Source organism: Pinus tabuliformis, chromosome 8 (genome assembly GCF_031772625.1).
Source record: "Pinus tabuliformis cultivar Carrire ecotype Pingquan chromosome 8, CPIR1, whole genome shotgun sequence".
NCBI lineage: Eukaryota > Viridiplantae > Streptophyta > Pinopsida > Pinales > Pinaceae > Pinus > Pinus tabuliformis.
The window spans coordinates 511,649,959-511,938,316 of NC_142294.1; the positions used below are offsets into that span (position 1 = coordinate 511,649,959).

The 288,358-nt window shown below is 36.5% G+C and overlaps 1 protein-coding gene, 2 long non-coding RNA genes and 1 pseudogene across 5 annotated transcripts; 1 reads left to right on the forward strand and 3 right to left on the reverse strand.

Annotated features, from left to right (window-relative positions):
- Window positions 1-25,939: 25,939 nt before the first annotated feature.
- LOC149236349 (uncharacterized) lies at window positions 25,940-31,277 on the reverse strand. The gene is made up of 3 exons (XR_016268389.1): window positions 31,066-31,277; window positions 26,733-26,831; window positions 25,940-26,574 (listed from the first exon to the last, which is right to left on the reverse strand). It is a non-coding gene; the product is annotated as an uncharacterized LOC149236349 (long non-coding RNA).
- Window positions 31,278-80,856: 49,579 nt separating this feature from the next.
- Window positions 80,857-211,177, reverse strand: LOC149236350 (proline-rich receptor-like protein kinase PERK12). Of its 2 annotated transcripts, none has more exons than XM_089372381.1 (3): window positions 211,092-211,177; window positions 207,645-207,743; window positions 80,857-81,386 (listed from the first exon to the last, which is right to left on the reverse strand). In XM_089372381.1, exons 2-3 carry the CDS (start codon window positions 207,708-207,710, stop codon window positions 80,949-80,951), a joined length of 504 nt encoding a protein of 167 aa, XP_089228507.1. In that variant the 5' UTR covers window positions 207,711-207,743; window positions 211,092-211,177; the 3' UTR covers window positions 80,857-80,948. The 2 variants fall into 2 exon arrangements, 1 of the variants encoding a protein (XP_089228507.1); XR_016246217.1 differs by lacking the exon at window positions 80,857-81,386 and adding an exon at window positions 206,526-206,796.
- LOC149236351 (putative sugar phosphate/phosphate translocator At5g25400 pseudogene) lies at window positions 86,659-87,886 on the forward strand (annotated as a pseudogene). Its single transcript, XR_016268390.1, has 2 exons — window positions 86,659-87,568; window positions 87,641-87,886. The product of XR_016268390.1 is annotated as a putative sugar phosphate/phosphate translocator At5g25400 pseudogene (transcript).
- A 242-nt stretch (window positions 211,178-211,419) lies between the features above and the next one.
- Window positions 211,420-211,799, reverse strand: LOC149236352 (uncharacterized). The gene is made up of 2 exons (XR_016268391.1): window positions 211,580-211,799; window positions 211,420-211,481 (listed from the first exon to the last, which is right to left on the reverse strand). It is a non-coding gene; the product is annotated as an uncharacterized LOC149236352 (long non-coding RNA).
- Window positions 211,800-288,358: the final 76,559 nt, after the last annotated feature.

The window sequence follows — 288,358 nt, forward strand, 5'->3', positions numbered from 1 at the left end:
ACCCAATAACCTCCTACCAACAATCTCACAATCACCATCTACCCCACAACCTAGGTATTTCACCCTCTTATCTACACCCATAGTCCTTCATTACATATCTGTTCGCACAACCCCTCCCCTTTCATAATCATGGAATCTTACACCCCATACTCTATTTTCTGACTTGGTCTACAATAGTGGTGTATTTTATTAATGCATGTGATTTCATATTTACAAAATTAGGCCCTATGGAACCAAAGAATATAAACACAGAAACATTTTCCTAAAATAGATATGTACATGGGAACACCAACCCCAAAAGTAGACATTGACTCAACAACCTAAGAATGTTGTGTATATCACACATGGGAGTCATCTCAAGGGTGTCATAGAACCCCCTTATTACATTATGTTCACTTCATCTTCTCGTTCTTTCCCTTTCCTCCCTTGGAATTTAAACCCTTATTAACAAGAATTTTCTTGGTTTTCTTCTTGTATATGGTTCCTTCTTATTATTTTTCTTCTACTAAGTCTTCTTTCTTGATTTTTTTCCTACAAGTGCATGTGGTTTGGTACAATTAAGATTCCACATAAGTATGATTTTAGTCCAGTATTATATTAAGGACTTGATAAACACATCCAAACATTGAATATTTCCATTTCTACCCATAGAAAATTTTGTGGTATGGAGAGAAGAAACAAAAATAAAGTACTCAAGTCCTAGCTTAGAAAGCACAAAATGAATGAGTTGTTCCTTTTTCTTATCTATGCCACGATATTTTACCTAACTCATCAATGTCTTGAATATACATAAGTATTCTAATAGGGTCTCAAATTTATAGTTCCATTATGAGAAGCTCATTCCCATGTTTATCTCCTCTCAACAAAATTTTCCTGCCAAACAATTCCTTCAATTTAATCCAAACTTCATTAGGAGTTTTACATTTATTTACATGAAGTAGAAAATGTTTGGAGATTAACAAATAGAGAATTTGATAGGTTTCATTAACTTTTTTGAATTAATTTAATTTCTCAATGGCTAGTGAAGGCTTAGTTTCTATCCCCATTTTGATCCTATAGAGTCCCATGTTGTACATAAACATCATAATATCATGCTTCTAGTTAAAGTAGTTGAATGGAGTGAGGATTACTAAGATTTCCCTCATTCTCTCCATGGGAGGTTTTAATTTGTCAAATTCTCAGTAACATACCCATATTATTTGGAAACACACTTTCGCTCTAATACTCTGTAGGATTTTAAACGCAAGCTCAATATCTAGGTGTAAAATCATACTAGAATACCTACTTTAAAACAAGAGAGAAGAGTGAAAAATTTCTTTTAAAATTGAGTAGGTAACCAAAGTTGGAATTTCAATTACATAAGAGAAATTTTATTGAAATCTAGTGTATTATGTTTGAACATGAATACAATATATCAACTCTCTAGGTGAAAGAAACAATTCAAATTAGGTTGAGGTTTTTAATGGATACAATTAACTAGAAAATAACTTTCCTATTTATCTAATAAGTTCAAGGAAAATTAGAAGAATATCTAATGATAGAGTTAATTTGAAGTGGACCTACAATTTAATTATAACTGATGTAATAACTCTCACATGGAATAACTAACTATTAAGACTCCATAAGTAGAACTAAAATCCATTTAATAACCAATACGTGAGTGGAGTTATGTGGTCGTTTCTAAATTTAAAAAAAAGAAAGTGTAGAATTACTATAAGAGGTACTAGGAATGAGTTAGGAATTATTAGTGGGGTTTAAGTATCCATGTGGTCATCTAGTCAAGTTCGATTAGCACCACATGTCATCCTAGGTGCACCCCTACTAAAATAGGCTTAGTAGAAATAAAAAATACTAAAAAGAGGAGATGATCCCAAATGGTCGGGAATTTATAGTAATGGAATAGAAGTGGTTTTGCGAGCCCCTAATAATGTATGTAATATGTTTGAATTATGGGAAATGTCTAGGTCCTAATAATTTCCTCATGAACTACTGAATAAAGTAATTTCATCTAGTCACCAAATACAAGAAGAGAACAAAATATAGGTTGGGAGAATTCTTTCAAGGTCATCCATATCAAATAGTATAACTTTTTGAAATTTTATGCATATGGATACTTTAACCCATTATCCATAAAAAGAAACATATATAAAAGATGACAACTTCAAGGAGGTTTTTTAGTAGCTATATGGCCAAAGTCATGTGACAAGTGTTAATGGAAAAGTTAACAATTATCTCTAGAATGGGTTACTCTATAGGCTAGACAATATTTTTCTTCCTAAATATGAGTAACTATAACCTATCGGAGAGGTTGACACCTCCAAGTTTGTATGGAATTTTGGTGTTTGGAAGATCCAACTTAAAGACGTATATGTATTATCCTAGAATCCAAGAAGACAAATCATATTACATTAGAGGATGCATATTTTATTGTACAAACAATCCTAGTAAAAACAAGAAAATTCTATACCATGGGCCTTACATGTACCCACTCAACCTTGCAAAATCATTTCCATGGATTTTGTGGGAGGTATATTAATAACCAGGAAGGAGCATGACTACTTGTTTGTGGTAGCTAATAGGTTCACCAAGATGTGCATTCACATTCCCTATAAAAGTACCATCAAAGGGAAAGAAGCAAAATATGTGTTTGTTAAACAGGTCTAGGTTCACTTTGGGAGACCGAGTATCATTTTAGATAAGGAAACTATATTTCTCGATAGATTTTGGACTATTTTATGACTGAATATAAAATGAAGTTGAGGTGGTCTACAACATTCCTTTCACAAATAAATGGAAAGACACCATTAGTCAATAGGATTTTTATAAAAAAAATTGGGGGCTACAATTAGAAGCATCTAGATACCTTTGATCAAAATTTAATCTATATAAAATACTCTTATAATAGTGTAATCGACACTTCTAATAGTAATTCACATTTTGAAACTTTCTTTGGATGTTTTCCACCTTCACCCTTGGAAGTTATATATGGAAAACAAGGAGAAGGGAGGACCTCACAAAAGATCCATTAAGAGTAGAATTTTTTATTGATAATATTACGATAATCCATTTCAAATTATTTTTAAATATGAAAATTGAAAATATACTTTCAAAGGAAGTACTTGTGAGAGTATTATTATGAAAGGAAAATGTAATAGTTCTTCGAACTAAGGGTAAGGGGTATGAAAACTAAGCAATATGAGAGAAAATTCACTAAATTGATATGGTATGTTGGTTTTAGGATGGATAAAAAGATTAAAAATATATATTTGTAAATGGGCTTCCATCATTCCATGGTGAAAAAATAATATTTGATGAGCCTAAGAATTTGGATGAAACTATGTGGAAGGTAGAGAAAATTTATAGGTAGGGTAAAATTAAACCAACCTTATAGAAAACCTTAGATGATAGGAAGAGGTCCAAGGTGGAACAAAGGAGGAATTAATATAAACCTTCATTTTTTAGAAGCAAATCCAAAGATAATCAACAAACTAATCTAACCTAAAGTGAACATTGGGGAACTTATTCATTAAGAAAAATTTCAAGATTTAAAATCATTATGTGTTGGGGTTGGGAAGGATCACACATGTACATGGAATTCACCCACAAAGGAGATAAAATGAGGATTGTACACCACATTGAAGGGGTCGGTGTAATGGAGGACATGGGTAGAAGTATCCCCATAATTTATATAGTGTTGAAAAATAGGTAGACTTACCATTAGGGTCATATGATTAAGCTTAAAGGTAAGATAAATAACTATTCCATTCTAATTTTAATTCATGATGGATCTGGTCATAGTTATCTTGATCGTAAACTTGTTCAATGATTTAATTTAAAAATATCTATACATGGTAGGACTTGGTTATTTCAGTTAGCTATAGGGACCAATACAAGGATAATTTAACTAGTGAAGGAATGTGAAATAAATATGAATGGGTTGAGTACAATTGTATACTAGAACATCATACCATTGGGTTATTATAATTGTCTAAATGGTATGAATTTGGTTAGAAAAAAACCATGCATTCCTAAATTGTTATAATAAGGCAATTTACTTGCCTTGATGAAGAAGGGTGACAAAGACAATTGGAAGGGACTCCAAGGCTAGTTTCTATCAGGGAGATATTGGTCATGCAATTGAAGAAAAAAATTATGAAATGTTGCCAAATTTATGTAGCTCACATGGAATAGGTAGCCAAGGACAAGGCACAAATTAGTGTGTAAGAACATGAATTATGAGGTGAAAGATAATTGAATCCTTATGTACAAAGGAATAATTTATGTGCCAATTTCTAGGGGCTGAAAGGTATAATGATGAATGGAATGCTATAGGTACTCAAATTGACATATTTTTAACATCCATCGAATACCTTTTTCTATACCTTTATCCAGGTTGCATGCCATTCTTATACCCTTTTCATCCATAATGGTGCATTTTTTGTCAAGGTAAATTATCCCCTTAATATGTTATTTGAATACTTATTCTTATACATTTTTAGGAGATTGCTATCTTTTTGTTCTAAGTGTGGTACACATGAATGAAGCTAGACAAGTACCTTTTGAGAATAGGTGTTGGAACTCTCTCAATAGTTGTTTCAACTCTCCATGGGACACGGGTGTTGCAACTCTCTCAACAGTTGTGGAAAGTGTATGTGGGGAACATGTGTTGCAACTGTCAAGGACAATCTGCTGCAACTCTCTACTTGAACATAATTTCTACAACTCTAAGTTGTTTCCACTCATTTTACAACTCTAGGTTGCTAAAACCTATTAATGGGAGGAGTTTAAAATCTCGTCCTACAACATTTCCAATTGTTGTAGGGATAACTGAGATAATGAGTGTAGAGCCTGGTTGCTTACAACCATACCTACTTATGTTAATATATGTTACAGATTAAAATTATAGACAACAACAAAAACCAAAATTTATAATCAATTTTTTTTATATAAGAATAACGTTTTACAAGTTAAAATTGAACAAGAGTTATCGTATACACAATGAAATTAATAGAAATTATTTGCAGATTCAAAAGTGTGCATCGTAGGCCATAGGACCAAGCATGTAAGAAATATGCCACATGGCATCCAATATGAAAGCATCAAGTGTCAAAAATATACTTTGTTTTTTTTATGAAATTATGCATAAACTATAAAGAGATATATGTTGAATCATAAAGTAGACAATAAGCTATTTTTTATTAAAGATAAGACTGTATAGTCAACTATTTCTTTGAATTTCTGCATTATCAATTATGGGAATGCTTGTGTGATAATGGGTACAGGTAGATTTAGTGGCATAAGGAAAATGTAAGGTAATTGACGTAACTTCCCTATTTTTGTTTGTGTAGGTGAGATCAATGGTTGTTGTGTAGGATAATGCATAACATTTGATAAATCAGAAAGAATTTGAGGTACACTAGCAGGAAGTGGATGGAATGATGGGAACTTGAAGGACAATGAGTAATATGAGAGGCTAGCATAACATGTTTAGGCTCCCATCCATCATGTAGCGGGGGTTGGTGGTACGGGAATGGGCGAGGCTCAAGGATATCCATGACGTTGGGATGTGGCTGAGGGGAATTATGTGATACATGTGGGCTAGGAAGAGTTCCTCCTAGGTATAAGTAGCCAGTTGGAATGAGCTAAGTAAAATCATCAAAATTTGCATCAAAACAAATAGAAAACTTAATTCTTTTGTTTTCGCTTTCATGCCAAGTCACATTAGCTCTTCTTCCATTTCCCCTTCTATTTCCTCATGAACCACTACTAAAGAAACTCATATACCTATAAATAACAAATTTAGTCATGACATCATACACCTTATTTACATGATAACTAAAAAAAAATAAAGTCATCAGCATAGCTCTTACCTAACACAACAATCTGGGTGCTTGAAATAACACAATTAAATGGGGAGGTAAAGATGAACAAAAAGTCTTGTTGATGTATATGTATCTAGGTTTATTGATTGTTGAGCATATGTAAGTGAAGAATATAGCTACAAGAGGATGATATTTTACAACATGATATCTTAATGAATGAACCAACATATCAACAACTACAAGAGCATGTCTAATTTGAATCCATTTTTACAACTATCTTATGAATAATGGACATAGTGATTGTTGTAAGCAAGTTGCATTGACAAGTAGGCTATTCGAGTTATAGTTGTAAGTAAAACAAACTTTAGACTTAATAAGGTACCAACTTGAGAACGTTTTTTATTTTCTTTTGAAATGAGCATATGTATAAAGAAGTGATGCGATATGGCATGAGATGGAATGGGTGTGTACTATTTATTTTGAGATAACAAAATATAGTGAGGTAAAATGTACTAAAGACAATCAACATTCTAAAATTGGAATCAAACATTTCCAAGGTCCTTCGTATTTAATAACTAATCAACATGTAGGGAAATGTTTTAAAAGAACATAGAAATAATGTAGGTTGCGGGAATATGTCCAATGTGAATGATAATTTCCTATAAACCTCTTTATTGACCAGTGCATTTGAAAATTTGCATTAAAGTGGGTTTAACAAGGGGGATTATTATCTTACTTGTCTTTATCAATTTTTACTAGATGATATGTCTTATGCAAGGGAAACGTATCAATTAAGGTTGAGTGTACATAACTCATAAGATAAATTTCTCATATATGTAACTTTGCTTTATTCTTGAGAAAAAAAATCCCTCACAAAAAGAACATTATAATATATGTAGAGGAAAAAATGGTATGGAGGGACCATGAAAATGTCAAAGGGCACTGTAGTAGTTGTGAGGCTTTAAACCTAGAGTTTTCATCATAATATCATTTATCATAACCACAGAAGCCTAGATAGGAAAGTAAAGATGCATCACAAAACCATTTGCATTTTAATCCCACAAAATCAAACAATCATAAAAAGTTGTAATAGTTGGTGCACAATAAACTTAGAACAATAAAAGGAAGAATTGATTAATTGGGATTGCAGAGGGAAGGGGTGGCCAGTAAAACAGGGGGAGAAGCCCTCTCTAAGCTATCTACAATTTTTTCACAGTGGGATACCCAGTGAGTGAGAGGGAAATCACATGCAGGAATGATAACATGGGCATCATAGCGATGAGTCAAAACCCTACAACTAGCTCAAAATGGGAATTCAAATAAGAAGTGTGAAAGTTGTGGCCTTGCATAAGGTTGTTTTATACAAAATTTTAGACAAAATATAACAATAATCTAACTTGGTTTCCTCAAGGAACATGATTCATGTTTATTTTTTACAAAAAAAGTTGCAAATAAGAAAAACATGAGCAGGGTGGTCTTAACCAGGCACAACAGAGGGACATGGGAGAAAATAAAAATAATGAATGAGGGGGTTAACCTAGCATGAAGTTTAGATAGAGCCATAGAGAGAAACTATTCAATCATCCAACTTTACAAGTAAATCTCTTCCTCATTGAAAACAAGAACTGAGCATACTTGGGCCGAGGATTCTTATATTGTAATTTGTGGAGTGAAAACTATCATCCAAGTGCAACAAACACTTCATTCAACATAAGATTCTCTCGAGTCAAGGTTCAAATCAAGGCAAGAAACAAATTAGCCAAACATAATAGTAATGGAAAACATAGTTGAATACAAAATTGATTAGTGCCCTACTTAAGGCTAAACACTTGCAATATGTATTACATACATCCCAAAAATTCCTTGAAATGTGTCACATTTATCATACTAGATTTAACATAAAACATAATTAAAACCCAACCACATTCTAAATTTATACATGAGCATGAAATATGACGAAGAATTTTTCAAATTCCCAAATTCCAAACATATGTGCCATACTTATTATACAACCTCCTAACTTTAATGTAATGTCCCACCACACATAATATATTCCAATCAATTTGCTATGACGCCCATTACTTATTCCATATAGAAACACAACCATGTTTCAAACTTTAACAAGATAAGCTGCAAAGCAGCAATTCCCTACCAATAAAACACATGTTGTAATAGAGTGATATGAGCTTAATTACAGTGATCAAAGCCAAATAGAAAGCATGTTATATCATCTGGAAAGGACCTGCTATAAATCAAGAAATCTGAAAATCTGAAATCGAGTTTCAGCAAAAATGGCGACACGCTCTCCTTTTTCATGACCAAGTTCTACCAAACCTGATGCAAAGTGACAAACACACTCGAGTGCTTGCCCATATCTTAACCACTCATAATTTCCCAGATGTAGCTTTTCAAAACTCCTGTCATCTTCACTGAAGCTCCAATTCTTTTAACCAAATCAGGATCCGTGTATCCATAAAACGTTGATAAGAGTGCGTTGAAACAACCTGAATCTAACAAAGTTCTCCGTGATGCTATTAGAGGAAGATTTTGATTTTGGGGGCAGTAATCAGAAGCCAGAGTTCCCATGATATATTAAACATCAACATTACCATGGAAAGCCAATTAAGAAAACCCCTTCCATTCAGAATAGATTGTCAATGCAAAGAAAACCCCTTCCATTCAGAATAGATTGTCAATGCAAAGGAGCCACACTTACCATTCAACAGAGAGTAAACCAATTTAGTTACTCAAGATTTTTCCCATAATCATTTAGATAACCCTAGTTACTTTTCAAATCATTGCCTCCTAACATTTTGCTCATTGCAATCAAAGTGGCCCTTGGCACTTTCCAAATCATAATACTACTTACGATGAAAAAAAAATGCATATACCCACCTTTGGAACAAAGAAAGCAAAGAAAAACATAGACAAAAAAAAGGCCAGATTAAAGCCAAATTGAAGAGCTGGGCATTGACACAGAATACAGATTCAAGCGCACTCAGATTTTTGAAGCTATTGAATATTTGGAAATGGTGTATATAATTGATTAACATTTGGAAAAAACAGAGATATTGTCCAGCTTCCAAGAGGAGATATAGAGAGATAAATTTGGAGTGGAGGATGCTCGCCATCACCATCTTCATAACTTTTGGAAACAAATCTGAACTCAGAAGCCAGAGTTCCCATGATATATTAAACATCAACATTACCATGGAAAGCTAATTTAGAAAACCCCTTCTGCTCATAATAGATTGTCAATGCAAAGGAGCCACACTTACCATTCAACAAAGAGTAAACCAATTCAGTTACTCAAGATTTTTCCCATAATCATTCAGATAACCCTAGTTACTTATTAAATCATTACCTCCTAACATTTTTCTCATTGCAATCAGAGTGGCCCTTAGCACTTTCCAAATCAAAATACTACTTACGATGAAAAAAAATTCATACCCTCCTTTGGAACAAAGAAAAAAAAAAAAAAAAAAACAAAGGCCAGATTAAAGCCAAATTGAAGCGCTGGGCCTCGACACAGAATACAGATTCAAGCGCACTGAGATTTTTTAAGCTATTGAATATTTTGAAATAGTGTATATAATTGATTAACATTTGAAAAGAACAGATATATTGTCCAGCTTCCAAGAGGAGATATAGAGAGATAAATTTGGAGTGGAGGATGCTCGGCATCACCATCTTCATAACTCTGGAAACAAATCTGAATTGTGTGTGTCCCAAAATTCAATGAAAAGCCCTCACAAAGAAGCAAGAGACTATTCCCTGACACAGAAATTCAAGTTGGCTTGATTTCTCCTGAATGATTGCGGGCGGACATATGAATTTTATTTAGTTTATTTAAGAAGTCTAGGTTTCACATCCAAAGGCCTTCAACAAGGATGCACATTGTTCCCTTTAATCCTTTTGCCCATCGCAAAAATCCTAAGCAAATTGGTTAAAGATGCAATATCGAATGGCAATTTACCTAGTGTTAATATTTCCAAACATATTCTTATATGACATCTTTTGTTTATTGACAACATTCTCCTTTTACTTTCCTTTCAAGAACAAAAGGGAACATTTCTTCTCTTGGTCACACATACTAGAAAGATTCATGCTCATGACAATTTGAAATATTTGGGTTTCTATCTAAAATTGAATACATAACTCTGCCAACTCGCCATGGATAGTTAAGAAAGTGGAGGCTAGAAGAGCATACCAATTTTCTGGTAGACTAGTAAAGATCCCTGTTACACAATAATTTGTCACCATCCCTGTTACTCCTCTTGTCGTACTTTGGAGGACTTATCCCGGGAGTTATAAGAAGTGACAAAGTCTAAAAACACTTGCATTATGTTCCCCTGAGTGTGTACTTTATGTTCCCTGAAGACACCTTCTGCAAATCACCCCTAAAAAGTGCTCTTTTTCCAGTGGCGCGAGTTCCCAGTGTCTCACCCGCGCCAATCATGAAGATCCTCAAAAGGGGGCGCGACCATTGGCGCTCTGTCTTAGAACAATGCCCGCGCCAGTCAAATTTAGTAATGTTTTTTTGCCAAAAGCACAACTGTATGATTTTTCCTTCCAGATCATGAGCTCCTTTGAGGAAAAATCCATTTGATAAAGCTCGAGAGTCATCATATCTATCCACAGTAGCTTTTCATGGATGTTGCCAATTCACATTGGGTGTCCCGGTTCATTGTATCCTCCTCCCTTCTTCGTCTATATAAGCTTGTCCTCATGCATTTGACAAGCTAGTCTTTTGGAGTTAATTGCTCAAGTTCTAGTTCTGAGTTCTGAGAGTGAGTTCTGAAGTGCTAGAGTTCTTGAGTTAGAGATAGTGAAGCATAGAGAGGTGATGCTGCCGATTGCAAGACACACATAGCTGCCCGCCCAGACAAAGGAGAGGTTCAGCGTCAGAACCTTGGTTGTACTCTTCTCTTTTTATCATTAATAATAGAAGACTACTATTATGGTTCCACTTTCATCGTTTACATGGTGTTTGATGTAAAGTTATGTCCTTTCTGACTGACATATAATTGCCTATATCAGATTTCACGCTTGTGTTTGTATCATTCCTTATGTGTGCAGGTGTCCATTCGCGAGGATAGCGAAGGATTGTGACTGGCCAGGACCAGGGAACGAGAGTGGCTCCGCTTCATCAACACTAGCGTTGGACCCCAAGTAGGTCCTTCTTTACCTATTTTTGTTATTTGCAGTTAGGAACCTGCATAGTAGCTTTGATTGATTGTCGCTAGACCCCTATTGGGCTAGTGGGATCGCTTCTGTCCGCAGAAGGGATTTACCTATCCGACAATTTGGCGACTCCGCTGGGGAGTAAGCTATTTGTCTTGCATGTTAATTTTCTCTTGCTTGCGTGAGCCTATGAGCTTTCTGGGTTAGTTGTGAGCTTGTTTTTTACTTTTTGATCCATCTGAATACTGTCAGCCCGACCTGAGGTCGTAGTATTTATTTTTTAAGCTGCCAAACTTAGTTGGCGCGGTTTTTCATCCAACAGTCGCGCCAGTTGGCGCAGGTTGCAGACTGACAGTCGCGCCAATCGACTGTTAGCGCAAATTTCAAGCTGACAGTCGCGCCAGCTCTGTGTTTTTGCCTGTATGATTGGTTGGAAGCTCTTTTAGCTCAAATTGTTGGTTTTTTACAGTGTCTGGAAGTGTGTTGGACCTCTGGTTGACTGGTTGTGCCTTGATCCTTCAGTTGTTTGAGTGATTCACTTCTAGCCTGTTTGAAGCTTACTCCACTTCATCACATGGTCCATTGAAAAGTCTTTGTGTTCTTCCTTAGTTCGTCTTGGTGTTTCAGAATTGATCATATTTCTATCAAGTGAATTCTGTTTATCTGTACTTGTGAATATCTCTTAAATTTGCTTGCATGCATCATGTCATCTTAAAGGAAGGAAAAACAAAAAATCTTTTGCATTATATTAGTTAGCTTTTTTGATTTATTGCTTTTAAAAAGAAAAAGAAAAGAAAGATTTTCATTCCTTGTTATTAGCTGCATTAGGATCTTTGTTTTTGCTGAGTGATCACTTCGTTTGTGAAAAAATCTCCACTTTCCTGTAGATAGGATTCATTGAATGGAATGATTTATTTTTGGCATGTAGTTTGCATTTAGCAAGTTTCTGAGAGATCACATACGGTAGGACCAAAAACTGAAACATAATTCAAGATAAACTTTAAAATCAACTGAATGAACATAACAACGCATTGGAACCTAACGTGAACATTCTAGAGGTCTAGGTAGAGACGTGTTCCGGCGTCTTTAAACCTGGTAGTTTATCGTCGAGTGGTTGGGTGATTCCTCCACGGTGAAACGATAGGTGCCAATACGGACTGTGCTCCCACGTACCGTCGCGTATATATTGGGGGACCCCACTAGGCTATTAACCTTTATCCATAGGAAGCCGAGTCTGCCGCCTTACGATTCGCAATGCAGTGAACACAGCATTCACGAAGATTGACCACCCGTACCCTAAAAAGTATTCTGTGGTTTTGCGAAAAGTTTGGCACACCTTCTACCTAGAATTCCAGAGCAGTCACTTTTGATCCTTTTCGGACTCCCTAAATGAAAAGGTGCCAATGAGCGTCTTGTCACTTCGTGCTCATTAAACATTCGAAGGAGACTAGAGTCATCTTTTGTCCTTTTCTCAACTCTTAAAAAATGAAAAGGTCAAGTTTAATGTCTTAAAATTTATTTGCCCACGATAACATTCGCCCAATTAGATTTTGTGTGCGTTAGTCTGAGTAGGATTCTTTTCTCGCTAAAATGGCATCCTTCTCTCGGTCCACCGGCCAAGGTGTTCCCCCTGATGGAAACCCTAGTCCACTTCCTTCTAGTGGAAATGTCGGTGTTCAGTATATCGCAACTTTGTCTTTACCTGGGATAACCATCGGTTTGCCCGTATGGTTGTTTTCAAACTCGGTGGTCTCGAGTGTGATAACTCCTGTTCCACCACCACCTCCTACACCCGAACAACATCATGTTGATTCCAAAGTGGACCCCTCTCCTTCTTCGCCTACTGCTGCGTCCTCATCTTCTACTTCGCTTGGTGAAACTTTGGATTCAAGTAACCAGGTGGCTAAGAAGAAGAAGAAGAAGACCAAAAAGAAGAAGTCTCCTAAAGGAAAGGTCGTATCTACCTCGAGTATACCTCAAGTAGACCCACCTTCTGCTCCTCCGCGGAAGGCTAAGTTCCCTTGTCAATTATGCAAGAAAGATCATTTCCTTACTGATTGTCCTGGGGTTCCCAGGGTCCTAGATATATGGTCTCGTGACCCGACTCGCCCCTCCTCGTCGCACATTGACGATACCTTACCAACTGGTAAGGGAAAGGGAAAGGTTCGTTTCCCTTGTCGGCTTTGTCAAGGTAATCATCTCCTTCGTCTTTGTCCACTTCTGGATGAAGCCTCCCGTCTTTTGGAAAGTTTGTCGACTCCCTTACCACAACTACCTGCCGGATACCAGCGTCTTTCTGCAACTGCAGATCATCTCTCCAAAAACCAAGAGATCAAGCATGATTCCTCTTTGGTTCCGCTTGCTCTTCCGCATCTTTCCAAAAACCAAGAGATCAAGCATGATTCCTCTTTGGTTCCGCCTGCTCTTCCGCATCTCTCCACTAACCAAGAGATCAAGCATGATTCCTCTTTGGTTCCGCCTGCTCTTCCCGAACCTGGCTGTGTTCAGCCCGTTCTAGACCAGTCCCTGGTCGGAAAAAGTGTTGATATACCTTCATCGTCTATCCACCACTTTGTTCCGGGAGTTTTTATCACTAAGGATAAACCACCTGAATCCAAACCAGACGAAAGTCCAAAGGTCCAGATGACAAGTGACCCGGTCTTTCAAGAGGTCCAGATAACAGTTGACCCGGTTTTGCCTTCAGAAGTTCCACCCTCAGATGATATTGTCACTAAGAATGACGACCACACCGTCCAAATTCTATTCATAAACACAGATGATCAAGTCAGCATCCCTCTCATTCCTTCGCACCAAGAAGGAAGTTTATCAGAGTCGTATCCGGCCGTTTATCCGGTTCCACCTCCAAGTAATCTTGTTGTTTCCTTCAATTGGGATCAACTAGACAATCCTCGGTTACCCGCTTCCATACCTTTTCGAATTATAGTTCAAGTCTACCGAATGGTTATGGCCGGTACCATTATTGATGAAGGATCTCCTGTGAGTATCCTGTCTTCAACAGCTTGGGAAGCACTTGGTTCGCCACTGCTTCTCCCTGAGGTGAGAAACCTTACAGGTTTCCATCGAGAAACCACTCGACCTTTAGGACTTCTTCCCAATGTACCCATTACATTAGAAGGGAAGACAGTTCAAATGGGCGTCATGGTAATCCAAGGTCCGTTAGATTACAATTTACTCCTTGGACGAGACTATATTTTTCGTATACGTGCGATTGTGTCCTCGCTCTTCAGAGTGATGTGTTTTCCGCACGAAGGAAGGACGATCAAGGTCATAGACCAACTTTCGTTCCCCGATTCACACTTCACGTATAGTCATTTACCCTTCCTAAATGGTCTTATTTCCATAGGAAATGCCCCATTCTGATGACGGTCGCCGACCCGGGCGCGTGACTGAAGCCCGGGGGGCATGCATCCTCCTTTTCAAAATCGAGTCTTTCCAACTCAATCTTCATTCCATCCACTCCGTGAATGACATGAAGCTTGGGGGGCATGTATCTCGATTCGCATTATTATGCTGGGGGCATGCAATTTTTTTAACAAGCATAGTTTTTCGTTTCAAGCTTGTGTAAACATAAAACTGAATCCAAGCAAAGTTCTCCACGGTTCAAGCTTGTGTAAAAATGAACTGATCCGGATTTAGACAGGAACGCAATAGATTACAGAGATAACCATAAATATAGAGATGCGATAACCATAAAAATAGAGATGCAGCGGAAATAATACTTCATTTCATTAATGGAGAATATTGAAATATGCTTACAAATAGAAATAAACCAGCTAGGGCGATGGTAGCTTATCTCTGAGAAGAGATGTGTCGGCTACATGCCTCTGAACTGTTTCGAACTGTGTTACAATGAGGCTCGAGGGCCTATTTATTGTTGAGAAACAATGGAAAACCCTTCACATTCCAAAACCTAACCCTAGAAGATGAAACGCCAAATTGTGGGCCCCGTTTTTGGGTAAGTTGGTACATCAACTTCCCGGGGTCGCGAATTGGTCGTACTATCTCCGTTTGACGCGCATGATAGCCCGTTGGAAAGATCTCTCCAAGGACTACGACGGAAAAGACGATTTTTATCAAAAAAATCGTTGGTGGTGGATTTCCCAAAAAACGTCGTTTAGGGCCTCAAAACGGCTCCGGAAGTTCAGGACCCGAAAAACTGCTAAAAATAGTAAACTATGCTATAATTAAGGAAACTGAAAAACCGAAAGAGACAGTTGTGGGCGTCCAAATGGGATAGGTGGGTGGCCACCAACATCCACCTGGATCATTCCTCCCCCCTTAGGAAGAAATGGTCCCCATTGCGTTGAGTTCCTCCCTGAGATGAGGAAGCTTCTGCTGAGCTGGGTCTCTGGTAAGCTGTTCTGCAATCTCTGATGTGTCCAGAAATGGTGGGGAGCATGGTCGGCGACGGTCCACATTGAACACTTGGTGCAAGCGAAGGAATGGAGGAACGTTGTGCTTCAAAGCATTGTTTCCTGTATCCTTGTTACTGGTGTAAGGACCATGTCGAAGTGGTCTGAGTTTCTGATGGGTTCTGGTAAGGCGCTCCCTCTGCAAATGTAACCAAACTTTGTCGTCCACCTGAAACTTGTGTGGTACCCCTCCAGGTAAGGAGAAGTTGTTCCTGTGTTCTGTCACGACTGTATCCCTCTGTTGCTGCTGCTGTGTGGAGGAACCCTTCGCGGGGGTCATGGATGTAGCAACGATCTTCCCCTTACTTTGGGAGCGAACTAGACAGAAAATAAATTTCCTAGTCTGTGAGATGAGCTTGCTGCCTTTCTTAGCAGTAATCAAAGAGGTGGCGGTAGGTGGGGCTACCTCCGGTATCCTGTATAATGAATTATCCAAAGAAATGATGACAGCGCGAGGCCTTGACTCATACACAGCATGTCGCCTCCACAAGTATGGCTGGCCTAATAGTACATCACAAACATCGAGAGGTGTAACATCACACAATACCTCATCTATGAAGGGCTTGATGCTATAGGGAAGGCGGCACTGCTGGCGAACTTTGAGATCTCGTCCTTCGTGAAGCCAACCGATACTGTATGGCTGTGGGTGTGGTGTAGTTGGTAGGCCCAACCGCTTCACGACCTCTGCTGAAATGAGGTTCTTTTGGCTGCCACTGTCGACAATGAATTGTAGCGACGAACCCTTCACCCACATCTGTGAGTGGAAAAGACGTTCCCCCTCCTCTGGATCTTCGGGCTCATTTTTCTGGATCTTGGCAGTAGCAACAGTGGCGCTGGGATCCGCATCAATGATCTGCTTTTCTTTGTCATTCCCCTTGTCGGGTTCTGACTCAGAGTCGGAACATGCATCTGATTCGGAAGCCTTCAACTCAGCCACCAGCGACTGCTTGGTCCGACACTCACTTGTGTTATGAGTGGGACTCTTGTGGAACTCACACCACTTTCCTGTGTCCTTCTTCGGCTTCGTGGTGTTGTTCTTTTCTGACGGGTTGTCTTGGGTCACCCCGCCTTGGCTTTGTCCTTTGGGCTTTGGATTTGCAGATCCAAAGTCTCGCTTCTTCTGTTTGAACTTTTGCTCGATTTTGACAGCGTATCGGTATGCTGTGCCGAGTGAGGAGATGTTCAAGAACTCCATCTCTTCCTGGATGTATCTATGTAGGCAGCCACGGTATTTGAGTACCAGATGCAGCTCAGAATCTTTGATACCCAATTGTGTGCGAAGGGTATGAAAAATGTTTGTGAACTCCGGCACATCTTGGTCTCGTCCCTGCCGTAGGGTGGTCCATTTGATGTATTTGTCCTCATAGCTTTTGACAGGGTAGTACTGCTCCTTGATGGCATCCCGGAAGTCATTCCAAGTGGGTGCGGCTGAAAATAGTGAGCCTGTACTTTCATCCTTCTGTTCGCAGTAGGTTTCCCACCAGTCCTTGACGTGGGGGGCTGCTTTGAGAAGAGCGAAAACAATCTTTTCCCGACTTGAAAATTCATGAACAGAAAAATACCCATCGAGCAGATTTAACCATTTATCTATGGCATCTGCATCTATTTGACCCTCAAAGATGGGGATTTCAAAATTTACTTGTACCTTAAATGGTGTGGCATTTCCAGAGTAACTGTTGGAAGCCGATGCGTCGCCTCTAGGTAGCCGCTGAAGGATTTGGGCAAAGTTGTCCATCATCGCGTTCCTTTATCGCTCGAGGGCTTCTTCGAGCAATATTCTGATAGGATCTCCTACCCCCTCGTCTTTCTTCTCATCTGCCATGGGAGGTCGTCGAGATTTTCGAGGCTGGTCTTGCAAAGGTTCGACCAATTCAAGCCCTAACTCCTTATATCCCGACCTCGTTGGGGACATGCAAAGAAAAGCAGAGAAAAAAGCAGACCGCTCTGATACCACTGATCCGGATTTAAACAGGAACGCAATAGATTACAGAGATAACCATAAATATAGAGATGCGATAACCATAAAAATAGAGATGCAGCGGAAATAATACTTCATTTCATTAATAGAGAATATTGAAATATGCTTACAAATAGAAATAAACCAGCTAGGGCGATGGTAGCTTATCTCTGAGAAGAGATGTGTCGGCTACATGCCTCTGAACTGTTTCGAACTGTGTTACAATGAGGCTCGAGGGCCTATTTATTGTTGAGAAACAATGGAAAACCCTTCACATTCCAAAACCTAACCCTAGAAGATGAAACGCCAAATTGTGGGCCCCGTTTTTGGGTAAGTTGGTACATCAACTTCCCGGGGTCGCGAATTGGTCGTACTATCTCCGTTTGACGCGCATGATAGGCCGTTGGAAAGATCTCTCCGAGGACTACGACAGAAAAGATGATTTTTATCAGAAAAATCGCTAGTGGTGGATTTCCCAAAAAACGTCGTTTAGGGCCTCAAAACGGCTCCGGAAGTTCAGGACCCGAAAAACTGCTAAAAATAGTAAACTATGCTATAATTAAAGAAACTGAAAAACCGAAAGAGATAGTTGTGGGCGTCCAAATGGGATAGGTGGGTGGCCACCAACATCCACCTGGATCATGAACCCATACCCAATTCACCCAATTCACATCTTGTGATTGTCGTTTATCTGCTAAGTTCTGCTAGATGAGCCTTGGTTGTTTCATTCCATCACCACCGTCTCTTTGGCCGATCATATGCTTTCACTTGGTTGTTCATCCTTTCCTGAGGAACCACAGCGATGAGTGGTTTTATTAGCCAGCCTCTTGACCGTTACATGTTTTGAGCAGTTCCACCATTACCGGAACCAGTTGCTACCTTTTATACCACTCGTTCCTTCAGGAAGAGTCGCCTTTACGCTCTTTTCTGACTCGTAAAATATGAAAAGATTGCCGAGTATTTTTCCTTTTTGACTCGTTAAAGAGAATAAAAATGGAGGTCCGCTTTAAGCTCTTTTTCTGACCATTTAAAGAGAAAAGATTGCCGAGTTACTCCTCTTGACTCGTTAAACGTTAATAAGGGGCGGTCGTGTTAAGTTCTTTTTGTCGACCGTTAAAAACATAAAAAGATTACCGGGTTTTTGTCGTTTCAAACTCGTTAATGGTCATGAAACGATGTGTTTTTGACCGCTTTTTTACTTTTTCAGGTCAGGAGCACTATTTATGAAAAGTACTCCTCGATCGTAATGGTCGGGCGGTTCTTTCGAGCATTGTTTTATACTTTTTCGGGCTCGGGAGACACAATTTTACGAAAAAGGACACCCCTGGAGTTTCCTTTTACGCTGTCTTTTCAAACTCTCTAAACTTGAAAAGATGCCAAGTTCTTCCTTTGTCAGACTCGTTAAAACCTGATGACATCGGATTTTGTCGGATGACACACCACAAGCATATGCTATCCCCATCAAGCTTGTTAAAAATAACTGGGGTACTCGCCAGAAATGGTGGGGGAAAAGAAAATTTTGGAACCATAACCATTGTTGTGTCGGCAGTATGTCGCTCTTGAACATGGCACTCATCTGCTTTCGTGTCTGGGTGGGGATATCTCATCTCATTTTTCACTGGCTTCCATGGATTTGGGTAATCCTATTTGACCTCTCATCTGCTCATTGCCTCGTCATCATGACCTCTGATCCATTGATGTCAAATACTGCCAATTCCAATATCGTGCCGCCGATATGTTCAAGAGAAGTTGACCTCTGAAAAGAAACAACCTCCATCTGATAGTTCACATAATCTTGATTCACAACATTATTTCTCTGTCTCGTGTCGATGATGTGGGAAACATTATGGCCCACCTTCGATCAAGGTCACTTCCTGTCGACGCCAGCTCATTATCCAGGAAGCTGATCTAGAGACTCCCTTCCGGTGCCTTGGAGCCTGCATGCCTCAATGGCAGGTTCTTCGTGTTCGACGTGAGGTTTTCGTCATTGGCCTCCAATCGAATGATTCTACGGGTGTTCGACATCAGCTCATTAATTCGCACGCCGTAGATTGTACCTATAGTACCTTGAGGGCCATTGTCATTATTGGTGGTACCTCTCACGTCTGTTAACAGTTTCCACTATTGACTGGTAATCAGACGATGTTCATGCATGTTCAACTTCAGCTCATATATTCGCATGCTTGAACTTGTACTTTTGTTCGGGTCGAGATGGAGCGCAAGACCCTGGATTGTGTCTGTTGTAATCCAGGCGTGATTCTTGATACATGACTCATTCACTAGATGGTTGTGACCATACCTGAGTCAATTCATTGATCCTAACTAGATGGCTGCGTCCATACTATGGATCTAGATTGTTTATGTACTCTCTTATGGATGGCTGCGACCATACCATGTACATCATGTAATTGAACTATCAGTCATATTTCTCAATGCAGATCCTCGGTGGCAGCTATATGTGTTCTTGTGTGTTCTTGTAAAGCATTTCACCCCTCTCTACCTCTCGGACCTCATGCTTTAGGGGGCATCTGTTACACAATAATTTGTCACCATCCCTGTTACTCCTCTTGTCGTACTTTGGAGGACTTATCCCGGGAGTTATAAGAAGTGACAAAGTCTAAAAACACTTGCATTATGTTCCCCTGAGTGTGTACTTCATGTTCCCTGAAGACACCTTCTGCAAATCACCCCTAAAAAGTGCTCTTTTTCCAGTGGCGCGAGTTCCCAGTGTCTCACCCGCGCCAATCATGAAGATCCTCAAAAGGGGGCGCGACCATTGGCGCTCTGTCTTAGAACAATGCCCGCGCCAGTCAAATTTAGTAATGTTTTTTTGCCAAAAGCACGACTGTATGATTTTTCCTTCCAGATCATGAGCTCCTTTGAGGAAAAATCCATTTGATAAAGCTCGAGAGTCATCATATCTATCCATAGTATCTTTTCATGGATGTTGCCAATTCACATTGGGTGTCCCGGTTCATTGTATCCTCCTCCCTTCTTCGTCTATATAAGCTTGTCCTCATGCATTTGATAAGCTAGTCTTTTGGAGTTAATTGCTCAAGTTCTAGTTCTGAGTTCTGAGAGTGAGTTCTGAAGTGCTAGAGTTCTTGAGTTAGAGATAGTGAAGCATAGAGAGGTGATGCTGCCGATTGCAAGACACACATAGCTGCCCGCCCAGACAGAGGAGAGGTTCAGCGTCAGAACCTTGGTTGTACTCTTCTCTTTTTATCATTAATAATAGAAGACTACTATTATGGTTCCACTTTCATCGTTTACATGGTGTTTGATGTAAAGTTATGTCCTTTCTGACTGACATATAATTGCCTATATCAGATTTCACGCTTGTGTTTGTATCGTTCCTTATGTGTGCAGGTGTCCGTTCGCGAGGATAGCGAAGGATTGTGACCGGCCAGGACCAGGGAACGAGAGTGGCTCCGCTTCATCAACACTAGCGTTGGACCCCAAGTAGGTCCTTCTTTACCTATTTTTGTTATTTGCAGTTAGGAACCTGCGTAGTAGCTTTGATTGATTGTCGCTAGACCCCTATTGGGCTAGTGGGATCGCTTCTATCCGCAGAAGGGATTTACCTATCCGACAATCCCAAAAGGTATACTAAAAAATATCAAGAAGCTCAACTATAGATATTTATGGGCTATAAATCAGTCCTCGGACGGGGTGAAGCTCATAAAGTGGACTCAAATTACAAGGACCAAGCCGCAAGGCAAATGGGGGTTGAAGAACCCTGGAATGGACAAATTGTGCTAGCGAAGAAACCATGGACCATCTATTCGAACAATGTCTATTTTCACTGGTGATGGGATTTATACAAACAGATGGAGCACTAGATTTTTCACTGGTGATGGTGTTTTGGGGTTTATACAAATAGATGGAGCACTAGATTTTTCACTGGTGATGGGGTTTATACAAATAGATGGAGCACTAGATTTTTCACTGGTGATGGGGTTTATACAAACAGATGGAGCACTAGATTTTTCACTGGTGATGGGGTTTATACAAACAGATGGAGCACTAGATTTTTGCTGCTGGTGTAATGGAGGTTAGTCAAAATTTTCAAGAATTTGAATTTTTCACTACTACACCTAAATGTGCATTCAAGCTAAATAATTTTCACAAATCTGCTAAATCAATATTATAACACCCTGCATTACATTAATTCTCTCAAAATAAAACTAGGTCACTGTGCCTAGGATATGAAACAATTATTTTGGTACTATTTGAGCCTTTAGGTTATATTATACTCTAGAAACTTAAGTTAATTAAACAATTACAGAAGTATTATGATTGTCTTAAATGCCTTTATGAGATGAACAAGAAAAGCTAGTAGAACTAAAATCAATGTCTGCATTTTGAAGATGAATTTGAATCCGAAAATTTGATGATTGCCTTAAAATGCCTTCTCGAGAGAACAAGAAAAGCAGTGAAAACTAAAATCAATGGCTGCATTGTGAAAATGGTTTTGAATCCAAAAATGCTTTATGACCCATTGTTTAAATTTAGTTTTCTGCAAATAAAAGTTATGGAAATTTGATTGAATGTCTGAGTCTATGTCTGGGTAGCAGGTTCATACAACATAGCACCTTCATCCTACTTGGCTTTTCAAAGTTTCTAAGATCAAGGTATTTCAGAAACTGTTGTATTGAAAAACATCAAATGAATGTTCAGAAGTTACACTGCATACATCGACCCACCTCTCCTTCCCAAACCCAGAAGCTCTGCATGAATATCAACCCCAAAGCTCTATATGCAGGAGCCTTGGGATGCAGGTTCCTTTGTTTGATTGAATGCCTGAGTCTATGTCTGAGTAGGAGGTTCATACAACATAGCACCTTCATTCATGTACCTTTATTTGATCAATTACAAAAGGCCCCTGCTTCAATCTGGGCGGTATTTCAGAAACTGGTGTATTGAAAAACATCAAATGAATGTTCAGAAGTTACACTGCATACATCTATCCACCTCTCCTTCCCAACCCCAGAAGCTCCACATGAATATCAACCCCAAAGCTCTATATGCAGGAGCCTCAAGATGCAGGTTCCTTTGTTTGATTAAATGTCTGAGTCTATGTCTGGGTAGCAGGTTCATACAACATAGCACCTTCATTCATGTAGCTTTATTTGATAAATTACAAAAGGACCCTGCTTCAGTCTGGGCGTATGTGTTTTATCAATCATACCCACTTCTTAGCAACTGCCGCTGCTTCCTTTTAAAAAGGAGGTGTGGCAAACAATTCTTAGTTGTCCTTATTTTAATAATGGCCTTCATGGTTGTATTTATGGACTATTTCTAAATTCGATAATTCCTACTTATCTTCTTTGGAATGCCCAAATATAATGCCAAATTTGTAGGGTTCATACAGAGCTCAGCATAGCAATCCCATGATCCTTTGTCTATTATGAGTACTTTTCCATGCATAAGTACAGTTAATGTAGGCACCTCATTCCAATGCATTTGGCAGTGGGAATCTGGAGTGATTTCAGTTGTTTTCTACTCAATCATTCTTAAAGTTCTCATATACCTGGTATAGAGGATGGTATAGAGGATGTTGTATGTATTTTGTAGATGCTAGGGGCAGCATACAAGCCAGCCCCATAGCAATCTGATTGTTCTCACTTGTTTTCTGCATTTGCCTCACCATGCTTGTACTAAAGAAAATTGTGCATAGTATTGGCAACATATCAGTTTATTGTATGACAACGGGAATGTTTCCTTTGATTAGAATTATTCCCTACTCTGTGCTACCCTGTCATGCATCTTTACACGGGTTTTACCTCAAATCTGAGTATGATATGTTACTTCAAATAGCTGGTTGTAATGGCAGAGTTGCTATTTCTGCTCTGTAATGTAAGGTACACCTGAAATCTGACAATGATATATGGTTACACATATACATAGAACTTGGCCTCGTGCTAAGTACTTGAGGGATATTTTTACCAATTATAGAATCTAACCCTAACCTCATTCAAGTGTAATCATGATGAATGATTGCATGGCTGGGAAATGGTACCTTCTGTAGAGTTGTTTTCAGTTTACTTTTCCAAGATTTCAAGGGATGTTTTGATGAATGATTATAGCATATTATATGGTTAGGATATGGCACTTTCCATAGAGTTTTTCAGCTTGCTTATCCAAGATATTTTGGTATTTCGGGCATGATTTGTTCTATTTTCAAGAGCAAATGCATGCTCAGCAGAAGAGACCTATTCTCACCTTCTCTCATCAAATTATGGCTATCTCTCCCATGTTACTGATGTCTAAGGAGGATATAGATGGAAACTTTCAACACCCATCTTGGGTTCTTTCTCATGATTGTACATGACAAATAGGAAGGACTTTGATACATAACCTAAATCCATTCTTGGTCCAGGAAGAAAGTACCTGCAGTCTTTCGCCTTTAGTGATACCATCGATGGAGCATGTTATTGTCACTGCTCAGTATTTATTAAGGAAACTATTGAAGGATAAGGCATGGTAAACATGAGCCCTCAAAATGGTAAACTCTTCATCAGAGGGGGCTCAGTATTCTGGCTCTACATGTCTCCACTATTTAGACCCTGATATCTATATCTGCATGTATGTGTATGTAGCATCTCAATGCGTTGCACCCATGACTGTTGTCAAAGAGACCATTCAGCAATCTGACTCTCACCAACTTGCTATCTGTGTATGAGTTGAGGGAGTATGTTGCTTCTTAGTAAGAAATGTGGATGACACTCCTTTTGATTGATTCTATGGTCAGAGGGTTGCCAAAATAAACCTTATCATAACAAAGTAGAAACACCACATGCAGCCTTCATTGAACAAAGAGATGTATCATACACAGAAATTGTTCGTGGAGACTATAAGAACAACTGACTTGCTTGAAACCATTACAAAGGAGAAATTACCTTTTCTCAAGATGTTCTGGAAAGACCAATATTTGCTAGGAATAAACAGCTGAAAATTTTCTGTGATTTCAGACAGTCTACTGGTCAACATGAGCTTTACTTCTCAGATTGTGATGTTTCAATCTCTGAGAGTTTGAATAGAAGTAGACACTGGTGCCCTTGATTTAATGGCTTGGGACATTCTCTTACTGGGAGAATATCATGTTTTCCTTTACCTTACCATTAGCATTTGATGGCAGAGAAGGAGACTTGTAGTAGCGCTAACGTTTGGTACCTGGGCTAGCGAGAACACGACCTTAACCTAAGACCTTCTGCAACCTCACCTCTGTCTTAAATGCCTTTATGAGATGAATAAGAAAAGCTAGTAGAACTAAAATCAATGTCTGCATTTTGAAGATGAATTTGAATCCGAAAACTTGATGATTGCCTTAAAATGCCTTCTCGAGAGAACAAGAAAAGCAGTGAAAACTAAAATCAGTGGTTGCATTGTGAAAATGGTTTTGAATCCAAAAATGGTTTATGACCCATTGTTTAAATATAGTTTTCTGCAAATAAAAGTTATGGAGTGGTGGACAATGACAGGTCACCTCCAACTTTTGGCATGCTAATTGGGAGTAGCCTCCCTATATTGCATGAAATACAAAATCAAACACGAAAAGACAGCTTCACGGTGTTGTCCTGCTTAGCAGGAATGCATGCAACATATACATGGGTGGTTCCTAATGGTTCCTAAAAAATATTGCCTCTGGCCAATAGTAGGCTATTGACATTCTGTGGCATTTGGTAATTAGCATATCTTCTTTTTGAAATATCTTAATATAAAATAATCCAAGAAAACCAACTGTGGGAACTTGAGGCTCTCTTTGATATCACTCTCTGGCTCTGGCTAATCAGAAGATAATGAATGTAGACTACAGATAGAAGCTGGGAAAATGAGATTGCCAAACTGAAAGGGCTCTCACTCTTTTCTCAGAATAGACATTCATGGTAGGGCTCTGTAAGATAGGATAAAAGGCCTGATGAAATATATTTGCCAGTCCTAGCAATTGCAAACCAAAATCTAAATTCATTAAATAGACTTTTGAGAGAGCTAGCAACTGAATAAAACAATAATCAGTTGAAACAATTATCACTAATAATTTAAGAAAATCACAATGTATTTACTATTAAATTTAACAAATATTATAATCACTACCCCTATTATGCCTTCTGCATCCTTGTCCGCATATTGCCCAAACAAGATATCTATACGTTCCAACTCTTTTGCAGCTACTCTGTTGGCCGCTGTTCAATATACATACAGAATAAGCAAGGACCAGATAATCAAAATCTAAACCAACTGAATTGCACCATATAACATCTAAAAAGATACAACTAAACAAATATACAGCTCAAATATCAAAATATATCATGCATGTGATAATCTAATATGCAAAATCATTTGTAAGGCTTAAGCCAAACCACTGTGTAAGGATCTGGTAAAGGGTAAGGATCTGGGTACCTGCAATTCAAAAATGTCAAACTTTCAAGAAAATTGAAATCCAGCAAAGAATAGCCACCAGAAAATGGAATTCTAGTAATAAAAACGGAAAGGAAAGTACATTGTGTTAATAAAAATCTATCTTCACAGAAAGACCCTTTTTCAAATTCTAGTGCTTTCAAATTTTTCTTCTACATCTGCAGTGTTTCCAAAAGGAGAGCACATTTGTTCAATTTAAACTTCATGGTCCATCTTCCAACTGATTTTTCAGAAACCTACTAGCCTTTGTAGCTGTGCATAAATATATGTCTTCTGATAAAACCCTCTTCCAAATTGGAATGTACTTTCTTTTTTGCAATAACCACATACAATGCCTTGATTTTGTAGGCATGGGATTTGCAAAGAGCAGTATCTATTTGGGGGAGATTGAAGTTGCTCAAGTATCCACATTTGAAAAGGTGTGGAGTTGCTATGATGGAGGGCAGTATGATCAGGGATCCACTTTCTATAAGCCTACTAACTTACCGGCAGGATTTGCCAGCCTAGGCCATATTGTACACCGTAACTGTTTGCCTCTACAGCGATGGGTTCTTGTGGCCAAGGAGACTAATGTTTCTGCAAAACTGTCATCTCAATATAAACATTTCAACAATGCATTGGAAGCACCTACTGCTCCTTTGTTATTTTCGCGAGACTGTGAAAGGACTTGTGAAACAGGACAGCGTCCAGCTCTTGCTAAACCACTGAATTATACTTTGGTTTGGATAAAAGGCCTGATGAAATATATTTGCCAGTCCTAGCAATTGCAAACCAAAATCTAAATTCATTAAATAGACATTTGAGAGAGCTAGCAACTGAATAAAGCAATAACCAGTTAAAACAATTATCACTAGTAATTTAAGAAAATCACAATGTATTTACTATAAAGTTTCAACAAATATTATAATCACTTACCCTATTATGCCTTCTGCATCCTTGTCGCATCCTTGCCCGCATATTTCCCAAACAAGATATCTATACGGTCCAACTCTTTTGCAGCTACTCTGCTGGTCGCTGTTCAATATACATACAAAATAAGCAAGGACCAGATAATCAAAATCCAAACCAACTGATTTGCACCATGTAACATCTAAAAGATACAACTAAACAAATATACAGCTCAAATATCAAAATCTATCATGCATGTGATAATCTAATATGCAAAATCATTTGTAAGGCTAGGCTTAAGCCAAACCACTGTGTAAGGATTCGGTAAAGGGTAAGGATCTGGGTACTTGCAATTCAAAAATGTCAAACTTGCAAGAAAATTGAAATCCAGCAAAGAATAACCAACAGAATATGACATTCTCTAGTTTCCTACTTGCATCAATGTTATGTGCTCTATGAATGAAGACCATTGGTGAAACTACGTCCATAAGAGAACCCAACTCATGCTAGCACAAAATGAAGTTTAGCATTCAAGGTTGTACAAAAGAAGCTGCCTGTGATGATCATTAAGCTAAGCCTGCATTAGTTTTCATTTGCTTGTATTTTTCAATTCCCCCGTTAAATTATTCATCGATGGTTCAAAACATTTTATACAGGACACCACTGAAAACTAAACACAAAGTTATTATATGATTTGTCAATGAATACCATTGGTGGAAATACGTCCAATACCCGACCCTAGCCCAGCGGCGGGATATAAAAAGACCAATACTATGAACGCTGGAAATATACCAGAGCTCCTGCAACAAACAAAGGGTAGCCACAGTCGAAAACAGAAATAGAGACATTGCCTTAACAATCTTACAAAATTTTTTGGGAAACCATATTTTGCCATTGAATGCACAATGACCCTTGATGTCTTAAGTCAATATCACATTGGACCTTAAACATAGCAAAACAGGAGGGTAAAAATGCATGAAAAGCACAGTGAAAAAAGGCCTAAGCTCATCAACTTACCTGCTCAGTCTTGTTGGATCTAGGGAAGCCAAAATATGCCATCAACATAGTTCATTGAGCTTTACCTTTCATGGCTTGACAACGAAAAAATCAAAAAATCAAAACGAAGAACAAGAACGGGAGAATGCTTAGAGATTGAAATGAGAGTATGCAAAAACAGAAACTTAAAAAGGCATATTTGTAAAGGAGGAGTATCAACCTGATAATTTAAATATATATAATGGGTGGAATAAAATAAAAATAAAAACGAAGTTAGTGGACTATGCGGGCCTTAGCATGAGAGCCACATGCCTTACCACTCCATCCTTTATCACCATTAAATAGCATGCAATCCCTAACCACGCCACTTAAATGTTGCATCAAGCTAACATATGTGACTCAGTTCAGAAAGCCAACGCTTCATCAGAAGAGCTTGTGTGGTTCCACTCCATTTCATAGGTTATTCCGCTAATACAAATGCAGATTTGACACTCCGTTTCATAGGTTATTTCGCCAATACAAATGCAGATTTATAGACCGAGACGAAGAATACAAATGCAACGGCAGCAACAATCGGAGCAACAGAAACTGCAGGAACGTTATAGGCAAGAAAATAAAATCTTTCAAGGAAATGCTCGGCTCTTCGGATTCTCACGATGAAGAAGAAGAGTCTGAGCGGCCTGAGAGGTCTGAGCAGATGGGTGTCATCGACACAGGCGTCACCGAATCCAGTGCGGCGCATTTAAGAAATCTCTTGGCGTATGACGGCGAACCAGGCAATACTCGACGCGCTGGACATCGACTCGCCTTCGATTCACGTCGTCAACATCAATATAATGCAGGGGGTGCAGAGGCCTCCATTCATGCAAGCCCTGGCCAAGTGCGAGGGAAGAACCGCATGGACTATAGATCATTGCCCTTTGAGTTGAACAGGAATATAACAAGGGCCTTCTATAGAACCCATGCTATTATAATGGTCACTTGGAGAGCATCTCGACTGGACATTTTGGGACTGCCTGCGTGTATTAACTATTATCCAGATTCAATAGCTCTATTGGCGTTGTGCAAGACCAGGCGACGGCTCGAAGGATTCGCCTTTCCTTCCACTGATCAAGCAAAAATACGATTACAGGGTGGTCATATTCCTTCTCACCTTCAATCTCATTGCCATTTCTGGTTCTCGCGTTGAAAACATTTTAAAATTGGCATATCAGAGGATAGCTACGATAATCATTGGGTGTACGCTCTGTTTCATAATAAATGATTTAATGTTTTTGTGTGTGACAAATTACCTTGGAGAGATCCAGCCAATCCATCAAGGTTATGTATAATCAAATCGTGAAGATCGTCTCCAGCCCGATGGGAAAAGCAAACACATTTATTATGAAACAGAGTGTACACCCAATGATTATCGTAGCTATCCTCTGATATGCCAATTTTAAAATGTTTTCAACGCGAGAACCAGAAATGGCAACGAGATTGAAGGTGAGAAGGAAGATGACCACCCCGTAATCGTATCTTTGCTTGATCACTGGAAAGAAACGCGAATATGTGCACGTTGTACCTGTATCGATCACCGAAGAATAAACATCAGAACCCTGAAAGGTGAAGTATTGAATATGACATGCAGAATTGTATTATGGGAAGGAGAATATATCGACCTAACGCAAAAACAGAGACACCCAGTATAACTCGTTCGCAGTTTTTCCCTGTAAGTTCTGCAACATAGCTCACCCCCACTCCCAGTAATCCTGCCAACAGTGTGGCTAAAGATCTGCTCAGACCAATGTAGCACCTGCATAATATAATTGAGGCGCAAAACATTAAATTAATTATTGTCAAAGCCCAATAGCTGGTGTAGATGATATTATATAGTCATAAAATCCTCCTACCAATTTATTCAAAATGTTTGAAGATACTCGTAAACTGGAGGTATTTTGGTGAATAATTACCTACCGTGAATTCGAAGACCACAACGACAGTCATGACAGCCCACATGGAATTTCCACCAAAACTGTCAAACAATGGCCTCACGAAGTCCAATATCGAGACCAAAGAAAGTGCAAGGCCAACTTTCATTGAATGGATAACTCTTCTAGGATCAGCACCCACCTGCCAAACCCATTTGCTCACAGAAAGGACAGATCTTTTGTATTGGTGGAAAGCTTGAGAAATTCTCCTAACCACACGGTTGCAGAAGTTCTCTTGGATGATATTCGCTTCCATCCCTTCGTTAACACTAATTTTCCACTCCAGAGGCTGTGACCGAAATGCATTGGAAATACATCCATGATAGGTGAAATTCAACTCTGAGCAGCAGGAACTAAATAGTTCCATCAGGCAAAAGAATAGGGGAAGACAAGCAAATTCTGGATGAAAAGCTGAAAGAAACCCTTAAGTGAAACGGGTAAAGGAAGGCAAATAAACCAAATTGGTCGCCTAGACAAGGGTTTAGAGGAAACTTAAACAGAACTTCTTAGCCAAACAAGCAATTGAAAGAGCTTAACCAAAATACTTTAGACAGACACGGAAACTTATAACAGCCTGAAAGTCCTGTGCTAATGCCGAAATGCACTGGAAATACATCCATGCTAGGTGAAATTCAACTCTGAGCAGCAGGAACCAAATAGTTCCATCAGGCAAAAGAATAGGGGAAGACAAGCAAATTCTTGATGAAAAGCTGAAAGAAACCCTTAAGTGAAACGGGTAAGGAAGGCAAATAAACCAATCTGGAAAAAGGCAAATAAGCCAAATTCATCGCCCAGACAAGGGTTTAGAGGAAACTTAAACAGAACTTCTAAGCCAAACAAGCAATTGAAAGAGCTTAACAAAAATACTTTACACAGACAAAGGTATAAGGGAAATTTGATAACAGCCTAAAAGTCATGGGCTAATGTTGAAATGCGTTGGAAATGCATCCATACTAGGTGAAATTCAACTCTAAGCGGTGGAAACTGAATAGTTCCATCAATCTAAAAAATAGGGGAAAACAAGCGAATTCTTGGTGAAAAGCTGAACAAAACCCTTAAGTGAAACGGGGAAGGAAGGTAAATAAACAAATCTGGGAATTAAGGCAAATAAACCAAATTTGTCTTGCAAACAAGCGCTTAGAGGAAACATAGCAGAACTTCTTAGCCAAAGAAGCAATTGAAAGAGCTCAACCCATACACTTTAAAGAGGCAAAGGTTTAAAGGAAAATTGAAAATATCCCCCAGGAAACAAAGTATTCCGATTAAATAATCAAAAGTTTGAAGAAGATTGATCAAAAATCTCATATCGAGAAAAGCTAAGGGTTTATGGACAATTAACAGAAAAACCTCCACCAGACGAACAGACAAAGCGCAATGAAATGCAAAATCCTTACCGCCCGGGCAAATTCGATTTTGAAAAAGTTGTCTCCCATGGCCGCGCCCTGCAGACCCTCCTTGGCCGCTTTGGCATGCTCAATGTGCTTGAAATACACAAACGCTTAGTTCCTCATGCTTTACTGTCACCTGATTTGTGATGCAGCATGAATAAGTTGAAGAAAGCCTTCTGATAAGAAACGGTCCTCATCTTAAATTCTCAATGTGTCGCGTAACTCGCGCAATTCGTAAGAAAAGTCAGTGGCTACTTCTGTGACTGTGGCCATTGATTTGTTGGGACTGTGGCCATTGATTTGTTGAGTCAATGGTGGATCTGCTTCGAACTTGAATGACATTTAAGAAGTTCAATTTTTGGGTTTTGGCCTTATAGTTTGACCTTTTAATTTTTTCCCAATTAATCTTGATTTTGAAAAGGTCACAACTTCTCTTCCAAGAAGCATTTATCTGAGAAAAATATATTTTTAGAAAAGTATCAATGAACACTACATAACCATGCTATTTATAATAATACCTTCATAATTTCTTTTAATATTGATATACAGGGATTTGGATGGTTTGCCATGTTACAGTTTCACACACATCTAGTTATCGCAGATTCTCAGAATTCTTTCCAATAAATTTTTATTTGTTCAATTGGTTCACCTTTTCCAATGTTTTTTTGATATTTTTCTGTTTATTTCTCGTATCGAGGTGAAAATGAAAGGTTCAAAATTTTTTCACCCAATACTTTTAGATACCTAGATAATCTAAATTTAATAAAATTGATTTCTTTATTTGCACATCCTTTATGTATTGGTTTTTCTTCATTTTTTTTAATAAATATATCCAGGTATCTCGTTCAAAGAGATTTGTTAAAGACCTTGAATTTCATAGATACTCAAATCATTCTAATAATGTTAATTTTTTGGAATGTTTAATTATTTTCTTTTTTAACTCATATATATAATCTAGTTAATATAAAAAAGTACATCACTTCTTTTGCCCTAAATTCTCAGATACATGTGAAATCGTGGATTTAATAAAACTTGGTTTTATCTTGAACAATGTTTTCTCAATTTATAATTTAAAAGAAAACTTTAATTTATTTAAATATATACATCTGGTCCAAACATATTTGTTCAAAACTGTTTTAGACCCAAATGCATGGATGCCCAGATTTTTGGGATTTCTAAGATAATGAAAATATGAAGAAAACAACAATAAAACATTTTTAAATTATTTTCATAAAACATATATGGTATCTAGCTGGGATTTCTAAAATAATGAAAATATAAAGAAAACAACAATAAAATATTTTTAAATTATTTTCATAGAACATATATGGTATGTAGCTGGGATTTCTAAAATAATGAAAATATATAGAAAACAACAATAAAACATTTTTAAATTATTTTCATGGAACATATATGGTATCTAGTTTAAAGCAATTGATGATATTGATAAAAAATTTCTCACACCGCAAATATCTGGATTTCTAAATTTCTGTCCTTAGAAGACATTTTGATAGGTAATTAATTCATGCATGATGGATATTAACGTTTTTCTTAGGTACCAATCTCTACTTGGTAAATTTTTGGGGTTTTTTTGCATGTTATTGAAAAAACTCATAGAAACCTTCACACTCTAATTGAAATTTAGTATTTAGAGAATTTGTTATGTTTCCTATGTTTAAAATAGTTGAAATGTCTTCAAAGAAACTATATTGGATAAAGCATATCATTTTTTTTAATATAACGGCCTACAAAGGAAAATCAAAAGCCACTAAGCTTGTTGTTAAAGACATTAAATCCAAGCTAAAATTAATCAAACTAAAAGAGGAACCATCTGAGGAAAACAATCCTACTTCAACCTTCTTCTCTCATACTACATTCAAGGCCTAATAAGCAAGAACCATCTCATGGTAGGAGATGCATGAATTTTTTGAAAATGATGGATGGAGAAATACAACGGGAAATAGCTCAAAAGGTGACTCTACCCATGATTTAGGTAATTTTGAACTCATCAAGGAAACCAAGCTACACAACTTTGAACCTGGACCATCCATGTTTCCTTATTTTGATATGGTAATTTGGATTATATATCATGCTCATATTCAAACACGTTCAATAGTAAGTCACTCCAACAAAGTAATAACTACATGGAAGCCTAAGCTTTACAATCAATGTTCAGGTTAAGTCTTCCTGAATTTTATCTTGATAAGGAATACATGATTGATTTTGAAAAAATTGTATTAAAGGAATAGAAACTTGATGTGGTTGGGTAAATAAGAGAATTGGTAGATGACTATGTAACCTTTAATACTAGGTCAACTAAACTCTACCCAATTGGACAATTCAAGAACCCTTACACATTTCTAGTTAAAATGTAATATAGAATTTATGGAGAATCAAATTTAGAAAATTTTAAGCTAGAACGGGTTCCCTTGGTCTATGGCACGATAAACCATTCTAAGAGGTTCAATTGGGAAAATATTTTGTCACATAACCCCTCAAATGCCATCAAGTTTTCACAATCATCTACACTAGGATTTGGCATAGGTTTTTATATGTTGACTTTCTTAATGGATATTGTAATAGCTTTAGTTCCCTTTCTATTGATAAATTGAAATTTAACTTTTAGTGATGATCCCAAATTCATCATTTTTCTCTATACTCTATCAAAGACAATATAAAAATCACTTCTATGATATCTGTGACAATGTCATGTGTAATTTTATCGAATTCTTTTTGCGAAGTCACCACCTAGAACTAGGAAAGAAATGCAATAAGGATTACATGGTATTGGGGACCGATTTATGGAAGCAAATTTCTCTTATTTTAGAATTTATGGTTGTGAAACTAGTCCTCATGTGCTTCCCAAATTTATTCCTAAAAGACTTGTAGAAAGGGAAATAGCTAATCAAACAACACTTAACGGAATCAAAATGTTACTACACAAAAATTTAAAGAAGCTTTGGCCAAATATTCCTATTAAAATTGGTCAAATAACTCTTAAAGACATAGGAGATGTAATGGTTGAAGTAAATGGGCTTCATGAAGATTAGTTACATTCTCTCCCTTTTTACAAATATGATCCACACATTGTTTTTAATGTTCATATGAAGTCTCCTATGTATGAAAAGAATTATATCCATTAAGAACTAATCTCTGAATTTGGTTTTAGACAAGTTGATATGTTTGATGAGGTTATTTTATAGATTGTCTTGTTAGATGAACTTGTAGAAAATACAAAATATACAAAATTTTAGACAAAATTCTTATCTCTATTATCTTCAACAAAGGAGTAAAATATAGAGTATTCCTTTATATAAGTTTTCATTGACAAAAGGAATAACAATATCTCCTAGAGATAGAAGTAATGAACCCAAGGAGATTCAGGATTTTCAAGTTGAACAATCCAACCAAGAAGAGGATATTCAACAACCACATCAAATAGAATCTATTTAGCCAGATAATAATGAAGAGAAACAATAGAAAAAACAAGGAAAGACATATAAAAACTAAATCTTAAAGAACATTAAGAAAAATAGGTTGAATATTCTTTTTAGAAAGAAGAACTAGAAGTACAAGGAATTACTCTAAAAAAGAAAATTATAGAGGAAATTGAAGACTCAATAGGTCAAACTGAGAAGCATGGTAATCAGAAAAACACTGATTAAAAGTATATAGGACAAGGAACAATGGATCAACCAAATATTCATCAAATGGAGCAAGCCCAAGAAATCTCCCAAAACCTAGTTTCCTCTATACATATGACAAAGGTAATTTCTCAAGGAGTTTTCATGACTCCTTTGGCAACAAATATTCCATAAATTCCTCTCTTTTTGGACACATTGATGAAGTAGAACTAATGAAAGAGAAGGTAGTGTCTCTTGGATATTACTTTTATAGCTAATAATCTTAATCAATTGTCAAATATCAAGAAAAAGAAATTTAATCCATCTATGATTGAAACTTCATCAACAATGGTTTGGCAAGCAACAGATGACCCTAAAAATTGAACCATGGAAATATCCTTATCTATTGGGGCTCTTGCTTCAACTAATCAGTGCTTAGTGTAGGAATTATCTGATGAATTAGATAAGAGCTAGAATAAAATCAAATAATTGTAGATTGAATTAGCAAACACATCATTTTCCATGTGAAAAAAATGTCAATCCCATGCCACTATGTTACGAGAAGGTTTTTCCATGGCCGGGAAAAAAAAAATAGAAGATAAGCATAAAAATGGTAAATTTGAAACAAAAGAGTAGTAAAGAAAATAAATTGTTTAAATTGAAAACAAGCAAGGTAAACAAATGCAGGATCTGAGATAAGCTAAAGATAGAGAAATCAAGATATTAAAAGAAGAGTTTTAGATCAATGTTGATCCAGATCTTTTTACTACATTGATGCATTCCAAATCGCATATAAAATAACATGTAACCACAAGATGCATACATATACATAAACGGAAATGAAAGGCAATCATGAGGAACAAAGCACAACATGTTGATAATGGATTTCACTAGTGTGGGCTACGTCTCCAGGCTCTACTCAAAGTGGGGAGGTCAGTTTCATGAATCTTTAGCAACAAAATAAAATTACGTGCATGTACAAAGACACCTTATACCTCCATTTCAGGGTTGGCCAAAAAATTCACACATTTTCTGAAGAAATGGACTACATCGTTGAGTTCCTAGCGCAAAATCGTGTGAAATGACTGTAAACTCGACCTGTTTTTGACATTGTCGAAATCTGGAACCTCGGGATCTCAAAGATTCCCTCACTGGTTTTCTAGATTTATGCTACTCAAATGATGAATCTAACTTCATCATTGTGCTCCTCACAAAAAACTAAGTAGTTTGAGTATAAACTCAGTCTGGTTCTAAAACTGTCAAAAATTGGCCGTTATGGAATCTTTTAGATTACTCAAGATTCCACAAAGACTCCTCTATACAAGTTGACTAATAATTTGTTGCTCAGATGAGGAAACTGATTACACCTTCAGATTCCTTATGGAAAACTGAGAAAATAAGCATAAAGTTCATATACTTCTGCCTCTGTCAAAAATCAGTCTCCAAGGGAATCTAAAGATTTCTCCCGTGCATAAGAGAATATTTTTCTTGAAATCTATGTTAGGCATGGTTCCATTGCCTCGACATCCATCTGTGCTCCTCCAGTTTTTTGGGTGAATGAAATTTCATTTTATATAAAATTATCCCAAGCGGATTGTACAAAGTGCTCTGTTGTAAACTTGGTTGACAGAGGGTTGATAAGAGTTGGCTATTGGGGGAGATCCCAAGGTCAAGTCCTATGGGATGCTTGAATTAGAGCGGTTCTTTAAAAAAAATTCGTCGCTTTGGTTTTTTTTTTATTGGTGGCGGTTAGTTAAAGTTGGAGGGTCACCTGAGTTCAAATCCCATAGACCCTATTTTCAAATGGGAGTGTGGTTTGTTTAAACGACCTTTGGCTATATTTTATATCTATGATTAATATGGAAATGGATGGGAGGGGTGGTGGGGGTGGTGGCCATATATAATCATATTAATTATATATATGATTAATATATATTTTTTATTTTTAAAAACACAGAAAAAATTTCGGCTGATTTTTAAGGGTTACTGGACAATTTAAAGAAGTCACAAATTTTCCCATTCCGGCTTCCAAAATCTTTCATTGATAATCATCAAATTGTTGCCTCGTTAATGGTGCCAATGGGTCTAATTTGACCAAAACTTTGACTCGGCATAACTTTCACATACGAACTCGGATTAAGGTGTCGTTTGTGTCATTGGAAATCTTGCAATGAGATATTCGATCTGACCCTGATTCCATTTCAATCGAAAAGCTTTCATTTTTTAGCCTTCCATGTGCCCTCTTTGATCACTAAGCGTTTCTGGATCCACTTGGATCAAATGATCAAATATATTTTACGTGTTTTGAACCTCATATTATGTCTTTAGAAGAGAAGATAAACTAATTAAAGAGAGAATCTATGGAAGTGGAGATATTCAAAGATGAGGCTATTATTGTTAATGATCAAATCAGGAAAGTTGAGTTAAAAATATATATCCAATTGAATAGAAATTATAATATTTATCATGTTTTGATAACCTTCACATGTCAAGTTGATGTTCATATGGAAGATGATAGTGCGCTACTAGATTAATTTCACAAAATTGTCATGTGGGAAAACATGGAAAAATATAAACTTGGGTAAAATCTCTAAGGAAGACAAGAAAATGATGCCAGTATCACTAGATCAAAGGAAATCCGAATTCCTCATCATTAATGAATGGATCAAGGAATATTTTGACTGGTGTGATTCCATTTGAGATAGTGCACTAGATGTCTTTGAAGAATTCAATATGCCTCATTTAGGAGGAATTGAGAAAGTATTACCTTCATCCATTTTCATTCGAATGATTAATGATAATAGTGATACTAATAATAGTGAAATCCAAAAATATACTAACTGGAACAACAATGACATTAAAAAATTCTTCCAATTTCCATATGAATGTATGAAGTTAATTTCCAATTTTTATTTCAAATACAAATGCAAGAAAAGATATATCATGAAATGTATTAATTAGTGCAATATCAACCTCAAGAATGTCATTCCTATCTTTTTACCTCAAATATCCAATAAATATAACTAGTGGTCCATATAATCAACGAGAAAGAATGAGAGATACATCCTTTACAATCAACATAAGATACAAGACATATATCACATTAGATGGCAGAAGATTTGTAGTAATCAAAGAAAGAAAATCATCTAGATTCAAATCAATGAAACATTTTTTCCCTTCTTATTAGTAAGAAAATCTCCTCACAAGATTCAAAGTTCTTTTCCTATTTTTTGGAAACAAACATTATCTATTATTTTAGTTTTTGTTATACAAATCTCTTCATTGGAGAAAGCATTTGAGATCATTTAAACTACAATAAAAACAAGTATTTTAAATCAGAATTGGACTTGAATTTTTGAAGATATGGGAATTGATTTGCAAATATATCTATGAATGGAGTATGATATGTTTTATAATTTTCTTGTATGAATTTATGGTTTCCATTTTCATGGTATTTCATTCATTGAATTACTTCATGAAATAGAGTATTAGATTACATTTTTATTTATTTTATTTTGAAATGAAATATGTAAATGAATCCTTGAGTTATTTGAAGAATTTAGATTAATTATGAATTTTTAAGTGTATACATTTTTCACTTTATGATATTCAAATGTTAGTTTTGAGACTTGCTCTTACTCGTAATATAACTTTTCATTTTTCCAGTAAACATAGATTAGAATTTGCATGCAAATAAATAATTTTTGTGTGTGTGTGTGTGTTAAAATCTCTCTTACTAGCAGAAACAATTTCTTAGGTGGTTGACTGAGGCCACATTTCAATAAGAAATGTTACTATCCAAAGAAATTGTAGAGATTTTAAAGGTCTGTATTTGAGTAATCTTTCACCCTTCCCCTTAATTATTAGATAACACACATCCATCTATAAAACAAAAAGTTTGTATAGTTTGTGTAATATTTCTTTTAAATTTTTTATGTAATATATTTTTTAGGTTTAGATTATTTTTTGTCATTTCTTAGGTTAAATTAGTACAGAAAAATGGGCCATATTCTGGTGAGTAGCACCACGCCAATTGAAAAGGGGTGTAATTAGGACCCTGATTGGGTGATATCTCCCCTGTTGCAAGAGAAATTTTTTAGTTGGTTAACACAACAATATATGGCACTTCTCCTATCTCTGTAGGAATCAAGATAAAAATGAAGTTGAAGTGAAAAGGTCATGCAAGGTTCCAAGATTGGTCAAAGTTGAATCTTTAAGTAATATCTATATCTCAATAGTGTATCTAAGTTACTTAAATATATCTGGTTCTTTAGTATTTCCAAAATCATTCAGTATGCACGGGCATCTTCCACATATCCGAACATCCTAGCCCTTTTCCAAAAGGATTTATTAGTTGGATAGTAGATCTATTCCTCTGGATGTGAGATCTGAATCTTAATGGATTTGGAAAAAGAGAAATTTAAAAAAATCAATGAATTTTTAGATTTCACTGGTAGGCAACAGGTGGACCCCAACTTACATGGAAATAGATGTCGGATGAAAGATGACACTAGGTGACAAAATATGATAACGTGGCACCCTGAGATGTGGATATATGGTAGATAGATTTAGACTTTTTGGGTGAACAAATGTCCTTATTCGACATCAAACGTGGCATAAGATATTGTGGAAAGATCTGATTGGTTTTTGGAGCTTCAACATGGAAACTCCTAAAGTATGGGGATTCACACCAAGGACTATTTTGGTGAAGGTTTCCTATGTATTTCATTTTCACCAAAAATAGTGAAGAATAAGGAATTGTGCCAAAATTAGGAGTGGGGCCCTTATCCTATTTAGCCATTTGGGAGTGTGAAGATCCATCTAGGATTCAACATCCAAGGATATTCTAAGTGATCCAGGCATCTAATGGTCTAGAGGTGCAGGCAACATGCACATATGCTTGAAAGCTAGATCCAGATATAATTGCAAAGAAGTATAAGTCAAAGTTCCATAAGGATATGGTTCCACTCAGTGGTGAGCTATCTTTATTACTTGGCATCCAAGAGTGTGCATGCATTAATGGAGAGCATTTGGATTTAATTAAGAAAAGGTAGCTTAAAAAAATATTCAGGAATTCGTTATTATGGGGTGAAAGAAACTTTCACGTATGCTTGAAACTCGAACCTGGATATAATTGTAAAAATAATCTTGGTCAAAGTTCTGAATTCATGGTTCCATGCGAAAAAGGTATCTTGACATTCAGAGGTCATTCTATACAATAGTGTCAGCTAATACTTAAAGAGCCATATTTCTAGATATGATTGAAAGCATTGTTAAGGCCATGTTCCCACTAGTTGGTAATATTGGTTAATCATCTAAGCCCCAATGATCCAAGGATCCATTGATTCATGATGCATCTAGGTTATCCACACCAAATTTCTAGCAAGGAAATACAAAATCGAATACAAGTTGTTTGTTTAAATTGTCAGTTGGTTGGTTACTTTGGAAAACTTTAAATAAGACAGAATACTTTACAGTTGAGTGTCGATCGGATTGTGGAGATAATAAAGGAGGAGTTTCAATGCACTATACTTTTGTGGAGAAAAAAATGTAAAACAACTTAGGGGAATTCTGTCTGTAAAAGACATGTGATAGTTGAAGAGAATAAAGTAAAAATATTAGTTGATGTTTGCGAAGCTACATTAAGGATTTAGAACAGGAAATATGGTATAAAATAGAGAAGTACAAAAAAAGCTAAGATTCATACTCAAGGAATTATATTAAGCATTAAGCAAGTTGGTGTTTGTATTTCTTAGGGGGTTGGTGCCTCCTTTTAGTATGTGTGAGAAAAAATTTAGGAGTTGGGTGCCTCCTATTTTGTGTGAGAAAAAGTTTAGGGGGTTGGTGTCTTCTTCTGGCTAATGCTAGAAAATCATTGTAATAGTGGGTTGGTGCCTATAATATCATTCATTAATAAAATATGATTTTCACATATATTTGGTGTATCTCTTATTGTTAATGCGATTCCTTTTATATTTGTATTAAAAGTGTTTCGATTGGTTATGATTGGATATTATATTGATTCACCCCACAACCTCTCAGTATAATTATATTTCCAATGCTGACATGCCATGGTTATGAATTAATATGTTTATGCTTGATTAGTTGATAGTTGTGTGTGTGTGTGCGTGACATCAAATAGGAAGACACAAATTACAACAAAAAATAGAGGCATGAGTAACAGAATGGTATAGGACAAGCTGGGCCAAAACCATCCTAATCAAGAATAAGACTTAGTTGGATCTAAACGAAATTCTCCTCTTTGGATGGATACCCTGAGATCAATATTTGATTTTAGGAGTAGCAAGACATACAACAAAAACATTTCCAAAGTGTAAGAAATGAAATCATAGGTGAATGAAATGATTTTGTAAAGCTTGTCAGATCTACAAAGACAAAAGAAACATGAGAATGATGCCTACTATATATATAGATATATCTATATATATATATATATATATATATATATATATATATATATATATATATATATATATATATATGAATACATCCAAGAAAATCCCATATGAAATCTAGAAGTTTGGGTTGGAAACCAATAGGGTAAAAGGTAGAAAGTCAAGGAATGAGTAGTGGTGGATCTCAAAAAGACGAAAACCCTAGTAGAGTGGCCATCTCCCTGAAATATCATGGAGGTTAGATCCTTCATGGGATTGACCAAATACTACCAGAAACTCATTCAGTATTTTTCAAATATTGGACATCCAATCATAACTTTACAAAAAAAAGAAGTGAAATTTAATTGGACATTAGAGTGCACAACTAGTTTGATGTATCTCAAGAAATTTATTAGACATGCACATATTGTGAGAATAGAAGATCCCGAAAAAGGATTCTATAGTTTGAACACATGATCTCAAGGAACAACTAGATGGAATCCATATGCAAGTAGGACATGTAATTTGCTACAAATTAAGAAAATTATATGAGAACGAGAAGAACTATGTCATTCATGACTTGTAGTTAGTGGCAATCATGCATGCACTAAATATATGGAGGCACTACCTACTTGGGAGGAGGTTCATGCTGATGTCAAATCATGGAGGGTTAAGATACTTGTTTGATCAACACAAGTTATATTTTATACAAGCGAGATGGTTTTCTCTAATGATTAAAACTTATTTTCAGACCAAGCATATTAACGGAAAGGAAAACCGAGTAGAAAATGCTCATAGTATAAGTCTACAAGTATCTCACTCCACAACCATGAGAACTTGTGAAATGGATAACAAAGAAAGGATCAAAGAGGCATTACAACATGATAAGAATTTCCATAATGTTAATGAATTCTTCGAACAAGAACCAAAGGGGTCAATGAGCATGAATTAGAAGGTCACTAACAACCATAATTTTCTATTCAATGATAGATGGTATGTACCTTGCGTGATTGACTTGAAGAATCTCATAATGGATGATTTTCATACAATACCTTATTTAGGTCATCCTGGTTGTTAGAAAACAATAACATCCATAATTCAATTGCATTATTGTGTAGGAATGAAGAAGGAGATAGTTGAATATATTTCCAAGTGTCTGGATTTCCAACCTGTCAATGTAGAATGCAGACACCCAATGAGATTGTTACATCCAATATCAATCCCTGAGTGGAAGTGGGGAATCACATTAATAGGATTTCCAAAGACATCTAAATATCAAGATTCCAGTATGGTTTTGGTCGAAAAATTAATCAAGGAAACTCTCTTTATATTTAGGGAATTTAGACTTCTGTGATCCATAACATTGTTTAGATAGTCTTCGGCAAAATCACATAACCAATCTTTTGTCGACGCGTTTCGAACCAGCCAGTGTGGTTCATCGTCAGGACAAGTTGAAGAACCAATCCGGCTTAGCTGATTAAATAGAGTGTGCAGAGATTCCAACGGCTATATTGCTAACGGCTAATTTTGACCTAATGATCTTAGTCAACACTAATTTAATTATTAACATTCCTATAAATAGCAAAAACAGGTAAATAAATGTATATGAATACCTAAAATTAAAATTCCTTTGACATGTCCACCCAAAAATCCATTGACATAACTCATATTTTCATGAAAGAAATATCTAGATTGCATGGCATACCCAAGAAGATCATTTTAGATCTGAATAACAAGTTCACATCAAATATTTGGAAGGAATTGGTTTCTAGATTTGGGACTCAGCTAAATTTTGGTACAACATATCATCCTTAAATAGATGGTCGAACTTAAAGAGTAAACTGAATTCTAGAGGACATGTTGAGGATGCATGCAATGCATAAGTCAAAGAGGTGGGAATAATTTATACCATTAGTTTAATTTTCATATAAGAATGGGAATAAACAATCGTTGAACATAAGTACTCCTTTTGAGGAATTGTATAGTAAAAAATGTGACACTCCCATTGGTTGGTATGGAATAGTGAATAGATTGATTTAGTGAACTAGACATGTTGAGAGAAATGTACCAAGACATGCTTAATATCAGGCAAAAATTGAAGCTAATCTAGGACGGGAAAAAGAGTTTTCTCAACTACTAGAGAATCCACAAATAATTCCAAGTGGGAGAGCATGTGTATCTTCGCATCGGGCCAAGGGAGAGCTCACTAAAAGTGGGACCTTATGCTAATTTAGCATCCAAATTTTGTGGAGCACTTCATATTTTGGAAAGAGACAGACATAGGTTGGCCTTACCACCCACAATGAAGGCACGTGTTGTATTTCACATTTATCTTCTTAGAAAGTATGCAGGCGAGACTAAGCATACGGTTATTGGTAAGTGATACATATGGAATTCAAGGGAGAATTCCATCTAGAACCACTATGCATCATGGACCATAGAAAGACTGCATGTAAAAATTGTGTAATAGCATAGGTAAAGGTGCAATGGAAGAACTTTGGAATGGATGAAGAAACCTGAGAAATTGTAGAAAAAATGAGGGTACTCTACTAATTTTGTTTAATGTACATAAAGATGTAAATGTTGTGATTATAAACCTTAGTTTTTTATTTTGTCTTTTTGCTTCTGTCAATAGAGCATTGAGGAAATTTTTCCTATAAAAGGGGTAGGTTTGTAAGACCCATCACTTTACCCATATTTTTTTAATTTGAATTATAAATTGAAATGCCAACATGGAAACCAAACCTAGCTAAGGAAGCATGCTACAAACAACCTAAATTCAAATGTTAAATTTTATGATGGAAAACTGAAGGAAGGGATGCATATGGATCCTATGTATGATGGAAATCTTGTTATGTTCCTTGAATAACCACATGTTAGCATAGATTAAATTTATGAAGTTGGTTATAGGCCAAGAAATCCAAATCCCTTGACGTGCATTAATGAGATGTGATTAGGGAAGCAAGGAGAGAGAACAAGGCCCATTCCCCTTCGTAAATCAAGGAGATAGTCAAGCGGCCTCTCCAAAACATAAAGGAGTTTGGGAAGAGGATATTACTCCTAAAAAAATGGCGGAAGACAAAGAAAAAAGAGGAGGGAGTGAAATATTGGAATTATAGTGAGAAACTAAAAGAAGACATTGCATAGGAGAGGAAAAATACATAACTGAAGGGACTTTCACTAGATCTTGTATGTGATCTCTCTCTCTCTCATGAGAACAAAGGGTATTCGAGAGTATAATAGAGGAGTGTGCGGAGCTATGAAGCATGATAGTAGGAAAAAAACAATATTGGAGTTGATTGATTAGCCTTGTGCTTGAATTGAACTACTATGAGTTTGGATTATATTCCACATGAATTTGTTTGAGGCCATTGGAATGGTAGAATAAGCATGTGTGGTTAGTGGGAGGCTCAATGGATGACATAATCATTGTGGCCCTTGTTATATAGCTGAAAAAACATTTGTACAAGGAAATCTAATTTTTGTTTGTCCTTGTTGAGTAGTTGAACAACCACCTAGATAGAAAACTGCAGACCCATGTGTTTCTTTCTCTGAAAATATATTTGATAAATCACCTGGATAGTGGATTTAAAATATCGGGATGTGAAATACTCCATCTAGCCCTTTGTGAAGCCCTGTGAATAAGCTTAGAGGAGTGAGTAGGTCACTATGGTGCCTACTTCCAAAGAGAAGCTAGAAAACCACCTCGATAATGGAGCCCATCTTCGAAGTGTATGGCAAAGACATTGGTGTGAAGTTTCCTTGAGTAAGAAATTCCTTCGACTTTGGATCAAGGTGATGGGTGCTCAACTACAAGAAATTCGTATTGTAGCTAGCCTATGATAGGGTGGAGAGTGGAAGTCTCTCCTTTAGTAGCCATCCATCTTAAAAGATAGAGATAAGAATAATTACTGATGCATATTTGAAATATGTATTGTGAAATTCCTTGTTATGCTTAAGACTAATGTAAGGTCATGTTTGTTTATGAATGATTGCCTGAGGTTGATCGTTATGTTCTATATTGAGAAGCTATCTTATATGTATATGGTTGTATTTGTTGTCTTAGGGGGTCCTGACCCAAGTTCAGAGTTAGTTGATCCAACCAACAAATCCCTACACTAATGGCCCTTTAGGCAACAACCCACGTAGCATAGGCTGCAGTCTCACCTGAAGCAGTTTGGGGGGATGCAAGAACCAAGTTTCTGCATCCAGATACTAGTGTGATGTCTTTTAGCACCTCAGATCTACCTTTACGCAAATCGATACACTCCTAAGGCACACTGCTGCAATTCCGTAAAATAGCCTTCAGACCTTCGTGAAGCTCTATGATTACTCATTTTGGACCTTTAACAGTCAATATATCTATTTATGCGCATCAAAAGCAGTCCTAAATTAGGGTTCATGTAGGTTTACTTAAGTTATTAATAAACATCCGAGAATTCATCAGAGTCTGCGTGAAAGTACTTAAATATGCATTGCATACATTATTAAAATTTATTCAACATAATCGTGCAAGATTCAATCAATAATACATAAAACACATCATTCATTGAAAGAAAATATTGTAAACATAAGTAAATAGATACATCATCTATTGGCAATTAAACAACTAGATTGAGTTTATAATCTTACCGCATGCGGTTTATGTGTTTGGTACAATTCTCATTATTATAAGGGTCTACGAAACTCATTTAGTTCTGATGACTGAATATTATTATCATAGTCATTACATTTTAATTGTCTTCGAAAATCATTTCATTTCAATGCATATACTCTTACCATAGTCGTTACACAGTTAATTATTAATACTCTATAATAAAGCTACAAGCTCGTACTGCCTTTATGGTAGACTTTAATGGGGTTTGGCCACCTGCCTAGGCAAGAGAGGCCTCTCCTTTGCGAGACTTCGTTATGATATAAAACTGGCCTCTAGTTGCATGGTTGATCGTGCCCCATCAATGGCTCTCCTTGCTGATGATCATCCGACGGTGGAGGTTGTGTCATAAGACTTTATGCCATAGCTAGGTCCAATTTGGGGTTTTCCTGTTTGCATTTTCATTGTAGAGGGGTTCGTCTCCATATCTCAGTAGAGGGTTTCATTGTAAGTATTGCTCGGCCCCTTCGCATCTGTTAATCCTTGAGAGCTTTGTTGATTCTAGTGTGGCCTCGCTGTAACTTACTGTCTTTGCTCGTCATCAGTCTCTACCATGGCTGTAAGAGCTATTCTGGGTAAGCCGGAGAAGCTTCTCGACAAACCAGAGGTGCTCAACGACTGCTTGGGTAAGTGACTTCATATGAGTTTTTATATTTCAAGTGACTGCCTACTATTCTGTTTATTAACCTCTAAATCGTATTGTGCTGCCAGGTTTCGCAGGTTTTGATCCAGGTGGCTCGACTCTGGCTATCCCTTATTCAGGTTCATCCTTCGACTTTGAATGGGTATGAGTTACAGTGAAACTAGTTTCAATGTCTGTGGGCTACATGTTTCTCATATTCTAGTCCCTGTATTTTGTTTATTTGGTCTACGTCATTTTGTAGAGTTGAAATTCTCCTAAAGGCCCGACTCAGGGTTTTGAATTATGTAGTCTTTCATTCGATGAGACTCTGCATTTCTTTAATCTGTCTAAAGACAATGCTCTAATTTGTTATGGTTGGGCCTTAGGGTTTTAGATTTTTTTGTCCGGTTATAGTTTTTTATATATTCTATGACCTAGGGTCTACTGTACTTATTCGATATCTGCAAGATTTGGGGGTTTGTCGACCGAGGTCTCGTCTACGCCGAGTAATTCACATATGTGTCCTGTTTTTGGAGAAAAAATTCTAATTTATTGTCACTATATGTATTTTAAGTTTAAAGTGAGGAATCCTCGCGGAAGTCCAACTGTGCTATTTGATATTCGCAAACGTTGCACTATGAACATTTACAAGAATTACTTTATGCATTTTGTGGAAATGTTTCCTTGTTTTTCTATTGTGTTCCTCTTTAATTTTCAAAGGGTTATTAACTTTTTGCCCTCTGCTAAAGTGTCGATGGGGTTGATTATCTGAAAGTTCTTTGTGCATCTTCTAGTAGTTATATTAAATTTTCAGGAAAGATAGTTTAACGATTTTTCCAGTAAGGGTTATTCTCTCGATTTAAAGACAAAGTTATGTTCTTCTTTTTTTATATAGATAAAGATATATATTTATCTGCTAAGGTTCTCTCAGAACATCTGAGCATGGCCATTTATCTGTTTAATATATGTGTGATTTCTGATTTATGCACCTCCAATGGAGGTTTTACTTGCTACCTAAAGAAATAATATCTAGTTTCAATGTCGTTCTTTTCTAATCTAACTTATCCAACTCAGAATTAGTTATTTTATATTGCATTCAAGTGTAACAAAGTTACCTTTAGATTTTCTTTCTCTAGTAAAATTCTTCATTTAATCCTAAATAGTATATACATGCACATATATTTAAAGTATATATATATATATATATATATATATATATATATATATATATATATATATATATATATATATATATATATATATATATATATAATGGTTTACTTAACCAGATATAGAGCAATCATGCAAATTCTAACACCAGTACTTAAATAGCTCCATTATCAGCTAAACAAAGTAGCTTTTACTAGATTGTACTTATCTGGTTGTTTGATCAGGATAGAACTTTTAAACTTGACTTGCCTCCCAACCTTGAAACTGGCGCTACAACGCCTCTATCTTCCTTCGAGCTGCCCATTTCCAGGTCTTCTTTTCAAGAAGTTTCGATCTTGAAACGCAGTAGTTATCTGGTCCTGACCAGACTTAACTACAATAGTTCTTGCCCGTCCTTACATCGCAGTGCTTTTCTTCCTTTAGTTAATCTCCCTTCTCGATCTCTCCCTGATCGCAGATGATCCCCATCCTCTTGATCTTTTGGGATAAAATCTTTCTTAGGAGTAGTTAGGGTTGGGTAACTTCCCAACCTAACTATTTCTTGAGAATTACATCCATCACCCTTTGAGAGATGTCCTCTCATGAAATTATATTAAATCACTTTCTTGCCAAAATTCCAGCACTGCATTTCTTTTAATAATTTAAAACAAATTCTATTTATTAAAAACTTAAATCAGTTTCAGTTTGTTTTAATATGCAGTAAATAAAAAAAATATTCACATTTACGGGGGATATCATATCATTGGAATCTGCAAATTAAAAACTTGTAAATGTTAAAAGTTTTATTTATTTAATTACTATTTTGTATTTAAAAAAATTAGTAATTATATTAGATTGGTTTCATTATTAACAAGAAATAGAGTGGCACACTGGTCTTGGCTCATCAATAAAATTGAAAAAAGGATCATATGCTGGCAGCATCGACTACTGTCAAAAGCCGGTAGACTTTTACTGATCAAATCTGTTCTCGAGGCTACCCCTGTCTATTGGATGTCACTCACTTGGATTCCAAAGGGCATCCTTCAAAAAATTCAACAAATATGTAATAGGTTCCTGTGGAATGGAAATAAAAAGGGAAAGATATTTGCTTGGACCAGATGGTCCCTCGTTTCCTTGCCAAAGAGATGGGGCGGATGGGGTATTAAATCCCTCTCTGATTTTGCACAAGCTTTAACAGCGAAACAGGGTTGGTCACTCCTCAAGATGGACAGCTTATGGGCGGAAGTAATTCACCAAAAATATATTTGGCCTTCCAACATTATTGAATGGCTTCGCAGACCTACTTGGAACCACCAGGGCATATCCGCGATCTGGAGGGCCACACTAAAAGCTATGCCTCTGATCCGTGATAATCTGATTTGGAAAATTGGGAATGGTGCACAGGTCCGCATCGGCTTAGACCCTTGGCCTGGTTCAGGGAACGCTCACCTTCTGCCGGATGGCTTGATCCGACATCTCAACAACGGGGGCATTAAATATCTGGCACAGATCGGTGATCCACATAGATCAACTATCTTTACACAAGCATGGGTCACGGATCCGCAGTGGCATCTACCTGATGATTGGACTGCACATTGGCAAGGATACATACAGGCACTTACCGAAACACACATTAAGCTACATGAGGAGGATGATGAACTAATTTGGGCGCCAGCTAAATCAGGTTCTTATGCACCAAAGCTCGGCTACTTAAAGCTTATTGAAGCTAAGAAACCTGACATTTTAAAAAATTGGTGGAGAGACATCTGGCAGCTACAAGCACAGCCTCGAGCCAGACTTCTAATGTGGAACATAATAGCTGATAAGCTTCCTACAGGTGCCAATCTCAAGAAGCGAGCTTTCAATGGACCAACTTGGTGCGTTCTATGCAACAAAGAGGAGGAAACAACGCCTCACTTATTCCTTACCTGCGTAGTCACAAAGGACATTTGGCAACAAGTCACACGGGCCCTCAACATTAGCACAGTCTGGCACGGTGCTGATATACCCTCTGCCTGGGATCATTGGTGGTCTGCGGTGTCTTCCGAAAAGGCCAGGAACCTACCACCTGTGGTGTCCTGGTTTATTTGGAACAAACGCAATGCTATAATCTTCGAGGATTACAGAGTCAACTGGCAACTTCTTCCGCCATCTATCTGCGTGGCCTATACAGAAATCCCCTTTGAGAATAAAAACAACACACCCAGGCACATCCTGCCTGAAAACATCAACAAGGACATGCCTTGGGCCTATTTTGACGGTGCAGCACCAATGCAAGGATGTGGGGGGGGTATTGTTTTTCACCTCACTGAAACTCATTATTATCACCTGAGATTGGGACTTGGGACAAGCTCAAACAACCATGCTGAGCTTATCACACTGAGACATCTCCTCTTCTTTTCTCTATCCAAACATTGCCGACAAATACAAATTTTTGGGGACTCAAAGATTGTGATTGATTGGGCAAACAATAAATCTATATGTCATGCATATTCTTTGAAACACATCTTGGAAGAAATTGTTTTTTTAAAAACACATTTTGACCAGATCACTGTTTCTCACATCTACAGGGAAAGAAATGCACTTGCTGACCGGCTCTCGAAAGAAGCGGCGGATCGCCCTATAGGAGACTGGCTGATTGAAGAATACACTCCTGAAGGGATGCACAGGTTCTATCATCGACCATATATCGACGGCCAGCAACAGGGGGAAATCCCCCCCACCTAGATTATTTTTGATCTTCATGTTCATATTTTTGTATATACTCAGCATTGTACTGATCGGCACTATACTTCTTTTTACTGCATGAGGGCTCATAGACCTCAACTCTGTCTATTTATGGTTATATGTGAAACACTGTTTTTGTTTCTTTTTGGATGGATACAGATCCACCGTATCCTCAGTTGGACTTACAGGATGTTTTTATTGTAAAACTTCTTTTGTACAGTGGTAAAACCACACTACTGCATATGCCTTGGCATCAACAACATGTAATCTCTATTATCTTCTTTTTAATAGAAATTACGAACTCTATTTTCCTCGAAAAAAAAAAAAAAAAAAACAAGAAATAGATTCCAATAAATACCACTATTAAATATTGGAAATTTTATTTATTTATTTATTATTATTTTGTTTTAAAAAAACAAAATCTGTAACTATGTTATGTTTTGTCTGTTGCATTGGCCTGATAAGGAATGGATTGCAATAACTGCCACTTCCTTCTAAGTGCCTACTAACCTCTAACCACCCAAATATTGAGAATTTTTTAATAAATCCCTCACTTTTCCAAGCAGAGCGCAGATTCCAACTATTCAAAATATTGAGATCTTTATTATAAACCACTGTATCATTTATCGGCAGATCGCAGATGGTCGGAACTTTATTATTTAAATGAAATGTCGATGATTTGAAGTATATTGAAATAATGCTTAAAAGTCATAAAATAATTATCGTTCCTTACAGAAAAAAAATTAATTTCTTGCACGGTACAAATAGCTTTACATTTAATAGCTTTTGATTACACATAACGCTTGCAGAGGTTAACTGATGTCAACAATGCTTTTGGAAGGAAGAATGTTTTTCATGGTTATTTATGGACGGTCTGTTTTGGTAAATTTTCTGAATTTGGTTATATATATATATATATATGAAATTGTATTATTTTTTATTATTTAAAATGTGTTTTTAAATATATAAACAGTTTTGATTGTTATTTATTTCAAATTTCATTAAATGTTTATATTAATAGTGTTTATAATATGATTACTTATTTTAAATGTCATTAAATATTTAAATTAATAGTGTTTAGGGAGGAATCTCCATTTGTAGTTTTGAAGGGTTTATGATTATTGAGATTAGAGTATTTGGAACAATCATGAGTGTGTCTAATGATGGAAATAGGCCACCATGCAACTAAAAATATTGTTTTCAATGAGAGTTGTCATAGGGAGCTAGTCAAAGAAAAGTAATTATATCTCTATAACATACTTTTAGAGCACCTAGCAATGTCATTCATTATCTCAACATAATACCATCCTTAATCTACATGGTCACCCATGAATAAATGATTGGAATTAGGAGCCTTCCCACTGAAACAAAACAACTCCAACAAACCATGGAACTGCCCATGAATGTCTCACAAACTGTGATCGAACATTAGCTTATTATGAATGATCTGACTCTAGTTTCTAGAGCACATCATCTTATTGTGAAGGGTCCATGAAGAGAAGCCCACATTAAGGAGGAGAGAAGTTCAATGCAAAACACCCATCACTAATAGTCAATGCAAACGTGAGACTACTGGGAAAGTAAAGGAGTAAGGGTTTTATGAATTACAAACTAATTCATTGCACAAAATATTTTTATCAATGTGCCTTGGTGGTACTTTGCATTGAGCACAATGATATTTCCATTCATCACACAGAGAACAAAGAGAAAATTTTTGATTCCTTGGGATTCCTCATTGCTCTCTCTATTAGCAAGTTTGTGGTAGCAAGTTTATTATTTATTACAACGGACTTTTGGTTTCTATTTAAAGAATATTTTAATTTTATTTTAAGAGCGACATGTGTCAACACCAAGTTGAGCATGGACGAAATCACACATTGCCTTGACACTGGGCTATAGAATGCACCTCTTGTCATAATAAACCTTCATTTTTCATAAGCAAATCCTAAGAAAATCAACAAACTCATCAAATCCAAAGTGAACTAAGGGGAATTGCTTCTATGGTAATTGATTGATTGTTACCATAGAATGATGGAAACCCATTTAAAAAATCCATATTTTAATCTTTTCATCCTTCATAAAACCAACATAACTTAGTAGTTTAGTAATTTCTTTTCAATATTCTTGTTGGACACCTAATCCTCAATGGGTTAGTGTGGAAGCCGAATAGACAAAAGGAGTCCAAGAGACCTTGGGATGTGGAACCCAACGGTCAAACTATGTACTATAAATGTATATCTCTTGTTAATAACAATGTATTCTCATGTTTTATCCTTTAGATTTTGTCTCTGCCATGTGTGTGTTTAACATGGTATCAGAGCAGGCGATTGCTGGTCTTGCTCCAATTTGAGCCACTTGTTTTGTGGTCTCTATATACATGTCAGTTCTGCCTTTCTCCTAATCAAAGTTGATCAAAATCGCCACCTTATAGAGTGTTTTACTGTGTTCATACATACCAATTTCATTACTAAGCAGATTTCACAAGGTATCTGTCCATTTTCCTTGCCACAAGCCTATGGATCTGATCTCTCAGCATGAATCTTGCTGAGTTCTTTTCCACACCTATCAAATATGCCTTTAAATTGGTCAGATTCTGCCAGTCCAACAGCGCTCTTGACAACCCTATCTGCTTATCAGAATTGAGCATTTTATTCCTCATTCTGCACCATATTCCTTCTTTTCCTTTCCTTTCTGCACTCTGTGGGCTCTCTGCCATAACCGTTTTCTGCCATATTCCATATATTCTCTGGTCTGACCTGCTAGATACAAACCATAGATTCAATATTGTTCAAGCTAAACTCAAACTTCTGTGAAACGTGATCCAAATGCTCTACTGCTAACTTTGAAGCCATTTCATAACCTCCTGCTATCCTTATGAGGTGAATCCCCTATTCTAATCTCATAATCCTAACTGTGTGATAGTTCTACCATCAGCTTTAACACTGCTTCCCTATTTTGTTTAACACTGTCTCATATTTGTGTAACGCTGCCATCGAAGCCTCAGAATTGCAATTTTTGCATTCAGAACATTGCAGGTCTTTGCATTGCTCCTGAGGCCAAAGAAAGAGCACAAGTTTCGAAGGTACTGGAATGTATATCATCACAGTCTTGGTTATACAGTTGTTGTTTTAAGTATACTAAACATGTTCAAAGGATTTGATATTCTAAGACCTGATAACAAGTGGAAGCGAGCCTTGGACTGGTGCGCATCGGTTGCCTCCACGGTGGAATGAAGAATGCTGCTTCGATGAGTGCGATTTGAATGTGTTGAATGTGTTTAAGCGATGTCTTACATTGAAACTTGCCCATACATTTAAGTGTTGTCTTCGCTTTTGAATGTCTTCACATTATTATGTATGCGTTGTCCATTTACATTGAATATATGCATTGTATTACATTTAACACTTAAATGCAGCTCCATACTACTGAAAGGAACGAGTTCTGAAGGAGAATGTGAGGTCAAATCACTGTGTGTGTAGTAGAGACGAGTTTGATGTTTGTTGGCCCTTCATCTTCAGTCAAGGGGTCGATTTTTCCATTGTCAGAATCTAAAAGAAACAACGTGTTTGTTGCCAAACATGTAATTAAAAAAAACTGCTTTTTATTTACAGAAACAACATTCGAAATTATGTTGCTTTAACCGTGCGTTGGAATTTCCTCTAATTTTGTGCGCGTTGAAGGATTTCGATTTCAATGGGAAGAAATTCGTGTAGCTTTCATGGAATATCTATGGAATTAAGTGAATTTTATCTTCTGAAGGATTTCATCGGTTGAGCTTGTCTAACTCATCCAAATGCATTGTTTTATTTTCAATTTTGGATCATTATGCATCTTATTTGGTGGATTCTATCTGTTGACTTCACATTAACAGAAACGGAGGCCTTTTCCTTTTTACCCTGGTCGTGGGTTCTGAAGGTTACAAAAATGGGTGACAAGTCACTCTTAAATACTTTTTCATTGTTGTAGATTCATTCTGGGCTGCGTGCTACCCCAAATACTAGTTTGCATTGAACAGAAAGAGGACGAGTTACCTAATATATATTGCTACTGGTTGGTCTGTTGGGTCAATTTCTGCCATACCAGAACGAGTTTGTCTCAGTTTGGATGCCATTTAGAGGCTGTTTGTGTGGCTGTATATTATTTTCACTAGCTGATACTGAAGTGTTGATATACGTTGAAGAGGTAGCCAAAAATCTGCCAGTAACTTACTCAAATCTGGTATCTCAAATGTTGAAGTGGACCGTGAGTTAATGCCATCATAGACAGTGCATATATATATCAGATTTTGTTTGTGTATATATTTATAAAAAAAAAAAAAAAACTCTTTATATATATTTCATTCTGGCATATGCTCTCTTAGCTGTCCATAAATTCTGTGTGATATATGAGGGCAGATTGTTTTCTTTGAAGAAAGAGGCAAGATCAGAGAATATTTGTTCGTACCCTAGTCAAAGCATTTATATATGAGCATTCAAGTACTGTCCATGACATGGTACTATAGTTGTTGAAGTTTTGATAGCCATCATTTCTGCTTTGAAAGTGAAGGAGTATTTGAAGGATCCAAGCAAGTTTGCAGTTGCTGCTACCCTAGTTGTGGCATTGTATTTAAAACTCATTATAGTTTCTGTCTACATATATATGCATTGATTCCTTGATTCATTTGCTGCACATTTATAAAGGATATTGCTGTGTACTGTGAGTGGGTATTACTTTTCTGCATTGAGTAGTAGTTGTGATCAGTTTTTAAGGTGTAAATATGACATTGAAGAAAAAATGGCCAGAATCAGCGAGGTATTAGAGTTCCTCAAAACTCTCATATTGTCTACCACTCATGATACATTAAAATTCAACAAACTTTCTCTCACAGACATTCAGGTCTGTCTACAAAATGCACCAGAGAAAATTAAATTTTTGCAGCTCGAATCTCAGCCACAGCAAGAAGAATTAAAACAAAGGAGTCATTCTGAACATGTTTCTGTTCAGAACATTGAGACTACAACCCATCAAAAGCAAGCCAATAATGTTACAATTCATTCAGATCCAGTGCCCAATAAAGCAGCAGTTGTACATGCAGATACAGAAACTCATTCTGCACTTCCCAAGCCCATCATCAGACCTTGGGAACAGCTTGCCCACAACAAGCACAGAACTAATCTTGGATATGACAAGGACTTGTCCTTTCATATTCCAGACTACTCCAAGCCCATTCAATTTTAGAGTGCTAGATTCATTCATGACAGTTCACCTTCTCCTCATGACAGTTCACCTTCAACTGTTCCAGATTCTACTCCTCTTCCACAACAACAACAGCAGATTGTGAAATGCCAACACTGTGACCGAGTTGGCCATTTGAAAGATCACTGTTTTGATCTTCATCCATGTAAGCACTATCATAAAACCACCCATTCTTCACACAGATGCTTCAGAAACAAACGTCCTGCAAGAACAAAGATTCATCTTGGATGGATCGCTTCTTGGCAATGGGCATCAATAGCCAAGAAGGTATTTCAATCACATGTCAAAACTTGTTCCAGAGTATTGAATAGTCTTGCAGTTGAGTTTTCTCCATCATCTCACCTTGTATTTGACAGGGGGGAAATGATGGTCATCTACAAGCTTCAAAGTCACATCAAGCGAGCCTGAGCCACAACCTAGCATACCAGATTCAGAATTGTAGTCAGAGACAAAGATGCCCCTGAGTATGCCTTCAATTGGTAATCTGGGACACTTCCTCTAACAGAAGACTTCAGTTTCTTGCCAGCTTCGGAATAATTCCAGGAACAAAATTGGGGAAACTTCCTCTAGCAGAAGACTTCAGCTTCTTGCCAGTTTTGGAAGAGTTCCAGGAATTGCATTAAGCATTCCAGAGTTATTGGTCATCCTTAAACCATCACAGGTTGAGACTTCCCTTTTCAGGTTGAAGTTCTCCCTTTTATGTGGGGTGAGACCTCCCTTTCATGGTTGAAGGTTTCCCTCTTCAAAACAATAGGAGCACTTCCTCTTGCAGAAGACTTCAACTTCTTGCCAGTTTTGGAAGAGTTTCGGGAACTGCACTAAGCATTCCAGTGTTGGTGGTCATCCTTAAACCATCGCCCTTTATACCAACATTTTAGAGAGCACATTCAGCCTAGTGTTGCCATGCATTTTTGCACATTTTCTATTACAGCTCTCTTCTTGGACTCATACATAACCCTTCGAATTAAGGGGGGGAATGTTGGAGACCTAATCCTCAATGGGTTAGTGTGGAAGCCGAATAGACAAAAGGAGTACAAGAGACCTTGGGATGTGGAACCCAGCGGTCAAACTATGTACTATAAATGTATATCTCTTGTTAATAAAAATGTATTCTCATGTTTTGTCCTTCATATTTTGTTTGTGCCATGTGTGTGTTTAACAACTCCTCAATTTTTATATTCCCTAGCCCGAGTTCAAAGAACTCTTATATTTTTCTTACATAGTAATTCTTGGGTAAGTAGTTCTTTTGAAAGTATCTTTTAAATATCTTTCATGAGATCTTCTTCTCATCTAAGTGCTTGACATTCATGAGTGTTTCCTAACATAGATTTTCTTTTCCCTTCAAGTGGTGATTTGCAATCCATGCCTCTATGTTGGATGAGTAATTGTACAATTGGAAATATATTTTATTATCTCAAACAACCAAGATTCATCTTCCTCTTCTTTATGCCCACAATCAAATGTAGTAGGTTTAATCTTCCTAACCTCTCCTTGCAAGTTATCCTAGTTAGGTTTCCTTCTATGTTGTCTCACTAGTGATATGTTTATACTACTCCTAGATCTCAAGGAACATATGATCTCTTGGTTTGATACCTTGGTGATTGATTTTGTTGCATAAAAATACTCCTATAATGCCTTGAATTTCTGACATCCTCCCCTCTAACTTGTGAATAATATTTCTCTTGCTTCCTTGAATTATATTTCTTTTCCATTCTCATTTGTAAATTATTTAGGCTTTATAAAATTTGAGTTTTAATTGTTTTTACTCCTTCGTCTTCCTTTTGCTACTAGCTTGATAGCCAAGCACCTCCACTTTTAGAATCCTCATGGTCTCTTCCACATTTCTAATATATGAATTTCACCTTCCATATACATTTGATTTCATCTTGGAATTACCCACGCTAATATTGATACATTTGACCTCCTTTTCATGGCTATAGCACCCTTAAGAATCTTTCGTATTTTCGGTCCTCATGTTAATTATAGTCTTATAAACCACCAACAAAATTCCTTTAATTTTCTAAAAAATTTCCTCTCCTAGACCAAAATGCTAGGCTAACAAGTGTATTATCATCCTCAATAGTTTTTTATTTAATGTTGTTTTACCAAAATCCAAACTCTAGGCTGAAAATTATGGCTTGTGAAAGTTTTGGCCAATTTTACTCCAATTTCCTTATTTTTCTACAACAAACTTTTTCTAATTTCTTGGAATTTTATGTACATGAATTTCAAATCTAGCTCCGTGTTTATTTTTGTAGTCCTTGATATTTATATTGACAACTTTCGTCTTAGTGTAAGCTATGGTTATAGAGTTGTACCTCCTGGAAGTTAACTTACACCTTCTTTTCCCCTTATGTTGTTATAGTCATAAATTCAGCATACTACCTTTGTTTCATAGTTATAATGTGTCTTGGAAAGCTTTCTCCAAGTTATTTCATAATATACAAACACTATATGTATCGCACTCTCTCTCCCTATCTCTAAAACTTTTATCTCCATATCTATATATCTTCCTCCCTCCCCATCTTTGCCTCTCTCTTTTTCCCTTCCCCCACCCCCCCATCTATATCTCTATCACCCCTTGTCTCTCATTCTCACCCCAAAAACATACACACACTCTCTTAGTGTAAGAACATAAAAAAAATTCATGACATACAATGACTTTTGTGTTGCAGTTATTCAACCATAAATACAATACTTGAATTTTCATGCTATATAAAATGTTCACTTAACCAAAATGTTTGCTTCCTCTAACTTTAAACTATTTGTAATGGGCTACATTCTTATTATTCCCATTTTTCATCATTCAACATTGTTAATCGCTTTGCATTCAAACGTGGTACTAGAAAATAACTGTTGTTGAAAATTATTTGGGGTTTAACACTCCATAAGGCACAATGATTGACTTAGGTGAAAACTACTATTAATATTGGAGAGTAATAGAGACAAGGTATGATGTTTACGACAGTAGCTTGAGTTAAATATTTGAACGGTGTATGTTTTCAACTTCCCGTTTCATATGATCGATATGAAAAAATGGCAAAACTAATAGGCATGACAATAAGAACAGTAGAAGAAAATAGTTTCAGATTGATCACAATGAAGATTGTTTGTAATTGACTATATTCTTATTATTCACATTTTCTATCATTCCACATTGTTAAACTGTCACTTTGCACTAAATTTTTTTATTTCATCATTCAAGTTACTAACAATCTCTCGCATCTCAACAAACTAAGGTAACTAAGAAAATTTAAAATGAAATTAATCAAATTAATCTTAGACATATTTAACATATTTGAAATTATCAAAATAATTATATGTTCAACAAATTTTTTTATGACCACACACAACTCAAACCAACTGAGATCCATCTTAACCTTGGATATATCAAGCCCTAAGAGGGATCAAATCTCTCGAGGTGCAAACCTTTCCTCAAGTTTTGCACTTAAGAAAGAGGTTTGAAACTCGAGATAATTGATCCCTCGCAATGCTTGATAGGTTCGGTGTTAAGATGGATCTAGCTTGATTTCAAAGAACTCTTACATTTTCATTTCATAATAATGCTTTCACAAGTACTTCCTTTAAAAGTTTCTTTTAAAACAATAGAAGCTTTATACGTGATATAATGCAAGAAAGAACAAAACCAACCCTACAATGTTTTACAAAAGAAAAAAAACCCAAACCCTAACGAAAAAGGAAGATCTAGTAGACAATAATATTGGAATTTTTTTTTTCAAAATTTCAAATCATAATGGAATTTTCTTTTAGTTAGGCACCATATCATGCTCACAATGTTAGGAAAACTATTAGGACATTAATGACCAAAAAATAAAATTACCCAATGATATAAACTTACATAAACCCAAAACAAAAAGTGTGATATTCAATAAAATATATTAATAGAATAGAGTTTTGGATAATATCTAATGTAGATCTAATCCTCCTATGATCCAAGTTGATATTGGTGGTTACTTTCCTATTCCACTTGGACACATACACCATTTTCTATCAGTTTCCTATTTCTCAACGTAGTTTCTCATCGCTCTGTCTATTAGCGAGTTTGTGATAACAAGTTTGTTTTTTATTATAATCGACATTTCATTTCTATTTAGAGAATATTTTAATTTTACTTTAAGAGGTAAATGTGTCAACATCAAGTTGAGCACAAACAAAATCACACATCGCCCTCATACTAGGCTATAGAATGCAACTCTTGTCATAATAAATCTTCATTTTCCATAAGAAAATCCAAAGAAAATCAACAAACTCATCCAACCCAAAGTGAACGAAAGGGAATTGCTTCTATGGGAATTTATTCATTGTCACCATAGAATGATGGAAACCCATTTAAAAATTCCATATTTTTATCTTTTCATCCATCTTAAAACCAACATAACTTAGTAGTTTAGTGATTTCCTTTCATTATTCCTCAATTTTCGTACTCCCTAGCCCGAGTTCAAAGAACTCTTACATTTTTCTATCATAATAATGCTTAGGTAAGAACTTCTTCTGAAAGTATCTTTTAAATCTCTTCCATGAGATCTTCTTCTCATCTACGTGCTTGACTTCCTTGATTTGTTCCCAACATAGATTTTGTTTTCACTTCAAGTGGTAATTTGGAATTCATGCCTCTAAGTTGGATGAGTAATTGTACAATTGGAGATACTTTATTATCTCCAACAACCAAGATTCATCTTCCTCTCCCTTATTATGCCCAGAATCAAATGCATTAGGTTTAATCTTCCTACGCTCTCCTTACAAGTTATCCAAGTTAGGTTTCCTTCTTTGTTGTCTCACTAGTGATATGCTTAGATTACTCCCATATCTAAACACCCATAGGCTCTCTTGGTTGGATTCCTTGGTGATTGATTTTTTTGCATAAAAACACTCTTATAATGCTTTGAATTCCAACATCCTCCCCTCTAACTTGTGAATCATATTTCTCTAGTTTCCTTGAATCTGATTTCTTGTCCATTCTCATTTGTAAATTATTTAGGCTCTATAAAATATTAGTATTAATTGTTGTTGCTCCTTTGTCTTCCTTTCACTACTAGCCTTGCAATCAAGCACCTCCATTTTTAGAATCTTCATGGTCTCTTCCATGTTTCTATTATATGACCTGCACCTTCCACGTCCTTTTACTTCATCTTAGCATTAATATTGATATCGGGGTATTTTTTAAGGATTTACTATTTTTCCTATATATAATATTGTCGGTGACTATTCTGGTTTGAACATTCATACATATAGAATGTAGGCGAATATTAAAAAAAATTACTATAAAAATTGATAAATTTTTGGCAAATTTCATCCATTTAATCATATATATGTAAAATAGGCAATTTTGTAATGAAATTGGCGAATATGTTTTTCAAAAAAAGTCAAAAATATATCCCATTTGTGAAATTTCGCCCCCAAAATTTTCCCTGATTGATACCTTTGACCTCCTTTGCATGACTATAGTATCGATAAGCAGCTTTCATACTTTTGGTCCTCATTTTAATTCTAGTCATGTAAACCATCGACAAACTTCTTTTAGTTTTCTAAAAAATTTCCTAACCTAAACGGAAATTTTAGGTTGCAGATGTATTATTATCCTTGATAATTTTTTATTAAATATATTTTTACCAAAATCCAAGATTTAGATTGAAAGTTATGGCTTGGGAAATTTTTGGCCAGTCTTACCCAATTTTCCTTATTTTGTTGCAACAATTTTTTGCTAATTTATTGGAATTTTATGTACATGACTTTCAAATATGGCTCCTTGTTTATGTTTTGTTGTCCTTGATATTTATATTGACAACTTTTTGTCCCAGTCTAAGCTCTAATTATATAGTTTTACTTGTTGGAATTGAACTTACACCTTCTTTTTCCCTATGTTGTTATAGTCATAAATTCCTCATATTAGCTTTGCTAAATTCCTCATATTAGCTTTGCTTCACGGTTATAATGTGTCTTTGGAAAGCTCTTTCCAAGTTATTTCATAATATACAAACTCTATATGTAACAATGGTACAAATATTCAATGTTGGTTTTTTCTAGCCAAAAATTTCATTTAGGGCCTCAAAATTCTCTCCACTTTGATAACTTGAAAAAACAATGATTGTTTTTTAAAATTATACTTATTTTTACATTATTTTAATACTCTCAAACAACCATAACCACCTACAAATATACTCTGTAACTATTATACCATTATATGGAAAGTGTTTGTGCACTTCCCTTGTATTGGAAAGGACCTACACACACACACATATATATATATATATATATATATATATATATATATATATATATATATATATATATATATAGATATAGATATATATATATATATATATATACACCCCTTAGTTTTCATTACTCATGAACTGAGTTTGAATACCATCCCTTAAAAACTTAGAAAACATTTAGCTACCTATCTTCCTTTTGATCCACACTTAAACCCCATGGTTCACATGGAACCTTTACCAAACCCCGAGAATATGGAAGGACCCCACTTCATTTACATCCTTTTTGTGGGGCATTATTTTATTATTTTTTATTGTATATGGGGTCCACTTCAACACATTTCCCCATACTGAAAGAATCACATACGTATCCAATAATTGATATTGGGGTATATCCACATCCCACACTTTATATTAGGTTATAACATGCATGATAGTTTATGGAGAGCTACACTCCAAATGGATCCAATAGTCGAGACTAACCTTATATGATGCTATAGATCTATATCAAATCCTAACATGCAAGGAGGTAATAAGGGATTTACACATCCGATGGATCCAATAGCCATCATCCACTCCCGTCATGGTATAGATTTCATATTGGGTTTCAACATGCTTTGATTTCGATAGTAAGAAGAACCTTGATGGATCTGATTACCATAATCCCCTATATCAAATGATCTGAATCACATATCGAGCTTCAACATGCTAGGAGGTTAACAATAAGATGCAACTCCAATGGACCTCAAGGCCACGGTCTACTCCCATGTAATGGTATATATCATATATTAAGTCAGAACATGCACAAAATTAAACCCAAAGCTACATGTTGATATTAGATTCGAAGGTGTAAGAGGGTCTAGAAACCCATCTACTTCTTATAATATTTAGTCATGCCACATTTCTACTACATATCCTCCTCAACACGCCAACTCAACCATCACCTAACACTTACACCTAGAATTTCCACCTAACTGTTAATGTCATAATGTGGAAGTTTTTAATTTTTTTTTAAATTCCATTTCTTCTTAATTTTTTCCATTGGTAACATTTGTTTTCCAAAAAAGTTATCTACATGAAATTAGTAGCTATATCGCTAAATTAAAACATCACTTTAGCATCTCGAAGCTCATAACCATAAATTAAACTTTCATATTTTTCGTTCCTGGTTGATTTCATCTCAAGCTGAGAATATCATCCATTTCCATTCCCTTTGAAAAAATTTCAAACAATTTCTATGCAGCTTGTGATTTTCCTTTATAAGTGGAGTTGGACCTATATGGATCAAGTGTTGTAACTTGATCTCTTATCCCCTTTGTAATGCCCCCAGATTCCTAATAAGGCATATCAATATCCATGTAAATTAATTATTTTGTAATTTTCCCTTTTATCCCAATTTTTTTTCCAAGTGGTAATACATGGCTAATCCATTATATCAGGCAACATACTCATATACAAGAATTTAATTATATAATAACACATGTTTAATTGATATTCAAACAATAACATGAAATTACATTTATAATTACAATATAATCATTTAAACATAGGTTAAATAGTGATCTTTCAAAAGGAAGCATTGATTGGCTACTAGCCTTAGATGTTCACCCCATTCGTAAACCACACTTCTCATAATAAATTAGCATCCAATCACCCCCATGATGGATCTTTGACTCCACATGAGTAAAATTGTATTCCAGGGTAGGTACATAACTAGTACCATCATAACCAAGCCAAGGCACCACACCCAATAGCCTCCTACCAACAATCTCACAATCACCATCTACCCCACAACCTAGGTATTTCACCCTCTTATATACACCCATAGTCCTTCATTACATATATGTTCGCACAACCCCTCCCCTTTCATAATCATGGAATCTTACACCCCATCCTCTATTTTCTAACTTGGTCTACAATAGTGGTGTATTTTATTAATGCATGTGATTTCATATTTACAAATTTAGACCCTATGGAACCAAAGAATATAAACACAGAAACATTTTCCTAAAATATATATGTACATGGGAACACCAACCCCAAAAGTAGACATTGACTCAACAACCTAAGAATGTTGTGTATATCACACATGGGAGTCATCTCAAGGGTGTCATAGAACCCCCTATTACATTATGTTCACTTCATCTTCTCGTTCTTTCCCTTTCCTCCCTTGGAATTTAAACCCTTATTAACAAGCATTTTCTTGGTTTTCTTCTTGTATGTGGTTCCTTCTTATTATTTTTCTTCTACTAAGTCTTCTTTCTTGATTTTTTTCCTACAAGTGCATGTGGTTTGGTACAATTAAGATTCCACATAAGTATGAGTTTAGTCTAGTGTTATATTAAGGACTTGATAAACACATCCAAACATGGAATATTTCCATTTCTACCCATAGAAAATTTTGTGGTATGGAGAGAAGAAACAAAAATAAAGTACTCAAGTCCTAGCTTAGAAAGCACAGAAAGAATGAGTTGTTCCTTTTTCTTATCTATTCCATGATATTTTACCTAACTCGTCAATGTCTTGAATATACATAAGTATTCTAATAGGGTCTCAAATTTATAGTTCCATTATGAGAAGCTCATTCCCATGTTTATCTCCTCTCAACAAAATTTTCCTGCCAAACAATTCCTTCAAGCTGATCCAAACTTCATTAGGAGTTTTACACTTATTTACATGAAGTAGAAAATGTTTGGAGATTAACAAATAGAGAATTTGATAGGTTTCATTAACTATGTTGAGTTAATTTAATTTCTCAATGGCTAGTGAAGGCTTAGTTTCTATCCCCATTTTGATCCGATAGAGTCCCATGTTGTACATAAACATCATAAGATCATTCTTCTAGTTAAAGTAGTTGAATGGAGTGAGGATTACTAAGATTTACCTCATTCTCTCCATGGGACGTTTTAATTTGTCAAATTTTCAGTAACATACCCATATTATTTGGAAACACACTTTCGTTCTAATACTCTGTAGGATTTTAAACGCAAGCTCAATATCTAAGTGTAAAATCATACTAGAATACCTACTCTAAAACTAGAGAGAAGAGTGAAAATTTTATTTTAAAATTGAGTAGGTAACCAAAGTTGAAATTTCAATTACATAAGAGAAATTTTATCAAAATCTAATGTATTATTTTTTAGCATGAATACAATATATCAACTCTCTAGGTGAAAGAAACGATTCAAATTAGGTTGAGGTTTTTAATGGATACAATTAACTAGAAAATAACTTTCCTATTTATCTAATAAGTTCAAGGAAAATTAGAAAAATAACTAATGATAGAGTTAATTTGAAGTAAGTGGACCTACAATTTAATTATAACTGATGTAATAACTCTCACATGGAATAACTAACTATTAAGACTCCATAAGTAGAACCAAAATCCATTTAATAAGCAATACGTGAGTGGAGTTATGTGGTCATTTCTAAATTTAAAAAAAGAAAGTGTATAATTACTATAAGAGCCACTAGGAATGAGTTAGGAATTGTTAGTGGGGTTTAAGTATCCATGTGGTCATCTAGTCAAGTTCGATTAGCACCACATGTCATCCTAGGTGCACCCCTACGAAAATAGGCTTAGTAGAAATAAAAAATACTAAAAAGAGGAGATGATCCCAAATGGTTGGGAATTTATAGTAATGGAATAAAAGTGGTTTTGCGTGCCCCTAATAATGTATGTACTATGTTTGAATTATGGGAAATGTCTAGGTCCTAATAATTTCCTCACGAACTACTGAATAAAGTAATTTCATCTAGTCATCAAATACAAGAGGAGAACAAAATATAGGTTGGGAGAATTCTTTCAAGGTCATCCATATCAAATAGTATAACTTTTTGAAATTTTATGCATATGGATCCTTTAACCCATTATCCATAAAAAGAAACATATATAAAAGATGACAACTTCAAGGAGGTTTTTTAGTAGCTATATGGCCAAAGTCATGTGACAAGTGCTGATGGAAAAGTTAACAATTATCTCTAGAATGGGTTACTCTATAGGCTAGACAATATTTTCGTTCTTAAATATGAGTAACTATAACCTATCAAAGAGGTTGACACCTCCAAGTTTGTATGGAATTTTGGTGTATGGAAGATCCAACTTAAAGAGGTATATGTATTATCCTAGAATCCAAGAAGACAAATCATATTACATTAGAGGATGCATACTTTATTGTACAAACAATCCTAGTAAAAACAAGAAAATTTTATACCATGGGCCTTACATGTACCCACTCATCCTTGCAAAATCATTTCCATGGATTTTGTGGGAGGTATATTAATAACTAGGAAGGAGCATGACTACTTTTTTATGGTAGCTAATAGGTTCACCAAGATGTGCGTTCACATTCCCTATAAAAGTACCATCAAAGGGAAAGAAGCAAAATATGTGTTTGTTAAACAGGTCTAGGTTCACTTTGGGAGACCGAGTATCATTTTAGATAAGGAAACTATATTTCTCGATAGATTTTGGACTATTTTATGACTGAATATAAAAATGAAGTTGAGGTGGTCTACAACATTCCTTTCACAAATAGATAGAAAGACACCATTAGTCAATAGGATTTTGATACAAATTTTTGGGGGCTACAATTAGAAGCATCTAGATACCTTTGATCAAAATTTAATCTATATAAAATATTCTTATAATAGTGTAATTGACACTTCTAATAGTAATTCACATTTTGAAACTTTCTTTGGATGTTTTCCACCTTCACCCTTGGAAGTTATATATGGAAAACAAGGAGAAGGGAGGACGTCACAAAAGATGCATTAAGAGGAATTTTTTATTGATAATATTACGATAATCCATTTCAAATTATTTTTAAATATGAAAATTGAAAATATACTTTCAAAGGAAGTACTTGTGAGAGTATTATTATGAAAGGAAAATGTAAGAGTTCTTTGAACTAAGGGTAAGGGGTATGAAAAGTAAGGAATATGGGATAAAATTCACTAAATTGATAAGGTATGTTGGTTTTAGGATGGATAAAAAGATTAAAAATATATATTTGTAAATGGGTTTCCATCATTCCATGGTGAAAAAATAATATTTGATGAGCCTAAGAATTTTGATGAAACTATGAGGAAGGTAGAGAAAATTTATAGGTAGGGTAAAATTAAACCGACCTTATAGAAAACCTTAGATGATAAGAAGAGGTCCAAGGTGGAACAAAGGAGGACTTAATATAAACCTTCATTTTTTAGAAGCAAATCCCAAGATAATCAACAAACTAATCTAACCTAAAGTGAACAATGGGAAACTTATTCATTAAGAAAAATTTCAAGATTTAAAATCATTGCGTGTTGGGGTTGGGAAGGATCACACATGTACATGGAATTTGCCCACAAAGGAGATAAAATGAGGATTGTACACCACATTGAAGGGGTCGGTATAATGGAGGACATGGGTAGAAGTATTCCCATAATTTATATAGTGTTGAAAAATAGGTAGACTTACCATTCGGGTCATATGATTAAGCTTAAAGGTAAGATAAATAACTATTCCATTCTAATTTTAATTGATTATGGATCTAGTCATAGTTATCTTGATCCTAAACTTGTTCAATGATTTAATTTAAAAATATCTAAACATGGTAGGACTTGGTTATTTCAATTAGCTACAGGGACCAATACAAGGATAGTTTAACTAGTGAAGGAATGTGAAATAAATATGAATGGGTTGAGCACAATTGTATACTAGAACATCATACCATTCGGTTATTATAATTCTCTAAATGGTATGAATTTGGTTAGGAAAAAACCATGCATTCCTAAATTGTTATAATAAGGCATTTACTTGCCTTGATGAAGAATGGTGACAAAGACAATTGGAAGGGACTCCAAGGCTAGTTTCTATCAAAGAGATATTGGTCATGCAATTGAAGAAAAAAATTATGAAATGTTGCCAAATTTATGTAGCTCACATGGAATAGGTAGCCAAGGACAAGGCACAAAGAACTGTGTAAGAACATGAATTATGAGGTGAAAGATAATTGAATCCTTATGTACAAAGGAATAATTTATGTGCCAATTTCTAGGGGCTGAAAGGTGTAATGTCGAATGGAATGCGATAGGTACTCAAATTGACATATTTTTAACACCCATCGAATACCTTTTTCTATACCTTTATCCAGGTTGCATGCCATTCTTATACCCTTTTCATCCATAATGGTGCATTTTTGGTCAAGGTAAATTATCCCCTTAATATGTTATTTGAATACTTATTCTTATACATTTTTAGGAGATTGCTATCTTTTTGTTCTAAGTGTGGTACACGTGAATGAAGGTACACAAGTACCTTTTGAGAATAGGTGTTGGAACTCTCTCAATAGTTGTTTCAACTCTCCATGGGACACAGGTGTTGCAACTCTCTCAACAGTTGTGGAAAGTGTCTGTGGGGAACATGTGTTGCAACTATCAAGTACAATCTATTGCAACTCTCTACTTAACATAATTTCTACAACTCTAAGTTGTTTCCACTCATTTTACAACTCTAGGTTGCTAAAACCTATTAATGGGAGGAGTTTAAAATCTCGTCCTACAACATTTCCAGGTGTTGTAGGGATAATTGAGATAATGAGTGTAGAGCCTGGTTGCTTACAACCATACCTACTTATGTTAATATATGTTACATATTAAAATTATAGACAACAACAAAAACCAAAATTTATAAGCAATTTTTTTATATAAGAATAACATTTTACAAGTTTAAATTGAACAAGAGTTATCGTATACACAATGAAATTAATAGAAATTATTTGCAGATTCAAAAGTGTGCAACGTAGGCCATAGGACCAAGCATGTAAGAAATATGACACATGGCATCCAATATGAAAGCATCAAGTGTCAAAAATATACTTTGTTTTTATTATGAAATTATGCATAAACTATAAAGAGATATATGTTCAATCATAAAGTAGACAATAAGCTATTTTTTATTAAAGATAAGACTGTATAGTCAACTATTTCTTTGAATATTTGCAAAAATATAGACTAGAAATAAATTTAGAAGCCAAATATATTATGTATCTATACAAGGGAAACATGGTGCCATGAAAGAAGCACAATAAGAATAAATATGTGTATCTTAGACCCTTTTGATAATATTGTTACAACAAATTGTCTGCAAAAGATGCACTAATTAGCACTAAAACATTATTCAGAACTTCTAATAGTACAATAAGATTTAATAGGACTAAATAAACCTTGTAAAAAACAAATATTGAATGATCAAATCACTTCGTCCTTATCACTACTCAAGTTATTTTTTCTATCAACAAAACCATTATGCCCTTTAACTCAAAAATGGGAAAGTATAATTAGAAATAATCACAACTCAAAGGTGTAGCATACCTCTCTTCACTTATTTTTCTTTGTCAAATCCTTTCCTTCAAAGGCCTCTTTCTACTTTTCTAACCTCTCTTAAGTATTTTACAAGGTAGTTGCGTCCAATTACTTTAATTATATAATTAAATATTTTCTTTAGTTTTGAGAGAAGAGAACTAATTGGAGGAAGTAATATATTTTTAAATTATCTTGAGTAAGTGGGGCCCCACTAGTCCCATATCCATCAGATAACATTAAACATAACCTTATGACTCCCTTAACCATGAAATAACAATGTTACCAAACATCATCAACTATATATATATATATATATATATTGTGAACATAAAACACAACATAAAAACTCATCAAAGATGTGCATTAATCATCCTTATGTCTCCCATATTTTCATGTGTGATTCTACAACTTGTTTCTTCTTAACACTCGTATTTTCTTCTTGTATTACAATGCAAGAAAAGTAATGAAATTTCTTTTCTTTCTCCATTATCAATTATGGGGATGCTTGTGTGATAATGGGTACAGGTATATTTAGTGGAATAAGGAAAATGTAAGGTAATTGACGTAACTTCCCTCTTTTTGTTTGTGTAGGTGAGATCAATGGTTGTTGTGTAGGATAATGCATAACATCTGATAAATCAAAAATAATTTGAGGTACACTAGCAGGAAGTGGATGGAATGATGGGAACTTGAAGGACAATGAGTAATATGAGAGGCTAGTATAACATGTTTAGGCTCCCATCCATCATGTAGTGGGGGTTGGTCGTACGGGAATGGGCGAGGCTCAACGATATCCATGACGTTGGGATGTGGCTGAAGGGAATTATGTGATACATGTGGGCTAGGAAGAGTTTTTCCTAGGTATAAGTAGCCAGTTGGAATGAGCTAAGTAAACTCATCAAAACTTGCATCAAAACAAATAGAAAACTTAGTTCTTTTGTTTTCGCTTTCATGCCAAGTCACATTAGCTCTTCTTCCATTTCCCCTTCTATTTCCTCTGGAACCACTACTAAAGAAACTCATATACCTATAAATAAAAAATTTAGTCATGACATCATACACCTTATTTACATGATAACTAAAAAAAATAAATAGTCATCAGCAAAGCTCTTACCTAACACAACAATCTGGGTGCTTGAAATAACACAATTAAATGGGGAGGTAAAGATGAACAAAAAGTCTTGTTGATGTATATGTATCTAGGTTTATTGACTATTGAGCGTATGTAAGTGAAGAATATAGCTACAAGAGGATGATATTTTACAACATGATATCTTAATGAATGAACCAACATATCAACAACTACAAGAGGATGTCTAATTTGAATCCATTGTTACAACTATCTTATGAATAATCGACATAGTGATTGTTGTAAGCAAGTTGCATTGGCAAGTAGGCTATTCGAGTTATAGTTGCAAGTAAAACAAACTTTAGACTTAATAAGGTACCAACTTGAGAGCGTTTTTTATTTTCTTTTGAAATGAGCATATGTATAAAGAAGTGATGCGATATGGCATGAGATGGAATGGGTGTGTACTATTTATTTTGAGATAACAAAATATAGTGAGGTAAAATGTACTAAAGACAATCAACATTCTAGAATTGGAATCAGACATTTGCAAGGTCCTTTAAGTATTTAATAACTAATCAACATGTAGGGAAATGTTTTAAAAGAACATAGAAATAATGCAGGCTGCGGCAATATGTCCAATGTGAATGATAATTTCCTATAAACCCCTTTATTGACCAGTGCATTTGAAAATTTGCATTAAATTGGGTTTAACAAGGGGGATTATTATCTTACTTGTCTTTATCAATTTTGACTAGATGATATGTCTTATGCAAGGGAAACGTATCGATTAAGGTTGAGTGTACATAGCTCATAAGATAAATTTCTCATATATGTAACTTTGCTTTATTCTTGAGAAAAAAATCCCTCACAAAAAGAACATTTTAATATATGAAGAGGAAAACATGGTATGGAGGGACCATGAAAATGTCGAAGGGAACTATAGTAGTTGTGAGGCTTTAAACCTAGAGTTTTCATCATAATATCATTTATCATAACCACAGAAGCCTAGATAGGAATGTAAAGATGCATCACAAAACCATTTGCATTTTAATCCCACAAAATCAAACAATCATAAAAAGTTGGAATAGTTGGTGCACAATAAACCTAGAACAATAAAAGAAAGAATTGATTAATTGGGATTGCAGATGGAAGAGGTGTCCAGTAAAATAGGGGGAGAAGCCCTCTCTGAGCTATCTACAATTTTTTCACAGTGGGATACCCAGTGAGTGATAGAGGGAAATCACATGCAGGAATGATAACATGGGCATCATAGCGATGAGTCAAAACCCTACAACTAGCTCAAGATGGGAATTCAAATAAGAAGTGTGAAAGTTGTGGCCTTGCATAAGGTTGTTTCATACAAAATTTTAGACAAAATATAACAATAACCTAACTTGGTTTCCTCAAGGAATATGATTCATTTTTATTTTTTACAAAAAAAGTTGCAAATAAGAAAAACATGAGCAGGGTGGTCTTAACCAGGCACAACAGAGGGACATGGGAGAAAATAAAAATAATGAATGAGGGGATTAACCTAGCATGAAATTTAGATAGAGCCATAGAGAGAAACTATTCAATCATCCAACTTTACGAGTAAATCTCTTCCTCATTGAAAAGAAGAACTGAGCATACTTGTGCTGAGGATTCTTATATTGTAATTTGTGGAGTGAAAGCTATTATCCAAGTGCAACAAACACTTCATTCAACATAAGATTCTCTTGGGTCAAGGTTCAAATCAAGGCAAGAAGCAAATTAGCCAAACATAATAGTAATGGAAAACATAGTTAAAAAAAAATTGATTAGTGCCCTACTTAAGGCTAACCACTCGCAATATGTATTACATACATCCCAAAAATTCCTTGAAATGTGTCACATTTATCATACTAGATTTAACATAAAACATAATTAAAACCCAACCACATTCTAAATTTATACATGAGCATGTAATATGACGAAGAATTTTTCAAATTCCCAGATTCCAAACATATGTGCCATACTTATTATACAACCTCCTAACTTTAATGTAATGTCCCACCACACATAATATATTCCAATCAATTTGCTATGCCACCCATTACTTATTCCATATAGAAACACAACCATGTTGCAAACTTTAACAAGATAAGCTGCGAAGCAGCAAGTCCCTACCAATAAAACACGTGTTGTAATAGAGTGATATGAGCTTAATTACAGTAATCAAAGCCAAATAGAAAGCATGTTATATCATCTGGAAAGGACCTACTATAAATCAAGAAATCTGAAAATCTGAAATCTAGAAATCTGAAATCAAGTTTCAACAAAAATGGCGACACGCTCTCCTTTTTCATGACCAAGTTCTACCAAACCTGATGCAAAGTGATAAACATGCTCGAGTGCTTGCCCATATGTTAACCACTCATAATTTCCCAGATGTAGCTTTTCAAAACTCCTGCCATCTTCACTGAAGCTCCAATTCTTTTAACCAGATCAGGGTCCCTGTATCCATAAAACGTTGATAAGAGTGCATTTAAACAACCTGAATCTAACGGAGTTTTCCATGATGCTATTAGAGGAAGATTTTGATTTTGAGGGCAATAGACAGAAGCCAGAGTTCCCATGATATATTAAACATCAACATTACCATGGAAAGCCAATTAAGAAAACCCCTTCCGTTCATAATATATTGTTAATGCAAAGGAGCCACACTTATCATTCAACAAAGAGTAAACCAATTCAATTACTCAAGATTTTTCCCATAATCATTCAGATAACCCTAGTTACTTTTCAAATCATTGCCTCCTAACATTTTGCTCATTGCAATCAAAGTGGCCCTTGGCACTTTCCAAATCATAATACTACTTACGATGAAAAAAAAAAATGCATATACCCCCCTTTGGAACAAAGAAAAAAAAGAAAAACAAAGTAAAGGAAAACAAAGAAAAAGAAAAAAAAGGCCAGATTAAAGCCAAACTGAAGAGCTGGGCATCGACACAGAATACAGATTCAAGTGCACTCAGATTTTTGAAGCTATTGAATATTTTGAAATGGTGTATATAATTGATTAACATTTGGAAAAAACAGATATATTGTCCAGCTTCCAAGAGGAGATATAGAGAGATAAATTTGGAGTGGAGGACGCTCGCCATCACCATCTTCATAACTTCTGGAAACAAATCTGAACTTAGAAGCGAGAGTTCCCATGATATATTAAACATCAACATTACCATGGAAAGTTAATTTAGAAAACCCCTTCCGTTCATAATAGATTGTCAATGCAAAGGAGCCACACTTACCATTCAACAAAGAGTAAACCAATTCAGTTACTCAATATTTTGCCCATAATCATTCAAATAACCCTAGTTACTTTTCAAATCATTGCCTCCTAACATTTTTCTCATTGCAATCAAAGTGGCCCTTGGCACTTTCCAAATCATAATACTACTTACGATGAAAAAAAATGCATACCCTCCTTTAGAACAAAGAAGAAAAAAGAAAAACAAAGGCAAAGAAAAACAAAGGCCAGATTAAAGCCAAATTGAAGAGCTGGGCATCGACACAGAATACAGATTCAAGCGCACTCGGATTTTTTAAGCTATTGAATATTTTGAAATAGTGTATATAATTGATTAACATTTGAAAAAAACAGATATATTGTCCAGCTTCCAAGAGGAGATATAGAGAGATAAATTTGGAGTGGAGGATGCTCGGCATCACCATCTTCATAACTTCTGGAAACAAATCTGAATTGTGCATCCCAAAATTCAATGAAAAGTCCTCACAAAGAACCAAGAGACTATTCCCTGACATAGAAATTCAAGTTGGCTTGATTTCCCCAGAATAATTGCGGGTGGACATATGAATTTTATTTAGTCTATTTAAGAAGTCTAGGTTTCACATCCAAAGGCCTTCAACAAGGATGCACATTGTTCCCTTTAATCTTTTTGCCCATCGCAAAAATCCTAAGCAAATTGGTTACAGATGCAATATCAAATGGCAATTTACCTAGTGTTAATATTTCCAAACATATTCTTATATGACATCTTTTGTTATTGACAACATTCTCCTTTTCCTTTCCTTTCAAGAACAAAAAGGAACATTTCTTCTCTTGGTCACACATACTAGAAAGATTCATGCTCATGACAGTTTGAAATATTTGGGTTTCTATCTAAAATTGAATACATAACTCTGCCAACTCGCCATGGATAGTTAAGAAAGTGGAGGGTAGAAGAGCATACCAATTTTATGGTCGACTATGGCAAAGATCCGTAAAGATACCAAAAGGTATACTAAAAAATATCAAGAAGCTCAACTATAGATATTTATGGGCTATAAATCAGTCCTCGGATGGGGTGGAGCTCATAAAGTGGACTCAAATTGCAAGGACCAAGCCGCAAGGCAAATGGGGGTTGAAGAACCTTGGAATGGACAAATTGTGCTAGCGAAGAAACCATGGACCATCTATTCGTACAATGTCTATTTTCACTGGTGATGGGATTTATACAAACAGATGGAGCACTAGATTTTTCACTGGTGATGGGGTTTATAGAAATAGATGGAGCACTAGATTTTTCACTGGTGATGGGGTTTATACAAACAGATGGAGCACTAGATTTTTGCTGCTGGTGTAATGGATGTTAGTCAAAATTTTCAAGAATTTGAATTTTTCACTACTACACCTAAATGTGCATTCAAGCTAAATAATTTTCACAAATCTGCTAAATCAATATTATAACACCCTGCATTACATTAATTCTCTCAAAATAAAACTAGGTCACTGTGCCTAGGATATGAAACAATTATTTTGGTACTATTTGAGCCTTTAGGTTATATTATACTCTAGAAACTTAAGTTAATTAAACAATTACAAAAGTATTATGATTGTCTTAAATGCCTTTATGAGATGAACAAGAAAAGCTAGTAGAACTAAAATCAATGTCTTCATTTTGAAGATGAATTTGAATCCGAAATTTTGATGATTGCCTTAAAATGCCTTCTCGAGAGAACAAGAAAAGCAGTGAAAACTAAAATAAATGGTTGCATTGTGAAAATGGTTTTGAATCCAAAAATGCTTTCTGACCCATTGTTTAAATTTAGTTTTCTGCAAATAAAAGTTATGGAAATTTGACTGAATGTCTGAGTCTATGTCTGGGTAGCAGGTTCATACAACATAGCACCTTCATGCTACTTGGCTTTTCAAAGTTTCTAAGATCAAGGTATTTCAGAAACTGTTGTATTGAAAAACATCAAATGAATGTTCAGAAGTTACACTGCATACAGCTACCCACCTCTCCTTCCCAAACCCGAAAGCTCTGCATGAATATCAACCGCAAAGCTCTATATGCAGGAGCCTCAAGATGCAGGTTCCTTTGTTTGATTGAATACCTGAGTCTATGTCTGGGTAGCAGTTTCATACAACATAGCACCTTCATTCATGTACCTTTATTTGATAAATTACAAAAGGCCCCTGCTTCAGTCTGGGCAGTATTTCAGAAACTGTTGTATTGAAAAACATCAAATGAATGTTCAGAAGTTACACTGCATACAGCTACCCACCTCTCCTTCCCAACCCCAGAAGCTCCGCATGAATATCAACCCCAAAGCTCTATATGCAGGAGCCTCAAGATGCACGTTCCTTTGTTTGATTGAATGTCTGAGTCTATGTCTGGGTAGCAGGTTCATACAACATAGCACCTTCATTCAGGCACCTTTATTTGATAAATTACAAAAGGACCTTGCTTCAGTCTGGGCGTATGTGTTTTATCAATCATACCCACTTCTTAGCAACTGCCGCTGCTTCCTTTTAAAAAGGAGGTGTGGCAAACAATTCTTAATTGTCCCTATTTTAATAATGGCCTTCATGGTTGTATTTATGGACTATTTCTAAATTCGATAATTCCTACTTATCCTCTTTGGAATGCCCAAGATTCTCAATTGTAGAAAAAAAAATATAATGCCAAATTTATAGGGTTCATACAGAGCTCAGCATAGCAATCCCATGATCCTTTGTCTATTATGAGTACCTTTCCATGCATAAGTACAGTTAATGTAGGCACCTCAGTCCAATGCATTTGGCAGGGGGAATCTGAAGTGATTTCAGTTGTTTTCTACTCAATCATTCTTAAAGTTCTCATATAGCTGGTATAGAGGATGTTGTATGTATTTTGTAGATGCTAGGGGCAGCATACAGGCCAGCCCCATAGCAATCTGATTGTTCTCACTTGTCTTCTGCATTTGCCTCACCATGCTTGTACTAAAGAAAATTATGCATAGTATTAGCAACATATCAGTTTATTGTATGACAACGGAAATGTTTCCTTTGATTAGAATTATTCCCTACTCTGTGCTACCCTATGATTTTGGGCTAGCAACATGGACGTTGGGGCGTTCTATACCCTTCTTGTGCAAGTCAGTTAAAGGAACATTTGGGTGAGGCAAATAATTCTTGGATACCATTTCCATGTAAAGACCATTTTCTTATCAGATCACATAAGATACTTGCACATATAAATCTAAACTTGAATCTGAAATAAATCTAAGCCGAATCTGATATAGCCCTTGACATCAGATTTCAAAGGTTGCATGTCTGGTTCGGCCATTTGTGGATATGTATTAGACCTGGTTTATATGGGTTTCTCATAGTATCTATATTCAAATGCATTTCTCACAGTAACAGGAATTCTGGACGTATGGATGCCTCCCTGACTAATACATAAAGGCTAGCTAGATGGAGGAAGGGGAGGCTGGGAATGAATCTGAATGTCGCCTACTTGCCTGTGGCTCGATGAGTATAATAGTGCTAGGCATATAGGCCTCATAACATAGAAAACATAAGCACATAAGCCTTGAACTTTGCTTTGTGTCAGGTACTCACTGCACGCCTTGTTTGTTAGTTGTTCCTAATTAGCCATTAGGAAAATAGATATGTTAGAGTCTTTACTATATAATATTTACCTTATTCTCAGGAGTTTTCAATTTCAAAATGTAATTGTTACTCAAAAATAAATTTACATTCAAAAACCAATACTTATGTATATGGTTGTACAGTGCTTCACCAAGCTGCCACTGGGAAGTATTGGGACTTTGATACATCCTCATGGTCCCAGCTGTAGGCATTCCTGAATTGCCTCTTGCTTGCGATGTCCACCCCCTTATATGGTTGTTTTGGACACTCCAGAACAGGCCTGAAGAACACTCTCACAGTGCTATTTATCTTATTGAATTTGGAATTTATATGAAGCAGTCAAGATCCATGTTCTCTGTTCCACCAAAGTTTTCCAAAGAAGAATCCCCTCTAAGTGTTAGGCAAACGACATTCCTCTGAATCTCATTATCCCCCTAACATTATCAGCTTTGGCATCAAGACATCCATTGCCAAAACTTTTGCTGCTCTATGCCCATGCCAAAATGCTATTAGCTAGCATAATATTTACTGTAATTGTGTCCAAGAATAAAACGTGAAAAATGAGAAGCAGCTAGTAATTTCCAGCTGATTTTAAAAAATCTTTTCTGTGACAAATATACCAACAAAATCTGAGCACGATTTTAGATAAGGCCAATCCTTTGGAATAGACCTAATGATAGGGATAAGGGCAATGTTCTTTGCACTTGTTTGCAAGCTGACAGAATGCACCCTTCCACTTCTGTCCCTTCTTTAGCATCTCTTTTTGATTAATCTCTGCTGCAAAATTTCATAAGTCATCCCTTGCTTTTGCTCCGAACTATTATGACACTAGTTTTGATGCAGGATTCAAACTGTTATGACACTAGTTCTGATGCAGGAAAAGAAAGAAGAATGCATAATTAATGAATATGAAGTGAGTGTGATATTAGAGGTGATTAATGACTGTTTAATTGAGGGGAAACAAGGTAAGGCGGCAGCTCCCTTTAAGGGAAGTTGCTTCACATATGAGAAGAATTAGGGATTGGCCAGCTGAACATTAGGGGAAAAAATTAGTTTATATGGCTCAGCATTAACAGGAAAAAAAGATGGCTCGGCGTTAACAGAAAAAAAATGTATGGCTGACTAGACATTAGAGATTCAAAAAAGGATGGCTTGGCCACAGTCAGCCCACCTAAGCAGATCTTGGACACCCTGACTTATGGTGTAGCCAAACAATTCGCTAGTATAGATAAACCTCCAAATTCTTCATATTATTTCATTCTCTCTCCTACTGTCTGCAGTTATTTTGCATTTATTCATTAATATAGGATTCTCTACATCTAGAGTTATATTAACTTATTCTCCAAGTGTGGCCATTGCAAATCATGTGTGAATTTTTGCTGGCTTTAGGCCTAATCCTGCTAAGCATTTTCTATGAAAGGGAACCGCCATCATTTTGGTATTGGGGCCTCCTGTTTGCAAAATTTTGTGTGTTTTGTTTGGTGGCATGCATGTTTCTATTATATAAAGGCACCTACTTTTGAAAGGCCTGGGAAACCACATAATACAAATTTCAAAAGGCTTTTTAGGCAGCAACTACCAAAAGCAACAAAATTCACAAAGATTAGTTTCAGCAGTTGGAATTTGTTGTTCTTGGTGCTTATGCACAACTCCAAATATTTTCTCTCTCATATACTCCAAAGTTCTAAATTCAATTTTTTTTCGGTCCCAACAGTCACAATCTATAATTCAAAAATAGAGGATTCATATTTCTGATACAACTAATATCAAGACAACATCTTTTGACTTAGAATTCCATGAATAACTAATTTCTTTTTCATTTCAACCATTTTGGAGAACTAGCCTAATATTTGTATGTCAAAGGTTGATGGTTATAATATAAATTTTATGGTTCTAGCAACTTATTTTATGTACATCTAAGATGTATTGTTTGCTTATCTTTCGCTGCTTCTCTTGGGATACAAGATAGTCACCTCTATCAACAAGCTGGTAGAATTGGTACATAATCCCTGCTTCTTTAGGACTCAAAATATGACCAAGAGACATAAGCCTTTCTAGGCCATTGATAATTCGTCAATATTCAACAGTGAGCTCAGGATACCACGAGAAGCATTTGGTTGTCAGGCTTGAGTACTTGTTTATCAGAAGAGAACAAAGAAAATTTATGCTACAAAAGTTTGTACAGAGCTAGATAGCAAGGAATACATAAAAACTGCTTGCATGATTTTCAAAGTAAGCTGGTCAGTGCAAATATGCCAAAAAAAAGTTTTATAGATGCCCACAGTTATAGTATTTCAAAATTCCTTGTAGGTATAAAGTCTTAGGTTGCCCATGAATCTGGTACTTCAAAAGACGTGGTAAGTTCAAATTGGTTGAAACTCATATGCCATTTGAGGTAGGAATGAAGAAAGCCACCATTCTGTATTCATAATTCTGCTAGTTAATGAATTATTGTTGTTTTTAGTTTCTTGAACTGCTAGTATGCCATTGAGCTCTCAAAGAAGATGATCTATGTCTTGGCAGTTCAACTTAAATCACCTGTATGCTAGGAAACTAATTTCGTATCCTCAAATTTTGTTACATTTCCAAATTTTTTCTCATGAGCATCTGGGGTACAAAGGAGTTGGATTTCTAGGCTATCAACATTGGCTGCACCTCTTATAAAACATTGATAAACATTCGAATTAAAACAGATATTGTGATGTTATTAATTTAAACAGATATTGATCTGACTAACTATCGAATTTAATATGTTATTGTTGATAATCTCGTGCCTTCAGTACAATCTCTGCCATCATGCTTATTAGTTTATTATTCAAACAATTTCGTGAGAACTTCTCACCCAACAACCAGCAAATTTTATTTTATTGTGAGATACGAAATTAATTGCCACACTAAATTCAATGACGTTAAGTCTATGGCTGAACAACTAGCAAAATTTATTGTGAGATATGAAATCAAAATATCCCTTTGCAAAAGCTGCGGTACCCCAAGGTAGCCGACATTTATCAATATGCTGAAAGATAATATTGCAAAGGGGTTTCATTAGATTGTAGTGCAATGTGGATCATTTCTCTACCGACACAATGTATTGTATTGATCTGCCACTTGAGTTTAAAGTATGATTGATAATGTTTTATGATTTAGGAAGATTAGAAAAAATGAAAATCTTAAGCGTTTTCATCTGGGAAATTGATTACCCAGCCAATGGATCTAGCTCAATTTCCTTCCTTTATTAATATTATTTTTGCAAAATTTTATTAACATATCATTAATGATAGGCAGGGCACGAGCCCAAAATATTTACCTAGTGAATAATGTCACACTTATGAGTACTGCTCTTCTGGCAAATTATTATATATTGAGTTCTTGCCACCAATATGGCTCAATGAAGGGTAGCTGGAATGGGCAATCCGGGTGGTGGCCCAGTTCTGCAGATATATAAAGATACCCACCGAGAAAGGAACGAACCCATGTCGGTCAGCTTGAGATGGTGAGTCCGATAGTCCGTCCTGATGATCCCTGCGATGGTAGGTCCCCACAGATAGTCCTTATTAACTCAGAATGTTGGGGAGGGTTTGATATCTCTATGTAGGATGCATTTTTGAGTGCCATGATGCAAATAATCCACAGCCTTGGCAATTCCTACTGTGACTCGAAACCTGGTTGACCAGGACAGAGAGCCCTTCCCTTTCGTTTTATTTTTTGCATTTTCACATCAAATCATGAGTAATCAGACTTCTTATTCTCAGACCAATAGAAAATAAAATGCCCAAAAGAAGACGAATTCTAGACATAACAGGACCATGAAAATGGTATGACAAACTTCCACCGTTAAACAATAAGCAACTTTCTTTCTTTTCATTCCAACAGAAAATAAATGCCCAAAAGAAGAATAACTACAGGTATAACAGTACCATGAAGATGGTAATACAAACCATCAAAACACTGATCAAAGTTGTTTATTTTCAGCCCAATAGAAACTAAAATGCCCAAAAGAAGAGTAATTACATATATGACAATACCACATGAAGATGGTATTCCAAACTTTAAAAACACCAATAATCACAGTTCTTCTGTTCAGTCCAACAGAGAATAAAAGGCCCAAAAGAATAATAATAAAGACAGATATAACAATACCATGAAGATGGTATTCCAAGCTTCCACCAGATATGAACTTATAAACCAGAAAAAGGCCTAGGCGATCAATGCAGTAACCTAACAAAGGAACCACATGACTATTCTTCAAACTACCAGCAATGTGAAGCTCTCTGCAGAATGCCTTGTCTGATTCCTTATCATCGCAGTCCGACCTTTCCACAGCAATCAGTTTCCCAAACCTTAGCTTTCCTCTGTAAACGCAACTGTGAGCTCCCCTTCCCAGCACTTTCTGTATGTCCATTAAAAAATTCTCATAATCAAGATAACACCAAACAAGAAGAACAATATACAGAATTTGAAGCATAGATACTAACCACCAACTTCTACAGGCATCCCATTGAAGCAGAATCATAGACTGGTACATAAATAAAGCCAGTGAAGCAAAAGCGACAAGAAAACAATATAGATTAGCAGAGAAAGAGAAAAAGAAAATGTTACGTTCCAAAATGATTACAAAATAAGCATAAATTTGAAAACCACTACAATATAACACCAATTGAGAAAATGAACCAGGTTTTCGAACAGGTCAACAATATATGCAACATAAGTTGCAGAGACATGGACTCCACCGCGGAATGAACGAGGCCAAGGAATGAACAAGGCCAAGGTAGGAATGAACAAGACTGAGGTTAAGGAGGGCACAAGGCTGAGGTTAAGGATGGCAGAGTTTTGATAAATGGAACAATGAGACACATGGCCTCCATGGTAGGTCCCACATAGCGTTTTGTGTAGGATGATTAATATGCTATGTGGTAGCTGTAATTTATAAAATTTGCATTTGCATGCAATACACGTGCCTCCTGCCTCACTGAGAGGTGTAACCAGAGAACGATTACCTTGAAGAAACTCAATTGCCAAACACAAACACTTCTTCAATTGCCAAACACAAACACATATTTTTTCAGCAGATGGACTGGGAAATCTAACCGGGCTCACCACCAGAGGTATAACTAAAGAACTAGTGCCTTCAAAGAAACTCAGCAGCCAAACACAGTATTTCACTGCAATTGCTTTCCTTTTCTTTCCTGCGGCAGAAGATTCATTCTAGTTAGCTACAGAGGATCACCGTGGGGGCTTTAAGGAGGAAGAAGACACCCCTGCAGACATTCCAGCTACCACTACAGGTGGAATTTGGCCTCAAGCTTTCAAAATTGTTGATCATTTGAGCTTCCTGGAATCGTACACGTAGTCACCAGAGCAGATTTGATAGGGGAGACGCTCCATTTAGGGTTGACAGATCTCAATAAGGCAGCAATTTTCTTTCTGCTGGGTTGACGCAGCAATTTTCTTTAGTGCGGCAGAAGATTCATTCTGGTTAGCTATAGAGGATCACTGTGGGGACTTTAAGGAGGAAGAAGACGTGCCTACCTTTCTTGGCACCATTCCAGCTACGACTATAGGTGGAATTTGGCCTCAAGCTTTCAAAATTGTTGATCATTTGAGCTTCCTGGTACATTTAGTCATGAGAGCAGATTTGATAGTGGAAATAAGGCTAACAAATTTTGGGCTTCCTTCCTCGGACGACGATGTAACAGATTCTGGGCTTCCTTCCTCGGACGACTAACAAATTCTGGGCTTCCTTCCTCCGGCGACGATGTAACAGATTTGGGCTTCCTTCCTCGAAGGACGATGCAAGATCTCATGGCAAACCCAATTCCACACCGCCCACCAAGTTCTCTTTTGCAACTTCTGAAGCAACTTCCAATTCAGAGCCCAAGACTTTGGGTCACGGTACAGTCATGAAGAAGACCAGAGATGTGTTAAGTCCAAGCAACTTCCGACTCAGAGCCCGGTCAATCATGAATAGTATGGAGACCAAGTTGTCGGCAAGTTGGAAAGAAGAAGATATCCGAAGATTCATATCAAAGAGCTGTTGGCCCATTTCTTTTATTTGCAAGAAGGGAAATCTTAATGCAACTAGTCTTTCTTCTAGTTCAGTGAGTTGTGTGAGTGTTCTAGTGGCACTGTTTCTTCTTATCTGTTCAGGAACTGCATATTTAGTGATTGTTTCATGTTCAATTGCTTTTTTGCAGTGTTTACAAATATAGCCATTTTCAACACTAGATTTGACATTCTCGAACCTAGTTGATAGTTTCCTAATCTTATTTTGTCTTGTTTGATTTGCTTGTTTCACGAAGCAAATGTCTCTTTTGAAGAAAGTTCTTTCACATGATGAACAATTGAAAATAGGTGTGTCAGTTATTTGTCTTTGATATATTTGATCAAGCTTTGATAATTCTGTTAATTTGTTCATTGATCTTGATTGAATTAATAGGCCAGACTTTCTTGATTTATTTGATTGTGCTGAAAGATCCTTTGTTCTTGTTGCAAATGGATTGTAGTCCACGTTTTATATGACTATTTCTTGTTTCATTGTTGTTGTGTTGAATGCAAGTTTTATTTTGTGTTTTCAATTTTTTCTGAATAATGCCTATAAGTAAATGCAAAGATAAAATTTTCGCCTGTTTGCTTCATGGACAAGAAGTTACAATCTTTGTTTGTGCATTGTTTCTAATATGTTTTTTCAAGTTTCTAAGTGACCGAAATCTCAGTGTTTCACTAACATCTTCTGTGTTTTCTAGAACTACTTTTTGTTTCATTGTAATTTTGTTATATTGAATGCCTATTTTTTGCCTTTTCAACGTTTTCCGAGCGATGCCCTTAAGCACATGCAAAGATAATCTTCTCTTGTGCTTGTTTAAGTGACAAGATGGTTTTAATTTAGTTTCAACAGATTGACATTTTGTTTTAGGTTGTGTTTCAGTATTGTTCTTTGAGGAATGTGGTGAATGAAACATTACAACCTCCTCAGTGTTTGTTGCAGTTGATACATTAGATGTTCTAGCGTTAGCTAGAGATATCTTTATTTCACTTGTATCTTCTTTACTTGGAAGAAGACATGTTTCTATGTTATCTTATTTACTGCATAAGTTCATTTGTTCATATGAGGTGTTGGTTTGTTGTTGGAAGGTACAATCCATTCTAGACTGACTACAAACCAAAGGTTCGAAGTGCCCATTCAGAGGATCCTCGTCATGGAATAATATGTCATGAGTATTTGTTCTAAGACTTGAATTGAAGTGAAAATAAATTCTCATCTTTGTTTTGGACGAAACCCTAATTGGAATTTTCAGCCAATTTAAGAGCCAATGGATACAAAAAATATCTCCCCATAAACCTCTAGATCCTAGGGGTATATTGTTTGAGGCGGATCTAGCCATTTTGTCTAAATAGATTTCACGGTTGCTAATGTTATGCATTTCTTTAAGTGACTCTTCATGCAATTCATGTTCATAAGACAAAATTGCCTCTCTATCTTGTTTTTCGAGACAGTCTCTAAAATACTCTATTGTTCCTTTCCTTAGCTCTGCTGATGTGTATCGAAAATCTAGCAAAAGTTCTAAACTATCGAATAAACAGTCTCCAATTAGATATGAGAAATTGTTCACATGAAATAAGTGATGCTTTTGCAAGACTAATTGCAAATTGTGTTTCTCAGACATAGCAGACATGTTTCTAAGTGACCGAAATCTCAGTGTCTCACTAACATCTTCTATGTTTTCTAGAACTACTTGTTGTTTCATTGTAATTTTGTTATACTCAATGCCTATTTTTTTCCTTTTCAAATTTTTCTGAGCAATGTCCTTAAGCACATGCAAAGATAAACTTCTCTTGTGCTTGTTTAAGTGACAAGATGGTTTTAATTTAGTTTCAATAGATTGACATTTTGTTTCAGGTTGTGCTTCAGTATTGTTCTTTGAGGAATGTGTTGAATGAAACATTACAACTTCCTCAGTATTTGTCGCAGTTGCTACATCAGATGTCCTAACGTTAGCACGAGATATCTTTATTTCACTTGTATCTTCTTTAGTTCGAAGAAGACATGTGTCTATGTTACGAGATATCTTTATTTCACTTGTATCTTCTTTACTTGGAAGAAGACGTGTTTCTATGTTATCTTGTTTACTGCATAAGTTCATTTGTTCATATGAGGTGTTGGTTTGTTGTTGGAAGGTACAATCAATTGTAGACTGCCTACAAACCAAAGGTTCGAAGTGCCCATTCAGAGGATCCTCGTCATGGAATAATATGTCATGAGTATTTGTTGTAACACTTGAATTGAAGTGCAAATAAATTCTCATCTTTGTTTTGGACCAAACCCTAATTGGAATTTTCAGCCAATTTGAGAGCCAATGGATACAGAAAATATCTCCCCATAGACCTCTAGATCCTAGGGGTATATTGTTTGAGGCAGATCTAGCCATTTTGTCTAAATAGATTTCATGTTTGCTAATGTTATGCATTTCTTTAAGTGACTCTTCATGCAGTTCATGTTCATAAGACAAAATTGCCTCTCTATCTTGTTTTTCAAGACAGTCTCTAAAATACTCTATTTTCCTTTCCTTAGCTCTACAATGTGTATCAAAAATCTAGCAAAAGTTCTAAACTATCGAATAAACAGTCTCCAATTAGATATGAGAAATTTTCCACATAAAATAAGTGATGCTTTGGCAAGACTAATTGCAAATTGTGTTTCTCAGACATAGGAGACATGATGATGACTAAATGTTCGATGCAATATTATGTTTAGTAATGCAATGCAATTACAAGTCATAAAATCATAATAGCAAGTTGAACAATGAAAATGGATATAGAACATGAAGTGCATTAATTTGCTACAGTGACAGGCTGCTACTTCAAGTTAAGGATACCAGGAAGCTCAAATGATCAACAATTTTGAAAGCTTGAGGCCAAATTCCACCTGTAGTCATAGCTGGAATGGCGCCAAGAAAGGTAGGCACGTCTTCTTCCTCCTTAAAGTCCCCACAGTGATGCTCTGTAGCTAACCAGAATGAATCTTCTGCCGCACTAAAGAAAATTGCTGCCTTATTGAGATCTGTCAACCCGGCAGAAAGAAAATTGCTGCCTTATTGAGATCTGTCAACCCGGCAGAAAGAAAATTGCTGCCTTATTGAGATTTTTCAACCCTAAATGGAGCGTCTCCACTATCAAATCTGCTCTGGTGACTACATGTACGATTCCAGGAAGCTCAAATTATCAACCATTTTGAAAGCTTGAGGCCAAATTCCACATGTAGTCGTAGCTGGAATGGCGCCAAGAAACGTAGGCGTGTCTTCTTCCTCCTTAAAGCCCAGGCGGTGATCCTATGTAGCTAACTAGAATGAATCTTCTGCCGCCCGAAAGAAAAGGAAAGAAATTGCAGTGAAATACTTTGTTTGGCTGCTGAGTTTCTCTAATGGCACTAGTTCTTTAGTTATACCTTTGGTGGTGAGCCCGGTTAGATTTCCCAATCCATCCGCTGAAAAACTATGTGTTTGTGTTTGGCAATTGAGTTTCTTCAAGGCAATCGTTCTCTGGTTACACCTCTCAGTGAGGCAGGAGGCACGTGTAGCGCATGCAAATGCAAATTTTATAAATTACAGCTACCACATAGCATATTAATCATACCACATAGCATATTAATCATACCACATAGCATATTAATCATCCTACACAAAATGCTATGTGGGACCTACCATGAAGGCCATGTGTCTCATCGTTCCATTTATCAAAACTCTGCCATCCTTAACCTCAGCCTTGTTCATTCCTCAGCCTCATGCCCTCCTTAACCTCGGTCTTGTTCATTCCTACCTTGGCCTTGTTCTTATACAGATGCTTAAGGCCCTCATGCCTGTTGCAGTGTATTCCATTGGAGTTTTGTTGGGAAAGGAGTGTTTCAGTTCAAAGACTATGGGCAACATGGTTGGAATCTCTTTAGGGGTTGCCATTGCTGCATATGGGGAAGCCCAGTTCAATTCCAGGGGTGTCATGTTGCAATTGGGTGCTGTGGTTTTTGAGGCAACACGGTTAGTCTTGATTCAAATACTTTTGACCGCTAAGGGGATTAGTCTGAATCCAATAACATCACTGTACTATGTTGCCCCTTGCTGTTTTGTATTCCTGTCAATCCCTTGGGCAATAATTGAGTTCCCGGTTCTAGCAGCCTCTTCTTCATTTTATCTGGATGTGAGGCTTTTTAGTGCCAACTGTGCATGTGCATTTCTGCTGAACTTGGCAGTTTTTCTTTTGGTTGGTAAGACATCGGCCCTTACAATGAACGTTGCAGGTGTTGTCAAGGACTGGCTCCTGATTGCCTTATCATGGTCTATTATAAAGGACAGAGTGACTGGTATTAATCTGTTAGGGTATGGCTTGGCTTTCTTGGGGGTTTGCTTCTACAATCATTTGAAATTGCAGTCACTTAAGGTAAAGGAGGCTCGGAAGAAGGTCTTAGATGGAGATGAAGATCCGAGTAGGTTACTTGGACAAAACCCAGATACCGAAGGCAAGAACAAGAATGATGCCAATGTCTAGATTACGCAGGAAGGGCTGTTGATCTTGTTCTCACAGGTATCATGTCATGTACCAATGTGATATAGTTTGATTTTTACGCAGGAAGGGCTGTTGATCTTGTTCTCACAGGTATCATGTCATGTACCAATGTGATATAGTTTGATTTGCCTTTTATCTTATGAAAGTGGTTCAGGGTTGCACCACAAAGAGTGAACTTCCTTTAGCTTAGGTGTATCTATTCCACCAAACTTGCCTGAGATTCCACCCACCCTCATCCCTTTGAAATTCATGCAGCACATGTAGTGCAGACCATAACAAAAATGAAACCCTGGTGGATAACAACTTCGGCAGTGGATCAATGTTCTGTTGACTGTCGAGTTTATTCTTTGTGGCAACCAGACCCTTTATCACAGGATGAATAAAGAAAAAGCTTCATTGTTTGTTGATCATTCTATCCATTGTTTCCTAATCCTATTTTAATTATCTTATTAGTCAAAAGGTAGAGATTTTAAACTTTGTAGCACGGCAATTGCAATCACATTCTTTTGGATTGATGATTTTAGATGCGGGAGCCTCTTAATCTTGTGGAGCATTGTATTCTTTGGATGAAGGTCAGTCAGGAGCTTTGTGTCTAGTTTTAGATATTCTGATAAATGTCTTTGGTTCTCATAAAAAAAATTAAAATAATGGCCTCATAAATTCCTTCAAATTGAACAGTTCAAAAGAATTGTGCAGGCGCATGTTGCTTTGGTATGCTGAAAGTTTGGATCTGAAGGTATCATTTGGTTTTTCATTTCATTTCAAAAACTAAGCATTTATGATATAGAAGGTAAACACAGTTATAGTAAAAACTTCCAAACTACACCAATCGGACTGTAACTTCGATAGCTTTATTTGCACCCAATCCAAAATTAACTACTCACATGACCTGAATGTGCATTGTTGTTTAAAACTTTTCCAGAGCTCATTCTGGAATTCATCGATAACTTCACTTCAGTGAGTTAGCAAAAGGTGTAGCCTCTGAAGCATTTTTTAATCATTGTCTGCCAGGTTAATGATATTACTTATAATGCCATGAGCTGTCATTTGCAGCATTAACCATTGTTATCATTCTAGACCAAAAGACTGAAATTCATGCTGGTAGTTGGCACTAGTTTGATGTCATTCAATATGTTCTTGTTGGTGTTTGCTTGAGAATGACTCCATCATCATGCAGCGTGCTTGAGCTTCTAGTTTTTAATGACTTGCTTGAGTTAATTTGTTCCTAGCCTATTTTCAGGATCTGTAAGTGTCCTCTATCTATTCTGATTAGCTTGACTAAGCAGTGACAATGGCAAACTAAAGCTATATTTTATAACCTCCCTACAGTGAGTTAGCAAAAGCCGTAGCTTCTGAAGCATTCCTTAATTACTGTCTACCAGATAGATGATGTTACTTTTGATGCCATCAACTGTCATTTGTAACAGTAACCATTGTTATCATTTTAGGCTAAAAGACTGAAAATTTATGCTGGTAGTTGGGAGTAGTTTGATTTCATTCAATATTTCCCTGTTGGTGTTTCATGCTGGTAGTTGGGAGTTAATTTGTTTTCAACCTATTTTCAGGGCCCAGAAGTGTACTCTAGAGTCTATCTATTCTGAGTAGCTTGACTAAGCAGTGAAAAGAGAACAAAAACTGTGTCAATTTTAGGTCAATGGGAGACACTTGAAAGTCTGTTCAATGAAGCACTGGCAATAAAAAAAGGTGTAATTGCTATTATTCTGTCACTTTCCAGTCCTTTGTATCAATGGGCTTGAAATTGACAGTTCTATTCTTAACAATTATGAACTGTGCAAAATTGCAAATGGATAACAGTATTCCTGAATCCAACGTGGAGTGCCTCATTTTGAGAATTTGCTCCTTGATATTGCTCAAATCTATATGCAGTATTCAGAGCAGATTTAATCACGCTCCAGTCTTAATGGCAGAAAGCCCTCTGCAAGCCAAGAAATAAAAATAATTAATGTCTGTTCTAACTTCTAAGCCTTAAGTTATTTTCATTAGGAACAAGAAATCTCACTGGAAGATGAATTTGAGAGAACCGACAGATATCTGCAGCAACTTCATATTTGTAGTACTCAATTTTAGTAAGGAATTTATCTTGTAGACTTATTTCAACTTATCTATTCATTTACAGTCTTACTGTATTCAGCTGCAATATTGGATTCATTACAGTAAGAAATTTTTAAGGGCTAATATTCAGTTATCTCTCTCTATGCGATCAGTTCTTGCCCCATAGGCTACAGACACGGGACATTTAGCTACTTCAAAGATAATCTACTTGCATTTTAAGATCCCTTTCAATCATCATTTCGTAAGAAATATGATGTTTTATTTAATATTGAGCAATACCACCATACCACGTTAGCCTTTACTACTGAGAATATCCCTTACTGATATGTCTTTTCTTACCCCATTGCCTCAAAGAGAAAGAATTTCTTGGAGAGGGTAACTAGGCCTCGCGTTCCTTGGCCCAACTCTATTGAATATTGAAACAAACCAATAACCACATTAATAAAGGTAGGAGGTCACTGATGCTTTTGATGACCACAAAAGACCCGTTTCTCAATACCCCCTTGTAAGCAGCACAATAGTTGTTTTTCCCCAGCAGATTCTTTTCAAAGAAATACTGTGTTTTGCAGATTCAATTTCCTCAAGGTTAAATTTTGAATTATCGATACTTAGTCCTATCTGTTGTCTCGTAAGCACTGCTAATCTTCTGCCTTCATCTTCGAAACCATGAGAATGTGAAAACGGTTGCCAAGATTCCTCGACCTATCAAAGCAATCATAGCCACAACAATGGCAATGCTTGGGGTTTTAAACGTTTTGGAGCAATTTTGGCAACTTCTTGAGAAATATGTAGATTCTGGAATTTTCTAGCCTTATTAATGGAGAACTTCCATTACACATTGCAACCCTACCAAACTCTTCTCCACAGAGCTTTGAATTGTTTCCATACCTGAATCCTTCTTGCATTCGTTTAAAACCTTCAACATGCAAGAGAAACCACACTATATCAGCCCATTTTTGGCATAAAAATACACTGGAAACAATTCTTATACTCAAAAATTATAATTGCAGCAAGAAAACGGGGTTCAAAGCATAAGGAACATGTCACCTGGGCACCTTCTTCCTTCAAAGCAGGATTTGAACATGGTGATTAGAGATATTTACAAACAATACATCTCGGCCATTTGAATTGCCCCCTAGTGAGGCCTTGAGCCCTAAGATGGCTTTCTTTTTCTAGCTCTTCATGTATTTGAGAGACAATTTTATTGGCAGACCTACATGTACTTAGAGAAATTGGTAGCTCTTCATGTATTTGAGAGAGGGGATATATCTAGAAAGTATTCCATTCAACTAAACCAAAAGATGATTTTTTTCTTCCAGACAAATTATATGGACTTGCATGAACTTATTTGTTGAAGTTGGCCGACAACAGAGGAAACTCAAGGTGTTTGTGTTTGGCAATTGAGTTTCTTCAAAGTAATCGTTCTCTGGTTACACCTCTCAGTGAGGCAGGACGCACGTGTATTGCATACAAATGCAAATTTTATAAATTACAGCTACCACATAGCATATTAATCATCCTATACAAAACGCTATGTGGGACCTACCATGGAGGCCATGTGTCTCATCGTTCCATTTATCAAAACTCTGCCATCCTTAACCTCAGCCTCGTGCCCTCCTTAACCTCAGTCTTGTTCATTCCTACCTTGGCATTGTTCATTCCTTGGCCTCGTTCATTCCGCGGTGGAGTCCATGTCTCTGCAACTTATGTTGCATATATTGTTGACCTGTTCGAAAACCTGGTTCATTTTCTCAATTGGTGTTCTATTGTAGTGGTTTTCAAATTTCTGCTTATTTTGTAATCATTCTGGAACGTAACATTTTCTTTTTCTCTGCTAATCTATATTGTTTTCTTATTGCTCTTGCTTCCCTGGTCTTATTTATGTACCAGTCTATGATTTTGCTTCAATGGGATGCCTGTAGAAGTTGGTGGTTAGTATGGATGCTTCAAATTCTGTATACTGTTCATCTTGTTTGGTGTTATCTTGATTATGAGAATTTTTTAATGGAAATACACAAAGTGTTGGGAAGGGGAGCTCACAGCTGCGTTTACAGAGGCAGGCTGAGGTTTGGGAAACTGATTGCTGTGAAAAGGCTGGAGTGCAATGATAAGGAATCAGACAAGGCATTCTGCAGAGAGCTTCACATTGCTGGCAGTTTGAAGAATCGTCACGTGGTTCCTTTGTTAGGTTACTGCATTGATCGCCTAGGCCTTTTTCTGGTCTACAAGTTCACATCTGGTGGAAGCTTGGAATACCATCTTCATGGTATTGTTATATCTGTCTTTATTATTATTATTTTGGGCCTTTTATCCTCTGTTGGACTGAAAGAAGAACTATGATTACTGGTGTTTTTAAAGTTTGGAATACAATCTTCATGTAGTATTGTCATATATGTAATTACTCTTCTTTTGGGCATTTTAGTTTCTGTTGGGCTGAAAATAAACAACTCTGATCAGTGTTTTGATGGTTTGGATTACCATCTTCATGGTACTGTTATACCTGTAGTTATTCTTCTTTTGGGCATTTATTTTCTGTTGGAATGAAAAGAAAGAAAGTTGCGTATTGTTTAACGGTGGAAGTTTGTCATACCATTTTCATGGTCCTGTTATGTCTAGAAATCATCTTCTTTTGGGCATTTTATTTTCTGTTGGTCTGAGAATAAGAAGTCTAATTACCGATGATTTGATGTGAAAATACAGAAAATAAAACGAAAGGGAAGGGCTCTCTGTCCTGGTTAGCCAGGTTTCGAGTCGCAGTAGGAATTGCCAAGGCTGTGGATTATTTGCATCATGGCACTCAAAAATGCATCCTACATAGAGATATCAAACCCTCCCCAGCATTCTGAGTTAATAAGGACTATTGGTGGGGACCTGCCATCGCGGGGATCATCAGGATGGACTATCGGTCTCACCATCTCAGGCTGACCGACATGGGTTCGTTCCTTTCTCCGTCGGTATCTTTATATATCTGTAGACCTGGGCTGCCACCCGGATTGCCCATTCCAGCTACCCTTCATTGAGCCATATTGGTGACAAGAACTCAATAGATAATAATTTTTTTTTCAGAAAGAAAAAGCTGATTATATTTATATGAGGGATATAATGTTCAAAATTTACATCATGTGTACTCCCAATTAAGAGAAGCATGGGAGCAACCAGTGAAATAGTAGGGAGGAAATGACTGATACATTTACCAAAACATAACTTAAGCATATGAGAACCAGAAAGCATATGGTGTACAGTAAACATCGTGTATCCCATCCAAAAATCAAGAAAGACATCCACATAAAGATCATAGACCCGTCCAAGAAAAACTTGTTATGAGTAAGAGAAATGAAACTAGAAGTCCGGCATATTATACTCCTAGATATGATAGCTGATTCCCTCAGAAAGGACCTGCAAAAAACAAGAACCAGTAGCCTCCTGTAGCCCTGCTTTAGACAAAGAATCAGCCATATAATTTTTGTCTCTGCGAATGTGGTGAATAGAGCTACCATCCATGGAATCCCAGTAGTATCTAATCCTGCCCATCTAGCCATTCAAGTGAGATGCAGTGATATGGATCTTACCGGAGATGCAGTCAACCATAACTTTCGAATCCCCATATATCGAAACATGTTGTAGATTAAGGAAGAGGCAAAAGTATAATAATCCTGCGAGAGCCATGGCCTCCGCTTTACTATTAAAACCACTACCCCCGTTCCAGTGAAAGGAGAACTGAGTGCTTTCATCTACCATGATTAGGACACCACATCCACATATGCCTTGCTGTTCTGCACCGTCGAAAAACGCCTTTGGGAAGGGAGAGTTTTCGAAAGATTGGTCAGAGGGAACACCTCTTCTTTGGAAATTGGCTTTCAGTGGAAGGGCTTCATAAGAAGCAACTATTTTAACAATGATATCTGTGCTATCCAATTTAGAATCGTTAAAAATTACAGAGTTTCGCCATTTCCAGATGTGCCACAGGGAGGAAATCAATAACCTCAGAAGAGCAGTACTCGTAAGTGTGAAATTATTCACTAGGTAAATATTTCGGCCTCGCGCCCTGCCTATCATTAATGATATGTTAATAAAATGTTGCAAAAATAATATTAATAAAGGAAGGAAATTGAGCCAGATCCATTGGATGGGTAATCGATTTCCCAGATGAAAACGCTTAAGATTTTCAATTTTTCTAATCTTCCTAAATCATAAAACATTATCAATCACACTTTAAACTCAAGTGGCAGATCAATACAATACATTGTGTCGGTAGAGAAATGATCCACGTTGCACTGCAATCTAATGAAACCCCTTTGCAATATTATCTTTCAGCATATTGATAAATGTCGGCTACCTTGGGGTACCGCAACTTTTGCAAAGGGATATTTTGATTTCGTATCTCACAATAAATTTTGCTGGTTGTTCAGCCACAGACTTAACGTCATTGAAATTAGCGTGGCAATTAATTTCGTATCTCACAATAAAATAAAATTTGTTGGTTGTTGGGTGAGAAGTTCTCACGAAATTGTTTGAATAATAACCTAATAAGCATGATGGTAGAGATTGTACTGAAGGCACGAGATTATCAACAATAACATATTAAATTCGATAGTTAATCAGATCAATATCTGTTTAAATTAATAACAACACAATATCTGTTTTAATTCGAATGTTTATCAATGTTTTACAGGAGGTGCAGCCAGTGTTGATAGCCTATATATCCAACTCCTTTGTACCCCAGATGCTCATGAGAAAAAATTTGGAAATGTAACAAAATCTGAGGATACGAAATTAGTTTCCTAGTATACAAGTGAGTCGAGCTGAACTGCCAGGACATAGATCATCTTGAGTTGAGCTGAACTGCCAGGACATAGATCATCTTCTTTGAGAGCTCAAAGGCATACTAGCAGTTCAAGAAACTAAAAACAACAATAATTCATTAACTAGCAGAATTATGAATACAGAACGGTGGCTTTCATCATTCCTACCTCAAATGGCATATGAGTTTCAACCAATTTGAACTTACCACATCTTTTGAAGTACTAGATTCATGGGCAACATAAGACTTTATACCTGCAAGGAATTTTGAAACACTATAACTGTGGGCATCTATAAAACTTTGTTTTGGCATATTTGCATTGACCAACTTACTTTGAAAATCATGCAAGCAGTCTTTATGTATTCCTTGCTATCTAGCTCTATACAAACTTTTGTAGCATAAATTTTCTTAGTTCTCTTCTGATAAACGAGTACTCAAGCCTGGCAACCAAATGCTTCTCGTGGTATCCTGAGCTCACTATTGAATATTGACGAATTATCAATGGCCTAGAAAGGCTTATGTCCCTTGGTCATATTTTGAGTCTTAAAGAAGCAGGTATTATGTACCAATTCTACCAGCTTGTTGATAGAGGTGACTATCTTGTATCCCAAGATAAGCAACGAAAGATAAGCAGACGATACGTCTTAGATGTGCATAAAATAAGTTGCTAGAACCATAAAATTTATATTATAACCATCAACCTCTGACATACAAATATTAGGCTAGTACTCCAAAATGGTTGAAATGAAAAAGAAATTAGTTATTCATGGAATTCTAAGTCAAAAGATGTTGTCTTGATATTAGTTGTATCATAAATATGAATCCTACTATTTTTGAATTATATAATGTGACTGTTGGGACCGAAAAAAACTTGAATTTGGAACTTTGGAGTATATGAGAGAGAAAATATTTGGAGTTGTGCATAAGCACGAAGAACAACAAATTCCAATTGTTGAAACTATGCATAAACACAATTTTTGTGAATTTTGTTGCTTTTGGTAGTTGCTACCCAAAAAGCCTTTTGAAATTTGTATTATGTGGTTTCCCAAGCCTTTCAAAAGTAGGTGCCTCTATATAATAGAAACATGCATGCCACCAAACAAAACACACAAATTTTTGCAAACAGGAGGCCCCAATACCAAAATGATGGTGATTCCTTTTCATAGAAAATGCTTAGCAGGATTAGGCCTACACCTAGCAAAAATTCACACATGATTTGCAATGGCCACACTTGGAGAATAAGTTAATATAACTCTAGATGTAGAGAATCCTATATTAATGAATAAATGCAAAATAACTGCAGACAGTAGGAGAGAGAATGAAATAATATGAAGAATTTGGAGGTTTATCTATACTAGCGAATTGTTTGGCTACACCATAAGTCAGGGTGTCCAAGATCTGCTTAGGTGGGCTGACTGTGGCCAAGCCATCCTTTTTTGAATCTCTAATGTCTAGTCAGCCATACATTTTTTCCTGTTAATGTTGAGCCATCTAAACTGATTTTTGCCCCTAATGTTGAGCTGGCCAATCCCTAATTCTTCTCATATGTGAAGCAGCTTCCCTTAAAGGGAGTTGCCGCCTTACCTTGTTTCCCCTCAATTAAACAGTCATTAATCACCTCTAATATCACACTCACTTCATATTCATTAATTATGCATTCTTCTTTCTTTTCTTGCATCAGAACTAGTGTCATAACAGTTCGGATCCTACATCAAAACTAGTGTCATAACAGTTTGGAGCAAAAGCAGGGGATGACTTATGAAATTTTGCTGCAGAGATTAATCAAAAAGAGATGCTAAAGAAGGGACAGAAGTGGAAGGGTGCATTCTGTCAGCTTGCAAACAAGCGCAAAGAACATTGCCCTTATCCTTATCATTAGGTCTATTCCAAAGGATTGGCCTTATCTAAAATCATCCTCAGATTTTGTTGGTATATTTGTCACAGAAAAGATTTTTTTAAATCAGCTGGAAATTACTAGCTTCTTCTCATTTTTCACGTTTTATTCTTGGACACAATTACAGTAAATATTATGCTAGCTAATAGCATTTTGGCATGGGCATAGAGCGGCAAAAGTTTTGGCAATGGATGTATTGATGCCAAAGCTAATAATGCTAGGGGGATAATGAGATTTGGAGGAATGTCGTTTTCCTAACACTTAGAGGGGATTCTTCTTTGGAAAACTTTGGTGGAACAGAGAACATGGATTTTGACTGCTTCATATAGATTCCAAATTCAATAAGATAAATAGCACTGTGAGAGCGTTCTTCAGGCCTGTTCTGGAGTGTCCAAAACAACCATATAAGGGGGTGGAAATCGCAAGCAAGAGATAATTCAGGAATGCCTACAGCTGGGACCATGAGGATGTATCAAAGTCCCAATACTTCCCAGTGGCAGCTAGGTGAAGCATTGTACAACCATATACACAAGTATTGGTTTTTGAATGTAAATTTATTTTTGAGTAACAATTACATTTTGAAATTGAAAACTCCTGAGAATAAGGTAAATATTATATAGTAAAGACTCTAACATATCTATTTTCCTGATGGCTAATTAGGAACAGCTAACAAACAAGGCGTGCAGTGAGTACCTGACACAAAGCAAAGTTCAAGGCTTATGTGCTTATGTTTTCTATGTTATGAGGCTTGTATGCCTAGCACTATTATACTCATCGAGCCACAAGCAAGTAGGTGACATTCAGATTCATTCCCAGCCTCCCCTTCCTCCATCTAGCTAGCCTTTATGTATTAGTCGGGGAGGCATCCATACGTCCAGAATTCCTGTTACTGTGAGAAACGCATTTGAATATAGATACTATGAGAAACCCATATAAACCAGGTCTGATACATATCCACAAATGGCTGAACCAGACATGCAACCTCTGAAATCTGATGTCAAGGGCTATATCAGATTCGGCTCAGATTTATTTCAGATTCCAGTTTAGATTTATATGTGCAAGTATCTTATGTGATCTAATAAGAAAATGGTCTTTACATGGAAATGGTATCCAAGAATTATTTTCCTCACCCAAATGTTCCTTTAACTGACTTGCACAAGAAGGGTATATAAGGCCCCAGCATCCATGTTGCTAGCCCAAAATCACACAACTGTAATAGAACTAGTCACATAAGCACTATATACCAAAGATATGAACATTATTGAATGTGGAATCCATATGCAAGTTGCATCAAAAATAGATCTTCTGAACATTATTGAATGTAGAATCCATATGCAGATTACAACAGAAATAGATCTGACCAATTCATGGTTTCTCACCAGTATATGCAAACTAACTGTTACATTACCTTAGCTGTTTTCCGAGAGGATAAAAAAATGTTTGAGGGTTTGATATCTCTGTGTAGGACACATTTTTGAGTGCCATGATGCAAATAACCCACAGCCTTGGCAATTCCAAGTACGACTTGAAACCTGGCTCACCAGGACAGAGAGCCCTTCCCTTTCATTTTATTTTCTGCATTTTCACATCAAATCATTAGTAATCAGCTTCGGCATCAAGACATCCATTGCCAAAACTTTTGCTGCTCTATGCCCATGCCAAAATTCTATTAGCTAGCATAATATTTACTGTAACTGTGTCCAAGAATAAAATGTGAAAAATGAGAAGCAGCTAGTAATTTCCCGCTGATTTTAAAAAATCTTTTATGTGACAAATATACCAACAAAATCTGAGCACGATTTTAGATAAGGCCAATCCTTTGGAATAGACCTAATGATAGGGATAAGAGCAATATTCTTTGCGCTTGTTTGCAAGCTGATAGAATGGACCCTTCCACTTCTGTCCCTTCTTTAGCATCTCTTTTTTATTAATCTCTGCTACAAAATTTCGTAAGTCATTCCTTGCTTTTGCTCCGAACTGTTATGACACTAGTTTTGATGCAGGATCCGAACTGTTATGACACTTGTTCTGATGCAGGAAAAGAAAGAAGAATGCATAATTAATGAATATGAAGTGCAACTATAGAATATTAATGGGACTCCACTCCCAATTGCATCGCTTCGAACCAGAGAAATGAGGCCAGGTATACTGAAAACCTATCTCTGCTTAAAGCACTAGATATATATCACAGCCTGGAGCCTACAAATCTTTTGAATCTAGTTCAATACGATGTATATTATTGGTAATGGCCCGCCTTGTTCAGAAGTAGATGAAGTTTCACATTAATATATTATATAAGTACAGGCAATAGAATTCAAATACATTAAGAAGCCCAAATCTGATTTAGTCCGATATTTGAAATACAGAGAATTCTAATGGCTTCCATTTGTTTTTTTAACTAACTGATGCTTCTCAGGAAAGTTGATTTGTCATAAAAGTATGTACATGATTTTGACCAGTAATGAAAATTAAATTCCAGATCAATCTACTAATCTACAATATGCAAAACGATATAAAATAGATTTGGGAATTCTATTGGCAACCAATGATTTGGGAATTCTATTGGCAACCAATTGTTACAAGTTTAAATGAATTAGATTTAGATTCTCATAATTTCAACTTATGACTTGCAAATACAATAAAAGAATTGTGAGTAGAATGGAATGGTTTTGAAATTAAATCAAACAAAGAATTGCGAGTAGAATGGAATGGTTTTGAAATTAAATCAAACAACTCAATGGACACTCTTTAGTTTCCATAGTTACTGTATTAAACCCATCAAATCACACAACGGTTCTTAGATTTAAAAGAACATATAGGTTCCAAAATCAAAAAACTCTGCTAATAGTTATGAAACAAGTAATTCTTGGTAATCAAATCACGATACAAGAGTGAACTAATTAAAGGAAAATAAGAGATTAATATATTATAGATTTCTAATCTTATACAGTATAGTAAATTCTTAATTTCAGGACAAGAATTGCACTATTGAGATTTTTCTGTTAATTAATTTTTTGGAAAAAATCTCATGTATGTGACAACAATAGGATTAGTTGCTATATTAGCTCTAGTATTTTTTGAGGAGGAGTTAATGCATCATATATTTGTTGTGAGGAAATTTATGATTCAGTTTTATACTCCAGCGATAAGAAATGTATAGAGAATCTACGTTGGTGTCTGGGTTCTCTTGGCTTGTAGAAAAGATAAAAATAATAAATGAACAGGGTATCAGGCTAATTGTTGTCAAGGTGGAGATTGTTGAGATTTTTCTGTTAATTAATTTTTTGGAAAAAATCTCATGTATGTGACAACAATAGGATTAGTTGCTATATTAGCTCCAGTATTTTTTGAGGAGTTAATGCATCCTATATTTGTTGTGAGGAAATTTATGATTCAGTTTTATACTCCAACTATAAGAAATGTAATCCCGTAGAGGATTGGGAGTGTGTTTAGAGAATGTAGAGAAAATAGGGTGAGCTGAGAGTATGTGTGAAGAATTAAAATTGTTGTAATATCCTGTTGAATAATAAGATTGCCAATGCCTCTGTTCTGGTGGACGTAGCCCAGATTGATTGGGTAAACCACGTTAAATCCTTGTGTTATGGTTTTGTGTCTTTTAATGTGCTGTGTATGTTTGTTTATTTTTATATCCGCTGCGCATTGTTTAGTCTAACATGCACGTGCACCGGAATCTGGGACTGCTCTAATTGAATTCAGATCTGCAGTTGGAATAGATTATATTGATAATTTATTTTACAACTGTATTATATTCAGATTAAATCCAAATTGAAGAGCGAATACATATTCAAGCGCACTCGGATTTTTGAAGCTATTGAAGATTTGGAAATGGTGTATATAATTGATTAACATTTGAAAAAAATAGATATATTGTCCAACTTCCAAGAGGAGATATAGAGAAATAAATTTGGAGTGGAGGATGCTCGGCATCACCATCTTCATAACTTCTGGAAACAAATCTGAACTTCTAGAAACAAATCTGAATTGTGCGTCCCAGAATTCAATGAAAAGCCCTATGTAATCCGGTGCACGTTATTTGAATAGACAACCTTAGAAGCATCCCCACATTTCAAGAAAAAGAAAGGTTGGTTATACTCATTATTCAAAAATTATGGGCAGCGACTTGAATTTTTGATAAATATAATTTTTTATTTGGTTATACAAAAATAAAATGACAATTTATTATTTCATGTGCCGCTTTATAAAAATTAAAGCAAAATATAATTATATATTTGTTAAAATATAAAATTACAATTTATTAGTTGAAGTAAAGATGAAACAGAAGATTTCAAGCATAAGGTAGTTTCTCTAAGTCGGATTCCAAAGACTCAATGACAAATCATGTGAATTCCATGACAATCAAATACTCAATGACAAATCACGCGAATTCCATGACAATGAAAATGCAGTATGACCAAAAATTCCTTGAAATGTGTCACATTTATCATACTAAATTTAACATAAAACATAATTAAAACCCAACCACATTCTAAATTTATACACGAGCATGTAATATGACGAAGACTTTTTCAAATTCCCAGATTCCAAACATATGTGCCATATTTATTATACAACCTCCTAACTTTAATGTAATGTCCCACCACACATAATATATTCCAATCAATTTGCGATATACTTATTCCATATAGAAACACAATCATGTTTCAAACTTTAATAAGGCATTACATTGTTATTCCTTGACAATGTTCATGTCCCCAAAACCTTCGTTAAAGTATTCATGCTATGGGTCTATTTATACCCTATCAGGAAATATATTGACCTCCCCTTTTTTCTTTAATCATATACATATATAAAATCATAATCATCCGCCTATCGGCATGTGTACCCTTTATTATTCTTGTCGTCGGCGGGTAATAACATAATCGATTTGTGTTGAACACTAATTAATTTGTTGGGGACTCACAAGCCTTATGTACAAGAATGTTCTTTGTGAGAGATGGATGACATCATCCCATCGTCCCCAATCATATACCGACATCCATGGCATGTTAATTATGTCATTCAGTATGTACGTGATGTTGGAAGAAACTAAATAATTCCAACTACCCGCTACCATTGTTCAACAACGATTTAAATGTTGATTCTAGAAATCTTTGAAAATAGGCAAGCTTCTCCAGGAAGCCACCGACTGAACTGATCTCCAGAAACTTCTCCAGCTTGTATATATACCTGTTAATTGATGAATGGAAGCATGTTCTTGTGTTCAGTGTTTGTGTGTTGAGTTAAAGAGTTGTGCGCCTCTGCTCTTTTCATGGTATCAGAGCCTCGTTTAGCGCTGAGAGTCTAAGGTCCGTGTGTGAGCTGTGTGTTACAAAGGAGCTGTGAGCTGTGTGCTGAGAAGTGTTGCAGAGGAGCAGTGCAAAGGAGGGCTCAACTGTGCGTTGCGGTGGAGGTTGCAGCAGTTGCTGTGGTGAAGTGAACGATCTGGAAGGTTGCTGCGGTGAGCGTGGAGAAGCTTGCGAAGCACGCTGTCTAGGAGGGAACCAAGGTGGTCACCAAGTTTACCAGTGCTTGAGTTTCGGTATTTTTTTTTAATTGAATTTCAATGGTGTTTTTTGACACCACCTCTAGTATTAGAACTTTGAATAGAGTCTCTTAAGTTGTATGATTTGTATTTTTCTCGAGATGGATTCGAGGACCGTGTATTGATTTGTTGTTTTGTGGATCATTTAAACCATTTTAAACCCGTCCTATTCTTATTAGGGTGTATTGGTGGGGAAGGGCTTCGAGAAGCACCTGTAACAGGTTGCAATTTAGAAGGTTTCTCCTTTGAAATGCTGATTACTAAAAACCTTGCATTATGAATGATGCTACCTATAAAATGTGGTTTGGCTGTTGGTTTTGGTAGTCTTGACGTTGAATGAGTATATGTTTTTTATGATTTAGTGACAGAAAAAAGGGAGAGGAAAAGTGTTATTACTGGTGATATTAAAAAAAGGAGGGTTGTTATTATTAAGGAAATATTGAAGTTGTGAAGTTGCAAGTTGTGGTTTCTGTGTTATGTGTCTGAGTTTGCCCTCTCTAATATTTGCATTTTGGTGATTGGAGAAAGTTTCTCATCATGGCAAATTTGTTGCTTGATAATTATATGAATGAATCCACCAAACTTGATGGAGAAAATTATGTGAATTGGAAATTCAAATTAATGACTATTTTAGAAGGAAATAATTTGTGGTCCATTGTAAGTGGGGATGAGCTCAAACCCACTGTTGCCGGTTCTATTCCAGATTGGGAGAGAAGGGAGACAAAAGCAAAGGTGTTGCTGCGTATGTCCATAAAGGACAACATTATTCCTCACATCAAAGATTGCAAGACATCAAAAGAAACATGGGATACGTTGAAGGGTTTGTATGAAACAATAAATACAAACTGGATCTTGTTTTTGAAAACTAAGCTTTTATCTCTAAAAATGGAAGAAAATGAAAATATAAGCAATTTCATATCTCCTGTCAAAGATTTAAGTGATAAGTTAGGAGATATTGGTGAAAAGGTGTCTAATACTGACTTAGTCACCATCATATTAAATGGCCTAGTGCAAGATTATCAAATTTTTGTTTCAAGTCTTGTAGCTAGAGAGAAACCCCCTTCATTTGATGAATTGACAGGAATTCTTCTACAAGAGGAGGAGAGGATGAAGAACTTTTTGGGCTCTAGCAGTTCAGATTTGGCATTGGTGGCCAATGTCAAATATCCATACAGAGGCAAGCCATGGGACAAGAACATAGGAGGCAAGTTTCAAGCAAAACAAAAAGGTATGACACAGTCTAAATTTCCAAAAATAAATTATGAGTGTTATTATTGTGGCAAACCTAGGCATCATTCTAAAGATTGTTATAAAAGGAAATATAATGAGTCTAGGCAAAGAAACAGAAGGCATAATGGAAATTTTGTGGACAAGGATATCAATGATGGATTTAAAAATCTTAAATTGTTTGTTTCTGATGCTGCATTGTCTGTGGAAAATGATGATAAGAATGCTTAGTTCATTGATTCTGGTGCATCACTCCATATGTCTTGTAATAAGGAGTGGTTTGATGAATATCATGAAAATATTGATGGAACATATGTTTGCCTAGGAGATAACAGATCACTTAAAGTTCTAGGTTATGGAGTAATAGGTTTGAATTTGCCTAATGGACAAGAGAAACAGATTCATAATGTGATGTATGTCCCTGATATCAAAAAGAATTTAATTTCTGTTTCTACCATTACTGACCAAGATTTGAAGGTGGAATTTGTTAAATCACAGTCTGTAGTGAAAGACATTCAAGATAAGTACAAGGTTATTGCCACATGAACTAGAGTTGGAGGCTTGTATAAGCTGGATGTGACCAGGAAAAGTCATCAAGCATTGGCATCTACAACAATATCAACAGTAGATTTATGGCATCAAAGGTATGGACACCTAAATCACAAAGATTTAATGCTACTTCAAAAGAACACTATGGTTGAAGGGCTTCCTGTCTTGAAGAATGATCATGTTGAATGTGAAGCATGTGTACTTGGCAAGCAACATAGGGAGGAATTTCCTATACATAAATAAAAAAGGCAAAGGGAAATACTTGAATTAATTCATACTGATGTATGTGGACCTATACAAACTAGATCTATTGGTGGAGCATGGTATTTTTTTATTTTTGTGGATGATAGATCTAGATATACATGGGTTTATTTCATAAGAAAGAAGAGTGATGTTTTTGAGTACTTTAAAGAATTTAAGAATATGATAGAAAAACAAACTGGTAATTACATCAAAATTTTGAGATCTGATCAAGGGGGAGAATTCAAATCAAGAGAATTTAATCAATATTGTAAAAGCAATGGGATTCAGCAACAATTTACAATGCCACATACACCTCAGCAAAATGGAGTTGCTGAGAGGAAAAACAGAACACTAGTTGAATGTGCACGTAGTATGCTTCAAGGTAAAAATATCTCTAATGTTTTTTGGGCTGAAGCCATTAATATTGTTGTTTATTTGAAAAATAGGAGTCCAACCAAAAGTTTAGAGCTTAAAACACCTTTTGAAGCATTTTATGGGTACAAACCAAAAGTAAGTCATTTAAGAGTTTTTGGTTGCAAGGCATATGCTCATATTCCTAAAGATGAAAGAAGAAAACTTGATGCAAAGTCAATTAAGTGCATATTTATTGGTTATTGTGATAATCAGAAAGCATACAAGTTGTTTGATCCCAGTACTCATAGACTGCTTGCAAGTAGGGATGTGGTGTTTCATGAGAAAACAAATGAAGGTGATAAAATAAATAATACTAGTGTGTGGCATGATATTGATGATTATGTCAAATTAGACACAAGTGTTGAACAAGAACAGGAACAAGTACAGGAACAGATACAAGATCAAGAACAAGTAGCATCAAGCAGCCGTGACACTCCAAAGAGAGGAGAGGAGACTCTACAAAGCCAAAAGAAAGATGAAAGCAGTAAAACTCCAAGAAGGTCATCACATCAAAGTCAGGTACCTGTAAGGTATAAAGATTATGCATTAATATCTCAGGTTATGAATGTTGTAGAACCTTCAAGCTATGAAGAAGCCAAAGAATATGAAGACTGGAGAAATGCAATGAATGAAGAATATAACTCTATAATGAAGAATGACACATGGGAATTAACAAAATTGCCTAAAAATAAAGTTCCCATAGGATGCAAATGGCTTTATAAATCTAAATTTAATGCTGATGGAAGTATTGATAAACATACAACTAGATTGGTTGCAAAAGGATATTCACAAAAGGAGGGAATTGATTATGAAGATACTTTTGCACCTGTAGCTAAGTTGAACACAATTACAATCATGATTGCATTAGCTACAAAATATAATTGGAAAATGCATCAATTAGATGTCAAATCTGCATTTTTGAATGGTGAGTTAAAAGAAGAAGTTTCTTTAGTTCAACCAGAAGGGTTTATAAAACAGGGACAGAAGCATCTAGTTTGCAGGTTAAAGAAAGCTTTATATGGCTTGAAACAAGCACCAAGATCATGGTATGTGAAAATTGATTCTTTCTTTTATGAGAAAGGTTTTATGAGAAGCAAGAATGATCCTAACTTATACATCAAGGAAGATGAAGACAAGAATGTTGCTTTAATATCTGTATATGTTGATGATCTTATCATAACAGGAAATGCATGCAAGTTGATTGAAGAAATTAAAAATCAGTTGTCACATGTATTTGAGATGAAGGATCTTGGTGAATTGCATTATTGTTTAGGTCTTGAAGTTTGGAGGGAGCCTGGTAAGACACTAATCACACAAAGCAAATATACAAGGGAAATCCTTAAAAGATTCAATATGATTGAATGCAAGCAATATCTACTCCTTTAGAACAGAATGTCAAATTGTGCAGTGATGATGGAACCAAAGAGGTGAATGGAACTATGTACCGTCAACTAGTGGGAAGTCTGAATTATCTCACCACTACCAGGCCAAATATAGCATATTCTGTCAGCATACTTAGTCAGTTCATGGCTAAGCCTTGTGAAAGCCATTGGAAAGCAGCAAAGAAAGTCCTTCGATATCTGAAAGGAACACTTAATTTTGGTATTATGTATATTGATGAATTTGATGTTGAATTGGCAGGTTATTCTAATTCTGACTGGCAAGAAATCCAGATGATAGGAAATCTACTACTGGATACGTGTTCAATATTGGTTCAGGACAAATATCATGGAGCAGTAAGAAACAACCAACTGTTTCATTGTCATCCACTGAAGTTGAATATAAAGCATTATGCAGTGCAACCTGTGAAGCAATATGGCTTAGGAGGATACTTGAAGATGTTGAAGAAACACAACAAGCACCTACAATAATCAAATGTGACAATCAAAGCATTAACAAATTAGCAAACAATCCTATATATCATGCAAGGACAAAACACATTGAGACACAACATCATTTTGTAAGAGAAAAATTGCAATCAAAAGAAATTGACTTATCATATTGTAATACAAATGAAAATGTGGCTGACATATTCACCAAGCCTCTTGGAAAGGCTAAATTTGAAATGCGTAGAAATAAGTTGTACATTGTAGAAAATCCAAATTATGTTATAAGCCTAACTGAGACTTAGACCAGCAAGCATGACAATTAAGAGTACAGTGCCTTGTTTATTATATGTAGTTGTAATTAAGGGGGAGTGTAAATAATTCCAACTACCCGCTACCATTGTTCAACAGCGATTTAAATGCTGATTCTAGAAATCTTTGAAAATATGCAAACTTCTCCAGGAAGCCACCGACTGAACTGATCTCCAGAAACTTCTCCAGCTTGTATATATACCTGTTAATTGATGAATGGAAGCATGTTCTTGTGTTTAGTGTTTGTGTGTTGAGTTAAAGAGTTGTGCGCCTCTGCTCTTTTCACATGAAGTATCGTTTTCGTTGTAACATGATAATATGCTTTTAGTTTAAAAATATTTATATTTTAGTTATTTTCAAAAAGTTAATTTTTGAAATTTCAAAGAAATATATTAGAATTATAATATGTGTTATAATTTAAGTATTATATAGGTGTTAGATTGTATTGAATTTACTTGTATATTTTAAAATGTAATTTAAATAATAATAAAAAATATGATTTTGTTATATATATATATATATATATATATATATATATATATATATAATATTAAATTAAAATATAAATTTAAAAAATAAACAAAAATATTAATATATTTTTTTAGTGTAATTTAATTTATAGATGAAATAGTCTTTTTTATCCAAATTTGTGAATATAATTTGTTTCCATCTTTACAAAATAATTCAAATAATTCATTAAGATAATCATGTCACTTGAACTATTTTCATCCAGAAATCATGCCACCTAAATTACTTTCATCAAAATCTGAAAAAAGGTTTTCTCCTTTTAAATTAGATGAAAAGTAAGTGTTCCTTTAATTAGAGTTAGGTTCCCTATGCATGCTAAATGGGATAACGGTAGATATATAAGGTTTTTTTAATAAATAAAGAGGTACGAATATTTTGAATACAGTAAATATAAGTTTGTATGAGTATCATTAACATAAATTTAAATTTAAATTTATTTTTCCCAATTAATAATAGGAAGGATTTTTTTATAATTAATACTGTGAAGAAAAAAAATTAATATAAGTTATTGTTTGTTATAGTTGTCAATACTAAGGATTTTATTTTCTTATTGGACATTTTTTGAATGTAATAATTAAAGGAAGATATTAATATTATTGGAATAAATTTATTTTTAATTTGGATTTTTATAAAAAAGAAATAGTATGAATAACAAATTATATCTAGTTTATCTTAGTTATGGATAGTAAACAATTGGAGACATGATTGAGTCTATTGAATTTGATTGCAAAAACATACATTGCATATATGTTAGAATTAATTATTTTCATTGTTCTTGTATTTAAATCAGGATATATGCATGAATAGAACATCTCAAGCTTCATTACTTCAAAAATGGGGGTTTCTCCATCACCAACATGTGTTCTTGACAACAATATATTGTTATAGTAATTTTCAATCATATTGTAATGACTTCCTTTTCCCTTTTGAAATTAGTTGACTTTTGGTGTTTACAAGATCTCATATATCCTTGTCATGTAACCTTCTCCAATTGAATTTGTTCTTTGCACAAGCCTATATCTCTAACAAAAATTGTTATCTTGATTTTCAACTTCTTCCAACTATAATCCCACAAACTTAATCTCATTATGTGTTATGTTTTCATAATCATGATAAGCTAGAAAAGATAAGGATTGAGCCTAAAAATATTCCCTTAATTATAATTTTTGAAATATGTAAATAGGTCATAAAGGTCTATGGAATTTAAGGATTTATTATTTTCTTTGACAATAGTATTTTTGGAGTTTGTTTTATCTCTTTTTCCACTTACCTTAAAAAGCTTTGTATTCACATTTATTAGAAATTTTGGAATTATAATTTTAATAAAAGAAAAAAAAAAAAAAAAAAGATTTATTTAAGTCTATAAAAATGTATTTAAAGCTAAATAATGTATTTACTCTTAGATCTAAGACTTTTGTGATCCATAATCTAGATGAATGTCTTTCACATTAATCACATTTTCAGGATTGGTTGACGTTTGGAACCAACTAATGTGGTTCATCCTCAGGACAATCCTCAGGACAAGGACCTTGTCCTGAGGATGAACCACATTAGTTGGTTTGAAACGTCACCCAATCCTGAAAATTTGATTAATCAGAAAGACATTCATCTGTATTTAATCTTTCAAAGTTTCAATCTATGGAAGTAACCTTGTCCTGAGGATGAACCACGTTAGTTGGTTTGAAACATCACCCAATCCGGAAAATGTGATTAATTAGAAAGACAAAATGTGACTAATTAGAAAGACATTCATCTGTATTTAATCTTTCAAAATTTTGATCCATGGAAGTGATACGTACTATCAATATTCATGGAAAGGTTGAGCCTCATAGATTGCTTTGAATAGACATAGGCATGTGACTCATATGACTAAAAGAACTATTTTAAAAAAATGCACTAAAAATGAAGATTTTAGACTAGATAATTATTATGTTTTGATTTTATTATAATTTAAGTTTGATTATTTAAATTTATTTAGCTATTGTAATTAATTTTATATTTTAATTTAAAAAAATTTATTATTTAAATTTATTTAAATATCGTAATTTAATTTAATTTTTTAATTTAAAAAATAAATTTTCTATAATATAAATATAGATAAAAGATAAAATTAATTATAATAAAAGAAATATTTTATAATATAAATTTTCTTAAAATATAAAATTAATTATTGTAATTGTAGTTAAATAATTTTTAAAGATATAATGTTTATGAGTTTGGAATAAATATTTTTTTAAACAAGTGCCTTTTTATATATATTTTGTAGTTGATTATTTTTATAATTGTTTGAATTCTTTTTCTCCATTATGTAGTTTATATTTTATAGATGGTTATTTTTATAAATGTTTGAATTCTTTTTCTCCATTATGGAGTTTTAGTAACATTTTTATTTAAATATATTATATAATCCTTATAAAGTTTTGGTCCTTACTGAAGTATTGTATTAGTATGTGAAAGAAAAACACTTATTTAATGCCAATTTGTTAAGTAAGTAAAATTGTGTTCCTTCTTTTCAATGGGTGATTTTTAATAACAAATTTTATAATATATTTTTTTTAATTTATAATATTGATATATAAAGATATCCATTAAGATAAATAATTAATATATAAAAGTATGAGTAAAAGTAATTTAATATATTTATTATAATTTTTAATTTAAAATAATAAAATAAAATAAATTAAAGTATTAAGTGTATTATATTTTTTTTTAATTAGAACAGTTATTGTTTTGATTTTTTAAAACAAAAATAATTAGAATTATTTTGATTTTTTAAAATAAAAATAATTAGAATTATTTAAAAAATTCATAGTCTAGCTCGAAATAAATGGGAAATTCGTATCTAAACTATTATTCCTCCCATCGTAATCGATTTACATTAACATTGTATTAATTCAAGGAGTTGACTAAAAATTAAACCGTTTTGTACAAAATTTAACATTAGAAATTAATTTAATTATTAATTTAATTAATTTATATGTATTTTAATTTATTAGAATCTTATTTTTGGTGCATTTAAATTTTAAGGAAGCAACACCTAGGTTGCTGATGGTTTGGGTTTGATGAACTATGAGAAGTGGGTTGGTGATGGTTTGGGTTTGATGAAGTATGAGAAAGTGGGTCAGGAAGAATTGCAGATTTCGTTTTCGTATGCCCGAAATTTGCAACCCACAATTGGGTTGTGGCGCTCGAGTACCTCATACTCATCCACAGGTTCGAGTAAAATTGTAACCAAACTAATAACGACAACAACCATGTCAACGGGCGCATTTTACCAACAGCCCAATGATATTACAGATATAATGGCATTAGTTTGAATGATTTTTATGCTTATCAAAATGATATTATGGATATAATGGCGTAGTTTGAATGATGATTAATTGGCGTTACTAGTTTAGCATACACGGTCTTGGGTTCAAAATCGTCCAAGACTTTTTTTTAACATTGAAATATTAAACAAACAACAGCTAGGCTGGTGATGGGTTTGGGTTGGATCAACTTCAAGAAAGTGGGTCGGGAAAAATTGTGAAATTACGTTGTAGTATGCCCGAAATTTGTGATCCCCCAAATCAAATCAAATTTTCTGTGTAATAATGAATTAATACTTTTTTTCAAGACGAAAAAGCAGAATATTATATTATATGAGAGATATAAGAGTTCATATATTTACATCTGTAATTGACCCATAAAATTTGGTCAAAATGGGATCAGCATGGGAGTATATCCGGATAATGATAATAGGATCAAGCTATGGCATAAAGATCTGGGGGATCTCCATTGTATAATAATCCAGATGATCATAGAGTACGGGAATCAAAAGCATATTCAAAAGCATCATAACACCACCCAAATACACAAAAATATACAAAAGCAGCCGCATATGATCAAAACGCTCCAAGGAAAACCTGTGAAATACAAATATGCAACCTAGAAATCCAGCAGAGTAAACTCCTGGATAAGAAAGATTTCCCCATCAGAGAAAATCTGCAGAAACCATAAACCTGGAGCAGAATGAAGACCCATTTTAGACAAATAATACAACATGATTGATTTTCAATAATTTGAAAATTATAAGAGAGATAAATTTTTAAGATAGTGTTTAATGGATTCATATAAGTTAATTTTATTGTAAATGTTGATAATATTAATTAGTGATAAATATTAAAAAATGTATTACATAATACATTTCAAATAACTAATTTGTTTTTTAATAAAAATTAATTAAATTTTTTAACTTTTAAATGGTTTGGGTCATAATACTATATTGGTTTTACAATATACTTAGCCTATAAACTAGTAGAGATCTATTTTAATTTCGATCTATTAAACATCAAAAGAGATAAAATCTATCAAAGTGCAAACATTTCTTCAAATTTTGCATTCAGGATAGAAGTTTGCAGCTTGAAGGATTTGATCTCTCTATACTTGATAGATTCATAATTAAGATAAATCCAAACAGGTATAAACTCTTGTCCATGATCAACAAATATAAAAAGTTGAAAGCCCACATAACATGTTTTTGTTGTTGTATGAAGAAATTTTGAAGTAATGCAATTTAAATTAAAAAAAATAAAAAATAAAATAAAATAAAATGTTTTAATTGAATTGTTTTTAATGAAACAAAATAATCTTTTTCAAATATAGTGTTTTTAAAATAATTATAATAAATCAACATTTAAATAATAATATAAAATAATTATTTTATTTATAATTAAATTATAAATAATATTAACAATTAACTAATAAATTATCAATATATTTATTATTCAAAAATTAATTAAAAAATTATAAATATTTTATTATTATAAAAAAAATTAGGTGATTGTGAAGCATCACACTTACCTCTTTATTACATAGTTGTCTTTGTCATGCCAAACTGTACAAGATAACGAACTTATTTCTGTACGCTATACTTAATAAACAACTTTAATGTTAAATAAATTAAATATTTAAAAATAACATATAATTTTAAAAATTTATAATTGAATAGCACAATTGTCTTTTAATCATTCTTATATTGTGTCATATATTACAACTTTAGTAGTAGAGTGTTACTACTAGACAAGGTTTATATTTTTCACAATTCTCTATTTACATCGATGAAAAATTGAATTGAGAAATAAATACCTGCAATCACATGTAGTGAAGAAAAATTATAATGATTTTAAATTAATTATAATAAATCAATATTTAAATAATAATATGAAATGATTATCTTATTTATAATTAAATTATAAATAATATTAATAATTAATTACTAGATTATAAATAAATAGTGGTCCGAAGATCTGCAGATCCAAGGCACCAAAATGTTCCTCCTTCATAAAAGACTAAAGCACATAAAACTCAGACTCAAAGAATGGAACAAGAAGGAGTTTGGTAATATTTTCGTAGACAAAAAATCAGTGGAAATTAAACTACAGGAACTAAACCAAGCATTGATCATAGATGGTTTTGATAAAGTCAAAAGTGAACAAGCTGATAAACACAATCAAGAATGGGAGAATTTATGCAAACAAGAGGAAATCTTTTGGAGACAAAAGTCTAGAGTTCAATGGCTCAAAGAAGGTGAACGAAACACCAAATTTTTCCACAGATCTACCATGGCCAATAGAGCGCACAATAGAATCTCTTCGATATTGAATGAGAATGGGGAGCTTCAGACCTCATAAGAATATCGAAGCTGTGCTGGTTCAACATTTCAAAGGCATCACAAAGGAAGATAATCCAAACAGATAACAACGTATTAAGGAAATTACAAAAAATATCCCTAAAAAGGTGTCTAGAGAGGATAATACTAACGTGAATAAACCAGTAACTGAAGAAGAAGTCAATGAGGGTATTAAAGATATGCAGAATGGCAAAGCTCTAGGCCCGGATGGTTTTAATGTAGACTTTTTCAAGGCCTGTTGGAATGTGGTCAAACAGGATATTCTGAATGTTGTAAAGGACTCCGGAAGAAGCAAGGCCATTCTGAAAACCCTCAACACCTCCTTCATCTCCCTAATCCCCAAACAGGATTCAGCCCTGACTCCTGATAAGTTCAGACCCATTGCTTTATGCAATGTTGTTTACAAAATTATTTCCAAAATTATGGCTAGCAGACTCAAACCTCTTCTTCTTTAATTTCAAGGGAATAATATGGTTATGTGGAAGGAAGACAAATCTTAAACAACATTATTCAAGCCCACGAGGTAGTTCATTCACTTACCAGCAAAAAGCAGGCTGGGATGACCATTCACTTACTGCTTTTGGGTTTGATCACAACTAGGTCAGATGGGTTATGGCTCTGGTTACTTCTTCCAGCTTTTCAATTCTGGTGAATGGCTCACCCTCAGAGATCTTCACTCCTTCCAGAGGCCTCAGGCAGGGAGACCCACTCTCTCCCTTTCTCTTTATCCTCATGATGGAAGGTCTGGGCAGATCCATTAATCAAGCCAAAGTCTTAGGAAAGATCAAGGGCCTCCAATTAACGGAGAATGGTCAAGCAATGACTCACCAACAATTTGTGGATGACACCATGCTGCAGGGTATCCCCACAGTCAAAGAAGCTTCAGCGTATAAACAAATCCTAAATGACTTTGCCTTGGCTACATGTATGGAAGTTAATCTCTACAAATCAATTTTTTTTCTTAAATACTAACATTGCAATTCAGAGGAACATCTCCAGAATTCTGGGCTTTCAAAGGGATTCCCTCCCTTCAAAGTATTTGAGAATTCCCCTTACAGCTAGACCATTGCACAAAAGTATTTGGGAACCAGTGCCCAACAAGATGCAAGACAAAGTCAAAAAATGGACTTTCAAATCGTTGAACCTTGCTGGAAGGTTGATTCTGACAAAGGTTGTTCTTCAATCAATCCCTATTTTCTTTTTATCAGCCCTTCCTGCTCTCAAAGGGATCTTACAGCAATTTAGAAATATCCAAAGAGACTTCCTTTGGGGCAAGGAGGAAACAAGGAAAAAATGGGCCCTTGTTTCTTGGGATAAAATATGTAAACCCAAAAGTCACGGAGGTCTAGGCTTAGATGATCAGGAGATTCTAAGTAATGTTTTAGGAGTCAAGCTTTGGTGGAGGTGGATTAAAGAACTAGGGGCTCAATGGGCCAAAATCTAGAAAGAAAAATATGCAAGCTCTTGGCAAACAAGTGATCTTATAAGAATGTCTGGAAACATAAAAGGCTCTTACATCTGGAATAAAGCCTGGGGAAAACAGAAACTTAGTACAAAACAACAATTTCTAGGAAATCAGAGCAGGAGATCTAGCTCTCTTCTGGGAAGACAAATGGAAACAAGAACCAACGCTAATAAGAGAGGACTTTATGAGCCTCAAGCAGGAAACAGATTCCCAAGGATTAATAAAAGTTAAAGATTTCTGGAATCTTCCTCATGACTCCAGAAAGTGGAGAAACTGGAGGAAAATAGACTGCAGAGAGGACAACCCCATAAAAACAAAAGCAGAGGAACTCATGAGCATGTTAAAACAAAGAAAGATCTTGGTAACAAATGGGCAGGATCGGCTAAGATGGGGCCTTAATAAAGAAGGTACCTTTAATATCAAGGAAGCAAAAAGAATTATCCTGAACCTAGATCCCTGTGTTTTGGCTAAATCCTGGCAACAACTTTGGAGCTACCAAGGGTGGATGAAGATCAAGCTTTTCATGTGGTTAGTTCATCACAAGAAAATTTTAACTTGGGACAATATTCAGAAAAGGGGGGTTATTGGGCCTTCTAGATGTCAGTTATGTGAAGCTCAAGAGGAGACAATGGAGCATATTCTTAACAGCTGCACCTACACCAACTGGCTATGGGATTCTTTTGACATCATGTTTCAATAGACAGACAGAGATAAGGATAACATCATTAATACCCTGAACAGGTGGAGAAAAAACTTTTCGGAGTATGAGATCCTTAATCTGGCCTGGACCTTTACGCCAAGCTTCATTATCTGGAATGTTTGGAAAGAAAGGAATAAAAGAATTTTCAAGGATGAAAAAACTACTCCTCTTCGACTGATGGATCTGATCTTGAAACAGATTAAGGAGACAGTTTCCACCACTGTGCGTAGTTATCCCAAGAATCCTCCCACAGCGAATGAATTGAGAATTCTCATGCATTTGGGTATGCAAGAAATCATTCGCCATGGACTCAACAGAAAGGAAAGAGATCTGGAAACAGAAAAGGACTTCTGGCATCCTCCACCGAAAGGTTACCTGAAATGCAATATTGATGGTGCTTCAAAAAGCAACCCTGGAATAGCAGGTTACGGTGGGGTGTTAAGAGATGAAGAAGGAATTATAATCTTTACTTTCCACTGCCATTTAGGCATAGCCACCAACAACATGGCTGAACTAATGGCATTGGAACATTGTCTAGAGCTTCTTAAACTAAATCACAGCTCAAATGTCATTATCGAAGCAGACTCAGAGATCTCTATAAATGCGGTTAAGAGAATCAGTTGTGGAGCAGCGCCAGAAAGGGTCTCAAAACACTGGAAACTAATTCAAGTGTACCAAAGAATTCAAAATCATCTCCGGAGTCTTCGAACTGTTAGCTTCAATCATGTTCGTCGGAAAGCCAATAAACTAGTGGATTTACTAGCCAACCAAGGAGTGATTAATTCAAAATGCAGGATTGAGATGAAGTGGCAGGAGTCGCCTCAGAGTAGATTAAAAGCTCTCTGCAATGAACAAGCGGTAGAGGATAGAGAAATTTTTAGACATTGGGCAAGAGGGAAAGGCACGGAATGAAGCTTCTTATGCAAGTTCAAACACAGTACTTCAGTTGGATCCTTGACTAAGGGCAAACTCTGAGCGGTTACTTCATCCTTTGGCGTAAGTTAACCAGTCTCCTTTCTCCTTCGATTTGCATCACAAGGTCTAATTAACAGTCAACGGCTAGTTCTACAGCGAGTCCTGAAGTAAGCCTTCGCGGGATGGCCGACGAGATCTTTCCAACGATGCAAAGTCTCTTGCATCCTCTTACGGAATGAAAAACCAAGCTTTAAGCGGTTTCCAAGTGATTGCTGGGCTTTTGAATGGTAAGTGGTTTGGGTTTTTTGAGAGCGATCCCACTAGGATCTCAACACGTGGCAAGGGTGGGGTACGTAATACCACCCTCCATCGTGCCTTAAAGTTCGAGCAGCTTGGCTTCCCGATTTTTCTCCGCGCTGTCTATTTCTGTAGAGGGATTCGACGGTCAGATATGGCCGTGTATTTTTGTGGGGCCGCTTGTAATTTCAAGTTTTGCGAGGTAATGATGTTGGAATCGCGGAGTTAGACCATGGGTTAACGGATAACCGAGAATATCTTTTGAGAGGTTAGCTTATCCTTTAGTTAGTGTGGAGGGTCTTCTCTATGGCAGAATGCCCTTGTTTTTTCCGAAGTCCATGACAAAGTCAAGTTTTTTGTAAATATTGTAACATTACTTTTGGTGTATTGGAATAGAAGGATAATCTCTTGCTTCAACAAAGAAAAAAAAAAAAAAAAATTATTAGATTATAAATATATTTATTATTCAAAAATTAATTATTAAATTATAAATATTTATATTATTATAAAAAAAATTAAGTAATTGTGAAGCATCACACTTACATCTTCATTACATTGTGATCTTTGTCATGACAAACTATCATGACAAACTATCATGCCAAACTGTACAAAATAATGAACCTATTTCCATATCTTATACTTAATAAACAACTTTAATGTTAAATAAATTAAATATTTAAAATAAACATGTAATCTTAAAAAGTTATAGGTTGAATAGCACAATTGTCTTTTAATCATTCTTATACTGTGCCATAAGTTACAACTTAGTAGTAGAGTGTTACTACTAGACAAGATTTATGTTTCTCACAATTCCCTATTTACATGGATGAATAATTGAATTGAGAAATAAATGCATGTATTGAGAAAAAGATTGTAATATCCTTTGGTTTGATTATAATGTTATGTATTCGCTATAAGTCTATTTGAGCATTGTCTTTGTGTTTGGTCAATTTTTAAGCATGTAAGAGGAATCATTGGCTTTAACATTGGAACTGGTGATGCAGGGGTTAGAAGATTTGTAACTAGGGATAAAGCGACCAGTACCATTTTGTTCCATTGAAGTTAAAGATGTAGTTGGTTTTGTCAAAGATGGTGGAAAGGAATCTTTTACTGGTTGATCGGTATTTTTAAACTTGGCCTCTTCTCCCAACTCCTTTACTGTACCAATCACGCTCTCTAACCTTGCCACTATTTCTAACAGGAGCAGAAAAGCTAGCAAGAGGAAGGACCTCCATAACCGCATAACTACCTCGTTTCATTTCGCTCATTTCATATAATTTGCTAGCTTGACTCTTGGATACGTCTTCCTGCATCCTCCCTGCAGAGTAGTTTGAAATGACATTGCATTTTCCTGGTCTTTCTTATTAGTTTTGAAAGACTATATTTATTAGTTTAGAAAGACTATCTAATGGCTTAAAACATTTCAATTGTCTAACATTTTATCTAATATTATAGACAGGTACATTGTCAGTTTGGAGAATTGTTTTTAAAGAGGAACGCCATTAAGCTTAAATATTTTAAAGATTAAATTGATTTTGAGAAAAAAATGAACAATTTTTAAAAAAATGGTTATTCATCCTTCATCTTCTTAATGCTACAAGACCAACAAATTCTTTCATCCCATAATGTTTTAGAAATTCTCTTCAATATTAAATTATAAAATTCATTTCACACTTTTATATGTAACAAATTGAAAATAAAGCATGGTAATTGATTTTTTCGGGTAATATTTTTGGTCAATTTTGTCCAAAATAAAGTATCATTATTTGCAATGGTAAATTTGTACTCTATGATCTACACATTCCAACTTCCAAATGCTTTAACTTTTTTTGAAGATATCATTTATACATTAAAAACATATTTTAAGCAACAAACATACATAATTTTATAATAAAAAAAGTATGACTAAATTCAAACCAAAATAAAGTTAAAATTTCTCATGATTACATTGGTTATTAAAATTAATTTTAATGAGATCAAATAACTTACATCAAAATGTTTGACAATGTAAGATCATTTATCAACATGCTAAAATACTTTCTTTCATTCAAGTTACAAATTAAATTTTAAATTTTTACCATGGAAAGTGGTTAAAAGCTTTTCAAATTTTGTAAGCTACAGTTTCAAATAGATAAAAATTTGAAATCATTAGAATGCATAGATTTAAAAATGTTGAAAATTTTATTTATTTATTTAATTATTATTATTATTATTTAAGGGAATGGGCAATTATGCTGGTTTTGTTAACGGTAGATTCTAATAAGTAGCACCATAACCCTCTAAGTGCTTATTTATATCTATTAAATATTAAAAAAATAATTAATTTATACATTACTATTTTGTATTTTTAAAAATCTGCAACTACACTTTGCCACTTTCATTGGCCTGACAAAGATTGGATTACAATAACTATCACTACTGACGTCTAACATCCCCAATATTGAGATTTTTTTAATAAATCCATATCACTTTCGCAGGGGAGCGCACATTCCAAATATTCAAATTGCGATCTTTATTATAAGCCACTGTATCATTTGTTCGCAGATTGTCGGAACTTTATTATTTGAATGAAACATCGAGGATTTGAAGTATATTAAAATGTTCGAAAGTTTTCGGATTGCAAATTGAAATGAAACGAACCGCAATTTTGATTCGATGGAATTACAATTTGAAATTTAACTTCGGAATAATGCTTAAAAGTCATAAAATAATTAAAAATTAATTTCTTGCGCAGTGCAAAGAATTTATGCAAAATTCTTATGGATTCAACGAGTTTTGTGACAAATTGTGACTCTCAGAGTAGGACCCTTTCTTATCAGAACATCATAATAACATGAGCTAATACCATGGTTTATTAATACCATTGGTCATTTATGCTTTTGATTATTATGTTATGGATTTAGGCTTTTAATTATTCTTTTACAATACTATGGACCAATACCATGGCTTATCAATACCATATGCGCAAAAATCATAACTTATTTCAAAATCAAAATATTTTACAAACACTTTATTTAAATTTAATTTTATAACATTTTAGTTAAATCTAAAAAGAAAAAATTTATAATTACTTTTGAGGCATATATAAACCCTCCATCCTCACTATTACTAAAAATATTCCCATAGAGATTAAATGGTCGTTTTAATAAATTAAGAATGAGAATACTTTTATATGTACATATGTGAAATTTATATAATATAAATAATATTATAAAGAAGAAGGATATATGCATTTTAACCAAGAATCCAAGCAAAGAGAGAAATCAAAGTGACTAACAATGATAGATGAAAGATAGTGCGTGACTCTTTTAAGTTTTTTATTATTCTATTTTCTTTGATATGATTGATCCAAAATACAAGTTTAATATTTTACAATCAATTATGTTTTTTTTAATATAGATACTTTCTTAAATACAATACAGTGGGGTGATATTTAACATAGAGAGTGAGATGGAGGGGGGATAGAGTGGGGGAGAGAGACCTAGAGGTGGGAGAGACATGGAGAGAGAGGAGGGGGGAGAGAGAGGAGGAGAAAGGGAGGGAGAGAGAGATGGATTTGGAAGAGGAAAGAAAAGGAGGGAAGAAAAAAGACATTGAGAGATACATGTGGAGAGAGAGGGAGTGATAATGGATAGATGAAGATGGAATGAGGGAGAGAGGAGAAGAGGGAAGGGAGAGAAAAGGAGAGGATAGAGATAGGGAAAGAAGGGAAAAAGAGATATAGGGAGACAAAGATATGGAGAGGGGAGAGAGATGGACATAGTGACAAAGTTAGAGGGTGGAGAGAGAGAGTGTGTGTGTGATGGGGTGAAGAGAGAGAGGGAGGTGGGAGAGAAAGGGAGAGAGAGAAAGGAAGAGAAAGGGGATTTGAGAGAGAGGAGAGAGGGATGGATTTGGAAGGGGAAAGAGACGGAGGGAAGAACAAAGACATTAAGAGATAGAGGTGGAGAGAGGAGGAGTGAAAAGGGAGAGATGAAGATGGAATGAGAGAGGGGACTTGAGAGAGAGAAGAGGGATGGATTTGGAAGGGGGAAAGAGACGGAGGGAAAAACAAAGACATTAAGAGATAGAGGTGGAGAGAGGAGTGAAAAGGGAGAGATGAAGATGGAATGAGAGAGAGATGGTAGGAGGGAAGGGAGAGAAAAGGATAGGATAGAGATAGGGGAAGAAAGATAGATGGGGACATAGATATGGAGTGGGGAGAGAGGGGGAGAGAAAGAAGGGGAGAGAGAGGGAGATAGTGACATAGTTGGAGGGTGGAGAAAGAGAGTGTGTGTGACAGGGGGAGAGACAGAGTGAGGTGGGAGAGAAAGGGAAAGAGAGGAATGAAGAGAGAGATGGTGTTGGAATGGGAAGAAAGACATAGAGAGAGAAAGGTGGAGAGGGAGAGGAAGTGACAAGAGAGAGATGGAGAGATGATGAGAGAGATAGATAGATATGAAAAGAGTGTGTGTATGTTTTGGGGGTGAGAAGGAGAGACAAGGGGAGATAGAGATATAGATGGAGGGGGGAAAGAGGGCAGAAGAGAGAGGCAAAGATAGGGAGGGAGGAAGATAGATAGATATGGGGAGAGAGAGAGAAGAAATAGAATGCATGATTATTTTAGTTTGTTTATTATTATATTTTCTTTGACATGATTGATCCAAAATATATGTTTAATATTTTACAACCAATTATGTTTTTTCTAATCTAGATACTTTCTTAAATATAATACAATGGGATGATATTTAACAGAGAGTGAGATGGAAGGGAGAATAGAACGGGGGAGAGAGACATAGAGGTGGGAGAGACAGGGAGAGAGAGGAGGGGGAGAAAAGAGGAGAGAGGGAGGGAGAGAGAGAGAGAGAGAAAGATGGATTTGGAGGGGGAAAGAGAGGGAGGGAAGAACAAAGACATTGAAAGATAGAGGTGGAGAGAGAAAGGGAGTGATAAGGGAGAGATGAAGATGAAATGAAGGAGAGAGGAGATGAGGGAAGGGAGAGAAAAGGAGAGGATAGAGATATAGGGAGACATATATATAGAGGGGGGAGAGAGACATTAGGGGAATTTTGAGGTCTAAAATGGGCCTCCTAAGGAAATTATCAAATAATATTGGAAATATTAAAATAAGATTAGATTACATCATCAAATTTTAGAAGGAAAAAAGAAAAAACTATTTTTTCAACTCCTATTTTCAACTTATCTACCTATGGGTTTACTCAAATTTTGAGCAAAAACATTCATTGGATGCAAAATTTGATTCCTCATCTGAGGAGTACCAATGTTGCATACTTTCGATGGACCCTACTACATGAGAAAAGAGAAATACATGAAAAATGTGATTACAATCACATATTTTCATGTATTTCTCATTTTTCATGTAGCTCGGTCCATCGAAAGTATGCAACATGGGTACTCCTTAGATGAGGAATCAAAATTTTCATCCAACGAGTACTCCCGCTTGAAATTTGAGTAAACATTTAGCAAGATAAGTTGAAAATATGAGTTAAAAAAATAGTTTTATTATTATTATTTTTAATATTTTTACCTTTTTACTCCAAAAATTGTGAATCATCCCCCATGGTTGACAACATAATCTTCAATCCTATTGGTTCTTATAAAGTTTAGTTTCGTTGTACAATTTTCTTAGGAGGCCCATTTTAGACCTCAATATTCCCCTAATGGAAGGGGAGAGAGAGGGAAATATTGACAAAGTTGTAGGGTGGAGAGAGAGAGGGAGGTGGGAGAGAAAGGGAGAGAGAGGAAGGAAGAGAGAGTGGACTTGAGATAGAGGAGAAAGAGATGGAGTTGGAAGGGGGAAATAGAGGGAGGGAAAAACAAAGGCATTGAGAGATAGAGGTGGAGAGAGAGAGAGAGGGAGAGTGATAAAGGAGAGATGAATATGGAATGAGGGAGAGAGGAGACGAGTGAAAGGAGATAAAAGGAGAGGATAGAGATATGGAAAGAGGGGGAAGAGAGATACAAAGAGTCATAGATATGGAGGGGGGGGAGAGGGGGAGAGCTAGAAGGAGTGAGAGAGGGAGATAGTGACACAGTTGGAGGGTGGATAGAGAGTGTGTGTGTGATGGGGGGAGAGATAGAGGGAGGTTGGAGAGAAAGGGAGAGAGAGGCAGGAAGAGAGAGAGGACTTGAGAGATAAGAGAGAGAGGGGGAGAGAGATGGAGTTGGAAGGGAAAGAAATACATAGAGAGAGAAAGGTGGAGAGGGAGAGGGAGTGATAAGGGAGAGATGGAGAGGAAGAGGGAGGGAGAGAGATATGGAGAGAGAGTGTGTGTATGTTTTGTGAGTGAGAAGGAGAGACAGCAGGAGATAGCGATATTGATGGAGGGGGAGAGAGGGCAGAAGAGAGAGGAAAATAGAGGGAGGGAAGAAGAGAGATATATATGGAGAGAGAGAGAGAAAGAGAGAGAGAGGGAGGGAGAAAGAAATAGATAGATAGATAGATATGGAGAGAGTGTGTGTATGTTTGGGGGCTGAGATAGAGCTATAGATGGAAGGGGTAGGGAGAGATAGAGAGAAGGGAAAGAGGTAGAGAGTGAGAGATAGATAGATAGATAGATACATAGAGATATATGAAGAGAGAGCATGTATGCAAGCTTATATAGAGAGATAAAGAAGGAGAGATAAAGGGAGATAGAGATATAGATGGAAGGGACAAGAGGGAAGAAGAGAGAGACAAATAAAGGGAGAGAGAGAGAGTGAGTGAGTGACACGTGTTTAGGGGGATGAAATAGAGATACAAATAAGGAGAGATGGAGGGAGGTATAGATATACATGGCAAGTGGGAAGAGGGAATAAGAGAAATAAATAGAAAGGGAGGGAGAGGTGGGGAGAGAGAGATAAGGAGAGATGGAGGGAGATAGACACAGAATTTGCATTGATTTAAGTGTAGATGTTGATTTCTACTCCTATTTTATTGCTTTCACTAGATGCATTAGTTTCAATGTAGATATTGGTTTCTAATTGTATTTGATCATTTGCACTATATGCATTGATTTTAGTCTAGATGTTGATTTCTACTCCTATTTCATTGGTTGCACTAGATGCATTTATTTTAGTGTAGATATTGATTTATAATCCTATATGATCATTTACATTAGATGCATTGATTTCAGTGTAGATGTCGATTTATAATCCTATTTAATACCTTACACTAGATGCATTGATTCCAGTGTAGATGTTGATTTATACTCCTATTTGATTTCTTGTAGTGGATGCATTGGTTTATGTGTATATATTAATTTCTAATCATATTTGATTGCTTGCACTAGATGCATTGATTTTCTGTAGATGTTGATTTCTAATCCTATTTGATTGTTTTCACATGATGCATTGATTTTAGTGTAGAAGTTGATTTCTAATACTATTTGATTGTTTGCATTGGATGCATTAATTTCAGTGTAGATGTTGATTTCTAATTTGATGCAACTATATGTATGATGTACATTAATTTAAAACTAATTAGATTAATAATGTGCATTGATTTCAGTGTAAGAACATATTTCCCCCTCCATCTATATCTCTATCTCCCATTGTCTCTCCTTATTTATATCTCCATCTCACTCCCCAAAAATACACTCTCTCTCCATATCTATCTATCTATCTATTTATATATCTCTCCCTCCCTTTTCCACTCCCTCTCTCTCTTCCCCTTCTCTCTCTCTCTAACACTTCTCTCTCCATCTTTATATCTCTTCCTCGCTCTTTGTATTTGCTTCTCTTCTTCCCTCTCCCCCCCCTCCATATCTATATCTATCTCGACCCCAAAAAATATAAACTCTCTCATCTCAACAAACCGAGGTAACTAACCAAATTTAAAATTAAATTAACCAAATTAATCTTAGACATATTTAGCATATTTAAAATGATCAAAATAATTAGATTTTCAACAAATTTTGTATAACCGCACATGACTGAAACCAGCCAAGGTCCATCTTAACCTTGGATCTATCAAGCATCAAGAGGGATCAAATCTCTAGAGGTGAAAACCTTTCCTCAAGTTTTTCACTCAAAAAAAAGGTTTGAACCTCAAGAGATTTGATCCCTCTCGGTGCTTGATAGATATAGGTTTAAAATGGATCTAAGCTAGTTTTATCTTTTCTCCTTCCTTAAACCAATATACATTAGTAATTTAGTGAATTCATATCCATATTCCTCAATTGTTATACTCCCTAGCTTGATTTCAAAGAATATGTTTTCCTTTCATAATAATTCTTTGACAAGTACTTCCTTTGAAATCGTCTTTTAAAAAAATAGAAGCTTTATCTGTGATGTAATGAAAGAAATAACAAAGCCAGCCCTACAATATTCTACAAAGGAAAAAAACCCAAACCCTAACAAAAAATCAAGATCTAGTAGACAACAATATTGGATTTTTTTTAACTTTTCAAACAAGAATGGAAAAAATTGCTAGTTAGGCACCATATCATGCTCACAATGTTAGAAAAACTATTAGGACATTAATCACAAAAAATTACAATTAACCAATGATATACCCTTACATAAACCAAAAAGAAAAAGTGAAAGATTCAACAAAATCTATTAATAGAAGAGAGCTTTGGATACGATCTAAGGTATAGCTAATCCTCCTATGATCCACATACATATTGGTGGCTACCTGCCTATTCCACTTAGACACCATGCACCATTTTCTAGCAGTTTCTTATTTCTCAACATAGTTTCTCATCGCTCTCTCTATTAGCAAGTTTGTGATAGCAAGTTTGCTTTTTTATTATAGTTGACATTTCATTTCTATTTAGAGAATATTTTAATTTTATTTTAAGAGGGAAATGTGTCAACACCAAGTTGATCACAGACAAAATAACACATCGCCCTCATACTAGGCTATGGAATGCACCTCTTGTCAAAATAAATATTCATTTTTTGTAAGCAAATCCAAAGATAATCGACACTCATCCAACCCAAAGTGAACCAAGGGGAATTGCTTCTATGGGAATTGATTCATTGTAACCATAGAATGATGGAAACCCATTTAAAAGTACATCTTTTTATCTTTTCATCCATCATAAAACCAACATAATATAGCAGTTTAGTGATTTCTTCTCAATATTCCTCAATTTTCGTATTCCCTAGCCCGAGTTCAAAGAACTCTTAAATTTTTCCTATATAAAAATGCTTAGGTAAATACTTCTTTTGAAATTATCTTTTAAATGTCTTCCATGAAATCCTCTCATCTAAGTGCTTGACTTCCTTGAGTTGTTCCCAACATAGATTTTATTTTCCCTTCAAGTGGTAACCTTCAATTCATACCTCTAAGTTGGATGAGTAATTGTACAGTTCGAGATACTTTATTATCTCCAACAACCCATATTCATATTCTTCTCCCTTCTTATGCCCTTAATCAAATGCAGCAGGTTTAATCTTCCTAAGTTCTCCTAACAAGTTATCCAATTTAGGTTTCCTTCTTTATTGTCTCACTAACGATATGCTTAGATTACTCTTAGATCTAAACAAACATAGGCTCTCTTGGTTGGATTCCTTGGTGATGATTCTGTTGCATAAAAACACTCTTATAATGCCTTGAATTTCCAGCATCCTCCCATCTAACTTGTGAATCATATTTCTCTAGCTTCCCTGAATTAGATTTATTGTCCATTCTCATTTGTAAATTATTTAGGCTCTATAAAATCTAAGTATTAATTGTTGTTTCTCCTTCGTCTTCCTTTCACTACTAGCGTTGCAACCAAGCACCTCCATTTTGAGAATATTCATGATTTCTTCCATGTTTCTATTATATGACATGCACCTTCAATGTCCCTTTACTTCATCTTAGCGTTACTCATGCTAATATTGATACGAGGGCATTTTTCAAGGATTTACTATCTTTCCTATATATAGTATTGTCAACGACTATTCTAGTATGAAAAACCATATGTATAGAATGTAGGCAAATATTCAATTAAAAACATGTAATTTACAATCAAAATCAGTAAATATTTTGCAAATTTAATCCATTTAATCATACATATGTCAAAAATAGGCGAATTTTTAATGAAATTGACGAATATTGTTTTCAAAAGAGTCCAAAAAATATCCCATTTGCGAAATTTCGCCCCCAAAATTTTCCCTAGTTGATAACTTTGACCTCCTTTTCATGACTATAGGACCCATAAGCATCTTTCATTCTTTTGGTCCTCATGTTAATTTTTGTCATGTAAACCACCGAAAAACTTCCTTTAATTTTCTAAAAAAGTTCCTAACCTAAACCACAATTCTAGGTCGACGAATGTATTATCATCCTTGATAAAATTTTATTAAATATAATTTTAGGAAAATCAAAGCTTTAAGCTGAAAGTTATAGCTTATGAAAGTTTTAGCCAATTTTACCCAATTTTCCTTATTTTGTTGCAACAATATTTTGTTAATTTCTTGGAATTTTTTGTACATGAGTTTCAAATCTAGCTCCATGTTTATGTTTTGTTTTCCTTGATACTTATATTGATAACTTTTCGTCCCAATCTAAGCTATAATTATAAAGTTGTACCTGTTGGAAGTGGATTGACACCTTCTTTTTCCCCTATGTTCTTATTGTCTTAACTCCCTCATATTAGCTTTGTCTTTGGAAATCTCTCTCCAAGTTATTTTATAATATACAAACACTATATGTACCAATGGTACAAATATTCGACGTTCTTTTTTCTACCAAAAATATTCATTTAGGGCCTCAAAATTCTCTGCTTTAAAAAAATGATTTTTTTTGAAAAAATTACTAATTGTTCCATTATTTTAGTACTCTCAAGTAACCATAACCACCTACAAATATAGTCTGTAACTATTATACCATTATATGGAAAGTTTTTGTGCACTCCCCTCTTATTTGAAATGACTTACATTTATATATATGCCCCTTAGTTCTCATTACACATGAACTGAGTTTGCATACCATCCCTCAAACAATTAGAAAAATTTTAGCTACCTTTCTTTCCTTTTGATATACACATAAGCCCATGGTTCATGTGGAACCTTTACCTAACCCTGACAATATGGAAGGTTCCACTTCATTTGCATCCTTTCCTTGTGGCATTGTTTTATTAGTTTTGACTACATATGGGGTCCACTTCACGACATTTCGCCATAGTGTAGGAATCACATAGTCACATATCCAATAGTTGATATTGGGTTAGATCAACATCCCACACTTCATAATAGGTTATAACATGCATGATATTTTATGGTGAGCTACACTCCAAGTGGATCCAATAGTCGGGATTAACCTTATATGATGGTCTAGATCTATATCAAATCCTAACATGCATAGATGTAATAAGAGATTTACACATCCAATGGATCCAATAGCCATAATCGACTCCCATCATGGTATATATTTCATATTAGGTTTCAAAATTCTTGGATTTTAATAGTAAGGAGAACCTTGATGGAACTGATTTCCATGATCCCCCTATCACATCATCTGAATCACTTATCGAGCTTCAACATGCTAGGAAGTTAACAGTAAGTTGCAACTCCAATGGACCTGAAGGCCACAGTCTACTCCCATGTAATGGTATGTATCATATATTGAGTCCCAACATGCACAAAATTTAACCCAAATCTATATGTTGATGGATTTGAGGGATGACATTCGAATAGACCAATGACCTATGCTGATTAGATTCAAATGTGTAAGGGATTATAGAAACCCATCTACTTCTTATAATATTTAGTCATGCCACATGTCTATTGCATATCCTCCTCAACACACCAACTCAACCATCACCTAACACTTCAACCTAGCATTTCCACCTCACTGTTGATATCATAATGTGGAGGTTTTTAAAAATTTTAAAATTCCATTTCTTCTTAAAAAATTTTGTGAGTAACATTTGTTTTCCAAAAAATTTATCTACATGAAATTAGTAGCTCTTTCACTAAAATCAACCCATCCCATTAGCATCTCTAAGCTCATAACCATAAATTCAACCTTCATATTTTTCATTCCTAGTGGATTTCACCTCAAGTTGAGAATATCATCCATCTCCATTCCCTTTGAAAATTTTTCAAACAATTTTTGTGCAACTTGTGATTTTCCTTTATAAGTGGAGTTGGACCTGTATGGACCAAGTGTTGTAACTTGATATCTTATACCCCTTTATAATGCCCCCAAATACCTAATAAAGCCTATCAATATCCATGTAACCTAATTATGTTGTACTTTCCCCTTTTATTCCATTTTCTATTGTAATTGGTCATATATGGCTAATCCATTATATCATGCAACACACTCATATACAAGAATGTAATTAGATAATAGAGCATGTTTAATTTATATTCACATATTAACATGAAAATTACATCTATAATTACAATAGAATCATTTAAACATAAATTAAATACTTATTCAAAGGAAGCACTGGTTGGCTACCACCCTTGATCTTCACCCAACAATAAACCACACTACTCATAATAACTTGGCAACAAATCATCCCGAGAAGGGGCTTTCACTCCACATGAGTAAAACCTTATTCGAGGGTAGGTACATAACCAATACAATCATAACCAAGCCAAGGTACCAAACAAAATTTTCGCCTACCAATAGTCTCACAATCCCCATCAATGCCACAACCTAGGTATTTCACTCCCTTCTCTACATCCATAATCCTCTGTTACATATCCCTTCACACACCCCATCCCCTTTCATATTCATGGAGTCTTACACCCCATACTGTATTTTTTGACTTGGTCTACAATAGTGTTGTATTTTATTAATGCATGTGATTTTATAATTACAAAATTAGGCCTTTTGGCACTAACGAATATAAACACAGACACATTTTCCTAAAACACATATGTACTTGGGAACACCAACCCTGAAAGTAGTCCTTGACTCAACAACCTAAGAATGATGTGTATATCACACATGGGAGTCATATAAAGGGTGTCATAGAAACCCCCTAATACATTATGCTCACTTCATCTTCTCCTTCATTCCCTTTCCTCCCGTGGAATTTAAGCCCTTCTTAACAACATTTTTCTTGGTTTCATTCTCATATCTGGTTCCTTCTTATTCTTATTCTTTTTATTCTACTAAGTCTTCTTTCTTGATCCCTTTTCTACAAGTTCATGTGGTTTGGTACAATTAAGATTCCCCATAAGTATGAGTTTAGTCCACTCATGTATTAAGGACTTGATAAACACATCCAAAAATGGAATCTTTCCATTCTTACCCATAGAAAAATTTGTGGTATGGAGAGAAGATACAAAAATAAAATACTCAGGTCCTAGCTTAGAAAGTACCAAAAGAATGAGTTGTTCCTCTTTCTTATCCATGCCACAAGATTTTACCTAAGTCAGCAATGTCTTGAATATACGTAAGTATTCCTATAGGGTCTCAATTTGGAGTGTTCCATTATGATAAGCTCATTCCCATGTTGATTTCCCCTCAACGAATTTTTCTTGCTAAAAAATTCCTTCAATTTGATCCAAACTTTATTAGGAGTTTTACACTTATTTACATGAAGTAGAAAATGATTGGCGATATGAAAAATAAAGAATTTTATAGGTTTCATTAATTTAATTTTTCAATGGTTGGTGCAGGCTTAGTTTCTATCCCCATTTTGATCCTATAGTGCCTCATGTTGTACAAGAACATCATAATCTCACTCCTAGTCAAAGTAGTTGAAAGGAGCGAGGATTACAAAGATTTACTCCATTCTCTCTGTGGGATGTTTTAATTTGTCAAATTTTCAGTAACATGCCCATATTATTTGCAAACACACTTTATCTCTATTACTCTGTAGGATTTTAAACACAGTGTCAAGATCTAAGTGTAAAATCATACTAAAATACCTACTCCAAAAGAAGAGAGAAGAGTGAAAATTTACTTTGAAAATTGAGTAGGTAACCAAAGTGACAATTCCAATTACAAAAGATAAATGGTGTCGAAATATAATGTATTATTGTTGAACATGAATACAACATATAGATTCTCTAGGTGGAAGAAACTATTCAAATTAAGTTGAGGTTCTTAATGCATACAATTAACTAGAAAATAACTTTTCCTATTTATATAATGAGCTAAAAGAAAACTAGGAGACCCTAAATTAGAAAAATATCTAATGATAGAGTTAATTTGAAGTAAGTGGACCTACAATTCAATTATAACTAATGTAATAACTCTCACTTGCAATAACTAACTATTAAAAACCGAGAAGTAGAACTAAAAGCCATTTGATAAGCAATAGGTGAGTGGAGTTATGTGGTAGTTTCTAAATTTGAAAAAAGAATGTGTATAATTACTATAAGAGGTACCATGAATGAGTTAGAAATTATTAATGGCGTTTAAGTTTCCACGAGATCATCTAGTTTTGTTCGATTAGCACCAAATGTTATCCTATGTGTACCCCTACTAAAATAGACTTACTAGAAATAAAAAATACTAAAAAGAGGAGATGATCCCAAACGATGGGGAATTTATAGTATTGGAATAGCAATGATTATACGTGCCCATTATAATGCATGGAATATGTTTGAATTATGGGAAATGTCTAGGTCCTAATAATTTCCTCATGAACTATAGAATACAATAATTTCATCTAGCCATCAAATACAAGAAGAGAAACAAATATAGGTTGAGAGAATTCTTTCAATGCCATCCATATCAAATAGTATAGCTTTTGGAATTTTTATGCATATGGATCCTTTAACCCATTATGCATAAATTTAAACATACCTAAAATATGACAACTTAAAGGAGGTGCTTTAGTAGCTGTAGGGACAGAGTCATGTAACAAGTGGTGATGGAAAAGTTAAAAATAATCTCTAGAATGAGTTACTCTATAGGCTAGACAAGTTTTTTGTTCCTAAAGCTAAGTAACTATAAACTATTAGAGAGGCTCACACCTCCAATGTTGTAGGGAATTTTGGTGTTTGGAAGATCCAACATAAAGAGGTATATGTATTATCCTAGAATCCAAGAATACAAATCACATTACATTAGAGGATGGATACTTTATTGTACAAACAATCCTAGTAACAACAAGAAAATTCTATACCATGGGCCTTATATGTACCCATTCATCCTTGCAAAATAATTTCCAAGGATTTTGTGGGAGGTTTACTAACAACCAAGAAGGAACATGACTACTTGTTTGTGGTAGCTGATAGGTTCAACAAGATGTGCATTCACGTGCCCTATAAAAGTACCATCAAAGGGAAATAAGCAAAAGATATGTTTGTTGAACATGTCTAGGTGCACTTTGGGAGACCAAGGAGTATCATTTTAGATAAGGAAACTATGTTTTTCGGTATATTTTGGACTATGTTATCACTGAATATAAAAACAAAGTTGAAGTGGTCTACAACATTCCTTTCAAAAATAGATGGAAAAACACCATTAGTCAATAGGATTTTGATACAACTTTTGAGGGGCTATAATTAGAAGCATCTAGAGACCTTTGATGAAAATTTGATCTATATACAACACTCTTATAATAGTGTAATCCACACTTCTATTAGTAATTCACGTTTTGAAACTTGCTTTGGATATTTTCCACCTTCACCCTTGGAAGTTGTATATGGAAAACAAGGAGAAGGGAGGACCTCACAAGAGATGCATTAAGAGTAGAAATTTTTATTGAGAATATTACAATAATCCATTTCAAAGTATGTTTAAATCTGAGAATTGAAAATGTACTCTCAAAGGAAGTACTTGTGAGAGTATTATTATGGAAGGAAAATGTAAGAGTTTTTTGAACTCATTCTAGGGAGTATGAAAACTGAGGAATATGGAAGAAAATTCACTAAATTACTAAGGTATGTTGGTCTTAGGATGGATTATAAAATTAAAAAATTAGATTTGAAATGGGGTTCCATCATTCCATGGTGACAAAATTATATGTGATGAGCTTAAGAAGTTGGACAAAACTATGCGGAGGGTATAGAACCTTTATGAGCCAACCTTCTAGAAAAACATAGATGATAAGAAGAGGTCCAAGCTGCAACAAAGGAGGAAGTAATATAAACCTTCATTTTTTCAAAGAAAATCGCAAGACAATCAACAAACTCATCCAACCCAAAGTGAACAATGGGGAACCTATTCATTGAGAAAAATATTACGATTTAAACCCATTAGGTGTTGGGGTTGGTAATAAGAACACATGTACATTGAATTCGCCCACAAAGGAGATAAAATGAGGATTGTACACAACATTGAAGGGGCCAGTACAATGGAGTACGTGGGTAGAAGTATTCCCAGATTTTATATAGCGTTGAATTATAGGTAGCCTTACCATTAGGGTCATATGATTAAGCTTAAAGGTAAGATAAACAACTAGGCCATCATAATTTTAATTTATTATGAAGCTAGTCATAGTTATCTTGATCCTAAAATTGTCGAATGATTTAATTTAAAAAGATCTAAACATGATAGGACTTGGTTATTTCAGTTAGCTACATGGACTAATAGAAAGATAATTGAACTAGTGAATGAATGTGAAATTAACATGAATGCATTGAGCACAATTGTATACTTTAACATCATACCATTGGGTTCCTATAATTGTCTAATTGATATGGATTGGTTAGAAAAAGACCATGCATTCCTAGATTGTTATACTAAGTCATTTACTTTCCTTGATGAAGAAGACAATTGGAAGGGACTCCAAGGCTAGTTGCTATCAGGGAGATATTGGTCATGTAATTGAAGAAAACTTTTATGAAATGGTGCCAAGTTACGTAGCTCACCTAGAAGAGGTAGCCAAGGAAAAGGCACCAAGCATTGAGTAAGAACATGAATTATGAGGTGAAAGATAATGGAATCCTTATGTACAAAGGAATAATTTACGTGCCAATTTCCAGGGGTTAAATTGTATACTATTGAATGAGATGTGATCGGTACTCAAATTGACATATATTTAACACCCATTGAATAGCTTTTGTATACTTCTCTCCCATTTAGATGCCATTCTTATACACTTTTCATCCATAATGGTGCATTTTTTTGTCAAGGTAAATTATCCCTTTAGTATGTTATTTCAATACTTATTCTTATGCAGTTTTAGGATATTACTATATTTTTTCGATGTGTGTAGTGTACATGAATGAAGCTACACAAGTACCTTATCAACACAAGTGTTGGAACTCTCTCAATCATTGTTTCAACTCTCCATGGGACACAGGTGTTGCAACTCTCTCAACAATTGTTGAAAGTCTCTGTGGAGAACATGTGTTGCAACTGTCAAGTACAATTTGTTGCAACTCTCTACTTGAGCATAGTTGCTAAAACTCTAAGTTGTTTCCACTCATTTTACAACTCTAGGTTGCTGTAACGGATTAATGGGAGGAGTTTAAAAGCTTTTCATAAAACATTTCCAACTATTGTAGGGATAACTAAGATAATAGGACTAGAGCCCGTTTGCTTATAGCCATACCTACTTATGTTAATATATGTTATAGATTGCAATAATAAACAAGAAAAAAATCCAAAATTTATAAAGAAACAACTTTATAAGAACAACACTTTACAAGTTAAAATTGAAAAAGAGTTATCGTATGCACATTGAAATTAATAGAAATTATTTTCAAATTTAAAAGTGTGGAATGTAGGCCATAAGGCCAAGCATGTAAGTAATTTGACACATGAAATCCAATATGAAAGCATGAAGTGTCAAAAATATACTTAGTAATTTTATAAAATTATGCATAACATATAAATAGATATATGTTAAATCATAAAGTGGCCAAAAGACTATTTTTTATTAAAAATAAGAGTGTATAGTCAACTATTTCTTTGAATTTATGCAAAAATATAGACTAGAAATAAATTTAAAAGCCAAAGATATTATGTATCTATACAAGGGAAACTTAGTGCCATGAAAGAAGCACAATAAGAATAAATATTTGTATCTTAGACCCCTTTAATAATATTGTTACAACAAATTCTCTACAAAAGATGCACTAATTAACACTGAAAATTTATTCAAAACTTCTAATAGTACAATAACATGCAAGATGACTAAATAAAAATTGTAAAAAGAAAATACTAAATGATCAAAACACTCCTTCGTTATCACTCCTCAAGTTATTTTTTCTATCAACAAAACTATTATGTCCCTTAACTCAAATATGGGAAAGTATAATTAGAAATAACGACAACTCAAAATGTAGCATACCTCACTTCACTTTTTCTTTTTCGAATCCTTTCCTTCAAAGGCATATTTCTACTTTTCTAACCTCTTTTAAGTAGTTTAAAAGGTAATTGCCTCCAATTATTTTAATTATATAATTAAATATTTTCTTTAGTTTTGGGAGAAGAGGATTAATTGGAGGAAGTAATATATTTTTAAATTATTTTTGAGTAGGTGGGGCCCCACTAGTCTCATATCCATCGTATAACATTAAACATAACTTTTTGACTCCCTTAACCATGTAATATAAATGTTACCACAATAGCATAACAATGTTACCAAACATCATCAACCATAATATCAAAATGCATCATCCTTCATAAACCACACACACACAAACACACACACACACATATATATAAGGAACATAAAACACAACATAAAATCTCGTCAAAGACGTGCATTAATCATCCGTATGTCTCCCATATGCTCATGTTAAAAAAAAGCCATATAATGAAACGTGAGACCATTGACATAGTGTATGTTTGTCCTAAAGTCTGAAAAATAAGTAAAAATAAAGTCAAACCAAAATTTCAGTCAAGATAGTTCTATACATATATTGGATTCTATGACTTTTGTCTTTTCAATGCTCCTATTTCCTTCTTGTATTACGATGCAATACATGTAATGAAATTTCTCTTTTTTCTCCATTATCAATTATGGGGATGCTTGTGGGAGAATGGGTAGAGGTAGATTTAGTGGAACAAGGAAAATGTACGGTAGTTGATGTAACTTTCCTGTTTTTTTTGCATAAGTGAGATATATGGTTGTTGTGTAGGAGAATGCATAACATGTGATAAATAAAAAATAATTTAAGGTACATCAACAAGAAGTGGACTGTCATGATGGGAATTTGAAGGCCAATGAGTAATACCAGAGGTTAGTATAACATGTTTAGGCTCCCATCCATCATGTAGATGGGGTTGTTGGTACAAGAATGGACGAGGCTCAGGGATATCCATGATGTTGGGATGTGGATAAGGGGAATTATGTGATACATCTAGGGTAGGAAGAGTTTCTCCTAGGTATAAGTGACCAATCTACATGAGCTAAGTAAACTCATCAAAATTTGCATCAAAACGAATAGAAAACTTGATTATTTTATTGTTTCTTTCATGATAAGTCAGATTACCTCTTCTTCCTTTTCCCCTTCTATTTCCTCGGAAACAAATACTAAAGAAACTCATATACCTATAAATAAAAAATTTAGTCATAACATCATACTACTTATTTACATGATAACTAAACAAATTAAATAGTCATCAGCGTAGCTCTTACCTAACACAACAATCTGGGAGCTTGAAATAACATAATTAAATGAAGAGGTGAAGATGAACAAAAAGCCTTGTTGATGCATATGTATCTAGGTTTATTGACTATTGAGCGTATGTAAACGAAGAATATCGCTGCAAGAGGATGAGCTTTTACAATATGAAACCCTAATGAATGCAACAAAATATTAACAACTACAACAGGATGATAGTTTACAACATTAAAGCTTAATGAATGCAACAACATATCAATAACTACACAAGGATGTCTAATTTGCAGACATTGTTACAACTTGCTTATGAATAATGGACAAAGTGATGATTGTAATCAAGTTTCCTGAACAAGTAGATTATTCTAGTTATAGTTGTAAGTAAAACAAACTTTAGATATTTTAAGGTACCAACTTGAGAGGATTTTTTTTTTTTAATTTTAAAATTAGAATATATATAAAAAAGCGATGTGATATGGCATGACATGGAATAGGTGTGCATTATTTATTTCGAGACAAAAAAATATAGCAAGATAAAATGTACTAAAGAAATCAACATTTTGGAATTGGAATCAGACATTTCCAAGTTCCTTTAAGTATTTAATAACTAATCAAAATGTAGGGAAATTGTTTAAAATAACATAGAAATAATGCAAGCCGTGGGAATGTGTCCAATGTGAATGGAAATTTCCTATAAAACTCTTTTTTGACTAGTGCATTTGAAAGACATTTGCAAATTTGCAATATAGTGGTTTTAATAAGGGGGATTATTAGCTTACTTGTCTTTATCACTTTTGACTAGATGATATGTCTTATGCAGGGGCAACGTCTCAAGTAAGGTTGCGTGTACATAGATCATAACATTAACTTTTTGTATATGTAACTTTTCTTTATTCTTGAGAAGAAAAGCCCCCTAAAAAAACATTGTAATAGATCCGAAGGAAAACATGGTACGGAGAGACCATAAAAATGTCAAGGAGAACTACAGTAGTTGTTAGGATTTAAACCTAGAGTTTTCAACATAATGTCAGTTATCATAACCATAGAAGCCTACATAGAAATGTAAAGAAGCATCACAAAGCCATTTGCATTTTAATCCCACAAAATGAAACAATCATAAAAAGTTGGAATAGTTGGTGCACAATAAAACTAGAACAATAAAAGAAAGAATTGATTCATTGGGATTGCAGATGGAAGAGGTGGCTAGTAAAATAGGGGGATAATCCCTCTCAGAGCTATCTACATTTTTCTCACAGTGGGATACTCAGTGAGTGAAAAGAGGAAAATCGCACACATGAATGATAACATGGGCATCATAGCGACGAGTCAAAACCTTGCAACTAGCTCAAAATGGGAATTCAAATAAGAAGTGTGAAAGTTGATGCTTCTCATAGGGTTTTTGGATACAACATTTTGGACAAAAGATAACAATAAAATGAGTTGGTATCCTCAGCGAACATGATTCATACTTCTTTTTTACAAAAAAAGTTGCAGGTAAGAAAAACAAGAGTAGGGTAGTCTTAACCAGGCAAAAGGGAGGGACATGGGAGAATATAAAAAGAATGAATGAGGGGATTAACTTAGCATGAAATGTAGATAGAGCCATAAAGAGAAACCGTTCAATCACCCAACTTTACAATTAAATCTCTTCCTCATTGAAAACGAAAATTGAGCATGCTTGTGTTGAGTATTCTTATCCTGAGGAGTGAAAGCTATTATCCAAGTGCAACAACCAACTCATTCAGCGTAATTTTCTCTCGTGTCAAGGTTCAAATCAAGCTAAGAAAAAAAACGCCAAACATAATAGTAATTGAATGTAAAATTTGTTAATGACCTACATTTAATGCTAAACACTCGCAACATATAGTACATACATCCCAAGAAATGCTTTAACATATACTACATTAATCATACAAAATAAATATACTTAAAGCCTAACCACATTTTAAATTTATACACACTATGTCATATAATCAAGACTCTTCCAAATTCCAATATAAGATTCCAAATAAAATTCCAAACATAACACATATGCCATACTTATAATAGAACCTCCAAAAATTAATGTAATATCATACCAAACCTAATATATTCCAAGCACTTTGCTATGCCACCCATTACTTATGCCATATAGAAACACGCTCATGTTTCAAACTTTAACAAAGCATTACGTTGCTATTCTTTGACAACGCATTACATTGCTATTCCTTAACAATGTTCAGTTCCCCAAAACCTTAGTGAAAGTATTAATGCTATTACTATTTACACTTGATGACATATTGACCTCCCCTTTTGCTTTAAATATATAAATGAAAATCATCAGCGTATTGACATGTATAACTTTTACTAAAGTAGAGTACTTACTTTTACTTTTAGTATTATTTTTTGGAAGTTTTTTTTTGGGTTTTTCAGGGAAATTTTTCTAAAATCTGGTAGCAATTTATTGAGATCACAAGTTTGATGGGTAATCTATGCACAATCAAAGTATCCTAGGAGTTTTTAAAGGTGTTGAATCCAAATACGCAATTAATACTAGTTTAAATAACACAACTCAAAATTTCACCTCAAATCTTTTTACAAGATTCTGACACTGAAAAATCCAAAAAATCACACTAAAAACAACTCCTTATTAAATTCATATTACTCTTTATTAAATTGAGAAAAAAATTTGACAAGCCCGATACAATGTTTCGGAACCATTACTATAATATGTCAACCACATAGAAATTAATCATTTTCCATCCAAAATTATCAATAGCCAATAATGCAATTAATAGGTTTGTGTTGAGCTTTTCGTTAGTATGGAAAGGTACTGTTAAGTTTAAGTTTAGTGGGGAAGAAAGGTTGTAATGTAATATTTAATTATTTTTTATATGGAAAGGTACTGTTAAGTTTAAGTTTAGTGGGGAAGAAAGGTTGTAATGTAATATTTAATTATTTTTTATTCGGTCAAATTATTAGTTTATTTTGAATTATAAATTTTAACAATATTCTTTTAGAGAAAATATAAAATTTTAATAAGCATAAAGTTTCAATTCATCAAATAAATAGCCATTTCCGACGGTCACGCTGAGTGGCGAAACATAACAGGCAACCGAGGAGCACCGACAATTGGGTTGTGGCGCTCAAGTGCCTCATTCTCATCCACATGCTACTCCAGGAGGGCGAGCATCGACACCTTCACCACGGGTCGCAGTTATCTGAATGTAGATAGTTTCAAGGACACGTCCACCACGATGACGTGGTAGTTGTCGTCCTGGGTGAGGTGCTATTCCAGATACATTGATCAGTGGCTGTGCAAATGTCGGACCAATGTATTGATATAAATTATTTTTGGCTTTAAATTATGTATTACTTTTCTATTTGACAAATAAAGAATTGTGTAATTTTATGGAGAATTTCTGTTGATATGTTGGATTACTGTAATATACTGAGTTAACTCATGGTTTGGATCGATTTGAAAGTTTTATTTATGGGATTTGCGTGTGTTACAGTTATACAAGAAGTTGGAGGCTTCGATCGATTTGGAGCTTTGGATTTGGATTGAGTCAGAACTAGGAATTAAAATCTGAGCGAATCAATTTGTAACCAAGCTTATAAAGACAACAACTATGGCAACGGTCGCATTTTACTAAAAGCCCAATGATATTACAGATATAATGGCATTAGTTTGAATGAGTTTTATGGATAGTGAAATGATATCATGGATATAATGGCGCAGTTTCAATGATGATTAATTGGGGTGGCTAGTTTAGCAGACCTGGTCTTGTGTTCGAAACTGACCGAAACTCTCTTTCTGTGTGCATTTAAATTTTAAGCAAACAACACGTAGGTTGTTGATGGTTTGGGTTCGGTCAACTATGAGAAAGTGGGTCAGGAAGAATTGCAGAATTACGTTGTCGTGTGCCCGAAATATGAGAAAGTGGGTCAGGAAGAATTGCAGAATTACGTTGTCGTATGCTCGAAATTTGCAGAGGCTCAAGTACCTCATACTCATCCACAGGCTCGAATCAAATTGTAACCAAAGCTTATAACGACAACAACTCTGGCAACGGTCGCATTTTACTCACAGCCCAATGATACTACAGATATAATGGTATTAGTTTGAATGATTTGTATGCTTATCAAAATGATATTATGGATAAAACGGCGTAGTTTGAATGATGATTAATTGGGTTACTAGTTTAGCATACACGGTTTTGGGTTCAATATCGACTGAGACATTTTTTTAAACATTTAAATTTTAAACAAACAACAGCTAGGGTGGTGATGGGTTTGGGTTGGATCAACTCTAAGAAAGTGGGTCGGGAAAAGAATTATAAAATTACGTTGTAGTATGCCCGAAATTTGTGATCGCTTAAATCAAATTTGCGGTGTGTAAACACTGAATTATTTTTTATATTACAAAATGTTGCCTTTTCAATAATTTTTAAATTATACAGGAAAAGACCATATCCATCAAACATGCAGATTATATATTTATTTTATATTATTGAAAATATATTACAAAATGTTGTCTTTTCAATAATTTTTAAATTATACAGGAAAAGACCATATCCATCAAACATGCAGATTATATATTTATTTTATATTATTGAAAAAAATTTAGGAACTCTTAATTATCATGAAACCTGTGGACGACCCTGGGTTTTATTTATTGAATAAATAAATATAAATATATACAAGATTTATGAGAAGTGATCATATTAAGAAACCATAATATAAATAGTTCTTTAGTTAGCATAAAATATTCTAAACTCTTTGAAAATAGGAGATTTTTTAAAATGTTCCGTGGATGTTTAAAAAAACATTGTCAGCGCTGAGGTTTAATATTCAGTCCAGAATCTGTGATAAGAAGTGATATGAAATCATTTTAATTCTGAACAGAGAGATCACTTCTTAAGATAGTTATTGTAATATATTAAATGCTTTATTATTGATACGCTGAGGTCTAATATTCAGTCCAGAATCTGTGGCTCAAGTATTTTACCTAGATAAGAAGTGATATGAAGTTATTTTAATTCTCAACAGAGAGATCACTTCTTAAGATAGTTATTGTAATATATTAAATGTTTTATTATTGATACAATGTATTAATTATTAATTAGTAGATTTATACAAGTTACATGATTAGTAAATGTTAGTAGTATTAATTTGTGATAAATATTAAAAATGTATTTTATAACCCATTTTAAATTATTAAAATTACTTTTTTTTTTAATAAAAATTAACTAAATTTTTTAGTTTTTAAATAAATTTGCGCATAAATTTACAATTACAGTTAGTTTATAAAATGAGTATAGATCTATTTCAACTTCAGATTTATCAAGCATTGAGAGGGATAAAATCTCTTAAGGAATAATTTCTTTTTTTTTTTCAAATTTTCTACTCAATATAAAGATTTGCAGCTTGAGGGATTTAATCCTCTCCACGATTGAAAGATTTGGAGTTAAGATGGGTCTAACCTAGTCTAAACTCTTATCCGTAATCACTAAATATAAGGGGTTAAAACTAAGCATAACATGAGCAATGATATTTTTGTTATTATATATATATATATATATATATATATATATATATTTTAAAACAATGCAATTTAAATTAAGAAAAAAAATAATTTTAATTTAATCATTTTTAATTAGAAAATAAATATCATTTTCAATTTAAAATAATTATAATAAATCAACATTTCAATAATAATATGAAATAATTATCTTATTAATAATTAAATTAGAAATAGTTGCAGAGGTTTGGTCTAGTGGCCAGCGGACGATCTGTTAAGTCGTTCGTGCAAGGTCACTAGTTCGAGTCTCTCTTACTCTAGCGGGGTTCCTTCTAGATGTTATAGTGGCAGCGGTGGGATTCGACCCAATGCTAATAGGATACCACCGTCGTTGCCCATTTTGTTAGTCACTAAAAGAAATAATTAAATTAGAAATAATATTAACAATTGATTATTGAATTATCTCTCTTATATTATTATTACATTATTAATATTTTTATTAGTATAAAAAAATTAGTTTACATCTTTATTACATCTTATCTCTGTGGTGATTACATCTTATCTCTGTGGTGATGAACTTATTTCCATCTGTTATCCTTAATAAACAATTTAACACTAAACAAATTAAATATTTAAAAATAACATGTAACCTTGAAAATTCATACTTTAAAGAACACAATTGGGTTTTTTAATCACTCTTATAGTGTGCTATAGATTACACCTTTAGGTGGTAGAGTGTTACTACTGGACAAGGTTTATATTTTTCACAATTCTCTCACCAAAACTACCTTCGTCATTAAGGTTGCCCCTTCCATCCACATAGCCTGCCTTGCCCTTACATCTATGACGGATTGAATTGAGAAATAAATGTCTGCAATCCATATGTATTGAGAAATATTTAATCACTCTTATACTGTGCCATAGATTACACCTTTAGTGGTAGAGTGTTACTATGGACAAGGTTTATATTTTTCACAATTCTCTATTTTTCTGTATTCCCTATAATTTTATTTGACCATTGTCTTTGTGTTGGTCAATTTGTAGTCTGTAATAGGAACCATTGGCTTTAATCCATCCCTTCGTTAACACTAATTTTCCACTCCATAGGCTGTGACTGAATCAATATCGTACCCCCATATTGCTATTGCTTCAGACCTAAACTTCAAACTAAGAAAGCCATGAATATATCCGTAAGTTTCAATCAAGCCTCGAATATATCAAGCAGGTTTTAAATTTTAATCAACTCACGTTCTGTAATATCTCTTGGGCTCTCTCAAAATTCTGTGTCAGTCCAATAAATTGAAGCCAGTCCCATTGATGCAACGTTCCGGACCTGGCTACAATGTGGCAGAACAGTTTCCTTTCAATCCTTTTATAAGTAAAAAGACGTATAAAAAATGAGTTGTTGAGTACGAAACACGACGGAGGGGAGGAGGACGGCCTGTAAGTAGACCTCCACTGTTAAAAGGTTTCTGAGGCCGGGAAGGCTTATCCAGTCACATTTGTGGAATTTCGAATCGTGGGCGGCCGAGCACATTTGGCCAGGTCTCTAGAGCTATAATTAGCACAGCACATATTAAAATGGAGATAATGATAAATTCAATATGGTGCAGAGAGTGGGCACGGACAGTAGCTATAAAAAAAATATTTTATAACAGTGAAAACTTTATACAGTTGCAACGTCGATTTTCACCATCAAACCACCAGTACCATTCCGTATGTGGCGTGACACATGATGCCGACAAATATAACTGGGAGACGGGTATACAGATCTCAAATGAGTCCAATTCAGTCCAAGTTCAGACATGGACATGCCCCCTATATATTTCTATATTTTTGGGTAAGCTAAGATTTGATATGGTTTTTTCTTCAGAATTACAAAGTTTAAATTATAAAATGTGCATATTCCGGTTAACAAGTTTTCTGGGCGTACAAAATTAAAATATCAGACCACATTTTATCGTAATTAATGTAATGATACATATAGTTATATAAATGGGTAAATATCATTAATTTATTATAAAATAGTTAAATTTGATCAATTGCTTATATTTTTGGCCATTTTCTTATAAAAACAAAACTAAAAAAATAGGTATAATAAAATAAAATAAATGTATTTGTTATTTTTTTTCCTTTAATCATATAGAAATGATTAAATTGATAATATTAATTACAAAATACATGTCGTTTTATTGAATATTCTCTTATATTTTATAAATATGGCTTTAAATTAAAATAGTCCCTAAAATGTTATACATAGATATAATATTTTATTTGAATTCATGAAAAATATCCCAACAATAAAGGTCAAAATATTTGTTTCATGATACGTGTCATATTGCAAGATTTAAGAAAACACAAAAATTAAATAAAATATAATTTAATTTTAAATGATTCTCGTTGATAAATACTCATGGTATCAAAACGCTGCTTCATTATATATCTCACATTGCTAAGTTTTAAAAAAAAATCATAAAAAATATCTAAATTATATATATGTACATTTAAAAAAATATGTAAGAAGATTTTTAATCATAATAACTTTTTTAATTAATCAATTTAATTAAAATAACAGAAAGAGAATAACTATTTTTGAAATAAATCTCAACCTTTGATTTGTGACTACTATTAAAAATATTCTAGAGTATTTTATGGAAGTTATATTGCTACTTTCCACCTAATAGTTGTTGATAATTAAATTAAAATATTAGAACTATTCCAAAATAAACACATTTTGCCATAAATATAGGAATGAATTTTCACCATAGAAAGCTACCTTCGTTGCATAATTAACCATATGAGAAAAATTCCCAACCACACACCAATATACGAAACATGTGATAGGAGAATATCTCTCAAATAAACTATAAGTAATCAACCTCTAAATAATAGGAAGTGACTCATTCTCAAGTGAATCATCACACTTAAGACAAGTAGCTACTGTCTTCACCAATATTTTCTCTTCCACAACACATGATCCACTATGAACTGAAGCAAATTCTCTCTATACTCCAATACAACATCTATATACATTACTAAAATATTGACATCCATAAAAAACCATCCACCCAAATGCATGGGTAACTAGCTACCGCAACCATTGGTCTACTAAAATGTCCTTCTTCTATATGGTTCATTCAACCATATTTGAATCACATATTTTCATACTTATACCTTTAACTCCCACTTCAACATGATTATCCTCAATTTTCGTTCGCGTACCCATAACCACCTGATGACATCACACCTACGGTATTTTGTGGATGACTCTCAACCATCACACCTGAAGAGGTTTCTTACTTACCATAAACATCACATCAGGTGGGTTTTTTTTTTTATCATGAACCATATGTTGCATTGGTGGCTTTTGGTTCACCTTAAATCTTCCTCCATAAAGTGGTTTTTAGAGTACCACAAACTTTTCAACATGACAAAGTTTAGGGATATACATTCCTCAACAAACTTATATGTCCTTCATTTGATTTTGACCTCTTTATTAAATATTTGTGTTAAATACTTATACTTCACCTGAAATTTCTTAGAGTAGCTAATTCTAGGAAAATAACTATATTCATATTGCGTTAGCAAGGCTCAATATGGTTCAGTTCAATCATATAATATTCCTAATACATAAAAATAATAAAATATGTTCTCCTTCTACCAAACTATAGAAGGTAGCTTCACCATCTTTCCCGCATATTTTCATAGCTACCAATAGGTTGGTCATCACCTATCAAGCTATCTGTGTGGTTTCTTATTTCATTTCTACTGAATTGGTCATTTAGAATTTTTTCCCCCACATGCAATTAAAGCTTCGTCGTTTCTTTCCTTGCCTTTAATGAAACTAATTTTGAAAATGCACTTTCCCTTTATTTTAATGCCTTTGGGTTATCATCTCAAAATTTGAAGGAATTACGAGCAACTTCTTCATGGGCTACCATTTTCTTCTCCTTTTGAATGATGACAATATAAAAAGCCTTGACACTTGGGATTAGCTCTTCCTTGTCCCTTACTTCCCACTCGACAACAGTTAAGTCACAAACTAGACAAGTACCCACCTTTATGGATGGAATGCCTATAATTTTCTTGGTCCTTGTTTTGATGATTAGCTTCGTAACTCTACGATCACACAAAAGAATTTAAAATCATTCTCTCTATTCCTCTCGTCAACATTGAGGGGAAGACTAAGCAATCACAAACTTTCTCTTCATTATGTGTATGATGAATGGAAATATCATTATGCTCAATGAAAAGTATCACCAAGACACAATCAATAAATAAAAATGGAAATGAATTAGTCTCTAATTCATGATTACATTGGCTACCAACTATGGGAATTTTTCATGCAAACTTTCTCCTCCTTCACATGGGATTCTTTACATGAAACATTCACAACAAGTTGATGTGATTTGGAAACCATATTTAATTCATTCACAATAAGTTAATGTCTTGTCATAGTATGGGGAGACATTCATGGGAAATTCCTTGATTTTTTGGAGTTCTTTTGTATTGATTGGAAGGCTCTTGGAACAAATTCTTTATTCATGGGTGACTATATATATTGAGGGTATTATTCTATGTAGATAGCATTAGGCCCCTATACTACTAGTGTAACCCCTTATTGTTATTAGTACAACCCACTTATTATGTTGATATACCCATGTAGTGTCCATATTGTTACTATTATGCCACATAGAAGCCCACTATTGTTATTATTGTGTCCTTACATTATCATTGTTATGTCGGATCTGATTATGTTATGACCCCTTAGACTCCTATATATAAAAAAGAGGTCTTTTCATTTGTATCATCCAAGAATTGTTCATTTATGTAATGCAAAGGAGGTTGCCCCCTCGAAGAGGCTGAATTATAAGGCGTTGATCTATCTTTTCTTGAGCTGGTTTCATAAAATTTGGTATCAGAGCTTTGGATTCTAGGGTTTCGCTGCTTCAAACAGGTCATCGTGGCATTTTCGCTATAACTTTTTTTCTGTGACGTTTCAGAAGTCGCAAAAAAAACTCATTTGAGAAGAAATCGCGCTGAACCTTGGGTCCGAATTTCAGAGCTTTTCGCGCGATATTTGTGGAGATATGATCTGAGGAAGTTGGTCTTTTTGCAGACTCCTGAATTACATTCAAAACAGGTGACCTAGGGAAAATCGTCATAACTTTCTCTCTGGGGATCGGATTGAAGTTTCGTAAGAAGGTACAGAAAGAGGACAGACTGTAGTTTCTTGTGTGTGTTTTTCAGATCCAAAGGTCGAAACAATGACTCGTGGCACGTCGTACAAGTTCGCTCTACTGAACTAATCTATAATCAAGTCACTATGGGAGATTTCGCATAACTCTTCCATGGAGAATCCAATTTGGATCAGACTTGTGGCATTGGAAAGAGGACACAGAAGGCTACTATAGGTCGCAATTTCAAAACTTAAAGATCTGAAAGTACAGAGTTATAGTCATTTCAAGATCAAGCTCCTAAAATCAAGAAAAAGCAAGATGAAGAAGTTTGATGACAAGGATCCGGTAAATTGGATACTTCAGATGGAGCAATATTTTGATCTACATGGTGTACAACTATTACAAAAGGTATGTATTGCATTTTCATATTTAAAACCAGATCAATTTTTATGGTACGAAGGGCTTTGTTCTCGTAAACAACTTGTTACGTAGACAATTTTCACGGAGGAAATGATAGCACATTATGAGGATACAAAGAGCAACACCTTCTTTAGAGCAACACCACAATAATTGGAAATAGTGAAAGGGCTTTGTGACATAGTGGAAAGAAAAATTATGAAAACCAGGAAGCGTACCCCTCACAATTATAAAGATGGAAGTGTTGTTTCTCCTAGCCTTCCACAACCTACAAGGGTTACACCACAACAATTGGAAGAAAAAAGAGAAAAACCTGGTTTTGTTACAATTGTGATAGCAAATGCACTAAAGGTCATAAGTGTGCTGAGAAGAAATTATTTTACATAGAATATGAAGAGGAGGAAGAAAACGATCAAGAAACATCAAAAGAAGAAGATATACGCCAAGACCCCACCCCAGAGAAAGAAGAAATGAATCAGACCATATCTTGTAAAGCATTGGCAAGAATTACCACTCCTCAAATTCTAAAGATAGAAGGACATATCAAGAAGAAAAATGTGCAAGAAGTGAAAGATCACATCGAGAAAGAAGAAATGAATCCAACCATATCTTGTAATTCATTGTTCGAAATTACCACTCCTCAAACTATCAAGATAGAAGGACATATCGAGAAGAAAAGTGTTCAAGAAGTGAAAGATCACATCGAGCATCAAAAAATGAATCCGACCATTTCTTGTAAAGGATAGGAAAAAATTACCACTCCTCAAACTCTAGAGATAGAAGGACATATCAAGAAGAAAAAAGCTCAAGCAGTGAAAGATCACATTGAGCATCAACAACAAGTTCTCCAACTTTTAAAGGATAACGCCACTTCAGTGCAAAATCAAACGAAACAACAGGTAAATAAACATTGTAGTGAAAAACGTTTGGATGTAGGTGATTGGGTATTTTTACTGCTACATCTCAGGAAAGCTATTTATGAGAAGGAAATGTTGGAAATACTACTTGCACTAAAAAAATGGCGACCTTACCGAATGGGAAGACTCTTCAAAGATGAGGATGTGGAAGCATTGTTTTGTGCTATTTATATTATCCAACCAAATTGGATAAACAAATCAAGGGATGAATGGAAGAAGGACGAAGAAGTATGGCCACTTATTCAAAAGTTTCAAAAGATCTCAATTCAAACAATATTTCCAGAAATTGAAGAGGAAGGAAAAATCATATTGGAACCTGGAGCAATCACAGAAACAAGAACCCGACAGCTACGAAATCGATCAATTTCAAAGTATCTCATCAAGTGGAAGAACTTACCCGCTAAAGATTCCACATGGGAGGACAAGAATTTTATACAGAAGCATCAAGAACTACTCAAGCATTGAGGACAACGCTTTTTGAAGGAGAGGGGCATGTTAGGCCCCTATACTACTAGTGTAACCCCTTATTTTTATTAGTACAACCCACTTATTATGTTGATGTACCCATGTAGTGTCCATATTGTTACTATTATGCCACATAGAAGCCCACTATTGTTATTATTGTGCCCTTACATTATTATTGTTATGTCGGATCTGATTATGTTATGACCCCTTAGGCTCCTATATATAGAAAGGAGGTCTTTTCATTTGTATCATCCAAGAATTGTTCATTTATGTAATGTAAAGGAGGTTGCCCCCTCGAAGAGGCTGAATTATAAAGCGTTGATCTATCTTTTCTATCTTTTCTTGAGCTGGTTTCATAACAGCTAGTGACATTGCTCGTTTCTCTAAAAGTATGCTATAGGGATATAATTATTATTATTTGACTACTTCCCACTGACAACTCTCATTGAATGAAAGATTCTTTACTTGCATGGTGGCCTCTTTTCATAATTGGACAAACTTGACAATACAATCCACAATTTTGAACCTACTATTCGAGATACCCTAATCTCAATAATCACAAACCCTTTAATGTTATGAAAGGGAATTCCTCCATAATCATTGTCAACATGAACAATGTCATTCCACAATCCACATTGCAAGAAGAATAAAAAAAGACACAATATCCTTTGGCAACGTTTGCACTCAAGTGAAGGGTTCTTGACTTCTAGGCCATGAGAAACATTGGTTATGATGGCCACTCAACTCTCCAAGGACTTCTTCTATTCTAGGCACAAATTCCTCTAGTGACATTATTTTCTCATACAAGTGCTTCTAACATAGGCTTCACCTTTTCATTCCAATGCATTTTTATTTGATTCATTTGCTAATGCTACAATCACATCAAGAAATGGACCAAACCATAAATATAGAAAATCAATCTATTCACACCTAGTTTATTGTACTCTTTACATGTTCTAGGCCCTACAATGAGAGAGTTGATCCTAAACTTTATATGATAAATTTTTAAGATATACAAACTACTTTGATTGTGCTATCAACCAATTGAGAAAATATCACAACCATACACCAACCTTAAGAGCATCTAGTAGGAGAATATATGTTAAACCAATTATAACTAACCAACCCCTAAAGAGCAATGACAAAAACATTAAATAATAATTAAATTAGAAATAATATTAACAAATGATTATTGAAATATCACTCTTATATTATTATTAAAAACTATTTATTAAATTACAAATATTTAGGCCGATAGGACTTTCCTATGCATCAACAACTGTCAACACTTTTACCCTCTTCCGTTGGATCAAGTGAGACACTTTCAACCGTTGATTTGAAGTGTGACTACTTTTTCCAATATTGGTTGAGTTGCCTTCTTGGCATGGCAAGATATTTTTACTGCTTTTTCCATCTTCCCTGGCTTTTGGCAAGCACTAGCCTGCTGCGATTCCGCTTCTTGGGCTTGTAAAAGTAGCGGTGCAATTGATTTATTGGGAGATCAATTCGCATAGAGCAGGGAAGGGTCTTGGCTTATTTTTTGCCCGACCAAGAAGCACGCAAAGGCCAGTGTACGCAGGATTTTACATGTAAGTTTGTCATGTTCAGCGATATTATTATATCTGGATTCCGCTCTGTTATTCCTGCTTTTGCAGTTGCGTAATAATTTCGTTCAATAAGTGCAGTACATTGTTCTTTAATACGGTTGTGGATTTTTAAAATATGACTGGTGGAGAATAGGATTCTTCTGAGCTCCCGATTCGAAAATGTTGTTTATTATTTTGTTTGTATTGTCAAGAGACATTTTGTTGTGTAACGGAATCGATCTGTTAACCGGTTGGAAATCGCTATAGCTTCCGCTGTCAAATTTTTCTTATATATTCTGAAGGCCTAGCTTTGAGCTAGCATTCTCAAACATACTTGATTATGCCTTTTTCACCAGAAGATGGAAGTAACGGCTCTGGAATTTGCTGATGGAACTAGAAATTTAAAGAATCAGTCTGTGGTTTTGCATTTTGAAGTATTCCATCTGTTGTTCAAGAATCAGTCTATATGTTGGATTTCAAAGTGATCTTTCAGTTGTTCTTTATTTTGAGCCAAAATTTTGATTCAAAATTTTGAGAAAAGATCTCTATGCAACTTGCATTTAAGCAGAATACTCTAATAGTTTGGTTTGAATAAAAGGAGCGGCCTGGAACTTGTATTTGAGCAGAACGAACACATAGCTTGGTCTGAAATAAGCATTTGAAGGCAGTTTTTTTGAAAGATAGAATGGCCATTTTGCTACTGAGATAATTTTTCAAGGATGCGAAATTGAATCTAGAAAAATTAGCCAATATTTGACAACGCCAATGTTGATCTTTCAGGCCAGTTTATTTATCCATTTATGTAAAAATTTATGAAGAGATGGCACGCACATGGAGTGGAGGATAGCTATACAAAATAATATATAAAAGATTCAGAGGTTTCTTTTAGAAGCTAAATTTTTTCTTGAAGTGAACACGGTGTTTTCGTTTAGTATTAGCAGATAGCAACTCTTCATAAGGATCTTCATTTATCTCAGTATAAGTCGATAGCAGTTATGGAGGAGGAAAAAAATTGAAGTGATTTACTTGGAAATGTAGTACAGCCTCCTTCCTTGCGGGTCAGTCGCAGTTTGAAGGCCACGCAGTCAGGCAGGTTGACTCCTCGTAGTTCTTCTTTTCGGAAGTCTCAATCCAGCAGGACTCCAAGAAAAGATGTGAGGTTTTATGCAAGTCCTCTTCAGTGGATTCGAGGTCGGCGCCTGCTGCCGTGGTTGGTCATAATTGGGTTATGGAGCTACCTGGGGTTTCATATTCAATCGAAATGGGCTCACAGTGGAGATAGAGAAGGGTTTAGCGGATTTGAGTCTCAAGTTGATGTTGATCAAGATTTGGGAAGCCATCTTTTGGTTAAAGATCACGCCGTTTTCGATGGAGTAAAGAAAACGGAACCTCATAATGTGCAGTCATTGAGGTTTAATTCCAGCCGTTCAGAAAACACAGAAAGAAGAAATACAGATGGTGAAGTGCTTTCTACAATTAAAAAGCCCGGGCTAGAACGTAAGTCTCCAGTAAGTTTGGAAAAATGGTTTTGGAAGGGTAATCCGAGAGACATACACGATAAAATAGAAAGTCAAATGCGGAAAAAGAGCAACGAAGCTTTTCAAAAGATCGTCGAATTGAAAATTTCAGGGAGCAGTTATAATTCATCTAATTCATCAGCAGAGCATGACAGTTTAAGACATATTGCAGAATCCCTTCCAAATCATACTTCCCACGAAAATGTTGGGATAGGTAGCAAAGGTGGAATGATGGTCAAAGGAAATAATACAGTGTCGAAGAATACCATAATCGAAACAGGAGGCACAGATGCTAGAGTCACAAGAAGTACTTCCTTTGGTCTCCTAGTTGGACCTTTTGATAAAATTGAAGACAGAGTTTTGGGATGGAATTCTAGAAAAAGGTCTAGTACATGCAACAGAAAAGGCTTATTTGTGCATGTTGTGAGAGGAAGGTCATTCATTGTGGTACTTCATGACTTGTCCATGACTGGTGCTCCCCTTGCCATGATGGAACTTGCAACTGAAATTTTGAGCTGTGGAGGAAGAGTCTCTGTTGACACCTAATCTTCGTGATTGGGGGAATTTTATGTAAATAAATAAATTAGGAATGTGAACAGTCATCGGGAGATGAACTGAACAATCACTCCTTATAGTATATAACAATGACCTACCAATGGAATAATAGATGAATCAGTTGTTTGTTTTGTGGAGTTACTGCCTGGCCTGACATGGTATCAGAGCCAACCCTTTTTTTAGCTGTTGTAACTCCCTGTCTGCTCTCCATATAGCTGAGCAGCTCCTCCATAAAATTAGCTGCTCCTGACATGGTAGCTACACCACTGCCCTCCACTATTCAGCGTTGTCCATCCTGTCTAACTGTCCAAACGTTTCAAAAAAAAAGGGTGTTGTCCTGACAAGCACTGTCCTGTGCGTTAAGTTTTTTTTGAAATACCCTGAAATGCTCTGACTTGCGCCTGCTGCCTCCATTGCATGAATTGATAGCCTTAGGTTCTGCGCTGGAGTGTCAGGCCCGTTTTGCTTTGCAATTCTGAACTGTAAACCTGACGTGACACACATGGGCAGCGAGAAGACTATCTTGTCGGTGTTTGCTAGACGCTGTCACATGAATTGCTTCACCTGATTACTCTGTCCTCCATTACTGGTTCTCATCTTGCTTTCGGCGTCCACGCTTTCAGCCTTCTATCCAACCCTGTGTCGATTTCTTTTCTTCAATATGCACCAAGACGTCGGCCTTGCGAGTCCGTTATAATGCCGAACTGCAGTCGACGGACACTAAAGAAGCCTGTGAAGTGGTTCTTGAGTTGGCGGTAACCCTGATTCGATCAAAACACACCGACTCCTCTTTTCCATCTGCCCCAATCTTTCCATCTTCTCAAGGGTTTCTGGCATCAGTGTGTGCAGGTCGTCAGATCGAATCTCACGAAGAACGTCTGTAAGCCCGATTCCAGGTCGAATTAAAGGGTACAGGAGTTAGCCATGGTTATTCATAACATCCGCCCCCGGGCCAACAGGAAGCCAATGGCCTGAGCGTCATATGACGTTAAGTGTTACGATAAATCCAGATGATTCCCGGCATTACAGTGTTGACGGCAAGGTAAAATCATTCAAAGACGTTAAGATCAGTCCTTGTTCACAATCTTATCATCGTTGAAAGGATCTTTTCGGCTGCCTTCTTGATTAACTTCTGCAGGTTACAGCGATTCGAAGGCCTGAAAGCTCCTGTCAGAGATCTATTGGCACCGCCCGGACGAGTGGTATACGTTTGCATTGAACCGCTTGTCACTGTATATGCCGTGTCACAGCGTTTGAATGTTGAATATTGAATGCGTTTGAATTATTAACGCTGTTGAATTAATGTTTGAATGTGAATGTCAACATTTATTGAATGTGTATTAAAGCTGAGGTTTGAATAATATTCACACTGTTCGAGTATTAACGTGGTGCGCATCCGGGGAAAACACTGTGGGTATTAACGTTGTGCGCTGTGGGTTTATACATATGCCTGTCCAAGTCTGTGGTCCAGAGCATATATATATTGAATGGTTTTCATTTGAATGCGTTGAATGGAATATGAACTGAGTTTGTAGAATGGAATATGAGGATGCTTTTATAAACATTGGAGGGATTTGAAGAAACATAGTGCATAAAAGTATTTGAAATCTTTTTGCCCTTTTGAGTACAATTTCACTATATATCAGCAGAAGTATTTTTTCTATCAGCAGAAGTTTTTTTTACAGAATGCATTCAATCATCTCTATGGTAGGAATAGTTCTCACTGGCAAGGAGAACTATCCTGAATGGTCCCGGATGATAAAACACACCCTCATCTTCAATTAGTTGTGGAAAGGAGTGTGCGTCGAAGAAGGAGACAATGACCCAGTACAGCCTACCTCAGACAAAGAGCTCGTCATTTGGGAAAACAATAACAGCAAAGCCTATGGCATTAATCGCAACATCTGTAAATGAAGAGGTGAGTCGCCATATTTCATCATATTCAACTGTCTTTGAAGCTTTACAAAAGCTGAAAGAACTCTATGACTCACATTCTGCACTTGAAGTTGTTCAGCTCATGATTAAACTCTTCACTCTTGAACTGAAAAATAATGATCCTCTTGCTCTTGCATCTGAAGTAAAGTTTATAATGCATGATATCAAATCCACTAAGGTTGAGCTGGATATCCCTCTTATTGCTTTTCTCACGACACTCTATCCTACTTATTCCAATTATCTTGAGTCTTTACAAGCAAATGGAAATCTTAAAGATATAACCTTTGACTCTCTTGTGAAAAAGTTTGTTGAAAGAGAGAAAGCCTTTGGAAAAAAGACAGCCCCTGAATCTTCTGAAGAGACTGTCTGCCTTGCTCATAAAGAAAAGCATCTTGCTCAAGATTCTACAAGAGGAAGAGGTGGACGAAATGGAAGAGGAAGATATTTCAGAGGACGGGGGGGCAGACATTCTTAAGGAGAAAAGGCAGACTTACACTACATTCACTGCAAAAGAAATGGATCACATGATGCCTCTACATTGTTGTGGGGAAAAATGCCTATGCAGGACGATCCTATCCACCTAAGGTGTGACAGTGCCTTAGCAACAAACAGAGACAGCTATTCTAGTATTCTTCCTTTATGAATTAAGAATGAAGAGAGATGGATGGACTAACCGGTGTCTTCCGTTTGTCCCTCGATCCGGTTTCTCTTCTCTTTGAGAGTTCCCAGCTACTTGCCTTCTCGCTCGCCCAGCTTCAACAGGTCCCTGCAAGATCACAAGAAGAGAACACTACACAAAGACATAGATTCATATTCATAACTAGTTCAGGATTAGAAATAAACTAAACATACTAATGCAATCATACATCAAAGATACATCAGTATATAGGAGAAACCAAGATAGCTTTATTGATGAATAACAAGGTTCAGGAAGAGATACAACCAAGAAGGCTCCAATCCAGCATCTCCTTCCCAGCAAATGGAATTCCTATTTTCACCTCCCTTCAAAGCATTAAGCACCCAATGATTCTAGTCTCAAACCAACAACAATTCTTTGCAATAACAAAATTCCGGCCTCTAGATCTCATGGAGGAGAGATCCATATATAAATGTTTGGAGAGAGGATGAGTCAGCTTGAGATCTGACTAGTGTCATCTCCCTCTGTCAGTTCTTGATTCCACTTGGAGGTTCTTGCTTCCACTTGGAGGTTGAGAACCTCTTACTCATCACTAGTCGAATTCACTGAGGCAAGTGTCATTGAGGAAGATTCTGGAAGCTTCCAGGGTCTTGACACCTTGTTGAATGAACTTGCCATTTGTCAATTCCCGCTCAGCGCACCCTGGTAGTGCTTCTACCTGCGTTGCAGTGCAGGTAGCCAGTGCAGACTTTGCATTTCAGCGCAGACAGCTAGTGGAGCCTCTGAATTGATCCTGAATTGACTTGTTTTTGAGCAGTTTCTGGTGGAGAACTTCTATGAATTGATGTGGTTTGTTAGCCTTGTTCCTCTAGGGGTAGGAACAACATGTTTAGGGACTTTGGATCCCTTAGATTATGGACATTTCATGCTTATAGCTGTAAGGCACAAAAATGTCTATAACAGTTGCCCCCTAAAGTATGAGGCCGTTTATCGGGTGAAATGCTTTATCAGGAGGATCCGAAGTTCATCCAATGCTGGGAGGAGACCTGTAATAAGATACAATACAATACATTATTTTTCATACTGCTTTCATGATCTAGCTGAGACGGGCATTCCCGTGCTCAGCTTTATAAATTCATTTTTTTGTACATAGAACAGACAATCGTCTGATGGTAGACTGATAATTTTGATGAAATTATCATCCTTTGGGTAGGATGATTATCTGCTGCAATGATGCACATGTCAATGTCTTTATCTTTCCTGAATATATATCGCAGCCCGGATGGATGAAACTAGATCCGGGGTCTTCAAACTCGTTCGATCTTCTCTAAGTACAAGTCGATCCATGTGAGAAATGTCCTGAAGTCGAACATGGAAAGACATCGCTTGATTACCGGTCAATGAGTTAAACCGTTAACAAGCGCGAGAGGAATCACCGATAATGATAATGACCCTCAAGGTATTGCAGTACAATTCACGTGGTGTGAATAAAGGACTTGGCGTCGAACACCACGCAAAATCTTTCGGTCGAAGGTCATTGATGTATACCTGTCGCCGGAAGTGAGAAACTTGCCATTGAGGCATGCAAGCTTCAAAGTACTGAAGGGGTTGTTCCTAGATCCACTTCTTGGATAATGAGTTGATGTCGACAAGAAGCGATCCGTCAAAGGAGGGCCTTAATGAATCCCACATCAATGACACGGAACGGAGCTAATGATTTTGATGGAGGTGAAAACGATCTATGACATATGATTCAGGGTGGCGGTCATGAAAGGATGAAGGATAATGTACGGCAGTGGATGGGACACGATTGACTTCTCTGAACGACTTCTCTTGAACATATGGCGACACTTATGCGATGGATCGGTAGCATTACCCCAAATATGGATGGTATGGCGAGACCATGGTGATGTGACCTGTGAATGAGACAACCCAACCCGATTGTGGTACGGAGGAAAAGTGTCATGTTCAAGAGCGACTTGCTGCCATCAAAGTTTTCTTGAGTTTCTCCCAATTTTCCCCAGTCATTGCTGACCAGTACCTCTTTATTTTTGTCAAGCTTGAGGAGGATAACATATGCTTGTTCTATAACTTGCCCTTCGGGCAAGCCCATCGCTATGTTTTAACGAGTCTAGCGATAGTGAAACTCGTTCTCGTCTAAAGACAAGTTTGTCGCTATTTAATGATTTTAACGAGTCTAACGACAAAGATAACTCGGTCCTTTTCATTTTTAGAGAGTCTGAAAAGGTACGTAAAGTCAACTCCAAAAGTCCTTTTTCGTCATCTAATCCCTTAAGTCCGAAAAAGTATAAAACAATACAGAAGGGATGAGTTTTCGATAGTTTTAACGAGCCGAACAAAACAAGCACTCGATCTTTTTGTGCAATAATCCCTCATGTCCAAAAAGATTAAAATCTAGAGGAGGGATAGCACTTCCTGTCGCTTTAACGAGCTGGAAGGCCAAAACTCAGCAATCTTTTCATATTTTACGAGTCAGATGAAAAGAACTTAAAGAAGACTCGTCTTTTGAAGAACGAGTGATAAAACGGGTTAGCAGCTGATTCCAGGTACGGGTTGGAATTTTCCAATCACGGCAGTGTCACAAGGATGGCTAGTGAAATCACTCTTCGCAACTGTTCCTCAAAATGGGTAAACAATCAAATGGAGGTGAATGATCGGCCAATGGAAAAGTGGAGGTGACGGTGCAAACACGACCAAGGCTTTAATGGCTGATAATTTACGTTCGCAGTGGTTATTTACCGGGTAGTTCATTTTTTAACGAGCTTAAACACGGATTGAAACACTTGCTCGATCTTATGTTTATTTTTTAACGAGCATGAACTATGTGCTAAAACTGCTCGGATCTTGCGTTTATTTTTTAACGAGCATGAACTGTGTGCTAAAACTGCTCGATTAACCCAGTCATATGATAAGAATGTCTCATTGAAGATGCTATTTTTTATGGAGCTTAGATCTTACAAAGCTTTGCTCCGGATCCTTTCGTTATGCAAGTTCGAAAACGACTAATCCTACGAGTTTAAAGGGTTAGAGGTCCTAAAAATTTAAAAAATAAATAGCCGCCCCTTGCTTGCACTAAAAAAGGTTTGCATGCCCCCAGGCATAAAGTACGATTTCAAGGTTACCCCTACTTCCTTTCCGCCAAAACATTTGTTTTACCGAGAGAGGCCTACCTCTTTCAGGTTACCCAAAGATTGTTCCATTAATCTTTCAAACAAAACACTTCTTCGGCGATGTCTACCGAGATAAACAAAGGTGAGCGACGATGCCCGCCAACTGACATAACTTTGATAAAAGAATCTTATTCTAGAACAACCCCTCTTCCATGTCGGACGGGGTACGGACTAGTCATATTCTCCCGCGGAAATCTACCCTATACCGAAAGTTTTCCTGCCGAAGCAGACCAGGACGCATGCCCCCTGGGTTCCAGTCATATCCTTCCAAATCACTCGCGCTCATCGGGGGGACGGACCGTGGGTTGAGACACTTCTTGCGTGAAGAGACCATTTAGGGATGGTACACGACTATTTGCGATGCGTGAACCGGGAAATGAAAGTTGGTCCACGAGCTTGACCACTCTTCCTTCGTGCGGAAAACACATTACTCTAAAGAGTGAGGAGACGATGGCTCCCATGCAATATATATAGTCTCGTCCAAGGAGTAGGTTATAATCCAAGGGTCCTTGAACGACCATCACGTTCATTTGAACGGTCTTCCCTTTCAATGTGATAGGCACATTGGGGAGGATCCCTAAAGGTCGACTGGTTCCTTTATCAAAGCTTGATAGATTTCTCATTTCAGGCAAAAGCGCTGGCGAACCAAGCGCTTTCCAAGCAATAGAGGAAAGGATACTCACAGATGCCCCCTCATCAATGATGGTGCCAGCCATTACCATTCTGTATATTTGAACGATAATTCTGAATGGTATGCTTGCTGGCAACCGGGGTCTGCTTAGTTGGTTCCAGTCGAAGGATACAACTAGGTTGCTTGGTGGTGGGACCGAATAGACGGCCGGGTATGACTCTGACAAAGTTCCTTCCTGCGATAAAGGAATGGGCAAATTGCCCCCTTGTTCGTTGGAGTCTGTGTTGATGAAGAGAATTTGGACGGTGTCGTCTTTATTCTCTTCTGTGATGGTATCATTCGAAGATAGGACCTCCGAAGGCAAGACCAGGTCAACTGCCGCCTCAACCTTTTGACTTTCGTCAGGTATGGATTCGGACGATTCATCCTCAATGATAGGTGCTTCGACTGACCACCTGAGCGGGCCAGCCGGGTTCTCAACTGGTGAAGGACTTGGCAGGAGTTTTTGATATCCAGGAGGAAGTCGTGTTGGTAAAACCGGGCGATCTTCCAAAACTCTTTTAGCCTCGTCTAAGAAGGGACAACGGTGGATGGCATGATCGCCTTCACACAGTTTGCAGGGAAATCTAGCTTTCCCTCTCTGTCCTGTGGCTTCACTTTCACTAGTTGACGGTGTGCTGTCAACATGGCTATCAGAGGTTGATGCCACCGAATTGTGCAAACGGGGAGACCAGTCCCTTAGTATCCGAGGGATGCAGGGACAATCTCTGTGGAAGTGGTCTCCCTTGCATATGACACATGGCGATTTAGGCCTAGTCAGTGCTGTGTGTGGATTTTTGTCAGACGACACTTGTTTGCCCCCAGTCGCTTTTGGCTCCTTCTTCTTCTCTTTCTTCTTCTTTTCCTTCTTCTCCTTAGGAACTCGGTTTTTTGTTTTACTAGTTCCGTCAAGCGAAGAGGAAGGAGGAGAGGAAGAATTAGATGAAGCAGAAGGCCGGTGGGTAACTCTGGTCTGCTCTAACTATTGACTCGACTGTTCAGGAATAGTGGTGTTCTGAACGACATTGGTTGAAAAGAGCCAGACCGGCAGGCCAATTGTCAGTCCTGGAAGCGACAATGTGGCCATATGGGGCGCACCAACATCTCCCCAAGAGGAGAAGGGACTAGGATTTCCACCAAGGGGAATTCCTTGGTTGGTGGGCTCCATTTTTTCAACCTAAAGATCAACGCAGGAATAAAGGGTGATTGTTCCGTTTAAAATAAATTTTTAACGACGCTTAGACACAACTTGCTTTTTCACTTTTAAAGAGTCGAGAAAAAGCTAAAGATGACTCTAGTCTCCTTCGATGTTTTAACGAGCCCGAAGTGACAAATGCTCGGATGGACTTTTTCCGTTATAGAGTCTAAAAAAGGCCAAAAGGAACTGCTCTGGAGTTCTAGGCAGAGGGTGTGCCAAACTTTTCGCAAAACCGCAGAATACTTTTTAGGGTACGGGCAGTCGATCTTCCTGAATGCTGTGTTCAGTGCATTTCGATCAGTAGGGCGGCCGACACGGCTTCCTATGGATAAAGGTTATATTCCTATAGGGGTCTCCCAATATATACGCGACGGTACGTGGGAGCACAATCCGTACTGGCGCTATCGTCCCTCAGGAGGAATCACCCACCATCAGCGAGATCGACAGTCACCAGGCTTAACGACGCCGGAACACGTCTCTAGCCTAGACCTCTATGTTGTGCGTTATGTTGCAAAGCGTTGTTAAGTTCATTCAATTTATTTTAGGTTGATCTTTTTAGAAGTTTGCCTTTCTGGATCACCACGAGATGTATGATACAATTCCTAAATGCAGTCTAAAGATGATAAGCAAGCTTTATATCTTTTCAACTATGAAAATCCTAGCTACAAAGGGAAAAGAAAGACACCATCTTTTCTCAAAGAGCAATCAGCACACTCTAATACACTTTTCCTAAATCAAGCATGCAAACTATCAAGATGCAAATGCACAATGCAGGTGTTTGTTTTCCGCTTTCTTACTATTGATGCCTAAAAAGAAAGCTTTTTGTACAACTTTGAATTTGATTTTAAATGACAAATACAAACAAGTTTACTTTTTCGAAACCAGAAAGGGTAGAAGAGAATACAACATTTTACGACTTTCGAAATGAACACTTGTTTTGAGACTTAAAAGAGACAAACTCAAACCAAAACCAAAAGTAAATGTATAATCAACTGCAAATAGCCAATGAACTCTCTCCTAAGATCACAATCAACAGATCTGAATCAAGGGCTACAGGATGATTATTTCACTCTTGCAAAGGAAAACTGTAAATGACGCCACAAACACATAAAAACACTCACAGTCTTTTTGTACAAAAGGAGGCGGAATTTAAGCAGAGAAAATGAGTTATCAGACTGGTACCTATGCTGGTTACAGGCTGCAAAAATCAGAGATCAAAACAAGGCAAAACAGAGCAGAGAACCCCAGCTGCACAAGGCCTAACTGGATCAGCGCACCCTCAACACAGGGGTTTTGACATTCAGCGCAGGTAGCCTTCACGAGACCTGCGTTGAAATGCAGAACCTTTTCACAGGGTCTGCGCTGAAGGAGAAACGAGAGTTTCTCACTGGGTTCTGGGTCACAGTTTGTTGATTAATCTACGGTTTCAGGCCAAATAAAAGCAACAAGCAAGGTATAATCAAAGGGATGCTTTGAGGGAGGACTAAGATCTATCACAAAGGATCATCAAATCATTTGTGAGTCCATTGTTCAGATCATAAACAAATCCAGTGATTGGATCAAAGCAGCCGCTGTCTACTTTGCATCTGAGAATAGCAGATGCAGTTCGATTGTTGTTGTTGAGTCTATGAAACAAACAATGATAGAGACACAAATAAAATGATTAAAAAGATCTCCCCAGCGGAGTCGCCAATTTGTTGTGGGGAAAAATGCCTATGCAGGACGATCCTATCCACCTAAGGTGTGACAGTGCCTTAGCAACAAACAGAGACAGCTATTCTAGTATTCTTCCTTTATGAATTAAGAATGAAGAGAGAATGATGGACTAACCGGTGTCTTCCGTTTGTCCCTCAATCTGGTTTCTCTTCTCTTTGAGAGTTCCCAGCTACTTGCCTTCTCGCTCGCCCAGCTTCAACAGGTCCCTACAAGATCACAAGAAGAGAACACTACACAAAGACACAGATTCATATTCATAACTAGTTCAGGATTAGAAATAAACTAAACATACTAATGCAATCATACATCAAAGATACATCAGTATATAGGAGAAACCAAGATAGCTTTATTGATGAATAACAAGGTTCAGGAAGAGATACAACCAAGAAGGCTCCAATCCAGCATCTCCTTCCCAGCAAATGGAATTCCTATTTTCACCTCCCTTCAAAGCATTAAGCACCCAATGATTCTAGTTTCAAACCAACAACAATTCTTTGCAATAACAAAATTCCAGCCTCTAGATCTCATGGAGGAGATATCCATATATAGATGTTTGGAGAGAGGATCAGTCAGCTTGAGATCTGACTAGTGTCATCTCCCTCTGTCAGTTCTTGATTCCATTTGGAGGTTCTTGCTTCCACTTGGAGGTTGAGAACCTCCTACTCATCACTAGTCGAATTCATTGAGGCAAGTGTCATTGAGGAAGATTCTGGAAGCTTCCAGGGTCTTGACACCTTGTTGAATGAACTTGCCATTTGTCAATTCCCGCTCAGCGCACCCTGGTAGTGCTTCTACCTGCGTTGCAGTGCAGGTAGCCAGTGCAGACTTTGCATTTCAGTGCAGACAGCTAGTGGAGCCTCTGAATTGATTCTGAATTGACTTGTTTTTTAGCAGTTTCTGGTGGAGAACTTCTGTGAATTGCTGTGGTTTGTTAGCCTTGTTCCTCTAGGGGTAGGAACAACATGTTTAGGGACTTTGGATCCCTTAGATTATGGACATTTCATGCTTATAGCTGTAAGGCACAAAAATGTCTATAACATACATGCAAACTACCATGGGACAAAATTGAGCAGAAAAGAAACCAACAGAAAGGTAAAACTAATGATACAGAGAAAGGTAAAGCACCTGAATCCTCTCACTATATTGAGGCACAATGTAACATTGGAGTAAATGAAGATTTGTTTAATGCTTCACTTGCTTCTTCGAAAAATGATTGGTTGCTTGATTCAGGAGCAACCTGTCACATGACTCGTAGAAAAGATTTTTTTGAAGATTTCACTGATAATGTTGATGGAGCAGTATACTTTGCAGATCAATCAAAAATCAATCCATCAGGGCTTGGCACAATCAGGCTTAAACTGCCTGGTCTTCCAGACTTTCTTCTGGATCATGTTCTATATCTCCCACAGCTCAAGAGAAACTTGTTGTCCTTGGTCCACATCCGCCAGCAAGGTCACTCCATTCATATGTTTGATGGCAAGCTTGAGGTAAGAAAAGCTTCTGACCACTCACTTGTCATGAGGGGAATAGAAGAAGAAAGGCTTCTCAAACTGCAAGGAACCTCTACTCATGCACAACATTTCTCATATATTTCTCATCATGAAGAAGGTACACTTCCATCAACTTTATTATGGCATGCTAGATTTGGACATTTAAACTATGACAGTCTCCGCTTATTGAAGAAAAATGGTGTTGTTGGTTTCCCTACAATTCCTAGGAAACATAAGCAATGTGATGTTTGCATTCTAGGAAAGCATAGCAAACAGTCTTTTCATGATTCACATTCAAGAGCACATAGGAAGCTTGAACTCATTCATTCAGATTTATGTAGTCCAATGCATGTTCCTTCTGCAAATAGAAATAAATATATCATGACATCTATTGATGATTACACCAGAATGTGTTGGGTTTATTTATTGAAGAACAAATTTGATGCCTTTCAAACATTTAAAAATTTTCATAAATGGATTGAAAATGATGCACAATCTCATATTGGGTCTATTCGCACTGATAATGGAAAAGAATATACATCAAATGAATTTGAAAACTATCTTCGCCAACATGGGATCAAACATCAAACAACTGTGCCTTATAATCCCCAACAGAATGGTGTAGCTGAAAGAATGAATAGAACAATCTTGAATATGGTACGATCCATGCTTTTCTTCAAAAATGTAAAGATAATGTTTTGGGCTGATGCTGTTCTATGTGTTGCATATATAAAGAATAGATGTCCATCTAATGTTATAAGAAACAAGACTCCTTATGAATTGTGGTATGGACATGCTCCTTTGGTAAAACATCTCAGGATCTTTGGTTCCACCTGTAATGCTTTGATACCAAAGATACATAGAAACAAAATTGGTGCTAGAAGTCGTAAGTATATCTTCCTGGGGTATTCAAACACCTCCAAAGCATACCGCCTCTATGATGAAGTAAATAAAAAGTTTGTTGTATCTAGAGATGTAATTTTTCTTGAATCATCCAAATCTGACAATGTTGTTGAGCGGCAACTTGATCGCTTGGATAGATTCGCAAAAACAAAATCATTTCAAGAATTTGATAATCAGATTCCACATCTTGAAGGGGGGATTCCATATACTAGATCAACATGTGGAATCTTTTTCTGAAGAACAATCTCCCCTGCATGAAACTCCAACAACGGATGATGCTTTAAGTGATGTAATTGATAGAATTGGGAGACTCAATCTTGATTCAGTCCCAACTCAATCAACAAAGCAGCCTGGACCATCTCAGAAAGGTCCCCTGAAGTGGCTGACAAAAACACTTGAAAGTGTTCATCCTGATGAAATTGGAAAAACAGGAACCAGAAACTCAAACCAACAAAATGGAGGTGATGTAGATGACTCTAATTCATCTGTTGATATGGATGTTACTTATGATTGTGAATTGAACTTGTCTACAGATTTTGAACCAACTTCTTTCAAAGAAGTTGCTTCTCATGATGAATGGAAAGAAGCAATGCAAAAAGAGTATGATGCCCTCATAAAGAACGGCACTTGGAAGCTGGTTGATCCTCCATTTGGAACCAAACCAATTGGCTGCAAGTGGATCTACAAGAACAAGTACAAAGCTAATGGCTCACTTGACAAGCACAAAGCTAGGCTTGTGGCAAAAGGTTTTGCACAGAAGGAAGGGGTCGATTATGAGGAAACTTTTGCCCCCACAGCAAAATGGGCCACCATCCGGACACTTTTTGCACTAGCAACTCAGAACGGTTGGAAAGTCCATCAAATGGATGTAAATAGTGTCTTCTTGAATGGAGATCTAAAAGAGAATGTTTTTATGTCCCAGCCTGAAGGATTTGCTGTGAAAGGATGTGAACATAAAGTATGCAAACTTGTGAAGTCCTTGTATGGCCTCAAACAAGCACCACGAGCCTGGTATGAAAAACTAACTGAGCATCTTCTGAAACTCAACTTCAATCATTTTGATCTTGATGATGCAACTTTATTTGTCAAGAAAGTTGGCAAAACAGTTGTATATCTTGTTGTATATGTAGATGATCTTTTAATGACAGGGAACAATGAAAGCTACATTGCATCCATAAAGAAGGAATTGGGGAAAAGATTTGAAATCACTGATTTGGGCTATGTTCATTACTATCTTGGCATTGAAGTAACCCAACATCCAAAGTCCATATTTCTTTCTCAAAAGAAATACATTGGAGATTTGTTGAACAGGTTTGGCATGACAGAGTGCAATCCTCTTACTACTTCGATGGAACAAAACTTAAAGCTCACATCTATTGAAGGAAAGGAATTTAAAAATGCAACAAAGTATAGACAGCTTGTAGGAAGTCTCATCAACCTCACTACTACCAGACCAGACATTTCATTTGCTGTTGGAATCCTCTCCAGGTTTATGCAAAAGCCTTGTGAGAGACATTGGTCTGCTGCAAAAAGAGTTCTAAGGTACTTGAAGGGAACTCAAGACCTTGGAATCAAGTATACACAGGTGGACGACTTCAGCTTGATTGGATACTCTGATTCAGACTTCGATGGAGACAAAGAAACTGGGGTATCTACTTCAGGATATGCTATGAGTCTTGGATCAGGAGCTGTCTCCTGGAGATCACGCAAACAATCAGTCCCAGCAGATTCTACAACAAAAGCAAAATACGTGGCAGCAGCTGAAGCAACGAAAGAAATTGTGTGGCTCAGGAAAATTCTTGAAGATTTGCAGGTAAAACAAGTACAATCAACTCCACTCATGATTGACAACACCTCTGCAATAAAGTTGGCCAAGAACCCAAAGTTCCATGATCGAACGAAGCATATCAATACTAAATATCATCTGATTCGACATCATGTTGGGGCCAAAACAATCCATCTCCGTCGTTCCAAAAATGAGCAAATTGCAGACATCTTCACCAAAGCACTTGGAAGGGAAAAGCTTGAACGATTCAGAATGATGCTTGGACTCACCAACATCCCTTCAGATTAAGGGGGGGAATGTTGACACATAATCTTCGTGATTGGGGGAATTTTATGTAAATAAATAAATTAGGAATGTGAACAGTCATCGGTAGATGAACTGAACAATCACTCCTTATTGTATATAACAATGACCTACCAATGGAATAATAGATGAATCAGTGGTTTGTTTTGTGGAGTTACTGCCTGGCCTAACAGTCTCTACTATAGCATTGAGTAAGAAGGGTGGCCTTATGGCGGAACTTGTCAGGCGAGGTATAGAGGTGTTGAAGGACAAAGCAATTCCCAATTACAGAGTAGGAGAATAAATGTTAAACCAATTAGAACTAACCAACCCCTAAAGAGCAATGACAAAAACCTTAAATAATATTAAAGTAGAAATAATATTAACAATTGATTATTGAATCATCACTCTTATCTTATTATTAAAAACTAATTATTAAATTACAAATATTTTTATTAGTATAAAAAGGTTAGGTTACATCTTTATCACAACCATACTCCAATCTTAAGAGCATCTAGTAGGAGAATATATGTTAAACCAATTAGAACTAACCAACCCCTAAAGAGCAATGACAGGATCCTTAAACAATAAATAAATTAGAAATAATATTAACAATTGATTATTGAATTATCACTCTTATATTATTATTAAAAACTGATTATTAAATTACAAATATTTTTATTAGTATAAAAATATTTGGTTACATATTTATCACAACCATACACCAATCTTAAGAGCATCTAGTAGGAGAATATATGTTAAACCAATTAGAACTAACCAACCCCTAAAGAGAAATGACAAAATCCTTAAATAATAATTAAATTAGAAAAAATATTAACGATTGATTATTGAATTATCACTCGAAGGAACTTCAGACGGATAAGGGACTGAGCTCTGGTTCTGGGGTTTAACAAAAACAGCCGCAGAGAGTACCAAGCATTCATGGAGACACAGGGAGGAGGGAGCTCCACTCCCTCCTACATTATATGGTAGCAAATAGAGGAAGAGGAGGGAAAAAGTACAAACCTCCAAAGCCCTAGGAGGTCAATACAAAAGACACACAAACTCAAGAGGCAAAAGGTACCTAAACCAATGTAAATCAAGGGACCCACGAAGAACACTGTCGAGAGGAAAAATCATAAGACAGAGGTCAAGGGTCAAAGGACGGAGCTAAGATGGGGCCCTGTAAACCCAAGACCACAACTAAACCTCAAGTTATTTTGAATAATCCAGCTCTGCAAGCACACAGAGACCACATGGTCAACTATGTCATCATATGTAAATTTATGGGAATCTATCCATCAGAGAAAGCATTGTATCCCTGGATAAAATACAACTGGAAACCAAAAGGGGAGTTAAATATTCATCTTGGATCCAAAAGTTTTTTCACTGTGGTGTTTACAAACATGAAAGCCAAAGACAGAATCTTTGAAGGAGGGTCATACTTCTTTGCAGCTACGGGGCTCTACATGAGGCCATGGATGATGAACTTTGTGCCTGAACGAGAAACCTTCACTTCAGTACCTGTATGGATTCGACTATACTCCTTACCTTTAGATTATTGCATGCCAGAGTCTTTAAAAGTTATAGTGAATAAATTAAGTCATTTCTTAAAGATTTTAGAGGCAACTCTAAGTGGAAAATATACATCCTATGCTCGTATTTATGTGGAGACGGACCTATCAGGAGCCCTTTCAGATGAGGTCATTCTAGAAGTCTATGATGAGAAATGGATTCAAGCAGTCGACTATGAACATATCTCGTTTAGATGTCACAAATGTCTTGAGCATGGACATCTGTCAAGACACTGTCCACTCAATCGTAGGGAGGAAAACCTATATCCCAACAAAGGAAAAGACCAAACAGGTTTCACCAAAGTGGGAGGGAAAGGAAAAGGGGGAGGAAGGAAGACAGAAAAGGGCCATAGTGCGAATGATAAAACAAAAAGTTACAGCAGCTTTGAGATTTTAGGAGAAAAAGAAGTTGAGGAAGGGGATAAAGAGACTGTAGAGAATCAGACAGCAAGGGGGAAAAAAAGAGCCCAGCATGGAGTACATGCAGGATCAGAAAGAACACACGATGGACTCCTTGAATACCATGGTTGTTGAGAAAGACCAAGAAATGACTCAAAGTGAAAGTGGTATGGAGGATCAAGATTTGCAGGAGATCTTGGAAAGGGAGAACCTAGAGCTGGAAAAGTTTCTAGAACAGAGCGGAAACTTGGGAATAAACTCCATCCCTCAAGAGGACGTGGATAAAGTCCACCCAATCGTAGGGAGGAAAACCTAAATCCCAACAAAGGAAAAGACCAGACAGGTTTCACCAAAGTGGGAGGGAAAGCAAAAGGGGGAGGACAAGCAATGTTACATGATCACCAATGTCTATGGTCCACAACCAATGGAGGACAAGCTTCAACTCCTCACAACACTAGAGGATATGAATAAGAGATACCCAGCTCTACCATAGATTCTTGGGCGGGATTTTAACATAACAAAATCACTCATGGAAAAGAAGGGAGGAACTAGAATACTTGGGAGAGATTCAATTTCCTTCCAGAACTTCATCACCAATATGAAATTGGTTGATTTGGAAACAAGCAATGGAATCTTCACTTGGAACAACAAAAGAGAAGGCCTTAGAGGAACTTCTTCTCAAGGGAAGCAGCATTACTGCACTCATTTTAACTTTTGGGGGTTCAGATCACTGGCCTATCCAATTAGAAGTGTCCCTTTTTGGCAAACCAAGGAACACCCCCTTCAGGTTCGAGAATGCTTGGCTCACACATTCAGATTTCCTCACAAATATTGAACAATGGTGGAAAGAAGATCTTCACCTTCAAGGTTCAAAGATGTTCCTGCTTCACTGCAGGCTCAAACATATTAAAGGTAGACTCAAAGAGTGGAACAAAAAGGAATTTGCTAACATCTTCAAAGCTAAAGGAGAGGTGGAAAAAAGACTAAAGGAAATAAACCAACTCTTATGACAGAAGAATACACAGATGAAAGGAAGGAGATGGCAGAGTCGCTCCAGAAGGAGTGGGACAATAGATGCCTTTAAGAGGAAATACTCTGTAGATAGAAATCCAGAGTTCAATGGATCAAAGAAGGGGAGAGAAACACCAAATTCTTCCACAGATCCACCACAGCTCACCGAAACAACAATAGAATTGTGAAACTTATAAATCAGCATGGTGTAGGGAGAAACGCTCATGAAGAGATGGAGAAAGTTCTACTCCAGCATTTTCAGAAAATTGTTGAGGAAAACTTGGAAGACAGATACCAGTTTACAAAAAAAATTCACTTAGTACATCCCTAAATTGGTCATCAAAGAAGATAATTTCAATCTCAATAGACCAGTAACATTGGAAGAAATTGAGGAAGCAGTGAAAGAGATGCAAAATGGGAAAGCACCAAGGCCGGATGGCTTCAACATGGACTTTTTCAAATCTTGTTGGAAAATAGTGAAACAGGACATCCTCGAGGTAGTGGAAGACTCTCGAAGATTTAAGAAAGTCTTAAACGCGCTCATTGAATCCTTCATAGCCTTAATCCCCAAACAGGGAAAGGCCACCTCTCCAGACAGATTTCAACCTATAGCATTATGCAATGTAATCTACAAAACTATATCCAAAGTCATTGCCAATCGTCTTAAACCTCTCCTCCCAACCCTAGTGTCAGAGGAACAAACAGGTTATGTGGAAGGAAGACAAATTCTAGATTATATAATACAAGCACATGACACGGTTCATCACTCATTACCAACAAACGGGCTGGAATGATAATGCAGCTGGACATAGCAAAGGCCTATGACAAACTTAGCTGGTCAGATATAAGAGCAATTTTAAAAGCCTATGGCTTTGATCACGATTGGGTAAAATAGGTTATGGCGCTAGTTACCATAGTCAGTGGTTCAATTCTTCTCAATGGCGCTCCTTCCGAAACCTTCAAGCCTTCTAGAGGTCTAAGGCAAAGAGATCCTCTTTCTCCTTTCCTCTTCATTCTAATGATGGAAGGGCTACGAAGAGCTATCAGCGCTGCTAAGAAGGAAGGGAGAATTCAGGGTCTGAGACTCACTAATAGTGGGGACACGGTGACACATTAGCGATTTGTGGATGACACTATCCTTCATGGCACTCCCACTATTAAGGAAGCCAAAGCATTCAAACAAATTTTGAGTGAGTTTGCTAGGGCAGCTGGCACTGAGGTAAGTCTCACTAAATCAAAAATCTTCTTTTTCAATACAGATATTTCAATTCAAATAAATCTTTCCAGAATTTTGGGCTTTCAAAGGGAGACACTGCTTGTGAAGTACCTGGCAGTTCCTCTCACTGACAAACCACTTCACAAGGACATGTGGGAGCCCGTTCTTAATAAGCTAAAAGATAAGATCAGCAAATGGACAAATAGAGCAACTTAATCTAGCAGGAAGACTAGTTCTCACTAAGGTTTTCCTACAAAGTATCTTATCTATATGCTTTCTGTCGTTCCAGCACTAGCGAGTGTAATGACCAACATAAGAAACATTCAGAGAGACTTTCTATGGGGGAAAGGTGAAGAAAAGAAGAAATGGGCCCTTGTGGCATGGGACGGAGTATGCAAACCTAAGTTCCATGGTGGCTTGGGTCTTCATGACCCACGAATTCTAAATAGAATTCTTGGTGCCAAAATTTGGTGGAGATAGCTGAAAGAAATTCAAGCCCCTTGGGAAAAACTCTGGAAGCATAAATATGTTGGCGAATGGCAGGAGGAAAATCTAATCAGAATGACAGGACAGGTAAAAGGTTCTGCAATTTGGAATAGGGCATGGGAGAACAGAGCCCTAGTCCAAAACCATAGTTTCTGGGATATCAGAAACAGGAACCTAGCTTGGTTCTAGGAGGACAATTGGCAGCAGGAGGATAATTTCCGAAGTGAAGAATTCGCAGACATCCACATTAATACCATCAGCAAAGGACTAAAGTGGGTAAGTGACTATTGGGAACAAGAAATGAATGATAAGAAATGGAGAACTTGGAAACTTCCAGATTATCGAGGAATGGGCATGTTGCACACTCAAGCCACAGCCCTTCAAGGTCTTTTAGACAAAAGATAAATCTTGAACACAAACTTGATTGATTAACTAAGATGGGGAAAAACAAGTCAGGTCTCTTCAACCTTAAGGAAGCCAAAAGAATAGAGGCAGGGCTAAACCATCCCAACACTGATAAGACATGGAAAGAAACCTGGGAAAATCCTCATTGGATGAAATTAAAATTGTTCGAGTGGCTAGTTCAACAGGGCAAGATTCTAACATGAGATAACCTAATAAAAGAAGTTTTGTTGGCCCCTCCAGATGTCACTTATGCAGACAACAAGAAGAAACTACAAATCATCTCTTGAATCGATGCACTTTCACCACAACTCTTTGGAATTGGGTTGGAGAAGTCTTTGAGCAAACAGACAGAGATGCTAATGACATTATCACCACTTTGAAGAACTGGAAGAAAAATTTCTCGGATAATGAGATCATAAACTCTACATGGATTCCGACCCTAAGATTCTTAATCTAGGATGTCTGGAAGGAGCGCAATATTAAGATTTTCAAAGAGAAAGTGAGTCCGATGAGTAACATCCTCAAACTGGTCCTTAAACAACTCAAAGAAACTGTACATATCCTGGGTGGAGAAGCTACAAGTAAACCTATTGAACAAAGAGAGACAAGAATATTGAAGAAATTAAAGCTCAAGGTCAATCCCCCTTAGGGTTCTAGGCAGATTATCAAGAAAACCTCAATAGAAAAGTCTTCGTGGCAACCCCCTTCTCATGGTTTTTTAAAATTCAACATAGACGAGGCTTCAAAAGGGAATCCAAAAGAAGCACGTTATGGAGGGGTTCTAAGGGATGAGGAAGGAAACATACAGGTCATCTTCCACAGTTATCTTGGCAAAGCTACTAACAATATGGCTGAGCTTATGGCGATGGAATCATGCCTGGAAATACTGCTAAAGTACAACATTCAAAATGTCATCATTGAAGCTGATTCAGAACTTGTCATTAACTCAGTAAAAAAGATAAATGTTGTAGTTGCTCTTTAGAAAATCTCAGAACATTGGCGGCTTCTACAAGTCTACCAAAAAATCCAAGCGCACCTAAAACGGCTGAGAACCCTCGGGTTGGTGCATGTTCGTAGGGCAGCCAACAAAGTGGCGGACTAGCTTGCTAATGAGGGGGTACGAAATAAGCATATTGATCTCTGCGGCTGGTGGGAGGAGATAATAGATGACAGGTTGAAGGAGGGATGTTCATCCAGAGCCCTTAGCGACCGACAGCAGCATCAGGAAAATCAAGAGACAGTTTTTGCTGACATAGAGCCACAATAACAGGGTTCAAATATTCTAGTTTCATCATGAAGTGTTTTGACTTAAGTGTGATCCCTTTCAAGTGGCAGGCCTATGGCGGCCTCAGTAACACGGGTAATGGCAAACCAGACGTCTCAGGGATCTTTATCTCCCGGTGGCCCATGAAATGGAACCCAGAATTTCTCGGCAATTGCAAAACCCCGACTTTTATTCTAGTGAACAAATTTACGACCATTGCAGTGGTTTTCGGTATTTCACCAGCTCATCAAGGAGTGGATTTTCTCCTTTGGGAGCGATTCCACTCAACATGCAACACGTACCTAGGGGTGGAGTGGAATTTCTGCCTTCATCACGCTCTAACCATCGGTACTCTTAGCAATCCAGACGTCTCAGGGATCTTTATCTTTGGGTGGCCCATGAGATGGAACCCAGATTTTCTCGGCAACTGCAAAACCCCAACTTTTATCCTGGTGAACAACATTACGACCATTGCGGTGGTTTTCGGTATTTAACAAGCTCATCAAGCAAGGAGTGGATTTTCTCCTTTGGGATCGATTCCACTCACCATGCGACACGTGCCTAGGGGTGGGGTGGAATTTCTGCCTTCATCACGCGCTAACCATCGGTACTCTTAGCCCGTATGATATTATTATATCTGGATTCCGCTCTGTTATTCCTGTTTTTGCAGTTGCGTAATAATTTCGTTCAATAAGTGCAGTACATTGTTCTTTAATACGGTTGTGGATTTTTTAAATATGACTGGTGGAGAAGAGGATTCCTCTTAGCTCCCGATTCGAAAATGTTGTTTATTATTTTGTTTGTATTGTCAAGAGACATTTTGTTGTGTAACGGAATCGATCTGTTAACCGGTTGGAAATCGCTATAGCTTCCACTGTCAAATTTTTCTTATATATTCTGAAGGCCTAGCTTTGAGCTAACATTCTCAGACATACTTGATTATGCCTTCTTCACCAGAAGATGGAAGTAACGGCTATGGAATTTGCTGATGGAACTAGAAATTTAAAGAATCAGTCTGTTGTTTTGCATTTTGAAGTATTCCATCTGTTGTTCAAGAATCTGTCTATATGTTGGATTTCAAAGTGATCTTTCAGTTGTTCTTTATTTTGAGCCAAAATTTTGATTCAAAATTTTGAGAAAAGATCTCTATGCAACTTGCATTTAAGCATAATACTCTAATAGTTTGGTTTGAATAAAAGGACCGGCCTCGAATTTGTATTTGAGGAGAACGAACACATAGCTTGGTCTGAAATAAGCATTTGAAGGTAGTTTTCTTGAAAGATAGAATGGCCATTTTGCTACTGAAATAATTTTTAAAGGATGCAAAATTGAATCTAGCAAAATTAGCCAATATTTGACAACGCCAATGTTGATCTTTCAGGCCAGTTTATTTATCCATTTATGTAAAAATTTATGAAGAGATGGCACGCACATGGAGTGGAGGATAGCTATACAAAATAATATATAAAAGATTCAGAAGTTTCTTTTAGAAGCTAAATTTTTTCTTGAAGTGAACACGGTGTTTTCGTTTACTATTAGCAGATAGCAACTCTTCACAAGGATCTTCATTCTCTCAGTATAAGTCGATTGCAGTTATCGAGGAGGAAAAAAAACGAAGTGACTTACTCGGAAATGTAGTACAGCCTCCTTGCGGGTCAGTAACAGTTTGAAGGCCACGCAGTCAAGCAGGTTGACTCCTCGTAGTTCTTTTCGGAAGTCTCATTCCAACAAGACTCCAAGAAAAGATGTGATGTTTTATGCAAGTCCTCCATAAACGACTGTCATAAAACCGTGATCAAAACAGGTCGAACAAACCCTTGAAGAATCCAAAACAGCAATCGAAAACACCCTGAACCAGTGGCCATGGCAGTCGGCGTGGAGACGACGAGGACCTTGGTCAGAGCGGGCTGATTGAGGCCCATGGAGACTGCGCAGGAGGTCGATGTAGCCCCTGGGAGCCCCGAAATGGGAAAAGGAGTTGATTTTCAATGCTCGTTAACGCTTTGCTGGGCAAACAAGGCCGAAATGGTAGGGCTTAAACTCTCAGTCATGTTGGGAGCTAAAGGATCATGGGTGGAAAAGCGAAAAAGCGCAATCGCACGAAGGTGGGACCCACGAACTGGAAATCGACTGTTTCCCCTGGATGCCCTTGAACGGTAAATGATTTTGGAGAAAACAGAGCGAGCACCCTCAGTGATCGATGCGTGGCAACGGATGCGAGAGAAAAACCACCGCGATTGCGCGTTATCAGTCGAGTAAGTCAACATCGCTCGACGTGCGAATGACGTTGGATCTGGAGGGGCCCAGATCGCACGGCTGAGATTGCACCCGATGGACAGGGCGGAATTGATAAGGGATTAAGCCAAGATTTAAGAGGATTTGGAATTCGTTGACCGCCACAATGGAGAAAGCAACGAATCGACGAGTGGGCTGGCGTAGTTCCGATGGAGACACGTGGCTGCTTCCTGAGCGTTATGCTGACGCTGAACAAGGAATTCCAAGCACGCGGGCGACAGGCGAATCGACGCAGGAGGGAGAGGAAACGAACAGGCACAGAGGTCGAATGGCTAAAGCCATGAACAGGGACAGTGACCGAAGGTCAGAAAGGGAGAGATCGAAGAGTCCAAGCGACCAAGAGAGACAGTGACCAGTAAACCCTGAGAGGTGGACTAAGCACAGAGAGCAGTAAAGCCAAGCAGAAGGTGACAGAGGGCCGAGCTGACCACAGGCAGCATCGAACACCAGAGAGTTTGAAGATTCAAGCCTTCCCATAGAGGAATCTGTCGGGATCGAGCATCATAGTTGGCTCTTTCCATTGTAGATCGAGGGTAACAGAGCTGGCAGGAAAAACAAGAGTCTGTGTACTCCAAGTGGCTTGGGGAATCCAAGAACCACCCTGCCAAGCAAAATCTGCTTCAGGAGAACTCATATGGAGTCCTTGTATTGTAATTTCTCTGCTCAAAGACATAATAAAACAAGGCCACCATTGAAGTTGGACCAGAGACGTAGCCCTGGAGAATAGGGTGAACTTCTTATTAAAAATTGCTTGTGTCTTTGTGTGCTTCCCGCATTTCGCTGCTGTCTTTCCATTTATTTTCTGTGTATTGGCAATCTGATCGATCCGTTGTTTCAATAACACAGAACACACTAGCACACGAGTCTGTAATACCTTTTGTTTAATAAATCTTAATTGATGACACTCATAGGGTGACATTTAGATCATGGTTGGACCTTTTGATAAAATTGAAGACAAAGTTTTGGGATGGAATTCTAAAAAATGGTACAGTACATGCAACAGAAAAGGCTTATTTGCACATGTTGTGAGAGGAAGGTCATTCATTGTGGTACTTCATGAACTGTCCATGACTGGTGCTCCCCTTGCCATGATGGAACTTGCTACTGAATTTTTGAGCTGTGGAGGAAGAGTCTTTGTTATAGCATTGAGTAAGAAGGGCGGCCTTATGGCGAAACTTGTCAAGCGAGGTATAAAGGTGTTGAAGGACAAAGCGGTTCCCAGTTACAGAGTAGCTATGAAAATCGATATTGTCATGGCTGGCTCTGCTGTTTTTGCATCATGGATTGGTATGAAATGCTTACTCCATAGTTTACATCATTTTGTTTTTAGTAGGTTTCATTTGTAATGTCATATTTAGCATAGTTTTGAATATTATATTTTGAATTTCTAATGGCAATATACAATTATGGTTTTCAATGTAGTATCATTCTATATATGTATATTATTCTTTATAAAATATAATAATAATATCATGGTTTCTAATGGAATTAAATTTTTAACAGCAATATATGAACATGTTTTCTAATATTATGTTTTGACTTTCTAAATGCAACATACAATTATGGTTTTCAATGAAATATATTGGTAGGGGATAGTCATGGTGGTTATTGCCTTGGTCACTAGCAAGTTTCGTATATGCTTGGCTATTTATAGAGGTTTCTTGATTTTGGGTATTTAACTTAACCTCTTAATTTTGGGTAATTAACTTACACTAAAATGAAATAAGGCATTCATTGTGTTCCTTGTAATATAAGTATAAACAAAACATCTAAAGAAAAGTAATTGTACCATGATCCAGTCCAAGAAAACAAGGTTTTCCACAAACCAATTAACTCTTCTAGAAAAATTCAACAATTCCAATTTAATAATCCTATCGGCCTCTCTTTATACCTTTTGGGACAATCGCTAGTTTTTATTATTATAAAAAATTTAGACTACATCTTTATTACATCTTATCTTTATGGTGATGAACTTATTTCCATATGCTATCCTTAATAAACAACTTTAATGCTAAATAAATTAAATATTTAAAAATAACATGTAACCTTAAAAATTCATACTTTGAAGAACACAATTGTGTCTTTTAATCATTCTTATATTGTGCCATAGATTGCACCTTTAGTGATGGAGTGTTACTACTAGACAAGGTCTATATTTTTCACAATTCTCTATTTACATCTATGAAGGATTGAATTGAGAAATAAATGCCTGCAATCCACATGTATTGAGAAAGAGAGTTTGTAATATCCTTTGCTTTGATTATATGTTCTGTATTCCCTATAATTTTATTAGACCATTGTTTTTGTGTTGGTCAATTTGTAGCCTATAAGAGGAACCATTGGCTTTAATGTTGGCACTGGTGATGTAGGTTATCAGTGATATCAGTGGTGGTTGGAAGATTTGCAGTTGAGCATAGAGCGACCAATACCATTTGTTCCGCTGACGTCAGAGACGTAGTTGTTTTTGTCAAAGATGGTGGAAAGGAATTTTTTACGGGTTGATCGGTATTTTTAAACTTGGACCCATCTCCCAGCTCCTCTACTGTACCAATCACGCTCTCTAACCTTGCTATTATTTATAACAGAAGAGCATAAAAGCTAGCAAGAGGAAGGGCCTCTATAACTGTATAACTGTCTCGTTTCATTTCGCTCATTTCACATAATTTGGTAGCTTGACTCTTAGATACGTCTTCTTGCATCTCCCCCTCCGGAGTAGTTTGAAACAACATTGTATTTTCCGCATCAATTTGTTCTGTCATTTTCGGCACTAAGTTGTCATGGAATTTGTCTGATCTAGTTATGTTTTTTTGGAAATATCTTGGTGTACTTGAGGGCTTCTCTTCAACAGTTTGCCAACTATTGGTATTGATGAAAAGTTCGAGCTGAGCTCTCAGCGAATTTTGGAGTTCCTCTACCTTTGCTTTTAACCAATCTGTCATTAAAGTTGGATTTATACTTCTCGTTGTCTTTACACTGTCAGCCAGTTAACATTCACTAAGAATGTTGGCAGTCTCTGCCGATCTCAATGCATGGCGTCTTCAACTATTCTCTCCGAGAAATTGGAGTCTGATTAGACAATATCATCACCAATAATTAATGATACGAAATTGATCATTATCGGGAAAAAAGAAAACAATATATAGACAAATTTGACCAACATTACCTGAATCTCAGCGTTTAACAATTCATTTATAGCTTTCACACAGTAGGCGCTGTATCTAGTCACGTTTTCAACTTTTAGATAAAGTAGCTATGGATATCTGGAAAAGAAACGTCCATGCGGTGATTCTCATTTGGCGTAATTGGCTTGCAAAATTTAAAAAAATCGTTAAAGATAAATAGATAGTCAAACGTATTTATATCTACTAGTGTATACTAATGAATTATGATATGTACCAGTGACTCTTCTGTGGCTTTCGAGTTCAATACATATTTATAACCTGATCCAACCTTGTCATCGTTTGAATCCTGACCATCTTTTGACTCCACAAAGTATTTTGTGACACATTCTTTAATCACATAAACCAATGAATATTTTCTCAATATCTTTGGAATTTGTAAATAAATGAGTTGAATGAAGGACACATTAACTTTATTTTTATCTTAATGTTAGATTTTCAGAATATTTGGATATTTTTACTCAATCCTAAATATTTTGAAATTTTCGAGATAAGAATAAGTTAAAATAAATATAAAAATAATTTGTTTTTTATTCTACTAATTTATTTATGAATTCCAAAGCTCTTGAGAAAATATTCATTGGTTTATGTAATTAAAGAATGCGTCACAGAATACTTCGTGGAGTCAAAAGATGGCTAGGATTCAGACGATGACAAGGTTGGATCAGGCTATAATTTGTTTTTTATTCTACTAATTTATTTATGAATTCCAAAGCTCTTGAGAAAATATTCATTGGTTTATGTAATTAAAGAATGCGTCACAGAATACTTCGTGGAGTCAAAAGATGGCTAGGATTCAGACGATGACAAGGTTGGATCAGGCTATAAATGTGTGTTGAACTCGAATGCCACAGAAAAGTCACTGATACATATTATAATTAATTAGTATACATTGGTAGATATAGATACGTTTGACTATCCATTTATTTTTAAAGATTTTTTTTAATTTTGTAGGCGAATTTCGCCAGATGGGGACCACCGCATGGACGTTTCTTTTTCAGATATCCATTATAACTTTATCTAAAAGTTGGAAGCGTGACTAGATACAACATCTACTGTGTGGAGGCTATAAATGGATTGTTAAACGCTGAAATTCAGGTAATGTTGGTCAAATTTACGTATATATTGCTTTCTTTTTTCTCGATAATGATCAATTTCATATCATTAATTATTGGCGATGATATTGTCTAATCAGACTCCAATTTCTCAAAGAGTATCTGAAGATGTCATGCATTGAAATCGGCAGAGAGTCTGCCAACATTCATAGTGAGCTGGCTGACAGCATAGAGATAATGAGAAGTATAAATCCAACTTTAATGACGAATCGGTTAAAGGCAAAGGTAGAGGAACTCCAAAATTCGCTGAGAGCTTAGCACGAACTTTTCATCAATACCAAGAGTTGGCAAACTGTTGAAAAGAAGCCCTCAAGTACACCAGGATACTTCCAAGAAAACATAACTAGATCAGACAAATTCCATGACTCTTCAGTATCGAAAATGACAGAACAAGTTGATGCGGAAAATACAATGTCATTTCAAACTATTCTGGAGGGAGAGATGCAAGAAGACGTATCTAAGAGTCAAGCTACCAAATTATGTGAAATGAGCGAAATGAAACGAGACAACTATAAAGTTATGGAGGTCTTTCCTCTTGCTAGTTTTTTTGCTCTTCTGTTAGAAATAGTAGCAAGGTTAGAGAGCGTGATTGGTACAATAAAGAAGCTAGGAGATGGGACCAAGTTTAAAAATACCGATCAGCTAGTAAAAGAATCATTTCCACCATCTTTGATAAAAACAACTACGTCTTTGACGTCAAAGAAACAAATGGTATCGGTCGCTCTATGCCCAGTTGCAAATCTTCCAACAACCACTAATATGACTGATAACTTTCATCACCAGTCCCAACATTAAAGCCAATGGTTTCTCTTATAGGCTACAAATTGACCAACACAAAGACAATGGTCAAATAAAATTATAGGGAATATAGAACATTATAATCAAAGCAAAGGATATTACAAAGTTTCTTTCTCAATACATGTGAATTGCAGGCATTTATTTCTCAATTCAATCCTTCATAGATGTAAATAGAGAATTGTAAAAAATATAAACCTTGTCCAGTAGTAACACTCCACCACTAAAGGTGTAATCTATAGCAAAGTATAAGAATGATTAAAAGACACAATTGTGTTCTTCAAAGTATGAATTTTTGAGGTTACATGTTATTTTTAAATATTTAATTTATTTAGCATTAAAGTTCTTTATTAGGGATAGCATATGGAAATAAGTTCATCACCACAAAGATAAGATGTAATAAAGATGTAACTTAAATTTCTTATAATAATAAAAACTAGCAATTGTCCCAAAAGGTACAAAGAGAGGTCGATAGGATTATTAAATTGGAATTGTTGAATTTTTTTAGAAGAGTTAATTGGTTTGTGCAAAACCTTGTTTTCTTGGATTGGATCATGGTACAATTACTTTTTTCAGATGTTTTGTTTATATTTATATTACAAGGAACACATTGAATGTCTTATTTCATTTTAGAGTAAGTTAATTACCCAAAATTAAGAGGTTAAGTTAATTACCCAAAATCAAGAAACCTCTATAAATAGCCAAGCATATACGAAGTTTGCTAGTGACCAATGCAATAACCACCATGACTATCCCCTACCAATATATTTCATTGAAAACCATAATTGTATATTGCATCTAGAAAGTCAAAACATAATATTAGAAAACATGTTGATATATTGCTATTAAAAATTTAATTCCATTAGAAACCATGATATTATTATTATATTTTGTAAAGAATAATACACATATATAAAATAATACTACATTGAAAACCATGATTGTATATTGCCATTAGAAAGTCAAAATATAATATTCGAAACTATGCTAAATATGACATTACAAATGAAACCTACTAAAAACAAAATGATGTAAACTATGGAGTAAGCATTTCATACCAATACATGATGCAGAAACAACAGAGCTAGCGATGACAATATCGTTCTTCATAACTACTCTATAACTGGGAACCGCTTTGTCCTTCAACACCTTATTACCTCGCCTGACAAGTTCCGCCATAAGGCCACCCTTCTTACTCAATGCTATAGCAGAGACTCTTACTCCACAGCTCAAAATTTTATTTGCAAGTTCCATCATGGCAAGGGGAGCACCAGTCATGAATAGTGCATGAAGTACCACAATGAATGACCTTCCTCTCACAGCATGCGCAAATAAGCCTTTTTGTTGCATGTACCGTACCTTTTTTTAGAATTCCATCCCAAAACTCCATCTTGAATTTTATCAAAAGGTCCAACCAGGAGACCTAAGGAAGTATTTCTTACGGCTCTAGCATTTGTGCCTCCTGTTTCAATTATGGTATTCTTCGACACTGTATTATTTTCTTTGACTATCATTCCACCTTTGCTACCTATCCCAACATTTTCATGGGAAGTATGATTTGGAAGGGATTCTGCAATATGTCTTAAACTGTCCTGATTTGTTGTTGAATTAGATGAATTATAACTGCTCCCTGAAATTTCACTCCGACGGTCTTTTAAAAGGCTTCGTTGCTCTTTTTCTGCATTTGACTTTCTATTTTATCGTGTATGACTCCCGGATTACCCTTCCAAAACCATTTTTCCAAATTTACTGGAGACTTACGTTCTAGCCCGAGCTTTTTAATTGTAGAAAGCACTTCACCATATGTGTTTCTTCTTTTCGTGTTTTCTGGACGACTAGAATTAAACCTCAATGATTGCACATTATGAGGTTCCGTTTTCTTTACTCCATCGAAAACGGCGTGATCTTTAACCAAAAGATGGCTTCCTAAATCCTGATTGGCATCAACTTGACTCGTAGTGCCTTTCATTTTTCAGGATGGTGTAGCTTGATGTAGGTCCCTCTTTGATTTGTTCTTTCTTATAGGTGCCTTTATACAAGGCGTTTCTTCTTGCTTTGTAGTCTTCCATGATGAATGATAGATGGTAGACCTTCTTGTCCTTGATGTGATTGAGACTTCTTGGCTTGATGCTTCAACCTTGCGGATGTTCTTGAGATTTCCTTTCCTTGATGTGCCACCTTAGCTCCGATATTGCGTTGAAGAATCTGGGGCAATGGGGTATAGCGGGATTCTTCTAGACTTGATAACACTTTGTGAAGCTCTTTTACAATTTATCATGTTATCTTAATCTTCTTCTCTTCTTATTAATGCATGTGTGTTTACTTTCATCAAATTGGTGCCAAAACATAAGAACAAGAACACAAGATGTTGGCTCTATGCCAGGGAAAAACCTCTCTCTCAGAGAGGAAAACCCTTTCGTAAATTTCTCTTATTGAAGCTTCTTATTGGTCATTGCAAAGCCCTATACCCTTGACAATAATATCCTCCAAGCACAAATCGAGTCCTTCCTCTTCTCTGCACTTTGTTTCTTTGGCACTACGTTCCCCAGCATTGTGTCCTTCTTTCAACTTTTGATAGTCCATGGCGGACTAGCTCTAGAAGAGATTCCAACCTTTGATCCTTAGCGAGATCCTTTACCAATGAAGAAACCTTCATTCTCTTGACCAATCGAGCCTTTTTCTTGATGTGAGGTTGCAGACTCGATGCACACCAAGCTTACTGCACCTGGGGCGATTTCCATTGCGACGAGACATGGAAACCCCAAATTTCCCGCACTTGGGATGCTTTCGAAAAGGCGGGACATGGAATCCCCGGGTTCCCCGCAATTTGGCGACTTTTGTCGAGGAGAGACTTCGAGACCCCATGTCATGCTCCTAACCTAGTATTTCAATCACACATAAGCGGGTGCGGCACCGCCGTACTTTTATTTTTACCACTACTTGAGTACACGGTCTGTGCTTACTTCAACACTCAGTCAATTTTCCAATAAGTGTTCTTGACAATGCAGCGAAAATAACTTACCATAAATTTATCTTCTTCAATTATTCTTTCAACCTGTCATGACGTGTGGTTGTGCTGCACTGCCTGCGACCTGCATGACACAACTCCACACTTGAACTACGAACCTGTCCGCCCAAATTTCTGTTCCTCGGCGCCCAAACTCTGCCCGTCGGTGCGGTCCATAGTGAGGGCGCATGGCCCACATGCAGTGCGGCTTGCTTTCCCGGACGGTAACCCACCCCGCTCTGCCTGTCCGCGCTACTAAGTCCGACCCGCCTTTTGTAATCCGCCCGCCGGTGCGGCCCTCTTACCCGCGTCCTTCTCTTCCTTCTGTTTCGCCCAACTCCTTCCTTCGCACTTGTTCTACGATGTGGAAGTTTGAGTTCGATGTCCCTTCATCGAACACCATCCTCATTACTTATACGCATCCTTTCGCCCAAGGGTCGTGTCTCTCGGGGATAACAAGGGTCTACTCCATCAACATGCATGCCTGGCTGACCTGCCACATAACCTCGACACACTCCATTCCAATGAACCGCCGCGTCCCTTCGTGTGCACTATCGCACCCATGGGTCGGCTCTAACACTTCGCCGATTACACCCCTCGTCGCACGTCGCACACCTGCCCGTGTCCTAACTCGTCCGCACATGGTCACCTCTTTCATCTGGCACCCAACAAGGGTCGCCTGCGCGCCTTCCGTCGGTGACTCGCCCATCGTGCAGGTATCAAGGGGCGTGCGCCATGCCCAACACGACGCGCCCACTATGAGTGCGCCCATCACCGTCGCGCATAAGCGAATGCCGTGCCAAGTCTTCGCATATAACCAAATGCTCACCTGAGTCGCATATAACCGAACGCGAGCGCCCGTACTACGGGTTCATTCTTTCGACTCTCTCGAGCGCTCCCGACTCGAATCCCTGACACCCCCCCGTACGTGGTAGAGGTTTCCGGCGCGATGGGACATGGAAACCTTAGATTTCGCGCACTTGGGCAGTTGTCGTCACGGTGGGGCAGGGAAACCCCGCTTTCCCCGCACTTGGACGGCTCCCGTCACAACGAGGCATGGAAACCCCAAGTTCCAGAGACAGACCAGGCAAGCGGTTTCCACCCCGCCGCGAAATGGAAACCTCGAGTTCGCAAGACTTGGGCGGTTCTTCATCGTTCCGCAACATGGAAACCCAAGTTCCCCGCGTCGGGGTTGCGGTTTTCGCTCGGGCGGGAGATGGAGACCCCAGAGGTTCCCGGAATTAGGCGGTTTCCCTCATGCCACGAAACAGAAAGCCCTCGGGTTCTGCTGACTTCGGCAGTTCTCTATAGTTCTGCGACATGGAAACCCGAGTTCCCTGCACCGAGGTCGCGGTTTTTGTCGTGGCGGGACAAGGAAGACCCCGAGGTCGCGGTTTTCGTCGTGCCACGGAATGGAAAGCCCCATGTTCGGTAGACTTGGGCGGTCGTTCCCTGTCGCGCGATGACATGGAAACCCGAAGCTCCCCAAACTTGGGCGGTCGTTCCCTGTCGCGCGATGACATGGAAGCCTGAAGCTACACAGGCTTGGGCAGCAGTTCTAGCTGTGGCGCGATTGACATGGGAAAGCCGCGTCACGCCCCAGGCCTACGGTAGTCTTTCAACTGTATTTGGCGAGGTGCGGCACCACCGAACACTTTCTTTTCACCAATACTTATGTTCATGGACTACGCCTAACCATTAGTCTACTTCGTTTGTTTTTCGCAACAAAGTATTATTATGTTTCCTTTATATCAATGAACACCCATACACATTCATTATCATCATCTATTATACATGAAGAACACAATTTCACAGTATAAAGGGAGAAGCAACTCCCTTAACAATGAGTCTGCCCGAATACAATATATTATTCAACTTTACAACATTTACAAGGCTTTACAAGTGTACTTGGAAAACACTAAGTTTCATACTTAGCCAATTTTACAAATAGGCAACACTTCCGTGTGCCAACTGAGTTCCTTGCCCGAGTTGGGCAGGCGCGCCCTCGCACAAGCTGCCAACCGCGCTCCTCAACCGAACCTTACCGCTACACGACGGGCGAGCAACCTCACTCGAGTCACCCCGCGTTTCCTTTTGCACGACGGGCAGGCAACCTACTCGAGTCACCCGAGACACCTTCACACGACAGGCGGGCGACCTACCTGAGTCACCCGAGACACTCGTGTCACACCGAACGGCGGGCGCCTTCCTTACCCACGCCTTCACCCGATAACCGAAACTTGTGCATATCGTGTGTGCTTGCCCAAGGGGGGGCGCATATATGCCTGCACCTCTTTTGCGACCTGCTCCACTACTTCACACTTTTTTCTTCATTAACGAATGCTCATGTTCGAATTTCCATCTTGGAATGAATACCAAATGCTCCAATGCCTTGCCATATTTATACGAGCGGTTGGGCGAGTCGCTGCCTAGGCCGACTCGACCAACACGTGCCAAAACACCCTTACACATCGCAAACTTGCCATCCGATTGTTGGTCGGCGAACAATCCTTCTTTCAAGTCGCCCCAACATGTAAGTCGGCTCGTGGGTTATGCCAAACGCTTCCACGCTATAAACTAACCATTGCTCCACCTCTAATGCGCATTATACTTATGTCCCTTCGCACATTTCGGTTTTATAGTCGCACTTCACACTAATGGGAAGAAACCGAACCGCAGGTCCTTACACAGCGTTTCCCAGACTTGGGTAGCAATTTTTGTTGTGACGCGAAATGGAAACCCCGTGTGTGTCCACTGACTTGGGTAGCCGTTTCCATCGCGCCACGAAATGGACACCCCAAGTTCCTCACACTTTGGCCGCTTTTCGTGGCCCCGCGTCATGGAAATTTAAAGTTCCACAGACTCTCGGAGGATTCAGGGTGTGCCGCGACATGGAAACCCCATGTTTCACAAACTTGGGTGGTTTCCGTCGATGGTTCCGGCCGCGACACGACATGGAAACTGCGAGTTCCCCAGACTTGGGCAGAGGTTTCGAAACACCCCAAGTTCCCGAGAGTTGCGAGCTGGCTTGCATCGTCATGGAAACCCCAAGTTCCCCGCGTTGGGGCATTGTTGAAAACCCCGTGTTTCCATCGTGCCGTAAAATGTAGAAACTCGTGGTTCCATCAAGGGCGGGACATGGAAACCTCAAGTTTCCCAGGCTTGGGCGCCAGGCCGCGACATGGAAACCCCAAGTTTCCGCAGGTTTGGGCGCTGTCAGTTTCGGTCGTGGCTTGACATGGAAACCTTAAGTCTCCCCAGGCTTGACCGCGACATGGAAACCCCAAGTTTCCCTAGGCTTGGGTGCCGCCGGTTTCGGTCGTGGCGCGACATGGAAACCGCAAGTTTCCGAGGCTTGGATGCGACAAGCAATAGCAATACGAGGGGCACGATATTGATTCAGTCATAGCCTTTGGAGTGGAAAATTAGTGTTCATGAAGGGATGGAAGCGAATACCATCCAAGAGAACTTCTGCAACCGTGTGGTTAGGACAATTTCTCAAGCTTTCCACCAATACAAAAGACCTGTCCTTTCTGCGAGCAAAAGGGTTAGGCAGGTGGGTGCAGATGATCCTAGAAGAGTTATCCATTCAATGAAAGTTGGCCTTGCACTTTCTTTGGTCTCAATATTGGACTTCGTGAGGCCATTGTTTGACAGTTTTGGTGGAAATGCCATGTGCGTTGTCATGACTGTCGTTGTGGTCTTCAAATTCACCGTAGGTAATTATTCACCAAAATACCTCCAGTGTACGAGTATCTTCAAACATTTTGAATAAATTGGTAGGAGGATTTCATCACTATATAATATCATCTACACCAGCTATTGGGTTTTCACAATAATAAATTTAATGTTTTGCGCCTCAATTATATTATGCAGGTGCTACATTGAGCAAAGGTCTGAACAGATCTTTAGCCACATTGTTGGCGGGATCACTGGGAGTTGGGGTGAGCTATGTTGCAGAACTTACAGGAAAAAATTGTGAAAACGAGTTATACTGGGTGTCTCTGTTTTTGCCTTAGGCCGATATATTCTCCTTCCCATAATACAATTCTGCATGTTATATTCAATACTTCACCTTTCAGGTTCTGATGTTTATTCTTGGGTGATCGATACAGGTACAACGTGCACATATTCGCGTTTCTTTCCAGTGATCAAGCAAAGATACGATTACGGGGTGGTCATCTTTCTTCTCACCTTCAATCTCGTTGCCATTTCTGGTTCTTGCGTTGAAAACATTTTAAAATTGGCATATCAGAAGATAGCTACGATAATCATTGGGTGTACACTCTGTTTCATAATAAATGTGTTTGCTTTTCTCATCTGGGCTGGAGACGATCTTCACGATTTGATTATACTCAACCTTGAAGGATCCAATCGTGAAGATCGTCTCCAGCCCAGATGAAAAAAGCAAACACATTTATTATGAAACAGAGTGTACACCCAATGATTATCGTAGCTATCCCCTGATATGCCAATTTTAAAATGTTTTCAACGCAAGAACCAGAAATGGCAACGAGATTGAAGGTGAGAAGAAAGATGACCACCCCGTAATCGTATCTTTGCTTGATCACTGGAAAGAAACGCGAATATGTGTATGTTGTACCTGTATCGATCACCCAAGAATAAACATCAGAACCTGAAAGGTGAAGTATTGAATATAACATGCAGAATTGTATTATGGGAAGGAGAATATATCGACCCAAGGCAAAAACAGAGACACCAGTATAACTTTTTCGCAATTTTTCACTGTAAGTTCTGCAACATAGCTCACCCCAACTCCCAGTAATCCCGCCAACAATGTGGCTAAAGATCTGTTCAGACCTTTGTTCAATGTAGCACCTGCATAATATAATTGAGGCGCAAAACATTAAATTTATTATTGTGAAAACCCAATAGCTGGTGTAGATGATATTATATAGTGATGAAATCCTCCTACCAATTTATTCAAAATGTTTGAAGATACTCGTACACTGGAGGTATTTTGGTGAATAATTACCTACGGTGAATTTGAAGACCACAACGACAGTCATGGCAGCGCACATGGCATTTCCACCAAAACTGTCAAACAATGGCCTCACGAAGTCCAATATTGAGACCAAAGAAAGTGCAAGGCCAACTTTCATTGAATGGATAACTCTTCTAGGATCATCTGCACCCACCTGCCTAACCCTTTTGCTCACAGAAAGGACAGATCTTTTGTATTGGTGGAAAGCTTGAGAAATTCTCCTAACCACACGGTTGCAGAAGTTCTCTTGGATGGTATTCGCTTCCATCCCTTCATGAACACTAATTTTCCACTCCAAAGGCTATGACTAAATCAATATCGTGCCCCTCGTATTACTATTGCTTGTCGCATCCAAGCCTCGGGAAACTTAGGGTTTCCATGTCGCGCCACGACCGAAACCGGCGGCACCCAAGCCTAGGGAAACTTAGGGTTTCCATGTCGCGCTCAAGCCTAGGGAGACTTAGGGTTTCCATGTCAAGCCACGACCGAAACCGACAGCGCCCAAACCTGCGAAAACTTGGGGTTTCCATGTCGCGGCCTGGCGCCCAAGCCTGGGAAACTTGAGGTTTCCATGTCCCGCCCTTGATGGAACCACAAGTTTCTACATTTTACGGCACGATGGAAACACGGGGTTTTCGACAATGCCCCAACGCGAGGAACTTGGGGTTTCCATGACGATGCAAGCCAGCTCGCAAGTCTCGGGAACTTGGGGTGTTTCGAAACCTCTGCCCAAGTCTGGGGAACTCGCGGTTTCCATGTTGTGGCGCGGCCAGAACCACCGACGGAAACCACCCTCGAGTCACCCGAGACACCTTCACACGACAGGCGGGCGACCTCCCTGAGTCACCCGAGACACTCGTGTCACACCGAACGGCGGGCGCCTTCCTTACCCACGCCTTCACCCGATAACCGAAACCTGTGCATATCGTGTGTGCTTGCCCAAGGGGGGGCGCATATATGCCTGCACCTCTTTTGCGACCTGCTCCACTACTTCACACTTTTTTCTTGATTAACGAATGCTAATGTTCGAATTTCCATCTTGGAATGAATGCCAAATGCTCCAATGCCTTGCCATATTTATACGAGCGGTTGGGCTAGTCGCTGCCTAAGCCGACTCGACCAACGCATGCCAAAACACCCTTACACATCGCAAACTTGCCGTCCGATTGTTGGTCGGCGAACAATCCTTCTTTCAAGTCGCCCCAACATGTAACTCGGCTCGTGGGTTATGCCAAACGCTTCCACGCTATAAACTAACCATTGCTCCACCTCTAATGCGCATTATACTCATGTCCCTTCGCACATTTCGGTTTTATAGTCGCACTTCACACTAACGGGAAGAAACCGAACCGCAGGTCCTTACACCGCGTTTCCCAGACTTGGGTAGCAATTTTTGTTTTGACGCGAAATGGAAACCCCGTGTGTGTCCACTGACTTGGGTAGCAGTTTCCATCGCGCCACGAAATGGACACCCCGAGTTCCTCACACTTTGGCCGCTTTTCGTGGCCCCGCGTCATGGAAATTTAAAGTTCCACAGACTCTCGGGCGATTCAGGGTGTGTCGCGACATGGAAACCCTATGTTTCACAAACTTGGGTGGTTTCCGTCGGTGGTTCCGGCCGCGCCACGACATGGAAACCGCGAGTTCCCCAGACTTGGGCAGAGGTTTCGAAACACCCCAAGTTCCCAAGACTTGCGAGCTGTCTTGCATCGTCATGGAAACCCCAAGTTCCCCGCGTTGGGGCATTGTTGAAAACCCCGTGTTTCCATCGTGCCGTAAAATGTAGAAACTCGTGGTTCCATCAAGGGCGGGACATGGAAACCTCAAGTTTCCCAGGCTTGGGCGCCAGGCCGCGACATGGAAACCCCAAGTTTCCGCAGGTTTGGGCGCTGTCGGTTTCGGTCGTGGCTTGACATGGAAACCCTAAGTCTCCCCAGGCTTGACCGCGACATGGAAACCCCAAGTTTCCCTAGGTTTGGGTGCCGCCGGTTTCGGTCGTGGCGCGACATGGAAACCCCAAGTTTCCCGAGGCTTGGATGCGACAAGCAATAGTAATACGAGGGGCACGATATTGATTCAGTCATAGCCTTTGGAGTGGAAAATTAGTGTTCATGAAGGGATGGAAGCGAATACCATCCAAGAGAACTTCTGCAACCGTGTGGTTAGGACAATTTCTCAAGCTTTCCACCAATACAAAAGATCTGTCCTTTCTGTGAGCAAAAGGGTTAGGCAGGTGGGTGCAGATGATCCTAGAAGAGTTATCCATTCAATGAAAGTTGGCCTTGCACTTTCTTTGGTCTCAATATTGGACTTCGTGAGGCCATTGTTTGACAGTTTTGGTGGAAATGCCATGTGCGTTGTCATGACTGTCGTTGTGGTCTTCAAATTCACCGTAGGTAATTATTCACCAAAATACCTCCAGTGTACGAGTATCTTCAAACATTTTGAATAAATTGGTAGGAGGATTTCATCACTATATAATATCATCTACACCAGCTATTGGGTTTTCACAATAATAAATTTAATGTTTTGCGCCTCAATTATATTATGCAGGTGCTACATTGAGCAAAGGTCTGAACAGATCTTTAGCCACATTGTTGGCGGGATCACTGGGAGTTGGGGTGAGCTATGTTGCAGAACTTACAGGAAAAAATTGCGAACGAGTTATACTGGGTGTCTCTGTTTTGGCCTTAGGTCGATATATTCTCCTTCCCATAATACAATTCTGCATGTTATATTCAATACTTCACCTTTCAGGTTCTAATGTTTATTCTTGAGTGATCGATACAGGTACAACGTGCACATATTCGCGTTTCTTTCCAGTGATCAAGCAAAGATACGATTACGGGGTGGTCATCTTTCTTCTCACCTTCAATCTCGTTGCCATTTCTGGTTCTCGCGTTGAAAACATTTTAAAATTGGCATATCAGAAGATAGCTACGATAATCATTGGGTGTACACTCTGTTTCATAATAAATGTGTTTGCTTTTCTCATCTGGGCTGGAGACGATCTTCACGATTTGATTATACTCAACCTTGAAGGATCCAATCGTGAAGATCGTCTCCAGCCCAGATGAAAAAAGCAAACACATTTATTATGAAACAGAGTGTACACCCAATGATTATCGTAGCTATCCTCTGATATGCCAATTTTAAAATGTTTTCAACGCAAGAACCAGAAATGGCAACGAGATTGAAGGTGAGAAGAAAGATGACCACCCCGTAATCGTATCTTTGCTTGATCACTGGAAAGAAACGCGAATATGTGTATGTTGTACCTGTATCGATCACCTAAGAATAAACATCAGAACCTGAAAGGTGAAGTATTGAATATAACATGCAGAATTGTATTATGGGAAGGAGAATATATCGACCCAAGGCAAAAACAGAGACACCAGTATAACTCGTTCGCAATTTTTCCCTGTAAGTTCTGCAACATAGCTCACCCCAACTCCCAGTAATCCCGCCAACAATGTGGCTAAAGATCTGTTCAGACCTTTGCTCAATGTAGCACCTGCATAATATAATTGAGGCGCAAAACATTAAATTTATTATTGTGAAAACCCAATAGCTGGTGTAGATGATATTATATAGTGATGAAATCCTCCTACCAATTTATTCAAAATGATTAAAGATACTCGTACACTGGAGGTATTTTGGTGAATAATTACCTACGGTGAATTTGAAGACCACAACGACAGTCATGACAGCGCACATGGCATTTCCACCAAAACTGTCAAACAATGGCCTCACGAAGTCCAATATTGAGACCAAAGAAAGTGCAAGGCCAACTTTCATTGAATGGATAACTCTTCTAGGATCATCTGCACCCACCTGCCTAACCCTTTTGCTCACAGAAAGGACAGATCTTTTGTATTGGTGGAAAGCTTGAGAAATTGTCCTAACCACACGGTTGCAGAAGTTCTCTTGGATGGTATTCGCTTCCATCCCTTCATGAACACTAATTTTCCACTCCAAAGGCTATGACTGAATCAATATCGTGCCCCTCGTATTACTATTGCTTGTCGCATCCAAGCCTCGGGAAACTTGGGGTTTCCATGTCGCGCCATGACCGAAACCGGCGGCACCCAAGCCTAGGGAAACTTAGTGTTTCCATGTCGCGCTCAAGCCTGGGGAGACTTAGTGTTTCCATGTCAAGCCACGACCGAAACCGACAGCGCCCAAACCTGCGGAAACTTGGGGTTTCCATGTCGCGGCCTGGCGCCCAAGCCTGGGAAACTTGAGGTTTCCATGTCCCGCCCTTGATGGAACCACGAGTTTCTACATTTTACGGCACGATGGAAACACGGGGTTTTCAACAATGCCCCAACGCGAGGAACTTGGGGTTTCCATGATGATGCAAGCCAGCTCGCAAGTCTTGGGAACTTGGGGTGTTTCGAAACCTCTGCCCAAGTCTGGGGAACTCGCGGTTTCCATGTCGTGGCGCAGCCGGAACCACCGACGGAAACCACCCAAGTTTGTGAAACATGGGGTTTCCATGTCGCGGCACACCCTGAATCGCCCGAGAGTCTGTGGAACTTTAAATTTCCATGTCGCGAGGCCACGAAAAGCGGCCAAAGTGCGAGGAACTCGGGGTGTCCATTTCGTGGCGCGATGGAAACTGCTACCCCAGTCAGTGGACACACACGGGGTTTCCATTTCACGTCACAACAAAAATTGCTGCCCAAGTCTAGGAAACGCGGTGTAAGGACCTGCGGTTCGGTTTCTTCCCGTTAGTGTGAAGTGCGACTCTAAAACCGAAATGTGCGAAGGGACATAAGTATAATGCGCATTAGAGGTGGAGCAATGATTAGTTTATAGCGTCGAAGCGTTTGGCATAACCCACGAGCCGAGTTACATGTTGGGGCGACTTGAAAGAAGGATTGTTCGCCGACCAACAATCGGATGGCAAGTTTGCGATGTGTAAGGGTGTTTTGGCACGCGTTGGTCGAGTCGGCCTAGGCAGCGACTCGCCCAACCGCTCGTATAAATATGGCAAGGCATTGGAGCATTTGGCATTCATTCCAAGATGGAAATTCGAACATGAGCATTCGTAAATCAAGAAAAAAGTGTGAAGTAGTGGAGCAGGTCGCAAAAGAGGCGCAGGCATATATGCGCCCCCCCTTGGGCAAGCACACACGATATGCACAGGTTTCGGTTATCGGGTGAAGGCGTGGGTAAGGAAGGCGCCCGCCGTTCGGTGTGACACGAGTGTCTCGGGTGACTCAGGTAGGTCGCCCGCCTGTCGTGTGAAGGTGTCTCGGGTGACTCGAGTAGGTTGCCTGCCCGTCGTGCAAAAGGAAACGCGGGGTGACTCGAGTGAGGTCGCTCGCCCGTCGTGCAGCGGTAAACGAGGTTCGGTTGAGGAGCGCGGTTGGCAGCTTGTCCGAGGGCGCACCTGCCCAACTCGGGCAAGGAACTCAGTTGGCACACGGAAGTGTTGCCTATTTGTAAAATTGGCTAAGTATGAAACTTAGTGTTTCCCAAGTACACTTGTAAAGCCTTGTAAATGTTGTAAAGTTGAATAATATATTGTATTCGGGCAGACTCAATTTTAAGGGAGTTGCTCCTCCCTTTATACTGTGAAATTGTGTTCTTCATGTATAATAGATGATGATAATGAATGTGTATGGGTGTTCATTGGTATAAAGGAAACATAATAATACTTTGTTGCGAAAAACAAACGAAGTAGACTAATGGTTAGGCGTAGTCCATGAACATAAGTATTGGTGAAAAGAAAGTGTTCGGTGGTGCCGCACCTCGCCAAATACAGTTCAAAGACTACCGTAGGCCTGGGGCATGACGCGAGGTTCCCATGTCACTCGCGCCGCAGCTAGAACTGCTGCCCAAGCCTGGGTAGCTTCAGGCTTCCATGTCATCGCGCGACAAGGAACGGCCGCCCAAGTTTGGGGAGCTTCGGGTTTCCATGTCATCGCGCGACAGGGAACGACCGCCCAAGTCTACCGAACACGGGGCTTTCCATTCCGTGGCATGACGAAAACCGCGACCTCGGGGTCTTCCATGTCCCGCCACGACAAAAACCTCGACTTCGGTGCAGGGAACTCGGGTTTCCATGTCGCAGAACTATAGAGAATTGCCCAAGTCAGCAGAACTCGGGGGCTTTCTGTTTCGTGGCATGAGGGAAACCGCCTAATTCCGGGAACCTCTGGGGTCTCCATCTCCCGCCCGAGCGAAAACCGCAACCCCGACGCGGGGAACTTGGGTTTCCATGTTGCGGAACAATGAAGAACCGCCCAAGTCTTGCGAACTCGAGGTTTCCATTTCGCAGCGGGGTGGAAACCGCTTGCCTAGTCTGTCTCTGGAACTTGGGGTTTCCATGCCTCGTTGTGACGGGAGCCGTCCAAGTGCGGGGAAAGCGGGGTTTCCCTACCCCACCGTGACAACAGCTGCCCAAGTGCGCGAAATCTAAGGTTTCCATGTCCCATCGCGCCGGAAACCTCTACCACGTACGGGGGGGTGTCAGGGATTCCAGTCGGGAGCGCTCGAGAGAGTCGAAAGAATGAACCCGTAGTACTGGCGCTTGCGTTTGGTTATATGCGACTCAGGTGAGCATTTGGTTATATGCGAAGACTTGGCACGGCATTCGCTTATGCGCGACGGTGATGGGCGTACTCATAGTGGGCGCGTCGTGTTGGGCATGTCGGACGCCCCTTGTTACCTGCACGATGGGCGAGTCACCGACGGAAGGCGCGCGGGCAACCCTTGTTGGGTGCCAGATGAAAGAGGTGACCATGTGCGGACAAGTTAGGACACGGGTATGTGTGCGACGTGTGGCGAGGGGTGTAATCGGCGAAGTGTTGGAGCTGACCCATGGGTGCGACAATGCACACGAAGGGACGTGGCGGTTCATTGGAATGGGGTGTGTCGAGGTTATGTGGCAGGTCAGCCAGGCATGCATGTTGATGGAGTTGACCCTTGTTATCCCCGAGAGACATGACCCTTGGGCGAAAGGATGCGTATAAGTAAGGAGGATGGTGTTCGATGAAGGGACATCGAACTCAAACTTCCACATCGTAAAACAAGTGCGAAGGAACGAGTTGGGCGAAAACAGAAGGAAGAGAAGGACGCGGGTAAGAGGGCCGCACCGGCGGGCGGATTACAAAGGGCGGGTCGGACTTAGTAGCGCGGACAGGCAGAGTGCGGTGGGTTACCGTCCGGGAAAGCAAGCCGCATTGCATGCGGGCCATGCGCCCTCACTATGGACCGCATCGACGGGCAGAGTTTGGGCGCCGAGGAACAGAAATTTGGGCGAATAGGTTCGCAGTTCAAGTGTGGAGTTGTGTCATGCAGGCCCCGGGCAGTGCAGCACAACCACACGTCATGACAGGTTGAAAGAATAATTGAAGAAGATAAATTTATGGTAAGTTATTTTCGCTGCATTGTTAAGAACACTTATTGGAAAATTGACTAAGTGTTGAAGTAGGCACAGACCGTGTACTCAAGTAGTGGTAAAAATAAAAGTACGGCGGTGCCACACCCGCTTATGTGTGATTGAAATACTAGGTTAGGAGCATGACATGGGGTCTCCAAGTCCCTCCTCGACAAAAGTCGCCAAATTGCGGGGAACCCGGGGATTCCATGTCCCGCCTTTTCGAAAGCATCCCAAGTGCGGGAAATTTGGGGTTTCCATGTCTCGTCGCAATGGAAATCGCCCCAGGTGCAGTAAGCTTGGTGTGCATCGAGTCTGCAACCTCACATCAAGAAAAAGGCTCGATTGGTCAAGAGAATGAAGGTTTCTTCATTGGTAAAGGATCTCGCTAAGAATCAAAGGTTGGAATCTCTTCTAGAGCTAGTCCGCCATGGACTATCAAAAGTTGAAAGAAGGACACAGTGCTGGGGAACGTAGTGCCAAAGATACAAAGTGCAGAGAAGAGGAAGGACTCGATTTGTGCTTGGAGGATATTATTGTCAAGGGTCTAGGGCTTTGCAATGACCAATAAGAAGCTTCAATAAGAGAAATTTATGAAAGGGTTTTCCTCTCTGAGAGAGAGGTTTTTCCCTGGCATAGAGCCAACATCTTGTGTTCTTGTTCTTATGTTTTGGCACCAATTTGATGAAAGTAAACACACATGCATTAATAAGAAGAGAAGAAGATTAAGATAACATGATAAATTGTAAAAGAGCTTCACAAAGTGTTATCAAGTCTAGAAGAATCCCGCTATACCCCATTGCCCCAGATTCTTCAATGCAATATCGGAGCTAAGGTGGCACATCAAGGAAAGGAAATCTCAAGAACATCCGCAAGGTTGAAGCATCAAGCCAAGAAGTCTCAATCACATCAAGGACAAGAAGGTCTACCATCTATCATTCATCATGGAAGACTACAAAGCAAGAAGAAACGCCTTGTATAAAGGCACCTACAAGAAGAACAAATCAAAGAGGGACCTAAATCAAGCTACACCATCCTGAAAAATGAAAGGCACTACGAGTCAAGTCATCAAGCAAGTCCATTTGAAGAAAGCAACTTAAACAACATCAAGATCAAAGGAAGGCAAGCCATCAAGTCTTCAAGAAGAAAGCAAGTTCACTACATCTCAAACTCTATCAAGTATATGTCCCCTTCTGAGTATACCTCAGTGTCTTTTTGGAAGGAAAGTAACAAATTGGTTGGGACCACTACATGTCCAAAGTCCAATGGTTTGGGTGCCAAGAATATGGACGCTACAAAAGGGATTGTCCTAAACTTAAGAAGGACAACAACAACAAGAGAGAAAGGGAAGAAGCTCATGTAACTCAAGAAGTGAAAGAAGCCAAGCTTTAAATTTTTTATAGAAAATAAATAAATTATCTTTATTTTAAATTATTATTATTATTATTAATTTTGAAAAATTAATATATGTGTTAAACATATATATATATATATATATATAGATATATATATTTAAAAAAATACTTAAGAAGATTTTTAATCATAATAATTTTTTATTATTATTAATCAATTTAATTAAAATATCAAAAATGGCATAACTATGTTTGAGATAAATCTTAACCTTTAATTTGTGATTACTACTAAGAATATTCTGGAGTATTAAATCCATACAATCCACCTAATAATTATTGATGATTAAATTAAAATATTAGAAGCCCTATTCGAAAATAAACACATATTTCCATAAATATAAGAATGATTTTTTAAGATAGACTTGGTTGCATAATCAACCATATGAGAAAATATCCCAACCACACACCAATATAGGGAGCATGCCATTGGAAAATATCTCTTAAATCAACTATATGTAATCAACCTTTAAATAGAAGGAAGTGACTCATTCTCGACCCAATCATCACACTTAAGATAAGTAAGAGTTACATACTCCAACACCCCCCCTTACTTACTACTTGTCTTAATCTCTATCAATCGTTGGTGTACTAAGATGTCCTTAGTGTATATGGTTCATTCAACCATATTTGAATCTCATATTGTCATACTTGCACCTTTAACTCCCACTTCATCATCATTATCTTGGGTTTTCCTTGGCTTACCCATAATCACCTTATGACATCACACCTATGGGATTTTGTGGATGGCCCTCAAGCATCACACCCCAAGTGCTTTCTTGCTTACCATAAACATCACATCAGGTGGGTTTTTTTATCATGAACCATACATTGCATTGCTGGTTTTTGGTTCACCACATATCTTCCTCCATAAGTGGTTTTGAGAGTACCACAAACTTTTCAACATGACAAATTTTAGGTGTATACGTGCCTCAACAGACTTATATGTCCTCCTTTTGAGATTTTGACCTCTTCATTCAATATATGTGTTAAATACTCATACTTAACCTGAAATTTGTAAGAGTATCTAATTCTAAGAAAATAACTCTACTCATATTGCATTAGCATGTTTCAATATGGTTCAGTTCAATCATATAATATTCCAAATACATAAAAATAATAAAATATGTTAACCTGCTACCAAACGATAAAAGGTAGTTTCACCATCTTTCCCACATATTTTCATAACTACCAAAAGGTTCATCATCATCTATCAAGCCATCTATGTGGTTTCTTATTTCATTTCTACTCAATTGGTCATCTAGATTTTTTTCACCCACCTGCAATTAAAATTTCGTTGTTTCTTTCGTTGCATTTAACGAAACTAGTTTTGAAAATGTACTTTCCTTTTAGCTTAATGCCTTTGGGTTATCATCTCCAATTTTGAAGGAATTATGACCAACTTCTTCATGGGCTACCATTTTCTTCTCCTTTTGAATGATGAAAATATAACAAGCCTCGCCAACTGGGATTAGCTCTTCCTTGTAGCTTACTTCCCACCCGACAATAGTTAAGTAACAAACTAGATTAGTACCCACCTTAATTGATGGAATGTCTATAATTTTCTTGGTCCTTTCTTTGATGATTAGCTTTGTAACTCCATGATCACACAAAAGAATTGAAAATTGTTCTCTCTATCCCTCTCACCAGCATTGAGGGTAGGACTGAGAAATCACAAACTTTCTCTTCATTTTTTGTGTGATGAATGGAAATATCATTGTGCTCAATTAAAAATATCACAAAGGCACAATCATAAAAATATTTTTGGAAATAAATTAGTCTCTAATTCCCAAACCATTGTTGACCTAACAGTATCATGATTAGATTGATTACCAATGATGGGAATTTTTCATGTGAACTTTCTCCTCCTTCACATGGGCTTATTTGCATGAAACCTTCACAACAAGTAGATGTTCTTTGGAAACCATATTTATTCCATTCACAATAAGTTCATGATTACATTGACTACCAACGATGGGAATTTTGCATGTGAAACTTCTCCTCCTTCACATGGGCTTCTTTGCATGAAACATTCACAACAAGTTGATGTGATTTGGAAACCATATTTAATCCATTCACAATAAGTTAATGTCTTATCATAGTATTGGGAGACATTCATGGGAAATTCCTTGATATTTTGGACCTCTTCTGTATTGATTGGAAGGCTCTTGGAACTAAATCTTTATTCATGGTGACTATATATATCGAGGATATTATTCTATGTGGATAGTGACATTGCTAGTTTTTCTAAAAGTATGTTATAGGGATATAATTATTATTCTTCGACTACTTTCTACTGACAACTCTCATTAAATGAAAGATCCTTTACTTGCATGGTGCCCTCTTTTCATAATTGGACACACTTGACAATACAATACACAATTTTGAACCTACTATTTGAGATACCCTAATCTCAATAATCACAAACCCTTTAATGTTAAGAAAGGGAAGTCCTCCATAATCATTGTCAATATGAACAATGTCATTCCATAATCCATATTGTAAAAAGAATAAAAACAAGACACAATATCCCTTGGCACCATTGACACTCAAGTGAAGGTTCTTGACTTCTAAGCCACAAGAAACATTTGTTATGATGGCCATTGAACTCTTCAAAGACTTCTTCTAATCCAAGCACAAATTCCTCCAGTGACTTTATTTTCCTCATACGAGTGCTTCGAACATAGGCTTCACCTTTTCTTTCCAATAAAATTTTCATTTGATTCCTTTGCTAGTGCTAAAGTCACATCGAGAAATTGGCCAAACCATAGATAGAGAAAATCATTCTATTCAGAACTAGTTTATTGTACTCCTTACGTGTTCTAAGCCCTCCAATGAGGTCGTTGATCCTAAACTTGCTATGATACCAAATTAAAATATTGGAGAATAGGCATTATTACACACACAAATATATTGACACATAAATACAAGAATGATTTTTCAAGATAGACAAACTACTTTGATTGTGTGATCAACCAATTGAACAAATACCACAACCGTACACCAATATTAAGAGCATTAGTCTAAGAATATATGTTAAACCAATTAGAACTAACCAACCCCTAAATAACAATGACAAACTCCTCATAGGTCCAATCTTCACACTGAAGACAAGTAATAATTACATACCCCAACACTAACATCAAAATTAACTAAATTATAACTTTCTTTTAATATATATATATATATATATATATATATAATATCAAGCATGTAGATTTTTCACATAAATAGGCTTTGTTATAATGCAATGGAGTTATATTGAAACTTACTAATAAGGCAGGGCTGAAAAAATATAACGCATATAACCTTTTTTTAATTAATTAATTTAATTAAAACAAAAAAACATAACTATATTTAAAATATTTCTCAATCGTCAATTTATAGCTACTAAAATCTGTAACTGCTATTATGATTATTTTAAAATATTTTATGTAAATTAAATCCTATCTTCCATCTAATAATTATTAATATTTTAAATTATTTAGTATAAATTAAATATTATCATCTACTAAATAATTATTAATAATTAAATTAAACTTCTACTTATTAAAAAAGTACACCTGACTAGACCATAATCATATTTTCGAATTCCAAAAAGAAAACGGGACAAAGCAAAAATTAAAAAATTCGAATAGACCAATAAGCGAAAACTTTCCATATATTCTGTGCTCCAAAGGCATTGTGGATATCAACTGACGTATGCAAGATGTTATGTGTCATCAACAATGTCAATATTAAATGTAAAGATATCTGGTTTGTTTTTCGATTAAATATGTGAAGCCATTAGAAAGTATTCCATTGTATTTGGACGATTTCCTACATTTCCAGACACCGTTTAATTTCCACTGCAACCGCACTATACTTGTTTTTCGTGCTTCTTATATCTTCCACTATCTTTCTTTTTGACTTTTCATATTCTGTTCAGTGGCCACAATTGTATTTCTCTGTTTTTTTTCATTTATTTGCCCTCATGCTTTACTGTCACCTAATTTGTGATGCAGCATGAATAAGTTGAACAAAGCCTTCTGATAAGAAACGGTCCTTATCTTAAATTCTCAATTTGACACGTAACTCGCGCAATTCGTAAGAAACGACAGTTCTCCATAAATTCTATGTTCGGTAAAAGAAAGCTTTTTTCTTTTCTTTTAAAAGGGACGCTAATTTTTGTTCTATGACTTTTAACTACTGGGGATGATGGTTGTATTTTCCGACATGAAATTTGAAATGTAATTCACCGAATGAAATTTTGAGTCCCGTTAATTTCAATTTTCAGTCTGAATTTGCCACGTAACTCCTTCAATTCGTAAGAAATGATAGTTCGGCATAAATTCTTTGTTCTGTACACGAAAATATTTTCTTTTTCTTTTAAACACAACGACAATATATATACAATCAAAATCCATTAATTTCAAATTAGAACATAATCGTAGTTTCTTGATCGAATTTATAAAATAATATTGGTAAAAAAAAATTATGCCTAAAACTATGTGAAAAACCTATCCACAAAACCAAGGGTAGGTTTTGCTCACCATCTTTGAATCAGCCCCATTTTTGGGTCTGCATAAAAAGAAATTCCTGAGTTGTTGCCTGAAACCACTGCAAATCCCTACTGTGGCCGGTGGAATATACAGCGCCTAAGGCCCAAAGAATATAACACACACCCAACAATTTATATGAAAAAATTGTTATTTTTATTTCCTAAATAATAAATATAAAATTATTAAAATTGGTGGTTGATACAGGTTTGTATGGTTTTGCTCTGGTTCATATAAGTAAATTAAGATAATATTTTATATGTAAGATTTATTTATTTTAAATGAGCTAATTTTATTGTATATTTTAATAAATAAATATTAATATTTTTATTAAAAATATTTACATTAATATAAATAAAATATTTTAGTAATGTAAAATTAATGTAATTTTTTAAGGATATTAAAATGGTTTTCTTTTTAAATAAAAGTTACCAAAAATATTTATTATATATTAAAACAACCAAAGAAAGATAAAACAATAAATTAACAACTAAAAAAATAAAATTAAAAAAATATATATTATAAACGTAATTGTCATATTCTCAGATTATTGTAAATATTTTATTTACCACAGTTAACAAAAGGTATCTGTTGTATAAACTTATATTTTATTTCAGTAAATGGAAATTTAAAGAAAAAAATGATTTCCTAGTAACAGGGATATCTTCTGTGGAGATAAGTTAAGACATGGATTAAAAAAAACAGTGGCAAACCCTAACCGCCCTTTCCCCAACCGTGGAATGGTTTCCAGGAAAAGGAGGGGTAAGAGGGAGAAAAGGTTGTGCTGTAGGGATATCATGTAACTTCTGTGGAGATAAGTTAAGACATGGATTAAAAAAAAACAGTTGCAAACCCTAACCGCCCTTTCCCCGACCGTGGAATGGTTTCCAGGAAAAGGAGGGGGAAGAGGGAGAAAAGGCTGTGCTGTAGAAGACAGGCAGCAGGAAAAGGGAAGGGGCTTACCATGTCTGGTGAGGATCAGATGGTAAGGGCGCAGGGCACGTGCAACTAGCAAAGACGGTAGTCTTTGAGCAAGCTAGGGGGGACACTGGTCTCGAAAGACAGTCTCAAGGACGGGTGGATGACTAGCTGCAGAAAGTAGTGGTGACCATATCTAGAAACAGAGAAAAGAAGTGCTCTTACAGAAGGCGACACAGGTACACAGCTCTAACTAGAACCAAAAGAAAAAGAATGTAAAAATTTTTGTAGCTTACAGTTACTTTTAAAATAGTGAGAGAGGGGACAAAATAGGGAGGTCGGGTGGTTCTCTATATCAAGTGCTATCTGGTAGAAGTGTCTGTACGTTTTCTTTGAAAAAGGATCAAACTTGGGTCAAGTATCAGTTTCTGTTTAGGTAGTTCTTTTTCCTCAGATTGAAAACTGAACATGCTTGACAGTATTTGTTAGGGGCTGTCAAATGAAATAGCCGTGAAGGGTTATAATTTATACGATAGTCAGTTTTCAAGAAACAGAGAACGAAAGAAAATAGAAAAACCTTAGAAAAACAATGCGGATGCGGACAGCCGCCAAGGGTACCCTGATAAATCAAATAAGAAAGTACTGTGCAATGCGTAGACCAACCCGAATATAGGAGTGTACAGCAATTTGATTAAAAACCAGTAATATTTTCTAGCGGTTGAAATTCTTGGATCTAGCAAGAAAGAAATAAAGGCTTTTACAGTCCCAATGCACACGGAAAAGACAGATAGGGCCAATGTGGGGCAAACGAGTTCATGTTACCGGGGCTAACCTATCTGTGAATATCAGAACCTGCGAGGACAATACAAGAACCCAGAACTCCGGACAGCTCCCGGGATATATACCGGAATGTGAAATCACTTGACAAAACCATCCTCTCATACGTGGCATCACCTGGTGAATTTCGGTCCCCCCAGGTCTAAAACCATTTACCAAGCAGCACCCCCTCCGAAATCAGCTTCTGGTTTCAGTAGAAAGGTTGGGCAGTGTTTTGTCAAATACGAGCAACAGGGGGCAGCCGAATAATTTAACTTTCGCATGTATTCTCCCATGGTGTGCCATGCTCAGACTGCTATGGGAGATACCCAATACAGCGTCCCTCATTCTCCTTCGTCAGCTGTACATAAGGCTTTGAATGTTGCTAGTTGCCGCTATGAAAAGCAACACTGCCCGAGGCAAAGAGGTGGAATGGATTTATGGATCCACAATTGAGGATGTTATGATTGGGTTCAAAATCCATTGTCTGGGTTCGCATTCTGTATTCTGCATACCTGAACAGCCAGTCTTCTTGGGAACTGCACCAGCAAGAGTTCGAGGCAGTCTTGTGCAAATGAGAAGATGGATTACTGGGCTGCTTGAAATATTCTTAAGCAAATGATACCCCTTTCTAGGTATTGACAGAAACATCATGAGACACCAGAAGATGGTGTATGATTATTTCACTCTATGGGGATTCCTGTCAGTGGTAATGTTCTTTTTTACAATATCGCCAGTTTTAAATCTGTTAAGTGACAAATCATTCTTGCCCGAGATTTCGAATCATGCCTTTGCAATTGCAGTTGCACTGTTCATTTCAATCTATGGTTTTGAGCTTTTCGAGTTTCTTCACATTGGCAGTTTTGTAAGAGAATGGTGGAATAACCAAAGGAAGTGGCTGATCCAGGGCTTTTCTCCATTATTATTGGCCACATTTCTTTCACAGTTTTAATGGTTACTCCCAAGAGAACCAGTAACGAGGATGATTCTTATGAGTGGTTTCACATTTGATTCCTCTTCATTATTCATTATACCAAACACAGGTCAACGTCAGATTGAATTAATTGCTGTCTTAGTCATTCTCAGAGCCATTTAGTTGATGAAAACCTAACTAAACTGTGTGATTTTCTGCTTGGGATTGATTCTGATGAAAGCAATAGAAATCAAAATGATTCTTCTAGGGATCCAACTATAAATCATAACATGGAACCCTCCAGCATGCCGGAACTAACAAATATGATTACAACTCAACCTAGTGCATCTGTACAGTTATCTTCTTCTATTGCTCCAAACCAGGAATTACAATTATTCCCACAGTTTAGCATTTTTGCAGGGGTTTCTAATGCAGTTGATAACCTTGTTCCATGGCCTGCTGTTCAGCAAACCTCAGATTTTAATCACATAAATGCCCATGGAGCAATGTCCTTATTCTTTAGACTTTCAGAATTTCAATTATGATTGGTTCAGCGATACCGAATAGCTGAAACTTGGGTACAAACTAAAAATGAAGTCACAGTTGCATGCCAAGATTGGAATTATGTTACTGCCCAACCTGTAACCCAAAACAATGAATCTATATGCTTGGAGAATATCCCAGAACAGAATCCTGGTAGCCATGATACTGAAACAGTTGTACTTATTTCACATGGACAACAGCCAGAGTGGGCAGTTCCTATGGCTCCTCAGGCAGATGTGAGTGATACCAAGGGGCAGTTTTGTTCAGAGCAAGGCTTTGTGAAAATGACATTGCTTTCAAGGATGATCAGAATGGATGTTTGGAGAATGCAAAGAGTGCAATGTTAGAAAGTTCTGTTTCTATCCCTGATTTTTAAATTTTGTTAGTCCACTAGATGCTGTGAATATTTTCACTACCTGTAGTAATGGTGAACCAAGTGTACACATGGGGAAAGAGGGCATATTGTGGAGGCTAGAAACTTCAAGAGAACAGAGGATCGAGAAGCTGAAGGTGCTGATCCAGAGAGTCCAGATAATGAAGTTGCTGATCCACATTATGTAACGGAGGCCAATGAATAATTTTGCAGGCCCAGCTCACACCGCCACTGGTTTGCTCATTTGGTGCCTGAAATCTCTATTATTTTGGTGGCAGTAGCAATTTGCTGCTACGTTCATGTAACCAGGCCAGACCTCTTCCAGGAAAAGGGATCTGTGGCTTTGCAAGAGAAGAACCATGCTTAAAACAAAATCTAAGGTTTTTGGCACTCCTGGAAACATTGAAGATGATCCTACTGTTGGCATTATTGAAAACATTTTATGTTTCAAGTTATCATCTTCAATAAATGTGTTTAAAGGGAATAATGCAGTGCCCAAATTGCAGAGATATTGAAGAGGGGCAGTGGCTTTAAGCAAATGGGTGTAATTCACATGAAGACATTCCATTTGAAAACATAATTTATGAAGACGACTATGACATTTATGGTGTTTCTGAATTAGTATTTTCATATGAGCATATTGATCTGATTAATTGGTGCCCTTATCAAGGTTCATATCCACAGTTTTCAGTTTCTTTAGAAGAAGCAGAATCTTTGGCAAGTGGTTATCAAGATGTTGTTGTCATGTTGTATATGAAGAGGTTTCAGTCACCTGCCCTTTGGTTCTGCTAGTGAATCTAGGCCATTAAGGCACCAGCTTGGTTATGATTTCATGATTGAAGTTGTGTGGTACATAGAGAATGAAATTGTGGGAGTAGAAACTGCTGAACCTTCAAGTTTCACATCTCCAGATTCTAGGAACTCTTCTCATCCTGTACTGCCAATGTTGAGTCGCATATGGCTTAAATTCTGAAGTTATTTCAGAGGCAGTGGAAGTGGAAGCCTTTCAAAGTCGTCTGGATTGGGTTATGCAGAAAGCGCCAGTTTGCCTCTATTCTAGAATAGTTTTGGGGGAAATTAGTTGATTTCCATGGGCAACTGACAGAACAACAAAGATTGAAGATTGTGCTCCTTAGCATATTTTCAAAGATATACAAGGATCTGTTATTTTCTTCTGAGGATAATAGAATGATTCACAAAACATGCTTTTAAGAACAACCACAAGAAAGAAAATACAATGAAATTGAAAGTTTTGAACACAAACAACTTTATCAAAGTGAAGAGTATCCAAGAGATGGTACTGGCCATTCTTCATCTTCAACAAGTACACTCTTTTCTCAAGAAAGTGAAGGATCAAAGCTCTTAGTAATTGGCAACTTCATAGGGAATCCATTGGAACATACATGGTGTTGTATGTTTGGTGATATTGAAGTTCCTGCAGAGATAATTCGGGAAGGTGTTCTTTCCTGTAAGGCCCCTCCTCATGTGCCTGGAAAATTACCATTCTGTGTAACATGCGGTAATCCAGAAGCTTTCAGTGAAATAAGAGAGTTTGAATACCGTGTAAAGCCTCACAGTTATGCTAGTGAGAGTGTCCCAGAATCTATAGATGCAAACCAAGGCCATGAGGAACTTCTGTTGCAAGTTAGATTTGCTCGCATGCTTCTCTCTAAAATAAAACCAAGTTCATCATTAGACAATACTGTGAAAGAAGGTGTTGCAGAATTCAAAGATGCTATTTTTTTGGTTGGAAGCAGTAAGTGACGATCAGTGGGAACAAATTGAGTGTGTAGTTGGAGATGGCGGTGAGCCTCTTGCATATACAAAAGAATGGCTTCTTCAAACTTTCCTAAAGGAGAAACTATGTCAGTGGCTTAGGTATAAAAATAATGAAGGGGAAAAGGGTGCCTCGGTTCTTAACAAGCATGGGAAATGTGTCTTACACACAGCAGGCAATGACACCAATACTAAATGCTATTGTTGGGATTAACTTCCGAGATGCACATAGATGGACTGCAAAGGCATGACTAACTAGCAGAGGCATCACTAACTAGCCATCTATCTACGCTTACTCTTGGTCACAATGAGTACCTTTAGGCATCACTAACTAGCAGAGGCATCACTAACTAGCCATCTATCTACGCTTACTCTCGGTCACAATGAGTATCTTTAGGCATCCAATCAGCAGGTCAAACAGTGACCAAATAAACAGGCAGAGATTGAGATATTTTTTAAGCTCAAAATCAGTTACAACATTCAGTGGCAGATATTTTGATTTTTTTAGCATCCAAAGGACCATAGCTGGCAGTCTAATGAACACTTGGCAGCCAAGAGATTCTGAAGATGATTCTAACCACTCCAGCAATACCTACAACTTGAGACACTTTGCAACAACTTTCCAGATTCTAAGGCAGAGAATTTGCAAACAGTTCCAAATTTCTTGCAGACTATTCAAAGATTGTTTTATTTTTAGTATATTATTCAGGATTTTATTCCAGAATTATTGTAACAGTTAGGAGAGATTTTGTCTATATATTATTTCATTTGTAATAAACAAGGGTTGGCTTTTGATGCCAAAACCTTTCAGCTTTGTAAAACTTTTATTTCAAAAATCCTAATTGAAGCATTCCAAGCTCCAGTTAATGACAGAAATTGTGTTTCATGTTGTTTTTCCAGTACTTTCATACTCTCTTTCTGCACATGTTCAAGTTTGCATAGAAGATTCTGGGTAAGAATAGATTGAGTATCAATCTTTCTGAAATCCCCTGCAAAATTATAATCATTTAAAGAGATCAGTTTATTGGACTATTTGTCTGAGATAGCTCCTCTACATATTTACTAATTATTGCCTTCTGTCATCCTCTGCAATGTGTTTTGTTGGGCTGTAGAAGTTTTCTACACGCATCCAAATTTGCCTGATTGATTAAGTATTCAGTTTGACTGCTTAATTATCAGGAATATCCTTATATTATTCTGTCAAATTCTTTATAAATCATGTTATTCTGTCAGGCTAGAAGCTGACACTTTGAGGAAGGACTCTGTAAGAGGGGTATTTATTCATGAACAGAGATTGGTTAATCATCAGCAACCACCCAAATTTAATCATAAATCTGGCCACTGTGCTTCATAGGCTGCTGTTCAGTGACAGTGAACAGCATTAAACAAGGCCTTGTAACATTGAGGGAGCCCCCTCTGGTTCAAGGGCCAGCTTGAACCTAAAGGCTGGTTGAGTTGGTTTCTCGGCGTAGTTTTTGCAGCCAAGAACTGCCTACGAGAAACAGGTATAACAGTGCTCACATGTAATCCAAAGTCACATTCAGTAAAATCCAAATCCACCACTACAGCAAGTGAAGTGAGTCTGCAATCACCTCTAATTACATCTTAAGAAGTTCTTTTAAACTACGACATATTCCAGGCAATCTCCAAAGATAGAAAAAATTACTCCCCATAAGAAGCTTCTTGTGTAGCATTTTTTAACTCAATTATGCCATGGAAAGCAACTTCAAGAACAAGGTAAATAGCTATTAACTAAAACAATCTGTAGATAAAAGCAGGCTGCTGAGATACTTATAAAATCTTATATCAACAAACAAACAAAGAAAATAATGGTCACCTGATTGCAAGCTCGAGCAACATCAACTTCTGAAACTTCATATGTCAATCTGCTGAGCTCATGCATTATTGTATATGACAACTTCTCCAAGCAATCTGGCTGAAAACATGAAAGAACAAATTCAGCAACATCATAGCAACAAAAAATGTGATAAAGAATTTCATGCATTTTCACTCCTAATGAAACCAAACAAAATTCAAAAACTAAAATAGAGATAACAAGCACCAATAATGAGTGAATCTGACAAAAACAAAAAACTAGAAGGAAAACAGACGAGTAAAATTGCAAGCCCTCTGATGAAAAATTAAAAATATATGCACAACATTACAACGCAGCAGTTGTAATTCATATGAGAGAATACAGATAGACTAAAAGTAAGTTTGTTTATAGTTTTCATACGTAGCAGCAGTTTGCTATTTACAAAATTTATCTCCTACAAAGTGATACGATATTAGCATAGCTACCAAACACAACAAAGCTTGCCACGCATAAAATTGTAGATAGCTGAGAGACTCAAAGGCTTGAAGCAAAAGGCAACATGCAAATAAATTACAACGGCCCTCCAGGCACTTTTTAGTATGAGAATGAGGCTACTACACTGAAACATGTGTTTCTGTTTTAATAGAATCCCTCTCAAGTTTGCACAAGCATACAGGGTCAGGTATCATTTAAGAGAACGATGTGCCCAAGAACAAGGAATATTGAGGTTGTGTATCATTCAAAAATATATTAAATTTAAGATGCTCACATCAAAGTTTATTATAGGAATTAAATTTGATCACTCGGCCGTCTACCCTAAATCTAAGAAACATTGAAAATGTGGATATAATTCAACACAATGTATCGGAAAAGCTGGACTTCCTTGTAACTTATAATTAACTAAAACAAATGTATCGTTCTACACTGCTGCACATAGAAACCACATCATTGCAAGTGAACATTTTCACATTGCACAATACCACACATCAACAAAGAACTCAGAGAAGGATGATACTACTATCCCACATAAGATTTGAAAGATTGTTTTAAATCTATGTTGCATGAGTTTCCTGGAGGCAGGAGCATTGGGAGCAGTGATAGGGGTATCTGGTATGGTTAGAAGTTTCACCCAAATTTGCAGGATGCAGCAGGTTGGGAGCAGCAATGATATACATTAAAAAAATAACTTAAATACTTCGAAAAAATTTTAGTATATGACATAAAAATGATTTTGGGGGATTTTATAGATTTACATATATAATAAAAAAATATAATTCTATTAGCTAATATAATATGCTTGATATAATAAAATCATTTTGATAATGTTTAAAATATGACATAAAAATGATTTTGGGGCATTTTATGGATTTACATAATATAATAAAAAAATATAATTCTATTAGCTAATATAATATACTTGATATAAAATTATTTTAATAATGTAAGTTCTAAATCTATTATATAATATTATTTTTTTCCAGAGGAAAAAAAAATTCCAAAAAACAGAATATACGTTCTGAGGTCCTATCCGGACTGGTCTATCCATTATACTTATAAACTATGACCATTTACAACTGCCAAATAATGAATCAACGATCTTCCAGCCCAGAAGAGAAAGACATTTAGTACAGGTTGATCAGGATTCAGAAATGATACTCCATGGCCTCCGTCTGTAGGCCACCCCAAAATTCATTTAGACTGAAAGTGCCAGGATGCAATTGTAGAGCTTCTTTAGATAGCTGATCCGCCTTTTCATTTAGTTCCCCATATATATGCTTGAAAGAGGTCCACTGAAAAGACTAACAGATATCATATTTCATGGAGAATATCAGCAAGAGAAGGAATGTTTACTCCTGCAGCTTTGCAGGCCCAATCTATGACTAGTTTGGAGTCCCCCATGATTTGGAATTTATATACTCCCTGATGATTTGCTGAATATAGAATGGTACAAAGAGCAGAGAACTTGGCCTTATCATTGGAGCCTCTTCCTGGCGTGTATCTGATATGAAAATAATGCTTTTGATTTAAATATAACACTACTCCCACTACACACTTAGGAGGAAATCCTTGACTGGCTCAGTTAAAAAAGCCCCAAGGAATTTGGGGATCCAAATTAGGCAGGACAAGGATTCTGACTTTTTTGCATTTAGGATCAGTTCTGAATTCCTTGCACATAGTTTCAATGACTCGTAGAGAAATTTCTGCTGGAATGTGCTTGTCCCAGAAAGTGACTAAGTTCCAGGCCCACCAAATGACAGAGACAAAAACAGACAGGAGAACTGCAAAATCTTTTACTGCAGCATCCTGTAACCAGTCCAATACACAATCTGCCAGAGATGCTTTGTTCCACCTTGCCGAGACTGGGGAGAATGCATTCTTAACCAGGGCCCAGACCTGGGCTGCATAAAGACAAGATATAAACAAATGAGCCACTGATTCTTCTTCAATTTTGCACAGGGAGAACCTATTTGGCCCAGCCAGACTCTTTTGAGGCCATTATCCCAAGTGAGAAGTATATTATTTAAGGCTAACCATAGAGTAATTGTTAAGAGCATGTTGAGTGGGCCTATTAGTTAAGAGCATGTGTTTTCCCCTAAACAGCCGCAGGTTCAAACACTTTCTTTCATACAAGTATTAAAGTTCTGCTGAATGCATGAACAGGAACAAGCATAAGACAATAATCACGATTCGAAATAGATAACAAGACAAGGCAAGCAAGAAAGGGGTAGCTAAGACCTAGGGTAAGGGTTCAAACTGTATTCGAAACCAGTAATCCCCGAGGACAGGGGGCTCGACAGCAGAACCCTGCGGCCACAACCAGCCTTGCAAAAGAGGAAAACCCTCCTGGCGGTGAAACCCTGGAGTTAGCAATAAAGAACAAACTCACGAAAGAAATCTGGAAAAGTCGAGGGAAACAAGTTATAATGCCTCTGTGTAGCAGACCCCGTAAGTTCAATAGATAAACGCACACAGTAAGAGATAGTCCAGAACTCTTTCGCAGATATAGAAATGAACTTTATATCAAACATTCAAGCTATCTCTAATGAACAGAGTTTGGTGCTGGCCGAGGCCACAATTCACACTTAAAAGAAATTCATAGCCATTTACAATGCAAACCAGTCCTTTAAACTCAGAACCGAAACTGACATACTGCTCATACCAGTATAACGAGGGACCGAGTTTTTCTACATCATACGTTTTTTCCAGAAGACTAATGAATGTCCAAAAAAACAGAACTGTAAATATTTATAACAGGAAAACAAGCCAATTTAAGTTAACAAAGTCCTCTGCTGCGTGCCAGAGCATCCGTAACAAATAGCAAAACCACCATACCCTTCTGAACAACAGACTGCAATTTAACGGCGGCAACAAAAGAAAGCACAAAAAACAACACAAATCCAAATGAAAACGCAAAAATTTAAACGCTACTAAACACCTTGAACCGTTAAAGAGTCCCTCAAATCGTACCTTCCTTAGGCGCAGATTCACTCACAGGGGCTGGCTACTCTGCAGCAGCGGCGTCTTTGGCGGACGGCTCTTTTAACTTCCCATCTTCTATACTTTTCTCCTCCTTTACTGGAACCTCGGGAACCTTAGTGTCCTGTACAGGTGTGGCCTGTTCTAGCATCTCGACATTTTGAACAATTTCAGGCTCGGGCTTAGTGTCCTTTACCGGTGTGGACTGTTCTAGCATCTCAACATTTTTAACAAATTCAGGCTCGGGCTTCGGTAGCGGAGTCTTTTTGGTACTCTGTGCAGTTTTGCTCGGGCTCTTCGCCGCGGGTTTTTTGGGAGCTGCTGTTCCCGCGGGCTTCTTCACTGCTCGGGGAGGCATGTCTGCTCTAAAACTGCCTAAACCTTAAAAGAAGGAATAGAAATGCGTGAGTATGAAGATAGAAGAACCCATAAAAAAAAATGAGAGAATCATAACGGAAATATTCATTGACAACTTATACCTGCTCCTCGGTTGTAGTGCTCTTATCGCTGTGGAACAGTTTACCTGTAAACAATTCAGACCACCGTCAGACCATGAGCAAACATCATCCAAGGAATTTTCCGGCATAGCCCGAGAACAGAGCTGTTGATGGAATGGCCGCATCAGAGCAGGTTCGCGGGAGTGCGGCATAGCCCAATGAGGTCCATCCCGGCGCAATTCTCCCGCTCGTCACAAAGTGAGACCGTGTTTTTTGAAAGCGTTAACATGTGTTTTTAATGTTCAAAAGAAAATTAAAAACCAAAAATAATACGTCAATGGTCAAACTCATCTACTATGACTTCGCTCATAGATCTAGTTGGTGGCTTTTTTTTTATAGTTTGTGGCTTTCGGGAACTAATTTTGAACTATTTTTATATGACATTTGCAATTTTTATTTCTAAATAAAAATTTATTAATTATTTTTATTTATTACCTTACATTACATTGAAATGTTTATGAAATGAAAACCTCATATTTTAAATCCTTCATGTTTTAAAATGGAATAATCCAATCATAATCTCAGTCAAAACCTCATGTTTAAACATAACTCTCAGTGCAAACCATGGCATAATCTAATAATAATCTGAGTCAAAACCTACTTTTAAACCCTCAACCATTTAATATTTAAGTGAATGACCCGTCACCCTTGAATCGAAATGTTGAGTTTCCATTGCAAATGGGAAACTTCGGGAAATTTCATTAACCTTTTTTTTTCTTTCGCTCTTGGAGACCAACTTTGGGATTACCAAATCCTTTAATAGAACTATTGGTATAATTACTTAAGATAATGAGGTGTTTTATAAGATTATATATGGATAAAGAGAAGCAGTGCTTTGAAATTTTTAAAAATAAAAAATTAATAAATAAAATATATTTATTTTTTTAATAAATTATTATATTAATAAAATTATTTGTATTTCTATTATGTTAATAAATATAATGACATTTAATTATGGTAATTTATAAAGCGGTATATTTGTCTTTAAATAAATAGGGTAGAATCTTTAAATAAACAAGTTAGGTGGTACAAGGTTTTTATGAGTTAGTAAATATTATTTATTATAGTTAGTATTTTATGATTAGTAAATTGTTGCATATATTTCAGTAAATAGTTCATGACAACATATCTACCAAAATAAATTGAAATCTATACTATAAAGGATAAATTCTTTTACTATCTAGATTTGTTAATTGTTAATTTATTGTTTATGCATGTAACATATAAAATGCAGAAAATAAAGAATCATAAAATACAATCACATATTGATCATAGGGAACACAAGATATTCTTTAGAAAACTTTTATGAGGGAAAATCTAACTGGAAGGTGAGGCTACACCACTCTCTTTTGTCTGTGGAATGGAAGTAATGCAAATACAAAGGAGAAGACACACCCTAAGGAGTTACTTGAGACTTGTAGTTGATAGGCTACTACAAACACTAAATGCCCTCCATTAAGCTCTTTCACTCCTACTTTTGGAAATTTTCTACTATAACATTAGGAAACTTTGGAGGTCGAAAATGGGCCTCCTAAGGAAAATAATAAAATAATATTTATGAAATTTTAAAGAAAAAATGGAAACTATTTCTTTTATTGTATTTTTGGCTTATCTCCTTGTAAGTTTACTCAAATACCGAGTGTATACATCTCTTGAATGCATAATTAAATTCCACACCAAGAGTAATCACTCTAAGTACCTTTGAGTAGATACTTGTTTAGAACACAGTTAATCGATTCCAGACATGCATGTTGTTTAGCATTGCTAGCTAGAGTGCTACTTGACTGTGGCCATTGATTTGTTGAGTCAATGGTGGATCCGGTTCGAACTTGAATGACATTTAAGGAGTCCATTTTTTTTGTTTTGGTCCTATAGTTTGATCTTTTAATTTTTTCCCCAATTAATGTTGATTTTCAACAGGCCACAACTTCTCTTCCAAGAGGCATTTACCTGAGAAAAATATATTTTTGGAAAAGTATCAATGAGCACTACATAACCATGTTATTTATAAGGTATTTTAAGCATCTTAACTTAGTAAAAAACTCAAATAATTTCAAGTACCCATATCCTCATGTAGTGAGACTTTGCAAATGATCAAGATATCATACTGCTTCACAAAGAGTCATGTTGCTTCTGTGACCATCAAGAATTGTCCCATTGTTGTTGTCCATACGCCCCCTTTGACATCAATATCATCCTATTGTCATCAATAACAACACTATGTGCAATATTTTAGTTATATGAAATTCTCTGCTTAATATTACTTTTCTTTTAAAAGTATTCATTAGCCTTGGAAAATAGCTAGCTTTTAATTTTAAAAGAGCTCCATACATTTCATTTAAAATAAAAAACCTTAGTATCATGGGTGATGAATGATAAAATTACTGGGTTAAAATCATTAATGTATCAACACATTTTCTCATCAAAATAACTCTCATATTACCTCACTTCTTAAATATCCAAAATTGCAAAAGAAATACAAATATACAAATCCAAAGGATGTCAAATAAACAAAGATTTGAGAGCATTTAAAAAAGAAATGTGGGAAGTATAAGTAAACTCTTTGGGGCTATGGATGTTTGCTAGTAGTTGGTCAATTCTTATATGATACTTAGGCACCTTTGTTAGGGCTATGGATGCTTCTGGGCATTGAAGCAATGCTAGGAATAAAAGGGATGGAGAAAATATATATGCAAATTGTTTTGGCATATTAAAATTTGGATTTAATGACAAAAGTTCAAAACCAATTGAGCCAATTGTCATGAATTAATAAATGAAATCCATCTTTTTGCTCTTTGAAAAATCTTGGATAAAGGACTTAGTACTCCTAATGATTACTTATATTTATTTTATAAAAATCAAGTATGTTTAGCTTGATTATAATAATCTATGAAATTTTTAAACTTTAGATTTATTTGAACTCCAAATATTTATTGGCAGAGATATTGATATTTGTTTTTGTTTTTCCCATTGTGTTGACATTTATTATGAGATCTACAACAACCTCTCATTTTATTTGTATAAAACAAATACTTTTAAAAATATTCAGTTTTAATTAAATTTTGATTTTGCATTTTAAATAACCCTTAAGAACTTGATTGGTTTATATATTTATAAAATTAAAAACAAGGAAAATACCTAGGAACTTTAAATTTCTAAAAAATCTAGATCCAAAGCTATTTAAGTTCATATTCATAATGAAACTTGGATTCATCAAATACCCATATAACCTTTAATCTAGATTTCAGGTATCCAACTTCATTACCACGTGAACAATTCATAAACTACCCATATAATTTCTTTTAATATTGATATACATGTATTTGGATGGTTTGCCATGTTACAGTTTCTAATAAAGTTTTATTTGTTAAATTAGTTCACTTTTTTCAATGTGTTGTTGTTGTTTTTTTTTTTTTTTTGCTCATATCCAGGTGAAAATAAAAGATTTAAGATTGTTTTCACCCGAGACTCCTAGATACCTAGATAATCTAAATTTAATAAAATTGATTTTTTTTATTTTTTGGTTTTTCTTCACTTTTATTAGTAAATATATCCAGGTATCTCGTTCAAAGAGATTTGTTAAAGACATTGAATTTCCTAGATACTCAAATCATTCTAATAATGTTTATTTTTTTGGAATGTTTAATTATTTTCTTTTTTAACTCATATATGGAATCTAGTTAATATATAAAAGTACATCACTCAGTGAAATCCTGGATTTAATAAAACTTTGTTTTATCTTGAACAATGTTTTTCGATTAATGATTTAAAAAAAAAAATACATTTAGTACAAACTCAAAATTGTTTTAGACCCAAATGCATGGATTCCCAGATTTTGGGATTTCTAAAAAAAAAACAAAAACAAAAACATTTTTAAATTATTTTCATAGAATATATATGGCATCTAGCTTAAAGCAATTGATGATATTGATAAAAAAATTCTCACACTCCAGATACCTAGATTTCTAAATTTCTATCCTAATAAGACATTTTGGTAGGTAATTAATTCATCTATGATGGATATTAACGTTTTTGTCAGGTACCAAAAAAATATCTCTACTTGGTGAATTTTTGGGATTTTCTGCATGTTATTGAAGAAACTCATAGAAACCTTCACACTCTAAATGAAATTTAGTATTTAGAGAATTTGTTACAATTCTTGTGTTTAAAATAGTTGAAATGTCTTCAAAGAAACTATATTGGATAAAGGATATCATTTTTTTCTAATATAATGGTCAACAAAGGAAAATCAAAAGCCACTAAGCTTGTTGTTGAAGACATCAAATCCAAGCTAAAATTAATAGAACTAAAAGAGGAACCATTTGAGGAAAACAATCCTAATTCAACCTTCTTCTTTGATACCACATTCAAGGCCCAATAGGAAAGAACCATGTCATGGAAGGAGATACATGTATTATTTGAAAATTATGGATGGAGAAATACAGAGGGAAACGGCTCAAAAGTGGACTCTACCCATGATTTAGGTAATTTTGAACTCGTCAAGGAAACCAACCTACACAAGTTTGAACCTGGACCATCCATGTTTCCTTATTTTGATATGGTAATTTGGATCATATGTCGTGCTCATATTCAAACACGTCCAATAGTAAGTCACTCCAACAAAGTAATAACTACATGGAAGCCTAAGCTTTACAATCATTGTTCAGGTTAAGTCTTCCTGAAGTTTATCTTGATAAGGAATACATGATTGATTTTGAGAAAAAGGAATAGAAAATTGATGTGGTTGGGTACATAAGAGAATTGGTAAATGATTATGTAAATTTTAAGACTAGGTCAACTAAACTCTACCCAATTGGACGATTCAAGAACCCTTACACATTTCTAGTTAAAATGTTATATAGAACCTATGGAGAATCAAATTTAGAACATTTTAAGCTAGAATGGGTTCCCCTGCTCTATGGCACGATAAACCATTCTAAGAGGTTCAATTTGGGAAATATTTTGTCACATAACCTATCAAATGTCATCAAGTTTTCACAATCATATACACTAAGATTTGGAATAGGCTTTTATATGTTGACTTTCTTAATGGATATTGTAATAGCTTTAGTTCCCATTCTATTGATAAACTGAAATTGGTCTTTTAGTGATCATCCCAAATTCAACATTTTTCTCTATAGTCTATGAAAGACAATATAAAATCATTTCTATGATATTTGTGACAAAGTCATGTGTAATTTTATCGAATTTGTTTTGTGAAGTCACCACCTAGAACCAGGAAAGAAATGCAATAAGGATTATATGGTATTGGGGATCGATTTGTGGAAGCAAAGTTCTCTTATTTTAGAATTTATGGTTGTGAAACTAGTCCTCATGTGCTTCCCAAATTTATTCCTAAAAGACTTGTAGAAAGGGAAATAACTAATCAAACAACACTTAACATAATCAAAATGTCACTACACATAAATTTAAAGAAGCTTTGGCCAAATTTTCCTATTAAAATTGGTCAAATAACTGTTAAGGACATAGGATATGTAATGCTTGAAGTAAATGGGCTTCATGAATATTAGTTACATTCTCTCCCTTTTTACAAATATGATCCACACGTTGTTTTTAATGTTCATATGAAGTCTCCTATGTATTAAAAGAATTATATCCATTAAGAACTAATGTCTGAATTTGATTTTAGACAAGTTGATCCTTTTGATGAGGTTATTTTATAAATTGTTTTATTAGATGAACTTGGAGAAAAGACAAAATATACAAAATTTTAGACAAAATTCTTATCTCTATTATCTTCAGCAAAGGAGTAAAATATCGAGTATTCCTTTATATAGGTTTCCATTGACAAAAAGAATAATAATCTCTCTTAGAGATAGAAGTAATGAACCCAAGGGGATTTGGGATTTTCAAGTTGAACAATCCAACCAAGAAGAGGATATTCAAAAGCCAGATCAAATAGAATCTATTCAGTCAAATAATAGTGAAGAGAAACAATGGAAAAAACAAGGCAAAACATATAACAACTAAAGCTTAAAGAACATTAAGAAAAATAGGTTGAATATTCTTTTTAGAAAGAAGAACTAGAAGTACAGGGAATTACTCTCAAAAAGAAAATAATAGAGGAAATTGAAGACTCAATAGGTCAAACTCAGAAGCATGGTAATTAGAAAAACACTGATAAAAAATAGATAGGACAAGGAACAGTGGATCAACCAAATATTCATCGAATGGAGCAAGCCCAAGAAATTTCCCAGAGCCTAGTTTCATGTGCACATATGACAAAGGTAATTTCTCAAGGAGTTTTCATGACTCCTTTGGCAACAAATATTCCATAAATTCCTCTCTTTTTGGACACATTGATGAAGTAGAACTAATGAAAGAGAAAGTAGTGTCTCTTGGATATTACTTTTATAGCTCATAATCTTAATCAATTGTCAAATATCAAGGAAAAGAAATTTAATCCGTCTATGATTTAAAATTCATCAACAACGGTTTGGCAAGCAACAGACAACCCTAAAAATTGAACCATGGAAATATCCTCATCCCTTGGGGCTCTTGGTTCAACTAATCAGTGCTTAGTTTAGGAATTATCTGATGAATTAGATAAGTTAGAATAAAATCAAAGAATTTTAGACTGAATTAGCAAACAACATCATTTTCTATGAGAAAAAATGTCAATCCCATGCCACTATGTTACGAGAAGGTTTTTCCATAGCGAGGAAAAAAATAGAAGAGAAGCTTAAAAATGATAAATTTGAAGCAAAAGAGTAGTAAAGGAATAAATTGTTTAAATGGGAAACAAGCATGGTAAACAAATGCAGGATCTGAGATAAGCTAAAGATAGAGAAATCAAGATATTAAAAGAATAGTTTTAGATCAATGTTGATCCAGATCTTTTTACTTCATTGATGCATTCCAAATCACATATAAAATAACATGTAACCACAAGATGGCACAGGAGTCGGAGCCTCCACGCTGACAACCTCAGGAGCAGCTCCTTCGGAGGCCATAGTTCCTCTAGTGCTTGTAGTTTCAGCGGGGCCTGGTCCTAACATGATGCTGCAAATGAATTTCCTAGTTTCCTTGGGTAGGTTATTGAACGCAGGACTTACGACCAAATCTTTGAAGAACACACAATTCATACGCAACGGACAATACAGCTCAAAAACTCTAAGGGTGAAAAGTGTTCTCTGCTAGACTAGCACACATAATTTATAGGGTAATTTGAATTCAAATCCGACCTTTCCCCCCAAAATTCGTTCATTAATGTTGATTTGGCAGCAAATCTCCAACTATTTTAGCCTTAATTATTAGCTGCCTGCTCCTCTTAACCATCTCCTAGTTGTCAAATCATGAACAATGACTCTAACGGTCACTTTCTAATTATGTTGTGTTGTATCTCCCTCCATAGCGCAACTCCCTTCATGCAGTTTCTGGTACTGTGACATCACCCTTTTTCGTGCAGCCCCTCTGTCGCGTAGTCCCCATAACCAGGCAGTGTAGTTTATAGTCTCATGCTCCCTTGCAGCTACCTAGAACACTAAGACTATCCTATCGTCATATATTCATTGAGATGTATCTCCTATATACGGCTTCAATCGGCTTCCATTTACTTTTCTTGGGAAAGGTTCTTTGTTCAGCTTGGCGAGCTGAACCACACCACCATCTGTGATCTCTTTGATGACATATGGTTCCAACCAGTGCATCTGAAACTTTCCTGGAAACTTAGCAAACTTACTATCATATAATAATACCAAATCATTTACCTTGAATGTGCGCATCTTGATGTGCCGATTGTGCCAAGATTTTTCATGTTCCTTCTGGACTTGTTGATGGGATCCTGACAAGAACTTGTCTTCTTCGAGCTCCATCAACTACATGAGCCATTCTTCCAAGGCTCTATGGTCCGCCATCCCTGTGAAAGCTGATATAATTAGACTAGGAATGATATATTCCATAGGCATCACAAATTCTATGTCATAAACCAATCGGAAAGGTGTCAAACCTGTTAGCTTTTAACAAGTAGTCTTATATGCCCACAACACTACCAGTACATGCACATCCCAATCATTCCATTGCATGTTGCAGATCTTTGTCAACGCATGTTCCAAGATCTTATTGAAGGCCTAAATTGTTCCATTAGCTTGAGGATGATATGGTGTACTCTTTCAGTGATACACCTGGAACTCTTCAGTCAGTGTGCTGATCATTTCGTTGAGGAAGTGCGTACCATGATCACTCATCAATACTTTTGGGCAACCAAATTTGGTCAACGCATATTCAAATAGGAATTTTGCTGTTGTGGCTCCTGTACAATCCTTCATCGATTGAGCCTCCATCCATCTAGTTAGGTATTATGTCGTGGTGATTATATAGCGCACCCCTGTCTCCTTCCCTGGGGGTTGAATTAGTCCTATAAAGTCAATTGCCAATTTCTCGAATCACTGCAATGACATCTGAGGATTTAATGGCAGCTCATCCCTTCACGATGGTCTTCCTGTTCCCTGACATGCATCGCCTGCCTTACAATACGCTTTGGTATCCTTATGCAATGTAGGCCACCACAACCCTGTGCGCAAAATCTTCTACACTATCATTTTTCCTGCATAATGTCCTCCCGCAAATCCTCCATGGGCTTTAGCGGGGATGTTGTTTCATTCAAAATTGGCCACATACCTTCGGAGTATCTCGTCTGAACCCATCTTATATAAATGTCCTACAATTACTCAGAAGTCTACTGCACACACTACTAACACCTTCTTCTGCTAGCTGGTGTATCCTTCTGGAGCTGTCCTTGTAGTCAAAAAGTCGAGAATATCTGCAAAATAGTTATCTGTTACGTGCACCATGAAGAGTTTCCTGTCGGGAAGCCCTTCCTCCAAATTAGTAGGCTCCTGCCCTGTTTCAATCCGCAACAAATGGTCAAGTCCTGTTATGAAACCAGCTCAAGAAAAGATAGATCAACGCCTTAGAATTCAGCCTCTTCGAGGGGGCAACCTCCTTTACATTACATAAATGAACAATTCTTGGATGATTCAAATGAAAAAACCTCCTTTCTATATATAGGAGTCTAAGGAGTCACAATATAATCCAGTCGACCTAACAATAATAATATAAAGCCACAAAAATAACAATAGAGGGATTCTATGGGGCACAAAAATAACAATATGGGGGTAATAGGGGCACAACAATATAAATAAGGGGTATAAATACAATAGTAATGGGGTAATCACTAGTATTATAGGGACCCAACATGCCCCTCTCCTTCAAAAAAGTGTTGTCCTCAACGCTTGAGTAGTTCTGGATACTTCTACATAAAATTCTCATCCTCCCATGTGGAATCTTCAGCGGATAAGTTCTTCCACTTGATAAGATACTCTGAAATTGATCGATTTCGTAGCTGTCAAGTTCTTGTTTCTGTGACTGCTTCCGGTTCCAATATAATTTTTCCTTCCTCGTCAAGTTCTGGCAATATTGTTTGAACTGGGAGCTTGTCCCCTATAACCTTCTTTAAACATGAAACATGGAAAACTGGGTGCAATCGAGAAGTTGCAGGAAGCTCCAATTTGTATGCCATAGTACCAATCTTTTGCAATACCTTGTACGGACCATAATACTTTGGTGATAATTTATTATCCTTCTTAGCTTGCTTTAGGGACATTTGCTTATATGGTTGTAGCCGTAGGAATACCCAATCACCTACATCAAAACTTCTTTCACTGCGATGTTGAGCTGCCTGTTGTTTCATTCTATTTTGTGCCAACACGAGGTTATCCTTTAAGAGTTGGAGGACTTATTGTTGATGTTCGATGTGATGTTCCACTGCCTGAACCTTAGAATTTTCTCTTAAATATGATGTGATGGATGGTGGTTGATACCCATAAAGTGCCATAAATGGGGTCATTTTTGTTGTTGTATGGAAGGAAGTGTTATACCACCATTCAGCCAGAGGTAACCATTTGACCCATTGTGTCTGTTTATCATATACAAAGCAACGAAGATATCCTTCCAAATATTTGTTTACTATCTCAGTTTGCCCATCAGATTGAGGATGATAAGACGAGCTATGAGCTAACTGAGTACCAAGACAAGAAAATAATTTTGTCCAAAAATTTCCAGTGAAAATGGGATCTCTGTCACTTACAATAATCTTTGGGTTTCCATGTAGCTTTTGAATTGTTTCCATAAATGCAGTAGAAACTATATTGACTTTAAATGGATGTGATAATGCACAAAAGTGTGCATACTTGGTAAGTCTATCAACTACCACCATGATGACACTTTTTCCCTCAGACTTGGGTAAACCTGTGTTAAAATCCATTGAAACCTCCTCCCAACGTTGGCTTGGAACAGATAAAGGTTGTAGTAGACCTAGTGTCTTAATTGTTTGAACTTTATTTTGTTGGCAAACCAAACATTCCGCCACAAACTTTTGAATATCTGATTTAAGGCCATCCCAAAAAAATTCCTTCTTAACCATGTGGTAAGTTTTTAAAAATCCTGAGTGCCCTCCTAAGGGAGAAGTGCGTGATTCCATAAGAATCTTTTGTTTTAGCTGGGAATTCTTACAGAGGTATAAGCGATCTTTGTACCATAACGAATCATTTTGCCAGCTAAATGTATCAGACGTACTGGAATCTTGTTGTAGCTTTCGAATAAGTGCCCAAACTTCTTCGTCATTCTTCCATTCCTCCCTTGCTTCATTTATCCAATCTGGTTGGATAATAGAAATGGCACACAACAATGCTTCCACATCCTCATCCTTTCTTGAGAGTGCATCTGCCACCACATTTTGCTTCCCTTTTTTGTAGATGATTTCAAAGTCATAACCCAACATCTTTGTGACCCACTTTTGTTGCTCTTCAGAGGATAATCTCTGTTCTAAAAAGTATTTAAGGCTATCATGATCCGTTTTTACCTTGAAGTGTCTTCCCATTAGGTAGGGTCGCCATTTCTTAAGTGCATGGAGTATTGCCAACATTTCTTTCTCATAAATAGCTTTGCTTAAAAACTTTCCCTTGATTGGACGACTTTCGAAAGCAATGGGTCTTTCATCTTGCATTAGAACAGCACCAATTCCATTTCCTAAAGCATCACATTCCACAATAAAGGTTTTTGTGAAGTCCGGTGTAGCTAAGACCGGTGCTTGGCACATTGCCTCTTTAAGATGTTCAAAGGCCTTTGTTGCTTCCGGAGTCCATGAAAATGCATCTTTCTTCAATAATGTTGTTAGAGGTGCTGCTATTCTCCCATAATTCTTAACAAACTTGCGATAATACCCTGTCAACCCAAGAAATCCTCGCAGATGCTTTATGGATGTGGGGATTTTCCATTCGTTAATGACTTTAATTTTGACAGGGTCTACCTTAACTCCTTCATGACTTTAAAGTTATTTTCATCACACCCAAATCACCTATGATTCCTTTCAAGTCCAAAAACTTTGTAAGAAAAAGATCCTGGTACTCACGGTGTAACTCAACAACTTTATCGACTGTAGCATCATCCTAGTAATCCCTGATTCAAATGGCTCTGGTTCAGTCCCAATGTTCACTTGCCTAGTCTTCAATTTTGTGATGTTGTCCAGATTTTCTATCTGCAGAACTTCGACCTCATGGTGGCCTTCTGCCTCTGGGATATTAATATTTCTTGGATATTCCTCCTCCCCCTCAGTAGTCATGTTGTAGCATTCTAGTGCATGATGCAACTAGGTACTCCAATCCGGTTGAACCAATTCCAAGGGATCCTGCAGAATTCTGAAGATCGTCGCCTTAACCTCCTACAGAGCTTCATCAATTCTTTCGAATCCATCCCTAAAACTGAAGTCATCAAGAATCCTTCTCTTAGGATATCCAACTCTACAGTATTGTGGCAGAGCTTCGTTTTCAGGTACCAATTCATAGGGATTATATCCAGAGCATGACAGAATAAGTGCACCCATTCTGACTGCAGCTCTATTCCATAGAATTTATTCCACTTAGCCAAATGATCACGCAAATCATTTATCCCATCATATTTCTTGGTTAATCACACCTTAGGACGACCAAATCAGAACCTCATCATCCTTCTGTAATCAAACTATTCATCAAAGTTGTCCTTGTGTGTACCCCACCATCATGTGGGTGTAGCGCACAATGCCAAATCCAACTTAAAAGCAATGATCCTCAGGGACTTCTCTTTCAAAGGCATCCAAAAACTTGTCTACATTAGTTAAACCATCATAATAGGGTAAATTTCTTACCTCTGATGACACACAATGCAACAATTTAGTCATCATGTTACATCGCAGCTGATGAGCCTCATAAATGGGTAATTATATGGGCTCACTTTACCTCCTAACCTAGTCAAATCAACCATTCTCTTAGCTTATTGTATGATTTTTTGATTATATTTATGCTTATAGGTTGAGTTGAGTTAGTTATTATGCAGTGTGGTCTAACATGTATTTAATGCAGATTATTGATGGATTTCGAGGTCAAGATCAAGGATCTAGTAGTCAAAATACAACAATAACTTGAAGTAGATAGAGGATAGGACTTATAGGAAGGAATCCCCCTCATTTATTTCTCCTCACTTCGAATTCCCCTTCATTCAACTCGGAGTACAAGCAGTCGAATCATGCACTAGAATGTAGTCGAGCAAGTGGAAGATGATTGATAGTTATTTCGAGTTTCGGAAGCCAAGCCTCCCTGATTTTAAAGAAGATGTTGGTAGATTCATATGTATAAGTAGAGAGTCCTAGGGCCTCACTAGGGACTTCTTTTTGCTTGTGCAAACTCTCCTCAAATTTCGAGCTTACTATTTTATGACAGTTTTATGTAATCTTGCTATTTGTTGATAATGAAGATGGAATCCTTTTTGAGCTAACACTGAGTTACCTCAGAGATCTGAAGCTCTTGGTTTAGGGCCCAATCCAAGCAGCCAAGTTTCTCTTTACTTGTATTTGTATGCTTTACTTCAGTTTGTAGATTAGTTTGCTGTTAGATGTATTTCTCTTATGGCTAAGAATAGGTTGCTTTTGATGATTTAGTAGCTTGCTTCCATTTGTTCTTTCTGTAGCAGGTTAAGTAGTGATCAGAGAAGATTCAAAAGGCTAGAAATTGTTCCTTGGCCTCTCTTCCTCGCTTCGGGACCATGATTTCAGGCAAAGACTCTCTTGCTGCCCCAAAAACACAGATTTTCCTCATTCCTAGGACTTCTAGTGTATGCAGCTCTCTAGTAGGTTGATAGTCCAGTTTTACTTTTCGTTAGATCTTCTTTATCATGTTCACTTCCTGATTTTCAATAGTCCTTTTACATGCTTTCCTTTCTTACAACATTTCCCAACATTTCCTTCTATACATCATAGTTTAGGTCATTTTAATGCAAAACTCTGTTTTTCCTAGGATGCACTCATTTCATTGGTTGCTTGATTTTCTTGGTTGAATGTCAGTTTCTACGTAGTAGATCTCTTCTAATAGTAGGCCAGCTTACCAGAAATCACACCACCCTCCATCTAATCCATGCCCTATAGGTCTCCCAAACCTCACCTCAATTCTTCCCTAGTTTCCTTCATTTTTCATAGAACTTCTTCCTCTCTCCTTGAGCAAACCCAATCATCTTTCTCTCTCTAGGTGATTCATGGTAGACCTTAGGTTTCCTAACACCTCATTCCAACCTTCATCCACCTTTTCCACCCACTCTCACACCCTCAAAACAAAGAAAATTGCTCTCGACCTCCCCCTATAGGCCTCCTGTAGTTTCCCTGTTTTCCTCATGTAGTTTTCCTGTGTCCTCCAGTAGTTTTTCCTGTAGGCTTTATTTTGAAGGCCAAATGTGGGAAAATCATCTAGAAGGCCACCTAAGACCTCCTACGATCCATCCACATCATCCTACATCCTCCCAAGCTCCAAAACCACCCTATAACGCCGCATGTTTTCTGCCACACTCAAACACAGTAAATTAGATGCATGTTAAATTAACTTAAAAACACTTAAAAATAAAAAAAATAAAATGTTTTTTGCTTATTTACTTCCAAAAATAGCATGGTTAGATGTTGTTTACTCCCTTGAGTAGGTAATGGCATTTCTTTCATGGTTTTCATAGTGTTTTTGGAAAAAGTAGAATTAGCTTGTTAATTAGGATTTACTAGGTTTCACTTTACATTCCAATCTTTCTCCTTTCTGCAGTTAGAATAACATCTGTAGAGTAATATTTATTTCCTTTCATCACACACAGAGCTTCCTCTGAAATCTATAGGAGTTGGCTTGAGCTCCTAGTGATCTCGCCCCGGCTAACCAAGTGACAACCTGCAACGAGAACTAGTACTTGTGCATATAGCACCGATGCTTCCAAGTTTGTTACGAACTACTGGGTTGATAAAAGTAAAGTTGGTAGCCCAGGAGTTGCAGCATTCCGACTGAAATAATGACGCTCACCACTTTTTGGTGCTGTTGCCGGGGAAGCGTCAGAGTATTCTGTGATTATTGCTTTCTTCTATTTCCTATTGCAACATTCTACTAATATTTTATTTCAGAAAAAGTAGACTAGTCATTTCTTTTCTTTCAGTTTTGCATTTCATTGCTTTCCTTTTCAATTCTGCAAATTTCCATTCAGCAAGTTCATTTCAGCTAGTTGCAATTTGTTCTGTTCAATCACAATTTCAGTTTTTACCGGTACTTTCAATGTGGGGAAAAGAAACAAAAAACCAACCAAAAATATTTCCTTTCATGCCTCATAGCAGTAGAGATAACTTAGGAATTTTTTTTCCCAACGCCCCCACTGCTTCACACAACCAACCTTATCTCTTATTCCGTGGCTGCAATCAAGAAGAACCCTTAGGTGAAGATCCAGTCATATTTGAAGAACCTATAGGGGAAGAAGAACAACAAAACATTCCTCTGGAGCCAATGGCTGAAAACAAAAATGCTAGGGGAAATGGAGAGAGAATAGAAGTCACCTTCTCCATTCGAGAGACCAATGGGGACACCAAAATGAAGAATATAAGTCCTTCAGCCCTAACTCACTTCCATGGTTTGACTATAGAAGATCCTGACACCTTCTTGTTCGAGTTTTTCGTCATTCGTCGAACTTATGACTATGCAGAAGACGAGAAAAAGTTGAAACTATTCCCTTCTACTCTCAAAGACGTAGCACTGCGCTGGTTCATGGGATTACCTGGCAATAGCATCACAACTTGGGCTCAGATGTAGCAAGCCTTTAACAACAAGTATCGAGACTATTGTAGGTCAAAAGATACTAAAGAAGAAATCTTTCGAATGACCATAGGAAATGATGAGTCCCTGGAAGACTATGAAGAGAGGTTCCAACTCAATTACAAAAGGCCCAAGTCTACACTTGACCCTGAGTCTCTGAAGTTGGTCTTGCTCAGGGGAATTCGGGAAGACCTGCTCACACATCATAAGATCAATCACAAGACTTCTACCCCTTACTATCCACAAGCCAATGGGGAAGTGGAGGTCACTAACAAAGCATTGGAAGGGATCCTAACCAAGGTAGTGAGCAGCAGCAGAAAGGACTGGGCGGACAGATTAGTTGAGGCCACTTGGGCCTACAACACAACATCGAAGACCACCACTGGGTTCACACCCTATGAACTAGTCTATGGGAAGAAGGCTTTATTGTCAATAGAGTTTGAATTCAATACCCTAAGGTCGGCAGCTCATCTGGACCTAGACCTCAACCATGCACAAAAAGAGAGATTACTTCAACTCAATGGATTGGATGAGTACAGATTGCGAGCCCTTCTCCATATAGAGGTAGTTCAACTTCAGAGAAAGATATGGCATGACAGAAATATCAGGGAGAAGTAATTCTAAGAGGGAGATTGGGCACTACTCTATGATTCAAGATACAAGGATTTCAAAGGCAAGCTAAGGAGAAGATGGTTGGGACGCTACATTATGGAGAGATGCAATGACAATGGTTCAGTTCTGATCAGAACCATTGATGATGAAGCCATCCCCATGCTTGTCAAGGGACATCAGTTGAAAGTCTACAAGAAACCCTCTCCAAGCGAGAGTTTATTGAAGATTTGAATAAAACAGTGATGGTAGTGGAGCATGTCTTAGCTTCCACTTCACCCACTCACTAATGAAAAAAAGAAAAAATAAGGACTTAAGTAAAAACCTCCATGAGGCTCTTGAGTCCCATCATTGGGTTGTAAACCTCTTCTAAGGCGGCCCATTGATGTCAAAAAAAAAGGGAAAAGAATAAGATCCTTGGGTGAAAACCTCCCTTGGAGGTGCCCAAGGCAGGCAATTAAGGTGAAAACTTCTCTGAGGCGCCCTAGTTGTTTTCAAAAAAAAAAAATGAATTTTTATTGCATTGCAGGTTTGCAGGAGGACTACAGGGAGCAGAAGAAGGTGCCAAGGGGACCCTGACATTCATACCAGCATCCATCTCATCTTCTCCACACCTTTCTCCGTCATTTTTGGCATCTCTTTCACCCCACTATACCTCTTCTTCCAAAACTATTTTTTTCTACAGGAGGCTCCTGTAAGAATTACAGAGAGCCAAAAATGTCTATAGGAGGCAGTTTGAGGAACAAGAAAAGCTTCATGAGGAACCTCTAATCCCTCTTACCATCTTCAAACTTCCTTGCCATCATTTCCAAGCCTACATCACACTCCAAGCATCATTATTTATTTATTTATTTTCCTTTCCAAGAAAAAACACAGAAAAACAGTTTTTCAGTTTTGAAAAAAAACAAAAATAAAAGAAGGAAAAGGCACCATTAACTTTACCTGAAGCTTACCTACTATCCCTCCATCATTTATCTCCATCTCTCGCATCATTCTTGAGTTCTAAGCACAGGGAAATAACTGAAGTTTCAAGGGGAGAAGCAGCTACAGGAGCTCCTGTAGGAATTCCTGTAGCAGCTGATCCCATAGAAGTCCAACACCAGCAGCAAGGGACAGCACATCTGAAGGTTGGAAAGGCACATGCAATTCAGCTCCAACAAAAGAAGAACCTACAAAAACACAAAACAACACATCAGCAAGCAGAGACAACATGCATGAAGGAAAATGAAGGCATGCAACAGAGAAAGCCACAACACTTCACAGTCGATGGCAGCAAATACACTTGGATTACAGGTAAGTAGCTAAGTCACTCTTCTAATTAGATTTGTGTAATTAGGAATCATATGAAGGCAATGAGATGGTTGAAATTGAAAGAGGGAAAGGTGGCTAGTTAACTTGGCCACCTTCATTTAGTTGACTCCACTTAAACTAGATATCACCCACACATGTGCACAATTAACTCAAGCAAAAGATGCGAAGGACAGGTAGTGGGAGGAAGAGTTAAATCCGATACAGTAATGAGCGGATGATTATGAGGGGGTTCAGAATGACCAAGCTGGTGGGGACCAACGGTCCTAATCTAGGCAACGTACACCTTGCTAGCTCAGCACTCATAACCAAAAATAACCATAAAAGCTAATGACCACTCCTCCCCAGCATTCTCACCACATTTTCTTCAGTTTCTCCTCGTAACTCAGCCACACAGTTGTCTTCTTATGTCTCTACAGCCTCGTATCCACCATCCTCCATCGATTTCCTCCATATTTGTGCTCTTGACATCTTCTACAGGATCCCTACAGGTTTTCTACAGGAGCACCTACAGAAAATCTACAGGAGGGACAACAGGCTTCTACAGGAAGGGAAGCGAGTCATTTTGAAGGGAGGAAATGTAATTTTTGGCATGAATTTCAATCTCAAGAGGTAGGGTTCATGAATTCCCTCTGTTGAATATCAAAATGGGAAAGAGTTGGTCTCAAATTGAAGATACAAGGAGTCTTTAAGAGGGTAAAAAAAAAAAAAACTGTTTTTTTCTTTTAAAAACACAGTCTCCTCTGTTTTTCTATTTCACTCAAAATTCTTTATCTCCACCTCCATATCTGGTTTTTCAAAAGAAGTACAGGTAGTATGACAGGGGGGTTTATGAGAAAAGAGCCCACTAACTCCACTAAACTCCACTAGACTCCATGTACATCCTCAAGTGGTGAAAATATTTACAAGGGAAAACTGGATGAATTTCTTTGAGAAGTTTAGAAGGTTTGATGATGAAATTTCCCATGAATTTTCTCTCTCTCTGGTCCCTCACACAAGAACTTGTGCTACTGTAACCATTAGAGACCTCTCCATTGAAATAAACCCTGAATTCATCAATAGGGTCACTACCCTTCTTCTTGGGTTGCCTTAGAGTAAAGATGAGAAAATAATTGGCTAGACTGCTAAGAGGAAATTTTTCCAAGATAATGAAACCCCTGTTGAAGAAAAAAATGGAATTAGGAGGGCTAGTATACCATATCCCTGGGATGAGGTTAGCTACCAAGTGATCAAATACATTTCTTGTGAGGGGAGGCACAACGTTGTTTATGGATATCATTTTAGAATCCTCCAAGGATTGAGATATGGCATGGATACCCCAGCACATCAAAGGCTCAGTATCCCTTACTTTCTCCTTCAGTCCCTCATTGACTCCAACACCAAGGTACAAGAATTAAATTCACAGCAGTTAGCTCACCATGGCCTAATCAAGATTCTAGTAAAAGAAGCCCTCCATACCCTTACAATCCCTATAGCATGGGAAGTTTTCAGAAATATGATAACTGAGGATGACATCAAGGCATTAACCTGTGATGTCGATCTTGCTGTCAATGAGGAGGGAGAACAACAAGGAGGAGAAGATGAAGCCAGTGGTGACATAGCAGAGAAAGAGAGGAAGGAGGAAAGAAAAGAAGAAGAAGAGAAGGATTAGTGGAAGGACCTAGACATAAAGGTAGGATTTTATGGAGAACATGAGCAGACCACATCAGAAGCCTAGAATGCTAGGGAGGCCACTAGGGCCATGAAAGACCAAGAGATTGACTAGGTTGCTCAGAGGATGAGCAACACCTTCAGTAGGGGGGTGATGATGAGCCTCATAAATGGGTAATTATATGGGCTCATTTTACCTCCTAACCTAGTCAAATCAACCATTACCTTAGCTTATTGTATGATTTTCTGATTATATTTATGCTTATAGGGTGAGTTGAGTTATTATGCCATGTGGTCTAACATGTATTTAATGCAGATTATTGATGGATTTTGAGGTCAAAGTCAAGGATCTAGTGGTCAAAATGTAGCAATAAATTGAAGTAGACAGAGGAGAGGACTTATAGGGGGGAATCCCCCTCATTTATTGCTCCTCACTTTGAATTCCCCTTCATTTAGCTTGAAGTACAAGCAGCCGAATCATGCACTAGAAGGCAGCCGAGCAAGTGGAATATGATTGATAGTTATCTAGAGTTTTGGGTGCCAGGCCTCCCTGATTTTAAGGAAGATGTTGGTATTTTTAGATATATAAGTAGAGAGGCCTAGGGCCTCACTAGGGAATTTTTTTTTGCTTGTGTAAACTCTGCTCAAATTTTGAGCTTACAATTTTATGTAGTCTTGTTATTTTTTCATAATGAAGATGGAATCCTTTTTGAGCTAGCACTGAGTTACCTCAGAGGGCTAAAGCTCTTGGATTGGGGCCCAATCCAAGCTACCAAGCTTCTCTTTACTTGTATTTGTATGATTTACCTTAGTTTGTAGATTAGTTTGCTGTTAGATGTATTTCTCTTATGGTTAAGAATAGGTTGCTTTTGATGATTTAGTAGCTTGCTTCCTTTTGTGCTTTCTATAGCAGGTTAAGCAGTGATCAGAGAAGATTCAAAAGGCTAGCAACAGTGCCTTGGCCTCTCTTCTTCCCTCCAGGACCATGATTTGAGGCAAAGACTCTCTTGATACCCCAAAACCACAGATTTTCCTCATTCCTAGGACTTCTAGTGTTTGCAGCTCTCTAGTAGGTTGATAGTCCAATTTTGCTTTGCTTTAGATCCTCTTTATCATGTTCACTTCCTGATTTGCAATATTCCTTTTGCATTCTTTCCTTTCTTACAACATTTCCCAACATTTCCTTCTATACATCATAGTTTAGGCCATTTTAATGCCAAACTCTGTTTTTCCTAGGATGCACTCATTTCATTGGTTGCTTGATTTTCTTGGTTGACTGTAAATTTTTATGCAACAGATCTCTTCCAATAGTAGGCCAACTTACCAGCAATTTCACTCTCCATTTGATCCATGCCTTATAGGTCTCCCAAACCTCACCTCAATTCTGCCCTAGTTTCCTTCATTTTTCATAGAACTTCTTCCTCTCTCCTTGAGCAAACCCAATCATCTTTCTCTCTCCTGGTGATTCATGGTAGACCTAACACCTCATTCCAACCTTAATCCACCTTTTCCACCCACTCTCACACCCTCAAAACAACGAAAATTGCTCTCGGCCTCCTCCTGTAGGTCTCCTGTAGTTTCCTTGTTTTCCTCCTGTAGTTTTCCTGTGTCCTCCTGCAGTTTTTCCTATAGGCTTTCTTTTGAAGGCCGAGTGTGGGAAAAGCCTCTAGAAGGCAACCTAAGACCTCCTATGACCCATCCACACCATCCTACATCCTCCCAAGCTCCAAAACCACCCTCTAACACTACCTATTCACTTCCACACTCACACACAATAAATTAGATGCATGTTAAATTCACATAAAAACGCATAAAATCCAAAAATATGTTTTTTTCTTATTTAATTCTAGAAATAGCATGGTTAGATGTTTTTTACTTCCTTGAGTAGGTAATGACATTTCTTTCATGGTTTTCATAGTTTTTTTGGCAAAAGTAGAATTAGCTTGTTAATTAGGGTTTACTAGGTTTTGCTTTACATTCCAGTCTTTCTCCTTTCCGCAGTTAGAATAGCATATGTAGAGTAATATTTCTTTCCTTTCATCACACATAGAGCTTCTTCTAAAATATATAGAAGTTGGCTTGAGATCCTAGTAATTTCACACCAGCTGACCAAGTGACAACCTGCAATGAGAACTAGTACTTGTGCATATAGCACCGATGCTTCCAAGTTTGTTACGAAATACCGGGTTGATAAAAGTAAAGTTGGTAGCCCAGAAGTTGTAGCATTCTTGCTGCAACACTAGCACTCACCAACAGCATAGATACTTCGTGCAATCTATTCTGCCAATGCTCCAATTCCTCATTTGAATTTGATGTACAAGAGCTTTTGCGGTCCCATGCAATCTGTCCATCAGCTGTTGGGTTAATACAGTCTTGATGTCATGCAGTTATTTTGTAAATCTGATCCAAATCATCATAACTTTCTTCATAGTCATGGACTGGTTCAGTATAGTACGGTCCTTCTGTAGGATCTAATGGTACTACAACGCGGAGTGATTTTCTTTCAAATGACATGGTTTTCTTCTTCAAGTTGCTGACCCCATTCATATCAATGGCCCAATCAATTCCTAGGAGTTCAAGGTATGAATTACTATCATCAATGATCTCTATTACTTCAAATTTAGCCACCGTGCTCGCACCATCTATATGTACGCCGACTCCCTATAGTCATCCCATATGGATAAGCCTTTGTTGGTTTGCCATCCTCAGTTGAATCAGAGACTACTGTAGCACATGGCTCCCTATTCTCTCCTGTGTCTATTTAGGTAGAATGTTCACATCAAACCCTAGATCCAGGATAACCATATCCAACTCATAGTCTCCTATATACCCGGTGAGCCTCATCTCGTGCCATGTCCTTGCCTTACATTTACCAATATTTTAGACTAGGCATTGTCCCTCAGGAGTATTTTCCTTACCAACACACTTTTTTAGCAACTCTTGTAGCCCCTTCAAAGCCTGGTTTTCACGCAACAATTTCATACAAGTCTCTAAGAACGTCGTGAGTACAGAGGGATCAACCTCTGCTGGTGCACCGATTTCCAGTACTTTGTTCTGACTTCTTGAAGTAGATGCTTCCGTGAAGCTTTTCTTAGCTTCCATAAACGTTTCCTTTGCGTGCTCTAGATCAAAACCAATCTCCTTTTCTGGGACCTTGTGGACCCATCCACCTTCTTCGGGTTGTTTTCCCTTATCGTCACCAATCGCGATTCCGCTTCGCAGCACGATATTCACATTTGGATCCTCCTTAAGGGGCTCAAACTGCATCATTTGTAAGTTCTAAGTAGCGTGTTGAGGTTGCGCCTTCTTCTCCTACATCTTGGCTATTAGCACAGGACATTCTTCTATTGTGTGGTCAAACTGAGTGCAGTATTGACATCACGAGCATGTCTAATTCGTACACTCCTGTGCGTAGTGTCCTGGTGTCCCACAATTATAACAAATAACATGTCCATGACCTCTCCTAGGTTCTGCTCCTCCTCGGCCTCATCCGCACCCTTGATATCCTTCACGCGCTCCTTTTGCGCCCTGACTTGGAGGTCATGTTTCTGCCCGCATCCAATATGTAGGCATTCTTTCCATCATTAAGTTGTAGATGCAGCAGTGGTGCTCATCATGGCCTACGGATTTGCAGAAATTGCAAAACAATTGTTGAGGTGTTTGAACAAACTTTTGTAGCAGATGACAATTATTTGTCACATGTTTTCCGACCACCTGAAAAATAGAAAACCATAGCGCAAGCCTTGCACTTGGTCTTGCTGGAGCTTCTGGTCTCAGTGGCATTGGTCCCCCCCTTTTGATATAATTCATGAAGACGAGGTAGTGATATTTATCATGCCCTTGGATATTACACTTGAGGCACTATAATTCCTCGCGCACCTCTAGTCGATCCTCTTTTTATTTTTTCAAGCTCTACAATTCTAGGCATAGGTTATGCATATGTGAGTGAATTTGTTGGACTCCCAGAGACGCATCCTGGCTAGGTATTTCATGCAATCTCATCACAATTTCCAGAGCTTCTACGTGAGTCCCTATCTTCTGTTGTGATAGAGAAATCCTTAGGTGGGGTAGGAGCAAGGCTATAAACATTCGTGGTACTGACTATCTCTGAGGTGCATATTAGCTTCATTGATCATGCACTTCAATCTTTGATCTAACTCCCAGGACATTTCACCGGCCCTCATTGTGACTTCCTTGAATCCAATTACTGATTGCGAGTCAAACTTAGGATTACCAAATTCTTTGTTCAAAGAAGCCTAAGTGTCTGCTAATGATGCCAACTGATTATCGATGCAATATTTAATGTACCATGCTAGCACACAGTCCTGCAAAGCAATAACCAACTGCACCTTCTTTATATTATCATCCATAATTTGTTGGGTTGTCCACACAGCCTTTGCAACAAACCAAAATTGACCTGAATCCTCACTTCCTAGGCCCTTGAAGACTGACAACTTCATTGCATTCGACATGTTGAATGGTGGTGGCGGTGGTGGTGGCGGCGTGGGTGAAGGTGTGTGCTGTGGAGGTGGAGTGGATGGATGATGTGTTCGTAAAAAACCCTACCTTATCAATTGGACAACGCTATGCGGTGAGGCCTATATCGCTTCCTCGTTGTCACTTGAAGGAGGTCCAATCAATGGGCTATACTCGGGCCCTACTTTTTATTGGTTTCTACAGCTTCGTCCACTTTGCGTAGATCCAAACATCAAGGCAAGGGCATAACCCTCTTTTCAAATAAGAGCATCTTAATCCAGGTATTCAAAGATCTTAAATACTTACCCTACGGTCCCTTGAATAAGGGTCACTCTGCTTCGTTGTAACTAACTGAGGTATCAACCGTGAACTCTGTCACAAATCCTCCTATGGTGCGATCAAGCCAATGATTAACAGGGCATGCGATCTTATCCTCAGAAGCTTCCAACCTCTGCACTAATTATGGAGTCCACACTATCAGACCATCACGCTTCCACCTTCCTTGGTCATTTGCCAATTTAGCTATCCACTCATACAACTCGATCATGAAGGTGCATAAGAAAATTTCATGTATCTCAGTGTATAAATTCCTATCCAACCACTCTTCTTTTGACAGACATACATTCCTATTTTCCTGTGTTGCGAATTCATGAATCTTCTTATCCAACCACTTCTCAATTTCATTCTTAGTTGGATTCTAGTGATGCGACATCACACATCTCCTTAAGTAGATCTCGGTTCTAGAAACAAAACCATTTGTTGGGTTAGTGGGTCCTGACCCACGTTCATAGGTAGTTGCATCTGTAGAAATTTCACCTCTAGATCAAACTGATATATGCAATTTCCTAAAGCATAATACTTGATCTACTTCTACAAAACATTAAGCGGAAGCAAAATCGATTTCATGAGAAACATCAAGCATAAACACATATAACTGATCAAAAGAAATAATCACACATAACACAATATGTATCACTGGGGAAAGCACCAGCATAAAACCCCCAACACTGTATTATCAATCAAGTGGAAATCCTCTTCTGGTTACAAAAAATATCAACTCAAGAGCTATCCTACACTCTCTTCAATCAAAAGATGAAGATCATAGACTCACTAGGCCTCAATATATTGGCCACCAGTCCTCCAACACCCTATTTCCTTGCGCAATTTTGATTGGGGTCCAATTACAAAACATATGTGAATTGGCCCTAGATCATACCTGCTAGCAACATCAGGTCCAACTAAGCAATCCTTGAGGACACTAGTTCCTCCTGCATGTAAGGAATATTCCATGGGAAGATCCTATCATCTGATAGTACATTGTCCCTCATCTGATCTCAACTGGGTCTCTTTCTGAACTTCCATGCATTAGTTATCCATGAGAAAATACTTAGTTATCTAAAATAATAGTTGTCACATGCAAGCAAGCATTAACAAACTATATTTTATTATTTTAACAACTTGTTAAAATAATATAACTCGACTTGACTAGTTAGCACTAAGTCAACTGATTCTCTCATTATAGAACTCATACTTAATTCCTCAATCGGTGGAGAGAATAAAAGATAAATTCCTCAATCAGTGGGACAACTAATTGCATGTTCTCAGAAAGACTTCAAGTTTAATTTTTACAACTAATTAACTCATGGAGATTAATCAATTAATATTTTAAACTATTGTTAAGACCAAATTCAATTTTACTTCCTATAGATAGAATAGGGAACGCTATAAATAGGAAGGGACCCAGAAATGCTATTTTTAGCAGTTTCACCTCTCACCCAAGGTGGCCAATGACCTCACTAGCCAAACTGCTATTTTTAGACATGCTATTTTTAGGAGTTCTATTTTTAGCACATTCTAAATTTAGCATTTCTTGTTGCACACTTTTCAACACTCCCTCTCAACAAGAAAGGGATTATCACTAACCTCGATCCTGTCTCTGTGGAACTTAAACTTGCCTTTTGACAATGCCTTTGTCAAAATACCTGCATCATGTTCCTTGGTTGAAACATACTACAACATCATGATCCTCTTGACCACACAATCCCATAGATGATGATAGTGGATATCTATATGCTTGAACCTGTCATGAAACACTGGATTCTCAGAGAGTTTAATGCAACTTTGATTATCACAATATATCACTATAGGATCCATCACCTGACCAAACAATCCCACTAGAATCTTCCACATCTAGATGGCCTCACATGCAGCCTTACTAGCTGCCATGTACTCTACCTCCGCTATGCCAAGTGCAACTAATCTCTGTTTCCGGCTATACCAAGAAACTGCAGCTGGCCCAAGGTTGAAGATTCCTCCAGAAGTGTTCTTCCTGTCTGATGGACTATCGGCCCAATCTGCATCATGAAGCCTTGGAGCTTCACTCCCTCTTTCTGCCTATACCATAATCCATACTATGTAGTGCCTCTGAGATATCTCAACACATTCTTTGCTGCTTTCCAAAACAACTTGGTTGGTTGAACCATAGCTTGACTCAGCTGGTTCACTGCAAAGCACAAATTTGGTCGTGTGTTCACCAAATACATGAGTGAACCCACAAGTTGCCTATAAATAGTAGCAGCTACTACCTCACCTGAAGTAGCATCCTCCTTCCTCCAGTTACCTGCTAGAGGAATCTCCATGGGCTTGCACATCTCCATGTGGAAGCGCCTGAGTATCTCATTGGCATACTTGCCTTGAGACACAAATACTTCCCCATCTCTCTGCCACACCTCCATGCCTAGAAAGTAGTGCATGAGGCCCATGTCCTTCATCTCAAACTCTCTTGCAAGATCCTCCTTGCAAGACTTGATCAACTGATCATCACCTGTCAAAATTAGATCATCGACATAAAGTACAATAATCAATAGCTTACCATCTACAATGATGTGGTAGAGGTTTGCATCCGCTTCACTCTTGGTGAAGCCCAACCTGGTGAAATAGCTGTTGATCCTGGTATACCAAGCACGGGGTGCTTGCTTCAGCCCATACAATGCTTGCTTGAGCCGACACACATGTGACTCACAATCAAAGGTCTCAAATCCCTCTGGCTGCTCTATGTATACCTCTTCCTCAATCTCCCCATTGAGGAATGCCATCTTCACATTCATCTGATGAATCTGCCAACCCATCTATGCTGATAGTGCTAGAATCGATCTAATCAATGAGTACCTTGCAATAGGAGAAAAGGTCTCATCATAGTCAATCCCCTCAACCTGTGAGAAACCACGGGCAACAAAGCTTGCCTTGTGTTTCTCAATACTACCATCAGCTTTCTGCTTTACCTTGTAAAGCCTTCGGGAAGTAACCACTGACTTGTCCCTTGGTCTAGGAACAACATCCCATACATTGTTCCAGATGATAGAATCATACTCCTCTACCATCGCATCCACCCAAACTGGCTGCTGCACTGCCTCCTCAAAAGAAGAAGGCCCGGTCACTACATACTCCCCAACCAGGGCCATGTAGCCAGTGTATCTATTGGGAGATCTCCTCTATCTGCGTTGAGAGGATGGCTGTCCCACATTCTCTCTCGCATCCTACATCAATTTGTCAACTTCCCATGAGCGTTTCCACCCATCTCTGGAAGACTCTCCAACAGTGGTGATCTCCACTACTGGAATCTCTGCATGCGGCTGATCTGCATCATCAGGAGGCTCCTCCTCCTTAGGAACTAATAGTTCCTCATCATCACCATGAAACTTGAGCTCCCTCTCAAGAGATACTCTCATGGCTCGCTTCTCATCGAACTTCAAATCCCTACGCACTACGGTCCTCCGACTGGTAGGCAAAAACACACGATAGTTGTGAGGTGTATGCGTGTACCCCACAAGTATTCCCAACTCAGCTGTTGGGTCTAGCTTCTTCTGGGCGTCTTTGGTCACATGACAGAGGACTGGTGATCCAAAGATGCGGAAGGGACTCACATCTGGTCTCTTCCTCGAAAAAGCCTCCATAGGTGTCTTCATCCCCAAAATACGATGAGGACTTTTGTTCTGAAGATATACTGTTGTATTGCATGCCTCAGCCCACAGATGAAGTGGTAGGCCTTGGTCATGCAACATCGATCAAGATGCACCCACAATAGATTTGTTCTTCCTTTTGGCCACCCCATTTTGTTGTGGGTTATGAGGAGTTGTGAGTTCCTGTTTAATTCCTTCTGAAGCACAAAAGTCCTTAAACTGTTGGGAAATGTACTCTCCACCGTTATCACTTTGCAAGGCCTTTACTTTCATCCCTGATTCTTTCTCTGCCAAAGTTTTGAACTCACAAAACTTCAAGAAGGTTTGATCCTTCTTTTGCATGAAGTAGATCCAACATCTACGAGAAAAATCATCAACAAAAATAACATAATACCTTTGCTTTCTGATGGAGGCTATAGAGAAGGGCCCGCATACATCTGAATGAACTCACTCCAGAACTGCTCCTGCTCTACCATCCCGATCATGAAAGGAAGATTTTGCATACTTACCCAAAGTGCAACCTTTGCATGTGCTCACTTGCTCCAGCTTGCACTTGGGTAATCCGGTAGAAATTTGCTGCATGATCTTCAAGGCCGCATGATGAAAGTGGCCTAGTCTCCTATGCCATAACTCACCAATATCTTGACCATGCATCACCTCTGCTTTGGAACTCAAAGCAGCACAATATTCTACCTGTAACTTATAAAGATTCTTAACTCGAAACCCTATCTGTTTGGTCTATCCAGTGTGTATATGCCTTAGGAAAACCTTTCCCAAACTAAAGATTACATCATAGTCTTTATCCTCAAGCGTAGCAATAGACACAAGATCCTTTTTCAACCCTGGTACATACATAACATTAGAAAGAGAGAGGGGAGGACCATGCTCCCTCTGAAACACAACCATACCTTCACCTGAGACACGGTACTTTCTGTCATTGCCCATCTCGATCTGTATCTGGAGATCCTTCTCCTCCAAAGTGCTAAAAATAGTCTTGTCACCTGACATGTGGAAAGAAGCTCCACTGTCCAAGTACCAAACACATCCCATGCTGGATGAAACCATGCATGCAATAAGTGAGAAATCCATCTCAAATGGTGAAGCTAGAGCATCACCATCAGATTCCTTGGAGGAACCTTTCTTAGACTTCTTCCTCTTTGAGCAACTAGTAGCATAGTGACCCAACTCGTGACAATGAAAGCATCTCACCTTCAACTTGTCAAACTTCTTCCCTCCTTGAGAAGACTTAGATTGGGATGCCTTCCCTTTCCCTTTCTTAGCTTTAGATGCTAAACCCAAGTTCTCTTCATCATCATGCTTCGATGAGGAAGCTCCATCTCTGGTGTTTCGTCTGATCTCCTCCTACATCAAATTTGACCATAGTCATTCCCAATCTAGTAGTTTTTCACTTCCATTCACTTAGTCCTGGTAGCTATGCCAACTCCTAGGAAGGCCAAGGAGTGCTAGACTGACCATATCATCATCAACAATAGTGACCCCTATGCTTGCAAGCTCATATTTGCAGTTGGTGAGCTTGTTCAAGAATGTAGTGATTGTGTCACCCTTTTCACACTTGATCTTTCGAAGCTTTTCCTTCAGTGCCAACTTCCTCTAATCACTGCTATTCTGATATAAATTTTTCATTGTTTTCCACATTGCAAACAGAGTTTCCTTCCCATGAGGCTCGAGACTATGTGATCTCGAACTCCCTCTAGGATGATTCTCCTAGCTCCAGCCATGTTCTTCATCTAGTCTGCAACCTGAGTAGCATCAGTAGGCTTAGGGACATCTTGATCAATGAAGTCCTTAATGCCATTATCTTCCAATACTACCTCCATGTGATCCTTCCAAGCTATGTAGTTTGAGCTACCATCAAGGGCATACTCAAGCCTTAACCCAGTGAAGGCCATCTGGATGAAATCTGAATTGTGATGAGAACTAGACATCTATATCCCGAATAATAAACTTCGACTTTCTTTCTCTTGCTTGTATATCGTTCCTTGCTTGATTAACTGTGCTCCGATACCATGTAGAAATTTAACCTGTAGATCAAACTGATATATGCAATTTCCTAAAGCATAATACTTGATCTACTTCTACAAAACATTAAGCAGAAGCAAAATTGATTTCATGAGCAACATCAAGCATAAACACATATAAGTTATCAAGAGAAATAATCACACATAACACAAGATGTATCACTGGGGAAAGCACCAGCATAAAACCCCCAACACTGTATTATCAATCAAGTGGAAATCCTCTTCTGGTTACAAAAAATATCAGCTCAAGAGCTATCCTGTACTCTCTGCAATCAAAAGATGAAGATCATAGACTCACTAGGCCTCAATATATTGGCCACCAGTCCTCCAATCCCCTATTTCCTTGTGCAATTTTGATTGGGGTCCAATCACAAAACATATGTGAATTGACCCCAGATCATCCCTGTTGTCAACCTCAGGTCCAACTACACGATCCTTGAGGACACTAGTTCCTCCTGCATGCAAGGAATATTCCATGGCAAGATCCAAGAATCTGATAATACATTGTCCCTCATCTGATCTCAACTGGGTCTCTGTCTAAACTGCCATGCATCAATTATCCATGAGAAAATACTCAGTTATCTAAAATAATAGTTGTCACATGCATGCAAGCATTAACAAATTATATTTTATTATTTTAACAACTTGTTAAAATAATCTAACTTGACTTGACTAGTTAGCACTAAGTCAACAAATTCTCTCATTATAGAACTCATACTTAATTCCTCAATCGGTGGAGAGAATAAAGGATAAATTCCTCAATCAGTGGGACAACTAATTGCATGTTCTCACAAAGACTTCAAGTTTAATTTTTACAACTAATTAACTCATGGAGATTAGTCAGTTAATATTTTAAATTGTTGTTAAGACCAAATTTGATTTTACTTCCTATAGATAGACCAGGGACTGCTATAAATAGGAAGGGACCTAGAAATGCTACTTTTAGAACTTTCTATCTTTAGCAGTTTCACCTCTCACCCAAGGTGGCCAATGACCTCACTGGCCAAACTGCTATTTTTAGACATGCTATTTTTAGGAGTTCTATTTTTAGAACATTCTAAATTTAGCATTTCTTGTTGCACACTTTTCAACAGCACCAAACAAAACCCTACACTACTGGCCTTTTCTGCATCAACCCGCGTAGCGCAGACTGAAGTCTCACCCGAAGCAGTATGGGTGGATGTCGGAACCAAGTTTCCACATCCAGTTATCAATGTGATGTCCTTTTATGCCATAGAGCTTCCTCCACATAGATCTATAAGCCCTTAATGCTTAGCATTGTAATCCCCCTTAGTTGGCCTCTGGACCTCCATGAAGGTCTACAATTAGCTTCTGCGGACCCTTAACAGATAGATTATCTACTTATGTGCATCATAGACTAATCTTAGATCAAAATCCACACAGACTTGCTTTAGTGCTTAATAAACTTAACATAAAGCATTATGATCTTCACGTAATTACTTAACATTAATTGCATTCAGTTAATAAGACAGATCCAGTAAATCTGCCATCAATACATCATTATTTCATAAAGAAATTAATTCATCAGATCATATAGCGCAATCATACATAACATAAGTAAAGAGAGAAAACACAAGAATTTCTACAACAAGCTTCTTTATTGATCTTCAATATAGGTTTACAGACTCAAAAATTCCCTGCACACTTAGTTACAGGGTTTGCACACTCAGGTGCGAACATTACTCTAGGCCTGTGCGCACTCAGCTGCAGAGCCTTTTCCCCTCTAAGACTCACTTCTTTGCACTACACTTCCTCCCTCACATTCACAGATAAAAAATATCTATCTCCCTTATACTCTCTAAGACACATCTATTTATACAATCCCATGGTCCGCAGACCATGGATAGATCTCAAAACCGACTCAAGTTTACAAAAACAAGGGTAAAAACTATTTTGGTCTCTTGACTAGCTACGTGCACCACATCCATAGTTCGTGAAGACTTTACGTCTTTTTACATCAAAATTTGGGCTTTTGTCCCAAAACTGACCCAGGGGACCCCATCCCAACATAGAGGAAGGTCAGTGATCAAATATTAATGCTCAAGACTATCTAAACATAAAAGATGATGCTCCTGAATTTTTATTTAGTCCTCATGTGACTAGAGTAAATGATGATGTTCCTCCCTTTTACATCAGTTTTAACATTCATGACATGATCCTTCTTAATGCTATGTTGGACTTTGGAGCATCACACAACTTTATGCCTAAGTAAGTCATGGAAAATTTAGGCCTTGATATCACCATACCTTGCAAGGATGTATTCTATTTTGACTCAAGAAAGGTTAAATGTCTGGGATTAGACAAGGACCTACTTGTAACACTTACCCAAATCCATACCAAGAGTACGATGATCTATTTGGTAGTATATAATATTCCAACTCGTTTTGGGATGTTGTTATCATGTTCATGGGAAACCAAGTTGGGGGGTACTCTTCAAATGGACATGACTTATGCATCTATTCTAGATTTTGGTGAACAAAGAAGGAAGTATAGAGAGATTCAGATGGCATATATGGTTAGTAATCAAAATAATCCCGAGTATCATCCTTTTTATGCACTTGATGCTGATCTTGGTTCTCAAATTTTCTATAATTATTTGTACCTTGTGTTAGCACTCTGTAGTTTTCTCCAGGATGAAAGGAGAAAACTCAGAGCTAACCACATACCTAACCACATACCTCTTTTCGTTGATACAGTGGTGTTATTCAACCTAAGGGGGCTCCCTCACTTAGAAAACTCAGAGATAATACTTTTGAATATGATCCTTGAGAGAGACCAATTTTGAAAATGTTTAATTTTTGGCATGGGGCTAGTAGAGGGTTCTAGGAAAAACCAGTGATGTGATCATGACCTCCCAGTTCCAACATGTTGATGTATTTCTAACCAATTTCATGTACAACAAATTAGTATGGCTTCAGACTGAACAAGAAATTGTAGTATAGTGAAGTTGGGAATATCAAGACATTCATAAAAAGTAGTAGAATAAATGACAGTTCATTAATGCAACTTAGATAAATGACTATCAAGAAGAAAAAAAAAATTGTCAAAGGTACATATTCCATCTGCAAACTGAAATATTTCGTACAACTAGACATGAGCATATGAAATTAATTCAAGTGAAACTATTCCATACACCTTCAAATCAGTTTAAGAAGACAACACAATAGGATAACATATAACCTAAGAACATTTTTTTTCTAAAACATCCATAGCATAAGTATCTTTGCAACTCCACTTGAATCTCTTCAACGTTCAAGCAAATGCATTAAAACAGATCACAAGAATAAACTGCAATATTTTTCCTGACAATATTTAAACAAAAAAAAACCATTTCCATGTGTATTCATCATCTTATATAGTCAATATGCAAAATATAATAATGTCTATGTTCAGTGCATCTTCAACCCAATGGAGGATCGATCCCAAGTTCAAAAGGAGGAAAATTGCTGTTTTTCAAAGTCCTTTTCCTCAGAAACAAAAAGATAAAAGTGTTTTTTTATATTTAAAACTAAACTTTTACTAAAAAGAAACAATATTGTCTTTGAGTATGATCAACCTAAAGTGAAAATAGAAAAAAGCGAAAAGGTTGATTTCTAAGTGTGAAAAAGGTTGCGTAGCAGCTGTGCAATGACTAAAACCATGTGCTTTTGAAATTGGCATGTGGCGGACTGTTCAGGAGGTGAGATGGCTTCCAAACGTGCTCCATGTCATACCCTTCAAAACCTAACAAGTGGCTCCCTTCCAACACGTGTACAAGAGCGTGGGCATGGTCTACGCAACAGTTGCGTAGTGACTGTGTAGCGCCTGCACATTGCCTGCATAGCGCCTTTACAGCGGACCATATATCCAAAAAAATAATACCTATGTAAAAAATGAAGGAGGTTATTGTAGATAATAGTTTTTTGAAGATAAACAACTCTCATGTTTTCCAAATTCTTCCCTAGCTTCCCATAAAATGTTCTACAAAACAATGACTTAAAACATGAAATTACACAATATGAAAAATAGGCCTTAATTATGAATTCCAAACTCCTGATATGTTACACCTGAGAAAAAATTGGAAGAGGTTATTTTTATTTGGTAGGTCCTTGATAAAAACCTCATTCTTCTTCCCAAAATTCTCCTCCATGTTGTAGGAAAATGTTCTTCCAAATGGTGACTAAAACAGAGTGTTTGGATTTGATGACTCTATAGTGACCCTGGAACCTTATCAACAACCTTCTTAACAATTGTTTTGAATTCCTTGTTTCTCAGGTGTCTTTCCTTCCTAGTTGGATTCGTTATTTCATTTGCTATTCTAAAAACTTTCAATGCCTTCATTTCCTTAATCTTTTTGTTTTTCTCATTTGCATGTGCCTGATCCACATCGATCTCTCCAACGCCTGCAACTGCTACTTCAACTGGATGACCATGGCTCCAACCCTTTGCACCTTCATGATGGGTGTTTTCATTATCAATTGTTCCTACTTCAACATTTGTAGCTACTTCAACTCCATAAGCTTCAAACTTATGATCAGGCTGACGAAGCAAAACAATTTTGATCCTACCACCATCATGTTCTGGGTCAGCATTCTACAATCGAGGATTAGTATCCAATTCTGTCATAGCTCCTGTAACATTACCATGTTCTCTTCCACTAGAGACAAATAACTTAGATCTAAACAAAGGCTAAATATTGTCATACAAAGGATCATATTGGCCTCCTGGAGTAGAAGATGGGAAAATATAGGTTGTGGGTTATAATCTAGGGAAATGATGTGATATGATGAATGATTTATATATAACGGATATGGGAAGGGATCAAGGATAATTGGAAATGATGTTTAGGCAAGAGAAATTTATGCCTAGGGGCTTATACCTAGGATAAAATAGGGTCTAGGCCTAAATCAGAAAATAGGGATAATATTAATGTTTAGGAATACAGGACTTTAAGATAAAAAGGAAATAAGGGGATGAGAAGGAGGGTGTAAGGGGATGTTTAAAGAAGGAAAATATTGGGATAATAATGACTATACAACTTTGAAATCATTCCTTTGACTGTAGACACATGATCAAGTAAACATCCTGACAAACTCTCAATAACCTGACTCAACAGTGGTTATAATGGCTCTCAATACTTAGACACCCCTTCCTATGGTTAAACTTTATTGACCAAGTTGATGACCAGGCTCATGATGACTTTCCACGTAGTCACAGGTCAAACTTATGATGGTGAACATGTTTATAAATTTGACCCTTTCCAAAACAACATAATTATTTTGGAAGACATCAAATTCTAATAGATTAACTGATGCTAACACCTTGAATAAGAAAAACAACAAGAGATCAAAGATGAAGTTGAGGAGGAGAATGTATAGGAAACCTATGATAATGGGATATGGAACATGCATTTTTCTGGTTCCACTTGCAAGGATGTTTCAGGGTCAGGTATTTGGATCATTCCTCCATATTTCAGTAGTCATTTACGTTCCTTCAAATTTTATTTTGAATCCATGAACAACATTGTAGAGTATGAGGCTCTGATTATTGGATTTAATCCGCTAAGAGAATAGAAATACAAAAGGATTCGTGTCTTCGAAGACTTTGAGTTTGTCATGAAGAAAATCAATGGTATATATGAAATTAAGCATACAAGGATGAGGGCTTATCAAAATGAGGTATGGGACATGTTTGATAATTTATTTTCAGAACATAAAATTTGTGTTGTCTCTAGTGAAGAAAATTGTATAGCAAACTCTCTAGCTACTATTGCTAGTGCTTTTAAAAGTTCCAGTTATCCAAATAAGAAATATGAAATAAATATCAGACATAGGACCTATATTCCAAAAATTATCAAGAACTGGAAGGGTTTTGAGGATGACTAATCAATCAAAATATTTTTAGAAATGTCTAATGAGTTTACAAGTACACCTCTTGATGAAGGTGTCAATGTTACGAAAAACATGGATGCATATTCAAATGATTCTCTGAATGCAATATCTGGACATGAAATTATTCATTCGAGAAATAATCTAATTCCCATAGGTTTGGTTTATTTAGAAAGGTTGTTTGATAGTAATGATGTTGTTGTTAAGCCTAGGATTTTACCCATCGACAATAAGATGCAAGATTATAATTTGGAAGCATAAACATATCCTAAATTTGTCAATCTCTAATTCTCTAAATGAAGAGAAAAAAACGTGTATGTAAAATTATTGAGGGAATTTTTAGATGTGTTTTCTTGGATATATGAGGACTTAAAGGTATATGACAAACTTATCATTCAACATACTATTCAACTCAAAGTTAATGATAAACCTTTCAAACAAAATCTTAGAAGGATTAATCAAAGCTTGTTTCCATTAATTGAGAATGAGGTGAAAATATTTATCTCTGCTAATATAATTGTGCCCTTAAGGTTTTCTCAATGGATTGCAAATGTTATACAAGTCAGAAAGAATAGCGGAAAAATCAGGTTGTGTGTAGATTTTCAAAATATGAATAAGGTTTCTTTGAAGGATAATTACCCCCTGCCTAAAATGGAACATATACTATAGAGAATAGTTGGAGATGAGAGGATTTCTATGCTGTATGGTTTTTCGAGGTACTGTTATGAAACCAGCTCAAGAAAAGATAGAAAAGATAGATCAACGCCTTAGAATTCAGCCTCTTCGAGGGGGAAACCTCCTTTACATTACATAAATGAACAATTCTTGGATGATACAAATGAAAAGACCTCCTTTCTATATATAGGAGTCTAAGGGGTCATAACATAATCAGAGCCGACATAACAATAATAATGTAAGGGCACAATAATAACAATAGTGGGCTTCTATGGGGCACAATACTAACAATATGGGCACTACATGGGTACATCAATATAATAAGTGGGTTGTACTAATAACAATAAGGGGTTACACTAGTAGTATAGGGGCCTAACATGCCCCTCTCCTTCAAAAAGCGTTGTCCTCAACGCTTGAGTAGTTCTTGATGCTTCTGTATAAAATTCTTGTCCTCCCATGTGGAATCTTTAGCGGGTAAGTTCTTCCACTTGATGAGATACTCTAAAATTGATCGATTTCGCAGCTGTCGGGTTCTTGTTTCTGTGACTGCTCCAGGTTCCAATATGATTTTTCCTTCCTTTCAATTTCTGGCAATATTGTTTGAATTGGGATCTTTTGCAACTTTTGAATAAGTGGCCATACTTCTTCGTCCTTCTTCCATTCATCCCTTGCTTCGTTTATCCAATCTGGTTGGATAATATAAATAGCACAAAACAATGCTTCCACATCCTCATCCTTGAAGAGTCTTCCCATTCGGTAAGGTCGCCATTTTTTAAGTGCATGTAGTATTGCCAACATTTCTTTCTCATAAATAGCTTGCTTGAGATGTAGCAGTAATACCCAATCACCTACATCAAAACATTTTTCACTATGATGTTGATCTACCTGTTGTTTCGTTTGATTTTGCATCGAAGTGGCGTTATCTTTTAAAAGTTGGAGAACTTGTTGTTGATGCTCGATGTGATCTTTCACTGCTTGAACCTTTTTCTTCTTGATATGTCCTTCTATCTCTAGAGTTTGAGGAGTGGTAATTTCCTCCAATCCTTTACAAGATATGGTCGGATTCATTTCTTGATGCTCGATGTGATCTTTCACTTCTTGAACATTTTTCTTCCTGATATGTCCTTCTATCTTGATAGTTTGAGGAGTGGTAATTTCGACCAATGAATTACAAGATATGGTTGGATTCTTTTCTTCTTTCTCGATGTGATCTTTCACTTCTTGCACCTTTTTCTTCTTGATATGTCCTTCTATCTTGAGAGTTTGAGGAGTGGTAATTCTTGCCAATGCTTTACAAGATATGGTCTGATTCATTTCTTCTTTCTTTGGGGTGGGGTCCTGGCATATATCTTCTTCTTTTGATGTTTCTTGATCCTTTTCTTCCTCCTCTTCATATTCTATGTAAAATAATTTCTTCTCACCACACTTATGACCTTTAGTGCATTTGCTATCACAATTGTAACAAAGCCCTTTTTCTCTTTTTTCTTCCAATTGTTGTGGTGTAACCCTTGTAGGTTGTGGAAGGCTAGGAGAAACAACACTTCCATCTTTATAGTTGTGAGGGGTATGCTTCCTGCTTTCCATAATTTTTCTTTCCACTATGTCACAAAGCCCTTTTACTCTTTCCAATTATTGTGGTGTTGCTCTAAAGAAGGTGTTGCTCTTTGTATCCTCATAATGTGCTATCATTTCCTCCATGAAAATTGACCACGTAACAAGTTGTTTACGAGAACAAAGCCCTTCATACCATAAAAATTGATCCGGTTCTAAATATGAAGATGCAATACATACCTTTTGTAACAGTGGTACACCATGTAGATCAAAATATTGGTCCATCTGAAGTATCCAATTTACCGGATCCTTGCCATCAAACTTCCTCATATTGCTTTTCTTGATTTTAGGAGCTTGATCTTGAAACAACTGTAACTCTGTATTTTCGGACCTTTAAGTTCTGAAATTGCGACCTGTAGTAGCCCTCTGTGTCCTCTTTCCGATGCCACCAGTCTGATCCAAATTGGATTCTCCAAGGAAGAGTTATGCACAATCTCCCAAGATGACTTGATTATAGAACTTTCCAAAAGAGCGAACTTGTATGAAGTGCCACGTGTTACTATTTCGACCTTTGGCACTGAAAAATATATACAAGAAACTACAGGCCGTCCTCTTTCTGTACCCTTTTACAAAATTTCAATCCGATGCTCAGAGAGAAAGTTATGACGATTTTCCCCAGGTCACCTATTTGGAATTTAATCTAGGAGTCTTCAAAAAGACCAACTTACTCAGATCATATCTCAGCAAATATAGTGCGAAAAGCTCTGAAATTCGGACCCAAGATTCAGCGCGATTTCTTCTCAAATGGTTTTTTTTTTAGCTTCTGAAACATCGCAGAAAAAAAGTTATAGCAAAAATGCCACGATGACCTGTTTGGAGCAGCGAAACCCTAGAATCCAAAGCTCTGATACCAAATGTTATGAAACCAGCTCAAGAAAAGATAGAAAAGATAGATCAACGCCTTAGAATTCAGCCTCTTCGAGGGGGCAACCTCCTTTACATTACATAAATGAACAATTCTTGGATGATACAAATGAAAAGACCTCCTTTCTATATATAGGAGTCTAAGGGGTCATAACATAATCAGAGCCGACATAACAATAATAATGTAAGGGCACAATAATAACAATAGTGGGATTCTATGGGGCACAATACTAACAATATGGGCACTACATGGGTACATCAATGTAATAAGTGGGTTGTACTAATAACAATAAGGGGTTACACTAGTAGTATTGGGGCCTAACAGGTACAATAAAATTTTGGTGCATCCAAAGGACCAGGATAAGACTACTGTTATGACAACTTGGGGCAATTTTATGTACTCAAAGATGCCTTTCAATTTAATAAATGTTGGCGCTACATTTAAGAGGGAAATGGACATAGAGTTTGCTAAGGAATTGTTGCTATGAAACTATTGGTTTTCATTGATAATAGAACCAAATAAGCTAACTCAATAGTGTATGTGAAAGGAAGGATAACGCTAGAGGAAACGAATCCAACTAAGAAAACGAATGAAACAAACTTTGGATGACATAGAAGCATATTTTAAATTTGAAGATGATCATTTGAAACACCTTAGAAAGTTTTTTTCAAAATGTAGAAAATTTGGTATCTCCTTGAATCCGAAAATGTCAATTTTTTCTACAAAAGAGGGAAATTTGTTGGGGCATATGGTATTCAAATTAATCCCAACAAGATGAAATCCATACATAAAATTGAGTTTCCAAAGAGTAGAAAATAAACACAATCCTTTCTGGGTAAGGTACTCTTTTTGAGAAGATTCATTTCTAATTTTGCTGAAAATTTAAAGATGGTTTGTAACTTTGTTGAAGAAAGAAAGTGAAATGAAGTGTACAACCTCAGCCAAATAATCTTTTGAAGGGTTTAAAAATGATCTAACTCAGGGCCCTGTCCTAGTTAGTCCAGACTTTTCAAAGGCACTTTTAGTTTTCTCCTTTGCCTCTAATCATACAATTTCAGGAATTTTAGTTCAAAATAATGCAGATGGTTATGACAACCCATATCCTTTTTAGCAAGGCATTGGGATACTCTGAGATGAAGTATGAAAACATAGAAAAACATGCTTATGCATTGGTAAATGTATTAAAAGAATTCAGAGTTTATGTCTTACATACTCATATTGTTTCTTATGTTCCCAATAACATAGTCAAATATATTTTGAGTCAGCCAATAGTGATGGCAAAAGGGATAAGTGGATATCAAATTTTATTGAATATGTCCTTGAAATCAAGTCAACCAAACTAATAAAAGTCAATACTTGGCAAAACTAATGACTCAAACAAATTGTGAAACTCTTGGAACAAACTTTGTTTTAAATCTAATAGATAATGTTTATGATAGAAATATTTTCTAGTATCTCAACAGTTTAAGATTTCTTCATGGTACAACGATGTTGTTTATGTATTACAAAATTTACAAGATCCACCTATAAATTGTAAAACTGAAGAGATTTATAAAGGACCTAAAAGGTATAATCTTTAATTATTTATTTGAGGATGAAGCAAAATAAATGATAAAGGAGTTTCGTCAGGGTGTGTGTGGGGGCCATCATTATTGGAAGGCCAATGTTAATAAGATTTTAAGAGCAGGATTTTATTGGCCTACATTTCTTTTAGATGTTTGAAAGGAGGTTGCAGCCTGTCACAAATGTCAGATCTTTCAAGGAAAGGCCAAACTACTATCTTTACCTTTAAAAATCATTTTTGTAGAAGCACCATTTCAGTAGTGGGGCCTTGATTTTGTTGGAGAAATTCAACCAACATCCTCAGGACAACATAAATGGATTCTGATAGGAACAAATGAATATTCGTCGTATATTATATGATGTTTTTATATCAACCATTGGCAAGCTTCTCATTCTTGATGTTTTAGTGGATAGTCTCTTAGAGTTCAATTTAAGATCAAGGTTTCCTTTTATGCATTTTTTGTTGAGGAAGATTTACCTATGAGGTGGGTTTCCTCCAAGGAGAGTTTTCACATAGAAATAGTTTTGTAAGAAGGAATTTTCTGTGAAAATGTATTCCGCAGTATGAATTTCCTATGAAATAACTTGGTAAGCCCTTGGAACCTTGGACCGTGACATTTTAAAGGCTTAGCTTGACAAAGTTTTCACCAGGGTGGTTTCATCCAAGGTGGGGTCATCTTTGAGGTGACGTGGTAGACGTGGGTCATTGTGCTTACATGAGAGGGGGGCGGTTCATATGTGTGTGTGTGTGTTATGACCCTAGGTCATGAATGGGTTGGAAGCCAACACAATAATTCCAAGTGGAGGTGAGGAGGCTGACTCAAATAGTCACATGAGAAACATGTGGGGACTTTCCATGTGTCAGGTTCGTTACGTGACAATAAAATTTCAATTCCCATAACTCACAATCTGGAGGTCAGATCTTGATCCAGGAAATTTTCATGAATTCTTTCAAATAAAAATCCCCATCATATAAGACCTTTTACGAACACATATTCACATGTGAAATCATAAGCAATGTGAATGCTTAAAAAACACTTTAGAAAACCATCAACATGAAATAAGGAACAAATAATAATAAATAATCATGAACAACCATAACTTAACGATATGATAACATAGTTCATCCAATGTGGACTATGTCTTCGGGCATAGGGGCCAAGAGTTGGGAGGTCATTTCATTAGTCTCTGCAAGAATATGAGTACATAATGCAATATTTTCCAATACAAGGATGCAACCATTTATCTAGAGTGACATGTATCTCCTAGGAGACATCTTTCTATGATAACTCTCACTCATTAGAAGTTCTCCTTCAACATGAATAAAGAACAATCTCTCACATCAAGTGGCATACAATGATCCTCTCATAAGGTGACATACAAGGACATCAAATTCAAATCATAGTCTTAACAAACATCAAGTGAACACATAATAAAAAACATACCTTATACCTCCAATTTTAAGGGCGACCGGAGTTTCTTGGATGAAGAAGCAACCACTGCCATCTCGTTCCTTACAAAAAATAGTGAATTTTGAGTATAAACATTACCCATTTATGTCTCGGTCAAATTTGGGCTCCTTGGGAATCTTTTAAATTCCTTAGAAGATTCTCTTCTGGATATGGGTGAAAAATCCGCTACTTAGATGGAGAAATGGATTGCACCATCGGGTTATTGGCAAAAATTCGGTTCAAGTGAGTATAAACTCAACATGTTTCTAACATTGTCGAAAATCATCCCCTAGGGAATCTCCAAGATCCCTTAATGTTTTGCACAAAGAATATTATGTGGAATAGTCAAGAGAATATTCCCTTGAAATATACTCTCCATGAAAATTGTGCACCACCTGGGTTGGATTCTGCACACGTCCTGCTCGTGGTTCCTCCTCTGGATTTCTGCTCTGTCGATTTTCCATTGCTCAAATTAATAATGTTTAAAAATAAGCCAGTCGATGTTATTTACAAAAATCCAACATAGTTGGCATGATGGATGGTGCTTGTTCGATCTCACTAGGGTGGCCTAGGGTCAAACACCATGACACTCTTCTTTTCCTTTTATATAAAAAACATAAATGTTCTTAAATTAATTGGCATAACCCGTCAAAACATTGAATTATAATATATAAACTCCGTCGTTGCATGTCATGAACATCATTACAATTGTTGGGAAAGATACTTGGGGGGGGGGGTGAATCATTATTTACAAATCATCAATAACTTTTCCATTTCATATTCATATTTCTATACGTAACTTTACTGAATCGAACCTGTGTGTGAATGCTATTGTTCTTAACAAAACTAGCGTATATCTACCGAACTTATAATTCATTTAATATATCATATGTTTTTCTTTAGCCAATACATTAGTACTTCATTAACCATTATATAAACAGTAACAAGGTGCAACAATAACAGAATAAACCATCACACATAAGAAACACACATTAACACCAAGATTTAAGGTGGAAACCTAATGCGGGAGAAAAACCACCTTCTGATGTTGTCTATGTCTTCTTTTTAATATAATAAAAATATTTTTACAATCCTATACTGGTGCAGACTCATACCAGTACACAGGAACCCACCTGCAGAAGGCTACAACCTTCTCTCATTCTCTAGCTTCTACTAGAAGGGATCTACAACCCCTTAGCTCTTGTATTGGCTGATATGTTTACCAACACGTAGGGACCAACCTACAGAAGGCTGCCACCTTAACTCGTTCTCCAGCTGCTACTAGAAGGGAGCTCCAACCCACTATCTTTTGTATTGATGGATATGTTTACCAATACATAGGCGCCGACCTATAAAAGGCTAATACCTTCACTCTTCCTCTAGGGTCCATGTTTCCTAAATTTTCAGACTGGATACTCCTGGTATACCAAAACACAATATGTAGGCCACGCTTCATCAAATTTTCATATAGGACCCATCAGTAAAATTGAAGCTCAAAATCAAGCACCACTACAATACAACCAATCACTAAAACCCATCAACTCTGAAGCAAATCACAATCAATCAATCTCAAACATCCGATCACTGTCACCAAAACACACAGTTGAACCCAGACCTCTGCATCAACAAATGGCACCAACTGCAACTTCAAAAACATATGTCATAATGTATATGCTACTTCTAGGTTTCGAACCAGCATTTATACGTGCCTTCACCAAGGCAAACCAGCCTATAGATCTGCAGATAATAACTTATAACTTCGCAGTTATTCCAGACTTCACATATACCTAGATCATAGCATATAAAGGATGAACATGCATTAGCAATCAGATCTAGACTATCCATTACATAATGATAAGCCATTTTAAGTCTTGTGATCCTGATCCATCATTAGATTTTATCCATTATCAAACACTCAGGTGCATACTTAGTTTAGATCAAGTAAAACATCTAAAACCCATAACATGCATATTTACTTTTGATCTAACTCTTCATAAGATATTCATTACTTGCACACTTAGCCCTTTGATCTTCTCCTTCTTATATACTTAGAGCCTTTTTCAATACCTCAGACCAAAACCATAGTTATGTTGTTGGTATTATTTGATGGTATCAATATTCTTTGCTGCACTCATTACCATGGGTCAATACCATGGTAGGAACCCCAGGTATTCTTTAATCTTAGTTTTCCATCCCATATACGCTTTTCGTCTTGTGAAAGTGCATACATACATATACGCTCCTTCTGTTCTATGTACCCATGTGTATACGTGACTTGGACTAGGTGAAACAACATATACAACTTAAAATAACTTAAAACATTATTTTTCTTTAATTCCTTGATTCGGTTCTGTAGTCCTTTGTCCCATCATCTTGTTCTTCTGTACCATTAGCCTGTTACCTCTAAATCGGCCTATTACAATTTCAGTTGCCCTTTATCAAATCTAAACTGGCCTGTGAGTGGGTTTCCATCAAGGACAACGCCTATACCATAATGCCAACAACAATATGTTTTCTTAATACCCATATACCATAACCAAACTTAGCATATGGTTCATTGTAATCTATAACCACCGCCATGTGTGTTTATTTCAAACCATAAAACAATTAATATATCATTGGTTTGTTTATATAATGACATATCCATGGCATTGGCATAACCCATCAAACCGTCAAATTATAATATATGAACTTCACCACTGCATGTCATAACCATCGTTACAATATGTTTTTTTTTTTAATACCCATATACCATAACCAAACTTAGCATATGTTTCATTGTAATCTATAAACACCACCATATGTGTTTATTTCAAACCATATGATAATTAATATATCATTGGTTTGTTTATATAATGACATATCCATATGCCATATAATATTAGTTGGTTTGTTATAACCAAACATGTTTTTTTGGATTTTATATAACAATGTGATTTTATATAGTTATTTTAATATCTATATCTTTATATTTCTTTAATTGGCTTTTTTTATATGGAATTTAATATTATTTTCTTTTCTATTTTATAGATGGGATTTTTTTTAATATATATGTATAATCTTCTTGCAGAAACAAGGAGCCAACAACTGGGTGCCATGTGTCAACTATTAGTAGGTCATTAATTGGCTGCCATGTGAGCTCTAAACACCACCTACTGACTGGGATACCCTGTGGCCTACTATGGGGCCCCCTTTTCTTGCTTAACTTGCCAACTTTCGAAAATGATAAGTTGGTCATACAAACTTGGATTTGAGTGTCGTTTGTGCCATTGGAATTGTCATGATGAGCACAACAACTTTGTCTTAGTTTCGTTGCATTTTAAAGACTTCGTTTTTTGAGCCTTTCTGAAGCCACTTGGATCATTCCTCTCCATTGAGGAGATTTTGGTCCTCCAAAAGAATGAACATAATATGCAATCTATTGTACTCCGCCATCTAGACAACAAGTTCCCTAATATGCCACACTTCCTTCTCCTTCACCTTTATAATTTAGAGCCATAAGTGGTGAACCAATACTTGTATTCTATGAAAACCTATAGTATATATCCTAAAATACATGTTCTTTAACAAGACCAAACATGAACCAAGTAAACCCGATACTTTCCAAGAGTTTATAGCCCACTCATGGTCAAGTTTACATCAAAATCATAAAAACAAATCATATCCCAAGCTATCAACTAAGAGGAAAAAAATATCACTATGTTGTTTTCATAAGTGGTGGTAAACACTTCACCAATTTTACAAATTTCTCGCAACATGTGATTTACAAAATGTGTCCACGGTCAATTATTTATAAATCCCCATTTCTTACCCAACCAAGTTAATGGGTCTTCTTCATGCATCTAGGTTTCTTATTGAACTACTTCAATGATTAGTGCTTCTTCCATCATAGGTTCTTTTTGGGCCTCCTTCGATCACTGCTTAGGATGGAGTTCCTAACATGTGGCTCTCTGATGTCCACTCTTTTTGCAATGCCTACAAAAATTCTTCTTGTTCTAGACTTTTTGGACCTTCTTCCTACACTAATGTAGATAAGGGTATTCATGTTCTTTCCTCTTCCTAGTTGTCATTCTTTTCAAACACTTGGAAACAACATGGTTACACAAACCATAAAAAATCCATGGTTTTCTATGCCATAAATTCTTCTTGTAATCAGGAGGAACATTAGAATATCAAAACATTCTGTACCTTGCTTGGTTTTCTTTGGTGCATTCCTGACGAGAAGAATTTTCCTTAGCTCTTCTTTTGTGATGCTCACTATCATAGGAATATTGTGATGTACTCTCAGTATCTTCTTTCCATGATACTTTTGACAATGACTTGGAAGATTTTTCTACCTTCAAAATTTCCCCTTCAATGTACCCCAATCCTGCAAATCGAGGTAATTTCACCACTTGGATGGGATTTTCTATGCCTTGGCCATTAACTCTAAGGACCTTGCCATAATATCCCATCTCTTTCATTGATCTTGAACCAATGCATGTAGTGTGTTTTTCAAAAGCTCCCAAATGATCATCATCACGTGGAAATTAAACTAAATAATTACCAACACTGTTTGCCTTAGTTTTTGAGGTGGGTGATGATGGATTCGTTAAGCCTTCGTTGCACTTCAACTTTTCCAAGGCCTCTTCTATGGCTTGTAATTGAAGATGCAATATCTACTTCTCCTCTTCTACCTTTTGTAGAAGTCTCCTTAATTCAATATTATTTGCTTGAAGGCTCTCACTGATCTCTTCATTTGAATGATGAGAAGAAGTTGAAGAAGAAGAATATTCACCCAAAGATGGAGATGGAACATCGTCCTCTGCTCTCTCTTTCTACTTTTCCTCTTTTTCTGCTTTCTCCTCATAATATGTAAACAATATATCTACCATGTTTTCCATCTTATAGAAGACCTCGTAGAGATATTTGTTCTTCTCCATTTCTAGTTTTTTCACGCTTAATTCACAATCCCTGGAAAAAAAGTTCAGACCACTCCGATACCACTTGATCCAAGAATTTTTCATGAATGATTTCTAACAAAAATTCCCATTATAAAAGATATTTTACTGAAAAATATTTGCATGTGAAATCATGAACACCAATAACTCAATGATATGATAACAAAGTTCCTCGAGTGTGAACTGTGTCTCCAAGACTAGGGGTCAAGAGTGGTGAGTCCGCTTCATTAATATCTGCAATAAGATTACATAATGAAATCTCTACCAATACAAGGATGAATTTTTTTATCTATAATGGCATGTCTCTCTTGACAAACATCATTCTACAAAAACTCTCACTCACAAGAAGTTCTCCTTCAACATGAAAAAATAATAATCTCACATAAAGTGGCATAGAATAATCTTCTCACAAAGAGGAATACATGGTACTCATATTCAAATAATAGTCTTAGCAAACATCAAGTGAACACATAATTCAAAATACACCTTATACCTCCAAGTTTGAGGGCAGCCTGAAAAACAAGTACTTAGATGAAGAAACGACCTACGCCATCACATTCCTTCCAAAAAATGGTGAAGTTTGAGTATAAACATGATCCCTTCCTGTCTCTGTCAAATTTGGGCTCCTCGAGAATCTTTTAGATTCCTCACAAGATTATTTTCTAGACATGGATGGAAAATCCACTTCTCAGATAAAGAAGTGGATTGCACCATCACACTCCTACAAAAAAATGGTTCAAATGAGTATAAAATCAACATGTTTATGACATTGTAAAAAATAAGCTCTTAGGCAATCCCCAAGATTCCTCAATGGTTTTTCATAAGGAATATTTTGTAGAATATTCTAGGAAATATTTCCTTATAATATTCTATCCTCAAACACGGTGCCCCACCTCGGCTGGGTTTTGCGCACCTCTTGCTCATGGTTCTTCCTCTAGCTTTGCGTTGCATTAGTGTTTCGCTCCTCAAATGAAATGAGTTTAAATACAAGATGATTGGAAATATTTACAAAGACAATATAGTTGGCATAATGGTTGGCACTCGTTGGATGTCACTAGGGTGTCTTGTGGTCAAAACCCACGATGATTGTCACTTATATAAAAAAACACAAATGTTGTTAAATCAATTGGCATAACCTGTCGAACTGTTAATATTTGTTGGTTTAATAGCAAACCAAAACCATGTTTTTATATTTTTTAAATTGGTTTTGTTTTATATGAGATTTAATATTTGTTTTTGTGTTTTATGGATAATTTATTTTTATATATATATATATATATATATATATATATATATGTCTTCTTGTAGGAAGAAGGAGCCAATGAGAGGGCACCTTGTGTCAATGATTAGTAGGACAAAAATTGGTTTCCATGTAAGTCGTGGACCCCACCTACTGATTGGGATACCATGTGGCCTGTTGTGGAGCCCCCTCTTCCTGCTTAACTTACAAAGTTCTGACTACGATAAATTGGTAATACGAACTTGGATTTGAGTGTCATTTCCACCACTCAAATCGTCATGACGAGCACTACAACTTGGACTTGGTTTGATTGAATTTTGAAAGATGATTTTTTAGCCTTTCCAAAGCCACTTGGATTAGATCAGGACAAAATTTATATTGTCAAATTATCTTGACAAGACGAACATGATGAAATCATCCATATGAAGTTTTAAGGAAGTTGAAAAATATTGAAATTTTTGTTGGCATTATGGTACATGTCTTATCCTTGATGGAAACCCACATATAGGTCAGTTCAGAATTGATAAAGGCAAACTCACATTGTAACAGGTCTATTTAGAGGTAACAGAGTAATGGTAGAGAAGAACAGGATGTTGGGAGGAAAGATTACAGATCATAATCAAGAAGTTAAGGAAAGAGAATGGTTTAAGTTGATTTACGTTGTATACATTGTTTACCCTAGTCCAAGTAGCATATACACACGGGTACACAACATAAAAGGAGCGTATAAGTATGCACACAGTTTCATAGAAGTAAAGCACGTATGGGATGGAAAATTAAGGTTATAAAATACCAAGGGTCCATACCATGGTATTAGGCCACAATATTGAGTGGCATAATGGTTACTTGATGCCGTCTAAGAATACCATATGTTCTAAGTGTTGTTTTGTTCTGAGGTATTGAAAAACGTTGTAAGTAAATAAAGAGGAGAAGATCAAAGGGCTTAGTATATATGTGAAAGGGTTATTCATGAATACATCTATCTGAAGTATATTTTTGGTTGTAAGGGCTATGGTTATGATATAGATCTGAAATATCTTATGAACCCTTGCAGACAATGTTGGATTAGATCATGAGACCTGAAATGACTTATCATTATATGATATGATAATGGATGGTCTAGATCCGATTGCTAATTCATGTTTTATCCTTTATATGATATGATATGGGTATATCTGAAGTTTGGAATCACTGCGAAGTTATAAGTTATTATTTGCAGATCTATATGCTGGTTCGGCTTGGTGAACGCGTGTATACATGCTGGTTCGACACTTCCAAGTAACATATCCAGAAGAAAAGTGTGTTGTTTAGAGATGACTGATCTATCTTATCAGTGTTGGTGTTTTGTTGTTGTTTTTCAATGATGTCTTCTTTGGATATGAAAGCAAAATTGATTGTATAAGCAGATTGAGTCTGGTTGATTTATTGATTGAGTTCGAAGGGTGATATTTGTTGCTATCTATTTAGGACTTTGTAATATGATAGTAGATCTTCATAATGTCTTTGCGAAGTACAATTTATGTTTCGAGAGTTTTATGAGTTAGTATCTTTAGAGGTATACACAGGTTGGGTTACAGAACGCAACATATACATGCAAGGCTGGCTTCATTGAAGTAGCGTATACATTCTGACATATAATTTTTTGGGTTGCAATTGGTTCTAGTTATTGATGTAGTGTTCTAGGTTCATCTCTATGTTCTGGTGACAGTGATGTGATTGTTCAAATTGAATTATTGTTGATCGACATAGTTGTATTTGATAGTTGTATTATAGTGGTGATTGATTTTGAGCTTCAATGTTACTGATGGGTCCAATATGAAAATTTGATGAAACATGGCCTACATAATGTGCTGTTGTGTACCAGGATTATCCAGTTTGAAAATTTATGAAACGTGGTCCCTGGAGGAAGAGTGAAGGTAGTAGCCTTCTGTAGGCTGGTGCCTACATACTAGTAAACATATTAGCCAGTACAAGAGCTACGAGGTTGGAGCTTCCTTCCAGTAGAAGCTGAAAAACGAGTGAAGGTTGTAGCTTTCAACAGGTAGATTCCTGCGTATTGGAAAAAGTTTTCACCAGTACAAAAATTGTAAACACGTTTTATTATAAGATGATTGAAGACTGAGATGACAACGACAATGGTTTTTTTCCCACATTAGGTTTCCACCTGAAAAACCTAGTGTTCATGTGTGCTGCTTATGTGTGTTCATTTATTTTGTTCTTAATGCATATGTTTACTACTTAGTACATGCATCGCACTTTGATTTAAGACAATGAATTAACTCTTTATCAAAGTTTATTATCTATATGTTGGTTTCATTATTTATAGGCGCGGACATATGTTGGTTGGGTTCAGTAAAATAGTGTATACAGTTTGAAAAGAAAATCATTATTTTGAAAGTTTAAAATAATGCTTCACCCCCCCTCTCATTATTCTTTCCAACATTTGGTATCGGAGGGAGGTTCGTCAGAAGAATCTTGATCGCTTGAAGGAAGATCTATCAAGATGAGCAATCACGAAAGAATGGGATCTATCAAACCACCAATATTCAACGGAAATAACTTAACATTTCGGAAGACAAGAACCATAGCCTATCTTCAGTCACTTGGAGTTGATGTTTGGGAAATTGTGGAAGGAGGATACCAATATCCAACAGTAGTCCCCACAGATCCAACAAAAAAGAAATCTTATGAAAACAATGCCAAAAGCGCTAATGGATTATTGGGAAGTCTATCAGAATCAGAATTCATCAAAGTCATGCAGCTCAAAACAACCAAAGCAATATGGGACAAAATCATTCAGAGCTACAAAGGAGACTCCCAGGTAAAACGTGCTAAGATCCAAACTCTCAGAATTCAATATGAAACTCTCAAGATGCATAATGATGAAAGTATTGCTAGTTACATTTTATGAGTAGATGAGATTGTAAATCATATGAATAATCTGGGTGAAGTAATAAAAGAGGCTATTATAGTAGAGAAAATTTTAAGATATTTATCTTCTAAATTTGAGTCAAAAGTAACTTCCATTGGAGAGAAGTAGGATCTACAATCTCTTACTATTGTTCAACTACAAGTAATTTTCACTGCCTTTGAAATGAGAAAAGGAGGTCCATAAGAAATCAGAGAAGCTGCTTTCAAATCCTTTACAAAGGGAAAATAAAAAGATCTCAAGAAATTAGGATATATAAAAAAAAAAGACGAGGTAAACTTTGTGAAGAAACTTTACCTGGGTACGAGAAGAGTTTAAAGATAAGCTTCCCTTCAAATGTTTTTCTTGTGGTAGAGTTGTTCATTATGCTGTCAAATGTCCTCATAATGATAACCATGACAAAGGAAAGGATTCTGCAAAAAGTAATAGGAATCAGTTTGTTATAGAAGAAGTTATTATACTCATGAAGATAGTGATGGATCGTCTAATAGTGATGAAGGTGAATTTGAACAAGATATTAAACTACTCATGGCTTATGAAAATGATGAGTTTATGGATACCTTAGAAGAAAAAGATTTTCTTGAAGAAATAACTCATCTTAAAATCTGTTTGGAAGAAAATAATATTGTCATAGAAACTTTGACACATCAACCAACTGAAAGGGAAAGTCACAATGAGAAATAGAATGTGAAGTAGTGGGTCTAAGAAAAGAACTTGAGAAGACAAAATCTCTAAATCTTAGATTTTCTAAAGGATTAGAAACCTTAGATGAAATCATCAAGGTTCAGCATTCTCCTCTTATAAAGACTTGTCTTGGGCACACTAGAGAGACATCCCAACCAGAAAATCCTTTAGCCATCACCAGAAGCTATCTTGATGTAGCAAAAACCAGTGAATAATGCATCAATCCTAAAAAAAATCATAAAGGTACTCCCCAAGTAAATCATGATCACTTTACTCCAAAGGTGAACATCAATAGAAGCACCAACCAAAAGGTGAACAATACCAAAATATTTTATGATCACAAAAACTTCTTCTTTGATGGACAATGTTTTTCATGCCGTAACTTTGGTCATAAAGCTGCTTAATTTGTTGCTTACAAAACTATCATGACTAGAGAAGCAAGAAAGCAAAGAAGTGTGACTGGAATCAAGAAGAGCTCTTATAATAACTTTTCTCCTCTTAAAGATGAAATTGAACATTCATTTTGAAATAAGTTTGGTCATGAAGAATCTAAATGCGGGAGAAAATTTTGGCCAACATATCAAAAGGAGCAAACATCATCCAACTCCAGGGTATGGAAAAGGAAGGACCTATAGTCAAAAAGTGTGGCATAGTTATGTTTGCAGAAGGAAAAGAAAATCAATGACGCATTTATAGCGGATGCTCAAAACACATGAAAAGTGATAAAGATAAGCTCATTTCATACAATGCTTTAGAAAAGGAAAAGAATGTCTCTTCTGGAAATGACACACCAACTATCATTAAGGGTAAAGGTTCTATTTATCTAAAAGAAAAGATTAAAGCTAGAAATGTTATGTATGTTGATGGTTTAAAGCATAATTTGTTGAGTGTTTGTCAAATGTGTGATCAAGGAAATGAAGTGTGTTTTGATTAAAAGAATGTGTGGTTCACGAGCTTCACACAAGAAAGACCATAATCAAAGGTACAAGAACTCCAAGCAACCTATATATACTAAAAGGATGTCAAGAAAAATGTTATCTAAGAAAAATAGAAGAGAACTGGTTATGGCACAGAATATTGGGGCATCTAATCTTTTCTCAAACAAGAAAATCATGCAAGCTCAAGGTGGTTCGTGATCTTCCATGTCAATTCGGTAAGAAAACTAGAGTTCAATTCAATGACAAATAAGGATAAGAAAGTAAGCCTCTTGAACTCATTCATACTGATTTGTGTGGGCCAAAAAGAAAAAAGTCACCTCGTGGAAGAGAATACTACATTTTATTCATTGATGATTTTTCTAGAATGTGTTGGATTGGTTTACTAAATCATAAAGATTAAGCATTTGAAAAGTTTAAGGTCTTCAAAGATTTAGTTGAAAATGAATTAGATCTAAAAATAAAATGTCTCAGATCTGATCGGGGAGGAGAATTCATATCAGATGAATTTTTTGAATTTTGTAAACAACATGGAATAAAGAGACAGTTCTCTGTTACTAGAACTCCTCAATAAAATGGCATTGTGGAAAGAATGAATAGAACAGTTCAACAAATGGCTTGAGCTATGCTTGATGAGTCTGGAACTTCTGACACCTTCTGGGGTGAAGCTATACATACTGCAGTAAATATTCTCAACAAAGCTCATGTACGTGTAAATAATGATCAAACTCCATATGAACTTTGGTATGGTAAGCCTCCTACTATAAAACACTTCAGAGTTTTTGAAATAAAATGTTTTAACCTAGAGCAGACGAAGGAATATTTCTTGGTTATTCATCTAGAAGTAAAGGATACAAATGTTATAGTAAGAGACTTCGAAAAATTGTTGAAGGCATTGATGTTGTAATCGATGAAGTATGCAAAATCTAAAACATGTGACATCAGCAAAGGAAGATGATAATGATGAAGATGATGAACGCTTTCATGTATCAAATTGAAATGATATAGAGGAAGAAACCAATGAAGCATCGGAAGAAGATACATCTGAAAGGGAAAAGGCTCCATCCAGGTATGTTCAAAAGAATCATCCAGAATCTCAAATTCTAGGAGAAAAAGGGCCTGGAGTACAGACAAGGAGAACTCTTGTAGGAGCTTCTAGTTATCTAACATTAATATCCTCCATAGAACGACAAAATGTAAATGAATCTAGCAAAGATGAACATTGGGTTAAATCCATGGATGAAGAACTTGACCAAATTGAAAAGAATGATACTTGGGAATTAGTTCCTAGACCTCATGATAAAAATGTTATAGGATCAAAATGGATATTCAAGAATAAGTTGAATGAAAATGGAGAAGTTATTAGGAATAAAGAAAGGCTTGTTTGTAAAGGGTATGCTCAACAAGAAGATATATACTTTGAAGAAACCTTTGCACCTGTTGCTAGACTTGAAGCCATAAGAATTTTTCTTTCTCTTTCAAGTTTTTGAAAATTCAAAGTTTATCAAATGGATGTAAAATATGCATTTCGTAATGGAGATTTAGAAGAAAAAGTATATGTTGAACAAAGAGAAGGATTCATTCTAGGAAATGATGCAAAGCTTGTATGAAAACTTAAAAAGGATTTATATGGACTAAAACAAGCCTTGAGGGCATGGTATTATTGTCTTGACAAATATCTTTAACAACAAGGTTTCACAAAAGGATCTACAAACAACAACTTATATAAAAAAATTAAGAATGATAAACTACTAATTATTGTTGTTTATGTTGATGATAACATCTTTGGAAGTAATGAAGAATCTATGAGTCAAAAGTTTGCTTCAGTTATGCAACAAGAATTTTAAATGTCTTTACTTGGAGAACTAACTTATTTTCTTGGTCTACAAGTGAAACAAACAAAAGATGGCATCTTTCTTTCACAAATTGAATATCTCAAGAAGATTCTGAAGAAGTACGGAATGGAATATTCCAAACAAGTATGTACTCTAATGGTAACAAGATGTAGTCTCAGTTCTAATGATTAATCTCCTACAGTGAATCAACGAGAGTACAAATCTATCATTCGAAGTCTACTTTATCTAACAAGTATCAGGCTAGAGACCATGCATATGGTAGGAATTTTTGGGAGATTCCAAGCCAATCCAAAGGAATCACATATTCAGGTAGTAAAAATAATATTCAAATATCTCCAAGGAACTCAAGACTTTGGTCTATGGTATCCTTAAAATACAGATCTCACTCTTCATGCATATACATACACGGATTGTGATAGCAATGTTGATGATTGAAAAAGCACTAATGGAGATGCATTCTATATGGGATCATGATTAGTATCTTGGTTCAGAAAGAAACAAATTTCAATTGCCTTATCTACAGCTGAAGCAGAATATGTGGTTGTTGCATCTTGCTGCACACAAATACTCTGGATGATGCAAACATTACAAGATATTTGAATCACACGCTCTCCACCCATCTCCATTCTATGTGATAATACAAGTGCTATTAGTATTTTGAAAAATCCAGTCATGCGCTACAAGACCAAGCACATTCCGATTAAGTACTACCTTCCATGAGAACAAGTGATTGAAAAAAGGTTGAATTGGAGTATGTTTCCTCCAAGGAACAGGTTGCTGATATATTTACTAAACCTCTTCCGAGAGAAGCATTTGAATATCTCAGAAAAAATTTGGGAGTTGCTTATGCCTCATCCTCCTATTAAAACCAATTTTCAAAGGAATGTTTCCTATACACGGATTTCATGAAGTAGAGTCGCATATATACGCGAGTTTTTGTGCCTTTAGGAGTGTACGTGCTTTTTAGAAAGAAAAATAGTAGGTCAGACTCAAAATCAATTTCTAACATGGGTGTTCAGTTTGAAATTGATGGTTACAGTCTCCTGATATGATTTTCTCATTGATTGTTATTTGATTCATGATGATGCCTTGATGAATGAATTTTTAACAATGCACAGGTAGTACAGGTTCAGGGGGAGCATTAGCCTTCAAAACATTATGCATTGTGGCATCATGGTTGCTTAATTCAACTATGGTCTCAGTTATTAATATCATTTGTTGTAAAGGTCATGTAAATACCTATGGTGTAATAATATGTCTCTTTTTGTCATAGTCTGTCATGAATGAGTCCTTTTGGACATATGATGTAATTTGTACCCCCACTATGCGTGGTAAGGATGATGTAATAATTGCAATTTTTAGTCATGTATGAACATTTGGTATATACCCACTTGGTGGGGTGATTGATGTATGTATGAGTCATTGGTGATAGGAAGGTCATACTCACATAGTTGAGTTGTAGAGTCATGTTATTATTTTGAAAAATATTTCTGTAGACTTTCCCTGTGCTCAGGGGGAGCATGGATAGTATAGTGCATCTCTGCATGTACTAAGGGGGAGAATATATTAGTCCTCCCTTTGGCCTTGATGTCAAAGGGGGAGAGTATCTTGGTGTTGCTTGTTTGATATATCTAATAGGTTCTACAAATTGAAGTTATCAACAACACTATGGTTTCCATCAAGTCCAAAGGGGGAGATTTTTGGAATTATGGTGCATGTGCTCTCCTTGATGGCAACACACGTACAAGTCAGTTCAAAATTGATAAAGGGCAACTCAAATTGTAACAGGTCTATTCAAAGGTAACAAAGTAATGGTATAGAAGAACAGGATGGCTGGAAATCATATTACAGATCAGAATCAAGAAATTAAGGAAATAGAATGGTTTAAGTCAATTTACGTTGTATATGTTGTTTACCCAGTCCAAGTAGTGTATACACGCGGGTACACAAAAGAAAAGGAGCATATACATATGCACACCGTTTAACGGAATGAAAAGCGCATATGGGATGGAGAATTAAGGTTATAGAACACCAAGGGTCCATACCATGGTATTAGCCCACAATATTGAGTGGAATAATGGTTACTTGATCCCGTCTAAGAATACCAGAGGTCCTAAGTGTTGCTTTGGTCCGAGGTATTGAAAAGTAATCTAAGTATATAAGGACGAGAAGATCAAAGGGCTTAGTATGGATGTGAAAGGGTTATTCATGAATACATCTATTTGAAGTATATTTTGAGTTGTAAGGGTTATGGTTATGATATAGATCTGAATTATCTTGTGCATCCTTGGATATAATGTTGGATCAGGATCATGAGACCTGAAATGACGTATCATTGTATGATCTGATAATGGATAGTCTAGATCTAATTGCTAATTCATGTTTTATCCTTTATATGCTATGATCTGGGTATATCTGAAGTCTGGAATAACTACGAAGTTATAAGTTATTATTTGCAGATCTATACGTTGGCTCACCTAAGTGAACGTGTGTATACACACCGGTTTGGCACTTCCAAGTAGCATATGTAGAATAAAAGCTTGTTGTTAAGAGATGATTGATCTATCTGACCAATGTTGTTGCATTATTGTTTTTGTCAATGATGTCTTCTTTGGATCTGAAATTAAAACTAATTGTATAAGGAGATTGATTCTGGTTGATTGATTGATTGAGTTAGAAGGGTGATCTTTGCTCCTATCTGTTTAGAACTCTATAATATGACAATAGATCTTCAGAATGTTTTTGGGAAGTACAGTTTATGTTTCAGAAGTTTTATGATTCATTATATTTAGAGGTATACGCAGGTTGGGTTACACAAAGTAGCGTATACATGCAAGTTGGCTTCATTGAAGTAACATATATATTCTAACATATGATTTTTGAGCTTGCAGTTGGTACTCATTGTTGATGCAGTGTTATGGTTTCAGATCTGTGTTCCGGTGACAGTGATTTGATTGTTTAGATCGACTGATCATTGATAGATACAGTTGTATTTGATGGTTGTATTGCACTGGTGATTGATTTTGAACTTCAATGTTACTGATGGGTCCAATATGAAAATTTGATGAAACATGGCCTACATATTATGTTGTTGTGTACCAGGATTATCCAGTCTGAAAATTTATGAAACATGGTCCCTGGAGAAAGAGTGAAGGTAGTAGCCTTCTATAGGTTTGTGCCTACGTACTAGTAAACATATCAGCCAGTACAAGAACTAGGAGGTTGGAGCTCCCTTCCAGTAGAAGCTGGAAAATGAGTGAAGGTTTTAGCCTTCAACATGTAGATGCCTACGTATTGCAAAACATTTCCACTAGTACAAACCTTGAAAAAAAATTTTATTATAAGAATATTGAAGAATGAGATGAAAAAAACGGTGGTTTTTTTCCCACATTGGTTTTCCACATGAAAACTCTTGTTGTTCATGTGTGCTGCTTATGTGTGTTGATTTATTATGTTCTTACTACATCTGTTTACTTCTTAGTAAATGCATTACACTGTGATTTAAGACAATGAATTATTTGTTTATCAAAGTTTATTATCTATACGCTGATTTCATTATTTATAAGCGCGGACATATGCTCATTGGTTTCAGTAAAATAATGTATATAGTTTGAAAAGAAAATCATTAGTGTGAAATTTTAAAATACTGATTCACACCCCCCTCTCAGTATTTCTCGCAACAATTTTTAGGCACAATTTTGATAATGCTACTTGGGATCTGGGGCTAGAATAGTAACTACCTCCTTCAATCCTATGTTTGGGGCTAGGGTTAGGAGGAGGTATGTTACAATGTGCACCAATATTTGATCAATCATACCCAAACCAACACATTATAGATGACTGTCCACCCAACCATAGACTTAACCACACTATCTTTTTATAGCTAGCTAGCCTTGAGCCCTCAATCAACTACCTTTTCTAGTGAATTCATCCTATACTAGAATTCTCCTCATAAAAAATGCCTCACATTTTCCTTTTCATCCTATAAATATATATCTTATTCCAAAAATGAAAGGAAAATGTTCATGCACATAATCCATGTGTCATCATACATTTTTTTCTTAGTTTTTCCTTAACTTGGATTTTTCCATACAATTACTTTTATAAATTTTACTCATTTAATTTTTATTTACTTGACTATTTCCATAAGTTTACTCATTTTATTATTCTTTTTAAATTTATAAAAATAGTTTCTTCGCTTTGTTATTTATTTATTTATTATTATTCTCACTTTTATTATCATTTACTGCTACTATATTATTATTCATTAATTTAATAATATAGGGAATTGCACGAGTAATGTGTTGATGAGGTTATATATATATATATATATATATATATATATATATATATATATATATATATATATATATATATATATATATATATATATATATAATTTTTTATCTTTTTGAACATCATCAATTTTCTTCATCATGTTTTTTTTTAACCTCTTATGTGTTTAATATTCTCAAATAAACTCTCACCTTTCACTATAGATGATGATGGGGAATTTCCTTCAACCTTTTCCACATGATTATATTCAGGAATTGTATTTAAATTCTCAACCATAATACCATAGTTTATCTCCTCATTTAAGGAAGTGTGTTGTAGTCTAGTGCCCTTGGTAAAAAACTTTCTTATTTCTATTATTGTAGAAGCCTATAGAATAAGATGAAAAAATATGAAAATACAAAAAAAAATGTAATGATTTGTAAGATTTTGTGGAGATTTTATTAGACACTTCGTTACAATAGATCTAATAAAAATTTACTAGAATATGCAATCTATACTATGAGGATTAATTTTCCTTATATTGTCTAGATCTATTATGTTGTTGTTTTATGCTAATGCATGCAATATATGAAATGAAAAAAAATAGAAAACACATAAACAAATCTCTCATAAACCACAATAACACTAAGATATGACATGGGAAACCCCTTTGGGTGAAAACCCAACTAGAAAATGAGGCTGCTCTACTCTCTCTTTCTCTAAATAGAAATGGCTCCAATACAAAGTAATAAGACATGTGGTTTGTGAGGTGATACAAAACACAAGCCCTCTCTATTTTTCCCTTTTTCTATCCACTCTTAGTTACTCTACTATACTCTGGAACAAAAATCACCAAAATATGATCAAACCCCATTTCCTCCTAGTAGAATAGATATATAAACCATTCCCAATATTCAATTAGGGGTTACATATGACCCGTTCAACCCTAAGTTTGAGGTAAAAATTGACCCTTATATAGTGTTATTCATATTTCCCTCATGGCTATCTCATTTTTCATGAGTAAGGGGGGATGACATGAAACCTTTTGGAATTATGGTGATCAAACATAATAAGTCAACTTTCAAGAGGCATATTTTTTGCATTCAAACACTGATTGAGAACATTATTACATAGTTGGAAAGACATTCAAGTATAACATAGCACAAACTATTCCATTCTTAAGTGCAAAAAATTTAGCTCCAAAAAATTTCACTTAAGGCCACATATTGGCCCTAGAATGTTTTTGACCCCAATTCTCCAAACTGGGTGTCACTGCTAAAATTAATCCTATAGGTTGAGTTTTTTTATTTTCCCACCTTAAAAGAACCGAGATGGATCATAGAAAATATAATGGTTCAATACAAATAATGTAGCAATATAGATGAAGTTCTAACATATAAACATAGTGATTGTGATGCAATTTAAGGTACCAGGTTCACGACACAATGTCAATACTTTATGAGGGAGTGTTGATGGTGATTCATTGAGTAACTTTGAATTATCCAATGGAGAAATAGTGATTTCAATGAGGATAGATATTGATTTATAATGTTAGGCCTACAAGATTTGATTGGTGATTGGTAATTGGAATAGATTACAAAATTGAAGTTTTGAATGTGCATTTATGATTGATTTGATTAATGATACAATGGATATCAAACCATCCTAGTAAATCATCATTCTTTTGAAGTGTTTAATGGTCTTAGGTTTTGATGAATTTATTGTGCTAGTTGTCATTCATTGCATTATAAATACATACATATGGTTGGATTTTTATTACATTCATTAGTGAGACTTATACTAAATGGTTGATTTGTTACATAGGTGAAGGATAGGGTAAAAATACATTTGGAATTGTTGTTAAGCACATTTCTTCTCCATATATCAATAAGTCCATTTAATATCACATTGAATCTATACTTCTCGATTGAACAATTTATGATATTATATAGAACAATTGTAGATGCTTAATATTTAGTTGTCTCTTTATGTTATAACATTTGAAGATGACCTTACATATAATGTTTTATATCGTAAAGAAATAAGAAACCTAGTTTGGTACTGTAAGAGTCAATTTTCTAATAACTACGAGACAAATTGATTTATTCAATTTTTGGAACTTGGTTCTAACTATTCATAATATTTTAATAGATGTAATGTCATATTATGTTGATGTCTATATTATTGAAATTTTCTTTTAATAATGAATTCATTCCACTGCAATGGAGGTCCAGTTAATGACCATCCTCCTTTCCATTTTGTTTCATACGTAAGAAGTCAATTTTTGTACATCTTTATACTTACATAGGGATAGAAAGGAGAATAGGTTGGGTTGGGGCATTGTTAAATATATTGTGGATTTCTAGAATATTCTAGGATCCGACGAGCATGAATGGACATTGGTACATTATCGAAAATGGATCTTCCAAGTGAAATGTGTTGCTAATCAAACATAGTCTATCCACCTACATGTGCTAGCCTCATAGAGGCTAACGCGGCAATGATGGGGTTCACAGACCCACCATGGACCCACATGGCACCTGACACATGGCCATCGGGGATAGTTCCACACGGCAGACACAAGTACATAGGAGGTTTAGAGACAAGCCTCCATCCGCTAGGACATGGTTTAAATTTTAACATCCAGTGCCATTTCTTTAATCCCTACTAAGAAGTGCAATAAGGTCATCTTCCAAATTGGGATTTCTTCTAATGTTGTGAGTTAGCTAGCTACTCAACTATGGAAGATGATTGTCACATACCAATAAACTAATAAATTCACATCCTTAGTGACACCCTTCCTTCATAAAACAATGAAATGGAAATGGGTAATCAACCGATAATTAGAGAAATTATCAAAATAAAAGGTTCTAAAGGGTTTGAAATTCTAGTAGGATCCATCTAGTTGATGACATTTCTATTGTTTTTAGAACTTAACAGCTCCTGGCTAATCACGATTCGCAAACATTAGCCCACCTTTCAAGTCAAAGTGATCTTCTACATCATGATAATTTTCAACAACTCCCACAACAAAGGAATGGGCTATAATAAACCTGCTGGATGTTTACAATCAACCCTTAGCTACTAGAATTATATGCATCTTGAAACAAAATCAACAACCTCCTAGTTTGAAGAAAATGGGTTAAAAACCTCTCAGAGAAATTTTGAGGAATTAAATGATGTATTTTGGGTCTCTCTTTTATTTCACCATGGGAGGCCACTAGGGTCAATGAGGATCGTACTGCAAGGGATCAAGCAATTAGAGTCCCAACTTAAATAATTGACCTCACCCATGCTTGTCTAATTCGAGAATCCACAATCAATTGATGTTCAATGTGTCGGGACATTGTATCCAGGCCCAAAATGTTGCATCATGGGGACTAGTTTCTCTTTATTGGATTGAATGTATAACCAATGAATTTCGAGATAGAAAGAGATCAACTGATATTACAAAACATATGTTGATTGAAACGTGATGATTTTCTTAGATATTGGTTCTTGATCAAGTCATATTGTGTTGACTCTATCATTTATTCAAGGAATTTACAGTTTGAAGTTTAGGTATGAAGCTCATGCTAAAAACTATAGTTAACATGGGGGGCATGGATTCACTCACAACCTCTGGAGTGGAAAATTATCATCGAGCAAGGGATGGAAGAAAATATTACCAAAGACAACTTCTACAACCATGTGGCTAGCAAAAATTTTAAAGCCTTTAATGAATGCAAAAGATTTATTCTTTTTGCACCAAGGAGGATTTGGCAGGTGGGTGCAGATGATCTATTCCATAAAATTTGGCCTTCCACTATCTTTTGTGTCTCTATTTTACTTCGTGAGACCATTATTTGATAGTTTTTTATGGAAATGCCATATGGGTTGTCATGACTGTCGTTGTAGTCTTTGAATATTCAACAAAATCACTCTATGTATTATTCATCAAAATATGTATGGTTTAGGTGTATTATATTCCCTATCAGTGTATTCACACATTTTAAAATTCTGTGAGGGTTTCATGACTATATAGTATCATTAGACCAGTTATTGGGCTTTCATAACAATAAACTTTATTTTTTGCGCCTTATGCAATAATACAAGTGGTACATTAAGCAAAGTTCTGAATGGATATCTTTCCACATTGTTGAACGAGTTATACGGGGTGTCTCTGTTATTTTACCTTATATCGATACATTATCCTTCCCATAATACAATTCTTCATGGTATATTTGATACTTTAATTTTCGAGTTTATGATGTTTATGTTTCCTTTCAGTGATCGATGTAGGTGCAACGTGCACTTATTCGTGTTTCTTTCCTATGATTAAGCAAATATGCAATTACAGGGTCGCCATCTTCATTCATACCTTCAATATCATAGCCATTTTCGGTTCTCTCATTGAAAACATTTTAAAGTTGGAGCATGAGAGGATAACTATAATAATCATAGGGTGTACACTCTATTTCTTGATAAATGTGTTTTCTTTTTTCATATGGGTTGGAGATGATCTTCACAGTTTGATTATACATAACGTTGAAGGATTGGTCATATCTCTCCAAAGTTGTCATCTGAAACAACAACAAATCACTCATCTATCCCTTTTATAAACGATCTTTATTTTAATTGTAAACTTTAGGAATATTTGGGAAATCTTTATCTGAATTGTAGATTGAAACATCTTTACCTTATTTAGGAATATTTCTAGTAAGAATAAGTTCAGAAAATTTTATCTTAATTTACTTCAACCATTTATTTCAAATTTCAAAATATTCCCAAAATCTACACTATTACAAATTCCAAAAATATTAAGATTTTTTTTTAGTTTCTGTACTTATAAATGTGTCGCAGAGCACTTGGTGAACCGAAGAGATGGCTTAGGATAACCCATGATTATCATGATGTAGGGGGAGTCAAAAGTTTAGGTATGACAAAATGTGATTGAATGATGATGATTGAAGAATAGTTGGAGTGGTTGTAGTGACACCGAAGAATTCATGTGGATGGTTGTTCATTTATATGGATGTTAGCATTTTGTTAAAAATATTGGTGAAGACCTCAACATATTGGGTTTAAGACAAGTACTTGTTACAATGGAGTGTTGGAGTATGTAACTCCTACTTTACTTAGGTGTGATCATTTTATCAAAAATGAATCTCTTCCTATTATTTAGAGTTTGGTTAGTTCTAGTTGGTTTGAGAGATATTCTCCAACTACATGCTTCCTAAATGGGTGTGTGGTTGGAATTTTTTTTAGTTGATTGATTGTGTGATCAAAGTAGTTTGTGTATCTTGAAACATCATTTCTATACTTATATTTGTCACTAGGGCAACCATCTAAATTAAACTAATAGCTAAAGGAGATCCGACCACTTTCTCATAATACCAAAATTATAAAAAACCATCAAAATTAATTAAATTGTAACTTTATTATAAACTATTATTATTACTATTACTATTATTATATGAATTAAACATTTTAAATGTAATAAGATTTTTAACCATAAAGCTTCATTCCTACTTTATTATGTGGATTCATAAGTTGTCAATAGATTTTTCTATAATACCATGGGCCAATACCATGATTTACTAATACTAGAAGTCCAAAAAATTATACCATGACTTACTAATACTAGAAGTCTAAAAAATTATAGCTTATATTCATATGACACATGCTCATATAACTTTTTTTAATCAATTTAATTAAAAAAACTAAAAACAAGATAGCTATTTTAAAAACAAAATCCCAACTTTTAAAATTACCATTAATTTTTTTTAATGTCTAATAATTAATAACTAAATTAAAATTCTAAAAATTCATTTTAAACCTATCCATCAACATAATTACATAATAAAGTTAATTAAAATAATTACATAATAAGGTTAATTAAAATAAATTGTACTCATCGCTTTGGTAAGTATCACAACGTGTGTTTTCAAATAATTTAGTTTTTAGAGCCGGGAGGAAACAATCTATTTAGACTGATTTCACGTTGTGAACGTGTCATTTGGACAAATCTATAACAAATTTTAAACAAAAATTCCAAAAAAAACTAAAACAAAGAAAAAGGTACACCAAATTTATTTATTAATGTGGCGAGCGTCCTCTTCCACTATAGACTGATTTGAGACCTGTATATCCATCTCCTTGTTATATACGCCACATGGGGAAGGGTATTGTGCTAGTTGGTGGGTTGATGGTGAAAAATGACTTTGCAACTGTATAAAGTTTTGATCGTTGTAAAAAATTGTTTAATGGTGACCATGCGTGCCCTCTCTCTCTGGACTATGTTGAATTCATCCGTATGTCCATCATTGCAGCACTAGAGACTTGGCCGAATGTACTCCGCCGCCCACGATTCAAAATTCATACTTGTAATAATCCACAAATGTGACTGGAAAAGCCTTCCCGGCCTCTGCAGTGGAGGTCCACTTACTGGCCGTCCTTCTCCCTTCCAACGTGTTTCATACTCAACAAGTCATTTTGTGTACATCTTTGTTCATATAAAAGGATAGAAAGGAAACTATTATGGCACATTGTAGCCAGGCTCAGAAAATCGCATCAACGGGACTGGCTTGTATATCCAAAGAATTTCCAGAGAGAGAAAGAGCTCAAGTGATATTACAGAACATAAGTTGATTAAAAGCTGCTGATATTCAAGGTTTCTCAGTTTGAAGTTTAGGTCTGAAGTTCCTGCTGAAAGAAAGAGTTTATGGGGGGCACCATGATTGACTCAGAGCTCATTAGCGTTGAAAAAGGGTTGGAAGCGAATACCATCCAAGAGACCTTCTACAACCGTGTGGTTCAGAAATTTTTTCAGGCTTTCCACCAATGCAAAATATCTGTCCCTTCGGTGAGCAGAAGGATTTGGCAGGTGGATGCAGATGTTCCTCAAAGAGTTATCCATTCCATCAAAGTTGGCCTTGCATTGTCTTTTGTTGCTCTAATAACTGCGAGCCAAATCGATTTATTCATGTTTTTGGAACTTGGTTCGAACTCTTCGTAATATTTGAATACATGTAATTTCATACTATGTTAGTGTCTATATTATTAAATTTTTCTTTTAATAATGAATTCATTCCACTGCAATGGAGGTCCACTTAATGGCCGTCCTCTTTCCAACGTGTTTCGTACGTAACAGGTAATTTCTTTTTGGTTGGTATTTGTACTTACGTAAGGACAGAAAGGAAACTATCTAAGGCTGATGCTATGGATGGATAATGGAGCGTCTAGGTGAAATGTGTAGCTGATCAAATATAGTCTGTCCACCTGCACTTGGTAGCATCACAAAGGCCCACGTGGCAGTGATGAGTTGCACGGACCCACCTCGGACCCACGTAGCAGCTAGCACATGGCCATCATAGACAGGTCCACATGGCAAGCACAAGTTCGGAAGCGGGTTAGGGATGACCTTCCATCCACCAAGAAGTGGTTTAAATTTTAACATTCCACTGCCATTTCTTTAATCCCTAATAAGCACTATAATAAAGTAATCTCCCAAATTGGGATTTCTTCTAATGCTCTGAGTTAGCTAGCTTCTATGGTTCTCACATCCCATTCAACTAATAAATGCATATCCTTGGTGACACTTTTAATAATAATAATAATAAAAAAAGAAGAAGGAAATCAACCAGTAAAATCAGAAAATTTCAAAATAAAAGGTGTTAAAGGGTTGGAAATTCTAATAGGATCCAACTAGTTGATGATGTTTCCATTATTTGTAACATTTAATAGCTCCTTGCTAATCACAATTCACAAAAATTAGTCCCTTCTCAAGTCCAAGTGATCTTTGATATAGTGAGCATTTTCAACAACTTTCACAATTAAGGAATGGGTTGCAATAAGTTTGTTGGATGTTACATTCAACATTCACATATTGACATTTTATTTATCTTGTAACAAAATCAAGCAATTTTTATTATGGAAAATTTGAAGTATTAAATGATATATTTTGGGTTTTTTTTATTTCACTATGGGAGGCAGTGTCTTGCAACGACTCAAACACTTCAAGCCCAACTCAAATAATTAACCTTGCCCATATCCATTGGATTGGAAAATCCACGATCAAGTTAAGTTCATTGTGCTAAAACATTGTAACCATGCCCAAAACGTTACATCATTAGGACTAGTTTCTCTTTATGTCTAGTTTCTATTTATTGGAATGGATGTATATAAGAAAATAATTTTGAGAGATAAAGACTATATGGAACGTATGTTGATTGAAACCTGATGATTTTTTTAGGTAGTGGTGCTTGATCAAGTCATATTATGAAGACTTTAACAATTATTCAAGGCCTTCTCAGTTTCAAGTTCAGGTAAGGTAGTGGTTCTTGATCAAGTCATATTATGAAGACTTTAACATTTATTCAAAGCCTTCTCAGTTTGAAGTTCAAGTATGAAGTTCATGCTTAAAACTATAGTTAACATGAGGGGCATGATGATTCAGTAATAACCTCTAGAGTGGAAAAATAATGTCGAGGAAGGGATGGAAGTGAATATTATCAAAGACGACTTCTACAACCGTGTGGCTAGCAAAATTATTCAAGCCTTCCACCAATGCAAAAGACGACTTCTACAACTGTGTGGCTAGCAAAAGTTTTCAAGCCTTCCACCAATGCAAAATATTTATCCTTTCTGTGAGTAGGAGGATTTGGCAGGTGGGTGCAGATGATCCATTCCATAAAAGTTTGCCTTGCACTATCTTTTGTGTCTCTATTTTACTCGTGGGACCATTATTTGATAGTTTTGATGGAAATGCCATATGGGCTGTCATGACTGTCGTTGTAGCCTTTGAATTCATTGTAGGTAATTATTCATTAAAATCCCTCTATGTATTATTCATCAAAATACCTCCAGTTTAGGAGTATGATATTCTCTATGGGTATTTCACGCGTTTTGAACTTTGGTATGAGGAATTCATGACTATATAGTATCATTAGACCAATTATTGGGCTTTCACAATAATAGATTTTATGTTTTGCTCCTTATGCTATAATGCACGCGCTACATTAAGCAAAGATCCAATTGGATCTTCTACCACATCGTTGATCGGATTACTAAGAGTAGGGGTGAGCTATGATGCAAAATCTATAGGGAAAAACTATGAACGAGTTATACTGGTTGTCTCTATTTTTCTCTCGTAGGTCGATATATTCTCCTTCCCCATAATACAATTATGCTTGGTATATTTGATACTTTCATTTTTTGATGCTTCCTTTTGGTGCTCAATGGAGCTGCAACATGCACATATTCGAGTTTCTTTCCTATGATCAAGAAAAGATACGATTATGGGGTGGTCATCTTCATTCATACCTTCAATCCCACAACCATTTCTGGTTGTTGCATTGAAAACATTTTAAGGTTGGAGCATCAAAGGATAGCTACAATAGTTATAGGGTTTACACTTTGTTTCTTGATAATTGTGCTTGCTTTTCCCACATGGGCCACAGATGATCCTTACAATTTGATTATACATAGCCTAGAAGGATTGGCTGGATCTCTCCAAAGTTGTCATCGGGAAAAACAACAAATAATTATCATTCCCTTTTATAATCGGATTTTATCTTAATTGTAAACTTTACGAATATTTGGGAAATATTGAGATTATTTTAATGGTAAAACTTAAGAATATTTGGGAAATCTTGAGATTTTCTTAATTGTAAACTTTAAATATATTTGGGACATTTTTATCTCAATGGCAGATTGTAACATCCTTATCTTATTTTGGAATCTTTCAATAAGAATGAGTTCAAATAATTTAATCTTAAATTACTTCAACAATATATTTTAGATTTCGAAATATTTTCAAAATCTACATTACTTCATATCCAAAAATATTTAGAAAATATATTTTAGTTTGTGTACTTACAAAATGTGTCAGAGAAGCCTTCCCGAAGTCAAGAAATGGCCTAGGATGTGGCCTAGTTAAAAGTTTAGGTATGACAATATGTAATTGAACTATGATAATTGAAGAATAGTTGAAGGAGTGGTTGTAGCGGCTAGTTACCATGAGTTCATGTGGATCGTTGTTCTTTCATATGGACATCAACATTTTGTGTACTGAGATTAAGACAAGTAATTGCTACAACTATGTAAGTCCTATTTGACTTATGCGTGATCATTTTATCGAAAAGGAATCTCTTCCTATTATTTAGAGTTTTGTTAGTTCTATTTGTTTGAGAGATATTCTCCAATTAGATACTTGCAAAATCTGTGTGTAGTTGGAATATTTGTGTAGTTGGTTGATTGTGTGATCAAAATATTTTATCTTAAAACACCATTCTTATATTTGTATATATCACTAGCTCAATCATGTAAATTAAAATGATAGTTAAAGGGTATAATATCAAAACACTTATCTCATAATACCAAAATTATAAAAAACTATCAAAATTAATTAAATTGTAACATTATTATAAACTATTATTATTGTTATTATTATTGTTATTATTATTATTATTATTATTATTATTATTATTATTATTATTTTTATTTATTTTTTCTGCGTAAACACTGATTCTATTAAAAAGAGAAAATTATGTACATAGAGGTCGAGACCTCAGAGGGGGCAGATGCTATCCCTCAGCGAGAGATTCAGAGACATACATTTCATGCTTTCTGCTGTTTTCAGATTATAGACTTCAAAAGATTTTGTGTTAGACCATGACCCATTGAAATATTTCTGTTCTAATTCTAACATGACATAGCTAACACCTTCAGAGGTTTTACTGAGACGCATGCTATCATGCCCGCCATGCACAAAAATGAAAAAATAGTGCCCATCAAACCCATAGTTGTAACTGCAAACAGAGAGCAGGTTGGCTAGCGCCACGAGCCTAAACAAGAACTTAAACCAGACACAGGACTAGAGACTTAGAAACGAAGACACATAGTAAGAAAAGCACAGAGCGAAGGCAAGAGTGCCACCCGTCGGTGATGAACTAGCCTTAGTCTGCGTGCTGCGGAGAGTCGGGCATGTCCTTATCCACCTGACTAGACGAAGCGACCCAGGTGAAGAAACCATTGTCATCAATTCCTTCAATGCCGCCTTCAGGAGTAGTTACCAGGTTGAGAATGCTGCCTGAACGATGAGTCGGTCCACAGGCAAGAATCTCGTTCTGTGTTGTGTTGGCCAGATGCAGAGGCTCTTCAGAAACAGGGGTGTCATCCTGCATATTGTCAGCGTTAGCACCACCCCAGCCATTTCCCCCTGAAGGACACTATCTTCCTGAGATTGAGAGGAGGTAGTGTGGGCCAAGCTGGTAGGATTACTCTCTTCCTCAGCAAGAATGACTATGATGCTAGCAGACAACACAGGCCTGTTGAGCCTGCTGTGGAAGGTGAACCTGGTAGTCTGAAAGGAATTGTGCGGAAGAGGCCCAGCTTGACCTGAGGGTGGTGAGGATGGGGAGGTCGATGCAAAGGGTATGACATTCTGCGGAGCAGGCCGAGAGGTTCTTCCTCTGTTCCTAGTGTTACCTCCTCGGCGCGGGACTCCTCGACGGCGAGGCATTCTCAGAATGACAGACCAACTAAGAGATGGAATATGGTGAAGCTAACGAGAGAGAATCTGAGCGTAGAGGAGCCCAACAACACCAGTTAACCAGGCGAGCTTCCAAACAAGTTGAGCCAGGCAGGGGTGCGGGAAGAACGCCGAGCGGAGGTAAAACGAACCAGTGACAATGGCGTGAAACAGATATGGATCCATACATAAAACCTTAAGCAAGAGCTCTTGAACCAGGCGCTCATAAATGTCGATTTGTGCGACCAACATTCCGTTCTGCAGATGATTAAATGCGCATGCCATTGAAATTGTCCGCCAGCCAGATGCGCATGCTATGGAGGTCGTCCACCAGCCAGGTGCAGGGCCAGCTGCCTGCTTTGTGCAGCCCCTCATAAATATCATTTATTAACACCCGCATCCGGGTTATTATTATTATTATTAAATTAATATATGACTTGAACATTTTAAATGTAATAAGATTTTTAACCATAGAGCTTCACTCCCACTATATTATGTGGATTCATAAATTGCAAATAAGCCTAGCTATAATACTATGGGCCAATACCCTAACTTACCAATACTACAAGTCCAAAAAATTATAACTTATATTCATATGACACATGTTCATATAACTTTTTTTAATCAATTTAATTAAAAAAATAAAAATAAGATAACTATTTTTAAAATAAATCTCAACTTTTAAAACAACCATTAAAAATATTTTAAAATACCTCATAATAATTAATAATTAAATTAAAAAACTAAAATTTTATGTTTTAAAATAAATATATCTATCAACATAATTATATTAATTAAAATAAATTCTACTCATCCTATTAATTAATTAATTGTACTCATCCTATTGGTGTGTATCAAAATGCCTCCTTTCAAATATTTTCATTTTTAGTCCAAGGAGGAAACCATCTAATTATACGGATTAGACATTGTGGACCTGTCATTTCGACAAATCTATACCAATTTTAAACAAAAATTCCACAAAAAAAAGTTAAACAAAAACCAAAACAGAGAAAAAGTTACATTAAATTTATTTATTAATATGGCGAACGTCCTCTCCCACTATGGTTATCCATCTCCTTGTTATATATGCCACATGCTAGTTGGTGGGTTGATGGTGAAAAATGACTTTACAATTGTATAAAGTTTTCACTGTTGTGAAAAATTGTTTAATGGTGACCATGCATGCCCTCTCTCTATACTATATTGAATTCATGAGTATCTCTATTTTTATATGCGCTACTTAGCTCTATAGGTTTTTTTTGCAGTTTGCCTAAAAATTTCGTTTATCTTTGGTGTAATTTGACACCTATTTTGGTGTGACTAGACAACAATCAGCTGTGAGTAGGGTTATGACATCTATTTCACTTTATTGATATGTATTTAGTAGAGTGAAAAATTGAGGATAAATCTTGATTTGTATTATTAAAATGGTTTTTTAATTGCATATTTAGATTCAGCACCCTGAAAAATCCCTGGGATGCTTGGATGCTTTGATTGTGTAGAAATTAGCTATCAAACTTACAATTCCAATAAATTGATGCGGAATTTTGACAAAAAAACCGACAAAAAAACTTAAAAAAGTCACAATATAAAGAACTGCGTATTTAACTGTATTACGTCATGGTTTTCACTTACCGGCCCGAATGGTGGGCATTTCAGTTGCGGGCGGAGAGCTTTCATCGAATGAGAACCCTCCTCCACACGGTTACAAGTAAACTCTTTCACTATGCTGTATAAGGTAGCAGCCTCTTAGCTCCGCACTTGCCTCCTCCGTATTCCTTGGCAATGGATCGCCCGTTTCGCTGTCAGGGCAATATATCGTTTCAATATACATGTTACCAATGCTCCATTCACCATTGGATTCCGCAGAAACACATTAATAAATGATTATATTGTTTAATGCTCTTTTCTATCTCAGATCTATGGTATCTTTATATGGCCTGTTTATTTGGACACATGCGTTTTTATTTTTTAGACTTTTGTTGATATTTTTTTGTTGATATCTTTTTTAGATCTATTTTGATAGATGGTTTTATCTTGCCTATTTAGTAGGTGTATTATGTGTTGTTCTCTGGTCAATATGCTGTGATTATTGGTGGAAGTTTTTTGTATAATCTGTTGTATTTGCTCCTTGTCGAGGACGGTCTATCTATATATCCACCTATGTATCCAGATCTTTATAATAATAATATCCATTTTTAAGGTCACAACCAAGGCATACATCAAATTGGTGTATGAGACCCTCTTGTTTGTGGGACAAGATCCACCTATCCAGATCTTTATAATAATAATATCCATTTTTAAGGTCACAGCCAAGGCAGACATCAAATTGGTGTATGAGACCCTCTTGTTTGTGGGACAAGGGACCCACCTCCGCGCAGCGATTTGACTTAGGGCATAGATACTCTACCCCTCTGGTTTTGAACATGTGACCTCTTAAGAAGAAACACATGCTCTTAACCATTAGGCCCACTCAAACTGTATCCATAAATCCATGATATTTTTCTTTGTCAAAAAAAAAGTTTTAACTATACTGATATTCTTAACAACATTTATTGTTCAAGAAAAAGCATGCTCTGTCGTGCCTCTGGGTTTAGATTCATATTCTACTAGAAATTTTTTAAATGATGCTAAGGCTACCAGGGAGCAGGAAGTAACCAACAGTGGAATCCAAAGGACGCAGCGCAATCCAGAAATCCTAAATAAAGACTATACTTCAGATAAAATTGGTGTTTACAAATTGGTTTATAATTTTCCTGGAGTATCTTTATTGTGCTATTGTGATACTTGGTAGTTTAATTTATCTCCAATTTTATTTTTATAGTGATGAAAGCATTGCAGAGAGCTAGGTACAAATCTAGATCTAAATGTATCCTTGAATACCTATTTTCCTTATCTTCCTTTTCTTGGAATTTCTAATTTGCTTGTAGATTCTCGCGATCATGCTCACAGCAATTGCTACTCTCTCCTCAGCCTCTCGAACAACACCAGCTCTTGCTATCTGTCGTTCTGCACCGCAACTCTTCGTGCAAATCGCATTCGGTCTCTTCTTTCTCCATTGTGATTATGGTGATGTCAACAGTATGCAGCTTTACACGGAGCCATGCCGTTTTTGACTTACAGACTACTAGACACATCTCCCTCTAGGATTTTGGTGAAAACATTTCTGCACTAAGAATTTCAGGAGACAAAAGATTATATATATTCAATGGTGGCGCCTTTATATTATAATAAATATTATCTCTTTAATATAAAACTTTATAATATTATCTCTTTAATATAAAGCTGATGTGAAGGCTTATGAACTTTAACTCGTTATATTTTTTAATTAAAAAATTTAAAATAAATATATTCAATTATATATTTTTAATAAAAAATATTTTTAAAAATAAATATGTATTTTCTTAAAATGCTTCTGACAAAAACCTTCACAATCATAGGACAATGCAATTTTCTATCATCTACAATGCTCAATATTGTTGGGTGAGGGGCTCAACAAGTTCTGGGACAAGTTCTTGGATAGATAGTCTCACATTATTTGACTTAATTTTGATTTCCAGAATGATAAGAAAAATGAAAACGGTTGATTAATTTTGATTTCCAGAATGATAAGAAAAATGAAAACGGTTGATTAGATTTTCAGTTGGCTTATCAGTTTAATTCATTTTCTTTCCTCTCTAATTTTATTTTATAATCTCTCTTTAATACATGATGCATTTAGCTTTATATCTTATGTAAAATGATGAAAAATAGTAATTAGTGAATCAATGAAGATACATATATTGAATTTAGCTTTATATCTTATGTAAAATGATGAAAAATAGTAATTAGTGAATCAATGAAAATATTTTTTTTAAACTTTACTTGCACCAAAGGGTTAAGACTATCACTAGCACTATTGTTATTTTCATTTGACTAACATTGTTATTTTCATTTGACTTATAGTTTGAAGATTTTACATTTGAGTGTTTTTAGTGGCCTCGGGCTAAACAATATTATGATCATGAGACTCCAATATATAATTTGAAAATATTGTTTAGACTTAACTTGCACTGCAAAGGGTTAAGTCTATCATTAACATTGTTATTTTCATTTGATTTATAGTTTGAAGATTGTACATTTGGGATAAACAATATTATGATTTCAACAATGTTGCTTAAGAAGGGTGAATATGAGATTGTTTGTATGATGTGCAGAGAGTCTCTCATGAAGCCATGAGTGATGAGAATATTTATGAGGTCATATACTTTTACATATAAAAAGTTAGGTGTACTCACTAATAACGTTTCGTTTTACATTTTTTATTTCTTCTTAATTTAAGAGTGTTTACACGGCAATAAAATAGATAATGTGACCGGGAACCATTATGACTTGTTTTTTTTGGTTATATTAGTTAAGGAACCAATGAGAGTATCCATACCTTAATAATATAATTTTGAGTTGTATATTTGTTTCATAAATATGAAGGGAGGTAAATTGTCTATATTTTTGAGGTACTCGACATATTTTAGAAGCTATATATAACGTCTTCGTGGTCATCTATGAGTTATGGAACAAATATGTGGTCATCTATGAGTTATGGAACAAATATGAATTCAATATAGTATAGAGAGAGGGCATGCATGGTCACCATTAAACAACTTTTTACAACGTTGAAAACTTTATACAGTTGCAAAGTCATTTTTCACCATCAACCCACCAACTAGCATGTGGCATATATAACAAGATGGATATACATATCTCAAATCAGTCCATAGTGGGAGACGACATTCGCCACATTAATAAATAAATTTAGTGTAACTTTTTCTATGTTTTGGTTCTTGTTTAATTTTTTTGGGATATTTTTTTTTAAATTTGGTATAGATTTGTCGAAATGACAGGTCCACAATGTCTAATCAGTCTAATTAGATGGTTTCCTCCTCGCACTAAAAATTAAAATATTTGAAAAGAGACATTGCTATACACATCAATAGGATGAGTACCATCTATTTTAATTAATGTAATTATCATGATAGATATATTTATTTTAAAATAAATATTTAGATTTTTAATTTAATTATTCATTATTAATAGGTATTTTAAAATATTTTTAATGGTAGTTTTAAAAGTTGAAATTAATTTTAAAAATAGTTATCTCATTTTTATTTTTTTAATTAAACTGATTAAAAAAATTATATGAGTATGTGTCACATGAATATAAGTTATAATTTTTTGGACTTGTAATATTAGTAAGTTAGGGTATTGGCCCATAGTATTATAACCAGGCTTATATGCAACTTATGAATCCACATAATAAAGTGGGAGTGAAGTTCTATGGTTAAAAATCTTATTACATTTAGAATGTTCAAGTCATATATTAATTTAACAATAATAATAATAACAACAATAATAGTTTATAATAATGTTACAATTTAATTAACTTTGATGGTTTTTTATAATTTTGGTATTATGAGATAAGTGTTTTGATACTATCCCATTTAAATATAATTTTAATCTATATGATTGAGCTAGTGATATATATAAATCTAAGAATGGTGTTTTAAGATTGTTACAGCAGAAACAGATGGTCAGAGGATTACCTCCCATCAAAGATCCTGCTATCACTTGTGAGTGTTGCATCTTGGGAAAGCAACACCATGAAAGTTTTCCAAAGGGAGTTGAATACAGAGAAAAGCAACCCCTTGAGCTAGTTCATGCAGACTTGTGTGGACCTATGAGGACACAGTCGATTAGTGGAAGTTATTACTTCCTCACTTTTATTGTTGACTACAACAGAAAGACTTGGGTTTACCTTTTGAAGCAGAAGTTTGAAAATTTTGCAAAGTTCAAAGAATTCAAAGCCTTAGTAGAGAACTAAAGTGATTGACAGATCAAGGTATTGAGGTCAAATCGTGGTGGAGAATATGACTCAAAGGCATTTCATGATTACTACAAACAACATGGGATCAGAAGACAGTTTACAACCAGGTACATACCACATCAGAATGGTGTAGGAGAGAGAAAGAGAAGGACAATTATGAACATGGTAAGAACCATGTTGAAAGGCAAAAACTTGTCTAATGAGTATTGGGCAGAAGGAGTTGCATGTGCTAATTATGTGATCAAAAGTTCTCCTACAAAGAGTGTAATGAAGAGAGTACCAAAACAAGCATTGCTAGGTATGTATTGCAGTGTATCTCATCTCAAAGTATTTGGATATGTAGCTTATGCACATGTGCCTAAGAAGAGAAGAGGCAAATTGGATGATAAAAGTGAAAAATGCATATTCACTGGTTATAGTGAGCAATCAAAAGCTTACAAATTGTATATCCCAGTCACAAAGAAGACCATAATTAGTAGAGATGTTGTGTTCATGGAACAAGAGTCATGGAATGGAACTATTGGGCGCAGGATCCCCCAAGGAAAGTTTTGGTGTTTAGTGCCTAGATTTTGGTCAAAAGTTATAACTCTGATGTAAAGACTTCGCATTTTGTGGGCGCAGAGCGCGTAGCTTGTAAATGAGTCATAGGGTTGCTCGCCCTCAATTTTGTAATGTAATGTCGGCTATAAAGATCTACCCATGGTTCGCGGAACATGGGATTGTATAAATAGAGCGAAGCTCTAAGTAGTTAAAAACAATATAAGAATCAATTGATGATCATGGAATAGAAACATAGCGGAGTATGTGAAGTGTAAGGTCTAGTTTTGGGTCGTAGAGTAGGAGAAGGCTCTACAGTTGAGTGCGTAGAGGCCTAGTAGTCCACAGCTAAGTGCATAGGGCGAGTCGAGTCTATAACCATTAGAGCATTAATAAAGAGAAGTTTTATATAATTCCTGTGTATTTATTTCTTGTTTTTTGTAGTGAATGTATTGGGTATAAATTGCATTTCCACTGTTTATCTAATGCGCAAACATATATGACTGTGATATTTAAGTGAAGGTGAGATAAAGTATTTGTTTATTCGAAGTTAACTAAGATCTTTAAGAAGATAAGTAAGATCCGCGGTATAGTTTGGGGAAACAACGCAGATCGCTGCCATAGTACCGCGAAAGAACCTCATCCCCTGGTTAGGGCTGCGTGAAAGGTGATTATAACAGATCGCGAAGGTCTCGTGGGTTAGAACAATGTGCGAAGTGACCTACGCGAAGGTAGGCACAGTTG

Excerpts from the sequence above, each read along its gene's own strand:
- LOC149236350 (XM_089372381.1), bottom strand. The coding sequence starts at position 207,710 with ATGCATGAGCTCAGCAGATTGACATATGAAGTTTCAGAAGTTGATGTT. Across the intron at positions 81,387-207,644 it reads TTGCTCGAGCTTGCAATCAG|AAAGTGCTGGGAAGGGGAGC; the intron begins GTGACCATTATT and ends ATGGACATACAG.